Raw genomic sequence first — 288,358 nt, 5'->3', positions numbered from 1 at the left:
CGCCCAGCACACTGACTGTATTGTCACTTGCCTTTCCTACATCAAATGCTAAACTGAAATACCAAGTAAATTGCAAGAGCTTCCAAATTCAATGATAAAAGGCAGTAATTGTTCTAATGCCTGGAAACTGTGGAATGAAGATTAACAATGATGAACATCTGGCTACCATCAAATCATACTTTGTGGAGCACAGAAGAGCATTAGCTGAACCAAAAGTATCTTATGTTTCTACCTTCATGCACACCAACTGGAAAAATCCTTGCCAGAAAAAGTATCTGCACTGCACATAATAACAAACTGCTGTTCTGAAGCCTAACCAATTCTCTTTTCCAAGAAAGAAAAGTGTCAGCCAGCAAGGAGCATAGCACAGGAGCTGCAGCTGGGCCATGGCAGCCACTTCCTTTACCAATACTCAGTTGCTGAAGCCAAGAGGAGAAAATCTCTTCCAGGTTGCATCACAACTGCTTCTTCCCTAGGTCGCATCACACCTGCCAGGGTTTGCTCTGAAAGGGGATGAAAGCTATTCAGGTCAGGGAGGCTTAGTCTGTAGCAATCATGATTTGCATGAAAAAGAAACCTCCTGGAAACAGACTACACCCAGGTGTAGACACATGCTTATTAATAAACCAAATGGCTAGGTGGCTTACTTTGACAAATTTTGCACCTCTTAATCCCAAGTCTGAACATTAAAATAAGAATCGACAGATGTATATCTGTTTTCTGTGTCATTATGCTTGTTCTCATGTAAAAAGCAGCATTATTGAGCTGATAGCATTCTGTTATGGGGTAGGATAGCCTAAAAGGACAAATATTACACAATGATTCCTTTCAAGCACAGCATACTGGCAAACCTCCACCACTTGCAAACAAGAAGTTTGACCTGGGGGGATGAACTTACATAGAATTTAAGATCTCATTAAAATATGTGGTTAGGGTTTCTCATTACAGCAAAAAAAATGTGAATGCAACATAAAAACATCACCAAATTTCTGAGCATGCAGAAAAATTGGTACAGTGTTTTAATCATAATTTACTGTCTTTGCAAAATCAGGGAGATGATATTGATTCTAAATACTTTTGCTTCTGATGTTCAAGATAAAGACCCACACCTGTTTGGGGCAAAGAAGGGGATGCCAGTAAAGGGTGGGAGCCTATCTGGCAGTCATAAACAGGAAGCAAGTCTCTCAACAGCTTCAAAAGCAAAGGCTGAGGAAGATGCAGTAGTGGGAAGAACTAGGATGGACTGTAAGAGAATTGCAAAAAGGGAGCCAGAAGAAAACTCTGCTTTTTTTTTAAACCAAAGTGAGGAGACAGAACAAGAGTTAGAAAATATCTTTGAAACAAAAACTCCGCCAATGACCCGCTTAATGTAAGTGTTTAACACCACGTTTTTAACTCTCAAAATTACTATAGCTAATTACCACGTCATCATCAAATATCTTGGTTATAAAAACTGTTTAATCTGACATGTTCAGAAGTTGTTTAATCTAGGGATCAGTGACTATCAGGGCTTAGGCACTCCAAGAAATGCATCACCAAGGATGGGCAGACCTTGTTCCCCTCTCTGTAGGCAAGTCCCCCAACAAATATAGAGCTGTGATCCTCTAATAATCACCATATAGCTAGCATAAATGTGTTGATAGTTATAGCACGTCTAAGCTACTTTAAAAGAGCAAGGAACACAGTGTGCTTTAGCAGTTCATTATTAGATGCAAATCATTGTTTACAGCATGAGTATACAGAGTTTACAGTTCAACATTTGGATGGAGCAGAACAAAGATCTTCTTATCCTTACAGAAGTGAGCACTGAGCACTTCTTCTGAGGGAGGAGCAATGTTTAAACTGTACCAATTCAAAATTTCAAAAATTGCGAAGAATTATCTTTTTAAAAAAAGATAATCATTATGAATATAGCTGTTCATCACATTACTTAAGGTATTACTATCCTACCTGCTGAGAGAGGTCACAACAAAACTATGTCCTGGCAAGTATCAGAAGCCCACCATGGGGCAAGCCTGCTTTACCTGATGGTCCTACAGGCTGTCAGCTTTCTGCACAACACATCACCACCAGAGTTTTCACACATCCCTTTCATCACAGCTCCAACCAGGCTAGACTCCAAAGTTTTCTGCCCCCTCCTCAACTGCACAGCCTTGCAATCCCATCTATCCACCTCTTGCCTGGGTGCTTAAGGAGGGAAAGAACAGTATTTTCATCCTATGAAGAATCAATCTTCTCATCCAAAAAGCTACCCCTCAGTTCCCCATCTCCTTCTTCCCTGCTTTTCCAGTTTCTTGGACTGTTTGACTGTGTCCTGTTGGGGCAGGCTCCTGGGAGAAGTTTGCTGTGGCTGTTCCTCTTCCGCCTGTATGGGTCACCCCTACTCCCCCAAACCATTAATCCCTGTTTGCTTCTGCTCTTCATCTGGCTCCCTTCCTTCAAGCTCACACTTTAATTCTTCTGATGTCATCCTAGTCTAATTTCTGCCATAAAGTCTGTTCATGACTTTGCCAGCTGCTTTTCCCAGGACATACTCTGAGGCTAAAGCAGATGAACAGCAAGACAAACTCTCTTCAAATTCAGGAACAGACTTTATCAGCAGTGGCTAGGGAACTGCGACCCCAAATCTGTCCCCAACATCCAGATCCAGCTGATGGAACATAAGCACCATTCAAATATCACACTCAGAAAAGCTTTTCATCTTTCCCTTCCCTTTTTCTCTGCTGATGAAACCATTTGGTTGTGGTATAATCAGAGGGGAAAGCTGAACATCATCTTAACCTGTTTCTTTTACCAATGCACATCTAAGTATTGCTATTTCCTCATCAAAACCTCATGCTTTGACACACTCAGTGGCAGCAATAAAGCATCTGCACCATACCACGTTCAAAAGTTTTCATTCTCTGCCTGCCTAGCAGAAAGCCATGTGTGCTACAGCAGTGCCATACTTGCTGTGCACTGTCTTTTATATATACCGAGACAGGATATTTACTGTATTCATCCCTAATCTGTTCAAGTAGGTCACTCAGAGTTCAGTGTTGCACACACCACTGAGAAAGTATCTGGAAAACAGTATTTCCCCAAATACTCTGAAAAAGCATGTCAAACACAGAGCTCAATCAATGTGACTACCTATAAAAACCCCCAGATTTAATCAAAGCAATAACTTGCCAAAGTCTGAACCTTGAGGCCCCCTTATCTGTAGACTTAGATCTTCAGTAGCTAGTGAAGCACTTCTAAAATGAGACATAGTGGGGGTGAAAGGAGAGAAGTGACAGAAAAAAGAGATTGGGCCCCTCTGCTCTGGTGGGATCCTAGAGTCTGGAGTGCTGCATTCAGCTCTGGGCAGTCCCAAGGACAGGAAGGACACTGACCTGTTGGAGCAAGTCCAGGGGAGGAACACCAAGCTGATTAGAGGAACTGACCACCTCTCCTACAAAGAAGTGCTGAGAGTCTTGGGTTTGTTCAGCCTGAAAAAGAGAAGGCTTAGGGATAACCTAATTGTGGCCTTCCAATACCTACAAGGGAGCCGACAAGAAAGATGGAGACAGACTTTTGACGGAAAGATGGACAGCACGGGGGAGAAAAAACTGAAAGAGTAGGTTTAGATTTGATATTAGGAAAAAATTCTTTACTATGAGGGTGGTGATGCACCAGAACAGGTTGCCCAGAGAAGTTATGGATATCCCATCTCTGGAACTGTTCAAGACCAGACAGGGAGGGGCTTTGAGAACCTGGTTTAGAGAAAGGTGCCCCTGTCCAAGTCAGGGGATTGGAAATTGATGGTCTCTAATGGTCCTTTTAAACCAAACCATTCTCTGATTTCAGGAGCTAGCATCAGATTTGTATTAAAAGTATTTTAGTTCCTACAACACACTCGATCAGTGGTAACAACTTGCCAGCTGTAATTCTTACACACCAAAAGAACAGAGCTACTGCTGACTTTAATGGGGCAGGCTCAGAAATGAAGTTAGATCTTAAGACTGCATTTTTAAAGTTTTATAAAAAAGATATTAATGGGCTCCTTAGAAACCTGGGTGCATGGCTCTTTACTATTCACATAATGGAAAATTGTCAAACCTGCTGAATATGAACAAGTCAAATAAAACAAAGCTATCAGTCTCCTCTCATATATCCTCACACATTCCCAGTGAAAGAGGAAGAAAAGGTCTGGATCACTATGAAACACGTACTGAGTGTTTCTTACACAGTTTTGCTCAGGAAAGGGGCAGGAGTCCATCTTCAACTCACATGCAGGTATGGCAAATTTATAACTCAAAACACTTCTTCCAGTCTCCAACCTTGAAAATCTACCATAGGACAATAAGCTATTTCACAAGCTGTTAGGTAACTTCTGTAGATCAAGTAATAAGTCTCTGATGCATCTTGACAGGTTCACATCAATTAATAAATTGTAGTTAGAAGTCTTACACCTCTAGGAAAATCCAGCACAGTTCACTTACAGCACCATAAGCCAGCATAGCTAACAGAAGTGAATTACAACAAAGGCTCATTTTTATCACCAGCTCAAGCACTTTTGACCTTTAAAACACGACCTCTATTCAAGGCAGAATTGTACTTTAAATTCATTAAGGACGTATTAAGTCAGGATACTTCATCATGATTTCTGAATGTGTGCCTTGAGAGAAACTTTCCAACAGATGATGCAGGAGGAGAAAAGATGCCTGAGGTTATTCAGTTTTTTGGCTCACTGATCAGACTCCTTGGAGTAATATGGTCATCATGAAAACATTCTGCAAACACTAACTCAATAGTATTTCAATGTTTAAATGTCAAAATTGGATGAAAGCAGTATTGTGCAAAGGCACTAACAACAGTTTAGAAAGTGCTTTATCAGGCATTACCAAAGCTGTACTTCTAAACAAAGCAGTTTTCTTGTTTTACTTGCATGCTCTAATGCTTCCCAGACAGAATTTTTACTAGTAGGCAGCCATGTGAAAAGATTCACTGCCTTGAGGTGATACATCCAATTTTACACTAGACACATTCTTATTTTAATAGCAACACTCAAAGAACTGAACGCTTCACATCAAATATTTTTAGACCTAGTTCAGGTAACAAATTTGCATATGCTTTTCGCAAATCCTTGCTCCACCAGTCATGGGAAAAGTAGGTGTTTCTCTCCTGTAGCAGGAGGAAAACCTCAGTTGCAGATTATTCTTCTGTACCTGCTTCTGCAGCTACAGATGCTCAAGCAAACCCCATGCTACCCCTCCCTGCTCTGTCCCAGCACTGCATGTACCAGCACAATTATCTGACCTGAAACAAATGGCTAAGAGAAGGTGATGACAGAGAAAGGTTAGGAAATTTGTTCACTCGCTTCTTTAAATGAATCTGAGAAGTGGAACACCTATAAAACAACAAGAGCAAGTAGTTCCTTCAGTGCCTTCTTAGCACAGACATCAGCCAAGAGCACAACATTTTTTTCTTCGAAAAAACAATGGACTGTTTTGCCTGCCTGGGAAAAGCACAAGCTGTCATAGCATTTAATTTACAGAAACTGTTTCTTTCACCTTTACCTTATTCTGTCAGTCTCTTTATTAAAAAAAAAAAAAAAAGAAGAAAAAAAAGGGGGACTGTTTTAGGGCAATGTTTTTTTAAAAAAAAAAAAAAAAAAAACGTGTTAAAAGGAATTTGCTTATTCGTGAAAACTCCCAAATGAACCTCACACTCCCTCTCCCAATTCTTGCCATTCCTGTAAGCAAGAGAAAAAGACTCAGATAAAACCAAAACATGCTACGAATTTCTTATTATGCCTTTTTATTGGCGATGAACCATAAGCCTTTTGTAGATAATTTTTTCGTAACAGCCACCTGCTTATTCACATCCTATGTCACATGAAAGGCCACACAGCACAATCAGCACTAATTACTAATCTAATCATGTTATCAAAGTACTAGCTAAGCAGGATCTTCAGAGAAGATACAATTCCTCTGGTGACACCCAGCTCAGACAGCACAGAAACATAAATAACCATGGAGCCCTGTGAACTCTGCCCTGAGACAGTGCCTTCTTTTGAAACCTGTGATCTTGACATCGATGTAAATCAGAAGCCGTGCATGTGTGTTTTCTCTTTGACCGTGCTGGAAATGAATAGATTGCTGAAAATTCTGCACTGCAGTGTAGGTATCAATGCTTTTAAGAAGCCTGTAAAGCAATGGCAGAGTTCAGCCCTTGTCTTTAGGTTTTGAAACCTAAAGACAAGCCACAAGAAAGTGAAAGTGCTTAGAGATGAACAGATCAAATTCTTTCTGCACTAAGGCAGAACCTAAACAAAAAATTCATTAAGTATAATCTTTTGCTGACATACAGATTTTGACTTTACTTGCTGAAAGCAGAACAAATACAAATAACAGTTCTGCTGACCCTAGTGAATGTTCAGTACATAAGGAGCCCTTTACAGATTTCAGAGGAGGTCTCAATCAGCTGCTGCAGTGTACTGCCTCTTCCTTGGCATCTCGGGTTATTAAAGGTCAGTCTTGTTAAATCCTCCAGTTACCCCTGCTCTCCTAGTCTTTTTTTGCACTGTAATGCACAAATTCAAACTTTTGTTAGACATCTTTACAAAGGTCTGAAAATGCTGTTTAACATGGGGTTTGTTATTATGGTCATTACTGCATTATATCATTTTTGTTATTATCATCATCACTGTTATTTTCATCATCATCATTATTATAATTATTAAAAGGCTTTTCACCCATAGGGTGGTCGGGCACTGCAACAGACCCCCCAGGGTATTGGCCACAACACCAATCCTGACAGAGCTCAAGAAGTATTTGAATGACACTCTCAGGCACATGGTGTGATTTTTGGGGTTGTTGTGAGCAGGGCCAGGAGTTGGACCTTGATGCTCCTTGTGGGTCCCTTCCAGCTCAGGATACTCTGTGATTTCCTAAGAAGCAAAATAACTGCTGTTGACATTGAAAATACCATTGCAATCTCAGCCAGTAACCACCACAGCAAATGAGTTACTCCCTGCAAGTTTCAAGCACTGAAAACTGAAGCAGACCCCATTTTTTCTTACTTATATTATTCTCTAACAATAAAGAAACACAAGATGCTACAAAAATAATGAGAAGCCTCCCTATACGCCTACCTTGTCCTCAACAGAGTAGGAGTGCATAAGCTCACAAATAAACAACACTTCTGGGACAAATTCTGTTCTCTTCGATTGCTTCTCAATCAGAAAAACAGTATGTGCTACTAACCGTCATGTGATACCACTTTGACCCTGAGGAAGTGGAGAAAATGTTGAAATTGGAATCACAACAAAACTATATTTACTTAGGAAAGACAGATCAAGGTCTCTCTCTGTTGAGACAGAAAGCAGCAGGAATATTAAAAAATACATTCAGCTTTATACACTGAAAATAAAAATATGCCAATACCATTCAATACTTTACCTTGTATTTACCAAGACTTCAAGTTAAGTGTAAACTCTCCCCAGAATAGATAGCAGACATCCCATATTAAGTATTACGCTAATCACAAGGTTAGATCAGGGCTCTTGTGGGAAGAAAAAAAAATGGAAAAGAGGCATGAACAAAGGATTTGAAAATACTGTAAAAGCATGCTATTAAAAATTCAAAAACCTGCAAACACATCTCTTTCAATGCCATCAGTACTTCAGAAAAAAAAACCCAAAAAACAAACCATAATTTTTCCCCCTCTCTCAATAGCTAATGATCAATGTTAAGTGGAATTTTTGTTTTTGAAAACAGTTGAAGATGGTGTGCCTCAAAAGTTACTGGGTGGATCAAGTCAACACTTCCCTATTCTGTAGATGTTAAACAGAAAAATGGGAAGCCCTAAAACCCAACTTCAGTCACGAATCACATTGAACTCTGTTCCAGCTAAGAGATTGCCAGACCAAGGCCTGGCACTCCCCCAAACATGCTGCAGAGTAAATCCCACATGACCGGGTCTGTACATCAGGCAAATGCAGATGTACTTGAATAAAGGACAATGTGCTTTCCTTGGATCATGGCAAGGGAGAGGATGCAATCTGCAACTTGGAATCTCTCAGGAAAGAAAGACATTCCAGCTTTTAGCATCTATTGATGTGACATCATTTCACTGCTTTGTTTCCTTAACAGAGAAAAAGAGTTTGGCACAATGTGTAAATAGATATTTGATATTTACTCATTTTAGAGCAGCCTGTTTGACAGCCAGTCTTTAAAGACACTCCTGCCACAGAATGTAATTTATGATGCAATTCATGCTGCGATCCTTTCTCCATAGCCAGTGACAGGCTGCCCTATGGCAAATGTGACTGGCATGCAGCAGCATCCTCCATACCCCCACCCAGCCTCACATCCCAGGAGCGGCAGACAGGGTCCATAACCTGCATGCAATGGCCCTCCACAAATTCCTCCCACTCTTAAGCCTCCTGTCTGGGGTACTTTCTGCACATTTCCAGTGAACCATTTCCCTGTCTTTCCTTGCTCCCACAGCTTCTTCTATTCTATCCACTGGCAAACAAAACACACCAGTGACCTGAGCATAACTACAACACAGCAGGGCAATTTCTGTGCAGTGGGATATGCATGACTGCAGAAATCACTGTGTTTTTTATTGCCTTAGTGGACAAATTCTGCCTTTGGACCTAAAACAAGCAGACTTAGAGAACAGAATGATAGGGATAATGAAAAGCATTGAGTTTAAGTAAATTTCATTCATTACAAAAGTTCCTCTTACATTCTTAGTGCATCAAATGTTATCAACCACCCACCTGCTTTGATGGTAAACAAGTTTTAGAAATAGTTAAAATGCTATAGCTGACAGAAGGGCTTGAGTTGTCAGACTAGCTTTATCACTTCTCTTGCGAGGTGAATACGTCACCAATAGCTCATGTGAGAGCAATAAAAGCCAGGATGAGAATACAGTCTCTCACGTTTGCCATCTCACAAAGTGAGCAGTGTACTCCTACATTGCAGGAATTACAACACATCTTTACAATTGCCAATCCGAGACCTCTCATCCCGGGGCAGTCTAGCTGTTCGTCCTCTGGATAGCTGGAAAATTATACATGGTATTAGCCATCATCCTACCAGAATAAAGCTGTACTCAATGCCACAGTACAACTCACTTGTCAACACTTAACAATTCAACTTGAATAATTTAAAAAATACCTGTAAGATTCTTTCCCCTTCAAGCTAGTAGATCTGCTGCACTTGCAGAGAGTGGAGGTGTCTTCTTCCAAGCCAGAACTTGCATAGCATTTACAGACACTGGAAGCTGTATGAAGTACTTTCCAGCACTTCAAGCTCAAGAGCAGCTCCTTCTATTCACTTGAGAGGATTCATTAACAACCCTTCCCCCAGACTCAAATTTTTCAGGCTCAAAACCCATTTAGATCTCAGTCTCTGCTTCTGAAACCAATTTCAGGCCTTAGTTGTCAAAAATGGAGCTAGTGTATAGTAAAAACAGTGGAATACATTAAATGTTTGAGGCCATGTTCTGCTGCCACTGCTGAAACAGATCACCAGTATCTCACCTCTTTATTTTGTGCCTAACACAAGGCTAATTCTGACACATACACCAGATCACAGCAAGGATATTTGGGCTACCATTTCTCTTTTCACAAAAGAGATAACTCCACTAGTTATCTCTTCTAGGTTTTTTCTTTCATCTGTTTGTGAATTGGTATCTAATAGCACCAACCGCTTCATATGAGACACCAACAAGTTCATATGATTTGAAACTGTGAAATAAAAATCTTGTCAAGAAATTTTTTCTTCCTTGTGTTTTAAACAAATGAAGTTGAGTATTTTCTTTAAGTTGTACTAATTCAAGAATGCATGCCAGTTCCATAACTCAGTTGAAAAACAGATACATCACTAAATTTTCCAGGGACTGGTTTGGCTTAAAGAATCTTTCCCCTGCTGGTATTAAATCTGGGATTGAAGAGATTACCCTGAAACCTCTCCTCCTGTGCATTACAGAAAGTGCATAAGCAATTCAAAGAAACATGGACAGCTGGAAAACAGAAACACTGAAGAACAGAGCCATTTTCACAGCTCTCTCCAGTTTGAGTGAGGTGGAAAGAATTTGAGGAGTTTACATAGCCCCACACAGACGTCTGCACATGCCTATCTAAATCTGGCAACAAAAACAGCAAAAGCAAGGGAGGCTGTCACACTATCAGCCTCAAATGACAGTGGCTCCAGAACATCAAGAAGTGCCCTGACAAATGTCCAAGCTCCTACAAAGTCCATATAGGCTCTTACCTACTCTGGGACACTACTATACCTCTTAAGAGAGCTTTGAATTTAAATGCAGGTGAATAGAAAGTCATCTTTATCAAAGCACATGAATCATGGAGACCAACAGCAATCAAAAGCACCATACACTGCAGACGGCTGAGCCACACAACCTCACAACTCAACCAGCCTAGTTGTAAATCTGACCACGTGTCGCTTTAAAAAGCAACCGCACCTCTTGCAGAGGACTGCCACTCATCTCGTGGTGGGGAACACTGGTTGTGCAACAGCTCTATCTACTAACACAGGATTCACATGGTCTGTGGCAAGCAACGTCCACAGCCAAAGCAGTTTCCAGCATTACTCCATTCTTCAATATGAGATACAAACTGCCAGAGTGCTCCTTCTCTGGGCAGTGAACTATTGAGACATTTGCAACAGAAGTGATTTTTAAAGGAACCCAGACTACATCCCTCAGAAACTGCTTTATTCTACAAAGTGCTTGCTTGCAGTACCTGAAAGGCAAAAGCTGGGTGCAAGGTCATACCTACACATTCAGTGAGCACTGATCCCTCCACTCCTTGAGCTGCTTTTCCCATCCAGAACTGGAGGTATAGCAGCACACTAGTTCTTTTGCAAGTCTCAACAATCATTGGACCGATTTTAGGATTTCCAGTCTCAAAGCAGTAGCTACATCATAGAGATGTGGATTTCTAGCAAGGAAACCACAAGGTAATAGCAAAAACCTCCTGCTCTAAGAGCATGTTTCTTGTGAACAGTCATTTTTTGTATCCAATACAGTAAGATTCCCTGCACACCTGTGGGAACCTCATTAGCAGCAGTGGTCAGTACAAAGTAGTGCTGTAAAGGTCATCACATACAGATGCTGCTCCATCTCTTCTGACCTATGAAGAGCTATTCATCCTCCCCACAATGCTTTCTGCCAGAGCCTGAATAAACACTTCTTCCAAAGATCAACAGCTCTTCAGGATGTGATAAGCTGAGAAAGAAAGATCTCAACATGTGAAAAGCACACTTCTGCAAAGGGGCTGTTAAGAAGCAAATTCCATCAGTCCAGGTAATTTCCTCCTCTGGTCCAAAACAAACAGGCAGATGATGCCATAAAGCTTTCTGAGTGCTACACTAGGGATATAGGCCAATGGAATGTGTGCCAGGGAGAATGCACCATTCTCTGGTCAGCTATTCCAGCAGCATGGCATGCAACCACGGCAGCCCGCAGTCCAGCATAGGTGACATGGGCACAGCACACAAGCACTGCCACACATGCTGTCACTTTTTTCATCATTAACATGCAGAGAATCAAAGGCCTTGGCTGCTCTCATGTAAACAGGAAACAGTGCAGAAGGACTTACCCAAAGGTCAAGAGCAACACTTAAGTCCTTAAACATTAAGCAAAAGATGTCGATCCTTCCCAACAGCAGCTTCATACAGCTCTCTTAGGCAAGGTGCAAACCTTAAGTACCTCTGCTACCTCTAATATCCACAGTTGTGCTCCTCTCTACACATCTCAGCCCCAAGCTTTCCTTTAGTAGCCTTCAAGGACAGAGTTTTAGCTTGGTGATGTGCAAGCCTCCCTGTCCTACTCCTCCGTGCGCTCCCCATGGTAATGCAACTACTCAGCCACTACTGACACCTTCATGAGGCCACCTCAGGTCATGCTTAACATTAACTAGGAGCTACCCAGGGTGCAGAATGAAGCCATCGCTTTGATCTGAAAATCAGGTAGTCTTGTGAGTGGAGTGTAAAGTCAAAGAAGCTTTCTAGATAATCCAAGATGTAGAAGGGAAAGTGAAGGAGAAATGAAAATGCCATGTGCTCTCCTGAAGAAGCTGAGCCTACAAACACCAATACAAGGGCAGCAGACCATGAACTAACTTCAAATTTGTCAGTCTTCCATCAAAAAAAAAAAACCAGACCAAACTACAATTCTTTTACAAGGCAGTAGTGCCTAAAAGAAAGGTGGAAAACTTTAAGAAAGAGAACTAACTGGCTCTGAAGGGACTATACTGTTAGCTTCAATGCATGCTATGGGACAAGTGCCATATGGTTCAGTCTACAAAAACAAAGCTCACATCCATCATTACTCGGCATCATTATTCCACAGCTATACAAACTGAGCAATGACCCATTACATGTCACCTCAACATGCCAGTAAGCAGGTCAATGCATCCTGTACAGAAACTAGCACAAAAGGTTTCTCTCGCCTTTAGATCTCACCATTAAGACTGTTCATATGCAAATATCACTATCCAAGCAATTATTGGATTGATTGATATCACTGACACTTGCATACAAAAATTCTGTCTTATCCGCACAATCATATAACTCTCCAAAACAAAAAACTGTTCTACCAATATCTGGCAGTCTAGGTAAGTATGCTGAGGACCAAGACATGAAACAGCAAGTGTACTTGTTGATCAGTACTTCTGTATGGACCAAGATACTTCAGCAACAGGTATATCACAGCTAAGTATGTTTCTTCAAAGTATTTCACCTCATGATGCACCCTAATTTCAAACACTTGACCTTTACAGAGGTCCTGCCAGCCATGTTCACTAGTACTTTATTTGGCTTAAAGCAGGCTTAAAGTAAAGTTCATAATTTACAACATGATAGTAGACTCTCAATCCCAAGAGAATTTTCTGACAAACCCATACAAAACATGTTACTAAGAAGTATTTTAATATTTTCTGCCTACAATTGCATATTTTTACAGCTAGATTACAATATTTTATATTTACTAAAGGCACAGATCTTTAAAGATTTGCTGTAGTCTGAAATCATATGAGTAACATTAATTCACTCATGACCTGCCAGGGCTGAATGGTTGCCATAATTTTGCTCCTGGAGAAACAGCAACATGAAACCTGGCAGACCTCCCTTGTAGTACACCAAGTCTTTGAAGGACTCTCTGGTACCTTCCCCAGAAACAGAGTGGCCCCCTAAGCCACAGTCTCACAGTCCTGGCAACTGCAGCTTTCCACTGTGCTATGGTACTGCAAAACTGTGTCAATTAAGCACTTCAGGGTTTGACCTTTTAAGTATATTAAACTGCATGTACATTTTCATTCAGCAGTTCCTAACTATAATCAATCAATACTGCAACAAGCTATTGCAAACCAATTAACAAAAATCAACATTGTGAAAGAAGCAGGTTTTGGAAACAAAAATGGGTAATTTGTTTTTCTATTGAAAAAAAGTTGGGGAAGAATGAGAATTTACTTTTTCAAAATGAAAAAAATGACTTAAAAAAAAATTTCCTGAATAGCTTTCTTTTACTGTGTCTTTATTGTCCTAATATTGAAGCTAGAGCTTCAGTGTTTTACACAAGTTACTGCCTTACTGCACAGCTGAGCAAAGAAAAAAAGAATTCTGGCAGCTCTGGCTATGAAATTGCAGAATATAGTGTGTGAAACAAAGTATATTCCATTTCATTCAGGGAGAGTCAAGGCTAGTAAAATGAGGAGTTCCATGGTTCAAATTCAATCTTATCATGAAAAGGTATAATTTCTAAAAAGCCAAGAGAAATAGTATCTATTTAATTATGGATGATTATAAGCCTAGCCAGCCACAACACATTTACTGAAAATTTGATTTGCTTTATATGCCAAAGCTTCAATCACAATTTAAATCCTTCAAATCTGTATTATCTTTACAGTGCAGTAATTACACATCTGCAAAGAGACAAGCAACAGCAAAAGCCAAACCCAAGGCAGAATTTGATGTGTTGGGTATTTCCTTTGGAAAGAAGGATGCTGTAGTAAATATTATCTGTTAAAATTCAAGAAGACATGAGGGCTTGTGACACAGCTGTCCATGCCCACCTTAGATCTTTGCTATTTTATAGTACAATTTTCCAAACTATACAGGATATGTGTCAGGGTAACATCTGGAGGGCTTCTATTAGCGGCACACATGGCTACATTTCTTGAAGTGAGAAAATCCCTATTCCTAATTGTATATTCTTGATTTTTTCTTCTCAGAAGTTCAAGGACACAGGACACTATCCATTTTTTGTTCATTTTTGGTTTTTTTTTGTTTAGTATGCAAGAGACTTTCCTTAAAGGCAAAAGTAATAAATCAAACAATATATATAAGCAACCAAAGCCTCATTTTATCAGACGTATAATTTCAGGAAGAAAGATTTGCCCCTAACAGAAAAAAAAATCTTTTTTCCTCAATATCAAATATAACACCCTATCAAACTTTACTGACCTCAGCAGATTATTACAGGCCTGCTCATTGTGTTTAAAAAATAATTTCCTATGCTGTATAGGTGTAACAGATACTATGTCTAGCTCAGAAGGTACTAGCAGAAGCATCAGCTACCAGTGACAGGATTCTTCTTTCATGTTAAACTTGCCAAGTTTTTATTAAAGCTGGAGTACAGGAATTAAGTGTGCAAACAGTGATCTGAAAAGCAGCTGAAAGCACACATTCTTTGCCAGTTTAATTAACTCTGGAATTTCAAAATGCAGAGCTGCTACAACATAATGTTTTGGTTACAAATACGGCGAGAAACAAAATATGCCTCCTGACATACTGTTGTCCAGGTCATGTTCTGCCTCATCTTTTGCTATTTGTTTATTTCAGTATTTATTACTCTCCAGTATGGACCAAAACACATTGTCTTTCCATAGAGCTTATTATCTAAAACAGTATTTGCTGTCATTTCAGTAGCTGTCAATTGGAAAAACTCACCTTGATGTACTCATTTGAATCTATTTATTGTCATTGATATCCACAGTGTTTTGAATATTAAAAAGTCCTCTCCAAGGACTCAGGACAAAGATTAAATATGTCATGAAGGCAGTTCCCACTCCCCATAGTCATCCAGGAGGGTATTGCAGTGAGCAAGCAGGCAGCAGGCACAGCTCTGGGTGGTTTCACAACCAACTGCTGCACCTGGGGCTAAAGGCACCATCCTGCCTGCTCTGACTCAAACCCATTGCCACAAGTACACAGCAGGGGAAGAAGCCCTGCACCTCCCGTGGGTGCTGCTCCAGAGCTGGGGAGCATCCAGCTGGGACACCTCCATTCAGCTGCAGCAAAAGTTGTGGATGCCCCTCCCCTGGGAATATACAGGACCGGGGTAGATGGGGCTTGGAACAACCTGGTCTAGTGGAAAGCATCCCTGCCCATAGCAGGGTGGCTGGAACTGTGTGATCTTTAACAGATCCCTTCCAACCCAAATCCCTCTGTTGGTACTATGGATGGCCAACCCACCAGCTGGCTCCTGTGAAAGCACTCTCCCAGCACAGCTGAAGGGCAGGACCCACCATGTGCTGAGGAAGTAGCCTGCACTAAAGCCTCCCCAGCTGGTCTCATTTGAATTATGACCCTGTTGCTCTCTCTGCTTCTCTCTCACTTTCCAGAGTCCCCAGTTTTGTTCAGGCTTAGTAGTGACAACAAAAATGCTATAATCATGCAGGTACAGACAAGGACTGTACACCAACCTGTTTCACCCCTAATCAAGCACACGAAATGAATAACCACGCAGAGAGGAGTGATACAGAATTTTCTCATGTCTCCCATTTTGCCACATTGGAGCTGGGACAAACATGGCCATGTGCCTTTGACATCCAAGCCTGGGCCTGACACTAGCTCAGCCACCCTGGACAACATCAGTCACCTCCTGGGGAAGCTAGGGGCTACACAGCAATGAGACACAGGCACTTCTACTTGTTTCAGCAAGCTATTTTGTACATGTTTGTTGCTGGGTTGTTTCCACAATGGTAAGACCGTCCCCAGCACAAAGTCTCATAGTACAACAAAATTACCTCAGGGGTTCTCTGTGAAGGGAGAAGTTCCCCCTCACACACTCCCTTTTCTCACAGCAGCCCCATCTACCCAAAAGCACTCTCAGGGCCTTCGCCATACCCAGCATGACCACCCTTTCCTTTCTAATGAGCACTGGGACCAGCACACTGAGGCAGAGGACAGGACATCCAGCAGCATTGTGCTGCCACATCAGATCCATCCATGACAGCCCAGTCCCTTGGTAAGGGGAAGTTCAAGGCTCCTTACACTGCAAAACTCATCCCCACCTCATGCAGTAACAACCACTTAACAGTACTAGTCTACTCTGATTTTCCAAACAGAGATCCAGAAAAGCTTCCAGGTACCTCACAACCCTGGGAGTAACTGTCCTGGATATGAAGTCCTGTCATGGACTGCAGAGCTAAGGGAATGCTTCATCTAGAAAACTGCTAGTGGCAAGAATCTCTATGAAAATAAATACAAGGAAGGGGAGGCGGTTACTCATAGCAGATGCTAATTTAAGTCATTAGCTGTAAAAATAACTTCACATTTCCTTGTGAAATATCAAGGGAGCCGCTTCAAATTAACTAGAGGACTTGAGTTCAAAGTGACAAATAGCCCTGGGAAAGTGGAAGGCTGAAGAGAGCCAGGAAGAAAAAAGCAGTAATAATTGCAGCAGAAGAGAAAAGGTTGAATTTGGAGACTAGATGCCATAAGGCAACAGGTAGGTGAGTTGCAACATACCAAGAGAAACCTTGGGTAAAATCAAACCTTGACTCACTGAAGTTTGCTGAGATGGTGGAGCTGATCCAACATCTTCACAAATGAAGCCTACTCCCTTCCCTCTCTCCAGTGTGCAGCTGCACCCCATCCCCTTCCTCCTGCCTGCAGAGATTCTCCTCTGACCCCTTGATCAGACCAGTCAGCTCACCAAACCACAGAAAACTAACTCAACAAAAGGGCTAAGAATTCCCTGCCACAATAGCAAGCTGACTCATCTGACTGAGGGCAATCTCTTGCGACTGCAAGATGGGGGCAGTAGGAGGTGTGGAGCAGGTCAGTCCTCCCTGGCAGCAGGAAGACACTTGCCATCTTAAATAATTGAACAGGGAACCATTGCAGGAGAAAGAGGAAGAAAGAGCAAAGGAAGTAATGTTTGCTACACCAAATGGAGCAGCGTAGTGAAGAGGAAGAAAGAATGGCTGATTTTGTAAAAATGCCCCTGGGACAAAACCACTGGCAGCCATTGAGAGGGAAACTGTGGATTCAAGGCCCAGAGCACAATTTAATAGTAGATTACTGACTGAAATACACTGGTTTACTCCATTACAAAGATTCTATGCTTTGTCTTCACACTAAAGTTTCACAGCTTGCACTACTAATCAGTAGTTCAGGTTTTGTTGTCTCAACAGAAATTCATGGGAAACTCATCCAAATACAGCTTATAACTAAAAACACCATCAACAAACAGAGCAAAGCAAGACACTACCACTGGTGCCAATAACAATAACATGAGTATAATAGGCATCTTTGAAAAAGTCTGATCAGACTGAATATAAAATATGCTTTTACATACAATAATTGCAGCACTTGAAGCTACTTCAAAAGCACAAGCATATTGTACCTTGTTTCCCTGCTCAGTAATTATGAAAATAATGTTAAATATTTGTTTTGAGAATGAAGTGCACATAGCACAGTGCATTTGCACAAAGGTGATCAAATCCCTGTGCACTTTCAAATCAGTGTTTCATCACAGGCTGTTGCTTCAAGAGATGAGTACTGCTGACCAGTAGGAACTGAAGCAAGAGCAGAATCCATCTTATTGCCCTGCCTGCACTTACGATTGTAACACTGAGATGATATTGATCATTAAACCAGTAAGAGCCCAGGTGATTTTCTGCCATTTTAGCAATCTGAGTGGCTCCACAAGCACTAGCACCAAGAAGGGAGCACAGCCGCAGAGCCAGGAGCAAAATACTTTCCCCAGTTAATCACATAAGCCTGACTCAGCTTCTCACAAAACTACAGCCTCTATCCAGCCCCTACTTCTGCTGAAAATTGACACCACAGCCAGTTTCAGGATGTTGTCTTGATTATTTCAAATTCTTTCTTTGAATCAGACTTTTCATATTGGGCATTAGTTTCTCATACTGAGTGCTATGATACTCCAACGTTCAGTTCATCCAAGTAATTCAAGATGTTGAATTAAAAATTGTGATGCTCAAGAACACAACAGGCCTGAACATCTGAATTTAAAGGCCAGAAATAAGTGTGCTTTCATTTACTTACCTTTTTGCTTCTTCTAAGTGGCACAGATACTCATAAGCAATATTCTGACGCCTCCTCTCATCCATTTCCTCTGCAGAAAGCCTTTCATCATCCACAATAGCTGCAAACAGAAACCCATATCAAGTTACACATAAGTCTGGGTGATTTTTAGAGCAATTTTACTTAGAACCTGGGTGAATTGCTGAAGAAGGGAAATTAAAATAGCTATCGCTTCACTTTAAAACAGGCTTTTTATAGTATGGTGCACAAAGATGTCTAGGTCACCAAGAGCATTCTGTTCTCTCTTCAGTGAACTCAAGTTCCACTTCCTCAAGACCAAGCATGTATTGCAGTGAGGCCATTACCTGGTTTGGTGGCAGGATGGAGCACTCAAACATGGGGGGCTGAGGCTGGGAGTCAGCAGAGCTTCAGTTTACACATCCTCAGAGAAGTTTGAGGACTCTCATAAGGAAGCTCAAGGCAAGAAGTGGGTGGAGCAGCCCCAGGCTAAGCAGATCCTCAATAACAGGGACAAAGACAGCACACTGCAAAGGTATCTCAAGGACAAGGTGGGAATTGGTTACAACTTCAGGAACCCATGAGACTGCAACATGCTGAGCTGCCTCCCACTGATGGAGGTGATGAGGGTTGTAATCAAATGAACCATCTGTGGTTTCTCCTACTTGCTGCTGCAACCTCATCACCTCCCATAAAAACACTCTCCCAGTCTACTAAGGATGTCTGTGCACATCTCCAGCTGCAAATTACCCCAATTATTTACAGCTACTAGCCAGTGACTGGTCTCTCTCTACTTGTGGAGTACAGAGGGGGCCTCTGTGAGCAGCTCTCCCATTCTTCCAAATGGGAGTTTGAAGGAGCATACTGTAGTGCTGACTTGTAGGTGAATTTTAGCCACAGCAGGTGAGACTTCCGGAAACAGCCTTCAGCATAAATCAGTTACCAAGATGACACACTGTTTGTACTAGGCTGACAGTTGGACCAGATCATCTTGAAGATCTCTTCCAACCTTGACGATTCTGTGAAAAGATGGGGTCTTCCATTCCCTCATGTTTCTCACCCATGTATTCACATCACCTCTCATGTCATAGCTGGCAACCCAGTGGCTGCATCAGTGAACCAGAACAAGGGGCAGCTCTTGCTAAAGAGACCTGTTTCTGGGAAAATTGACTCCCTGATCTGAGCCACTGCACATTTGCAAACACAATGGTGCGGGCACAAGGGAGGGGGCGGAAATGCAGGGCTGGGCCAGCTACCTTCTGTGGCAGCCCACAAGCCGGTTAACTGAGAACATCATGACATCCTCAGTAAAAAAACACAGCCCCTGCTTCTCCTGAAATGCACTATGACATGCTTTGTTAGTTCCATTCCCACACAGACTCCCGCATGCCATGAGCAAGTTCTCAGCTTTTCCCTGACAATTGTTTCAAGTAGTGGATAAACACTTTCTGGTCATGGATACAGGCAACTCAAGTAAAAGGCACTTAAAACCAGCAGGACTCTGGGCTTTGCAAGTACTTGCATACTTTGAAACCTGTACCTCAAAAAAAAAAAAAAGTCAGAAAAATTATCCCACAGGCATTTACTGAAGACACAGAAGAAACTACATTACTCGGCCACGTTTTGGATTGATGCTACCATACATTTGTTAATGTCTTGTATAGCTGCTTCAAGCTTCGTAGTTTCAGTTTTAATGACCACATTAAGAGTTGATGTGTCTCATCTTCCTTTGCTTTTAAGATTGCTCTTCCTAATTACCCAGATGTTTCATACACCAGTCAAACAAATACATGTCTTGCTCAGAGTTTCTTTCAAGTCTGGTAGCTCCAATAAGCATGACTCACTCTAAAATGAGCTCTCAGATACTGTAATCAGGATATCACTTGCCATGAACCAAAACATTAGTTTGGAGGCAAACATGGGATGCCAATGGTAAAACACTGTGCCTGGCAAACTGGCCATGGAGGCTCCTCTAGTACTCCTCTTGCCCTCACCACGATCATCACAGCCAGGACAGACTGCTCCTACTCCATGACACAGCTCCTCTGCTGCAGAGGGTTCCTGACCGATATCTGGGGCCACTTTTCAGAAGCTCTCCCAACTATGAGTGCTCATAAATGGAGACAAGTGCTGTCAGAAGAGCCCAGCTGATTGTCCTAGCTGGCTATGGTCCTGTCAGCTAGGGTGGGACAGCCAATACCCCCCATGACAATTCCCACGCCCTGTTCCTCTTAACTTGTTGAACAGTCTTTACTCCTGCCCTCCAAAGACAGCTCAACACAGCCATAAGCAAAGCAGCAAAAAAGGCAGCTTGTCTGAAGGTAGGTGAAGGAAAACCACATGACCCATTTGATAAGTATCAGTCTAGGAATTAACCTGAATAACACTAATGCTTTACAATCTAGTCCTGGATCTGCACATCCATGGGTGCCTCCCATCCCCAACAAAGGCATCGCAGATCAAGCAGCCCTGGCCAGCCTCAAATCCCTCATTAAAATTATTTACAAAGATTGATGAGGGTGGATGAAGGCACCAACAGATATTGTGGAATTGTAATAGTTGTTCTGCTTAGCCAACACTGCAACAATGAGAGGAAAGGGCAAGATTCAAGAACAAGTAGACACTGGGAAGTGGAAAACCCAGCTCCTTTCTAGAGGACGTATCAGCAGCTCATAAGCTGTAAATCAGACTTTTTTCCTGTCAGGGCCAAAACAGCTAAAGTTTCCAGGCTGAGTATCTGAGCAGTGAAAATAAAGAGCACAGGGAATGTCAACACCTACAGTGCTAATCTTGGGAGGAGTCTCTAACAACACCAGCTTCCAATAATGATTACATACTTGCCCTCTAGCATATACTGGTTTCAAAGCAACTGTGCTATCACATCAAGAGTGGTTGCAGACACAATTTTAGAAATAGTAATGACAACCTGCAGGATAAAGGTGGCCTCAGGACTGAGGTGTAGAGGCAATTACTTTGAAGACTTGGCTTCTTAAAGTCTAGTCTATAATAATATATTTTGGCAAGGGCTTCAGTCTTTGACTAGAGCCCTGCATATATCCTCCTTCAAACAACCTGAGAGCATCCATCAAGCCAGCCGCACCAAGTTCAACACACAAACAAGTTTGGTTTGGAGACAGAAACCTCAGTCTTTCTGCTTAACAGAGCAAGTATTAGTCAGAAGACTAGGAAGATTGATGAAAGAATAAACATATTTCTGCTATATCAGTAACTTTTTGATAATGCTCAGCTCACAAAGGAAGAGAGTGCTGCAATAAAGGGTGTCATGTGGCAGAACAATCAGGGCTGGGCTTCACTCTACCAAGCAGGATCCTGACACAAAATGTTCCAGCTGAAAAGATCCAAATGCCATAGAACAAGGCACACTCTACATCTAAGCTATACAGAGGGGAAAAAAATGCATCTCAACATCTTACAATTAAATTCATCAATTACATGGCTTAATTTCAAATTGAGAGGAAAAATCTAAAATATTGCCTCAAAGAGGGAATGTTAACAGTGCATCTGGACAACCAACAAGAACTAATAAAAATGCTAGCCTTAACGCTCTCTATTTCAATTCATTTTAGAGGTTGTCATCCTGTTAGCCAACAGTCAGTAGACACAAAATGTGTTAAGACACCAAGTTCACTCAGACATTTCTTCATTAAAAAAACAGTAAAGGAAGAGTGTGTATGAAACACATGGAACAGTGAGCAGTACTAAAGCTTAAACTGCCACACATGAGAGAGACTGATGCTAGTACTCAGTATGGTGCACCAACTTTCTAATTCCTCCCACAACTGACTCAACAGAAATAAAATAACATTCTCCTAACAGCTTCCTACATACATATATTCTACATATTTAGCACAAAAGTGTTTACCAAGGAGTTTTCCTAAACTGAGAGACTTGGTCATCTTCCATCAACTGACACCTTGCACTCACACGCACCTTCCTCATTCTAAAATCGTCCTGTGTAGGCAGTATCTAGGACTAATTGATGTTTGCGGTCTGGTTATGAATTGCAAAGCTTTCTGATGTGCCCTGATCCAAGACAGCTGCTCCAGTTGCTGGCAAATACTTGGAACTATGTCATTTGCTGACCACAGAGCTGACAACTCAACCCAACGTGCTCCACGTACCTACAGCCAACATGGTGCCTGCAGGATTGACTAAGTCTGACTCAGCATTAGTAGACAACATGAAAATATTTTGAATTTCTGGATTTGAGTAAGTTTTCAGAAATAGAGCCACCACTTCTGAAGATGCAATATTATTACTGAAACTAGCAATCCGCCCAGGTGCACAAGAGCCACTGGAGCCATGAACAGAACTAACAGAATCTGGAAAGAGAATCAAAACTTCAGGTTCACATAGATGTGGTCACTTTACACAAGAATTTTAAAAACAAGTACTGTCTCTGTAAATGTAATCCAGTTCAGAGCTCACCCTCATATTACATCCATGACAAGGATTTTGGAGGTCCCAAGCTCACAGGGATAATTTACACTGATACTGAGTTTACTGGAAATCTAATCACTGTTTCAGTGCCTCACCACTCAAAGAATTTCTTCCTAGTGGCTAATTTAAATCTACCCTCTTTCAGTTTGCAGCCATTCCCCCTTGTCCTATCACTACAAAGCCTTATAAAAAGTGCCTCTCCATCTTTCTTGTAGGCCACAATAAGGTCTCCTGGATCCTTCTGTTCTCCAGGCAGAACAATCCCAATTTGCTCAGCCTGTCCTCACAGGACAGATGTTTCAGCCTTCTGATCATTTTTGTGGCCTCCTCCTCTGGACCCGTTTTAACAGATCCGTGTCCTTCTTATGCCTGGGGCCCCAGAGCTGGATGAAGCACTCCAGATGGGCTGCTATGTGGCTGGAGTGGAGTGGGTATAATCGCCTCCCTCGACCTGCTGGTCACAGTAGTTTATGTTTGAGTTTACATTAACTAAGGGGAGTTTCACAGGTCTAATTTGCAACAGTTTGCAAATTAGTCATGGATCTGTGGATTGTACTTTTAGATTATGCTAAACTTAAAATTTCTGTAATATGTAAGGAAAAGTAACATTTGTAACAAGTTCTGAATACAAATTTACAGAATACTTTATGAGGCATAATCCTTAAATTATTCAGGTACAACCATTTACCAAAGAGTTTTTGTTATCTTGAAAAACTGAGGCTGGAGAAAAAGCCCTGCAAAACCTACAACAGCACTTAAGGCTTCCTGGTCATTAATTTTCTCTCAGACATACAACTATCTGCAATAGTTCAAGAACAGCACATGGCTGCTTCTAGCAGGCAGACCCTCTAATAAGGCATTTGCCACAGACATACCAAAGGACTTCTTATACTGAAGAAGGCAAAGAAAGGAACAGAAGCTTTTATCTCCCAGGGCCAATCCCCCTCAGTTTCCTGCCACCAGGGACTTTTTCCCATGGCAGGAGAGACGTGAGCAATAAGGAGGAGAGCTCTTTTGGCACCACAACAGGGAAGCTCAATGAACAAGACATAACAGATGATGGAGAGAACAAAATCCTCTTACAGTGATAGAATAGAATTTGTAAAGTCAGGGTTGTGCACAGGGGTGGGGGGGTGAAGAAAGATACAGGAGAAAATACTGTAAAATGCTGGGATAAAAGTTTTTCACTAGAGTGTTTGAATTAAACATTAGCTAAACCACATTTGGCAGTCTCAGCTGTCTGCTGTCCGAGCCACACAGTAAGCAAGGCAAGGCAGTGTTTCAGTCCACTGACAAGAAGTTCTGCAAATTCTGTTTATGTCCCCCTCACACCTTCCTGCCTCCTCCTCCCAAGCTCATATCCCCTACCCAGTATTAATACACTCAAAAGTACTTGACAGAGCCATGCTATAACAAAAACAAAAGCCCGGGAGCCTTTCCTGCACAAAAACTTCTGACTGGCCACAGTTTGCTGGCCACAGCCAGTTCCAGTGATAGCCAAACCCAGTACAACAGGCTCTAGGCAGCATCCCATTTATGTCTCCCTGTACTGTGAGAACCTTAAGCATTTGTCATCACAATTCAGTGCTGTAGTTTCAAGAAGAAGCTAGTTGCATTTTAGATGGTCACAGTGACTTAAAACCTTACAGTCACTGTGACTTAAAACACAGTATTGTTTTAAGTTCAAATAACTTACGCTATTTGAGAACATACAACTATTTTGTCCTAGTTTGAAAGAGGCCAGTAAATTCATCTTTTTATTCCTAGTAAAAAAATCACACTCTCAGGTACCCATCACCCCAGGAGTGCCTGCCTTGGGCAGTTCAACTCCATGGTTGCTCCTAGTTTGGCAGTTCACATGCTGTCATTGCACCAACACAGCACCAGCCAAGACCTGTACCTGAAGCAGGTTGAGCTGGCAATGCTCTGAGGCAGGCTCACTGCTCCCTGAGCTGTCCTCACTGCAACAGGACAGGAGCTCAGAGCACTGGCAGGAAGCTGCAAAATACAGGGAAAAGATACATGTACAGATATCAGAACGACACTTCTCAAAGCTACAAGCAGATGGAGTTCCCCCCTCTGAGCCTCCACTCCCAATATCAACTTGCAGGTATCTAACGTAACAGTTTATTAAATATGCAGAAGAAACTATGTCAACTATAACTATGTGAACAGAGATAATTCAATAGGCTACAACGAAAAAATGGCTTTACAGCACCAAACACCAATTACAGGTGTTCTGTTAAGGTACTTTTTTACCTACAGGTCTATTGTTATGCTGGAAGTTATTTATCTTTGGATGAAAAATTTAAGGCTTGGATGAAAACAGCTTTCTACAGACTTCTTCTGTCAAAAAGTACAATTGCAAGCAACTAGCATGTGTCTCACAGTAATAAAACCAGATGGCCTGAACCTTTTTCTGTGTCTCCAGTTAAGGGCATTCAGTCCATTCCTTGAACATTTGCTCCAAGAAAGGGCTCTAGACAAAGGCAGACACTGCAAGCACAAAAAAACCTACCACAGCTGTGAACTTGGAGGCCAGATTCACATGAGATGGTAGACTAATACACTTAATTAAAGCATAAGGGTGTCCAATATGCCATTTTTCAAATGTTCCCAACATTGAACTACTCTCTCCCTCCCTTAAAAAATTGCTGTATCTCTCCTAATCTAGTTATTTCATTGTCAAAGCATGCAGGCTCATAGTTTCAAACAAAAATACAAATGCATGCTCTGGCCAGCAGATAGATATTATCCGTTCTCACAAATTGTGTGACACACAGGATCTCCAGGGCCACTGCTCTGGACTAGGTCTCACTGCCAGACACTGCGCAAACAGGGAAAGCAAATATGCACCATTAGCATGGGAGTGTTGACAACAGACATCCAGTAAAAAACATCCTGATGTAAAATTAAAAATGTTTGCTAAACCAGTCTTTCCCCTGAGCTTTCTCATAGAACCTCATTCCTGTGCATTTACTTTCCCAAGTCCTCCTCCTCCTCCCATTTCCTTGATAAAGGTCTTATTTCAGTCTTATGTCTCTGTTACCACAAGGCCAGCCACATCCATTAACAGATACTGAGCACTATTGCAATACATGGACCTTGGGACTATCGTACAAGGGGACAGTGATGCAACAGCAACCACATTCCATGTTCCTGGAGCCAAGTGTCAAAACCACTTCATTTCAGTCGGACACAGTAGGGCTCCTCAGACACATCTCAAGATACTTCAATCTCCACAAAGTTTAGAAAATGTCTCATTTAACCACAGACACAAGATGGTTTTGGCATTGACCAAGTCACTACATGCACTGCCAGAAAGTTTAACATTGAATTTTCTGCTTACAGGTATACACATCCTGCACTCTGCTTTTAAACCTCAAGCTTTTTATGGTACCATCAAGTGAGACTTAAGCAGAGGTAAATATTAAAAGACACTAAGTAGCTCTGACATTACCTTATTCTATGATGATACTAGAGCATAGACATCTCTTTTCTAGTAGCGTCCCTTAACCCTGTGCAGAAAAATAACATGTTTCATTTTGTCGCAACTTCATTATAATTGTTCAGTATGTTTGGAAGAACAAGGAGAAAAAGTAATGGAGTTGAAGCAGATCAAAGCCCAGACATTTTCAGTTAGCTGCAAGTGTTGCCATCTTTGATTACAAGGATGGGATGGAATGCAATGTATCCAGCTTATTGCTCAACCACTTCCACCAACATCTAACTGCTGGTCTCACCGTCTCCAGCAATATTTGGTGTAATTGCTTAATAAAATTGTAACTGTTTATCTTTGCATACTTTGCTAGCTGGTCAGTTCAACGCACAACAGGTTTTCCTAAGATTCAGGTGCTCTAAAAATTCTGTTAAAACTCTAGCTCCTTTCTATGACCTTAAACTTTTAGGTCAACTTAAACAATTGACCTTAACACTCTTCACTCATGGGGTTTTTTTGTTGGTTTTTTTTTTTAAACACTCTTTACTCATACTCACTATTTACTAACAAACCCTCAGCCTAGGTTCCCAAAAAAGTCACAAGTCTAAGGAAGCACTCAGACTAATGGACCCTGAAGAGGCAGTAAACACCAATTACAAGCTATTTCTTTCACTTACAGGCCTTACTATCTCCACATGCTTAGTCCAAACACATTAGCATGGCCAAACTTCAAGGCAGCTTTCAGAAGGTTACACGGTATCTCCTCCAGCTGGAAGGTTTGTTTAGTTTCCACATATTTACAGCAGGAACGACATTTTTCATGCGGGCTTGAAAAAAAAAACCCACAATTTTTTGAAGGCTTGAGGCGTTCAAAATAATATTGCACATTTGACCAAGCTTTCCTTCTCCAGAGATTAGTTCATGAGAGAACAAATAAAAAAGTGTCAGATTTCTTTGCCACCTTTATACACTATTTTCTTAAATAAAGAACTTGTCATTTGAATTCTACGTATTTTGATAAAGTTACCTTTTGCTCTGTTCATGTCACTGGAATTACTTCAACCTGTTTGCTTTTTATTAGTAATACACTTTAATAATCCTAAATAAAAGAGCCAAAATTTTACCATATGGATTCCATTTCCTTACATTTTACCTACTGTGACCTCAATTCAACTTAACACAAGAAGACTGTTAATGAAATAATGAGGACAGTTTAATCTTGCCAGGCTAGTAAAATGCACCATGCAACTATGAAAGACAGAAAAATGCTAGTGTCTAGAGTGTGCCTTGGTATCAACCCTGTAATTAGATTTAGTCAGAAGACAAATGCAAGTCTTTTGCCTACAAATGCCATCAAATTTTAGTATTAGGCAGTTTATATTTACTTTTTCTCTGAATAGAATTGCAGGTATATCAATAAGTCAAATGTATACACACATCTACACAAAAGGACAAGTAGCTTGTGGGCAGTAAAACACTGTGATGATCATGCAAAGAGAAAAAAACTAATCCAAAAGGCATTCATCCCTATGCAAGCAGTTGGAATCAAGAGCCACAAATTAACAGGAAAGATGACTGTGTCTGCAGCCTTCGGCAGAACCCCAAAGGCAACTTTCATTCTGTGTAATCACACCACACCACTGCCTGTGGCCACAACCCCACCCATCAACAATGGTGGCAGGGCAGAAAGTCATTGCAGAAGTGGAGTGGAAGAACAGGAAAGTGGGGCTGGAGACCATCAGTATGTAGGGCAGGGCACAGACAGAACTCACTACAGGCAGTGCAAAATCCAGATTCAGGACTGTCTGCTCATCATGTGTTCACATGCATTGTTACCCACACCTCTGTTGCACTCCTCTTAGCCATCTGCATAGCAAAACCTCTGACCTGGCAACAGTAAGATCGCCCTAATTGTGTTGTTTAAGACATCTCAGCCAACACACAGGACCAGAATAAAGCACAAGGCTTACTTACGTACAAAGAGGGACCATGGGTACTGAGGAAGGTAAGCATGTTTGACAAGAGCTACTATACTTCACCAAAGGCAAACTACTTGAAATTCACAACAAAGAGCATGACATAAAGGTTTTCTGCTTCTGTTGATGCTCCTTGGTAGACATTCAGAAGACTGATAACCATTTAAACAGTAACCAATTAAGATAATGCCCTGCAAATGCTGCACAGGATTTTTGGCTAAGTCAGGACCTTGGTCGATTTCTGTTTCAGTCTTGAAAATGCCAGAAAACTGATCTGCATTACAACTTGAGGCCAGAACAGTGATTCATAAATACATTTGTAGCAAACCTCTACTACCCAGGGGCTGGTTAGGGAAGGCCTACACTTGAATGCAATAAAAGAGGAAGACAAGAACGGAGACAGGCAAAGTGAAAGAGAGGGGGAAGGATGAGCAACTCAGACCTCCTGAAAGAAGTTTGGGAGGAAAGGGTTACCAAATGGATTCAATACTCAGGTCATTGGAGAGTTGAAACCAGAAAGCTTCCTATCACCACATTCTCAGTACAGTAACCGACTTAAAGAAATGTGGTAAGGTGCAGCTTAAAGAACAGAAAAGGAGGATGACAAGCAGGAATTCTGGAATAAAAGAATCTGAGGGGAAATCTGTGTCTGGGTCACTAAGTAACTCAGACTGTAGAGCTGTAGGAGTCTTAGTCTGAACCAAGAGACTCCAGAGGACTGAAACACCTGTCTAGGAAAAGCCACAAGCAAGAGCACCACTTAACCACTGATTAAATTGGAAATCACCATGAGAAAGACTGCAGTGTGGAAACCCTCAGCCTTGACATCTGGTCTTCATTCTTCATTTGACAATTCATCTTCTGCTTCTTTCACAGCCAGTCTGCTGCAGCGTCCTTCTACCAAGGTCTGAATAAACCATCTGCTTCACTTTTTCCACATTCTGAGAGGAGCTCCAGAAAACACCAGAAATGTTGCAGCACATTTTTCCTTCAAGATACAAATTGAAGCATGTGAATATGCCACGGGGTTTTCAGCTTTAAACTGCAAGAACACATCTGCCTCTGCCTGCCTGGGTTTTCATTCCTCAATAATTATTACAGTCACAATATCTCCAAAGTTTGTAATTCAAATTCTTTGATTTATAGGCACAACAGCTTTTTTTTTTTTTAATCTTGGTGGGGAGAAAAAACCTTAAGCATTAGGGATAACAGAACTGAAAATTTAGTTTGCACCTACAGACACAGAGAATGAGATTGAACAGTTAATACAAAAATGGCTTCAAATTAACAAGAACATAAAGAAATGCTGTATGTTCCACAGATACAGTAAGTTTAGGTGATGAGCAGGACCCTTGGGCACCCAGAGGCAGAGACAGAACACATAGCAGTTCCTGTCCTCCCTCCAACATTCCAGGCTCCCCTGGGAAGGCAGCTTTGCTGCTTGTTGAACAAGCCCCAAAACCACTGTGCATTCAGTAACTGTTTCTACAGCTGATATGGCCCAGCACAGGCAGGAACAACAAAATAAAGGGTGGAGGTACAATATTAGTCTCACAAGCTAGAATCTCACTCCAAAACCTCTGTTGACTGTGCTGCTCCACATAGAGGCAGAAAGGCACAGTGGATAGAGATGCACCTTCTTTGTTCCTGCTTCATCTCATGGGTGAGATGATAAATTCCTGCAGGAAGAAGGCAAACACAGCATACCTGTGCAAGTACCCAGCTCAGAGGCAGTGCCAGGCCAGCAGTAACCTCAGTTACCACTTGAGGCCTGCTTGGCTGCCTTCACTATGCAGTAAGCAAGTGTTTGCAAAAGTACTGGAGCTGATACTGCTAGCTCCAGGGTAATCTCCTCCCAGTCCTCCCTAGTAGGTCACTTCAGGAGCACACTGCATAGGCAGGCAGGCATTGCTTGCAGGGCACTCGCCCACAGGGCTTCTGAACAACTCTGACCCTTAATTCTCATTCGCATACATACCCAGTAATGTGAATTAATTTTTCCTTCATCATCAGGAGTTAAAACCATAGGAGAGAACAAAATCACAAAACATTTGAGCCTTGAATAACAGGCCTTTGAGCAAGGTTTGAAAAGAGCAGACAAATCCTGACCTTTCAAGTCAGTACATCCAGAACATATTTACTGAAACTCAAAACTGCTCTGACAATGACACATCTACCATTGCATATATTACTGCAAAATCATCAGATACAGAGTGAGCTAGATGTTGCTCATAACTTATCAATAAACCAAGTACTTTTATTTCCAGGACAAGTCTTTGACAGCTGCACTCAAAAGATAAATTTTTACCCAAACTATACACTCAAGTTTCTAAGTATAACTATTTGTTCTACTAAATTTCCTCTAACCTGAAAGAAACTTTGTCGAGAGCATCCTGAATAACTTAATTTTTCAGGTTATTTGCTTATGTCTACCCTATAACTCAAAGTAATTTCTGAGTTAATGGAGCAAGCACTGACCTCAGAACAGCCTCCTTGTTACCTTGAGCACATTTTCTCGAATGAGAGTTTGACAGTGACAATGTTAAATATCAATGTGTATAAAATATCAGGAGCATATCAGAAACATTGTGTAAACACCCCAAAACAAGTATTTTTGCTTGCTTGAAACAGCAATATTAAGACCACCAAAATAAAGGAAACATAACTAGCATTAAATCACTGTTACGGCAACAACAGTACAAACAATACACATAAACTTCACACCAAACTAAGTTATGTGTTAGCAATTTTTGAAGTCTCTCTCCAAAAAGAGAAATTTGCATGCATAAGGACTGGGCACAGAATTTTATAACCTTTTGTATAGCTGCATTTTGTTTCCTTTCTTGAAGCACTGCTTCACAAAAATCGAGACATTTGCTCAGTTTGTAACGGTTCTTCCTCCAAGTTTTGCCCTGGTTTCCAACTCACACTGTATGGTCAGCTTCTTTATAATGAGGTATTTACAGCTGCAAGAGGGAGTGGAGCTGTGTAAAAATATAGCTACTCCATCCGCAGTATCTTGCCCAGGTGAGTTTCTACCATTCCTATTCTGTATGGTAACTTTCTGGGGAGACCCACAGTCACAACAAGCTTTGTTCATCAGAAGCATCCCTCCTCTTCCTGGCCTCGACACGAAAAGCTGTGAAGTGTGAGCACATGTGAAATACATTCTACCTAATTTGTAACAGTTTTCATGCAAATGGTCAACTTTCAAGTCTGTACTTTATAACTTGAGGAAATTATATTAAAAAAACTTGATCACATATCAATTGTTATCTGAAATGTGCCCAAGAATCTAGTGGAGACAACTTCTGCCGCTGCTATAGGAATCCAAATTTCTTAACTGCTCATTTCTTCATCCTTTTGGGGAGTCCAGATAGGCCCGTCAATGGGCAGCATTTGCAGCCTACCAGTCAGCACCCTCCTGACAGAGTTTCAGGAAGAAGAATACAGATGAACATTACAGAAATCCACCTCTGTTTTTATCAGAAACTTCTACAAACAGTTATGAAGCTACTTAATTTTTGTAAGTGTGGCAACAAGAAACCAAAGCAAACCCTCTCCCCCCACCAAAAAAAAGAGGAAACTACTGAGTGTTATTGCCATGGTTCAGCGTTATAGGAAACACCAGCCTTTGTTTTGCCTGTTATTAACAACAATACTAAGAAATTTGATTCATTTTGTTCTAGGACAGCTCATATCTGTGTCATCTTCAGCAAAACCATGTGGTCTTACTTCTCATTTTCTATGTGTAGATACAAGTTGGTGCACAACAGGCTGGCTTTACAAGTAGTAAAAAGGCTGTGTATTTTCTGGATTATTCTAACCCGTTTGTTGAACATCACTACCATAGTCACAGGTGATACAAATTAGCAGGCAGTCACATCCAGTCCTTGAAGGTAAGCTATCTATCCACCTTCTGTAATCAGCTGCCGTGCAGCCTCGAATGCCAAGCCAAGCCTGGTTCATCTCCCAGCCCCCACTAAATCACAGTGAAGAAATATGCGCTCTGCTGTGGCCTGAAAAGAAGTATTCAAAACAACTTCTCAGCTCAGATATAGGGAAATCACGTTTACTGTGTGCCTGGTTTTAAAACAGCTGACCATTTTTCCTTGGTCAAAGCCCTGTCCCAGATTTCTCTACACATAATCCCTGCCCTACCCAGCACTCCTTCATGTTCCTTTTCAGTTACACCACAACATACCTATGCTGATACTTCAATGATTATTTATTCTGCTATACTGTATTGGGAACATATGGAATGTTAGAACTGTTTACCACTGAATAGAGACCATCCAGTCAGTTATAGCTTGGGTAAATCAGTTGGTCTTGAAAAAACTAAAAATCCCAGAAATAAGCAGCACATACCACAAGTTACATTCTCATCCCCACAGCTCTGAGGCCCTGCAAGTCAACAGCAATTTTATCAGCTACAAAAGAAGGTTGAAAAAGCATCTTGAATCTCACTTTCTACAAAAAAAAAAAGCATTTATTTTTCTTTCTTATTTGAGTAGTCTAGAATTCAGACAGTTTCTTCAAATTTTCTTACCACTGCAGCACTGCCTGGCAAACACTGCCAAGCCTTTACTGACACAGATTTGTGAAATTACAGCAGTAATGACAAGATTTCCTCAAAAATATTTCTGCACTTCAAAACTCCTGGGGCAACAGAGAGCTGAAAGCAGCCCTAGCCCTGTCAGGCAGACAGGGCACAAGGGTGTCAGCAGCACCACAGCAGAGGCAGCTGAGGACACCAGGGCAATGCACGTGACACTCCTTCCTGTGTGCCCCAGTCTACCCTTGAGTTCTACCTGCACATTTTCCTGCCTCACCACAGGCACACTTTCCGGATCTCTATGTGCAGCAGCAGCACAACTTGACCTGCCATTCTTCCAGGTGTTCGTGCTCATCCCTACTGCAGCTACTACGTCATGCTGGCAGACCTGCCTGTGGGCTCATGCTGCAAACCAGACTGGGGACCTAATCCAGCCAAAAATAATTCCATAGGAGGAGTCAAGGTCACCTCTTCCACCAGCAGAGTTGACTGAAAGCACACTCAAACCCACAGTTTCAGGGTGCGGTTGCAGAGCAATTTTAGCACCTCTAAATTCTGGCTGCAACAGTCCCACCTGGCCAGAAAGTCCCCCTGCTTCGGTCAGCAGGCAAGGCTGAGAGACCTGCAGTCATCCCCTGCAGAGACCAGAGGTGACTGCAAATCCAGCAATGCAAATCAGCTCTGCTAAGAGAGATTAGCTTCCCGACAGATTGGATATCCATGCTGGCAAGAGGTGAAGTTGTCTTCAGCAGCATGACAGAGCAGCTGAAGACAAGTTCAGGCTGCTGAAACCTCACCAGTTGCAGCAAAGCAGGAGATGGGATCCCAATGCAAAATAACACCAGTTAAAAACAACATCTTATAAAAAAATGTTGATCCTAGACACAGGATCATGTTCTCAACAAATCTGTGTTCTTGATTAGTTCAAGTTTTTTTGGCCTTGTTTCTAATCACTTCAACCAGAGTAGTCCCAGTACTCATCTACGCTTCCCCAAAACATCTTTGAAACAACCCCCTTAAAACACAAGTGAAGCATTTACTGGCCTATAGTTCGACCCTACAAGCCTGTGGAAAAGCAGTTGCCTTAATGAAGCACACTTCTGTACAGAGTTCGGGCATTTCCCATTCCAGCTGCCCCTGGATTAATCTGTGCTCTCCTCCCAGAAGAGGAGGCTCCAATCCCACAAATATAACCAGTTTACAGAGCAGTTTTATAAATCAAGCACAAATCCAGGAGGTTATTCTTCATTTCAGGAGGAACAGACAGTAGAGGATTGATAGCCTGCATGACTACAAATTCCTCTTCACACTTTGAAGCATGGTAGGAGTTGGTTTAAAGACCTTGCTAGATGCCACAAAAGCTTTCACTGCACTTTCAAAGAAGCAGGTCAGAGTCCACAAGAGAGGACTGGCAGAGACCACATCCTTCATCACTCACTTTAGCAGAAGCCATGAACTGCTTAGTCTGATACACGCAGGCCAAGATAAGCACCTGAGATGAGGACAGTAGTTTCTAACAACTTTGGAGCCTGGCTGGCAGACAAGGCAGGACCACACCTGGAGGCAGAAAGTCTTTATGGGCTGGCAGCAGTTTGCCAGCAGCTGTGAGTCAGAGCTCTGAAGTGCTTCTTGAATCTTATTCCTGAAGAATTTATAGCTGGACGACCTCAACTTTGGCAATAAGTGATAAAAAAGAACTGACATAATTCCTCTGGATAAGTATTTCTTGCTAGTGCATATTCATTTGAATGAAACAGTAATTTAACACTGAAATCAGCCACCAGCACAGGTTCCTAATGGCTGTTTATGTGCTTACACATTTCAAAAGGTATTTAGAAGCTAAATGTTTCACTGTGCAGAGTTTATAGGAACACCATCTGGATCAGCAGCCCATTCCCTCCCTCTCCCACCACCTTACCAAGGCCACTGGCCACCAGACAACACACTGCAGGCACTGCCTGCCCCACCAGCCCTTCACCACCGCAGACCAGGGCACTCTTGTCCTGTGCCACAGCAACTGGCAAAACTCAACTGGAGTAGTGCCAGGGCAACATGTTGGTCTCCAGCACAACCCTATCCCTGTGTCAGACGCTCAGCAGCCCCCTTCTCCTCCCAGCAGTGAAAACCAAGCAGCATGTGTTCAGCAAACCTCTTCAAAGCCCAGCTGGCACCAGGCTGAAGGGGACATTGCTGTTTTCTGAAGGTGAACGCAAGTGCCAAGGTGCAGGAAGTGCTGACCCATGAATGACTGTCCCAGTCTTATCAAGGATCAGCAAATGAGGCGTATACAGCAGGCACCCCTCCTCAGAATGGGGGGCACCTGGCCCCCGTCCCCCCAGTCATGGTCCCCAGGCCAGGGGTAGGCACAACTCCTCTCCGTCCAGTACCCACACTTTCATTCCACAACATGCAGTAGTTCAAGGATACGGGTTCCAAAAAAACAACGAAACAGCCCGAACAAGTGAAGCAAACACAGCAGGTTAATCATTTCCCACAAGGAGCAAGCACAAGAGAGCACACTTGCTTATCATCACACTGAAATATGACCCACCAGTCCTGCCTGTCACTGACAGGCTTTTTTTTCTGCCTTATGTGTAGGGTTATTCCTAGTAAAACATAGTCAGCTTGAACCAGCAATAGTATCAAGCAAACTTCGAGCTCAAAAAATTATGTAACTGAAACCCCACTTAACAGAACAGGCAAGCTAAAAATCTGCATGCTTCCTATTCCCTGCCTCAAGTATCGGACTTGATGTAGCACACTCACACGTGCTATAAATCCTGTTTCCAGTGCAGTATTAATATTTCCTGTTTCAACAGCATTCAAGTAGCTTTAAGCATGCTGTAACATAGCTCTGTCCTTTCTTTACCAGCAAACCTCATGGGAGATGAACCTGCTTTGTACAGAAAGCACACAGAGAACCACTCCTACCAAGTGAATTATGTGCACTTGGTTAAACAAAGCAGTTAAACTTTTTGAGTTCTCATTCAGCAGTTTAATTATTAGCAACCTACAAAAGAGTGGAAGAGATAAACAGTGTATTTGGTTGCCAAATAACACCCATCAATAAAAAAGGAGAAAAGAGTTCTCATAAGTCACCAGCACTACAAGAAAGCATACACCCAAAATATATATGCATAGGATACAGCAAAGCCTTTTTTTTTTTTAAGTTTAAAAAAAACCAAAATCCCATCTGTTTTCACTTAGGAAAATCCTATAGAACTTTTACCAAAAGACTTTTCCCCCTTTTTAGATTGAAAAACAGCTATTTGTTTCACTGCAGTTACTAGACATGCAGACAAATTTATAGTTTTTTTATGTTAAAACCTTTTTGAAAAGCCACTGGTTTGCAAACTTTCACATCCTGCTGAGCGAAGAAGCTAGGTTTCATAGAGAGGCGTAGGCTGTGTTTCACTTCAGGTTTGCCCTGCCTGTCTCCACAGGCAGAGCAGCACTCCCTCATGAAGCTTCATGCTGCTTATGCGTCTCATCTCCAAATTCCTAGTGCCAAACAGTAGCAGTTCTGGGAGCCAGCACCAGAAGTACAAGCAACGCCCTCATCGCTGGATACCAAAGTCAGTTTTCCCCTGCATTAACCCATCATCCATGCCCACTGAAACTAGCTTTCTGGGCTCAGCAGCAGAGGTGAAGACTCATCTGTGTCTCCAACAGAAGCATCTGCTGATGTTGGAGCACCTAGTGTTTCTTCTACTCAGTAGACAGGGACTCAGGGCATATATTAATTCAGCTACTCTGAGCATGCAAATGCCTAAAATCCTTTTCAAATCCAGACACTCATGGCCTCACTCTCTGTAGCTTCATTACATTCCTGGAAGTGCAGTGAAGCCATTCAGACAGTTCACAAAAACTTAAACATTTGTTTCTGCACACAGTTTTCAGGGAAAACCAGCTATAAAGGAACTGAGAGTATCAGGAAATGAGCATTCTCAAAGATACACCGTTGTCTGATTTGCTACCTTCCCATGTTCAAAACTTCATGTTTAATCTGTGAGCTACATCTGAGATCTATACTTTTTTCGTCTTCATAATCTTCCACAGCACAAAGCTTTTTTGTTGTAAAAATGGCTCATACATCTAGTTGTAATATAAGTCCCCATTCTCAGCAGTTCTGTGAACCTCTGCTCCTGATTGTGCTGGAATTGAGAAATAAACCAGGCAACAGCTGTAGCCAGACTGGAAACCACTATGTAAATTCAGTTGCAGTGTGCCTGTTAACATGGTTTCAGCTGTATAAGTGGCTTCCTTGTAAGTTTATGTTCTCACTTGAGTTGGTCCTGGAGATAAATATCTGTCTGAAGGGCTCAGTGAAGCAGCAACAGAAATCTCTTCTGCATCTCTTTTAAGCTATCAACAGTAAGCGGATTTGGAGGCACCTTTCAACAAACAAGTGGTCCAGGAAGCCACAAAACTTTGGCCCTAATAGACTAAGGGAAGGCTCTAGGATTTTGCTCTGAGCTCTGATTCTCCCATGAACTATGCTCATCCTGAACTAGCACCCACCCAGAAAGGGACTGCCTTATTTGATTTCATTCATCTATTTCCAGACTTTAAATATGGCAGTGATCAGCTCTAAAATTTTTTTTCTAGATATTCTTTTTGTTACTATATCAGCAAAGCTTGTACTGTACAACTGCTTTTAGGTTAAGGATACGTCTTCCCAGTTACTCACTTCGTGCTACAAGGTTTTATTTTTAGGGAGAGTTCTTTTCCCCAGTTGTATCCGTCAGTCTATAAAACACAGCCAAAATTTGCGTATGTCTTCTTCTCTAGTTATCAAAATGAAATGCTACTGATAGTCATTCACTGGTTTATAAAGTACATTGCAGAAAATTATGATAGTAAAATGCTAGCATTCTTCAGAGTAATACACAAACTCTGCTAGGAGCTTGAAGCCAAAGTCAAAAGTCCAAGTCAAGTTAAATGTTTAAAACAGTTCTAGGTCACTAAAGCAAGGAGTCTTAGAAATTTGATAGCCTAACTTGGACAACTTATTAACTGTTTAGGAAATCCAGCATAGATGTGGTGTTCTCAACAAAGGGAACTGTTTGCCAGTAATCCAAAGTGCAGTTTTAGTTATGTAGAGAACCTTCAACTTATGATGGGCTTTCCTAAGAGCTCAGATAACGCTAGTGTAGGCTTTCTAGTTAGAGAGCCTTTTCCTTTTTTGTTTTTTTTTTAAGGTGCTGGATCTCTCAGTTTCTCAAAATGGCAGCCAAATGCAGTACAGATAAAGCACATGTATTTCTCTAGACACAGGCTAAAAAAACCAAACATGCACCCTACTTGTCACTACAGACAAGGCTATGGCTCGTTCTTTAAAGTACAGAGTTTTTTGGTGTTTGGTTTTTTTTTAAATATTGCCATCAGCCTGGCATATTTAAGAAGCCTTTGCTTAATCCCTTGAAAGGAATGTAATTTTAAATGCTCCTGCAGCAAAAATTGCACCCTATAAAGAAGTGGATGAAGTGTGGTACAGCAGCCACAGCTTTTCACTCAGGGAAGGACAGAATAACTATTGGATCCTGAGCAAGCAGCAATTATTGGTCAGAGGAGAAGTGCCAGTAGAAAGGACAAAGTGTACTCTCATCCACTCCTGTACCTGGGGGAGGGAGACCTAACACCAAGAGTGGCTACAACTCAGAACATGAAGTTCTCCATGGTAACCAGAACAAAATGCTCTCAACAAGCATAGCAAAGCATAAGCACCGAGAGAATAGACCATCTCTTCAAAACTATATTTAGCATCCTTAACATGGTCATTCTTTCCCCTAATAATTGAGGCCTATGATCTTTAAAATACTCTGAGCAGCTCTGGCAATAACGTAAATCATCGTCAGCATCCAGGGCAGGAACAAGGCTCAAAGGATAAGCCCTTTGCTTGAAGTCAAAACCTCATCTTTGGCTGTATCAGAAGTCACGACAAACTGATTTCTACCTGTCCAGACCCACATATTCTGAGACCAGCCAGGCCAGATCTGCACAGGAAAGTCACTGCTGCTGGAGCCTTGATGGGCATACAACAAACACTTCTGCATTGCAGGCAAGTGGACACTGTCCAAGCTGAGGCTGGAGCACGATACAGCACACCTGGACACTGCCCAAGTACATGTGCAAAGCACAAGCAGCTGGGATGACTGGCTTCACAAGCAAATATTCACCTTTGCTAACACAGTAACATGGGCACTTAGACTATGCCTGTAGTAACCAGTGAACACACACCTCCACAAGGATCTCATCCACCTACTGGGTAAAATGGAAAATGAAACCTACAGTTCCCACAAACTGCCCCAACAGAGGGCATCAGTAGTGGGAACCAGCCACCAGTAAGGGGAAACGCTCAGAAGAGCATGGCATTCTCCACGCTGAAGGTCTTACTGCCAAGCACCGCTTTTTCTACCTGCCCTAGGTGGAATCAAGGTGGCCCCTAACACTGTTAAGGGGTTTTGTGTTTCTTTCTAAAAGGAGGTTTCAGAACCGGTTTTAAACAAAGCTACTACGATAAGAACTGGGAAGTTGCTCATTAGAACACAGGATGCCAGGGTTGTTGAGAACTTTGCAAATCATTTGCGTGTTCCCTTTTTCCAATGCCTGAAGCATCAAAGGCATTTCTTGTAGGAATGGCACAGCCATGGACTTCCACTGCTGTGCCCACAGGAGCCTGGAAAAGCACAGGAGAGTGCAGGATCCCAGCACGGCACACAGCATGGGCAGGAGAGCTCTGCAGCAGCAAGAGGTAAGGTGCTTCAGCGGTTTTTCTTAAATATACGTTTGGGAAGTAAATACACGTCCTCTGAAAAGAGATGCCTAGTACCTGCACAGTGTCTCCCCTCATCCCAATTACTTAAGAGTTGCAAAGTTCTAAGACAAAGTTGTAAAACTAGAAAGCAAAGGTTTAATTTTATAATCAGAAATTCCGAAGTGATAATCCAAAGGTTACAAAGTTACAACCTGAAACTACAGTCATAATTCAAGTTATGAAGTTACAACCCAAACCCATACCTGTAACACCAAGTTACAACGCTAAAACTCGAAGCTCTAATCTGAAACTCCAGAGCTGCAATGCGGAATTACAGCTCTAATCCATTCAGAAAGTTACAGAACAAAACGCAGCCCCATGAAAACCTGTTCAAAACCCAGCCGGAGCTGGCTGCGAGCTAACCGAAAAGGAGCCGGAGCGCTGAGCGCAGCCGCAGAGTCTGCTGGGCGGGTTTTATTTTGCCTCCAACTCGCTCTTTTAGTGCTAAACCGAGAAAGCTGGCAAGGGAGAGGAACGAACAAAAAAAAAGAAATTACTAAGAAAAGGTCCCGAAACGCCCCCCAGGAGCCCACTCACAGCCGTAGCGGGGCCGCTGCAGAGGCGCCAGCTCCTCATGGTGCATCCTGCCGCCGCCGGGAAGGACGGCGCCGGCCCCCGCCCGCCCTTCTTATGCGCGGCCCGGGCCCCGCTGATTTGCTGCGCCCGCGGCCGCCACCGCCCCGCGCGGGGCCGGGGCCACCGGGGCGGCTCCGGCGGGGCCGGGGCTGCGCGTGTGCACGGGCAGAGCGGGGCGGGGGAGAAAGTGCGAAAAAACAGGGAAAAGGGGAGAAAGAAAGTGAGAGAGGAGGGGGGAAAAAAAAAAACAAACCCCAAAACCAAAACAAAAACCAGCAAAAACGCAGAGAAGCGCCAGGTCAGAAAGCAGAAAAATAAGGGAAAAAAAAACCCGACCGAACCCAACCAAACAAAAAAAACCCAACCTAATCCCCAGCCCCAAAGCAAAGGAAAAAAAAAAAAAAATCAATCAAACAAAACCCCCCCAAAAAACGGGAAAAAAGCCCCACCAGAAAACCAAAAATTAAAGCACAAAGAAGCAAAATTCAATCCCCCCAAACCCTAGCAAAACAAGAAAAAAACCAAAAAGCAAGCAAAACAAACAACAAAGGCAAAACAAACCCCCTTAAAAAAAGGGGGTTTCTATTCCAAAAAAGGAATACAAGAGTACAAAAAAAGTCCTAAACCCAAAAATCAAAAAGAAGAAACCCTTCCCTCCCAAATGCACAAAAAAAACCCCAAACCAGCAATCAATGCAAACCGTCTGATAAAAAGGGAAACAAACCACCCCAAACCACCAAGCAATTTAAATAAACCTAATTCCACAGCGTAGAAGGCTGAAGAACCTCCCCTATGGTGTTTTGGCAGAGGAGACTCTGAAGAGAGGTGAAGAACCAAGCCCAAGACTCCCTCCTGTAGTTTTTGCTCTTTTGAAAAATTCTCACTCCCCACTAGCAGTGTTTTCATCAGGCCACAAAATCACCACCACCATCTGCAGGGAACCTTTGGAGTTGGGTGTACTTGTGTGGACCTGTCCCATGTTGGTGCCCCTTTCTAAGGGGTTTTGTGGGGGAGCTAGGCACATACCTCCATTTAAGACTTCTCTGCAGGGTGTCCCTCTCTGAGAGGGTTTGATTTTGGACAGCTGAGCAGCAAATCCATGAATCAATGATTCATGTTTTGTTGCCATGGGCTCCCAGGTCAACTATGAAATGCACCTGAAGATGGTCTGAGGGAGAGGTTTCTCAAATGGAAGTCTGTTACAGGGCAGGATCATACCCTCTTGACAGTCTCAAAGCCCCTAACATGAAGTTTTCTGGAAGACAGGATGAAGTAGTCTTCGTGCACAGCCCGTGGAACACAATGCACCTGAGCATGTTTGTATTTTAATGACAGATAGCAGGTGACTCAATGTGTATTTGCAGGTTGTCTGGAAAATTGCAGTCTCCTCTGTGATTTTCCACAGATTTGACAATGTCTGTAGTTTGTTTGTGAGGACTTTGTTTTGCTCATTCCCTTTTTGCTCATCTCTGGCTGTTCTGGGCACAGATCACTGAGGTGGGGAAAGACACTCCTGATAATACTTAAGACATGGATTATTTAGGAAGAAAAGACTGACAGGGTACAGGAGAAAAACAACACCCAAGAGCAAACTCTGTTATTTTTCTTGAGGTCCTTTTGATTTCCTCTGTTCTCTTTTCCTCCATCCCTAGAGATCAGGGAGGATGACTTATAGCAGAGGTGTGTGATGCAAGCATCAGCAGAGCTGCAGTCTGCACTCGGCTTTCTGAATGCTTTCTTGAGTTTTAAACAAACACCTGTTTACTTGCTTCTTCTCTTATAAAAGAAAGTAGGTGACCAAACCAAACATGGAAAATAATAAATTGGCTTCCACAATTCAGAGAGTTTATTGAAAACATTGCATTTGCTTTAAATGACCATTTCTACAGCCTTTTACACTGTTACACAGCCTAAGTCAAGAATGTACTGTGGAACACTTTATCCATCTATTTTATTCTTTAGTCAAAGTAAGATACTTAAAAGTTTTCTTAAAAATATATTTTCTGATTAAAATCAGGGGGCCTTTTCTGCCTGAAAAGTTTCTTTTTGACATAACTGCATCATGTTTCAAATGACAACACTTCTCTCTGAGGTGTGCTTGGCCTGCTCTGCAGATTGTGTAGATGTGGTGTGACACAGTGACAGAGGGGTCTCTCTCCTGAAAGAACAATCTGCCAAAGCCCCAGAGGGTCTCTGTGTGATATTGCCAGGCCCTGGTGAGTTTTCTTACTCCCTTACTTGCTGGAAAGACAAGGGTGTGTGCAGACATGGTGTCACACACATGTACATTGACACCTCTGCTGAGGAAATGTTCATCCCTGTCTCTCAGCCTCTGTGCCTGCAATGTGTCCCCTCCCTCCTCATGGGTCTCCTTGCTCTAGGTTGGCACCAGCATTTTTGTCACCGCGTGGGGACTCAGCTAGTTGTCCCAGATTGAAAAATAACTTTTTTCTCTTAGGAGGGTTACTTCTTAGGCCAGCAGTTTGTTTGTTGCTTTCATGCAGCTGCCTCTTGAATGCAAGTGCCAGCTTAGAGCAGGGGGCAGACCAGGGTAAGAAAAGAAACGCCAGGGTAGGGAGAAGTGAGAATGTTTTTTTGGCAGCAGTAACCTCTGTAATGCTTGCAGAAAAACAGGCATGACAGAAACCAACTGCTCTCAGTAGGAACTGAGACAGGTAAAAGAATATTGGAGTAACAAGCAGCAGCCACACAGGTCTGCTCATGACATTCTGCATTAGGTTTGTTAATCCCTGTTTTCTGAATTTAAAGGCAAATTCCATCAGCTGTTCGAGGTATGAAGGTTTAAACACGTCTGGCAGAAACCAGGCAGAGAAGTTGCAGCCTGCCCCTGTAAACTGCTGGGTGTTTGTGTTGGGTGGGGGAGCAGCCCCTCTGCACCTCCCTCCTCTCCTTCCCCTTCCAAAGTCCTACTGCAGCTGTGACCGGCTGGAAAGGTTGCCTGCAAGAAAGACTGTGCATTCTCCCACTACCTTATGGGAACCTGAGTGCAGTAAAAGATGTAAAGCCATTCACAGGTTTTAGGCAGCCTACACCAGAGCTGACACTATGGACACTTTATTCTTTTTTATGACCATATGCAAACACTCTGCTTCTATATGTTACAAAGAAGCATGCACTAAAGAAATCAGTGTAGTCAGCTATCTAGAGCAAATGTTTGAATGTGAACATTTCCTGTTCATACTCTGGGTCTTTTAATGGAGCTTAAGATCAATGTCCTCTCCTTATTATCAAGGACACCATACTGTGGATAACATGTTTCCCACTGCATTCATACTAATAATCCAGCTCTAACTTCCACACCTGCCTGTGAGGGACACTGTGCCCCAGTAGGGACAGAATGTGAGAGCCAGCTAGGAACGAACAGTCCACATTTAAATACAACAACTGTAGGCAGAGCTGGACGGCTCCAGATCTAAGAGGGAAATAAGCTGAAAGAAGGGAGGGATGAAAATGTAGCCTTCCTACATATCATTGCCTGTACTTGGATCAAAAAACTGCAGAGGCCTCTGCTACTTTATGTTTCCTGACAGTCCTGTTGTGTACAGAGGGATTTAATACAGTGAAGGATATTGATATTTGAAATTCTTGGATGGCTTATGTAGCAATGACGCAGGTAATTAGAGACACTAGGCTTTTTGTTGGAATCAGAGGCTTTAATGTCACTTTTTCTGTGACAATACCTGAATTTATTGTTAAATCATATGCCTTGGCTGGCTGCATTTATCCTACAGAAAGGAAAACTGCATTTGTTAATTTAAAAGAGGTTTTGTTTGGTGGCTTTGGTTTTGATTTGGTTGGTTTGGTTTTTGCTTTTCCCTATTAGTTATTGCAGAGAAAGTCCATATCCTTTTTATTTTTGCAGGAGAGAAAGCCTGGGCTGGAGAGATCACCCTGGTAAGTGGGAGTGGGGAGCTGCTCCTTGGGCGGGCCAGCCTGAATCTCTGCTGTACAATACGGAAGAAGATTAGCTCCAGGCAGGCTCCCAGTTACCACAAAGACCTTTTCAATTGTTTCCTTCTTACAGCTAATTAAAGGCTGACAAGCTTAAAGATGGACGTGCCACACGGGTGCTTGAGCAGACCCAACAGCAGTGTGTCCTAACCAAAAATGTCTTGCTGCCCTTGGCGCTCCCAGTGCTGCCAGAAAGTCTTACCCTGACTAGTGGAATGGACTCTCAATGCCTCAGGATGGTGGGAGGGCTCCCTCAGCCCTGTTGGATATCGGAGGCGGCCAAAAGGGCTGTTGACTCCCCGGGGCATGGTGGAAGAGCTGGTGTCCCCGAGAGCTGACAACCATACTAGTGGGAACACCAGGTGAACCTAGACTAATAATTTTGAATAAATTGCAGAGAAAAGGCCACAACTTTATGAATGTTTATGAATTCAACCCAAAGGTCAAGAGGCCCTCAAGGCTATGTTAGGGAGCACAAAATCAGGAAATGTCCCCAGCACAGACCTCTACGGTCTGCTGTGGGCCTTGCAAGCAGCTGCCTCCACAAGGAAAGGGATCAGCTCTGGGAACTGTGCTGGGTTACTGCCTCCCCCTCAGCACAGTATTCATCTTATGCATTATTTATTATCATGAGGTAAGTAAACAATTAAGTCATCACATAATTGGCCACAGGGATCCTGGAGAAAATACAGACTGTGTCAGTGGGGAGACTGTAAGTGCCCTGCTCAGAAAAAGCAAGCGAGAGATATCACTTGCCTCTGTTCCCTTCCTTGTGTGTCTAGAAGGGAAAGGCAATGGTGCAACTCAGCCCTCGCTTCCATCATTTTCTTCTGAGCTCTTCCTTTTCAATAAGTGAGGGCCTATGGTCACAGCAGAAACCTTAATTAAGAAGGTATATTAAGCTCAAGCTGGACTGGAGATATGTCAGTCAAAGGATCCTAAAGAAATGTGAGATTTTACAAATTCAAAATATCATGGCAAAATGAATGGCAGATTAAATGCAGATCTGTAACAAAAGAGCTGAAGTGCCTTGCTCTCTCAGCAGCAATGCTTCCTTGCCACTGAGGAAGTGATTTTAAATTCTGAACTGTCCTGTCATATGGTTGGGGGCAACACTAAACACCAAACTTCAATGTTTAGAGGTTCAGATTTTGTGACGATTGCTAGAGTGAGACAAGGTAGTTGGAAATATGCCTAACGGAGCTCTATTTGGCATCAATATAAATAAAAGAAACCAAATTATATTGTTATTTAATAAAATTGAAAACTCAGTTTTAAAAGCAAAAGAAACAGTTTGTGGGATGGAGGAGAAACAAATATAAGAGTAACTTCAACGAAACTTATAGAGAAAGAAACTAGGTGTATTAAAATGCACGTTAAAGGATAGTGTTACATTAGATGTGTGTAAAAGGGTGTATTTGTATAGCACTGACACTTGAAAAAGAAAATGGTTAGAGAAATTACTTCAGTGACAGAAATCTCTCTTCTTTCTGCCATTTGTAAATCTCATGTTATTTGCCTTAAAGCTCCAGCTGCCAAAGTAAGAAGGTGCTTAAGCACCCACACTTCAATTGTTCTGAGGAAAATAGCCTTTTTAAAAAGACCTTGTGTTTTGAGGGAAAACTAGCAAATACAGTCCTGGAAATACGAATAGCTGTATATCCTCTAGCATTTTTGTCAGAAAAACCTCATGATTTCCAATTTAGTAGTAAATCCAAGAATTTTTATTTCAAACACTGACATATTGGAGAAAGCAATACTGTGATTCTTCAGTGACTCTTCCCAGGACCCAGATTGCACATTACAAACTGGAGAAACACCGCTCTTGCTGACATGGTTGGGCTCACAGATCTGTCTGTAGGGTCACACCATTACCTCAGTCATGGGACTAAGCTGACTTAATGTTCCTTGTTGCTGCTCAAAAGCTGTGGTTTTCTTTTTCAGAAGCCAACTCAGCTCCCAAAAAGCTGCTTAAGTGTAAAAGAGGCTGGAGTGATGTGTCCTGTGCTGAAAGTGAGAAGTACTAGCGGAGTGGAAATATCAGGTGATACCATAGCTTGTTGTGTCTACTTCTAATTGCTTAAATGTCATGCATCTAACATTACTTAAGGTGCATTTTGAAGGTATACTTTTATATGCCCTGTCCTATCAGGTGAGGCTCCCTCCGCTTTCCCCATCTGGGCAAGACTTTGTTAAATCTTGTCTGTCAAGGTACCTAAGAAACCAGTTTCTCTGCTTGAACAGGTTTTTTAAAAAAGGAGTATTTGTTCAAAATGTCTTGGACAAATGCCCTGGTTCCTGCAAAAGTGGCATGAGTTTAGCAAGACAGAGGTGGGAATCTTTCTGCCAGCACCCTGCCAGAAAAGACCTTTCTCCATTTGCCTGTTGGAATAAATATTTATTCATTTAACAGAGTACTTCGGAGTGGAGTGACCCTCCTTGTCTAGACATAATGAATAACCATAAAAAAGAATTCAGAAGTGTTTGAAAGCAGGGAACATCTGTGGCCGGCTGCAGCTCACAGATTCAGGAAAAAAGTATTCTTTATTGAGCTGGATGTAGCAAAGGTAAAATCTTGATTGTTTCCTCACATTATCCACAAGCTGTAAGTGGTCTGCCTGTGGCAGTGTTTCTTTTGGGGGAGGGATTTTTATGGGTTTTGGAGTGGCATTTTTTCGGTTTTTAACACAGCATCTGTGTGCTTCTTTGTGATTGCATGTGCTTAGGAATGTTTCCACTCCACTAAAAGTCTATGCATTATTCACTCATTAATGTTTTATTTATTTATTACTCTCGAGGCACAGCATTAGGAGCTTTGCATTTACAGCATACTGAGTGACAGCTAAGGCAACCCTACAACTATTTCTTGCCTGCCAACAGTTGCCCCACAGATAAAGCTCAGGCAAAACTCCCATGGATTTCCACTAGACTAATTCTGGTCTTCTTATTTCCATCACTTTTCCACTGGCACAGCTCCAGCCTTTGGAAAGCTCCTCATTATTCACATTAGTGTAAAAAAATGAAGAACATGTCTAAAAGACTGACAAATTCAGGCTCCAGGAGGCACGACCAGGAGAGCTAATCCCAGCATCCAGGACCCTTCACAGGGAAAAGTGTCAGCAGCCTCCTCTTATTTAGATCAAAATGGCTTCAGTTTGAATTACACCCCTGGAAATATCTTGAAAGGAAAACAGGTATTCCTCAGATAACCAGATTTCACATCAGTTGTAGCTGTAGCATTAAAATGTGCATGTGAAAAATAAGCAGTGAAAAATTAATTAGCAGCATATTTGTGTTCAGGAGCACTGGTATCCTGGTGCTGGCTCCTTGGGTTATGGCAGCACTACTGCAGAGAGCTCCAAAGCTGCCTCCACTCAAGACTTGTTCCACCAAAACACGTCAGAGATGAACTAATCCCTGGGTAAGGACACTGCTTACCCATATCACAATGTGTGCGGTGCCTGGGCGAGGGAAGGATCTGCCTGCTGCTGAGCAGTAACAGCTGGAACTCTGGGAGCTTTACTAATAAGGTCTTTCCTGTTGATCTCATTTGTTATTTTTTCTGCTCCACCTGTAGGTCAGTTTGGCAATTGCACTGTTTCACTGTGGACCAGGTTATTTTCCATAACTAGTTTACTGACAGTATAATATGCTCCCCAGACACGGTCAGTGTTAATGCTTTCACAGAAGAAAGATCCTGTGTCACCGAGAACAGGTAGTTTTCCTTGGTTTCAATATTCGTGTAACAATAACAATGCAAAGTAACATATTTAATTGCAGATGACTTCTTAAACAGATGTGTGCTCTCACCCATCTGTTTTTTCTTTTGGTTTATGATCAGTCAATAGTTCTGGTATGCATTTGGCATGCAAAGTCCAGAGTTTTACCCTGGGAACTGGGCTCCATTTGACCCCATACCCCTTCATATGTCTTCAATAGTTAATATCCTATATATCACAAAACACAGTATGGCAGCCCTACCAAAGACATGGAGTTAGAGTTCACATTAACAGTGTAATACCAGTATTACTCTAACTCAAAAGCACATCAACATCTTAGTGTTCCTTTGCTCTATGTCAACATCTTTACTAACAGCTGTGACCACATTTTTTTTTAACTTAAATTTTAAACCCTCTGATTTTAGCTAAAGACTAAAGGGCCAAAGTCAAACTTCTCCTGTATACTGAGACTTGGGCTGATGGGCAATTACTCTCGAGCAGCCTGAACTTACTTTTCATATAACACTATAAAACCAGTTATTTCTGTAGCTGTAACTGAGTAGGAGGGATGGGGAAACGTATTCATAGACAACAGTTCATAAAGGGTCCAGACCTGTTGGATGGGAAATAAACCTGGGAAAAAGGCCCTAACTGGTATGTAATCCTACATACCAGGTGGAATGCCTTTTAGATAGTCTGGTTCTAACACCAATGCTGCAATGCTCATGGTAGGCAGAACTTGGAGTTTGCAAGGGAGTCATTGGGGACTGTATGCAAGGACAGCCAGCCAAAGACAAATGATGCAGCAAATACAAGAGCCCACTATTGGCCTCACTTCCAGAACTCTTGAGAAGGTGGATTACTCTTAGTTTTATCTGATTTCTCATCCCTACTCTCTGTAAAGTCCAGTCTAACTGCAAAGCAAAGGATGTTTTTATTTATAGTCAGGAACACCCTGAAAGTCGTGGGGTTACGTGGTCTACAGTCTGTGCGGTCACAGAATACAATTGAATGCATTATGAACAAGCTGTTGTGAAATTCCCAATTCAGGTCTACTGTAATTATTGGGAAAAAAACTGTTGTTCTGCAATAATTGAATTCTGCATTATCATGAAACCTTTTAAATTAAAGTGCTATTTTCCTGGGGGAGAATAAATATCAGATCTGTAGCCTAGATTGTATTTGGTCAGAATTCAGCTAAATTATCTGGATATCCAATCAACATTTTAAGGTTTTACAGTGGGCATTTCACACTTCATTCTTGCAGCTCAGGATTCTTAAGTACCTACTTTTTCAGCCCATAACAGTGTGTTTGAGGAATACTTTGACAATTTGTCATTCTGTGACTAGAAGTGCCACAGTCTGGCTTTTCTGAAGGATAGTGGAACTTACTCAAGAACTGATAAGGCCGACACTGGTTTGTCTTTCTATTTTCACAGCTGGAAACATTGCCTGGATTGAATAGTGTACACATTTCCAAATGTAGTTCAGTCAGGCATTTTTTCTTCCTAAGATATTAAGTACATACAACTTTAGTTTGCTATAGTAATGCAAAATCGTTGCTGAAGACCTAATCAGATCGGTGAGGTTCACTCTGAGAGCCACAAGTAACATGGTGTGAAATGCATCTGCAGAAAGAGTGCATTAACTTGTATACTGTGAAAGTTTACATATGGTGACACCAGAAACTGTACAGAATGGTAGGACTTCCAGTTCAGCTTAATATTTTTAGGACAGTTTATGAAGAACTTTCAGCCAATATTTCTTATCTCTGTTGCCAGGGTAAAGTGCTACTAAAAAGTTCCAGATATGACTAAATTGGATGGGGAGCAGTTTGGGTTAGATACTGATCTCACATAATATATAACCTGTGTAACTTTACAATTGCTATGGATAAAATACAAATCATAGCCTAGCTGGCATCCTAGTGGAAAGCAAGGCATATGGAGGACTATCATCTATTTTAATATTTGTTCTCAGGGACATACCAGGCTGGATACCACAAAATGCCTCACATTTTTACATTTGCATCCTTGGTGTCTATGCACTAATCTCACACAATAGGTAAATGGACACACACAAACAGAGTGCTGTGAATTAAGTGTCACCATTTTGATAGCATAGCTTTGTCAGCCAGAAGTATATATATGGATATGTAAGGATACATATGTATGCTTCCAAAATTCATTTGGAGGAATACTGTCCTACAAGTGAAGTATCCTCCTTTCTTTGCAGGGTGATGTCCTCCAACGCAAGATTCCCTGCTACTGAAGGTTTTCTAGAGCGCATGTGCTGTTTCTGAAAGTTAGCTGTGAAGCATATCTTCTAATCTTGGCCCACACTCCCTTCTTGGATTGTTGTCTTATCTTCTGTGTAAAACTGCAGAAGGTAAGAGCAGTATTTCTTCCCAAAATGAGACTAGAAGTCAAATCTCCACTAAAGAATGACAGCAGTGTACCCTGCAAATGCAGGTAGATGAAGATGTACATCTAAGGAGGCTTAAAATATGAATTGGTACTTCCATTGGTTGTACTTGATAAACACAGAAAGTTATCTTCCATACTGTACCACAAAAAGACCTAGTTGCTGAAGGACAGTCACAAAATCATACATGTCCTTTGTAACTGGGTTTTGCAGGCAGTACTCTTGCATGAGCTGAAAAATGTTTCAATTCACATGTAGCTTAACTTTTCCCTGTTGATGACACAGCTGAAGACTCATGTGTTTTGTTTAGTCCATCATCTGTTTAAAATAACCTATATTTGGAAATCTGTTTCCAATTTATCCATGGAAATGTCAGAATATAAATAACTCTGCAATTTTTGTTATTTTAAAGCTACCACATTTGATCTGTTGATGCTTTTTGGATGTCCCAAAAGCACAAATGCAATGAACTGAACATTGTTACAGTTCTGCTTCAGGTTCTGGGGTTTCTGGGCTGGTTTTGGTTGTGTGTGTGGTGGTTTGGGAAATTTTTTTGTTTGTATGTGTTTGTTTGGTTTTGTTGTTGGTGGTGGGTTTTTTCCTGTGAATACTAAGTTCTTACTTAGTTTATCTTAGTTTATATTTACTTATTATATTATTTATATACTTATACTTAGTTTATCATAGTTTATCGTATAAATTTCCCCTGGCCTTTCAGATTTCTGGATCATTATATTTTGCAGCAGTATGTTTTTCACATAGAGTTAGACTAGACCCTTTGGTTGATAATGTACTCCTACAATGCAGTTATGTCCTGAAAGGCCAGGTGTCTATTTTGTCTAGTTAAGTACCACAAAAATATGAATCCCAGATGGTTAACTAAAGAACTTTGCCTCTTACAACCATAGTAACTTTTACTCTACTTTTTTTTACAGTCATTTAAACCTATTTAACTTTATTAACTTGTTCCATGTTTACTTTTACTACATGTTCAACTTCTATTACAGGCACTAAAGATGAGTTGCATAGAGAACCTTTGTAAAATAACTAACAAAGGTAAAACAACTGTTTTTTTGTATAGTGGGTAGTGTAGTATCATGTGAATAAAGAATAATAGTATTCTGGCTATCATCACACCTGGTATGTATTCATTGCAGAGAACATATCTTTATTTTAATACAGCAGAGCAAAAAATCATCCCCATTTATTAATCTGATGTACACTAAATAACTTTGCATTTGTTACACAGATGATAAATATTTTGCAGATAAATTTATAAACACTTCCACATTTTATAGATTTATACTGTACACAGTCATCCCACACAGAGCATGCCCTTTCACAAATATACAGACAGCTTTCCTCAGAGAACTTAATCAAAACACTTGGTCAAACATTTTGGAAGCTGGCAATTTGACACAGAGGAGGATACTGGAAAAATGAGTTCACAATTGTACCAGCTGGACTTGAAATGAAAAATTCAGAGCTCCAAAAAAAGAGAATTTATCAAGGCACACACATGCAAACACATATATACAATAGTGATGACTGTAACCTGCTTTCCAGGCGCACACAGCAGTAAAGGAAACAAAGAAAGAAAGAAACAGAGAGGTCAGGACCATTGCCAAGATCTTGATGCAGATTAGCAGATCTGAAGTCAATTTCCCATGTTCAGATGGCAGTTCAACTTTAAAGTAGCTTGTTACCCGTATATACAATATGTACATGTTACCTTGCATTGAGAAATGGAGATTGTCAGAAATGGTTATGATTTTATTGACAACATATGCCCACTAACATACCTGTATGTTTGTACACTGAAGACTGTTTGAAAAATTGTATGCCCAGTTGGCCCAGAGCAGTTGGAAATTTGAGTGAAAGTTTAGAAGTAAAAACTGGGAACAGAAAATAACCACAAAAAACTAGGAAGGAATACATGTTTTCCTTCTGTTGCTTAGCATTAGAAAATGCTGTCAGGTTTTTAAGATCAGTAACCTGACAATGCCAATAAATTGCAGTGAAAGCAAAAACCTAATAAGTTTTTAAGAAAATCAGTAACCTTACAATACCAGTAAGTTGCAGAGAGGGCCAAGAGCTCTACTTCCTGTACCTCATCCTTGATACTTGACTTCTGCACATGTCATTACACTGCAATGGAAACTGCCCACTTAAACAGCCATCTAATTTTATACAGTAGATTCCTACATATGTTTGATGCCAAATATGAGATACAATTTGGTTGTCACAGTGTTGTGCAGCTGAACGTAATACAGCATTTTTCCAAAAGGCTTAATTGGGGTTTTTAATACAATACCCTATAGAAAAAGATTAAAATAAGCTGCCAGTTGATTCAGTTGGCTTGCAGCATTGCTATAAAATCCTTTTAATGTTTGCAAAACATTACATGCATAAGAAAAGCCAGGCTAAAATTATTCATGTTAAAAAAAGGGCTGAAAGAACACATTTCTCTCACAATAGCAATTCCAACATGGCAGTATACACAGTCACAGACTTCATATTTTTGAAAGACAAAGCTGGGGTCCTGATCCTAAAAAAAAGCTTCACTGATTTAAACAGGGATCAGTTTACACACACAAAGCTTCTTTCATGTAACACTTCGTAAGATCCTAAACCACTTGGAGGACAGTAAATGCAGGCAGACACTAGCAGCTTGGGGCATTTTAAAAATTCTTATATATGAGCTAGCTTTCCTACAGTGCTAATTTCATGCCTGCTCTCAATTTTTGTTGCAAATATCAATAAAACCTTTCATTTTGTTAGTGAGGCACTGAAGAAGTCAGTCACAATATCAGGATGGATTGGTAGCAGGAAGAAACAGAAAAGCACTAAAAGGTTTGTAAAAAAGAGATGATGGGAGGTCGTGTTTCTTAAGTAGCTTTTCAAATTTTCTCCTTTTTCTTCCAAGCTATTGGTTTTAACCAATTTTTACACATTTCCATATAAAAGGTAGCATTATATACTGCTACTATAGACCTGAATAACAATTTTCTACTTAAAACTGCCTGTTGGTGATCACAATTGGAAACTATATGCTATGGTTTCACTCACTGAGTATGTTTTCCCCCTGGAAAGATCTCCTCGTTTCCAAAAGAACTATCATGTAAGCTTTGCTACCCTTTCTTAGTCTCCTCCCACAGGTTTGGTATGCAGTGGTATTTAGTTTATCGACTCATAGAAGACCTGGGGATAAAAAAAGAATAGCAAGCTGCTTGGGTTGGTCAGTTTGTTTGTTTTAATCTTATTATAGAGCTGGCTTTCCTATAGCAAATATACATTCCTTCCTGTGGAAGGAATACGCCCTTTCTTCTGCTTTCTTACTTCTGTAGCATGAATGCATGTCCCCTACCAGAGGAAGAATACTGCAAAGAGTGAACATCCGGCAAAGAGCAAAGAAGAAATGTAGCAGATGCCAGAGCTTTTGGAAGAGCTCTTTCCACTGTCACTGGTCTATGGGTATATGCTGATATTTTCACCCTGGATTCGCTTGATTTATAGTATCCATGTCTTTATATGACACTAATTACTGTAGAAGATCTTCATGGGTGTTAGTCATTAATTGTAAAACACCCTGGCAATGGCTCTGTTTCAGGCTGGTCAAAAATTGCTCATAAGAACAGTAGCAAATAATTCTTTAACCACATCACTAGAACAACAGCAGCCATATATGCAGAAACAATGAAAAAACATACAATACAGAAAATCACAGACATTTTCTCATACATTACACAGAAGTTAGCATGTTGATATCCCCATGGACCATTTTGAAGGCCTTTTGGTTGAATAAGACAAAATTCATAGCTTTAGGAGTTTATGTATCTGAGAGTGCTGTGTCTCCTAGTCACTAGAACACCAGTGCCTTTGCATGATGTGCTGCTTTGCTGTTTGGCACAGTGTGATGGGGCAGGAGGGTGGGGTGGGCAGGCGGAGAAAGGCAACAGCTAAGTCAAAGCTCATTTTTCAGACAATTTTAGGAATCCCCTTCCAATGACTGGAAGCTAACGGCCAGTTGAGATGACTCTTGGCATCCCAACAATTTTGCACATGAATAAATGAAGGTTTCTGCACAAGGAATGGAGCAGGATGTTACTTGTGTTCAAAGCATAATGCACAATGAAGACAGTAATACTGTCACAGAGAAAGAGATGAGAACATGTTTTGTAAATTTAACATCTACCTGTGTTATAGAGAGGTGAGTGTGTACATATGTGTGTATACTCACCCACATATGTCTGCATATGTGTTCACTTCTAACTGTGTAATAGTTCTTTACAATATACAATATTATATAGCTTCAGGCTAGGATTTGAAGAAAACATCTGAAAAAATACAATACTTGAAGCCTACATCTTGAGTTATTCCTCTTCATAGTTTTCATTTAATTTGATTCCACTTCATTATTTTTCCCAACCTTCTTCTTTTGAAGGATCACCTTTTAACTGTGTAAGACAGATCTAAGTAAGATTCACAAATTATTTTTATCACATAACCAGTGGGGGATGGGCATACATATGATCATACAAGGCAGACATTAAGAGGATAGAAGGCATGTCTTATAGATAAAAATACATGCAGAATTGTACAAGAGAAATGCTAGCTGACAACTTTATCTCTTGACAACAAATGAAACTGGAACAACACACGACACTGGACTCTTGCAGAGTACTGTGCTTGCAATGAGGTGTGAGTGCTGCCCTTTAGCATTAAGGAGTTTCAGCTTGCTTGGTCATGACTGCTGGTGAAAACTGAATGGCAAGTGGTAGATGTCCAAAATTAGAAAGTAGAAAGCTAAGCAAAAAACCAGATCCTTAGGATCCAAGCGAAATGAGCTTAGGTGGCTAGCTGTGCAGAGAGTGCTGAAAGTGCCTGCCAGCTCTTTTTCTCTCTCACTTTCTCTCTCACTTGTGGACTGATGTGTCTGGCTACAACTCAGATGTGTTGATGGCCAGAGTAGGGGCAAGGTCTCTACAAATCATCTTGGTTATGTGGCATTAGAGTGTACATTCATGAATACCCTGGGTGGAAAGAACAATACCTTTGTGTCAGATCATCCTCACCCAAATAATTTTGTTGTTAAGTAATCTCCAACCTTTGGTTATCAGACTGTGTACTGGTCCGAAGCGAGCGATGTGTTCTAGACCTTTGTCCAAGAGAATAGATTGTTTACCCTAGAAAGCACTGTACTTTTCCCTAAGTGTTTTGGTCCTATTAAATGTAACTCGTGTATGTTGTGGGAGGAGACTGCTGAAAATTACTGCTTTGTTCATTTTGAGTTGCACAGGATGTATTCAAAGGCCCAGAACTCCATATTACAGGCCAGCATCTTTGTAGATAATTCAACAAAATATTTAATAAGAAAAGTATATCGATCATGCCCAATTGATCGTTTTTCTGCTTTTGACATGCTAAGTCACTGCGTTAAAAAAAGGTCCTAAATGTTGATGAAGCTCTATGTAACAATCTTATACATCTAGAGTGGGACTATTGAAGGATCCTTCCTTTGCAGGAAGAAATAGGAAATTTACCTCTACAAAAATATAAAAATGCAGATTGTGATAGTGAATCCAAATATATTTTGCAACACTTATTGAAATTATTAGAAGAAAGCAAATGAGGCTGATAGCAGCACATGGATTGGTTGTAGACTGGGTGAGGTTAAATGAAGGTAAGGGAGATCTGAAAGTAGCATTATAAATTGATGCTTTCCATTTAATTCAGCTTTTGAACTGAGTTCCAGATTTTCTGGCTAACATGTCTCATCTAATTCCACATCTTCACCTGATCCTTGTCTTACCTTCAAAGAGCAAGCAAAAGTCTGTATTTTCATGCTGTGTTTGCTCAACTAGCAGCATTTGAAAGTACTAATGCAGGAAAATACCTAATATTTTACAGTAAGTTTAATGAACAAGGAGGCAGGAAATACAGAAAAGCAGTCTCTCAGATGTGTTTTCTTCTGGAATATGATTACTGAACATGTGTTTTCTTTCAAAACACCAGAGGAAGTGGAGCATTTCTGTTTTCACTTCTTGTGTCTTTGACCCCCTGAGTGCAAGGATTCATTTTTTAACATTGTGATTGAAATTTCAATTGCATTTCCAGGTTATTAAACAGGAAACATGGCTTGTAGGTTGTATTAGTGTGATACCATCTTGTTTAGGTAGAGAGGTGCAACTGGATGTAAACATCTTTCTCTGGCTAATGAAGATTAATTTAAAACTCAAAATGGGGAAGAGAGTTAAAACCTAGCACATAGAGGCTGTCCATCTGAGGGACTGAGGACTATATTACTTTGCTGAGAATTGGTATCCACAGTTATGCCTCAAGAGGAGGCACATCACAAAGATAAGGCTCCACAGTGGTAGAAAAAAGAAAAAAAAAGAATACAGAATATAATTTCTTCCAAATGGAGCTGAGCTAGGTGCACAGACAAGAAGACTCCCTCAAATCTGTACTCTCATCAGGAGGCCAATAGGGGCCATTCTGAGAGGAGACCTAATCTCCTTGTATTAGGCCAGCCTTCTTGTTATATAGGGAAGTGTGGAGTCTGGCTGTCTCAAAAGGTGAGATTCACAGAAGGACTTCTAAAGTTGCTTTCCATATTGTTTTAAAAAGTTATAACCAAATTGCAAAAGATATGCAAAAAAACTTTTTACTGAATGTTACTGGGAAGTCAGAAGCAAGGTGAGAGAGTTTTGGAGGTTTGACTTTCTTTTAGGTTTGTTCCCTAGTAAGAAAAGTAATTTGGGATGGAATGAATGGAATGGTAGGAAGAGAAAGCAAGCAGAGCTTGAGTTAGCAACCTTAACTTTGACCCATATCCCCATGATGATAAAGGAGGAGACTACTGGAGCCATCAGGAAGGAGGGCTAACTTTTTTAGTGGTACCCAACTTTTGTAGTACACAACTCTGTAAGGGAACTGGTTAAAATCAAGCATAGAGGGAGAAGGTTTCCCAGTACGTCATTCATTATCAATCCTGTTCAGCACTCCACCGTGAGCACCTATTCCTAGTTCCCTCTCTAGGAGCCTGTACTCAACAACCAGTACAATGGTTGCCAAAGGTTGTAGCACATGCTTCCAAGCAACAGGGTGCTAGCAGGGGTATAACCAATCTGGTTAAAACATGCTAACAGGATAAATAAGATGTTTTCAAGACTTTAGAGTCTGCTAAGTCAAGTTCTACTATTAGACAACCTGTAAGGAGTAAAACTAATTCAAATAAAATTTCCTTGCCAAAAATGAAAATGTGGTCTCTTTTGTGGATAGTTTCCAGATTTCAAAATTGTTGACCGTCATGGTTAACAGCATTCTAAATGCTGTGACTCTTCTATGTTTTCAGGGGCCATTGTACTTTTTGACATTGCTGCTGTTGGGATGAGCTTTTCAGCTGCATAGAAAATTCCTAGACATTATATCCTACTTCAGTTTAAACTGACAGGAATTTCTAGTTAGTAGTCAGTCAGTTCTGTGACCAAAACAGACAAATAAGCAGTTTTGATTACGTATGTTTTATAACGGTGATACACAAATGCTATCAAGTTTGTTTCTCTCTGATGTATTAGGAATCTAACCAGGCCATTAAGCGATTCTTTGTGTGACATATAAGTTAATAGACATAGAAAGGAAGTGCAGGTCCTTCCGTCCAGTACTTATTACCTGTGATTGCTTTGGAGGCTGCGAGAAAAGACAGATTTGCTGAAGACCAAATTATTTTGCTTGCTATGTGAGTAACATTTGTGTCCAGATCCCTACAGATTTCTGTTCCAGTCTGTGTATTTCACCTATCTTACCAAGTTACTCATAGCATGAAATTGCATTCACTTTTTTGTCTTTATGAGATAAATTTTATTGCGCTCAAGCAAAAACTATTGATTATTCCATCAACTTTGATGCTGGCCTGCACACTAGCTCAAATCTGTTGAGCCAACTAGCTCACCATCCAGGGAAATTCTGATTTAAAATTTTGTTTCATATGTTGGAATTGTTCTTGGGTTTTCTCTTTGTTCATCTCTTTCATTTACTTATTCATCCAATTCCTATCCATTATTCCTTTTTCTTTTTTCTACCTTAGATCATTTTAATTCTGGACCATGCAATATCCCTGTAGTCCCATTCTTAAAAATCTCTATTAATTCCTGTTGTTATATTCCATTTCATCCAGACTTAATCACAGACTTATGACATAGTCAGGATTTGCAATAAAACCAACATTGAAATCAACATAGTTTTACATGTCATGAGATTTTAGAGTGTTAAACTTGAATCATAGCCCTCAAAAGCTGAATCTTATTTTTCTGTGACCAATTTCCTTCAAGCTGGTCAGATGCTATGAAGTGCTGTATCTGAGTGTTATGGGAATTACATGCAGAGATGGACAGAACATACTACTGCAAGAGGACAGTGCATAGCAACACAAAGCAATATTTTACCATTGTTGTTGATGTTGACTCCAAATATGTACAGAGGCTTCAGATTTCAAAAAAAGTTGTGCAGTACATGCAAGGAGTTAAACATGTGGTACTAAGGAGCGGCACAGAGAAACAGGGCTCAAATATAATACTAATTGCAAGAAACAGCCTTAAAATAATATTAAGGCTATGACTAGTGGACAAAAGCCACAGATGCAAAACTAGGGCCAGAATTTTGTTCTTAACCTAGAACTTTGTGAAAAAAATAATTCTTTCTCATTTATTAGCATAGTTTAGAAATTTAAGAGACATGTCTACGTCAGATTTAAACATAAAATATTTCATCTCTCATATCTTGATCTTAACATTCCAAAATAAACACACTTCCTTACTATAGCATATTTAAATTATCAACATCAAAATAATGCCCCCTAGTTTTCCATACTCCTGCTCTTTTAATTCTGACACTTTTCTCATTTCATAGCAGAAAACAATATCTTGGGCTAATTTTTTTTTGTGCTACAATGTGTAGCAGAGGCATTTGCTAGTAACTGAAAATATCACTTCCAGAATCAATAGATTAAACAGTGAACTATAAATGTGTTGAGTGATCTTATGTAGACTTTTACTGACTCTATTAATATGATAAAGATGATGACTGATAAAGAATGCAGTGCCAGATATTGCTACCCAGATCTAAGTTCATGTCTAAGAGCAAGAGAAGGACTAATGAAAAAAACCCTAGCTTACTAAACTATGACCTTATCTGAAAGCTTGGTTCCTTGGAAATGGTTCATCTACCTACTAAATGCTGTCAGACATAATTAGAAGAAAAATACTGCATAAACTTTTCCGTATATTTTATAGCAAATTTGTTATTTGACACTTGAAACTGCAGATAGTTCATCAGCTGATACAAGTTGTCTTAGCTTCACTGAAAGCAATGCCAGTTTCTGTCACCAGAGGATCTGCCTCTTTTCTTATAAAAATAATTTTATAACTGTATCTGTATTAAATTTTTAATGCTGATCCCATAACCTTTTGCATAGCATTAGAACTGATGGGGAACTTCACAGTAATCAGAACTGTCCACAGCATAGAAGGAATGTATTTACTACCATTTGCTCTTAATCTATGCACTTGGTCCAATAAAAACATTACCATTCCCCTGCAGCCTTGCTATGGCTTATTTCTTAATGGCCTTTCAAAGAGATATTTGAAAATATTAAGTGGTCAGACATCTCTGGAGCTATTAAAAATTAGCTGAGAAAATGGTTATATTAAGAACTGTAGAAACTATGAAAAAAACTAAGGTGTTTACATATGTAAATTCCAAATAAACCTCTGAAAGTATCTTAGTTATCATATAGTTCAATGGCCTGATTTTTCCTTTATCAGACTTACAACAGCAAAACAATTTGCATTCATTCACTCCCGGAATGAGACAAATTCACTGTTTTCGATGGAAAAAATATTCCAGATGCCACAAGTGAGAATAAAAAAAATTTTTTCTGGAGGATCAGCAGCAAAAAGTGAAAATGTTAATTTTGTTATTCTCTCTACTGCATACCCTTATGGACTTTTAAATTCCCTGCAGTAGCTGTTGCCTTCTCCTCAGCCAGTATGGGGTGTGGTTGGTAATCTTTACTTAGATTGAATCTGCCTAAAAATGTTTCCCAAGAAAGAGTCATTGCCACTAGTTTTTACCACCTAAGCACAGCTGCAGAAGGTCACTGTTCCCAGTACTGATGCAGTCAGTAGAGTTTCCTGATAAATGCTGCATGCATTGATACATTAACATTCCCTGCACCAATACCGATAAGTAATTGACTTTCATGTCTGTAGTGTTACAAAAGCTCACAATTTTGCCATGGCCAAATCTAGCATGTGTTTTTGAAATAATCTGACTTCTTGCATTTTAAATATCTAATAATCAGTATGGTTTTTACCTTCCTGGATGTGTCACCAAAACTATTTTAAAGAGGTAGCTTTGCACTTTGAAGTGAAATGGGTTTGAATAGCAAGGTACGCAAGCAAACAAAAGTGAAATTTAAAACTTTCATACAGAGGTTGTTAAATCTCTGCTACTCCAAAATAATTTTTGAGTTTGATTTCTGACATTTGAGCACTCTACCGTGTGTTGAGAATCTGAAGCCTTTGCACCATCAGTCAGGAGAGTTGACATTTGTACAAAGAAGGAAATAAATAGTAAATGTTTTTTCCAGTTACATCAACACCTGGGTTCTTGTATCAGGAAGCCGAAGTCCTACCAGACCTCCACATACTAGAACAGTAGAAGCAAGGAGAATAGGGATTGCTTTGGTGATACCAACAAGGGAACCGAATATTAGGTTTCCAAGTACAGCTGCAGCTTTGCATAGTGCATTCAAAAAGCCAAAGCCTGTTGCCCTAGAAGAGAAAACAGAAGAAAGTTAAAATACATGTGAAAGAGTAAAGCCTTTGAGACATTCTCAGTGGGAATAAATCAGTACAGCCCCAATATCTTAAACAAAATTTATGCCAGTAAGGATTCTGTGCCTATATTCTGTGCTCTTCTTTATAATGAGAAATTAAATCTCAGCTGCTACAGTATTTCATTGAGGCAATTCATTCTTCTGCCTCAGGGATCAGAACATGAAATGAATGACTGAACTAGAGTTTGCACCTCTAGAGTTGAACATGGAATTTACAGATGGAAATTCAGTGAGCCTTATATTGCTACATTAGGAGAGTGAACAGGGCAAGTAGCTCTTGAAAGAGAATGGCTTTGTCATCTGTGAAAATCATCAGAATTAAAGGACGATCATCTTAGGGTACTGAATAAAAATGGATTTCTTACAGGTGGTACACATGTTGAACCAGTACTTTTTCAAAAGTCTAATGAGACCTCCAATATTAATGAATGTTTATCTCTTAGAGGTGAAGAAGATAGAGTATATAAAATCATGTTGGGTGAAAGAGACATCTGAGAAACTTTGGACAAAAGAAAAAGGAAATAGATTGCCAACAGAAAGAAAGTACGACACAGGTAATTCAGGTGGAGTCTGGCATTGCAGTGATGCGATTTTACTAGTCTGAAGTATTTTAATTATTTTGTAACCTTTGCATAGATGTATTATGCAACCTGCTATAATTTGAATTGTGTTTTGACATGACCGTATGATTCATAGATGCAGGAATAAACTTGCATTACCAAAAGTTTCCTAACAAAGATATCTATATAATGGTAGAATCTGTAACCTTTCTCAACTCTCTTAGAAATTAAAGAGAGAAGGTCTATGAGGACTGTGTTTGCTGGGATAAAATAAAAAAAATCAAGAAGTTAGTTGTTCTGATTTTCAGAACAAAATATGTCTTGCTTGTGCTGCAATTACAAGACCTAGTCTAAATGACAGTAATTAAGAGAAATGCTAGTGATCTGAGTGACTTAAAAAGAACTCTGCTTATTCTTCTGAATTCTCTGTGAGGGAAAGGAAGAAGTCCTATGCTCAGATGAGACCTAGATATGTCTCTTACATGTTCAAAGTCCTTATTTACTTTTTTTATCTATATTTGATTGAATCTGCAGTACTTTTACAAAATACATGCACATCCTGGAGGTAGCAGTTTTGAAAATGACATGTTCTGCCCTCCAGCAGTCCATACCCCCAAGAGCTTCCAGAGATCACAGTGCTGAGCGCAGCAGATGAGGAAATTTTGGGACATGTTGCCTGTGATGATTTCTGACAGAGAAACATTTGCAGCAACTCCTTGAAAATACCTTCCTCAGAGGAGAAACAAGCAAGTTAAAACATGCCCATTCTAAGCATGACCTTTGGACGAATGGGTCTGAAGGAGGAGCATGGGATACACTGAAGGAAGCATAGAAGAGCCATCCTACTGGGGTGAACTTCCAAAGCCTATAAGAAAGCAAGCAAATCTCTAGTATGGAAACATTTGTGCTACAGGGATAGATAAAGCCCAGAAAATCTGGAGGAAGATGACCCAGGATGGGGGGTCGCTACTGAGACAGAAGGAGCTCCAGACTGACAAATCTTGTGGGGTTCACAAAATCACAGAATGGGTAAGTTTCAAAGGGGCCACAGCGAGTCACCTGGTCCAACCTCACAGCTCAAACAGGGTCATCTTAGTCCAGAAGGTCAGCCCCAGCTTGTATTGGTTGTTCTTCCCCAGGTGCTGGACCCTGCATTTGCCTTTGCTGAATTTCAGATGGTTCTTCTGTTCATCTCTCCAACCTGTCAAGGTCCTTCTGAAGGGCTGCACAAAGCATGCAGGTAGGAGGGAGGTTCATGAAAAGGAAGGACTTTGTTAAAACAGACTGTATTGCAAGCAGGTAGAAAGAGGTTAAAGGCAACACAACTGGACTGGAAAACTGAGTTTACATGATAGAATAACACGAGATTGCAACTATTCTGAAGAACTCAAGGGAAGAAGGAAAGGTAGAGAGTCAGAATGGTTCTAATGTCAGCCTTACTTATGCACAGAGAGTATTTGTAAAGTTATGGTGGTGATTGGCTGTGATCAGTGTCTGCACACATAAATATGATTTTCTCAGTTGCCAATGCTGATGTAAAATCAAACTTAACTCCAAATAACAGTAACAGAAAAAAACCATAGAGAAATTAGAAACATAGTCGTCAATAGCCTCAGTACATTCAGAGGTACCGGAACTCCCCAAAGAATACATAGATCCATCTAAAACAAATTTGGACAGATACAGGCAGGAAATCTTTGGAAAAGCACAAAACATATGGGATGTTTTACTTACATTTAGTGTTGGTTTATCCTACCTTATAAAGGTAAGCTGTTTCACAGATGTTAGTTGCTTGTATCAACTAGTTATGACAGTGGTCTGAATATAATTTTCTGAGCAATTTGAACCATTTCTTTTCATGTTCTGGTCTCTACAGATGCCACTGTGCTTTAGATCTATTATAGGTTATATACCCAACATTACCTTATTGAGTTTAAAAGTAATTTTGTAATACATGCAATAACTCTTCTGTGTGAATAAAATTAAGGTAATTTCTTTGCACTGAAAAACCAGTTCTGTTTGTAAATGGACTTATTAGAATTTTGCTGATTATAAGGGGTCATTATTAGTCTAATCCCATCAGTGTTATCAAATTATAAATGAATAAAAGAAAGAAAAAATAAACTCATTTTATTGCCCTTAGCTGTCCTGATGATTAAAAAATGAACAACCCAGAAGAAGTTCAATCTTTTAATCTTTAAGCAGATTTCAGGCATGTTCTTTTGCCTAAAATAAGCACATAATTGGCATGAACAATAGGATTTTTACAGGCTTAAGTAAATTGTTGTTACGACCTGTACCTGAAAAGCATTGTCACTGTTCAAACTTACGCCTTCACACCCTTCGGTTTTAATACTGTGTTTGAATGTGTTTGTATTTAAAATCAGAACAAGGTGTTCAAACCATTGTTGAGCTCTAGGGGTAGCAAATTTGGAGTGCTTGTTTTTTTTAAAAGTGTTTGGGATTCAAACCCTTTAAAATCTGTATTAATTCATGCTTTTATGATTAATTCAGGAGAATTCCTGAATCCAGGGTAATAAAAATAGCCAGGAAATAAATATGCTGCAAATCACACGCATGTATGACTATAGTCTTTTGCAGCATTAGTACAGTCTCTGCTACAGTTTGAAGAAAGTGCAAGAGTTCTGCAAATGATCAAAGTTATGTGATGTATCATCTCAGCATCATGAACAAGATAAGTGAAAAATTACAAGGGAATGGGGCCATTTATATATATACCAATTTTCTTTATGTCGATCAGTTATTGGACAAATATTTGCATAAAAATGTCATTTTGACTTCATAAGTAATCCTCATTACAGGTCAAAGGACACCAGTAGTAAGTAGCAAGAATCCTTTGTTCAGGTAGAGAGTTCACTTAAGTCCTTCAGGCACATCAGTGAGAAAATACTGGTTAATCAGTTTGGGATTGTCTTTAAAAAAACCCCCCAGATACAGATTTTAGTATTGATAGGAGAAAAATACAGAAGTCTTTTATAAAAATGTCAAGATGAAGAGAAAGCTGGATGTTACTGTAAAGGAATTTTCCCCAATGTATTTTACTTCTGCTGCTGAGAAAGCTGTGACAAAGAAAAATACTTAGCTTCCTTTCATCCAAGGTCCACATAAAAATGGCAAGAGTCCAAACAGTTAAAAATAGAGGGATTATCCAAGCTTTTAGATTAAAAGAGCTTGTTTCCTGATTGCCACATATGTTCCTGCTTAGACCAGGTGCTTATATTCCTACATAAAATACTTCAGATCCACTTTTCCACTGCTGACAGAATATCTAAAAACTTCATTGTCCTGCAGCCGGGTGCTACTAAATGTGTGGCACAAATATTTGTTATCTTTCTTTCCAGAACTAGTTACAAAAACCAGCAAGTTACAACAAATACTTTGAATAACACTTCTGTTAGAATTGATAATATGTAAAGCATTAAAACAGAGTTTCTGAATGTTCCAAAAATTTACAGTTTTCTAATGCCCAGATGTTTTATATTCTCTTAAAAAATTAGTACAAAAATACATATCATAGCCTGATCAGTTATAGTGCTTAGTGTGCAAGTAAAACTGTGGAATTTGCCTTCCTTCCTTGGACTACTGCCCAAGGCATAGGTTTAGCATGTCATGCCTTAAAAACTTTAACATGAAATTTCAGCAAAATGCAGTTGAACCGTATCCACAGGATGGCAGTAGAAAATAGCTCTGAGGAAATCTACTGTAAGTCAATTACCGGTATTATGACTCAAAAGAACAGAAAGCTTCTCTTCTGACAGCCACACCAATACACACTTGGACATAAGATACTGTGTGAATAATATGTACTGCTCTGGGCATAGATCCTCAGTGTTCAAGAAGAAGTGAAAAAATTAAATATCATGAACTGAAGATAGGAGATATATTTCTTAATTATGGCCAAACCCTTATGAAGTTATTTCAGAGGCATTAAAAGAAGGCAAAACAGGATGACTTAATTTTATACCTCACCTTGAATTCTAAGTATTCCTGGACAAGATTCAAACCCAGATGTCTGGCAGCCATAGCAAAATGATGAATTGTTGGTTATCTGATGCAATCTGATTTATTTGCTATGTGGGAGATGATCTATTTCTATTCCACTTTCTATTTAGGTTTTGGTGATTTGTTGTATCATCTCCCTGATGAGAATCTTGGCTTATAAAGCTGGTGCTTCCCAAGTTCACAAGAAGATACTTACCATTTATGTGAAAGTAAAAATTGCATTTTAAAGTAATAAAAATGTCCTAATGTTCCTTCTTCAGAGAACTTTAACTCTCTTCCATCCGTATTTATATTACAGGCAGAGCTGAGAAACTGTGCAGTGTTATTGCAGGCCCCTTGGGCACACACATTACAATGCAAGCCATAATTACTTCATCACACAATATTTTTTTCCTGCATCACTCTGCCAATGCAGAGAACAAAGAGGGCTTGAGGGTGAAATATAAATGTAGTGAAAAAAAGTTAGTTTCCCGCATCTGCTGCTGAAACTGGAAGGTGCACTGTGAATATGACTGGGGACTGCAACATGAGAAAACAGTTTCATGGTTAAGAGAGTGGCGTGCTGTCAGAAGAAAGGACAAAATCCTTACTCCTGTCACAGAATTTGTATATGATGCAAGCAAGTCACATAAAGCTAACTAAATGGTCTTTAAGCATGCATTTCATATTTTCTAGGTGCTCAGTTTAGCGCCTTCAGGTTTATGTCGCTGGAGTGCTAGGCACCTATAGCTGTATTGAAATTACGCTTTCAGCCCATTCCTTCTTCTAAAACACTCGGTTGCTGGAATTGTTGTTGTCACACATTTCAGCCTACAGATGTCCTCTCCTGATGGACAGCAGAGTCCATTAAGAAGATAAGGTAAAATGCAAGAGAAAAAACAAGAGAAAATACAAGTTCTTTACATTCTGGAGTTGTATTAATTTACTTGCTTATTGGAAATCCACTAGTTTACATCTGGACATCATGAGTGTCTCTTAAAATTCGTGTATTGAAAAGTTTAAAAAATGGTGTTATATCAAAATATTATTTATTACTTCATACGTGTCATCTAGAAGACAGAAACCCACTTATAACCAGCATTAGTAACATCATTTGCCATTTTAACACTACTTCATCACCTACCTGAGAACCATTTGAAATCTGTACATCCTCTAACATCTCTTATTATAGCAATTGTACAGACAAACTGAGGTTTTATGAAGAATGTGAAAGCAAAAGCTAACCTAAAATAGCATAAAATTTGAAAGTACTCGTCAAGAAAGTAGGACAAGCTATGTAGTTACCTCGATTCCAGGGATCAGTAAACTGAAATGTAAATATGTAGGTGAGCGTGACTTCATACAGAATCCAAATCTGTCAAGATTTTGAAGCAACCATAACTGATGAAGAAGAAACTGAAATGTGTGCCATGTATCACACAGACTGCACATTGCAAACTGTTCACCACACTCCTACCTGGCAAAAAGCCAGTATGATCTCTAAATACCTAGAGTACGATTTATGAAACACCTTTTGTATTATACTGCACAACACCAGCAAAGCCCCTGCAGTTCAGCAACTGGCTGGTATCCAAGAGGAGGAAAAGGAGGGGCTACCCAGTCCAGGCTCTTGTGCATGGTAGCATGAACTGGCCTCCTTCCATCCACTTTTCTTTGAGCCCAGCCTCCAGCTACTCTTTGCTGCACATTTGTGGTCGTTTCACTGATAGGGAGGAAGAAAATAGTATTAAACACTGACAGAGTGAGCAAAGATTTTGTGCTTAGATTCCCTTTACAGGAGGAACTGGAAGCCAGTTTCAGGACCAGATTCACTCTGGGTGCAGGTTTGTAGCAAAAGAGAGCATCACCTTAAGTACAAAGGATTTCATATGCAAAAACAGATCAGGAAGCTTTGTGTTCCATATATGCTGAGAAAGGCTGTTCAGCCCTACAGTAACTTGCAGAAGCTGGAAATTCCCAGCAAACTGGCAAGCTGTGTCTGGCTATGGAGATCAGAGGAGTCTGAGAAGGAAAGACAGGACTGTCAGAGGTGGGCAATGCTAGTCTGATAAAAAATTTATCAGAGAAAAATTCTGGTAAGCAAGTTATTTGAGTCCCTGAAGGTATTAATTTTCAAAAAGTTCTACAAAGCATGAAGTAGCTTTGCTCCAGTCTAAAAAAAAAAATCTAGAATTGGTTGTTTACTTATGACCAAGCTGGCAAAAACTAGCAGCCATGGTTCCATCACTGTCAGAACTTCTGGGAAAAAATCTCATCTACAGCATATGTCACCAGTGTCTTTCCAGGCACAGGTAGATTCACCTATCAGCCTTTTTGTACTTGTAATACAAAGAGACAAGTTTTTTCTCAGATTTGTTGTAAAAAAGACCCCCAAAACTCAGCTTCAAGTAAGTTTCTGTTTCCAGAGAGTTATTCCTGCTTCAAACATTCAAACATCAAAAAAGATGTTTACATAGAGAAAAGATGAGTAAGAAATTGCCATAATCCCAAAGCTAGCAGAAACTACTAAAAACGTTAAAGCACAATGACTAAAGATGCCTTAACGTCTGTATAGATATATATAGATAGATATCAGTTACATTCTTTTTATCGTTCCTAGTAATAATTTTTTTTCCATTAACACCAATGACTTTTCCAATTATTTTTCTTTATTTTATTTTAGGAAAACATATGTGGCTGCTACATTCAGGAATACCCAAAAGATGGTCTTTTCTACAGGATATTTATTAGAATTATATCATAGCATTTTGGATGGTGCAATAATTCTTGCCAGAAGAGCAATTTCCTGAGGTGTAATAAAAATACTAGTACTTAATATTAAAGCTTAGTGCTTGCGATTCATAAATAGCCTGGTATCGCTATTCAATATAATTACAGCTGTGGACAACAATTTCTTGTCTGAAGAAGCATATAATTTTAAAATGGCAATGAAGGCAAAACAGAGAAATCAGTCTACACTTTTCCATATCTCTTCACCGACAACAGTGGAACCCCTTTCCAAAAAAATCACACTTGCCAGCAAGGCATCATGCATTTACAAACTGGAAATATTTTTCAGTGCATTTCAAACTTCCAGTGAATGACATAATAATTAGTAGTGCAACAAAAGAAAGGACATGGTGTCCTTTGTTAGAAATCTGGGCAATTTTACATAAATTTTTTTAGGGAGTTGAGAGGGAAGAAGTATCCCAGGCTATTCAAGATAGTGCAGCTTTTACATTTTTGCATTTCCCATACAACAGAATATGACTCATCAGTTCTTCTTTCAGTCCATTAAGCAACACAAGGTCAAGATTAAAAAGTGCCCTATATCTGAAAAAAACCCAACCCATGTCCTCTAGTGGCAATGCAGGACTTGAAAATTGTCCTGAGATTTCCTGCAAGATCCCTGAAGAGTCAAGAGCAGTGCCCAAGGTAATTTTGCTCACTTAATGTACAGTCCTAGTGGCCCTGCATACAAATTCATAGCAGACTGATTAGCAGCTCAGGGTGCTTCAGTGAGTGATACTTATCTTGATTCCCACCATTTCACAGTCAAGAGACAAAGGCAGCTGTATTGCTGGTTTGGACCAACTACTGCCTTCATAGACAGTTGAACTAGGGGAAAGTCAGAGATAGTCCATTATTGTTTTCAGAAATACTACTCATTAGCTGTGTTTTAAATTAGAGTAGCAGTTAGACCTTCTGTTTTCACATGAAACTACATTAGTGGTATTTTCCTGATTAGGTGATATTTGATGCAAAATATATTCTAAATCACTCCAAATCCCTCATTGTTTCCCTTGTCTTTTCATAGGACAAATTATTCATTTGGTCCTCTCAAAACAGCACTACCTCTGCAAGGCTCATACATAATAATTTCTATTTGCCATTTCTGCTGGTACATAGTATGTGAGGTTAGGGGAGGTGTATCTGCACATACCTTCTGTCTGTAGGATACAGCTCCACAGTAATGACATCTAGAGAGTTCCATGCTGAGATGGTGAGGCCATTGTAGAGGCACAGCATACCTATCATCATGGATTCACTGGTCCCAAACCACAGGAAAAAACAACTGATGCCAGAAAGAACCATGGAACCACCTAGGTACAAGGCAGGTGAAACAAGCATGTAATAGAGTTGGATTTAAAGAATAATCTTTGTTTTGTCTAATATTTCTATGCACAGAGTGTAGCTAAATAAGTGACCCAAATATTTGAGCTAAGAACCAAAGAGACCTCCTCTACTGATAAGGCCAGTCAGAAAGAAAAATGCTGAAGGAAGGAGCACATAGGAAAAAATATGACTCCTCAAATATCAGAACATATCACAAAGTATTAAGCCTTTTTGAATTCCCAAAGCAAGGTGTCTGAGGAAAACTACCCCCATTATTCTTTGTTTATCATCTTTTGCAATTATATATTATATATGTAATATATATGTTCATATATTATAATAAAAACATTGTATTTATTTTATTGTATTTATATATTCTCCTAGAAAATTAAGACCATGAACTACCACATAGTTATTTAAGTAAATTGAAAACAGATCTCTCATTGTAGACAATCCACAGGAGATACCTTTCAACTGTGTTCCTCTGCAAAATAGATAACAGACAAAGAACAGCTGATACTTTCCAGGAGCTGCTCCACTAGCTGAGGGTCACCTGTGCACACCTTGCTTTCCTTTCAGCTAGAGCAGAGATAAACCAATGGTTATCAGGCTCCAAAATATCATTCTAAATGTCTAGGTAATGGTCTTGTAATACCTGCATGGAAGAGCAAGGACTGATAATGTGGCATAGCAGAGGTGGCTACAGAGCCCCTTTTTCCTACAGTTTCTAAACTGGGGGCTTTTAAAAACCATACTTATGATGTCACATAAATGACATATCTGCAGAAAGAATGTTTTTCCTTTCGCTGAGCCAAATTCCTTGGAAAGAGAACATGTTACTTTTGACTTTGTATCAAAGTGAAGCCCCTACCTAGCATCGTTAACCGTCCTATTCTATCCATCAGGAGAGCGGACACAATATTTCCTGGTAACACTGCCAAAGTTCCCAGGAAATTAACGAAGTAGATCCAGTAGGCACTGTAGTCATCATCAAAAGAAATCTGGCATCCTGTCCTGATGTGAAAAAATGTGCAATTTATCAATTCACTGTCAACAAATTTATACTGCTCGAGATCTGTGGAAAGAAGAAAAAGAAACATTTCAGCTAACAGCCAACTCCATGTGTAACTTTTGATTAAAATATTTCAAGTTCAAGCCAATTTAATGACAACTTGGAGCTTTCACAGCTTTGCAAAAAGGGGGCTAGTTACTGCTCTTAATTTTGATAGTTTTTTATCTTACTAGAAAAATTTGCAGAGCTCTTGGAAAGGACCAACTAAAGCTGGAATTAGGAAGTTATATTGCTGTATTTTACCCTGCTTGAACTGTATTTCATTAAGGCCTTTCAGCACCACCTGGTCTTGCATAAAAAGCACTGGGTGTCCATGAGTTTCTATGACTCAGTCCTTCTCAGTATCAGGCCTTCTATTTCCTGATGAGACTGTCACTCATGCTCAGTTTGGTTTGATTTCCGTTAAGTGAAATACTACTGTGGAGTTCAGTTTAAACTGATTTTTGTTTCTGAGAAGGCCTCATGGTCTTCAGCTTGTCCATGGATGAGTTACTCTATGTAGTTAATTCTTCTGCCAATACCATTCCACAGGACTAGCCTTATACTTCTGTTTTTACTCCATTCCTCTTGCCAGTTTTATAAACCTGAACCAAGAATACCTTCCTTCCACATAAATATTATTGCTTGCTGTGAAACCTAGGTCTATTTATTATTATTTATTATTATTTATTATGACTATTATTTATTATGACTGCTGAAGTTACAGGAAAGCAGGAAGAAGTGCCCTATCTTTCCAACAAGCTTAGTTGGCCATGTTCTACTTTCAGTTATGTTTTATTAAACTGGGAAAAAAGAAGTCTTCTGTTTAAACATAGGAAAATATGGATTTGTATTTTTGTCAAAATACTTAGGAGATTGGGAATGATTACAGATTAGGTAGTTTGAATCCTAAACTCAGATTCCCCTGCCACAGCAAGCACAGTGAACAAAGTATTTCACCAGTCCCTTTTGGACTAAATAAAAATACAGTAGTTAAGGCTACCAGTAAAACAGTAAATGTATTTTCTTCTCTCCAGACTGAATCTCTTCAGAGATGGTTGAAATTAAAGATAAAAAATAAATAATATATTATGTTAATAAAATAAATCATTTATTATCCGAGTCAGTATTAGGCCTGCAGTATCTCTCGTAGTGAGATCCTTTCACTTCTCTGTTGTAACAAGCTGGTTGCTTTTCATATATTATTATTCCTTACCAAAGGACTTCTTCTATGTTTTATTAGAAATCCAGAAATTATAAATGTAAGATGAGAACATGCAGCTGATCAATGGGCATTTGAGGCTTTTTCTCATACCTGTGTTGTAGAAGGTGGTATTAACAAAAGTACAGTTCCTGAAGTATGTATTCAGTGAAGTAATGTCTTCAAACACACAGTTCTTAAAGAGTGAATCTTCAAAGGTTACTGATTTAAACTTCATCATAATAAACCTGCCCAATACAAAGAATTCCTGTCAGTCTACCATCATAATTTAGAAATAGCAACAGATAAAGCTGATGCAGCTATTTAGAGCTAAAAATTCTCAACCCCTGTAAAAATGGTTCCTTTGATGCATTTTGCAGGTATGATTAATGATTAACTCACTCTAGAATACTATTATTCAGAAGAAGAATTAGTGAGACAAATAGCTACACACAGCTACTGGCCCTAACTGGTAATATAATTTATTTGATAATATTTCTGTTGTTACTTGTCCTTAGTCATCAATCAAAAACAATGTCATGGCAGTCATGGAACAGCCTTGTAAAATCACAATTGCTAGTAACTTGACATTACACCTGGAAACAGGGAGATCCTGCTTCAGAAATTCAGTCCCTGGGAATAAATAAGCACTTGCAAATACAAACAAGCTGAAAAGAAAGAATTTGTCAAAGAATCCTGATTTGTCAGATGAATACACTGGTTACTCAGTTAGGCTCAAATACAGATCATACCGGTCCAAGTTTAAAAATTGTTTTCACGAAATGGTTATAACACGAATAAAAAATTACATTGCCAGTTACACAGCTAGACATCCAAACGTGTGTCCTCATTACTCCTGTGCCTATGGACACAGTTGGAATTATAATTACTATGTAAATAAAACTGGCATAAACAATTTGCTGGTAGCTGTTTTTTATTTCTGAACATCCTCCTTCCTACTGACTCTCATTTAACACCTACAGGTTTTATCAAAATATTAATAGAAAAATCAGTGACAAAGTATATTACATACAGTAACATTCTACCTCAATGTCACTAGACTAAAACAATGCTGTAAGACTTTTAAAATAAAATTCTGCCAAATAACATGATTATGCTAACAACAACAACCACAACAAAGATATAGAAATACATCATTATTTTTGTGATGTCATTCATTTCACACGTGTGAAGATGTGGAAAAAAAGGGCAGTTTTTCTGGAAGTAGTTTGAAAGTGGCAACAGTTTGAAAAGCAGTGCTTTAATTGTTGTATGTCGATAAGATCTGTTAAAATGGAAAAATCTTCCAAACACAGACCTGGCTTTATTCTAATTAAACCTGGGGTCACTAGCTAAGTATTTTTCTTATAAGAAGAGTAATAGCAGGAATAGGAACATTCAGAAAAATATGCTGTCTACAAAGGAGCAAGAATTAGAGTCTCTCACAAATAAATTTGCTGGAACCACATCTTTATGAGAAAGGAGAGGAAAAGCTAGTAATATTTTTCACAGTAAATGACTTACTAACTAATGAATTCTCTTTTTGTATTGAAGAAGAATACTGTTTTCAGTCCATTAGTTTTAGTTACTATATAATTTCTCATTCGTGACAGACTGATTAAAATCAGGCTGGAGCTCTGTGTCAACTCATTATCATTTTTCATACAGCACTTTCCATTCTAAAACGTAGACTTATTCCAGAGGAGAACAAAGAAAATATAGTGATTAGATTAGTCAGTTGAAACAGAGATGACAGACTACACGTTCTACATTCTTCTGATGCACTTTTTACCTTTGGACAGGGAGCATGTGACTACATTAAAACTGGTGTCACACTGATTTGAATTAAAACCCATCAGGAAAGCAATGTATTAAAAAGTCAAGTATTGATGGATCTTCTCATTAAGAAAGAACATGAAGGAAACACTGAGACTGAGGGTGAGTATGGTATTGAAACATTTATGAAGGAATGACATCAAATGGGTTCATACCTCTTGGAAAACATTCTGTGAATCTCAAATAACTGTCAGAGGTGTATTAAATTTGCACATTTGAAAGAGTAAATTACTGATTTAGCACAAATTAATGTAAGATTTAATGTTTTACAAGAATAATCTGCTTAAATTGATAGAACCTCAGCTGAGAGTGTGCTGTCAGTTACTGTCAAGTTACTGACAGTTCTTTGATTTAAGGAGGCCATCTACATTCTGGAAAGGAGTAGGACTTGGAAGCTATGGCTAGGCTAAAAATTAAATAACTGCTATTTTTTTCTTCAATACATAAACCTTTATGTCAAAACTCAACTACTACTACTACTACTACTACTACTACTACTACATCATCACAAAATAATCAGTTTTATTCACTTACATATAGATTTTCCTATGGAAATAGTAATTGCTTATTATCATGACTTCTAGCAGACCATTCATATGGTTGTTCTGTACGTTTCTTAATAGAAACCAGATACGTAAACCAGCTGGGTTTAATTTTCCGCTAAGTTATCTAGCTATTTGTGAAGTCTAGATAGAGCCTTAATATATTTGCCTTCAGCTAAAAAAATCACACACAGCATTGCCAGAGTGTTGTTTCCCATTTCAGAGCTGTTCATGCTTTTTATTGGTTTACAGTAATGTTCAGATTTCATTTTTCTTTGATAAGATCCTAACCTCTCAGTGTTCAGCATTTTCACAGAAGCATCTTGCATCAATAAAAAACAACAAGCAACAGAGATGAAAGTACATCTTTCCCCAGCCCCCTACAATATACTGCATATGTTGGATCTGAAAACCTTTGAATCCCACTGTGAAAGGAAGTAAAATTGACTCAGGCTTTTTGGTCTGTTTTTCAGGATGACAAGGAAGCTGGGTTTGCATGGTGGATCCTCACACAGGAACCACCAGGGCATGTACATTTCTCCCCACGCTCATGAGTCATAAGAAATTAAGAACAGAAATAAATATTCACTAAAAAGTAACAAAACCATCTATCATTACCTCATGGAAAAAACTGGGTTATTAGGATGAGCTTTAAAACATGCATCTGTTTATTCCAACTAAGCCAAGATATTAGGAAATCTCTAAACCTGTCATTGATGTATTCTCCATTGCTGTGAATCTGATTTTCCAGTGTGAAGTTGAAGACAAAATGTGACACCTCCTCATTGCGGAAATGTTTCACTCGGGATGCATATTCGTCGGACTGCAGATGTTTAATGACATCAGGAAACCAGACAGATAAGCCATAGTAGCTGTGAAAACACAGAAAAATTTCAGGCACTAATCTCACTCATTCAGAAATCTGTGTGAGGTGTGAACGAGCAGCTCTCTTGGCCACTTATGTGATGGAGCTGTTGCTCCATTAGAATAAAATGCTCCATAAAATAAAATTATTGAAAGATGCTGACACCAGAAGATGTCAGTTTTCAAAAAAGTTATTCCTGATCAGTCCGGTTTCAACCAAGAACAGACTAACTGACAAATATAACATTTTGTGGAAAGATCCTGAATAAAACAGATGATCATAGTGTCAGAAATTTACATGCAGATGATTTTTATGTCTGTCAAGGCTATAAAAAATGGTTTAATCTCAACCACTCTTACCCAAAAGACAGGGTGAACCACACAGCTGTAAGTTTGATTGTATTATCCTTCACCGGGTAGTTGAAGCATCTCATAAACGTCAACCAAATCTGTAAATCGTTACAAAACACATTTATTTACATTTTATTTTGAACAACTTTCTTAAAGGCTAGAAAATTTTTGATTCTTCTTTGATTGCTTCTGCAGGGCATGAGAGACAGCAGATCAGCTCTCTGGCCACACTTCTTTTGATGTAGCCCAGGATGTGATTTGCTTTCTCAGCTGCAAGAACATATTGTAGGCTCATGTCAATTATTTTCTAACCAGCGTGGACTGTATACATTAATTCAACCTTACTCTGATCACCTCAAACTTTCCTAATCTCTAGCCAGCTTCATTTTACTTTCTCAAATAAATCAAGGATTTTCTCAGAAATATTTCCTTCTCACTTCCCAGTATTAGACAGACTATATTCCATAATTAAACAGGGATACAATCAGAGTGTGATCGATCATAACCTGCCATGGCTAGAAATTGATGCCTGAACTATATGAGGATAATGTAGGACTACCGCAAGGTCAGAGACAGTATAGTAGAGCTGACTGATAATGGTGTTCTCATCTCTCCCCCTCTCTCCTTTCAAGAAGATCTCCTTCCTTTAAAGAGAGGAGAGGAGAGGAGAGGAGAGGAGAGGAGAGGAGAGGAGAGGAGAGGACAGGAGAGGAGAGGAGAGGAGAGGAGAGGAGAGGAGAGGAGAGGAGAGAAGGCCCCAACACCCATCATGCAATGTAGAAAGTGCTCTGACCCAGGGTCTAGTCTAGTGAGGTAACAAGGATGTGAGCCAACCAAGCTGCAAGTCCTTAAAAGATGGTTTAGTAAGATGCTGAAGCATATTATTTCAATCTTCAAGTGCTCCATTTTTGGTCAGTAACTGTAAAAGTAGACAGTTCCTGGAATTTTTTCTTTTCCATGGGGAAAACGTGACAAACCTTGGTTTGCAACACTTCATCATAGTTCTAGACAGCTTAAAATGACAGACTTTTAATAGCTGTGAAAAGACAGTTTTGAACTTCTAAAATATTAATTAATGAGGCTTTTTTCAATTTTCATTGCAAGGCTCAAAGATAGTATGCAATTTTGTTTTTACAAAAAAAGTAACAAAAGGATAATGAGCACAGTGCCAGCAAGCTTGTATTAAAATCTGAAGTAGCTCTAAAATATTTTTCTGGTAAAACATTTGACATACCTAAAAAGTACATGCAGATACAATGCCTTATAAAGGCATTAGTTTATGCAATTTATTCATTAATATATTCATGTGGAATATTGATCCACATTCTCAATACATAGTTATTTTGTGCTTTTTATGTCTATCAGTATGTATTATTAGCTATTACTTCTGTGAGGATGGATGCAGCATTTTCCTCCTCTGAAGCTGGGATAAAGCTCTGTGATTCACCTGCATTTTTTTCTGGGTCAGGAAACCAAAATCTTACACTGGTTCCTGATTCCCTCAGTTGCATGGAAAATGTAGCATTGCAGCTATCAACAGCAGGAACTCAGCAAATCCATCTCATTTCTGAAAGTTAATTAAAAAGGAGGAACGTAGTTACAGAATGAACAGAGATGTTACTTACACCATACAGCTCTGTGCGGATTCTTACAAAACACCTCCTGTACCAAGTTCCAGTATCGCTCTCTATTTCTATGAGCTCATCTATCTGCTTTGGTGTTTTGATTCTGGTAACCTAGAAATAAAAACAGAACAAAAATATTTGTATTTTCTAGAATCATGAACTGCCTATGGAGGAGTATTGGTGGGGTTTATTACACCCGGTCTACTAAAAATGAGCAGATACTCAGCCTGTGTCTACACTAGAAATGCTTTAGATTTATAAAGGAATAGTAGCACATTGTGATGCCAAAGTCATTATGGATGCAACTGTTTCAGAAAAGCTCTAGATATGCAGGAAATAAGTTCCTCTGGCTACAATAAGCTGTTGCTGCCATATTCTTCTAGAGTGGTATATCTGATGCTACAAAGGATAGGATTAATTTAAAACACCAGTTAACCATGTCCAGAATTTGCCCTCAAATTGTTTTCGACTTGCTATCACAACATTGTTGGAAGCCTTTTGATTAAAGACACAGCAATGAAAATACAAGTATTCAAAATGTCATGAATTAGTAGTTGGACAAACTTTTTATTATTTTGTTATTTTCTCTAGTGTTAAACAGAGAAGAGAGAAGAGATGAGGTGAAATGATTTGGAACCAAGCATGTTATTGCTGTTATGAACAATCACCTACTTATCTAAAGTGAAATGAGATAACAGACATCAGGGAAAAATACAGAATTACCAGTGACAGAGAATGTAATGCATCCTACAATGCTAATTTTTACTTTTACTCAGTTGTGTAGGAGAACAAGGATGTGTTGCATGGTCTTTCCAGACACAGGATCTGATAAACTTACACTACTGTATGGTTTTGCTTTTAGTTTCTGCTCTGATCCCAGCTTCATAGTGATATCACAAAAGGCATTGTATTCATCCACAGTTTTTCTCAAAAGAAGACAAGGAGAGAACAGAAAGAAAATGAATAAAATGGGGAAAGGGACTGACACAGAAGGAAGGAGAGAGCAAGAGACTGAGTGTCTGATGTTTGGCTGCAGTTTCTGAAGTTAGCCATAGCTTGTGTTTCTTCTTAACAGAATGGGCACATCCCCTGCCCCCACCTCCAATGTATCACACTGGATTATAGGACATCAGGGAATAGCAATACTGATGATAAAGCTCTAGTTTTGAGCCTACTGCTTTTACAGATGTATACTGTTTGAGATGCAACAGCAGCCTCATCCCATGAACAAGAACATAGGAAAGCCCACTGAGCAGTTTGAGGTACAACTGCCCTCATTTCTGAAGTACTACAGCTCACTGTTTTGCCAGATCATGACTTTTTCTAAAGCCTGTAGCCTTCTTGTCATGCCTCGTCCAGTAATCCTGTCTCATCATTCCATCGATCTCAAGCTTTTCTTAAACTGCTTTTATGAAATGTGTTACACAAAAGACTGAGTCAAGTCCTCAAAACTTATCTGATATCTCCTACATACAGAAATCCTTACATACCACTCCTCTGGGCAGAAAGGGGATGCCTTTTGAATCCCACTCTTGTGGGCACAGGGACAGCCTTTTCACCATACTGGGCACCTGACTCAGTTGGAGCTGTGGAGACTGGGGGAAACACGTATCCTAGGACCCCTGTATGTGACTGCAGACAAAAGTTCCCTGGCCTTGGTGGTTCTTTAACATATGAAAAGTCCTATTGAGTCAGGACAACAGTCCATCTGGACCATGCAAATTCAGCATGTCAGTATATGAAGAATGAAAAAAAACCAAACTCAGAAAAGAAAACCTATTTTAATGAAAATGATGCTTCTGTTTAAAAGCAATGGTTCGACGTATGTAATGTTTTTAAATTTTAAAAAATCAAGACTTTTTGCAAAGAAAAATATTTGCAGGAAAAAGAATTAATACATGGCAATGGAGGAGTAGAGAAAATTTTGGTTTTAAGGATGCAAAACTTTTTTTTTTTTACATCTTTAAACCAAGAGATCTAATGAATATGTATTTTAAAAACCCAGGAAGATAATAAAGCATGTACATAAACATTTAACTTCGGTAGTTCCATGTTTGACGATACTTTCAATTTATTACCATCTCTGTTAGTGTCACTGCTTTCAGGAGAAATTCTCCAAAGTATGAAGAGCCACCCACTCAACTAATTCAGGAACCAGAATACTCCATTTTGGATTAACTCTAAACCCAACTGCTTGTCAGTTGATGCTGTCTCTTTCTAAAGGCTTGAAGATAATCCCCTCAATAATATAAGTAAAAAGAATAAACATAACTTGTGAAAAAAAGCTTCTAGAAAAATACTAAATCAATACAATACAGGAAAATGCATAAAAGAAAATCACACTATAGAAAAAACTATATTAGTAATGGAGAAAAAGTTACATCATCCTTAGAGTCAGAAAACATACTATCAAAATGTGTCTGATGTAACTAACAACAGGAAGTGGAGGAAAATAGTAAAGTGTTAAGTCATGGAATGGCATTGGATAAGCAGAGGAGAAGTACAGAAAGCTTAGGAGAATTATGTGAATAAATTACTGAGACAAAATATCACAATATCAAGGACTAATTTAGAAAAAAAAAAGAAACAAAAAGGATATGTCAAAAAAATTATGCATAAATTCTTTGCTTTCTGGGTTTTATGACATGAAGTGGTGATGTTTTACAATAAGAAGAGAATGATGCATTTTCTAATCATATTAATGGTAGCTAAAAATAGGGATGTCTGTATATGTCTAACCTTGACACACAGCACAGTATTTCTAATCTCAGCTTGATATATGGGGTTGAGTTTCCCTAATGCTCAAGGCAGAAACTGGCAAAATTAATGGCTGATCAATTTACAAAAATAACTGTAGATAAAGTGGTTGAGTGTCACATTTTAACAACCACAGAGACAAAAACTTGTTAGATCACATGAGCTGGAAACAACAAGCATGTGCTTTGTTTTCTTCTCCACAGCTGCTTTAGGACCTGATTACAATTACGTCAAAGTGACGTGAGAGGCTTGTCCTTCCTCCCACATTTTCTCCCAGCACATTTCTGTCTTATTCCTTGTGCCCAAACCAATACTAAAGGGGGACAGGGCCAGTGCTGTGGCTGACTGAGAAATGAGTCAATGAATATCAATAGTGGCAAAAAAACCTCCCCTGGAGTTACCAGGAGCAGGCTTATTCTGTCTGAAAGCAGCTCGGATCAGCAAGAGCCAATTGTGAAATTACGCCATAGCTGTATGGCGTTAGGCAAATCCCTTTATTCATAAATTAAATCACAAAATAAAATATTAGATTAGGTGGGATTAGAGGTAGGTCACCAGTGTACCAATAAATGTGGATTTGTCATGGTAAGTGTGCTAACCAGCCTTCTTTCAAGAAAAATACAGGAATTCTTGTGCTTCTTTGTGGAAAAATTTAAATGGAAGCAATAGAAACTACATCCAAGGCAACAAACTGCAAGTCTCAGTGGAATAAAGTTATGTGGTCAGATGGTCATTCCTAAAGAGAACCTTTAAGAGGATTTCTTAATTAAATTATGTGTGCATTATAGTAAGAAGAAAGCTTCTGGAAGAGGAAAAACATCCCACACATGGCTCTGAGGGAGCAGAGTGCACATACTACCACAGCACTGTACAAACTGGAGAGGCCGACTGGATTTCAAAGAAAGAAAGTGCTGTTTGATCCCACTGTATCCAGGAAGACAAGATTGTTGTGTATAGTCTTCATAAATGAGGAAGATGCCATAAAAACATTCCATTTTTGAATTGGCAATTTCTCTTCCAATAGAAACAACCCATCAATACTTTAAATAGGGCTTTATAATTAGGCCTCAACAAAATGAATTTGAGCTTCCAAGACATTTTGAGAATATTAAATGTTTGAAATTAGTATTTCATAGAAGTGAAAATGTAGTTTTTAAAATCATTATTTTACCTGATAAAAATGGAAAAAAAATTCCAAATCCTAAAAAACACAACAGCTAACTAATTTGGACTTCTATGTGCCTACTGTTATTACTAAGGGTGAAATATTAATAAATATAACACAGATGGACTCTATTAAGTATCTTGGTACACCAGATAAAATTATCATGCTGTGGGTTCATACACCCGTGAATATCCTGGCCAAAGGCTGATATCTTAGTAGATGTTGTATATATAACAAGTTCAGTAGGAATTCACAATATTTTAGGTATTTCGGATTAGGCACAATCATTTAGGTATTTAGAGTGCAAAAAATTGGCTTAGTCATTTAGAATATTAATATTGATTGCTTAAGACCTCCAGACCTCACCAGTCAGCAGGGTTGCTGATGTGATAGGTGATTAGCTTTAAAAGCAGTACTCACAGTGAAGACTTTCTCGGGCTGACCACGAGCGCGCATGTTCGTGTCATGAATTTGCTTGAGTATCATCCAAGCTTCATCATGTTTTCCAACCTAAATATTAGAACAAAACATTTCAGCACAACACACATAGAAATTAAGTTACTCAGTATAGTCCCTGAACCATCTAAATACCTGTTTGGTAGAGGTCATGATATAAAACAGAAATAATTTTAACTGGAATCTAGAAACCGTTTGGAAAGTTATACCTCCAGCAGGAACCGTGGGCTTTCCGGCATAAAGGTGAGGGCAACCACAGAAGAGACACAGGGCAACGCACAGACAATCACAAATACTCGCCAGCTGTGGAACTGGTAGGCAGAGCCCATGCTGAAACTCCATCCTGTGGAAGCAGAAATTCATGAAATGTAGACAAATAAGGAGTATTATACATGTTATCCTATATATGCTGCTTCTTGGAGATGCAAAATTATACCTATATTTAAATGAAGCCTGACTGATATATATCCACAAATATCGATCATCTAAAAAATAATTTTACACTATGACTTTTAGCCTCTTGCATCTGACTAGTCAAGCTGGAAAATGGCTGTGTTATGGATGAAAGACTTTCTTATGCAGGGATGAAGAAGCTTCTTTGAATTCTCTTAGCAAAATCTGTATTAAGGCAGTTATGTGAACCAAACAGGGACATCATCACCATGCATAAGAATACATATACAAAGAAATAGGTTTTTTATGAACAATGGAATTGGAGAGACTTAAAAATCTACACTTGTATTATATATTTTATGGAATTGCATAGCTTTCCTTAATATTAGCTGTTTCTACAAAGCTGATTTCAACACTTAATAAGAATCACCTATGTGAAACTGGAGGGCTCGTAGTTCAGCATTTTAATAAAATATCTGGTTGGTTGGTGTATTATCACTGGACTCTTGAAATGTTATAATTGTAAGAAAACTAAGAATTTATCTTAAGAAAGGGAAAAGTATTATTTGGGTAACTACCTGGCCTTTTATTCTGGCTTCAGTACAGTGGAAATTTTCAAGGATAACTTATTAAAAGATGAGTGGAAGATAAGAATAATGGTAAAGGACAGAAGACGTTACTGGAAGAAAATGAAATCTTGGGTAATCAAAGAACTGATGTACTGGGTTAATCTGATATATTATTTGCTATCTGATTTTTCTAGGCAAAAGACATGGTTGATTGAATCTGTCTGAATGTCAGTAAGCAACTGGAAGAACATCATATCAAATGGCCTTTTAAATAGCTCTCCAAGGGAGGTATTTATCTGAGAAATCTAAAGTGTGTTTTGGAATTTAAAGATTCTGTGCTGTGGATCATAAACACATTATTGGAAAAAAAATTCTTTCTCATATTAAAGTACTTGCATACTACCACATGAAAAATCCTGTCAATTTATTTTTATTCTTTATCAATGGTTTGGTGAAACATCTTGATCAGCAAGATGTGAGAATGTATGTATTTCTGGTCTCCTATGGACATCCTATGTTTCTGAAATTATATCAGTTTGCTCTACAGCCTTGTTTAGCACTGCCACCTTTACCCCAGGGAGAAAGGGATAAAATCAGTAAGAGTATTGACGATGATCTTGGAATCCCACATTATTTTTTTCAAGAAAGGCTCCATATAGACATAGTTTAGTGCTCCAAATGTCCCTCCAACTAAACAAGGATGTCTAAAAGTTAATGTTAATTTTTATTCCAAAATAAAACCTGGAATTAAAATTTAAGAATAAACATGTAAACAAACCAAAACCAAAGGCATAAAAGCGTATTAGAATTCACTCTTCATTGATTTTTGGAAAATATTAACATTTGATTTTATGGGATTTCAAATCTTAAATAATATGGATGTAGTTTACATCTAAATTGTGAAGGGAAGGAAATAAATAAGAAAATGTTTACAGTGTGTTAATTAGGCAATCAGAAACCACACGTGTGTTTTGGCTGTTGTAAACATATTTTATTCTAATCATTAGAATCCTATTCTTCATTACATAATTTAAAATATAGAACAAAATCACCTGATGTAGAATTTGTAAAATGATACTTTTTGGTCTGATCAGTGAGTTGATCTGACTCTCTGGGCAGCTGTGCAACTGCTAGTGCTGCAGGGAAGGGAGCACAGGATGGGAGTTTTCATCTTTCAGAAAGTTCAGTATCTGTCAAGGTACCAGCTTTTGTTATTAGAAACTGTTCCAGAAATACACAAAGCCACCAGTATAGTCAGGTAATCTGCCTTTCATTGCTCTAGTTCATGTTTTATGGGATTGTTCTGTACAAAGGGCAGTTCTGCAGTAAATGAAATCAACCTGGCTTTATACCTGTTATAAAGCAACAGCAACATCTTGTCCTCTGTAGCTAGTCCTGGAAAATGCTGTTGGTAATTTATTTTTTAATTGTCATTTATTAATATAAGTGAACCGTACTACACTTAATTTAAAGCAATAGATGCACTGTTCATGCCACTGTCATTGTGACAACCTACAAAACACCTTTTTTACTCCTCAAAATACCTGAATATTTTGAATACCTCAAAATACCTCAAAACACATGTCAAGTGAAATGTTCATTACAGTTTTTATTGCTTTTATTCCATCTTTTTCTCTACATACTGTATTAGCTGCTGCAATTTATCTTGTGATTAAATGTATCTGCTGAATTAATGATAAAGGGGAATGTCAGGATTATAAAAAGCAATTTGTAGAAAAAAAGTCCAAGCTGCAACACAGCTTTCTGGAGGTTGCTCCTCCCATCTATTCCAGTGCTAGATCAGCAAAACAAATATATTTCAAATGCAGAGCAAGTTTGGATTTATTCCTATACTTAACATATCCTTTTTCCCAGGTCATGAGCTAATCTAGAAAATGGAGCCATTAAAGCAGCGCTGAATTTAGCTCACAAAGTGGCTTTCATTCCTTTTGTACATAAGTCTTGAAACTAAATGAAATTGTGTTCTTGGCTGTAATTCAATCTCCTTCTCTCCTGATTTATGGCACAGTAGCAAAGGCACAGCAGCCCTACATGGCTGCATTCAGTGCACTGCTCAGCAACCTGGAGCCGACCTTCACCCTTGCTCCCTGGCTATGCTGTATTTAAGAGTCATTAATCTTGAGAATGGGGACAAGTCCCAATGTTTTATGAATTGCAAATCATTTGGCCTAAATGCATCTTGGAAATAATGTACTGTAGAGCAACCCAAAATCTGTCATGGCTGAATCGGAAGCTGCTGCAGCAACCTTTGTGCTAAATACCACCCTCCTGCTTTCCTGGCTGCTGGAAAAGGCCAAGTGAATCACAGACATGGCAATTACTGATTACAGAAACACAGGAGCACACAGCGGAGCAAAATCAAAATGTACAAGATGCTAATCTATATCCAATCACTAATTTATGAGTTGAACTCAATGTCAACAAAATCTTGTCTCACAAAACAGCTCCATAATATTAATATATCAAATGGATATTTTAAAATTCTTGCTCCAAAGGAGAGAACACTTGTCATAGACTTTCTGAATATATAGAGGGAAACCTGTCCACATTAAGATGAATTTTATAAATGTATAGTACCTGATAAACAGCAAGTATCTTCAAGCACAAGGATATGTTACTACAGTAGATATGTTACTTGAGAGCAGATTTATGGGGATGATTTGCTTAACTTTCCACAATACGGGCTACAAGGAACATGACAGATCTCTACAGATTCATACATGTTACACTAAAGCCCAATGTGGGCAATGAAAAACACGGGTGCCCAGAGGCTCTGCACAAGTACTGGCTGGCAAGGAGACGGTTTATATATACTAGAGGAATAAGCTTACGAACACCTTTCTAAGACACTAAAGTTGACAAAGAAAATCCAATCAAATACTGTGATTTTATGGCATGGTTAGCTAAAGACTGAGCATTTTGACAATTTTTGTTAGTCATTCAGTATGAATAAGAGGAACTAATTTCATGGCAGTGTCATAAATTGCCAAAACCCCAATTTTCATAGATTTCTGTCTTTTAGTAGATCAAAGGAGGGAGTAGATGCAGAAATATACTTTAAGGATAGGAGAGAAAGCAAACTAAGGAATTTACAGTAATTCATAGACTTCATAGATTCTTCTGAATAATAATTTATATTATTTTATAGCTTTTCTTATTTCTGTTTTAACACACCACCTTTGGTCAGAAGTCAGCTTTCTAGCCTTCATTCTCAATGTTTTTGTTTGAAATACTTACAGTAACTAACAAGCATGATTGCTCTAAATTGTCACATGGTGGCACTGTTACCATACGCAAAACAAATAAAGCTTAAAACTATTGCAGGGAGACTTTTACTATCACATGCTGTTGTTGAGTATTTCCCAAGTCTAAGCTAAAGCAAAATTTTAAGTACTGGAAATATTTTGAAGCTTGCATCACTTAAATACCTTATTATTGCACTTATATTTTTTCTGCCCTGGCATTACCAAGTTTAACTGTCAGTGTTATCTAGGATTTGAGCCCCTCTATTGTAGTGCTACACATTAGAATAATGGTGAAATACTGCTGAAACTGAAAAAAAAGAGAAAAGTTCAGGTAAATTACGTAGCTGAGGAAGCTCTGTTAGACATTTTTACAAAACTGGATGAAAAACATTATTTTAAACTGTTGCAGAAATAATGTTTCCAGAGTTCTTCTCTGTTGTATTACTGTGAAATTCCAGTAGCACAAAATAGAACACTTGTCTTTTCTGTGATTAAATTATTAATATCACATGGGAAAAGCAGTGTTATTTTTAGCCTGTATAGATAGTTAGATACTCTACAAACCTAGTCTCAGCAGGTCAGCTGCTGGTAATTTCTGAAGAAGGAATTTGGAAATTAAATAGCTGAAGTGTGTCAGGCCATGATTGAGGCAACTTAACAAAGGTGTGTGGCTCTCTAGCCACAAGGGCAGTTAGCCCTTGAGGATCACCAGTTCAGTGGGAGAAGAAAGTAGCAGTGTTCAACAGATGTATTTTGCAAACACATTAGACTCGGTCTGCTGGCACTTAAAACTGTGATGAGAAGGAACAAAGCATTTTCTAAAGACACATTTCCTCTGACACAGTGGAGGGGGTTTGTAAGCACAGACACGTAACTCCTCACTGTGCTGGCATTGATATTTATCTGAAGACCTTATAAAATCAGGTCTTCAGTCACTCCAGTGGCAGTATCTGCTATTCAGACAATCCCCAGGACAGCTGAAAGAAGAACTGATCTTGCATAGAAAATAATTTGCTCTCAAATACCATCAAACACACTCTTGCACAGCACTGCAGTTTACTTTTCATTAAGGAGGAAGTTTGTGTATCCTCATACTTCAGACAATGGTATGGTATGATATGTTTCCAAAATTTGAGGTTTAGTAATGACAAGTCAGGCTTTCATGTAATTTTTTGTATGCTCTGCAGAATATCAACAGAGCTGTAGGTTTGTTTCCTTGACATGGAGATGCTAATATATGAGGCCTGATAGGAAAAAAAGAACCCATAAAAATTAGTTTTAAATCAGAATATTTAGAAATGCTGGCATGGAGGTAGGTGTGGGGGAAAGGTAAGGGAAATTTGTAAGTCGTTGTGTGCATGGTTTGAAATGGTCTGTCTGAAATCTGACTTTCATTTGGCCTGATATATGGCTGTATTAAGATGAGGCGATGCACAGTAGCCGATGCAGCCAAGAAGTTAATACTTAAAATGAAGAAGAGATGAACAGACTTAATCATATATGAAAATTAAAGCAGTATCCCTAATAGGAGAACTGCAGGTACCCCGTAGTCCAGTCATGTAATCCATCTAATCTTGGCAGGCGCTAGAAGTAGTGAAGAATGTCTAATTACTGGTCTATCTATGACTATGAAATAAGAATCTCTCTTGCCTCCCTAGTAGATAAATATTAAAACCTGTATGGTCTTGGAAACCAGTAGGCTTCTGCCACTACTGGGCCTAATGGGAATGGCATGCCTGTATCTTGAGCTGAACACAAAGGAAGCTCTTCTTGCACTTCAATCTTCTTTACTGGGAAGGATACTGGGCCAACCAAATAAAACAGAGACATGAATAAGACAAAATCACTCATTATCCATTCATATTTTATGAAGTCTAACAGGGTAGAAGAGAAGCTATACAGAACCAGAGAGTGAATGGTCAACTAAATTGACCATTATAAATTTTCTACATAGTCACCCTATATCCTCTCCTTCAGGGGACTGTCTCAACTATTCAGAAGTTATGACTGTTCCAATAGTTATAATGAACAGTGGCAAAAGAGTAAAGTGCATTCACAAGAAGCAGCTTACGGCATTTTCAGAATTGTTTCTGTCTCTTCAGCCCTTACTATATGACTGAGAAAGATACAGTAACAAGAGAATTTGCCTACAGTGCACAGAACTGGACAAATTCCATTTTAACTGATGTAAGGCAGTGCTAAAACACATTATCACCTCTCTATATAAATAGCAGGTTAAAAACAAACAAAAAGGTCTTGTCTTAGTAGAGTTTGCAGGAAACATTCTGCCTTGAATGGTAGTTGTAAGAATTAGCTGACATCAGAACAGTTGGCAGGAGATGAAGATTCCTCTGCCTCTTAAGTTATGTTTGTTTATTCAATTTAGTTTGTCTCCAAGCCACCACTCTCCACAACATCATCCAATCATGTGGCAAGTTTTTGCCAATCTGTAGTGCTTTATTGTGGTTTTCTGTGTATTTATATTATGCACCTCTATGTCCTGTTATAAAACAGGAACACTAATACTTACACAGGTTAAGTCTTAACTCAAGGCTGTAAGACCTCAGTAACACTGAAGAAGGGTAAAAATAAGATATTAATCAGAGCCAAAATACAGATAGTTTCAGAGGAGACTGTACTGATAAAATCCATAAAGAAAGACATTGACATGAAATGCAAAGCCATTACCCTGTAAGGGGCACAGGCGAAGATAGACATCAATTTTGTACAAAACCTTCTGCATGGTTTCTTGAGATACTTGCACCTCGTTCCTAAGAGATTGAGGGTTGCTATCCAATCAATACTCTTTCGACCCAGGAGATGTGCTTTGCTGATGTGTGATTATCATACAGAACTTATTGAGCCTTTCCTAGACTGATCCCAACTTCAACTATGCATTGCACCCATCGAAAATAGGGGCTAAGAGTAAAGCATTCCACTTGGTGGAAAGGAACAAAAAATGCCACTGATGAGGAGTGGAGACAGGTTTGCAGTGCTCTACTTCTGTTTTTTTAACTTTGGCCACTGAGAACTTTCCATTCTCAAGCAAGGGAGAAATAATGGAAAAGCACTATGCTAAGATGTCGTGCTGGTGTAATGTCTCCACCACCCTGCAGGATCAATTTTGCTCCTTAGTAATTCTGAACACAATTGGAATGCAACTATCTTATAGGACTGGAAACCTGCCAAAAAAGCACTTCCACACAATATTGCAACATCTTGACGTAAATCATCATTAAGAGTTTTGCTACCATCCTGTCATTTCACCAGACTTCAGACACCTATTACCAGGAATTGAGCCTGAGTAACTTCAACATGGCTTTATTCTGAATGCAAATATCATTATATTCCTTGAGAAGTGGGCATATCCTCACTCATTACAGTCTTTGGTTAATGAGCACAGATTCTGAAAGCTTGCTAGGGCATATCTGTAATTTTCTGCTTAGATGTTGAATCAGTTTTTCTAAAATATTCTACTTTGTGCATTCTCAAAATACCTTTCTTCCTCTCTACCCCATAGTTTATAAAATACAAATCAGTGGAAAATCTCTCCTGAAACTTAAGTCGATTGCATACTCCTGAAATTTAAAAGGAGAAATACCATGTAGCTATTGAAATTAAGTAAATATGCATATTATAGGCTAGAATGTTCTGAATTTCCCTTATGTGTACTCATGGCCCTTGCTCAGAGAAAACTGCCCAAGACTGCTAGAAATGAGTGTAGAAAAACACAGGTAAACTTTTGTCCAGGGTGTAGATGCAAAACATGAAAAGAGCTGCGACATGTAATCAAAAGCTCAAATGTTTTATTTTCCTTTAAATGCCTGCTTTTGTCACATTTCTGCACGTAAATTAGATTTGGAAAATTTTCTCCTTGTAGTTAAAGATATGTTATAAATCAACATCATATGGCACCATTCTCAGTCCTACGGAAGCCAATACTTCTTGATACAGCTCTGATGCTCTTTCATATATACATTTTCAATCTTCCCAATGCCTTAGCAATGCCATTGACTTAGGAAAAAAAAAACAGTGCTGGGATGCAATAGGTCAGTGGTTTATATCCTTCCTCAATTTAATGACCACTAGACATTTTCCAAATGGATTTGTAGGATACTAGGTGGCTAACCAAGGCCTATGGAAGGAAGATATATTTGTCTTAATTTTTTTTGTGGCCATATGGTCTAGAAGCATTTTATGAAAACCCTGCTATCAAAAACCACAGCAGTAGTTGAATTCTTTTAGCTTGACAACCAGATAAAGAGTGAGCATAAAAACTGAAATGTATTTTTCCAACACAAACAAGATCTATTCAATACCTACATAAAGTTTACAATAGAGACTTAACAACTGTAAAGATGATGTTTTAAGTACTCAGATATAAACAAATAAATAAATAAAAAAGAAAAGGTTCTGTTAAGCTTTCCAGAGAAAATGGTTCAAACAGATGCAATTAATATCGGAAGTGGGGGAGACAGCATGGTAAGAGATGCTGCTGTCAGGGCTTCAAAATATCATGGCCAATGTTGGCACCAAGACTGCACAACCAAATGTCACTAAAATGTGCTTCAAACTTCATATGAACTTCATTTGTATGTTACTTTTAATTTGTGTTAAGTTTTTTACCTCCATTCTCCTACATGTGCTTAGTAGTTTTCCACTACTTTATTTAAGAATTGAAAAATGGTTTTGCATTAATTTTGAGGCATCTGTTTGGACCATGCTGCAGAGTACCATTCTCCTACATGTGCTTAGTAGTTTTCCACTACTTTATTTAAGAATTGAAAAATGGTTTTGCATTAATTTTGAGGCATCTGTTTGGACCATGCTGCAGAGTACAATAAGACTAAATCACTGAGAGCAGACAGAATCCACTTCTGTAAGAAGACAATGTGAAATTGTCAAATGCCTGTGTAGTAGCCATTATGAACAAAGTCTATAAGGAAACACTTGTCTGCAACAAAATCTCTTCATATTGTTGTCCTACCCATATAAAAAAATACAGATACAATGATATCTATGTATTCTTGTGTGGTGCCCTTCACTGTCTATCCATAGCTCTGAGATCAGAAATGGTGCTATGTTTGGTGTGATGCGTTGTTGTAGACACTACTAAAAGCAGCAGTTAGATGTGGAAACTAATTGAAAATGTAAGTGTTCTTGTCCCGCTCCAGGACTCCCAGTGATTTATGTGCATCTGAACTAAGGATATTTAAATGATGGGCTCATTGAAAAGAAGGAAAGAGAAGCAATTAATCAAAAAGGACAATCAGTAAAAGGCACAATGAAACACTGCAGCTTGTGAAAAGAAAATGGAGCCTCCTTATCTAGCTTAACTTAGAAACAAAACATTAATTGAAATGCTGGAACATTATTTGAAGAATACCAAGAGGACATGTCTTTTACCAGTGATGCACATTTTACCTTTTGTGTGCTGCTGCAGTGTAACAACAGAATATCTCTGCAATTAAAGAAACTCTTTCAAAATGTAACTCTATTACATTTATTTGCTTGAAAGATGTTGCAAGAAAAATATTATTTTCAATGAGCATTTCAGTGCTGTGCTTTGTCTTATTTCTATTCTTTGCTATTTCATTTGCCTCTTGTTTTCTCTCATTTTTTTTTTTTTTAAATTTTAAACAAAAAGGAGGAATATCCTGTCACTGCGAGAGAGACAGATAGACTAAGCAGGTATTTTATGTGACCAAACGATTAGAGCCGATGTGCATTCTAGGAATTATCCTCTAATCTAACAGCAGTCAATTAAACAAACCTGGTCACATTTCTGACCTTACTGTACATTCTGTGGGGCCTTTCTGTGCATACTGTGAACCATGGGTCAGAAGCCTTGAATTCAAGCCTCTGTCAAAGACTTGCAACAAAATATTTTTTTGCATTCTCAAATCAAGTACTAACGATTCTCAGTAAGAGCCTATCATAGTGGCAGTGGGGAAGTGGATCTGCATATGAACAGATAGTCCCAGTATTTGAAATGCAATTCTCAAAGGGAACAATGAAAATACAATATATTAAGAAAGCAGAGAATTATATTACATTCTTTCTTTTATACAGCTTCATGACTTCCTTGAAAGTCTAGAATAATAAAGGAATCAAATGTTTATATCGGATTGAACTAAATAATGTTTCTGTGGGAAAATTAACCAATATAAATATAACCTTGATCTCTTTAGCTGCAATTCCTTATTCTTTTATTATATGGCAATGACATTTTCATGAAACAACTAAGAGGGGGGTCAAAGCTTTCAATGCCTGAAAACAAATTGCCCCAATACTAAAAAAAAAAAATACTAACTTAAACATCAAGGGAGAAACAGAGAGTGGTAGAAAGCAGCAATTCTTCACCTTGCCCAGCACCAAAGCTGAGGAAACTGTGAATGGAAACCTCAGCCCAGAGCCCTCACTATGAAATCTTAATGCTTATCACTGCTCATTTTATACTGTTTTCTGCTGGCATCTTTGTAAGGTGTAAAAGTAGAGTTGTCTTGGAAATACTAAGCACACAAACACTGTAAGGAAGATAAATCAGGTTTTGCCATATTTTTGTCCTCTCCTACAAGTATGAACAGAAAGAATACAGTCAGATGTTGTATTCATATACTCTGGTAAGCATGGATATTTGAAAAGACCTCAATGGAATTACTTTCATTAAAGTAGGCATGCTTTTCAAAAGTAACATAAAGTACTTTTCTTTGAGGAAAAGTGTGAACAAACTTCCTGAAAAAAATCAATCCAATGTCATTTGCAATTGAATTTGTTAATTTTATTTTAAAAGCAACTGCACTGCAAATTGAAAAATTATATTCCAGTTGTATATGCAATCCATAGACAGAATATATTATTAAAGTGAAAGGAAACTGTTACTAAAAGGACAATCACCAAGTTCTTCAAAGCAGGTAGCTTTACATGCCATAGAAATAATACAGAAGTGTGGTTGATGAATGTATACTGTCAGGTTATGTTCTAGAGGAAATTAATGTATTTTTGTATATGAACAATCACATGAATTTTTGATCTGTTGTAGACCAATCACAAAATCAAAAGTGGTTTTTTTTATGATTTAACATTGAAAATATTAACAAAGAAATCTTATCAGATTAGAATCGTATTTGTTTCTAAAAGTGAAAAACAAGGTTAACACCTGACACTGCAGGTACTTCTGCTGGCCAGTCTAGACAGGTTTCTAAGGCAGCTTTATTGGTTTGGATGTAATTTTCCTTAAATTAAACTCAAGGCCAATTCATTGTGTGAAACTGAATTTTCATTAAGAGAAAGGCTGAGAAGTTGACATTTTTTATTGTCATGAGAATGACTGACGATTACTATGGTTTCTGCGGAAAATTATGTTTATGGCATTGAACAATGATGCTTAATGGCAACAGTCTGTTCACCTGAACATCAGTTCCTCCACTAGCATTCTTTAAAGCCATTAAGCTACCTCAATCAAACATCACAGGAAGCAATAGTCTCAAAGATAATCACATTCTCCAAAGCCTTGTGAAATATGCTGCCCAGGCAGAGAAGAGAGAGTCACTTGGAAAAAGAAGGAAAAGGCAGGAGATACCAGTGGTCCCTCAGGGATGCTGGAGCCTACCTGGGGATGGGGACTGCAACACAGCCACCCCATCCATTGGCTTTGGCACTGATCTGACCCAGGTTGAAACGAGCTGCCTTCGCCCTGAGAGCAGCTAGGCCAGAACAGGGCTGTATTGCACCAGGGAGCATAGTGCGAGTGTGGACATCTGAATGGTTCTTATAGCAGAGTTCTGGGGGAAAGAAAGGGGAATTGTAGAGACTATAGCAGAAAGGGATCCAAAAAAAGCAAGGACAAACTAAAAGCACTGCCATGGTGCCTTGTAAGCAACATAGGGGAAGAGAGGGCAGAAGGGATTTTGCCAGGATCGAAAGGTGATTGACAGAAACCCCTAGAAAACTGAGCCTCATATCTTCTTTGCTCACAAAACAATTTGCTAGATTTTTACTGAACCTCTCCATAAAAAATTTTCTCTTTCACCCTTAACCTAAAATGCCAAGGAAAAGGTTATATCTGAAGCTCACTAATGAGCATCTTTAGTGTTCATTAAGTAGATGTGCTAAAAGCTACTTAAACTTCTAGGGCTTGCAAATATAAACATTGAAATGACCATATCAAACTCTTCATTAGAGCACAGAAAATAAGAACCCTGATAAAGTGGTTTGTTTTGCTCTCCTAGTTAGATTTGCATAAGCAGCTCTTCTAAATGCTGCCGTATTCTGTCATTATTGTTGTTCCTAAAGATGAAGATTTTTTTAAAGTACACATTTGGTGTAATCTAATAGGATTATTTCAAATGAAGAACAATTCACAAGTAGAAGTTGATAACTGAAGTTAACATTGAAACTGCCTTGCACACATTTTAATTAACTCAGATTAAAAAAAGTATAGATGTAGCTTCATCTGCAGAATACCAGATTAATATAAGTGCATTAAGTATTGGCAGAGGGGAAGCATAGCGCACTGGGGATCACTTTGTCTCTTAGAGGAATGTAAAATGGATCAACAGATGTTGCATTAGGTAGTAGATGCCTTTACGCCCGATCTAGTCCATTTATACAGCATTACACAGTCTCATTGCAAGTACAGATTCAACTTTAACAAAGCTCTAACTTCTTTAAATATCAAATGGTATTTTTCATTTGTTTAGGTTTATTCTCAAGACAGAAGATATATCAGAAAGGAAATAGTAGGAGGCAAATTTGAAGATTTGTTCTTGGTTTTAAATTTTGGTTCACATATTTCCTCCAAACCTGAAAAAAGGACAATATATTGATTTCAAATTCTGCAGACTGCAGATTTCTTGGTGCATTCATGGGCCTTTTACAGCTGAGAAAAAAAGCATTGTGCTCTTCCCCAGGCCATCTTCTTCAGTATTTCTCTTTGTACTGGGTAACTGATGAAATTCTTCTGCAAAGAATGGAAACTACTGTATAATAGAAAATGGAGCCTTGGGTTCAGCTTTTTCCCTAACAGCTGTTGCTATGACATGAATTTGTTCAGAACTACCATGAAAAGGAAGCCTATTAGAGAAAAGTTTGAGGAAAATAAGAAAAACAATATTAAGGTGTTGGAGGTGGTTTTTTTTTCCTTGAGAATCCAGAATTTTAAAAATTAAAGAAGAACCAACTTATAAATTTCTGTTTCTACCAGTGCAGTGTTATTCAGCCAAGAAGCTTTCTGTCTTCCTTTTGGAGCTACCAGCCAGAACAGTTTGACAGACAGGCATTTTCCTACATGTGCTGGGAATATTCAATGCTGCTTCTTTTTCTATTTTTTTTTTAAATTCTAGTTTTTTCCTTCGTTTGCTGTTTTCTGGCCTACCCCAACACACCGCAAAGGAACAGTATCTGTTTAATAGAACAGGGGTGAGGGAACTTTGTGGGGGCATCCAGTGCATCAACTTGCTTCAAATCAGAATCAACAACAGCCCCTGCAACAGGAATTTCAATGCCTGACACTTCACTACTTCCATGGCAGTTCCATTCATACGCTTAACCAACACACCATTATAAAATATTTTTCATTATCTGTACTACCTCCACTTGACAGAAACATCAGCTCAGTCTCTGTAATCCATACTTACAGATCCTACCACTCAAGAGGATCCAGGTCTGCTCACCAGAAGTGCTGGAAGATGGATGCCTCCTAAAATGCATCTGCCTTTATTGCATACCATGTACTAGATGTTAGGGCTGTGCCCTAAGCTTATAACCCACTGATAGTATAAAGCATTGGCGTAGGAATTTTTAACCCAATACCGCTGCTGCCATGTGCCACCGAGAAACCCTTCAGCCCAACAAAAACCCAGATAGAATAATGGAGTTAAAAGGTTTTCTCATTTCATTGCCACTCCACAATTTTAGTCCATCATGCTCAGATCTGCAGCAGGCTGGAAGGTTAATTCCTCCATTAACACTGCCTGATGCTGTACATGCTATGTGTTGCACAGTGAGCCAGTAGCTCTCTATCTCCTCATCTGCATAGCTGCTGCATGCAGCTTTCCTTACCTCCTTGCCTGTTTTACTACAATACAGTTCATTATGGTTTCGTGCAGAAGGGGATTTCATTGCAGTTTTGAAGATAGGTTTATCTTTATCTTCAATTGGATGACACAAAAACAGAGCAAACATGACATTGGAAATAAGACAAAAATTTTTCTCAAGCCACCATGCAAAAAGGTGATAAGAGGATCATTTTCATTGCCACTAGCCTTAATTTCTTCAGATGAATTGAACTGCTTTACTGCAACAATCTTCTGCTACAAACTTGAGAAATATTTTTCAGGCCAATTTGAAAGCCACTTCTTACTCAAAAGAGAAATAGATTGGTCCATTCTCATCACAGTTGCACTCAGATGGAAACAGAAGCCATTATAGACTCCTGTGTCTACAAAAAGACTTATCTAATTATGGAAAGCAGAATTAAGAACAGACAACAGGTCTCCATTGGTAGCTCTAGTGAATTTAGCGTGGTTCTAAACTATTAAGGACAGGCTGTAGTTTCAAGAGCCCTTGACAACATCCAGTGAATGAAGATTCTGTGAATGTATTTGGCAGTTAATGTTAATAACATTATAACAACTGTATTCAAAACTTAACTTCTATCCTGTCTAAATTAAGTCCCAGTTCCTGCCCTTTAAACTCATTTAATGTTATTGACAGGAGAAAAGTAATAGGAAAAAAACTTCAGAGAGAATAGAAGTGAATATATTTTACAGACCAGGAAATGAATACAAAAAATTTCCAGTAGGAGACATAATTAAACATTTTTAAAATAGAAGATATTGTTAATATTTTAAATACAATGCTTTGCAAGTCAAGAGTGAGTGCATTACTTGGACACTGTATTTTTAAGCTCTGTGTTACTGTAAAGAAGTTACTCTCTCAAAAAAAATCCATTTGGGAAAGAATGGCTTTCTTAGTAAAACTCTAATGACTGATGTAGAAATATCATTTGTGACTAGTGACTAGTTTATAATTTGTAACAAGAATTTCATAAGAATCATGAAATTAAGAATTAAGAATTTCACAACTCTTTTAAATTCCTATTCTCCGACTAAAACATAAAGTTGGTGTCAAAAAATTGTAAGATATCAATGTCTAGATTTTAAACTAAAATTTCGCAGTCTTAGACTTCTTCATTATTTGAAAAATGAATATTTTTAAAGACTATTGTAATACACAATTGATGCATTTGACAGTCTTTTAACTACCCTACCTTGAAACAGGATGCTAAAATTAAAATTGCACTTGCAAATATATTTACAGAATGACTGTTATTCCTCCTATCCAGCCTGATATAAGCAGTGTAGAGAGGAATTTCTTCTTAGCAGTCTAATCTGGGACTTTTAAAATTAGTTGCAATTAGAAGCATTTCTCTGCAGATGTTTCTTCTTCTTCACAGCTTGAGCTCGAGTTTAGGAGACCCTGAACAGGTCTACATAAACTTTCATTTTTTAAACAACAGCCAACAGATATATAAATCAAAAACCCCTACTAAAGAGATTCTTGTCTTCCAGATGATATTGGCCTTTCCATATGTGGTCACTACAGCACTGCATCACACTAATCCCTCACTTAACAAGATGCTGATATCAAGACAACAGTTATTAGCACTTTATTTTGTATTTCAGAGCATTACGCCTGTTTCAGACTCTCCTGTGCTGCTCGAACAACAACAGAGATAAACTGTTACATATAGAGAATAATCCTTGTTTTCTCCCAGAAGGATATAGCTAAATGTTCAACTGGCAAACTTACATGCATACATAGCTTCACTGTCTGCCTTGGGCTAGATAATGTATACTTATGAATCTAGGACTCTTTTAAAGTGGCTTATATAAGAAGGAGTACAAATGAAAGGAATACATTGGTAAAAGAAGGAAGAAAAGAATATTCAAAATTATTCTACTGTGTTGACCTGATATCTTACTATTAATATAATTCCACTATGCTCAATGACAGTTGATTGCTTTTTTATGGATGGAGCTTCATTCACTGCTATTGAGTAACTTCTGAGTCCAGCTGAGAAAAACAAATGCTGTCAACTCCTCAAGTGAGAAGCAAAGAACACAGAAATACCCATGCACAATTATAAGTGCTGTGTAAAAGTGGAAGAGTTGTTTAAAATTATGCTTTGCTTTCTGGTCAGTGAAGGTGTGAATGATGAGAAGTACATTAAGTGATTTGGAGGAAAATCTTTATTTCTGCTTAATTCTGGCAAAATAAATCTATGGAAACCATGTAGAAATTGTAAAAGAGAAAATACTGTAAGAGCCTCCTCGTAAATGCATGTGGTACAAATGGTTAGACACCTGCATGGGCGTTTGTCTGACCTGGAATGTTTCTAGGAGGGGACAGCAATGTGTGACCACACTCCCCAAATTCTGGAGCAGGATTTGCCCTGGGAGCCCTTGGCAACATCTGGCAGCTTGGCACAGCATTATGACAACAAAATAGTTTGCAATGAGCTGGAGTGATTTCACATTTTTAGTAGGACCTAAGACTAGCTTTTAAATTTCAAACATAACAAAAAAGTCTGTTTTAAAAGTAAAGACAATTTAAAGACCTCTTTAAAACCCATAAATAGGTTCTGTTTAATTTTGCCAAAATGTTGTATGAGCTTACTTCTTTTACTGTGAAAAAGGATTCTGTTGTTTACAGCTTGATATTTTTGGCCTTCTTTTGATCATTATAACTTACCTTAATAAACTGCAAATATTGATTTTTACATCTAGCACTAAAGAATACTATATTTTGAAATTGGTTTTTTATTTTCTTTTGGTTTATATTATTTAACAAATATTCTTGCAGGTGGAAAAAACAACAGCAACAGCAGCAACAAACCAGTGCAGCGCTCCTTTTTGTTGCTGATATTCTTCCACTGCTAAAGAAAGAAGAAATTTTTTCCCTGTAATAACACTGCTTTTGTGAATCCATTAAAATATACTGCTATGTGATGTTTTAAAAGCAGCTCAGTAAAGGATATAAAGCTGTTTATAAAATCTACAATGAAATGAGACAACCTATGTAAATCAGTCTGTCATAATGTCTGCATTTTCCATTGAGAGATAAAGAAAATAAAAGTCCACAGGAAAGCAAAAAAGTACTTGTCATCCAGTGCAATTTACTAATTGTGAAAAAAAAAATCCATATTGTGCCTTGTCAGCACAAATTCGTCTCTTTGTTTCCAGCAATTCAAAGTCAAAAGGCAAGGTTGAAGGTATAGATTCAGGTTGAGTGTACTAAACTCTAAAATTAATTTTAATGCAACAGTTTAGGTATTTGATTAGTCTGCATTATTATAATTTATTTCTGGACATTACCACTTGCTAAATGTTCCCGTCACTTTGGGCAAACCTCATTAATTTGCCCCCTCTTTCACAATATAGCTGTGATAAACCTCATTGCTTGGCTAAAGAAAGCTGCTTTGGATGCCAGCTAACTCACAGCGCTGCTTTACTTCGCTTGAGGCCTGCCAGGGAGAAGTGCTTGAGAAGCTGATTTTTAAGAACCCCTGAGCAGTCTCAGCAACCCTGGAGAACCGTGAGCACTTAACTGTTCTAAAAGGCAAGCCCAGGAGACAAAGAACTGAATCTGTACCTCCACATTATGTTTAACTATGACAGGGCAGTTAAAGAGCTCTTTCACGAGGTAGCTTATGTTTCATGTGTGTATAACTTCAGCCATTGCCCTCATACATCCCTACAGCATTTAAATGTACTCTGTTCCATATATCTGTTTTTACACCACTAAAAATATCTACTAAGAAACATTCTGTACAGATTTATTTTCAGACTAATTCCAGATTTCAGTGCTGCAAACATTAAGAAAATTCTTACTCCTTTTCTCAAGAATGTTTAATTCATAATCTATCACTGTGTCAAAAGGAACACTAATTTGACATTCCAGCAATTTAAAATTTCTCTGATGCAAATCTCCACATAATCTATTTTCTCCAGATTTAACAGTAACACCAATTACATTTTCACATGTCCAGGTTCTCAGTAATTTGAATACTCTGACTAAATATGGACATTGGTGAATTTTTGCATCTTGTAATATATTATTTCTTATGTGATGTACAACTTATTCCCACTATATCCTGAGGCCTGAGGTGGCCACCTAAAAACAGAGACTAGACAAGAATAAGGGAATAAAGGTAGGTATTTATTTGAAGGGCCTTCAAGGTATACCTTGGGCAGTCAAAAGGCTACACCTAAGATGGACCCTGGATCACCAGTTCTTCACACTTTTGTAAGTTTGGTCCATTTGCACATCAGGATCAATTCTCCAAGTACAACCCCAGTTAATAATGTAACTACCCCAAGTTTGCCCTCCTCTTCAGAAGCCTTAGTCAACATATTTTGGGGCCTTGGACAATCTAGGTTTACTTGGAGAGCTTGTTATGTCTAAGTAGCCTGAGAGAACAGCAGCTAACAGGCCACAAGAAACTTCAGAGTTACACACTACACAGTACAGGATTTGGAAAATATAAAAGTTAAAACCTAAGGCATCAATCCTCTAAAAGGAATCAATTTCTTTTTAACAGTTAGGTCAGTAGTTTGAGAACAGACATGGAGACCCTTCTTTAAGCTGTACTTCAAGATCTTTACTTTCATACTAGAAGAACTCCAAATCACAAGGAGCTTTCTCTTTCTTCTATGGATTTTCTTACCATAATGAGGAATTATTGCCCAAGCCATTGCAGAAGCGTAGATGCCACCAATCATCCAAAACATACAGAGCCAGCTCAGGTGTTCACCTCGTTTCTCCCGAGCAAGCACTTCCGAAAAATAGGAGAAGACTGTTGGCATAGCTCCTCCAATCCTAAAAAGAGATACAGATCATGGATTAAGCAAGAGAGTAACAGCTAGATCAAATTTGAACAGCAGCAGTCATCAAACACCTCAACTACAAGCAGCTTTTCTGGCAAGCATTTTTTCTCAAATTACACCATGTATTGGGGAACTCTAGAGAAAACTTTCATCAGTTTGGGTGCAATTTTTGTTAAATATTTCCTTGAAAATTCTATGTACTATTTATTGCATTCAGTGTTTCAAGGGAGTTGTCAATGTGTCAGTCACTGGAACAAAAATCAGCGCAAAGTCTTGACTTTCACCATTACAAAATCATGGCAGCCTACTGACAAGTGTCAAAATACATTGCTTCTAATGGAAAAATATTAATCATTTTCCCAAAGTGTAATAGGTATTTCTCTAAGTCTTACCTCCCATGATTTAGGTAACCAAGAAGTAACTAACTGTCAATGGGTTTTTTTACACACAATTAAAAACATATTTTATTCAGTTGCCCTATATGAATGGCATATGCATTCATATAATGTTCATTTATTCACATGGTAATATAAACATTGTCTGAAGGTCAGCTGGACAAAAAAAACAAAAGAGAAGATTTAACTCTTTTTTTTTTTTTTTTTTTTTACAGAAATTGAAGTAACTCAAGATATGTATCACTTTTTGTACCCGTGTCCAAGTCATCTGTTACTATCTTTACCTGCTCACTACATATGCAAGCTGTCAAATGTTCTAGATCAGGACAAGTCCTTGTGGATTTTATTTTTTCCAATGAAGAAAATACCTTCTCACTTATTAGATTACATACTTCAAAGCAATATATGGCATGGTTTGAATTTTTAAGTTAATTTTAAAGATAAATGCATATTTATGATGTCATCTGGGAGCTGCCAAACTGGCAGCAAAGAGCAAACCTCAAAACAGTTTTAAACAAATATTAATAAGGAAAACATGAATATAGAAATGGTAGAAATGGTATATCACCACTAGGAAAATTCCGTGCCATAGCCATACAGTTCATTTTAATGTATCTTCATGTACTGTGATGAAGTACTGGATTGACTGTTATGCTTGTACAGGGGACTGCTGTTTTCTCATTTCCTTTATACAGCTCTTCATAGAACCATAGAATGCTTTAGGTTGGAAGGGACCTGAAAGATCAGCTGGTTCCAACTCCCTCATATGGGCAGGTACTTCACTAGACCAGTTTCCTTATAACCCAATCCATCCTGGCCTTGAACACTGCCAAGGATGGCAGAGCATTCCTCGGCAACGTATTCCAGTCCCTCACCACCTTTACAGTAAGGAATTTCTTCTTAATATCTAACTTAACTTGCCCTCTTTCAGTTTGAAGCCATTCCCCCTTGTCCTATCACTACATGCTCTTGTAAAAAGTCTCTCTCCATTCCATTTTTCTTATAGGATCCCTTCAGGTACTGGAGGGTCCGATTAGGACAGCCTGAAGCCTTGTCTTCTCTGAAATACTGCTGGGCAATATTTAGCTTTACGATGAATGTTTTGCATAGTTGAACCCATTAGCTGTTAAAGGCTCTGCTGGTAACGCAAACGTTTACACTTCAAGGAATTCTTGTTATATACACAGTTTACAAGGGCTGTATCCCATTGCTTTTCAAGGGTGGAAACACTGAAAGCCTTCACCAGTAAACTGGTCTGTCACAACCAACAGGAGACATTGTCCTTGGAGCTTCCCCTAAAAGCCCGGGCTGAGGAAAACCTGAGGGGGCATGGCAAAGAGTAGAACCACAGCTCATTTTCCTGTGATGGGGAAGCCCTGCTGTCTCAGTGCTTTTATGGATTCAGGGCTCTCCAGTTCCCAAAATATAAACAGATCACAGCTATGATGTCTTACCCTCCAGGGCTCAGACACAGCTTTGAATTGCACTTCCACAATATTGTCTAAATAGAGTACTCATGGTTCTACTTAGAGTTTCTTTTCTAATGTCAAAAATTTACTAGTAGAATCAGAAACAAGATCTTCCTCTTTCCTGCCAAAGCTAGAAAGGAGTTATAGGTGATGAGGAGTTATAGGTGCCCACTTTCAAGAAGACCTAATTTAACATGTTGCTCATGGCACCCATTGGGTGGATGTTTTAAGTTGAAAAAACCTACCCTGTCCTAATGTCACAAAACGTACACAGAACCTGACCAAAAGTAGCAAAAAAGGCATCTCCCACCTGTCAGCATGAGCCAACTGTATCATGGATGATTGGAGGTAGATGCTGCTTTAGCAGTTAAAACTGATTCAGGGGGGTTGGCATTTATGCTACATCCTAAAGGTTCTACAAAGCTACAGAAGAAGCACTGTATATACTGACCATATTAATAGGGCGCTTTTCTAGCAAACAGACCTTTTTTACATGTAAAAGGAATTCTGGAGCCAGCAAATTAAAATGTTTATTTATGATATGCAAATGAGTAGGGGAAAAAATCAGCTCTGAAAACTCACAGTTTTCCTGTTTCAACTGATTGGTTAATTTGGCATTTCCAGTATACCAACAGGCTAAGAACTCTCTGAAGTCCAGATACTATGTTCATATTGATTAAACAGTGAAAATAACCTGTCTACAGTTTAAAGGAGAAATACGGGGTGTACTTCCATCATACAGACAACTGCTGATATGTAGAGTTGTAGGTCTTTGTTTCATAGTGATGGTGTAGTAAAGCGTGTTGTGCACTTTTTTGCACCTTAAACCTGTGAATGGAAAATTTAGCTCTCAGCTGGTTAAACTCTTCCTTCTGGCCTCATGTAAGTGCAGACTGATTTCTGCTACAATCTTTTAGGACACCAGTACCTGTAAAGATCTTCCTATATCACAAAGATACAACAAGAACTAAAAAACTATTATGAAAAACTTAGAAAGGCTAATCAACAGCAAAACTGGAGGAGCAAGGAGGGAGACGGGTAGGAAGCATCCTCCTGCAGAAGACTGTTCTTTTGCTCTTAATGCTGGACAATCTCAAAGTGGCAGTAGCCATGTCTCCACTCCCTAAAACTTGTTCCTAAATGCAGAGCAAGTGACAGCAGGAAGGGAGAGTAGGAACAGCTACAACTGTTGTCACACTCCACAACAATGAGAAAACTCCTTAAAAACTGAATGGATCTTGAGAACTCTTCTAAGGAGCAAAGAAATTTCTTTGCAGAAATTTCTCTTGCAGAAATTTTAGCTTGTGCTGGGTACTACAGTCATTTATTATTACAGAGCTAACATGGTGTCTGTTATACTGAACATTGCTAGCAGAAGCATAAACTACCTCTCGAAGACTTGGGCAAGGGAAGACCAGAGTATCTCCAACTTCTTCCATCACTGTCTTGTGAGGATTTTTCAGATCCTTCAACTGCTACTGAAAATTATGAATTAACTTATCAAAAGTTCATATTAAAAAACCCATCACCATGTCACCCAACAATTGCAAGGAAGAATGTACTTTTCATAGTTAAAAAAAATAAATCCTAGCCTAGATCCCGTCTTCACTTGCACTCATATAAACCCTTGATAATTCAGTGCCTCCAGGTAAGCCCTTCCATACCTTCATGGAAGGAACAGAATTTGTTTCTCAACATTTTTGTATTGTAAGTTTGAAAGCAGACTGCCTCTTTGTTGCCCACCAACATTTTCTGGAATGCATGGTGGCAGGCACAGGAGGGAATTTCAAGTAAAATTAAAAGCAGAGCTGCCACTAATTTTTCAGTAGGAAGACTTAATCTTTTGTTTTAAGGGAAATGCAAATGCTATTTTCCCACAGGACACAGTGTAAAGTCTGCTTCTGGCAATTAATTGGTATGATACAGTGGGTTGTTTGCTGTTACTGTGTTTGCAAATTATATAGCTCATTGTCACTTGTAGAAAACAATTTGATACATGAAACTGTATTATTCTCTTAATATGTCTGTCTGTGCAGATGAAAAGCCTGTGAAAACTGTGTTGACTTGAGAAGAGCATTCATTCCAAAAATGGGAAGGATTTTAACTTTCCTAAACACAACTTATTCAAGAAAGCTGAAGTTTTTACATCTCATCTGTTATTCATTTCTGTTATTGCTTGAGTTACCCTAACCCAAGCAGTGGACAGAAACATGCTACCCACAAATACCATAAAGAAGTCCATGCACTACTTCCTTAGGGGTCGCAAAAAGTACGTATCTCGTTGGCATATACAAAAACTAAAGTATTTTTTAATATCTTCGCAGATAAAGTGTGTGGAGCTTGAACATTTCTTTAAAAGATTTAAAAACCCACTAACCATTTGGGATCTAAGATCTTAGATCTGTGATCTAAGCCACTGGGATGATGATCATGAGTGATACCTGTCGGCAGAATAACACATTCTCTAATGAGGCACAATCTAATACCAACAGGAGGCAAAACTTCACTGAGCTTGACCCAAGATTGTGAAGTAAGTGCTCTCGCTCAATAAGGATCAAACTTTTCACCTGAAACAAAAGGATGCCTGACTTCAGCCTTGCTTTTTTTGTAAATATGTAGGAATATATGCAAGAACAACAATGAAGGAACAGCAGGAACCTTTTGCTACTGCACATGTTATCTATATGTGGGAGAATAGCATAAATGTCTATCAAAAGAATGACAAATGTTGATTTTTTTCAGTTATTCTTCATCTTATGTAATCAACTCCATCAGAAGTAGGCAGAGCAAGAGAGAAAGTATATTTATGTATTTATGTATACTCTCAATTCATGTTTGTTCTGTGAAATTGTGAGAAAGGTGAAACCAAAAGGAGATTTAAGTGATGCACCTTAAGAGAGTAGGATTCAGTGAAACAAACTATAAGCTAAGGTACATTTGCATTTTCTTTGTTACAAACAAAGATGATAAATGTCTGCTAATCTACCTTCAGAGCCGTGATTTGTCACAACAGATTTTGGCAGCTGCACAGTGTGACAGCTGGGATGAGAACACTTCTGTGAGGCATTCAGAAACCTCTGGCTTCAGACAGAAGCTATTGTTTATTTGCAGATTTACTAGCCAAAGGGGCTTGAAATGCAAACGCATACAAGGAATAGAGATAATTAGGAAAAAAAGCCCTTACAGAATACTAAATATACAAGGTAAGATGGTGTTCTGAAATACCTTGTTTTCTCTTTCAAACTTGGACAACATCCAGACTAAAAATAGGTAGTGTCTGTGTGAGACGGCATTTCCAAGTTGTCACCTTGTAATTTGCAATTTGTTAAACAGTGATAGAGCTCAAAACACAGATTCAGAGATTTGGAAACAGCCCATCACTCCTTGTCCTTCCATCCAGTTGCACATAACAGTTCTTCTTAACAATTCTCTAGCCCAGTACCACAAGTCTCATTGAAAAGTATCTCTATTGTTTTCCTTTCAGAACTGCCATTAGACTGGCAAAGTATCTAAGGGTGAGGAAACAGACCGACCTTTTCCTTGAGAACTGCTGGATAAAGCCCTAGAAAACTGCATCACACCAAAGACTAAGCTTTGCAGATCATTGTACCAATTTTTAAATACAAGTGTTTCTTTGGACTATGAATACTGAAGACGTTTCCTTGCAGGTACACAAGTGGCCTGTATGCTATTAATAGCAAGAGAGTTCTTGTAAAAAGATTCACATGATTATTTACTGAACTCTACAATAGTCAGTTCTGATGAAAGATGACCTGACAGGTAAATAATTCATTCCCTGAATTTACCCAACAGTATTAAAAAAAGTCCAGTTTAATGCACATTCGGGCTTATAATAGCAAAGAATTTTCTAGATATGTCGGATAAATTGCTTTCACATATGCCAGTATTGGTAACCACAAAATCATTGCTAATGAAGTCTTTCTTTTGTAGATTTTTCTTCTTCTTTTTCCTTCTTTTCAAGTTTTTACTTGAAAGACAAATACCATGGTGGGTGTCTGCTATAGACCACCAAACCAGGAAGAAAAGGCAGGTGAAATAGTCTATAAGCAGCTAGGAGAACTCTCACAATCACTGCCCATTGCTCCTGTGGGGGATTTCAACCTACTCGATGTCTGCTGGAAAAGCAACAGAATGAAGAGGAACCAGTGCAGGAGGTTCCTGGAGTGTGTGGAAGATAATGCCCTGACACAGCTGGTCAGGATGTCAACAAGGGGCACCCTGCAGGACCTGTTGTTTGTGAACAGAGAGGGACTGGTAGGTGATGTGGTAGGATGGTTGGAGGCTCTCTAGGCCACTGTGATCACAAAATGACAGAGCTTTTCATTGTCGGAGACACAAGGAAGGGTGGCAAGGTTCAAGGCACCATGAACTTGTGGAAGACAGACTTGGTCCTGTTTAGAAGCCTGGATGAGAAAGTCCCTTGGAAGGCAGTCATAGTGGGCAAATGAGCCCAGGAACACTCGACGTTCTCCAGGAAAGAAATCCTAGAAGTGCAGGACCAGGCTGTCACCACGGGCTGGAAGTTGGACCAACAGGAAAGAAGACCAGCCTGACTGAACAGAGAGCCAAACTCCAGAAAAATAAGAGAGTTTATGATCTATGAAAGACTAGGCAGGCCACTCAGGAAGAGTACAGGGGTGTCATGAGGTTATGCAGGGAGAAAATCAGAAGGGCCAAAACCCAACTGGAACTTAATCTATCTACTTCTGTAAAAGGCAAAAATATGTTTCAAAAAATATATTAACAACAAAGGCTGGCTAATGAGAATATCCAGCCTTTTTTACATGAGGGGGGAAACAGTGCCAAAGGATGAAGAAAAGATTGGCGTCTTCTTTGTCTCAATTTTTAATAGTCAGACCGGTTGTTCTCAGGGTACCCAGCCTCCTGATCTGTAAGAGAGAGAGATGCATAATCCATAGTCCAACATAATCCAAGGGGAAATGTTCAGTGACCCACTACACCACTTAGGTTTGCTCAAGTGTGCGAGACTGGATAGGATCCACCAAGGGTCCTGGGGGTGGCAGGTAGAAGTGCTCACCAAGCCACTTTCCATCATTTACCAGCAGTCCTGGCCAGCTGGGGAGGCCTCAGTTGACTGGAGGTTGGGATACGTGATGCCCATCTACAAGGAGGGTTGTAAGGAGTATCTGGGAAACTACAGGCCTGACCTTGGTGCTGGGGAAGGTCATGAAGCAGATCAACCTGCACCATCACATGGCACATATAGGACAACCAGGGGATCAGGCCCAGCCAGCATGGGTCTGGTTTGTGAAAAGCAGGTCCTGCTTGACTGACTTGATGGGTTAGACTAGATGATCTTGAAGGTCTCTTCCAACACAGACATTCTGTGAATCTCCTTCTATAATAGGGTCACCCTTAAAATCACCAACTTTGTGGATGAGGGAAAGGTTGTGGATATTGTCTAACTTTAGTAAAGCCTTTGACTTTACAAAACTGCTGGTAAAAGTCAGCATGTGTGGACTTACAGAGACAACCACCTCAAAACTGCAAGTTACAAGAAACCAAATTCACCGTTTGAGATTTTTGCTAACTTTTGATTCTTTATGAAGAATTTGAGAATGTATCTGAGTCATGAGTTTTGTTCTACTACAGTGACACCAGCACTCTGTGGTGAATACCAGTAATGTAGAAGGAGTACTGCAGGAAGGTTAAGAGATTGTCTAAGGAAGGATGAAAAAAGCCATCTGAAGGTAAGAGTCAGATTTAATGAAGTATAGTCTAAAGTAGTCTGGAAAAGAAATGTTATATTAATGCATCTTGAGAAAGACTTTCATTCACAAGAGATAACAGGTAGGGAAAAAGCTTCTTAATAGCTTTTAGTTACATCAGCCAACAACATCTAACCTGTATTTCCTAATATTTCCGTGGGCCTGGAGAAGAAATTTGGCCAAGTTGGCAGTTCTGGCAAATTGAAAGAAATCTTTTCAGCCTGAAAATAATGTGTGCTTTTAAAATAGGACACATTTATTTAGCATTTTTTGTTTTGCTCAGAAGAAAGAATAACTTTCTACCAGGAGCGAACATATGAAGTTGCCTGAAAAATTTATAAACTGTAGTTCATCTCAGGGAATTTATTTTAGCTAGTTTTCACTGCATGAAAACTTTGATTTGTTTTAGAAGTAGTATTTGGGCTGGATAAGCATGATTTTTTCCCCCAATTTGTATAACATTTGCTTATCTCAAAGCAACCAAAATGAAATTTACTGGGATAAAACAAATCTATAGTACAGTTTTAATCACTTTATTATAAATTTAGTTGTTGTACCTTAAAAAATTGCATCTAGAATTTTAAGTATCAAAAATATTAAACTAATAGCTTAACATTTTTTAGAAATTGGATAAAATTCTGTAGCTGAGAATAATATTTCACAGAGGTGGTGTTGAACAGACAACAGCTCCAGCTTCATTCAAGTTAACTATCTTGTGAGTCATGTTCTGTATCAGAGAAACCTTCCTTTCACAATTTCAGACAGATACAACAAGGTGCTTTTTGATGATAAACATTTGCACCTTCCCCCAATGGCTAATGATGAATACAACTCACAGTTTCTTGTCTAGATCTTTTCACTTTGTAGGAAACCATGTCTCAAGCCCTCCTAGACCTTTATCAGGCTTTTGGATTCAATTTTCTTCTGAGTTTTGATTTTCAATTCATAAATGGAAAAATCACAGTTCTGATATTATTTTCTGGAAAAGGAGATTATTTTGCAGACTTTCCAACATTTCTTCATTCTTTTCTCTAGCTTAAGTTTACATTTCAGAATTTTGTATGTACCAATACTCTTTGTGCAGCAATATCTTTATATTATTTATACTGGTTTGCATTCAAAATCTCTTTTTTTTTGCCTGCAAAAGTTTTACTAGTTTAAGATTTTTTCAGATTAAAAATGGGGGGGGGGGGGGGAAGTATTTGAAGGGATATTTTTTCACTGAACATTTTACTTCTATAAACACATTTTCACTGCAAGACATTATAAGAACAACATATTTTATAGTCTTTTTTTAATAAATAAAACCTTCTATCAGATACTGGTTTTATTTTTCATGCTTCTTAACCATTTTTTTATTATCTAGAAGATAACAAAGCAGTTTAAACTCTATATACCTAAATTATTTTATATCATTTGAATACTTCTTAATATTTCAGTGATCTTTAATTAAAAGAAATTGTCCAGATAACTCTCTGCCCCTTCAGAAAACTTCTCTCCAATCTGAGTAACAATACTATTTTGCCTTTAAAACATATCATTGTTCTTTCCTTAAAATCATTCTAATTCCATAGTTGGGCTCTTTGAATCACACAAAATTACTGGAACAAAGCATCCTTCCTTGAAAACAGAGGTACAGTGGTATGTCATCAAGAAAAGGAAGATCAGGGAAAACGTGTGCCCTTTCCTGAAGGAAGCCAGAGACCTGGTTGCCTGGATATCAAGAAGGCTGAGGCACTCAACAGCATTTTTTTCCCCTCAGTCTTCATTGAAAAGAGCCCCACCCACATCAGCTGCAGCGAGCAAGGCAGGGGAGCTGGAAGAATGACAACATCTCACTGCAGGAGAAGATCATGTTCAAGAACACCTAAGTAGCCTGAGGGTGCACAGGCTGATGGGACCTGATGAGATACATCAGTGGGTCTTGCAAGATGAAGTTTCTAAGCCACTATCCTCCATATTTGAGAAACTGCAGCAATTTAGTGAGGTGCCCGTTGACTGGAAAAGGGGAAACATACCATCAAGATGAGCTTTTCCTCACCTTGAAGGTATGAGAAACAGATTCTTTTCTAGAAACTGCATGGCTTTCACACTGCTACTCTGATACCACTTGAAGGGGATTATTCAGGGGAAAAAGCCAATCTTTGAAGAACACAGCAAATCTGACCCTTCCATGGACCTCCCTCTGCAGTAGTTGCTATGAGGAATGACTCTGCAGTTCATGCTGTCTTTTTTGTTGTTGTTTGATTGGTTTGGGGTTTGTTTTGTTTTGGAGAGCCCATTAAAAATACAGTACATGGTGACAAATTGTCTATGATCTATTCATGTAGCTCTCAAAGATGAGGTAGGAGGACGTCGAACAGAGTGGGGGCCCACACAGAAGTATAGGATACAGGTATGAAGGGCCTGCTCCTTCAAGGACCATTAATCATAAGCTGGGGACACAATAGAACATGGTTCCCAATCAAGGACAGACATGTATCACAAGGAAAGCTACAGGCACTGACTGTTACTGTAAAAGCTCCTGGACAGGTGAGGAGGAGATAGTGCAGGCAAGTTTCTCACGAGGCATAATAAATACATATTTAGCAGTATATCCCAAAAGGGACAATTCTGGCGAAAGCCAAAACTGTCTGCCAAAAAACAAACCTTTGTAGTATAAGGGTCCAAAGCTGCCCCAAGGAACCGGCCAGGCTAAGCAGTAACACAACAAGCTTCTCAACTTTGCCAGGATCACAGAAGAGTGAGTGTCATGAAACATGATCTGTAGTGTTTCTCCATGGAGTAAAAAAAAGTAGCTCCTGGACCTGATGGTGATTTACAATACAGGATTTTTGAAATTTTGTTTTTCTATGGGATTTGGAGTTTTTTGTAGTAATTGGAATATTGCCATTTCCTCTTTTTGTCTTATAAAGTCATATCTGACAATCTGGTGACAGACTAAGATTCTTCTAGCTAGAGGACTCCTCACATTTTTCTCTCTCCTCTTGCCCTTCCATTCCTCTTCCTAAATCAGTTTACTGAGTGCTGTGGTAATTTCTTTTGGGTATTCACGTCTTGTGCTAGCCTACTTCAGACCAGTTGTACTAGTTTGAAAACAAACTAGTGGGAGACACCAAGTCAGAATAACAATTTAATAGGAAAACAAAAATAAAGGCAGAAAACACTGGTTCAAACTGACAGAGTCAAGATACAACCTGACACCCTGTTAATCAGGGTGGTGGTAGCAGTCCAACAGAATGGTGGCTGCAGTCCTCTGAAGTGGTGATCCTGTAGAAAAGGGGTCTGCTCTTCCTCAGGTCCAGTGGTGGCTGTATAGCTCCTGTCCTCTGGAAATCCAGTGGGAAGGTTCTCTCTGGTGTTCAGAATCTCAGATTATATCCAGGATGGAATGCCTGGTTCCTCCCTCTGGGTGGAGCATCTCACAATGGGGTAATGAGTCATGAGGCCAAGTGTTGATTAGGCTCATTAACAGAAGATGGTCCGGACGGAGTTATCTCTGAGTCATGCGGCAGGGCATTGATGGGCCCTTAACAGAAAGATAGTCTGGGGGGAGGAGGCAAGGAAACACTGCCCCACCTGATTTCAACAGCTCATGGGGATGGTAATAGAATGCACTGCAACCCAGGACATCAGTTCAAAGGATTTCAAAAAACACAAACCTCACATAACTGCATTACTGAACCATAAAGCCAACAAACCCTACAAGCAGTGCAGTTCATGTGCATGACTTTACAATCCAGCTGCTGTGCTCTTGCCAGATCCTGACTATTCAGCATACTAAAGACTGATAGTAGTCAGAATTGAAACTGTAATTAGGAGTCTTAATCTGAACCAAGCAATGGCCAGAAGTGCTAAACTACGCACTCTGCAGAACAGAACTCTAGTTTATCCAAGTGTACAGTAAAAGTAGAAGCTTTCTCATAGTAAATTACTTATGTATCTCAATCTCTGCTCATAAAAGTTTAAAATTATAGACTTAATCAACCATTAGAATTATCTTAAACTTTTCCAACAACTGAGAAGTTATTTAAATGAAAAATAAAGAAAACACAAGTCTACAAACACAGTACTTTCAGAAAGAACAAAAACATTTGGGACAGTTTAGGACCCTGTTTTAAATCTGACTGTCTTGATGCAATGCTATTATAAACAATACTGTGCACACAAAGACATTAGAAACTTTACAAATATTGCCAAAATCTTAGAGTACACCTGTGAGGAGAATGTTATTTTGCTGACTGAACAAGGTACTGTACATAAAGAAGCTCAGGTATAAAAGAGTTAAGCAAGTTCATCAAGTTCACAAAACAAATTCTTTCCAATATAAGAACAAACTCAATCTCACAGTTTTCAGTCTGTGTCTTTCCCCTAAAATCATTACTCTTCCCCTTCAAGTGTTCTTTAGGACTGCAGTAGCTACCTTGCTTAATTCTCTCATCCCCTGACACAGACTGTATTTCTACATTAAATACTGTTCTTTTGGAAACAGAAAAGTTTTATTAACACACAGAACTGTGAAAACGAACAGAACCAGAGGAGCTTACCCAAATCCAGAAAACAAGCGACAGAAGAGGAAGAAGCCATAGCCCTGGACAAATGATGACAGGAAGGCAAAGAATCCATTGACAGACATGCATATCAGGAGTGATTGTCTCCTTCCCACCTTGTCTGCCAAGCCTCCCCAGAAGAATGCCCCCACCATCATCCCAAGGTATACTATGCTACCTGTAATACACAAAAATACAAAAAAGAGATGTTTTGTGAGCTACATAATTGATCACAATTGACTGCACCAAAACCAGTTAACCTTCTATATTTACAAAAAAATAGTACACAGATGATTTAATCCTTTCTCACTGAATAGAAATTATATGCACAGTTTTGCAAATGTATCTAGAGACAACAGATTTCCTACTGTGTCTTTGTCATCTGTTACCAGACACACTTAATATAAATATTAAACTGAAGCTTAATATAAATATTAAACAAGATTTCTCATAAACATGCAGGCAAGTCTGAATAGAAGGAGAAAATGCCACTATTTCCTCAATAATAAAATGCATTCATGTTAAATATTGCAAAAAATTGTAACTTCCCCTACAGATAAAATTTGTCTGCACATCTCCAGAATATGAGCAGTCCTGCAGGGGATTAAACCCTGGGATCAGTAGGACCAGTATGTGCTAAATCTAAAGAAAGCTGATTATAGAACAAACAGTTTCCACCCGAGATCTATAGAATCAAAGGCATCCACCTTCATTGGTTTTTTCTCCTTCCAACTTCAAAGTATTTATTTAAAAAGGTAAGGTCCTTTCAAAGCAAAAGCACTGTAATGTTCTTGACTTGTTTTGGGGTATTTTGTTGTGTCCCCCCCAATAATTTTGAACAGATACATTACAGTTAAGCTACATTTATTAAAATGACACAGTAAAAAATAATATTGGGGTGATTTTTTTTAATATAAATCCTGTTTTCCACATGTACTTTCTCACAGAAAGATAAGTTGAAATATTTAACATTTAGACTGTTCACATCTTAGCATATTGTACAAAATTTCCTTTCCAAATTCCCTGTGGAATATTTGACAAAGATGTACATTGAGCAGACTGTCTAAAGAAAAAGTAATTCCCAAGGTTTGAACAGAACCATTAAGTTTGTATTTTGTTTGACAAATGGAATTCTTTTTCCATGTAATTTCTTGTTGAACTGACCAGGTTAGGTTTTATCTATCCTGCATATCGCTACCACCTTCTACATCTTCTTCAAAGCAGGAATTAATTACAAATGGGCTGGAAGCAGTTAAAATACTAGAAATCCTTGTTATGCGTCTCTTTTTGATTAGTCTCAAGAATGGACAAATTCTCCAGCATCTCTGCTGGACTCTAGTTGCTGTGAAGTTCTGGATTCCAGAAGAATCGCCTCTGCCCTGAAGAAGGTAGTTGAATGGGAAAGGAAGCTGAAAAATACCCATTTAAATACCTGGCCTTGGTTAAATGTGTATCAGGGTAGAGTTTACCCATCAGTATTTCTGTGCTTGGAATTACAGATGGTAACATCTGAAGTGCTGACATCTGCAGGGTTTCATGCACCCTAAATTGTCCCTGTTCCCTCTCATGTTTCACAGAAGTAGTTTCCACTGCTATTTCCTTATAACTTAAAATAGGGTATTTTTGAAATGGGATACACACTGTTTTAAATGTCTACTAACAACATTATAGAATAAGAATCATAAAGTGGTTTGGGTTGGAAGGGACTTTAAAGACCACCTAATTCAAAACCCCTGCCATGGGTAGGGGCATCTTCCACTAAACCAGACTTCTCAGAGCCCCATCCAACCTCAGGACAAGATAACAGATCCATTTCTGCTCATCACAGGAGAAATGCAAAAGCAACAAACTCCGTAAGAACAACTGTCGCGGTCTCCAGCTTGGCAGTGCTGGATGGTGAGGCGCTGTGACCTTCTTAAAAGCGTCTCCAAGGTGACGCCGCTCCAGCAGGTCCACCACACCCTCACACACATGTGTACACGCAGACACACAGACAGCTCCCTAGAATGGGTTGACAGCAAAGAGGCAGGAAGGGTCTTCGTATAGAGTTCCATGGGAGGGGTTTATTGCAGCCATGCTCGTGAAGGAGTCCAGGGAAGAAGAGAAAGAACGATGGAGGGTCCAGGTTTATATACAGGAGCGGAGCAAGCATCAGGGACCAATGATCTGAGGGCACAGGGGCGGTACATAGGCAGGGCTAGGGTAAGGGAACCAATAGGGAAACTCTGAGGGAGTGGCGATGGGGCAAGGGCCAATGGGGGAACAAGGAGTGGAGAAGCTTCTAGGGCAGGGACATAAAAGGTAACGAGGGGCGGGGAGGCCAACGGGCCAACCGAGAAAGCAGAACTGGGGTGCTTTAACATACCAAAGCAGAGCATTCTGGGGGAAGCCTTTTCTGTTCACCCTAACCTGGGGAGGATCTTTGGTACTAGGGGCTGTCCCACCAGTGGACTCTCTTTGTCCCTTGTACCACAGGCCCACTGGCCACCACAAACAACAGTTAAGTGTCTTCTAAAAATAACTTCTGTCAATGGGTATTTTCTAGATGTTGATGAGTTCTTAGACTTTCATCAAAGAATACTGATGATAACGTGGGTAAATGCGGAATTTACAGAATTACTAAGATATCTTAATTTACTTTTTTTAGCCTGGGAAGGAGACAGACATTACAATATTCTTTTTCAGTTTAGAGGGGTTTAGGAGCAGACATTTATTGGATAGCTTTTTCATTCTGATCAGAAATGTAATTCCACTAGTTGAGATTTTCCTGTAAATGCACATGGCTAATGTATTTTCTGGTCCTAAAGAGAAAAAGATTGGTGGGTGACTCAGCATATTCGTTCAGCTGCTTTAAGATCTCTCTTGTGGTCAAGGTTATTGTACCATACTGCAGATGGATCACTGCTCAGAAGCAGTTTGGAAACTCCATCCAGTAGATCTGGTGCTTGCTTGTCAATAGTAGTGGAAAAAATGTAATAAAGATAGTTAAATAGCTGTGTTGCCAACTGTGTTACCAGCAGACAGATATTAAAAAGGAAAAAACATGGTTAATTTTTATTCTTACAGTGAAATTCATTACATTCTTTCCTGTATAAGTATTATTGGGCTTTCCCAGTCAACAGTCTAATATAAGAAATAGAGAAAGTAAATTAAATAGCCTTTTATTTCTTTATATAGATAACTTTGAAATATTTCTGTGCAAATAATCCTAATTTTACCAATTTACATTCCCTGTGATGCACAAAAATATCAAAACACTTTGAATGATGAAAATGTTTCTAAGTCTTGAGTTTAAAAGCATTAACCTTTCTTTTAGATGACAAATCCTTTGGTCATTGTACTGTGTTTTGGACTCTCATACTGATGTAATTCTCCTAAAGAGCATTCAAAATATGCTGCTAAAAATAATATTCTTATCCTGTCAATAAACTGCTATAAATAATCTGCTCTCTGAGCTGCTGAATTGTCTTATTCTTTCCCGTTACATTAACTTTAAATTTTTTCCTAATTGCCTTGCAGTCTTTGCACAAACCCTCTCATTGAGCAAAGATCTGCAACCCTTCCATCCTTAACCTACTGTAGCTACCAGCAATACGTGTTTCGGTGCATTTTGTCATCTTACTTATTTCTTGTATTTTCTGTCTCTCTTTATAATAAGAGAATCATAGAATGGTTTGGGCTGGAAGGGACCTTAAAGACCATCTATTTCCAACCCCCCTGCCATGGGCAGGGACACTCCTCACTAGACCAGATTTCTCAGACCCTGATCAAACCTGACCTTGAAAACTTCCAGGGATGGTACATGCTCAGCTTCTCTGTACAGTCTGTTCGAGTGCCTGACTACCTGCATAATGAAGAACTTTGTCCTTATCTAAACCTGCTGAATTCTGAGCATTCTCCAGATTCTGGGCATCTCTTGTTGGCACTGGCATCAAAATGTTAGGAGCGGGATAGATTGAGGTTCCCTTCCCTGTAAACTTTAATTTAAACTCTGCCTGCACCATGTTGAGGAAGTCCCCTTCCTCTCAACTTCCAAATTTTTCATTAAGATCATTTTACCCTGCTGCAAGATCCACAGTAAATCATTAGAGTGACAAATGGCAAAGGAGATCTCTAACTATGAACAGCTAAAACAGCTGAACAACCACCCAACAAATGCAAGTAACCAATGAGATGAGATGATCACTTTATTATTATCAGATTATCATGAGCACTTCCTTTCCAACCTTTGTAGCTTTTGTTTATTATGTTATGCTGCTGGTCAGAACATAAATTTCTTGTGGATAACACTAAATTTTTTGTACGTCTTCCATAATTCACACATTACATTTTGCATAAATTCATATTTTTATGAAATTAAACAATTAAATTAAATTAAATTAAAAATTAAATACCATGTTGTTGGTCAGACCTTGTTCCCTTTGCTCATTGCCTTTAAAGAATGATCACCAAAACAGTAATTTTATGGTTGTACATATATGTATGTAGATGTCAATCTGGCATGTGATGCTGAGGGTGGTACTCCCTTTTTGAGCAGCTACTACTGATCACAAGACTGGCTGCTTTTCTTTTTCTTTTTAGTACAGCACATTCATGCCTCTAAAGAAATCAGCTAATACAGTGGAAGGAACACACTGGTTTGACATCCAGTCTGATCTTAAAACATTTTTAAAAATATTTTAAAATATAAAGACTTCTAATGATATCTGTATCATATGTCTTGGATTTTCCCCACAAGGTAACATGCCATGTAAAACTCCATCAATTTGTGGAAAAGCACTGAGAAGAGGCAAATGGCAGCTGAAAAAAACATGCTAAAAAAATAATCTCTTTTATTATTCTCTTGCCAAGTTTCAATAAACCTATATTTTCTTTCCATAGCAGAAATCTTACACACAACAATGATTTTCCCCCATTGTATAAATGTACACAATACACCCTTACATCCTCTTCAGACAAGGGAACCTGAGTCTGGAATAGTTTTACACTATGCACACTCTTTGGCTACCAGGTGGCTAGATATTTTTTAAATTTAAATTTAAATTTTTTAAATGTGATGTGCACACAGCATCTTTCAGACTGCTAGAAACAGTTTAGCCTTACAAAGCAGCTGACAAGAACTCCCTCTTTATCCAAATGCTGGTTATGGACAATTTAAACAATGACATAACACTAAATGCATAATCAGTCACTTAGGTTCAGTTAAGCAGTATTTTTCCCTTTATGCTGCCATAACTTCATTACTTGTTGATATCTGTTGTAATCTATAGCCTGGTATCTAAATGATAGACAAAACCTTCTGAGAAATCATTTTGTAAGTATATTTCATCAGGAAAAAATATAGCAATGAAAGTAAAGTCAGATTTCCTTGCAATAGAGAGACTCAGAGGCTATGAGACTCCCTGATTAGGTTTTTGTGTTAACACACCTATTATAAATCAGTTATAAAAACAGCATGAAGTTGGTTTTTTCCTATTGTGTTGTATAAGTCATTTGTCTGAATGAGAAATGCATTTCATACAGCCAGAAAAAGTACTCACATTATAAAAAACACTTTAAAAATAAGATTAAAATACTATTTATATTTTGGAAAGAGCAATTATAAATGTGGTGCTAAGGCAGTTCCATAAGAAGAAAAACACTTTTCATAAGAATTATAATGTAATGAGAGTTTTATTTACTTGTACTAGGATCTTCCCATATGCCATTATTTAGAATATAAGAATTCGTAGTGAAGGACTGCAATGCCTATAAGTAGCATAATGAATATAAGAATGAGAATTTCCAGCTTTATCGTTGTTTTAACCCTGGTAATGCAGTATATTTGGAGTTTAAATATGATAGTCTTTCAGACCTGTATTTAATTACAATCTGTTAATAGTTTCTTTGATCAGAAAAGACTTGGAAAATAGTAGCAACCCATGTAGCAACTGTCGAACATAACCTCTAATTAACTATTTGCAATGGGAGGTAATTAAGGCAAACACTTATCCATTAAGACAGCAAATACAAGAAAGCTGTAGTAACTCTAGAATTGACAAAAGAACTGGAATTTTCTATAGACACTGTCTTTGGATTCTTCCATGTATCCAGTATATTGGATCTTCACTTCTTTTTTTTAATATTATGCCATTCATCTCCTCAGATGTACCATGGCTGCAATATACATACATAAAGAACTGCCACAAACTAGTATTTCTCTGTAATAACTATTTCTTTTTTTCTCTACATGGTTCTTGCTGTGGTGAAACAACAAGCTCTATATACACAGAACGGTTAATTTTTAGTAAGTGGACGTAAGTGGTTAAAGTAAAACACAACTTGTTCACCCATCTGAAAAAGCAGATAGGTACTGTTTTCCAACAAACATGTGAGACAGACACCATATTAACTAAAACTAAACTTTTACATGAGTCTTTGCAAGTTCAAGACTTCTCAAGCCTTGGATTTCCTTCATCTAAATGCTAGCTGTTTCTCACAGTAATCATTTTGTGTCTTAACTTTAGATGTTAAATAACTTCTCTGACCTAATAATACGCAATGTATGCAAATCCCCCAAATGCCACAGCATATCAGGCTTTTTTTCTATTACTATTTTTCAGACTAATCCACTCCTCCTGCCTTCCCTTTCAAGACAACTGCAGACAGGCTTCAATATGAAATTTCATATCTGCATTTCTAGTGCAGATGCTTAATTACAAACTTGTTTTGAAGCTTTTTGCTCTTTGGCTTACTATACATTTACAAACAGTCAAATTTCACTTGCATTATTAGAATTATTTTTATAAACCGGGATAATAGGGTTTATCTGTTTAAATACATGAAAGGTATAAAGCTATTTTTAAATGAATGCTGAAGCTCCTCATTCTCAATATAGAAGTTTTTTACAGCACTTATCATGCTGCAGTGATTCTTGAGCCTTCAAGTGTGAATTGCAGCTGAGTAACCTCTGTGCTTAGTTCTCTAATAGTAATAATTCCAAAGTGACAAGCCTTTGCGTGACAGACCATTTTGCTTTAACAAGTTTTTTTAGCTGCTTAGTTCACAAGACATTCTGGATATGCTTCACAGTCAGTAAAAAAGGACAACTTTATCTCCACAATAACTAAAGAATTATATAAATTCACAAAAAGGAAAATACTAAATTCCAGTGAGACCACTGGAAAAAGAAAAGACAACCTCATCTCTTCTTCTCAAACATATTGAGCGCTACAGAAACATTAGTGTTTTCATGAAGGCAAAAAACCTAAAAAATATTGTTTCAACCCAAAAAAAATTTTTTTAATTATTTAGTTATTTCTAAAATTCTGGTTCTTTAGTACTTACGTAAGAAAAGAACTCAGGGAAATACTCTGATGTACGAGCTACAAAAAATACATATCATACAACCGATAGCTCACTGCAATCAATTTAAAACAATACAAGAAATAGCCCCTCTGCTCCATCAGTAGGAAAAAACCCCAAACAACCCAAACAAAGAAACAAAAAAACCCCCACCAAACCCAAGCACCACTTTCAAATATGCCTACAAAACATCTGATGACATTCAGTCAAATACCAACCCAGAAATTCCATATAAATAAAAACCAAATTAACTGTGTCTGGTGTTCACACAAAATGATCCCGTTCTCAAACAGTACTGATAAACTGCAATACAGGACCTCAACAATGAAAATCAAGAATATGGAACTTAAAGCAAAGACAAGCAAAAGTAATATCATACTCAGCTGACCATCATACACAGGAAAAGGAAAGAACAAGTAACTCAACAGTTCCTCATGCAAGCCTCTTTATGATTTTTAAGATAATGAGAAAAAACATTATCATCTGCACAAACAATTCAAAAAATACAGGTTTGTAATATTATGACAGGCATAATTTGATGATTGATTCAGTAAAAGAAAAATTGTTGTGAGGGAGCCTAGTACTGAGTTCTAAAGAGAAGTGTCACAAACACAAAACAAAATATAGAGCCTAAGAAGGTATTTGAAAAAATAAAGGAAATTAAAAAGAACATGAAACTGTGGGTTTCTTCCGTATTTTTCCTTTTCAAAAGACAACTTAACTTGAAAAGGGAAAAAAATATAGAAGTCAATATGGAGCCTCCAACATAGCTGGAAAACAACTGAAACAAAGTGGACGGGACTTCTGGCATATTTAAAAGGCAGAAAGAACCTAATGCAAGATAAAATTTGACAATACCTAATTTTATGTCACCAAAATTTTAGACTGAAGAAAACTTAAAATTTATTTGTCTCAACTTAACATTGAGACTTAAGTAAAAACCATCGGATGGCACGGCTACCCAAACTGATCAGCTTGCTCTTCCAAAAGTCAAAGATGAGCCAAGAATATTTTTTTTTCTTGGAAGGAAAGGAGAAGTGAGAACTGTTCTGTCCTCTCCATTAAATAAAGAAAACAAAACAAAAACAACAACCCAACAAAAAAATCCCCGAACCACTTCTTTTTTTCCCCCAGGAAAGCAACTTGCTTTCCAAGTCAGGAATCTACTCCAGTGTGGATCAACCCTGAGGGAAATCACAAAGACGAAAACTCATTGCTGGAAAGGTTTGATCAAAACTTTGCTAGTCCTATAATAGGAATACTGTCCATCAATGGGTCCACAACAACCATTCACACAAATTTCATTCAGTTATTAATGGGGGGATTTTTTGTTTGTTTCCTCTAGCATCCTCATATTATATTTATGTGCCTAATTTTGGTTTGTTCACTGTACCTCAATTGTGAGATTTACAACCTGCAGTGCTTCAGTTTAATTCCATCATGAAAAAATTGGCATTTTTCTGCCGTGTTTCCTCTCCTTGGGCTAATGAGACTAATTCTGGTTTACATATTTAGTGCAGACCAAGGTAATGTAGCTCTAGACCTTTACATTATCGGTTCATTTTGAAAAACATCGTATTTTCTTGCTCTACTTTTCTGTATGCTGTTAACTTTCCTTACAGTTCTAGTGACATTCACCTTACAATATATCTAAAATTTACACCACCAGGCGTGCTGATACTTTTCTTTACTGATGAAATAATACTCAGTTTCAGAGTATTACTTCATTAGTAACATACATTCTTGTGTACTCAGATATTATTTTAAATGAAATACTGTAATAACAAAAGGAATAACTGCTTCTGCTTGTCCTCATATCCAAATTAGATAAATTAATAAATTAATAGAAGAAGGTCAGTAGCTGCAGAGATTGTGACATGTAATGGATTACTTGCTAGGATGAGGAATTTTCTTCACAGCTGCATTTGCTGATAAGGCAGCAGTACATTGTCATCATCACTTCTGCTTTTAAAATGTTATCATGTCAATAACTTAAGTCTTTAAAAAAACTGTTATCTTCTACCAGATGCTACCATAATTTTTATTTATTCCATGACGGATTTATCAGAATAAAAAATTGATCAGAGTTATTCCATTTCTTCATTGGATTAATTTATAAATTAGATACTGACTGTCATTATTTCAGGAAACAGCAGCACACTGGTATTTCATACAGCTATTACTTGGTTAGATAAACCAACGATTCATTATAGAAAAAAAGACTAAAGCACTATTTTCTTGCTACTTTCAATGCAAATGGTCAATCAGCATTCAAATTTAACAACATGGAAATGTAAAAACCAACCAATACATGGTATTTTGCTTCCCATATAAACAATATTTTACAAGCTAGTAGCTACCAATATGCAATATACAGAGCACAGACATTAACATAAGATCGGGTAATCCCAGGTGATGACATGAAGCTGTTGACAGATTCCCTAGGTGCTATCATTGAACATACTATTTTCACATTATCTTTTCCTTTGATCCAACAATTCCCTCTGGCACTAGCAAGAAAATCCTAACAGACATGCTTTGGATAAAACACACCTAGTTAAGCTGTCCTAGCCCCCCTAATTCCTGTTTTATCCCACTGCAACTGTGGAGGTTCCTCTGGATTTTTTCTGCTCTCTGATTTAGATGCTAAATTCAATGCACTCTTTGTCCATCTCTGAATTGACCCTGTCATGGTAGAAATTGCTGTGACTTTGCAATTTGAAATGCACTTCCATGGCAGTCCTGGGAATCAGAATGATTATAAATGCTGCATATGTTTGAACAGTGCATAGCACTGTGTAATGAGCTAGGATTAATTAAATTTCAAAGCCAAAAAATATATTTCACTAAAGCTTTAAATTGCCCATGCAGTCATCTACATTAATCATCTCATTTCATATCAAAACTGTTCATTTTGGCCACATTTTTTATTGCCTGAATATTAATTTCTTATTCAACTAGTCCTGCTTCTGACTCTAAACAGAGCACATCCCATGAATATCACTAACTGTTAATTAGTGTTGAATAAAACAAAAATCCCAATGTATAAAAATCTAAATTAATAACAGATGCATCCAACTCGGCAAATCAAAACTCATGATACTAAGAACTAATTAACAAAACTACAATCTCGGTGGTTTCTGTTCAATATTTAAGCGAACCATTGGTTGTCTTTCCAGTGTTTAATCAGCCATTAAGTGTCTTTTCTATAAGTATATCCCAGTGCAGAAGTAAACTTCTTTCCTTGTAAATGGGAGAAAATAGCTTCTTTTTATTTTATTTCATCCATACAGTGGCTGTTACCATCATTGTTCCAATGAACTGGAAGGGTGGAGGAAGAAAAATTACACTAGGAAAACAAAACAGAAAAGAAACCTGAAACAAAATTAAAGAAAAAAACCCTAAACCCAAACCTTTTGCTTTGAGAAACAGACATTGAGTTAGGCTGAAACAGCTGTTTAGAAACAGCTTACCAAAATTAATAAGGCTCTGAAACTCTCACATTTCCCAGTGTCTGACAAGATACCTGGTCTACCTCACCTAGCACAGAGCTGCATGAGAGTGAGAAAGGAAACTTCCATCCCACATCTTCTTTCTGCTTTCCAGTTTAGAGTCAATGAAACAGATTAAATCATCCAATGGCAGAATTATGAATAACAGATCAGAATAATCTTCCATGTGCTGCCAATACACCTGCAGGTGCTGGTGAAGCTAAACAGGCTTTTAAATTATGTATTTACGATAGTACCAGGAGGCACTGTTATAATGTCTAAATGGAAATTTTTTTAGATGACTGGATCTATCAGTTTATGATCTCCATTTAACAAGACTTGCTAGTGGCAGCTTCAGAACCAACCTTGAAAATTGCCCTGAATTCTAACGGATTAGGAAAATACTTGTTCTCTGTGAAAATGAGCAGGTCTGACAAATGCCAGACAAAAACAATATGCAGCACAAGAGAGTCACACACCACATGGGTTATATTCATCCATACTCCTCAAATTCATATAAGACTCTCCACTTCTCGCCAGTATAAAGCACATAATTTCTGTCCAGATAGACTGATATGAAGAAATTTGCAAATGGCCACCTTTGCCTATCATTGAAAATGCAGACCTTTTTTAACACTGTGAATGTAAAGCCAGTTTCACTTTACACCATTTTCTTAATTCTTCTACTTTACAGTCCTCTCCCAATTTTCTACAATCCCCTCAAAAAGTTACATAGAAACACTTTTCTGCCTTTTAAACAGGTTTCTGTGAGTCTTTGAAAACATTTTGTCCACTACATGTTGATCCTGAGTAAAGTTTACTTGTTAAGAAAAGTTAGGATAACTTGACATATGTAATGTGTCACCAAAACCTCTTGGTATTTTTTTCCTTCACCTGGAGCAGACTGGCTGATGCTGTTTAAATATGTCATAGGTTTAGCAGAGCCAGGGAACAATATTTTCCCTTTGGTAGTATGGAAGTGCCCATCTATCAGTGTGAGTAGTAAGCAGAGTTGCTCTGAGTGTAAAATCTAAGATTCCCTAGGAAAAAAAAAAAAATGCACAGAACTTCCCTAAGTTACCCATAGTTCTGCTCACATAATAAATCTGTGAGTAACTCCTCCCCAACTCCTGTGGCCCGTTAATAGCATGTGAATCTACAAAATCTTACATTTATATTGTTCCCTTATATCAAGACTTCTGATTCTGTATAGGGCTGACAAAGCATTGAAAAATGAATAAGAATAAATGCAATCAAGAAACTTTATTATTAATGTCAGTAAATCGCGGTATCCTGGACAGATTTTTAACTGCCATTATAGCTTACCATTATATTCATGCAAATAACAAGTAATTGCATGAAGAGAAGATTTTTAAAAACATACACATGCCATATTCATGTATCTGTTCTGCAGTGACTCTGTATTATTCCCTTGTGTAAGTATTTGTAGTATAATATTGTATAACCCCCACTTTCGTGCTGCATCAGCTATGAAAGTAGTGATATTCCATACCTTTGAAACAATCATAAACTGATACTTCAAACAAGTGAAACAAGTGTGTACAATGAGAATTGATGTGCCCATCACTAGGAAAAAATTATATCTGCAGTAAAATGCAGCCAGATCAGATTAAAAAATTATTTGTGTTCCTTTCTTTTCAGCACTGACACTCCCTTAAACAAGTCAAAGGTCTGGAATAAGAAGTTATTTCGAACTGTTTCTACAATAACACACAATTTTCTTTCAATTCTTCAAAATACTGATAGTGTAAGATAAAAAGACAAGTCGAACTTTGACAGCCTCTAAAGTCTTGATGGACTAAATTCAAGGATTACATGTATAGGAAGATATTTACTCAGCTGTAACAACAAGCCATTTAATTATGTTTGTTCCATGTCTTAATGAAGTTCATTAACACTTTCTCCGTGAAAATATTTCTTCTTCTTGACAAGGAACTCATGCATTTGCTCTTTAATTTCATAGCTCAGCATTTGATGCAAGATGCAATATTCAAAGATACACAAAAAAATGTGAAAGCTAGCAGATTATAACTAAACTCTGCCACAGAATTAACCAGAGACTTGGAAGAGATTGCACCGTCATATTTTAAATGTTCAGTTTGGCTAAAAATCTCTGTTTGACAAATTGATTTAAGAAGCGATGTATTGTCAACCAGGGACCCCATGGCAGTTGAGAGAGAGAGGAAAAAGTGGAAGTGACAGCCAAATTAAATGTGTGAAATCAACATGGCCCTCAGGCTTTTCCTTTGGGAAGCAATTCCTTTTTTTGGCCACTTTTGTAAGACTATAAATTAATTTGACATAAATGGTAAAATTACTGATCTGTGATGGGATAGGCAGACCCAGAAAATAACCTGTCATGAGCAAAAAAGCAGCCCAGAGATACTAGATTATTTTAGACAAAATCAATCTCTGAGACAGAGATTTGAAGATTACTACAAGCAGTAATGATTTAACTTTAATCCTCTGTGCAAATAAATGGTACAAGAGGCTGGAGAGTAGCCCTTGGAGAGGGATATGGGAGTTGAACATGAGTCACCAGTGCCCTGGCAGCCAGGAGGGCCACCTGTGCCCTGGGGGCATCAGGCACAGCATCGCCAGCCAGGCAAGGGAGGGGATTGTCCCGCTCTGCTCTGCACTGGGGCGGCCTCACCTCCAGTGCTGGGGGCAGTTCTGGGTGGCACAACAAAGAAAAGACATTAAACTATTGGAGAGTGCTCAAAAGAGGGCAATGAATATGATAAAGGGCCTTGACGGGAAGCTGTATGAGCAGCAGCTGGGGTAATTTGGTCTGTTCAGCCTGAAGGAGTCTGAGGGAAGACTTCATTTCAGTTACAGCTTCCTTGTAAGGGGAAGCGGAGGGGCAGGCACTGATCTCCTCTCTGCTGACAAGGGACAGGACCTGAGGAAGTGGCATGAAGCTGTGCCAGGGAGGTTTAGGCTGGATATCAGGAAAATGTTCCTTCCTCATGGGCTGGTTGGGCACTGGAACAGGCTCCCCAGGGAAGTGGTCACAGCACCAGCCTGACATAGCTCAAGAAGTGTTTGGACAATGCTCTCAGGTACATGGTGTGATTCTTGGGGCTGTCCTGAGCAGGATGATAGGTTGGACTCAATGATTCTTATAGGTCCTTGCAGTAAAGCCGCATGCAGAAACAACCTGAAAAGGAAAAACATTTGAAATGGGTCTGTTCACCATCTTAATACTGGCTTCAATAAGGTGGCTTGGAAACAACATTGTACTCAGAAAAGGAGGGCAGCTATGACCCACCTTAGACAGTGGCTTACAATGGGAGCATGCACCAGCACAGAGGACTGAGTACACTGTAATTTATTAATAGTTCAAATCTGTGCTCCCAGTTCCCGTCTTGTGACAGGCCCACGATGTTCCACGTCATACAGGTTTAGTCCAGTTCATAACAGACAGAATCATGTTGCATGTTCCCTCCACTGTCCCTTTTTTCCCCCTCAGAAAAGAAAACCAGACATGACTACCATTTTCACTGGTCTGTATATTGTAACAACTTAGAAATTTTAAGGGTCTGTCTCTTAATGTTTCTCCTTCAAATAACTGTGTTTGGAAGGCAAGCAGTAGGAGGACTTTAATAATGTCATTGCAAGGGAACTGAACTGTACCAAAGGTGAACAGCATGCATGATGGCATTTGTATTTCTGGCATCTCCTTCTGAAGAAGTAGTACATTAATCCTACAGACCAATTTTCACCTTGCTCTGGAATATTTAGAAGGCATTTCAGTGACTGCAACTCTATTTCTAAATATTTCTATTGCTGCTAAAGGTTTATTACTACTATTAACTGTAAGTGCAACAGACTCTCACTGTTATTTCAGTGGGATTCCTCACAAGCAAGGGTCTGATATGCCTCCCATAAGTACTCTTTACCTGGATGCTTTTCTTGTGAATATATACCAGATCATATATAAGTACCTAACTTTTTTGATATCTGTGCTCTCTTGAATAAAATGTATACCTTGGCCGAGTGTCCACAGTAAAAAATTAGATATAAATCTCTTTCCCTATCCCTGAAGTATAAAATAATTTAAGCAAAAACTTCAACATGCTCTCCATAATAAAAAAAAATACTTTCCCCCAGAATTTTCAAGTGTTTAACAGTACATCTACTAGCTCAACACAACAGTAAAAGATAGAGTAACAGAGCCCGGGTTTCCTTTTTTTTATGTCACTTGTGATGTATTGTGTCATAACAAATGCAGTACCATACTAATAACTGGAACATAACCAGAAGACAATCATCTTCTCCCACTGTATTTTATGCATGAACATGCAATAAATCTCATCCATCTATAATTACCTCTACTAATATTCAACAAAAAAAGACAACAATGCTATACACAGATAACTACTTATGGCAGCAGAAGGCATTTTACTCACTGCGGTGTAAGGACAGTTTTGTGACAATCTATTAAAATGCAAACCTCTTAACCAGTAAATAATCCCACCAGGCATGTAGATGCATCAATATTTAAAAAACTCTCCTGTCAAACTCAGGTCCTGCAGCCCTTTATTCACCAACATTTTATCACGTGCTTCCAGGTTTCTGCCAGATCTCAGGAGGAGAACAAATAACTCAAGCTAAATGATTTTGCCGAAATTAATTTAGATAACTAGTCTGTGTTTGAAAGAGCAAGCCTGTGTACAATCCATGAGTTCTAACCCGCCTTTCCTTTAAAAGCTTACTGAAGTGTAACAGCTGGAGAATGTGTTTTAGTCATAGGTAGGTGGAAGTGTCATACATTTGCAGAGAACTATTTTTTCATTTATGAAATCAGAAAATTTTCGGTCGGGAGGGGCTTTTGAAGAGCTTTTGTCTGACCTCTGCTAAAAGCAGGGTTACCTTCAAAGCAAGATTACTTTGCTTCAGGCCTTCAGTCAACTTTTGAAAATCTCCCAAATATACCACAGTTTCACTATGCAACATCTCCCAGTGGTTGACTACCTCACTCTCAACTTTCCTCATTTACCAGATGATCCTTGATTGCAACTTCTAACCTCTTGTGTTCCTCTGAGAAAAAATTTAATCCACCTTCACTGTAGCTTCTCTCAATTTTGTTGCCAAATAGTAAAGAGAGATTCACCACTTAGACCCCTTTCCTCCACACTAAACAAGATCAGATCCTTTTGCTTCTTCTTGTATTCTGTGTATTCCACTCCTCTTGTCACATTACTAGTCCTCTACTAAATTTGCCTGAATTTGTTAATCTCTTTTCAGGTGGCTCCACAACAAGACAATATGTGGGCTCACTGTGTTGAGAATGGAAAATAATCACTCCTCTCTGCTTACTGGTCACATTTGCCAATGCAGCTGCAAGGCAGTGCTTCCCCATGTCGACTTGCTTCCTACTAAAAGCCACACATCCTTCTGCAGAGCTGTTTGCTACCCAGCATTTCAGTGACTAGCCTGTACCAGTGATTTGAGTTGTTCTGTCCCAAGTAAAGGACTTGTATTTGTCATCAATGCAAGGAAGGTGTTTGGTGAACATAAAGTTGTTGAAAATGGTCATTGTAAAACCAGAATCAAATTAAGTAGCAAGGATCTGGCAAGCCAGTGCTTCTGTAAACTAAGAAGTGGAAATATTCAGTGGTCATTTGGTATTCTTAGCAGAGCTTATAAGCACGTTGCACCAGCTACCAAACCTCAGGAGAGCACTTCTTCTTGTGTAAAGAGAAAGAACTGTCTGGATTAGAATTACGCTGGTTATGTTTGGTACAATTTAAAACAGATTAGGCATGGGAAGCACTGTTATCAGAACAGCTAATGTGCAAGTTAGTAATCAATGCAGAATTGGTAGGCTGTTGTCGCAGACTGAGAACTTCTTCTGCCCAAAAGACTTAGTTATGCCTATGATACTTTTCTTTCTACAAATACTACACAAAATTTTATTATTAAATCCAGAAATAACAGAAAGAACCTGTATATCAAGGTATTATTTGACACTAAATGTGGGGTTTCAGAAAATAATTTAGTTTTCAAGGTAAGCTGTTCGTTGTTATTCATATTCACAAAACTTGCATTATCAGTCCAGTGATTTGCCACAATACTTGCAGTTTTTAGATGGAAGAAACTGTTTGTATGACTGACTCATCAGCTAAGAATGTCTTTTACATATAAAAATTATTTCTAGTGTATTGTCTATGAACCTGTATCAAAGCCTTGATTAACACATAGGTTAGTGCAATGGTAAGACAGAACGGAGTAGAAGACTATTCACCCTCAAGAAATCATTTGGTCTTAACTTCATACAGAGGATCGTATAGGGATTCCAAACAGACCAGGGTGACTATTAGAAATCACTAAGGAACAATTGGCCCCCGTAAAGGATGGCAATCAGTGAATAAGAGTGCTTAATCAGTTTTCAGGTTTTGTTGGTACACATGCAAAAGATAAAAATAAAATGTTTAAAGTTAATCACTAATCCTGAGATGTTTAGACAATTTTTTCTAGTATTGAGGCGGATGGGCCTCTGAGCAACCTGATCTAGTTGAAGACATCGCTGTTCATTGTAGGGGGGTTGGATTGCATGATGTTTAAAAGGTCCCTTCCAACTCAAACTATTCTATGATTCTGTGATAAAGTACAAAAAAAGGATGGAGGTGTCTGAAAAATGTGCCAGCTGATGCTGTGAAGAATGGCCTCATGGACCAGCTGAGCAGGAGTCAGCCTGTATGTACTGGTAACAGTGGTGACAGCAGTGCAGCTGACAAGGGTCCTGCACAAGGGTGAGCACTTACAGGTCCCATGGGAGAACCAGTGACAGGACAGTCAGGAGTGGCGTGGAATTCTGAACAGATAGAGCTGGGAAAGACTAGCTTTTCCTAGCTTAGGAAAAACAATGTTTCAGTATTTCAGATACAGAGATGCTGAGGAAAGAAAAGGCCGTACTATAAACTTTACAGGAAAAAAAACCCAAAACAATTAAGAACAATCTGAATGCAAAGACCAATCTGAATGCAAAGACAGAGAAAAATTAGGAAGAAGAGTATGCCCAAATCACAGCCCAGAAAATTAACTTAAAATCAGTCTGTTTCTGATGGGTAAAACCAAAGAGAGAAGATGCATGCAGGAAAAGAGTTAAAACAGCATCTCTAGACCTGAGCCTACAACCTGTCTCATGAGAATACAGCCTTGCCTCATCAGTGTCAGAACCCAAGAAGTCACTGTGAATCCACTTACATGCAGGAGCTGGCAAGTACACCCAAGTCATGTATACAGCAGGGACACCTTTTTCTCATGCTTAGTGACATGTCACTATAATCTGGGAGAATTTAAGCTATTCAACTTCCCTTTTCTTAAGAAAATCACTTACTTGAGATGAAAAAATGTTTTATTATTTAATTCAAAAGACAACTTGAAACTAGTTCATGACATCATCACACTCGTTATATGACTTTATGGGCTCTGAAATGTTGCTGGTGATCAATAAAGTGATCTCAAGCTCATTCAAGGGTCAATAGGGAAGGATTTTGGGAAATTGTCTTTGTGAAAGTGAATTTAAAAAAAAAAAATGCAACAGGGAGACTCAATGAATATCGTCACATGTTTTTAATTAGCTCATGTTCCCTAGTAAATGATCATGGCACGATGTATGAGAAATCAGTTTTACAACCAAATCAATGAATACTTTTTCAAAGACAAAATAAGATGTTCGTAGTATGTATCTTAACAGTCTAGAAAATTGCCTGAATAATAAATATTGTGTATGTGTACTAATTTTACCTTATAACTCTTAGCATTAGTCCTATGACTTTAATATTCTAACAACATTAGAACCTTCCGGATTATGGGATTCTAATAATGAAAAAAAGAATTATGCCAGTCTGGAAGACCCCAGTTAGGATGTACTTATAAAGTGAAATCACAAGCACAAAATAATTGAAATGCACAGCTGTGAGGGCCCTGTTATGACAGCATAAAAATGCTTTCAGTAAGCGTTCACTGCTACAATTAATATTTTTTAGTACTGGAATTAAGGTTATGCTCTCTGCAAGCAGTATACCTACTTTGTTTATAAGCAATATGTACATTGGTATACTGATGACTTGCAGCTTATGATATATTTCTAGTAGCAATGAGTAAGAAATATTTTTTTTTTGGTGAAATTATTGGTAAAACAGTCACGTGTTGCAATGCCTTCAATACACACTGGGAAAGAAATTGCTTATCTCTGTTCTTTCGTGCTTTTGTCTGTTAATCTTTTAGTACATAATTATTTGTTTGTTAATACCACAACACAGAGGCTAGTTTTATATTATTGCAAAAGGAAGATACAATTTCTATATTTTAGGCATGAGAATACATTAGTAGCACAGGTGAATTTTCCAGATCTGTTACCTTAATTTTGTCAACAAGCATCATTTATACACAACACACACATTCATACTTGTAACTATGAGGTATTTAACAGCTTCTGTACTGAATTTTAGCTAAATATTTACGGAGTTATTCCAATACATCTCAAGGCAATATCATAAGAACTCCAGTGACAGAGAAATCCTCAACCTTATTGACATGGGTCAGAGGCCAGGAGCCGGATATGAATACTCATGGCCCCTACTGCTATGGGGACAATATTCCCCGCTCCCAGTTCCAGACACCTCCATGATCCTTAATGCAGTTGTTTAAGTAGAATACTATTTGTAGAAAATACAATGCAATATGAATTAATTGCAGAGGGATTTGGTGGTTACCCTTATGTTTTATTGTCCTGGAGGACACAGACAACTTTGAGTGCTCCGTTTGTCAAGAAATGTGCATGTGGTAAAACAAACAGGTTTATCAAAAATTAAAAACTAGGGTTGAGATAAGTAATTTTTGTTCCAGCAATGTAAAAATTAGAAAAATGAGAAAAAAATATAAAAATTGAGGCGTAGATTTTAAGGATGTCCTCGAAATCATGTTAAAAAAACCAAGTTGGGAATTCACTACTTTTCAAAGATGCATTGTATGTTATTATCTGCACTGACTCATTGACATTTATCTAGTGATACAGGTTTGCATTGGTTTTGTTTCTCATCTTTCTTTAAGAAGTAGACCTGAAAGCTCACAGGTCCAAGCATGACACATACAATGTTGGCGTTTTGTGTAAACAAGCAGTACAAAACAGATTCTTTGCATTCGGCATCTTTAACCATAAAAACTTTAATAATGTATTTCCCTCCATTTTAAGTTTAATCACTGCACTGTACATATATAGGCAGAGTACTTCTTACAAGAAATGATCAAATGGCAAGGAATGACTCAAAGGACACAGTCATCCGGGAATTCCTCACCTGTTTCCAGTCATGATCCTGTCACCCGGAGGGAGGCTTAGAGATATAACTGGGGGAGACTGCAGTCCACTGTACTGAAACCCAGAGAGCCAAACTGCTGGTATCAGTATGTCAGGAAACTGAGCTAAGCTAAAATGAGATCTGTTGCAACAGAACCATGTGCTGCAAAGACGCAGGGTACAAGCAGAACATCTGCTAGAAAACACAGGCTTCTAAATATCCTATAAGGAGTCCTCCTTTTCTGTAATAGTCTCCAGGCCCAAGTCATTATCTGCAAACATACATTCCATTTCCTGCTCTGTTACAATTGCCCAGGCTTCTACCTCTCCTCTTCCTTGGGGAACCATTTCTATACCTTTTCTTCACAGCCCTGCCCCATGAGAACCTTGTTTTTCCTGCTGTGCCCAGGCATGTCCAGGGAAGACAAGCATGGACCTGATTGCAGAACTGCTGCTGCTCTCACTAAGCCACACAAGGCTGGCTCAGACTGCCTGTTTCCCATACCATAGGAGGGAACAGGCAAGGGGGTGAGACATGGCCCATCCCCATCAACAGAATGGACACACAAAGCACACCCCAGGCTCTTGTTCATTCTTTTGTCTCCCTGACGCTAAGTAAACATTATTTTCTTTGGATGCTAGAGAGCAGTCATTGGTATAAAAAGACTAAAGACAAAAAGAGTGAAAGGTTATATTATACAGCATTTTCACTGGAAATTTTTGCATTTTCCAGATTGAATTTCATATCACCATTGGAAAGGCCCACATGCAATGTGAAAGTGTTGCTGGACAGTTGTATCATCTGCTCTTTATTACACCTATATAATTTCAGCAGGACTCCAGTTCTCCATTTGTGGGCTGGTTTTGTGGTTTTGCTTTGTTTTTAGATTAGTTCGTCTGGACATCTACTCTTGTATATGAGAACAAAATTTGTCCCTCTCCTCTTAAGTTTTACTGTGGAGTCTTTCTCTTTAGTGATTTATTTACCGACTAAGAAAACAGTCACCTAAAAAATAAAATTACAGTATCCATTAAATTCTTTACTAATGTTAATCAATGTTAATTACCATTAATATTAAAACAATTTGTGGATTTCTTGTTTATATTCAAGACGGACATATTTTTATATAAGCTTCTATGTTGACAAATACACATTTAGGCTTACTGTAAGCAAATATCTTAATAGCAAAAAGACAGAATGAAGACTTTACTTACCAAGCCATCCTGATCCAGAATTGGGTATACACATATCTGTTTCAGCACTGGGCAACACAAATCCAACCACAAACACTTCAACCCCATCAGCCATTAGGGCCATTCCCAACACAAAGAAGAGGGCCCACTGGAAACGACCATGGCCACATTCTTGTATTATCAATTCATATTGCTGTGCTAGCTCTTCTTCATCAGCTTTCCTCTCGGTTTCCAGTTCATGACGATCCTTGTATTCATCACGCATAGACTGACCTAAGGCCACCATGTCATCTTTACCCTGCCCCATGCTGGGGATTCCCTGATACTCCCCTTCATAAATTTCATCATCTTCATCATGTCCTTCAGTTGCTTCACTTGATCCTTCATCATCATTAGCTTCTACACCATAATTTCCTCCTTGGCCATAGTAATCATCGTCATCTTCCTCATCCTGGAATCGATTGTAGGACCTCTGCGTGTAGCCATCCTGGGCTTTGTCAACTGCTTTATTCACTTTCTTCACTGCTTGCCTCTTCACCTCTTTAGCAATATCTTTGGCCCCTTTCACTAGCGAAGTCCTATCTTTGTATGTGTCCTCCATCCTGTATCAAAGAAGGACTGCTGTTAAGCTGCAAATGCACCTGCCAAATATTGTTTGGAATGTCTATCGCGTGTTGGACATCAGTGGAAAAAGCCCAGGTACAAGTGAAATTGTAATATTCAACCTGCAAAATATAAGAGAAAAGAATTTTATACTTCACTATTTTTAGATGTCTCTTCACACTGATACAGAATCATCCCAATCTTTAATTAAGCACTGGACATCAGAACACAGGATTTTGAATATAAAAACCTGTATTTTCTTCAGAGATACAAATATCACAGGTTACAAGGAAAATATGCTGAAGATAAATTTATTATCTCTTTCAGTTTTCAGAATTCAATTTTTTACTCTCTAGTCTCAGATACCAGGTTTTATTCTGAAAGAAACCAAATAACTCCATGTATCATACATCATATTGACTGTGTCCGCAGTGTCCGTTCCCATTTGAACTCCCTGTTTTGTAAGAAAGGGCTACACATACTAATTTTCTCTCAATGAGTTACCATGAAATATCTCTCCAGCCTGCTACTTAACACAAGTCCTGCAGGAAGTTAATATTCCTCCAATCTGTATGAGTGTCTCGAAGCTGACTGAATTTGGCCAATGCATTCACAGTACATTCACACTGAGTCTTAGCAATATGAAATCCCACCCTAAAAAATTCAGTGCAGGGAGCTGTGTGTGTGGAAGTGGTGGGACTTCCACACTCTGGAGATTCCCAATACCAAAGTCATGGACAGACACATTTCTTTCTTTGCTATCTATACTGACAGTAGCAGAATGGAGCAACTGTGTATTATCAGCTAATGCATCTCAGGGTGTGTTAGTTCCCTAATGATAGCTCCCTAGCATGAGTTCCCACTAATCAAGCTGCATGTAGGCACCAAGACATTTCACCCCAGTCCTCCTCGCTGCTCCCCTGCTGTATCTCTCTGTCTTGTGCACCTCAAGGTAACAAATGCAGACACAATGAGTCAAGAGCAGTTTGCTTATTAGACTGAAGACTAACCATTCCCTTCTTCTCCATGCAATTTTCAGGCATATTTGCAAAGCAATTTTATCACCATGCATTTGCACTCTCACTAGGAGCAGGAGAAAGAAATGGCAGCAGTGTGCAAGCACACAGAAGGAAGAAATGCAGGATCATTCTTTGGCAACAGTCCATAGTTAGAACAGCTAAAATCAATTACAAAACTGCACCATTACTCATGTGTCTAAAGTTAAGAGAGTGTGTGTGTGTGTGTGTGTGTGTGTGTGTGTGAATCTGGACACTGCAACAGATTGTAGAAGCCTCCCCTCTGGGAGAAAGCAGGCTAAAATTTCTGTATCAGTGCTTCTAAGAAAACACTGCCTGCTTCCTGCTTGGGGAAAAGGTTATTTTTAACCATGATCATTTTAATGATCTATTTTCCATCATTACCTCAGAAAAATGCAGTAACATAAATAAGGAGGCTGTGAGATATGATGCAGGAGTAAAAATGGGTGGAAATTTCTGAAGTTAATCCTATTACCCTTTCTAAAGCAGTGTGAACTGCCCTCAGAGCTTCATGGGAGAAGACCAGCGAATTGCTTTGAGAAGTTGTCCTTTATTTATTCTATTGCATATACTGTCTCCAGAAGTATACTCCAGACATGAGTTTTAGGACTGATAGTGTTTTGAGAGATAGGAAAAATTACAGACTGCATTAGATAAACAAAGGATGTGATTTTGACACAAGAAAATGAAGCCTCCAATCATATAGACATGACTTTAGAAGCTAAAATATATTTCCCTAGCTTTTTAAAAATAGAAATTCACCTATAGTAGAAAACGTCTTTATTTTTAGTATCTTCCTTGAGATTAATTTCATACACTTTGAATGTTTCTCAGAGAAATCAGATGTGATGGCACTATTCAACTATTAATGGGAACTGAAGCATTTACTGGAAGAGAAATGCAGCCTTAAAAAAGCCATGATGTAATATTTATGACTGCAAACTGTAGCCTGAGTTTAGGTACGTGGTGATCCTTTTAAGTAGGTCATCCTGGTGAATGTTTTATGCCAAGGCAGTTTCTCTAATTCACTTTTCAGTTTTCAAGGTGCTCCTTAGAAGTTATCCCTTATGTGATGAATTAGGTATCTGATCCTTACCTGTGTGTGGCTACAGTATCTACTAGCTGTTGGTGAACATGCAGTGCATCAAAACATTCACTGGATCTGCTGAAGCCTTCTACAAATACTTTCAAAATCTTCATGAACTCCTAACAGGTACTTTTCTGAGTGTTAATGAGTACAACGTGTTACTAGATTTTAGGTAATTTTACAGAGTCCATGCAATCCATTTAACCTAAACACTGAATTCCTCTAATTCTTAGACTCATATTTGTTTATTTTTGTTTTTCCAGTGAGTACAGTCTTCTTTTAAGGATTTTTAGTTGTCAAATTCCCTATTACTGCAGGGTGTATCTATACAGAGCAAAGAAAGCAGGAGTTTAGGAATACCAAATGAACAAAAAGTCCAAGGGCCAGCACTGATAAAACCATGCTTTGCTCTTCTGTAGAACACCTATCTCATGAGTTCAACAGACTCAAAAAAGACAAATTTGAAAAAGTAACAAAACTTATGACACGTTTTGTGATAAACCAGGTACATCAACAAGGAATTTCACCTGTTCAAACTCATTAAGAGCATAACTCTTCTGGCAAAAAACCTGCACATAGACAGAGCAAAATTTCTGTCTGGGCAGAAATCAGAAATTTCTGTCTATCTTGCCTTAGTTTCCAAGCCAAATGCTTAATTTGAACACTGCTTTTTTAAACAGCTTTGTTTTCTCAATGAACTGAAATCTGTGCCTTAAGGTGATAAGTAGGAAGAGGAATAATTTACAGCCCATGCATGATAGCTTCCAACCATTTCAATTATGTCGGACTGATTACTACAAGTAAGTAACTGGAAAGTCTGAAAGAGTAAGGATTAATGACTACCTGAGTAGCATAAAGCAGCAAAAGCAGAGATGATAGTCTAGCCATATACTCTTCTTTGTACCAAATGATTCATCCATCATGTTTGCTGGCTTTCACTAAACCAGGCACCACATTCCTATTCAATTCCTTCAACTAAAACAAAAACAAAACAAAAAACCAAACCAAACCAAAACAAATCCCAGGAAAGTAGTGTTTCTACCAGAAATGGAAATACTACTTCAGGAAAGACCTACAAAAACATTTTTCCAAAACACTCAAAGATGCACACACAAAATAAAAATCAAGTTGTTCTTTTACTCTAATATTTATTCTAATATTTATTCTTTTCATTCTATTACATTCATAAATTTCAGTATATTTAGCATTTTGTCTAAATTGTGCTACATCTGAAATAAAGGTTGAACATCACAAACTAAACCAGTGGAATCCCATAAAGATATAAATCTATGATGAGTTAGAAAACTCATTCCCACAAAGACTGAGATCTTTGCTCAAGCTATGAGAAGACTCACTGGGTATTCCAAACAGTGGTATTAACTATATGCATATCTTGAGATAATAAAGTCTTCAAATAGATCTGGAACTCACACTCAAATGTGCATTTCACATACTCCTGGGAATTTTGTATAGCATCTTTTCTGCTTTTCTCTTGAATCTGTAATTCCTTTCCAAAGGAAAAAAAACCAGTAAAACTCATTCCTAATCAAAGTTGATGTCTTTTTAAATGCATATTTTTCTTGACATTTTAATTGTGGTTTTATTTTTGGTTTTCTGCTGTTTGTGCTGGTTTCTGCACAAACAGGTGGTTTGTGTTTTCCAAGTTTATCTGTTGCTAGAAATTGGTCATCATGTGAAGGCATAATCTTTGGTTAGATCATAACTACTTCCAATTTTACTACCTTGATGTGCCAAATGATTTTCTATCCTGGGTTAAATATAGGCAGTTGAACTATGTTAATTCACAAGCAGATGATGCTACTGTCCTGCAAGTGTTCTCAGTAATTCAAGAAATAAAACAACACACCCTTGAATTCACTGGGATACCTACAAACTTCCTCCTCATCTCTTCATGTGCAAAGCCTTTGCTTATTTTTTCCAGGGTAGTACTTACTTCAGTATGACCTAATAAAGAATAGATTCCTCAGTTAAGGGTATTTATTTATAGAGTTATTAATTTATTTAAAATAAATAAGAACTGGTGTCAAAGATGGTGTGAAGCAGATTCATTTTGGGTAGTGTTAACAGATGAAAAGATAAGTTTCTGTATTTTTAGTAAATTTTCTTTCTCTTCTATTGAGAGTCACATACCCATATTCTTCTAGCTCAAGCTGCAGTAGACAGAAATGTGTATAATACTACAAGGCTGCAGTGCCACCACCCGTGGCAGTCTCCAACCCTCTCCGATTTGGATGTTAGTCTCACCACTTGTCCTGTACGAGCATTTGTCACTGCATCCTTTCTGCAGACACAACACACGTACACAAGATGAGCATGGAAATTCATTTATCTAGTACACATCAACGACCCTGAGCTCAGCATAGACAGGGTCTTCATGGTACACTGCCATCTTTTTCTTCCCATTTTACTACTTTCCTTCCTCATTAAACCAGCAGAGATTACTGTTTCTGCACCACATTCTCTACCTGCCCTGTTCCTCTTAAACTATTTAACTGATTTACTTAATTAGAAAAAAACAGGTGGAATTGCTTTTAGCCTGTTTTTACTTGAAATTTGATAAACTTTATCAGAAAAAGGGAACATATTTGCCTGAAACCAAAATGTATGTGGACATCGGCCTATAATAAAAAATGTTATCTTTAACTACCCCTTAGAGCCTCAAAGTAGAACCAAAACCAAATAATGCTAATAATTATTTCCATACAGTGCTTTTGATCTCAGGGCTAATTCTTCCTCACTTACAGCTGGATACATAAGCATGAAACCAGGATCTGCAAAAGCTCTGCTTAAAGCAGTACAAACCAAAAATCTAACAATGAAATCAGACTAAATACACATCTAAGACAAAAGCTATAAACTCTGTCCGTTGAAAATTGGGAAATATTAACTGAATAATCTGTGATAAAAATTCAATAATATTATAAAAATAAATTCTCCAAGGGAGGCAGAGTGGGAAATTGTAGGTGCAAAGTTAGGAGGTGGAACATCCTTCACTTTGTACTTCCACTTTATTAGTCCTCCATGCATTACTTCTATGCTCTAAATACCTTTAAAAGAATATCCTGAAGAAGGGTGATGCCCTTTATGAGCACCATTCCTTTAACATTGACATGGTCATGCCTAATTAATCTCATTCTTACTAGATATACTCAGTCTTCCAAACCCCTTTGATCCACAGTTCCACCTAAGGTCACAGACTGGACTGAAGATTCATCTATGCTCCACCCTCTCTTATTAAGCTTTCTTTTGACCTACAAAAAAGCTTTAATACTGACAGCAAGGGAAGATGTTATCCACTCTCTTGTTGTAATAACAATATCTAATTCCTTAGAATTAGACTTAGTTCAATGCACCCCTAACAGGCTAGACAGTGTTATGAAACTGATAGCCATATCTACTAATTAAATTGTAGCAACAAAACTGTAAAGACTCTGCTATGGAGTGGTCCCTTCCTTCATTTTTTTTAAATCAAAAGCTTACTTTTCTAGGAAAAGGTGACTGAACAAAGCACAGGACATGCTTTGAGATGTCTTGCTGTCTTTCGCACAGTAAACTGTTCACAGAGAATAGCACATACAAAGAAAACTTTATTAATCTGTTGGTTTTAGTTTTGTTTTTGTTTTTTTAAAATCTGATGCTTGTTAGTTGTTTTGCCTTACTGTACATTAAATACCAGAGTTTTGATTGCTTTTATCAGTTTTGCAATCAATCTGATCACTATTTGGCTACTTCAAGTTTCTACATGTTTTTACCTGGCAAACACACACACAAAAAAAATCTCATTAAAGACAAACTAGGATCATCTAACTGTCCTTCCAACAGTGTGGTTTTAATTTGTTCTTTGAATACTTGACTATGTTTCCTGTGGACTTCTTAAAAGAGCATTTCCAGGATCTGTGTTGAGTGGTGGCTAACACAAGTTGAACACATAAATTTGTTCAACAAGACTTGACAAAAATCAGACCACAATCCAGTCTGGATGACGTAAACTAAGTCTCATCAGTAAAAGTTAATGAGATTTCACACTGTACCCACATTACCTGAATGACTACCCAAATCTTAGGAAAGTTGAAATTTCATTATTTTTAAAAATTTATTTTTAAACAAACATATTTAAACATATATATGCACTTTTAAGGCTGCCTTAAAAGTAGGAAAAAAAAAACAAAAACATAAAGCCAAGGGCTATCTCTCTTCTCATACCTACTTCTCCTGAAAATTCACTTTCATCATCAGGATATGTGCTTCCTATGTACTTTGTACTTTTCAGTTGTCAGAATCACAGTGGAAAGCATCATCCTGCATTTCAATAATGAAGGAACAGAACAAAGCTGTTCGGCAAGCAAGTTTTCATTGCTCAATGTTAGCAATCAAAAAAAACCCTCTACCAAAAGCACACCAACTAGCAATTTCTGTCTAATATCTGCCATTGTCGTGTTTGTTGCTGTTCAGAAAGCAGACTTCTTCTCTGAAAGTAAAGGCCCACCAGCAATTATGAATCATTTGAGATCAAAAGAAGGCAGAAAAAATTTCCACTCAAAAGAAGAAGAGAGAAACCAGGGGATAGGTATATAAAAAACCATAATTTAAATGCATCAAGACTGAAGTTCTAAGAACAATAGCCAAGGAGTCCTACCCTGGAAGTAAAATAAGAAAATAATGCACTGTGGAATGTCTCCAGGGAATAAAATCTGCAAATGCAACAGGACAAGCTTCAACCACTAAAGCAGCCATTTCTGAAATTGCTTTGCACAAATCTGTGATGTGCGGGTACTTTGAAACAGCAACTGTACAAATACTAGACTGACAGATGCCACAGAATAACACTGGAGCTTAGGGAAAATTCGGGAAGGTTGAAGGGCATCTTGTAGGGTAAACTGTATTACAGGCTGGAATTACGTGTCTTTCTTTTCTTCCCGAAATAAAAGATGCAAGCATTCTTTATATTTTAGGAGTAAATACAGGGTCACAGTTTCAGATCCCACTGGGAAAAATTTTCTGAAAACAGTCAGCTTTTCATTCTTCTGACTTTCTGCTGGGGCACACCATCCCTGCCCCTGCAGAATGAGAGTCTCAAGACTCTTCTTAGTTCTGCCAATTTTGTCTTTATCTGATGCTGGTCTGTGTTGGCCTCCTCATGGGGAATCAGCTGCTGTTGTCAATAAACCCAGGTAAGACAGTAGTGGTTGCTTAGCGTAATGTTAAAAGGTACGTCAACATCCTGTTTTTTCATCCATGCTCCCTTCCAGTCACTTCGCTATTCACTCAAAGCACATATTATTTTTTCTTTATCTTTAACATCTGTTGCATTTTATTGTTTGTAACAGGATATGAAAAGTTGGGGGGAAAAAATCCTTTTTAAGAATTCCTCAGTTCTCATTTCCTTTGCTACATTTTCAGGATGCTGGTTGCTGAATTTGGTACTTCAATTTTATTTTCCTGTTTCACAGGCTTGACACCAGACTGATGCTAGATCTGAGAATCCCAAGCAGTCATGTTGACCCACTCCTCTTTCAGGGTAAGGTTGTCTTTCTTGAGCAAACAGACAAACTATATATAATACTTTTTATGACTGAAAGCCTATTTCCTCATTGACCCTGAGAAAAAATCCTTATCCAAATATGTTGTGAAAATAGATAAATACTAAAATCAAGAATAACATCATAAGTTTTGCTGATGAGGGACTGCTTCAACTATGGAATCTGAGAAGAAACTGAGCATACATCAGTTTGACCTAAAAAGTGAGGGGGAAAACAGAGTAATTTCAGGTGAAAATTAAAACAAAATGAGCCTGAATGGAAAACATGAAGTACACCTATGAGTCTAGCTTAAAAAAAATAAAAGTTATACAGGTAAGGCTATGTATAACTCTATTAATAGACATACGTAGTTAATACATTAGGCATACTTATGTTTACATGAAATGAAATCACAGAACCATAGGAATGGGTCAGATTGGGAGGGACCACAGTGGGTCACCTTGTCCAACCTCCCTGCTTAAGCTGGGCAACCCCAGAGTACATGGGATGCATCAGAATTGCATCCAGATGGTTCTGGAGTATCTCCAGTGAGGGAGATTCCGCAGCCTCCCTGGGCAATCTGTTCCAGTGCTCCGTCACCCACACAGTAAAGTGTTTTCTTATATTCAGGTGGAATTTCCTGTGCATTAGTGTCTGCCCATTGCCTCTTGTCCTACTGTGTGGCACTGCTGAGAAGAGCCTGGTCCATCCTCTTGGTACTGCCCATTCATAAACTGATACACACTGGTAAGATCCCCTCTCAGTCCTCTCCACGCTGAAGAGGCCCTGTTCCATTAGTAAGTGGAACGTCACTTGGAGCATCTCATAAGATCCAGTCCCCTCATCACCTTTGTCACCCTCCACTGAACTCACTCCAGGAGCTCCATGTCTCTCTTGTCCTGAGGAGTCCAGAACTGGACACAGCAGTCCTGGGGTGACCTCTCTAGGGTTGAGTAAAGGAGCAGGTTCACCTTCCATGACCTGCTGGCAATGCCCTTCCTAATGCCCCCCAGGATACCATTGGCCTCCTTGGGAACCAGGACACTCTGCTGGCTCATGGACAGCTTGTGTCCACCAGGACCCGCAGGTGCTTCTCTGCAGAGCTGCCCCCCAGCAGGTCAGCCCCAGCCTGTGCTGGTGCCTGGGCTTGTTCCTCCCCAGGTGCAGGACCTGGCATTTGCCTTTGCTGAATTTCAGAAGGTTCTTCTCTGCCCATCTCTCCATCCTGTCAAGGTCCTTCTGAAGGGCTGCAGAGCACACCGGGGTGTTGGCCATTCCTCCCAGAGCTTGATACATTCCACACGTTTCAAGGACAACTCCACCATTGTCTCTCTAGTCTGTCCTTGCTAAGCAGCATGTAGCCCTTTGTGACAACATTCCAGTCATGTGAGCTGTCCCACCATGCTTCCTTTCACACAGTAAGATCAAAGCCCTGAGACTGCACAGACCTCTAATTCCTCCTGCTTGTTCCCCATACCACACCATTGTAGTTTAGCCCCAGCCAGCAGCCAAGCCCCACACAGCTGCTCACTCACTCCCCCGCTGGCAGGGTTGGGAAGAGAATCAGAAGAGTAAAAGCTGGAGAACTTGTGTGCTGAGATAAAGACAATTTAATGAGGAACGAAAAGGTCACAACACAAGCAAAACAAAACAAGGAATTAATTCACTTCTTCCATGGGCGGGCAGGTGTTCAGACATCTCAAAGAGAGCCGGGTCCCATTACCAGTAACAATTACTGAGGAAGACAAATGCCATCAACTCCAAATGTTCTCTCCACTCCTTCTTCTTCCCCCCCGTTTTTATACTGAGCCAGATGCTATGTGGTCTTCTGGGGTCAGCTGTCCCAGCTGTATCTCCTCCCAACTTAGTAACAAATCATAAGAAAAAACTAACTCTGGGTAGAAGAAAATCACAAGTTCCTTCAAAAAATAAATACTTGTGTGTGTGTGGGGGGGTGTATTGGTTTTGTGTGGCAAGTTTTTCATAGCAGGATGGCTACAGGGTTGACTTCTGTGAGAAGCTTCCAGCAGCTTCTCCCATGTCCAACAGTGCCAGCTGGCTGGAAGATGGATCTGCTGCTGGCCAAACCGAGACCATCAGTAATAGTGCTAGCACCTCTGGGATAATGGATTTAAGAAGGGTGAAAAAAGAAAACTGTGTAACTGCAGCTGGAGAACAGCAGAGTGAGAACCTGTGAGGGAACAGCTCTGCAGACACCAAGGTCAGAGGAGAAGGAGGGGCAGGAGGTGGTCCAGGCTTTGGAGCTGATATCCGCCTGGGGCCCGTGGTGAAGACCATGATGAAGCAGCTGTGCCCCTGCAGCCCATGAAGAAGCAGAAATCCATCTGCAGCCCATTTAGAAGCCCACACTGGAGCAGGTGGATGCCACTGAAGGATTGTAATTGCATGGAGAGAACCTAAGCTGGAGTAGTCTTCTGGCAGGACCTGTGGCCCCATGGAAAAAGGAGCCCGTGCTGTAGCAGATTTACAGCAGGATTTGTGACCCCACAGGGAAATTGTGCTGGAGCGGTTTGCGAAGGATTGCAGCCTGTGGGAAGGACTCATGTTAAGGACATTCATGGAGAACTCTCTCCCGAGGGAGGAACCCCACACTGCATCAGGGGAAGAGTGTGAGGAGCCCTCCCCCTGAGAAGGAAGGAATGGCAGAGACAGCACTGACTGAAAGTCCCAGTTCCTATTCCCCTGCAATGAGGAAAGAGGCAGATAAAACTGGGAGTGAAGTTGAGTCTGTGAAGAAGGGTGGGGTGAAAGGGAGTGGTTTACTATTTATTTTAATTTCTCTTTTTTGTAATCTGATTTTATTTGCAATAAAGTAATATCCTCAAGTCAAGTCTATTTTGTCTGTGATAGAACTCCAGTAGCTGCCTGGAGTCATGTCTCCCTGTCCTTATCTCAACACGTGAGATTTTCATTACATATTCCCTCCCCCATCCACCTGAGGAGGAAAGTGATACAGCAGCTTGGTGAGCACCTGGCATTCATAGAGGGCCATACCACCACAGTGGCATGTGGTGTTTTATTTGGACCTTGTTATTCCCCTAGTGCTAGGAAGCAATGAAGGAAATGAAGAAACAAAGCATTCTCTGGTAACTGTTTTAATAAAGAGGTATATTATTGCCATATCTCATAAATCCATCAAAATAAAGACACCAAAATGGAAATTTAAGATGGGGAATGTATTCTCTGAATTAAATTAATATTTACGTAGTTTAGGTTTAGGTCACTTCCTTAACTCTGCACATATGGACATAAGGATTCAGGTGAATAACAGGCCAAACACATTCCACCATGACAGCTGGGTCACTTTAGGAGGAATGCTGCCCACTGGTTGAGGGGAATATTTCCCCTCTGTGTGGCCACACTGACTACCACATCCAAGTTCGTGCACCTCACCACCATCACAATCTGGAGAGGATAACTGGAGTGGTTAGAGGTCTGGGATGCATGATGCACAAGGAGAGTAAGCCTTTTTTTGCCCAGTCTTCAGAGGAGAAATCTTAAGGAGAAATCTATTCACCACCTCCCACTATCTAATGAGGGATTAAAAAGACAACGAGGAGACGTTCTTTTCAGAGGTAAAGGACAAAAGAAAAGAGAAAAAGCTGCAACTTGCAGCAAGGGAAATTCCAGACAGGTCTAAGGAAGAAATTCTTCATGGTAAATCTCCAGACTACACAGCTACACAGAGGAACACCAGGATTCTCAGCATTCGGGGTGTTCAAAACCTAACTGTACAAGACTCTGAACTATTTAAATCCAGATCTGAGACTTGATAACCTCCAAATTACTTATCCACCCAAATTACTCTATCGTTCTGACACATTAAAAAAAAAAGGTCAATTTTCCCACATTAAATGAAGAGCTCTATTTTTATAAATGAAAATTAAGCATCAAGTGCTGAATGTGTCAGTGTGCAAATATATCTTTCACAGAATAACTAAAAAGGTTTAGAATCCAGTCTGGTAAACTAGAGAAAGAGTAAAGGACACCTCAGCAGACTGTGGGAGATAGGTGACTATTTAGGTCCCTATTTAGTTAGCTAGAAATGGTTAAGCAACAATCGCCCATATGAGAAAAGAAAACAGTCTTCTGTTTTCATACAAATTTCATTTTGGAGAAGCGCTGGGCAAAGATGTCAGAGCTGCACAGATCTGAAACATGTATCAGATTTTTGTCACATCCTTGTCACCTGCTATAAAAATGCCAACATTTTTATGATTTTGCTCTAGTTCAAAATGTTTGATCTCTAGTTAGTTTGAAATGCAAAAAAATTTGCCACTCTTCCTGCTATTTTTGCTCTGTTTTGAAAAGTAAAATTAGATCACAGATAGCATTTATGTTTCTTGTTGCAAATTAATTAGGGTATATAGGAAATATGTAACAACTGCTTTAGACTATTAATGTTCAAAGGTGCAAGAATTTCCTTTAAGATGAGCTCCTTAGATAAACTACACAGGCAGACTATTTAATAATTTTCTCTTTCCTGCTTTGAAATAGAGGCAATTTAAACACAGAAAAATTAGATCACTTGCTGAACTTGACATGGGCAGGTGTAAAAATATGGCTTTAAATTAGTATTTGGTAATCTCAACACATTGTTCTTTGAACAGTGTTTTTCCATAAACTTACTACTTCTGAGAGAAAACAACTTGGAAAAATCCAGACTCAAAATAGAAAGCTGTGTAACTGGAAAAGTAAAAGCTGTATGTGTCAGGAGCAGATCATGACACAGAATGAGGCCATAGCAAAGTTGATAAGGATTATACTTGCACATAAGAAGTAACAATGACTTTCAGATTCTGTGACATGGAAATTCATCAATATGGGAAGTCAGCTATAATCAAGAATGACAGAAAAAACATCCATAGAGGGCTGTAGGAAAAACAGCCTGATAATATGCAGGTAAAAGGTACGGAGGCAAAAGGTATTTTCAGTGTTTTCAAAATACATTTAAATATTTATAAGATATATAAATAGCAAAAAAGTCCTACGAGTTTAAGTAGAAAGTGAAATAAAAAGCTTTGCATAGTTTTATAATTTTTCGTTCTGAAGTAATTAAAAGTTTATGATCTCTCTTCAAACATCTTGGATGTCACATAAAAGAAGGAGGTTAATGAACAGATTACTGTGCTTTGAAAGTAGCCTGCAATCCTACATGGTTTTCATTTCTGTACAAGAACAACCAAGATTCCTAGATTTCTTCTTGTAAAGTGATTTGGTTTTACATCCACCTTAGATTTTCTCTGTTACTCTTAAAGAACAGGATACATTCTAAATTATTTGACTTAAAAAAACTGTACTGTGTGTATTACAAATCATGTACACCAATCTTTTCTAATTCATCCTGTTTCTTTAGAGTTCTCCTAGTACTGTTTTCTGCACCATGCCACATGCAGTGTTTTTACTGGAGGGCTGTGATCACAGTAATGTATTGCTCGTCTTTAGATACACCCAAGCTATTAAAGATTATGGAACCTGATACTCAAGTAAAGTGCTAGTTCTGCTGCACTAAAAAAAGGGATTCTGCACACTCATAAAATTTTACCTCTCCCTGTGGGGAAATGCAACAGTTTCAGGTGGAAATTACTTTTTCACAATGAAGACTGACTCATTGTCTACCAGGCCTTAACTAGGTAAGAAAGGAAATCATGACTGCTCTATCCTCCCTAAATACAAAAGCTGCTTCTAAAAACCCAGCCACATTTTATTTAAAGATGCACTGACTTGCAATTGTACAAATTGTCTAGCTCATTTTATTCCACACTGGGAAAAACAGACTTTGTAAAGCTTACCATAAACTCATATTTTAGCCAGGTTCAAACTGCATCATATGCTGTCTACCCATCTTCAGTTTTTTAACCTGAATCACACTATTATTGCAGGTTGCACAGGGCATATGTGCCTTAGCGCACGCAGTTTTCCAGCAGGTGTAAGAAAACTTGAAGTAAATGAATCAAAGTGCCTGCAGGTGTATGGCTCCCATTAAATCACAAATATAATATTTTAGCAGCTTATATTTTACACCACTACTTGGTTCACTTAACTCCATAAGCTTTTATTTTGTGGACTTGATAACACAGGTGAGAAGGAACCATGAAAAGAGACTAAAATAGTGGACAGATGAAAAGTCTTTATCGAAAATGCAGCAGTTCCAAGCTTTTCAGATCCAGTAACTTACACTTCTAACAAAATGGGATTTATCTGTATCTCAGAGTACATTATGCAGTCTGAGCACTACCTCAGTGTGGCTTTCTTCCCTTGGGTAGAGTATGTAGAGATGGATGGCACAAATGAATAAACACAGTGCTCTGCCATTAAAAGCAGAGAATAAAGGCAGCAAAATGAATATAGAAGAGCTGGTGAATTTTTTTTCAATTTCAGTAAGCTTTCTGCATCTTATTTTGAAAACAACCTACTTGCCAGTTTGAAAACATGTTCAGTTCCCTGTGTTTGAATTTGCACAACAAAAAGGTGTGGTGAACTGAAACCTGTCAGAAATAAATTGTGTCATATCAAAAATTTTTATTTTATTTTAAAGCAGAATGGCACCTGGCAACATTTATGCCTTATAGACATGAACAATTCTGTTATTCACTGAGAATCCATCTTATTCTTAGCCTAATTCTTAGTCTGGTTCTTAAAATATTTGACACCCAACCATGAAGTTTACCATCTTCCTGGAGTTCTCTGCTTTGAAACTGACTGGCCTTCTTCTCTTGTAGAGTTTTAATTGGCTGTCAGGACTCCAAGCGCCTCAATAGGCCTAAATCACCTGCCCAGCCTCACCCAGTACTCCTTCCAGACACCCAGATCCTCTGCCATGGGCTCAAGTTCCCTCTTAAGCTCAGACCTGGCCACCCCAAGTCTGCCTGAGCTTCGCTATAGGGTACCTGTCTCCTATCCCCTGCTGTTCCTGAATCTCAGACTGGATTTCCCTGACTGATTATGGATGTAACACTGCCCTACCTTGTCTGATGAGCACCAGACTGTTGATAAAAACTATTTCTGTCACCATACTCTGCGTCAGGACAATGTCCCATCAGTGAAAGCACAGCCCTGCCCACACTGTGGTCCCCCTCATCTCCTGTCCTCTCTTCTCTCCTGGAGGAGTATCATGGTTCCTATTCCCTGGCAACTCTTATGAAGGCTGAAGCCTGATTTTAACTAGAGGTCCTGAACCAGGAGGCAGGAAGTGCTTGTGAGCTTGTGAGCAGTCCTGATGAGACTCACAGGGCAAACAAAGTCTGTTGGGACACTCAGCATCCTCACAGACGATAAGGTCATATTCCTGATTTGCAGACTATCCTTAGGACCATGAAACTTCACTAGAAGCAGATGGTGAAGCTACTGTCAGCCGGCTAAAATTCTCTACCTAAAGGTCTGTCCCTCTACTAGAAATTTTGAAGGTGTCTCTAGACGCCTGAAATTCGAAAACAGCTTTATGCATACAGAATATACTCAAAATTATAAAGCCTCTTGGGACCAAAACTAAAACTTGGAAGACAAGCAGGAATAGCCAAAGACACCCATGGGAAAACATGGCAGTATTTTTCATTACCAATCTCTGACTACAGCTGTTATCAGAATGGCTAGTTAGAAACCCCATTTTTTGACATATGTAGCAAGTGTAGTCTACAAAGAGACATTCTCAGTTCTCCTTTCTGGCCAGGCAAGGGGAACACACTGCATTTCAGCTACTGAGCTGCACTTCTTAGCATCAAGCCTCTGTTACCTCTCTGTGGTCTCATTTTTTTTGTTCTCCTACATCGAGCAGCAGCACACCCTTCAAGTCTGAAAAGGGTGTTTGCAAGGAACATTACAGATGAACAGTTCAGGCTGGATTAGAATTAATTAGAATGCTCACACTGAAGCCAGAGGGACTTGCAATGAACAGGTATCACCTTTTCTAGAATAATTATCTTCAGTAGTTTGCTGGGAGTGCATGCTAAAAACACATGAGCAAAAATTCAAAATTCTGCATAACTTTTAGCATTGACTGAGATTATGAATTTATAGCACTTCAGCATTTTTTATATCATGACTGAATACTCGAGAAGAAAAATGTCATTGAAAGAAACCCTTGAAAGGACAAAGGCTAAAGCAACAGAATTTCTGTGGCATTGTTGCACTCAGGGGCTGTGGGTTTGATTTCCTGTGCTGCCATTCAAGTAGCATATTAGATATGTTATCAAAGCAACACCTTCTCTCATATATAAAGTGCAGAATGGGAGTCATTAGACAATTTCTGGAGCAGGTGGTGTCAAAAGTCTTAAATTGGTTGAGTCTTTGGTATGGAGCACACCAAAAAAACTGTTAATCTCAGAGTTCTGAAGAGGACAAAACATACTATCTCTGCCAGCTGTTGAGACCAGATGTGTGAATTTCTTGATTCACATTAAAAGGGTTTTCATTACAAGGAACTGGAATAAAAACATGGGGGGAAAAAAAAGTCAAAATCAGTAATAGTTGCTTAATAATGAAAAAATACCTCCCTCTTATTGCATGTCTTCCTGCTAGAAGGAGTTTATTACAGCAATGTAAACTACATGGAGGAGATACACAGTCATATTAATGGTTTCTCCCAACCCACAAGGTTCAGTATAACTTGATAAATCAAAACATTAAGAAAGAGTGTATTTAATTTTTCATATCATTTCCATGTTTTAAAAGCCTACCTTCACTGGTTCAATTCCTAAAAACCATACATTCCCCAAGAGGCAATGTTCTACTTTACTAATAGGCATTTGTAAGAATTTCCTTCTTTCTCCTTTTCAGACTTGGCCTACAATGATCACTTTTTTTTTAAATTCAAAAGAAACAGTAAGACCCTCTTTATCCACCCACAGTGGGGAGCCTGGATGACTCAAATCAGACAATATTTTTGGTTCAAAGACAGAAAATTATCTGCATGCCATCCGTGCCAGCTGACTAATGAAAGAAATTGGTGTTACACTCCAAGCAGGTGTCTTGTGTAGTCTGTGGCCGGCAAATCTGAAGAGAGCGCAAGAAGAAACAACCCACTCGTGTGTAGAGGTATATGTCCAAAACAGGCAAAATAAACAGTGAATTAAGTCCAAATTAAGGCCCAGTATACCATAGCAGCCATGTTCTAAAAATAATTTTCTTTTTCTAGGGAAAAAAAAAGGAAAAGTCTCAGATGTCGTAAATTTTTTAATTTAATAAGCGAAGCAATTTTAGAAGATAAATTCTTGCTTTGTCAACCAATTAGTTATTGATTACAATCACCTTTTAGAAAGTATCACGTTGTGGTGGCCTCAGGATATACATCATATTAAGTTCTTAATTTTTTTAATAACTTTGCATCAGCTTTCACTGAAAACAGTTTTGTAGATTGTATAGTTGATACAATGTTCAGTGCTTGCACCCCTAGAGCAAGGGACCTCCCCATGAACGAAAGGCAGTTTTTAATTTAACCCAAAATTGCACATTTAATTTAACACAAATTTGCTGTCCACTGCATATGATCTCCTGGTCTCTCTACAGCTTTCAGTGGTTCACACACGCAGCGACACATAACCCTTGCATTCTATGCTCTTGTAGCACTGCTAAACCAGCAGGTAGCAAGTTTTCTTAATGATATTTTTAACACTTACCTGTATTTTTTAAAAGACCTCTACATGTTCACAAAGCCCTTAGAAGTACATTAACTGTTCCTTTTTTATCAACTCTATTCCAGCTATGCCATACACTTTCTTAGGAAATTTTATTGATTAAAAATAGCTTCCTAATTAAAAATCCTCATTATTAAAATATCAAAGACAGAAGACATCACAGAATTACTACTTCTTCTACTATTTTAAAATATTAAATAAAATTGATTTTAGTATTCTAACAAAAGCAATAATTTTTTAAAAATTACTAGCGTGAAGTTCAACCAATGAAAGGATACTTAAGCCCACAGTAGTTTATTTTCCCAGTCATAGAAGTGAAGGAAGGCAGTGTATTGGAACCTGCAGCTCAATCCTATTCCTAGATATTAAAATACAGATATACATAATGGATTCCATTTTTTTCATGTATAAAAAGGACAATATAAAACAATTTTTCCCACCCAGGAAAAAATATTTTTTACCCAGTAGCCGCAAATAAAATGGACCTAAAATACATTATATTTAATCAAGAATCATTAAGATTTGACTGAAAAAGTTTTCATTGATAGTTCAGCTCCATTTCCTACCCATGTCCTGGCAGAGACTTTCTCTGTCAAAACTTTCTTGCCACAACATTTCTACTTTATAAACCAAGTGGTCTTATTCTACAAGAACCTATGCCCTTGAGTAAATAATTCATATAAACAACCCCATAGTAATAAATCAGATTATATAAATTACATATATACGTGCATATAAATATACATGTGTACATATATGGGCAACAACCTTCACTGGATGTTTTTTTAGAAATGACATTTCTGTGTTTTGAATTCCCACAGTCTGCTTCTGTACAACATTGGCCACAGAACTAGTAAAATTATTATTTTTTTAAATTAAATAGTGCACATGACTGCATTACTTTTAAGATTAATCATATTAGAAAACATTGAAGAAAGTATGCCAAAGCTCTTATGCCACTACAATCAGGAAAAACTTTTTAGCACAGGATGCAAAAATCCTCATGTACTTCTAAGAGAAGGAAAAAATTAACTATGGCTGTCAGAACTTGGATAATGCAGGTAAACTTTCTATCTCACCACTAGCACAAAGAAACTTTGGCTGGTAAAAATCCCCAAAACACTAAAGGCTTCATGTTTTCTGAGCCCATGTGGGGAGATTTATTCAACATATAATTTCCACCTTAGAGTAACTTATTTTACTATAAAGTCCAGTAACTTCTACTCAAATTCTTTCTGTGTACTCCTAAGTACAGTTCCCTAGGAAGAGAAAACTAGCTAACAAGCTAAATAATGGCCAGCTATGAGCTGATACTACACCATCTCCATAAATAGAGAACTAAATTATTCTGCAGTTTTAAAATTTGGCCTTTAAACAATAGAACAAGTAACATAGTTTTTCAGCTATATCCATTTTTTGATAAAGGTTGTTACCTGGATTTTGCATCTCAGTCCATGCCAGTATTTCCAGCCAAATATGAGAAATTTTACAGAATACAGATTAACAGGACAGGGTATTTTGCTTTTAGTAATCAAATTCCTTCTCAAATCATAAATTCTTCCCTTCTAGGTGTACATGTTCTGAATTTGTACACGATTGTAAAAATAAATGCTCATCTTGGCCAGATACTATTCTGATGAGAGTAGAAGGTCTCACAGAGGAGGGAGATTTATTAATTTTAAGTTGTACATGGTTTTCATATCAGTAGTCTCGTATATATGTAGAATAATAGAATAATGAAGGTGTGAATGGACTTTTGGAGACCTACTCCAGCCTCCTGCTGAAAGAAAGACTAGCCTCAAAATTAATCAGGTTGCCCAGAGCCATGTCCAGGCAAATTTTGAGCATCTCAAGGACAGAGGTGTCACAGCATTCCTGTGCACCCACTCACTACTTTACCACCCACAGAGTGAAGGAAGAATTTCTTCCTTCTATCTTATTGAAATTTCCGTTCTGTTTCCTGACTCCATCTTCTTAATAATCACTCATTAGATGATGAAAGACAGCAATTAGATTTCCCTCTCTTCCTTTGGCCTTCTCTTACCAGCTGAGCAAGTTCACAGCCTGTCCTTATGCTTCATGTGCCCCAGTCACCTGCCAGATAGGGGGTCTGTCAGGGTCTTCCTTCACGGGGTGGCATCTGTAGTCATTCTATTCTGAAACACTGTACCTGAAGCAAGCATATTGGAAGTCTGTAAGATTCAGGAAACATTTTATGCCTATCCCTACCATAACATCCCCTAAAAAACCAAGTGGGATGTTACCACATTTCAGGTCATACCCTTGAGCTCCTCATATTTCAGCAAGTATACACAATAAAATGACTCTTTACTGATTTATATGAGCAAAACCTACTTTAGAGGTAGTCCATATATCAAAAGAAGTTGGTTTGCAATAGTTTCCCAAATACTGGAAAACATGTTTTCTTCCTTTGGACTACAGAGCAGACAGTCATCATACTCATTTGTTACTATAATACAGAAATTCACAGGTAATTTCTCCAGTGAAAATTTGTTCTTCTGAGAAATTACTTATTTTCTAGAACGAAATAGTTTCCCCATCTACTGAGAGTAGGTAGAATGGCAGTAGTGTGTCTTTCTACTTAATCATTTTGCACAGCTGGTTACAGCTAGGAATCTTCTATGCTGTTCTGCGTGACCACATGAATGATAAACATTTGCTAAAGAGAGAAAATAAAAGAACTGAAATAAATTTTGTGACTTCTGGTAGTTTTCTCCAATGAAACTGTAGCTGAAATTGAACTGAAACATTTAAAATGAGGAGGAAAACGGTAAGTAACATTTAAAGTTTTTCATGCTATGTGGAGCAAAAACAACATACAGTAGACAATTCAGTCATCTTCCTAAGTAAAAGGGTGAGCCAGGTATGAGAAATAACCATTACTCACAGGTAATGAATTTCAATCCCAGCTGGGGTTCTGAAAGACATTTTCTGCATTTTCACAAATAGAACTCCACTAATATTTTCTAAAGCAACTGATAGGCCAAACAATGAATTTTATATAGCAAAGAAAATCACCCTGAATGGGTTACCCTTGAATTGTTACTGAGTAATTTCAGTCAAAAGATGTCTCAGAGCAATTTTTAGTTCTTGCAATTGGTTGTTCCAGATTCATAATCAGCACTGTAATGCTATTTTATATCAGAAAAAAGCACCTTTTTTTAGCCATTTAACAATTTAACCATTTATTTTTATTAATTAACAATTAAATTAAATTTAATTAATTAATTAAACAATTAAATTAAATAAAAAATTCAACAAATGTGAACTGAAAGAGGATTTCCAGGAGTTTCCTTGTTTCTACAAAGGAAGTTAGTACAAAACAAGCAGCACTCCTCACAAAACTGCCTTCAGGAGGTAAGGTGTCCAGGACTAAAGCATTATGGTTGCTTCCAGACTACCAATGAGTAGTGCCACATGTTGGACAGCTATTAGCTTCATGAACAGACATGGTCATGGACAGACAGTGGGTAGCCAAGCCACACCTCCAGCAAATACCATATGGGATATTAATGTTTGGTTAATTTGGATTTTAGCTGCTAAAATCCTTAAGGAGCAAGCTTTGCTCTGTCCAGTATAGGACCTAATAAATAATTGTCTTCAATAACAGCTACTTTTATCCAATTAACACCCGTTTTCTAAACATTCTTGTCTTAAAATGTGTTTGGCCAATTGGCTAGAGGTTTTTATTCCTTCCCTGCCTTCTAGTTTTTCTGAGCAAACACACCGAAACACCCTGATGGCATTATCTTTTAACCTTTGGGAGTTTGTGATTGGTTGTTCAAGGCGTACAAGGACTTATCCCTTTATTATTTCTTTAATACAGGTACCTACTACATTCAACTGGAATATGTCTTCTAGTAAGAATTCTTATAAATATGGGACTAAATATATCTGTTAAGATATTCAAAGTTTAAGGAGTGCATTTATGGAACAGAAGATGGCTCAGATCCTTAAGATCATGTACTAAGTAAAACTTTTAGACCTTTACTATTGCAATAAATAATGACTTAGATTCTCCCTCAAGTTCAGATGTGAAGTGAATATGGAATTTAATTTGAGGAAACAAAAGTTGAATAAATTTTAATCCTTTTAAGCAAACCACTGCTAGTTGTTTCCAAATAGGGTCTAACACTTATACCACCTTTTCATGTTTTTTAGGAAAGGCATCCTCACTTCTTCATGTCCACGTTGGTTTTTTCTTTTTTTCCTTTTCAGTTCATTTCAAGGAAAGGAATTAGTATTCTAGCTGAATGGACAAAAAAAATTATCAAAGACTAACATAAAAGGCTCTTAACTTTTCTCAACAAGTGGGCTGAATTTTTGCTGCAACAGTCTTGGCCCACCCAACTTGGGAAACCCTATCAAATGTGTTAAACTTAGGAACCCATTTGTTAATTTAGAACAGCAAAGAATGAACTTGTAAGTGTATACTTGCTGTTGCCCATAGGGATCATCTCCTCAGCAGGCAAATCTAGTGTCTACAAGAGGATTAAAAGGTACATACAGAAAATACATTTTTTCTCTTTAAAGATGAAAAGAAGTTAAAAGTATAATCTTTATAACCTTTATAAAGTTTTATAAGGTAGGTATACACCCACAAAATGGATGTGATTTTTTAAATTTATGGTACTGACAAACACATCCACCTGAAATTTTCTATGCTAATAAACATGATTATATCTTCCAAGGCTGACCATATAGGTTCTATCTTAATACAAGTTTTAGGTGTCACTGAATACTTGGAATCTTAGAAGGTCACAGATTTTCTAGTCAAATGCTTGTTTATTTATCAATGTAGCTAGGACTATTTAAAATCAGAGAGAAAATAATCAGAGAGAAAAAAAAATCAATTACTTTTATAGCCCTTTCTCTCCAACAAACCTCCCTATTGACAGATTCTAAGCCAAATTCCCATTGAATGCAATTGCATTAACCTCATTTGAATTACAGTGAGATTTACTAGTATCTAAACTAGTCCTTGTATGTGGACATGCAGTAGGTGTCCCTGCTCTCACAGCTGAGGAGAAGCCACTCGTGGAGCATCTCTTTGTCAACTGACACTTGAACCATTACATAATACTTGATAGCTCAATGGGACACTTCTCTCCATGCTGTTTATAGGCAGCCATGTCTCAAAATATTTTTCATGGAATACCACACTTCAAAAATCACGCAGAGTAACATCTTTCTAAGAGATAATGGAAGATGTTTTCTCCAAGAAAAATCAGGTCCTCTGTACCAAAATCAGTCTTCGGGCAACTGACCCCATTTTAATTTAGGCAGCTATACAGCACAGTGTACGCTGTGGTAATGAAGGATAACCACATCCTGGAATGCATTAGCAAGAGTTTTACTTGAGGCAACATTCCCCTCTGTTTGTCAAGATACGGTTAGGTAAGTATGTCCAATTTTGCCCCTCTTACCAATACCCAATTATAAGGAAGAAAGTCTTCATAATGAGCCCAGTGAAGCATGGGAATGGTTGCACAGAGAAGCCTTGAGGTCCCCATCCCCGGAGATATTCAAACATTGGCTGGGAAAGGCCCTGAGCAACCCAATCTAACTATAAAATTTGTACCTGGTTTTAGAAGTGGACTGGATGAAACAATTTTGAGAGTACCTTCAAATGTACATTATTCAATGACTCTTTTGCACTGCAACAGTGTTGTGCAGAAACCTTCCTGTAAGTTTTAAATTAATTAGCTTTGAATGAAGACAATCTATCAGCATAATGATCCACACTGTAGGATAATCTCAAGTATGCTTGTAGTTCATTCAGAGCATCGTACTGGTGTACTAAACTACCACAGAAACTAGCTATTTTAAACATCTTCCTTATGTCTGCAGTATACTGCAGCCAGTGATGAGATGGCATACCAAGGGAAAGAGCAGATGACATCTGCATAGCAGAGACTCCCATGAGCCTTGGTACTCCTTTCTTTTTTTTCTCCTCTTAACAGATCACCCTTACAAAATTTCCAGGCACAGTAAGAAATTTGTTAGTTATATGTCTTGTATCACTAGGGGCGTTTTCATCTGATACGCTATCTATTTCCAGAATTTGATGTATTTAATGAAGGAAATAACAATTGAGTTATTTGAAAGTAAGGCACTGCTCACACGCTGAGAAAGAGTTAAAAGGATAAGTGAATGCAGTGTCAGTGGCAGACTGTCCACCAGCTAGTCATGAAGAGAGTCCCTGAGTTCTGCTCACAAGAAGTGATGTCTAGACACTGAGAATATTGCCCAAAAGAAAAAGCCAACAGAAACTGCACAGCTAAAGACTTAAACAAAAAATAGGAGAACGAGACATGTCAAATGGTAACATTTGGTACCTTCACCTACTGCATTCCAGGTGAATATTAAAACAAAATGAGCCTGAGTGGAAAACATGAAATACACCTATGAGTCTAGCTTAAAAAAAAATCATACAGGTAAGGCTATGTATAACTCTATTAATAGACATATGCAGTTAATATATTAGGCATACATATGTTTACATAGAATGAAATCACAGAATCACAGGAATGGGTCAGATTGGGAGGGACCACAGTGGGTCACCTTGTCCAACCTCCCTACTTAAACCAGGCCATCCCAGAACACATGGCACAGGACTGCATCCAGATGGTTCTGGAATATCTCCAGTGAAGGAGACTCCACAGCCTCTCTGGGCAATCTGTTCCAGTGCTCGGTCACATGCTCAGTAAAGAATTTCTTCCTCATGTGCGGGTGGAACTTCCTATGCATCAGTTTCTGCCCATTACCTCCTGTCCTATTGTCTGGCACCACTGAAAAGAGCCTGGTCCATCCTCTTGGTACCCTCCCTTCAAATATTTGCATACATCAATCAGTTCCCTCTCACTTGTGTCTTCTCAAGACTGGACAGGCCTAACTCACTCAGCCTTTCTTCATAAGAGAGATGCTCCAGGTCCCTCATCACCTTTGTCACCCTCCACTGAACTCACTCCAGGAGCTCCATGTCTCTCTTGTCCTGAGGAGTCCAGAACTGGACACAGCACTCCTGGGGAGACCTCACTAGGGCTGAGTAAAGGAGCAGGTTCACCTTCCATGACCTGCTGGCAATGCCCTTCCTAATGCCCCCCAGGATACCATTGGCCTCCTTGGGCACCAGGACACTCTGCTGGCTCATGGACAGTTCTGGTCCAAGAAGTCATTAATTTCTCAGCCTTAGGAACAGTACAGGGAACCACTTTTTGTAAGGCTGAAGCAATGGCTATGATTCCCAAATAAAAGCAAAACCCTCTATGGTTAAAGGAGGTGGGGGTGGTAGAATACATTTTGCAAAGGCGCCTTCGTGGGATAAGCACTGCTACGCTTACAGAAAGCAAAGTTTATCCTCCAGCTCTATGTGGAATGAAGATGGTGTCACTTAAAGACATGGAGGCCCTATGACGTGCTATGAGTAAAGTCATCTCTCCATTCCACAGTTACCTTGGTTAAATCATAAAATAGTGATTTAAGTAGTTAATTAAATTAATTTAATTATTTAATTATTTTCCATAATGCATTTCACAAACCTTTTTCCTACACAGACCCTCATATGATCATTAAAGTGGAAAAAATCCTGCAGAATGCTTTAATGCTGCTACCAACCATATTCATTTTAACATGGTTTTTCCATCAACAATCAAGATGTGTTTGTGAGACACATGTTTCCGCTCTAGAAAAAAGCACATAGCTAGGCCCACACAGCCATGACCACAGAAATAATCTGCAGTGAAAGAGAGAGCCAGCTACAGGAATGCTGCTTTGTCTTAAGAAAAAAAAAAATCTTGCGGCTGGCAAGGAAACATGAAGCTGCAGCAACACCATGTTTTTATGAGTCCCAGATCAATACAAAGCTATATGCCTTGAGTGCTGAAGCAGCTAAATTATGTGCTAGGTGTCATTTGTATTTTTAATATGGTGCATCTTTAGTTCAATTAGAAATATTTGGATGGAATCCCCACCGAATCATGAAAGTCTCTGATGTTTTGTTGATGCACAGCAAGCCTTTACTGTCAGCAGTCGGTCAGCAGAAATACAGATGAACAGAGGTAAGAATTCATTCTTAAAAATGACAGGATGTTAACGGTATCTTAATAGTATTACATGAATTACACTGTATTACACCTTTAGGCAATTTTGTTTGTTGTGTATGCAACATTTAAACTTTGATTAGCCTCTCTGGGTAGGAAAATGACTGAGAGTTGGAACCACAGAGAAGGAAGGGATGTGCTCGATGTTGCTTTACTCCCTCTGTTTGTTTTGGTTTTTTTTTTAGCAAGAGGACAGACGCTTCAATAATCATCATGCTAAAGAAATTTACATTTGATTATATTTCATGCACACTTATTTATCTCTTGCCCCATAAACATGGTAGTTTGTAAACAAACCTGACTAATGGATCACTGGCGTGCAATGTAAGTATTTACACAAGAATATATACTGTGTATGCTTAGAATGTCTCTAGAAGAACTGTGTAGCAATACACAAACTCAAAGATTAATTAAAGGTGTTAGGTTATCAACCACTGTTTTATGGAGAAAAAAGGCCCACCATGTTTTGCAACATAGATATCAGAGAATATATTAAATTTAATTTAAATCTGAAACACTTTGCCAAGTTAAAAGAAAAATTTAACTACCTTTTTCTTCACAATGTCAATACTTTGAGCACACTTTTAACATTTTTTTCCATTATATTGTTTACAAACACTTAAAAGAAGACAAGCTGTAAATCTAGTCCTCTGAGTAATTTTAAAAAGGACTCCATTCTGTTTTAATAGGAAAATGTTATGCACTACATCATAAGAAAGCAGTGACAGCAGCTGTGGGTTCCCTATCACAGGTTTGCAAACACATTTAATCTAACTGATGAGCTTTTGTTTAAACATGCATTGAAATGCATCCTGTGGTGCATATGGGTTGCAAAGATTCACAGCAATATACAGCCTGAGTGATCTGCCTGTGATGCTGAAACAACTTTTATAATACTAAGAATGTGAAATGTCTTTATTAATACTACTTTCATGCAAGAAAAATAACCCAAAAACAAACAAGCAAACAAACAAACCGAAAAAGAAAAAGAAAAAGGAAAAGAAAAAGAAAAAGACAACTAACCAAAAAACTTAGAAAATTATATAGCTGGATTCATTCTAATTCCCACTGAAAATCAATTCACACTGATTTAACAGAATAATCAGGACCACTGTGGGTAAACTTTCATCATCTGTGCTTTGGAACGCACACTTCAAAAAGCTAATTTGAAATCTGCCATTAGTGCAAGTAACTTACACAATCTTACATTCTCAAGCACATATAAATTCAATTACAGATTTCACATCGTCACCTGAGGTAACACCATGTTTTGTAAACATAACATTTCTTCACATTATTTTCCTTTGTTGCAAACATCTTTCTTGCATATTTCTCAGAACCAAGAAAAAAACCTAACGCCTTTGCTTTATTATTATTGAAAATAAATTAGATTTCTCAAATATATAATCAGAAAACATTTTGTTCGATTTCATTTGGTGAAATTCAAATCTATTTTTCCCAAAAGCAATGACACATAATTTAACATCAAATTGCCATCAGAGAAACTCTCTGTCTAGTCAGTATCACTGATAGACAGGGTCATCTTTATTGAAACGCCATAGGAATACAGCTTTAGAAATACAGACATTAAACAGATGATTGTTTTTTCTTTTTCCCCAAGTATTGTTTCAAGATGTTTGGAGGCTTGGCGTGAATCAATAATTTTAATTGACGGACTGTGGTTTTCTGTGTTTGGCCTATGCAAAGCTTTCCTCCTAATAGAAGTAAAAGTCCACTTGGAACTTACTGTGACTATTTATCAAATTCTGCATTTCTTTGGAATACAGAAAAGCAATACTTCTTGCTTCCACATTAAGGAAACAGATTAAAAAAAAAAAAAAAAACACCACCAAAACTGTAATCTATCATTCAGGGAAATTGCAGAGAATGCCTAGGTGAAAGGGAAGGAATGGGGTCTGGTTTACCATGCTGCTTTGTTCTCCAGGAAAATACTGAATAAGTGCTTAGTTACAGGGAAAACGATGAACATTTCACAAGACAGTAAAACTGTAGTTTTCATCTCACAGAGACCTCAATCCATGAAAAAAAGTTTAAAGCTTCAATTTGAGAGGATATGTGGAGCAGCGAAAACACAATACTTTCACTTAGAGAACTTGGAGGAAAACAACTTCCAACAGAAATATACTATTTACAATTAATCCAATCAGAGACCTTCATTTGGTTTGTATGTTGGGGTTTTTTTTCCTGAAACCCTTTGTGGCTTGTTGTGAATTCATCAGGAGAATCCTCCCAGTATCTCCTTACAGCTCTACTTCTAGTTCTATCTGCAATTCCTTGAGAAGCAGTCATTTTTGGCATAGTTTGTGCCACCTTTACAGATGAGTTCAGCAGCTCCCTCTCTCTCTTAAGGCAGAAGTTGCTGTTAGCTCCCTGCACTGCAGTGCAATGCAGCCCAAGTACCAGCAGTACCAAGTGTGTTTGTCTGAGTAGGTTTCGCTTGTGTTGTACTAACCTCTGCAATCCATCCCCCCCTCCATCAGAGATATACTCAGCAGCATCCTAACCCTTCATGGAAAGGAGACCAGGATACTATCAATCACAGAGCAGCCTAGGTGATCTCAGCGTCTTTCGATGAGACAATCTCCCTTCTCCCCACCTATCTTTCTTTACATGCTTCTTCCTCATCTTTCCCTTCTCTCCTCAGCCCCTCCTTTCTGTACAGATGTGCCGCGGCCGCCCCAGCCAGGATGACTCAGCTCCCACCCTCGCCCCCTACTCACACTGCACCCACAGTGTTTTGCAGGATTAGGCTCCTAAGTCTAATTAGTGACCTACACGTTCAATTACCCACATGTCACCCAGCCTTCCAGTCCCTGGAGTGTCCTGCTTCCACTCAGGACTGCCAGACCAGCTCCTATGCCTCTTTGAATTCCTCAGGTTCTTCTGCCCTGCAGTCCTCTTTAAATTAGGTGGGTGTTGCCTCAAAAAGCCTCACCATCCCATGGCTCTTCCTAACCCTAGCACTTGGACTATACTTTTCCTCACTGTGACTTCTCCATTCTCCCCTCCCCACATACGTCGGAACCATCTCGGGACCTAAATTCCCAAAGCCCCTTGCAAAGCAGGACTTAGTGTGTTTTGGAGAACTCCTTTCCTGAAGCTGCAGAGAAGGAAATCCCTCCCTGCCCCTTATGGGTCACGAATGCTAAACTATTCTCTCAACATCGTCAATGTGAGTGAAAATCCTTGAAGAAAATCGATAATGAGAAAAGCAACAGTGTTTTCAAAACCACTTAAACTGGTTATTTTCTTTCTTCTATTCCCCCCCCCCCCCCTTCTGTTGCAAGGTCTGAAACGCCGCCTGTTCCCTCCTTAACAGATCTTAGAAAGTCTCGGTTCCCTGAGGAACTGGAATTGACAACCGTTCTGCACCTTTGGTTTTCCTCGCCATCCTTACTGCTAGGACATCTGCAAACTTGTTCTCCTCAAATATCTGGAGTCTGCGATCCTCGACACCCCTGGTTTTTGCTCCCCTAGCGTGCAAAAAGTTCCAGCCTTAATATCAGATTCTAAAGCAAAGATTAGACTATGGCACCTCCGCGGATCTGTGTAACCTGCTCTCTCTGTGCAAAGACCGAGATCTGGATAGAGCTGGAGTGAGCAGCAGCCGAGCACAGACTGCTCACGCTCACCGCGGAGATGAGAGGGAACCCCGCTCTCCCGTCTCAGCGCCCGACCTGCTCCACAGAGCTCTGCCCCTTCTCCGGCGAGCAAGACCCCTGTAAGTCCCGCGAAGAAGTTGAAGTCAAGCATGCAAAAAAAAAAGAGGAAAAGTTGCTCTAGAGCAGTCGCGGCAGCCCGAGTGCCCGGAGCATCACTTACCGGGGGGCAGGCGGCGGAGAGCCGCGGCAGCTCCCTCCGCTCCCGCTGCCTCCTGCTCGCGGCGTGAGGCTGCGGGAGGGAGCGAGGAGCCTCCCGGAGGAGCCGCCGAGCGTGACAGACCAGAGGAGGGGCGGACCGGAGCGGCTGTGTGGGCTTCGCGTTGCAGTGGAGCCTCTGCGGCAGTGCCGGGGAGAGAGGGGGAGCGGGCGGGCGCGGCGGGAGGCGCGGGGCGGGCGGCGGCCGCCACCATCAATAACCGGAGGCGTGGGGTGCGGGGAGGGCGATCCCCCCGCAGGCAGCGGCCCGAGCCGGCGGAGGGGAGGCACAGAACCGCCCCCCTGCCCCCGTCGCCGGCACGGCTGGGAAGCCTCCGTGGAAACAGGGCCCTTTCCCCCGCTAGAAGGGAAAAATAAAAATAGTGACGCTCACGCATTCACTTTATTACAGAAGACAGTGTCTTATGAGAACTGAGGACAGGGGAGAGCATATGAAATTGCTTGTTTCAGAACAGGTTGCAACAGGCCCGATGATCATCCAGAGATCACTGCATCCCTCCTCTTTACTCTCCTCCCAGAGCGCGAGCCGTGAACACTTTGCAGCAACAGTGCGAAGCTGCCTGTACTCCACACACAAAGACTGAGAGTGAAGATCAGTGTCGGTGCAGGAAGTCCCACAAGCAATATTCACTTTCCTGAGTGGAAAAATTCCTGACTACAAGAAGAGTGAAGCATTAGAAGTGATAGTGAAGTGATAGTGGACCCATATCATATATGGCTTTTAGGAAAACATCAGAAAAACATGTTTATAGATGATTGATCGTTTTAGGACAAGCAGGTAAAATGGATTAGTTTGTGAAGTCTTGTTTTTGGACAGTAGGAAGTTATTATATTTATTACCATAAACAGCTTATTTTTAGTGCAGTGGCATCAGACTGAAAACTATATCATAACTTTGTCACACTAGATCTTAATAGTCACTGTAGAACAAAGATCATGAAGGTAGTTACTCCTTATGATTATATACATTTACCTGCAACTGCACTGGCAAAGTGTCTAATGTGACAGACATGGTATTGCCAAAATGAAGATGTGAGAGAAAGTGCAGAGAACAGGTAGGACTTCATATTAAAAACCAGCAAATATTCAACCAGTTTTATCAACAAACATGGGATTTGGATTCATCTTCCCAAAATATATTAAACCACAAAATATACCTATAGTAGAAAAGTAAGTATTAGGCAAGTACCATCATTGTCCCTGTACGATACTCTGCACATACCTAGTGTGTATGTTCTACGGAGTTGTAATTTTTGATAGTTCCTCTGCCTTTGAATCTTCCTGTCAATATTTGTGAGCTTATACACTTTGAAATATTTTTCTTTTCCCCTGTTGTTGAGCAAAAGACTCAAACAGCAAAGGAAAGTGGCATATTGATTTGCTACCCAGGGGAAAAGCTGAATGAACTATGCATGGAGTGCTGTCAAGTGTGAAACAGAAGTAGAGAAACAGAAAAGAAATGCCTATTACTATTCTGCCCCTTTCAGTAATCCTAGCATTAGAAAATTGTACCTGGTGTTACAAAACAGCACTCCCTTGTAAATATACTAAACTTGTCACATGCAATATACAAAAAGAAAAAAATCCAAAATTTTCATATGGCAACAAAAGAAAAGGCTATTTGTGCCACACAAGTAAGAATGGTGACAAAGTGTCATTTCCATCCATTTACTGTTGACTATTTAACAGAAACATTTCTGTGTATAAAATGCATCTTAAGCCAATGCTACTGTATTTTACTGAAATAAACTGATTAGGATAAAGACATACTCCTTGTGAGATCTTGAGCACATATAGCAACTATGAAAGAAGGAAACACCCCCACATTTAGGTATTGAACATATAGGACTAAAATGCTAAGAAAAAGAAATCACTGTTGTAAAAGCACAATTTTTTTTTAACATTAAAGACTCAATTTTTTTTTTAACCTTAGCTTCAGATTCTGCTGAGAAAGCAGCACCTTCCTCCTCACCTACTGCATCAGAGAGAGGAACACTAATGAGATAGGTTTGTAGGCATTTTGTAGCAATAAGAAAGATTAAAAGACTAAAACAAGCATTTTATCCTTAGAAGTAAAAAGTATGCAGTTTCATAGTCAGGTTAAACTGATGTAATGCTGTGCTTCTACTACAGACATTGGTTCTTCCATTTGCACCTCATTCTGTCACTTTCTTAGCATCTGCTTTATTGTTTGTGTGGCTTCAGGGTTAAATGGGCTGGTGAGTGGATCTGCCTTCAGAATAACTTTAGAAACCAAAGGAAAGTATGTCAAAGTGTGGTGGGTTTTCACCTAGACCAGTGACTGACTTGCTTGTCTCAGGCTGAGTTATGACAATGCTGAACCTTCAGCCCATATATAGGACTGATTGTGCCAGCTCAGATAGACTGTTGTGGGAACATGAAGCATCACTGAAGTAAAACTGCATAATGTCTCCTTCATCTGTTTCTATCCACAAGGAATACTTGTATGAAAGCAGAAAGTTCTTCCCCAAAACTTCCCCGCTGCAGATTGGCAGGAAGCAGGTCTCATTCCTGCTGCCAAGAAAGGAATCCTGAGGTGGATTGCCTGCATACTGGCAATTTGGATGAAAACAATATCTCTCAAGTTTGAGAATTCTACACAGACTACCTGCATTTTCTCCCTTCATGGATCTGATGGCTTAGTCCTTTCTGAAATTTGCTCTCAAGAGTACTCTTTCATATCAGACATAAAATTTTATCTTTATGCGCATTCAGTTAAGCTTATATCTGCTGCTCCGTCAGTTTTCTGTGGAGACTGCAACGCATCTAGACTTTTTAATTTACAGCTATCACAGACATCTATCTATTACAGCTATCACAGTAACACAATATTTATTGCTGGTGGATGACCCAGAATATGACCATAAACACTTTGCATTGCTCCTCCAAAAGGACAAAACCAAAATTGTTCTTTCTCAAGCAAAACGTAAGTAGCATAACTTTGTAAAGCAATTGAAAAATTCAGACCTTGTGATTCTTAAAGATTATTTATTCCATACTGGTTTTCAAAGTACATGGCAAATAAATGACTGTGTTAAAGTACTGTAGATAGTTTGCCATTATTATTATTTTTATTTGTTTTAACCTGACCCTTAAATGTTTGTAACATATTAGCTTTGTTTCTCCATTACTTCCTTTCCAGGAAATAAATACAGTAACATCTGGCTATAGAACCATCTTAAAATAGCAACAGAAAAGATTGATAGCATTTCCCTTGAAACCAAAGCTAAATGCTTCATAGAACCAGGATCCTACACCAAACTACATGTTTCTTTTGTGCAAGTTCCACCTTTATCACTGTTTCAATCCTACAAGTAATTTCTTTGACTTAAACAGGGCAATGGGAAATGAATAGAATATAGACGTAAAGTGCACAGAAACATTTGAGGTTAATCTTCAGCAAGGGTCAGGGACCCACAGGAATCCTCTGAGCTGCCACGGTAAACAGCTTACCTCAGCCACAGAAGCATTTCAGTATTCTATTGTATGCAGTGTATAAACCTTTCAGACTACATTCCATGCACAGTGACCTAAGGGAGGCATTTAGACACCCCTTTGTTTCAGATAAGTAACAGCAGAAAAAAGCCACCTAAATATACCGAACAAATTCATTATGTTTTCAGGTGATAGAGAAAGAAAAAAATGTCTACAGATTTTCTCAAAGAAAAGAAAAATAATTCAGTTTTCTTTAGTTACGCATGAGATACTTGTCTGAATTTGACCCTTAAGATTGTGCATTGTTACGTTTAGCCACATCCAATTGAAAATATTACACAAATATAAAGAGTATTGCAATGAAAGGGAAAAATCTGATACTTCTTTTCTTCTTTGTCAAATGAAAATCACTTTTTAAATTAGTCCATGTGGTAATGATTCATACCCAAAATAAACATCCATCAGACCATGTTTTCCTGTGTCCTCATAAAAAAACCAAAAAACTATGACAGGTTAAGGCTACCATTGATCAAAAGATCCTATATCTCTTCTAAAATTAAAGGTGAAGAATCACTAAATAAATCCTCACATAATGGAGGCAGGAAAAACCTGATCAACTAAGTACTCTACCAACAGGAGGTCTATTAATATCCGAATCCTTTTGGTCCTTATTCCCATTGCATTTGTTTTGTTTAGTCTGAATTTTTTTGTTTGTTGCCTAAATTTCAAAATCTGATTTGCAGGAGTAAGTGACTTACTGGACAGGAAGGAATATTAAACATACGTCTCCTAAATCCTAGTTTACGGTCTTCTGCTGATCCACTGCACTGTCCTTGAACAGATAATTTTCTCAAGCCACTGTTTCCTTTCTTTTTCTTTGGTGTCCTGGTAGTGTAAGATTTTTTTTGTCTTTACACATAAGGAATAATATGATCCCCGTGCTGTCATGACTGAGTAGTTTAGGTCACTTAAAGGATCACCATCAAAGCTATTACAGAAGCAGAGTTAATATAAATTTGAGAAAGCATGACAAAGTTTGATGGTGAGGTTCACTCCTACTACATGGATGAATCATGTAAATGAAAAGTGGATTAGAATCAACTTAGAATAATTTACACAGAGACTAGAAATGGAAAAGGGTAAGGATGCAAGAGGGTAATGGAGACCCTCCTGTTGGGTCATGGGGTTTAGAGAGGACCCCCTCGGTTTCTAAACTCCTGACAGAACTTAGGAGTGGCTGAGTCAACTCTTATCCCAGACTTGGTGAATGGTTTATGTCTAAAGGATTTGGCAGCACCTAATTATTCATTAATTTAACATTTACAAAGCTATTCAATCGGATTTACTACAATTACAAGAGTGACTTAAACATAGATCCAAGATGGCAACATTCATGCTATACTTGCTACAGGTTCTATAAATCAATTTGTACATATACACACATACAGGGACACAAAGACCTTTACATACAATTTCAGGAATATTTACAAGTGAAAAATTCCCCTCAAGTTCAGTTCACATTGAATGTCCTTGCATTTCTCAAGGCATAGGGCTGAGCCTCAAGGTATGGGGGCAGGTATCAGCCCTGTTGACAGGCTTTCTGCAGTGGTCCTACAAGTATTGCAAACTTGAGGGTTTGCGAGCTCTGAAAGGCATTCCACCTGGGGGAAGATGCTGGTCAGGCTGCTGTGGCTAGGAGTGCTAAAAGACCCTCACTTAGGCCCATTTATAGGGTCAAAAATTATTTACTTCAATTATCAATCAATCTTCATCCTGGCATTAATCCAAGATGGCAATTACTGGAGTTTTTCACAAGTCCAGTAAGACTATTACAGTTCTACTTGGGCTATGATTCAGGCAAGTAATGTTCCAAGATTATTGGGGACAGCTGATTATCTCCCTTTCCCCTTCTTGCTTAAGCAGCAGTAAATCCTGGTGCTGTAGACAGTATCCCTGATAAGTTCAATGGGAGCCATTAAACAAGGCCAAGGCCTAACAAGAGCCCCTGAGAACCACCAAGTAGCACAAGGGGACAGATGTACAACCACAAATGCATATAGAACTGTTGGCATAATTAGTATTGTAATATATTTGTAATTCACACACTGCTCTCTCTTAAGTATAAAAGTCTTAGGCCCTTATTTCCTCAAGGACCACTGAATGATCTTAACTAATAACTATATTTTGCTGAACTCCTGGGGAATGCTCTTCATAGAAAAGAATTCTATTCAGTGCTGTTGATATTTACTGTGTCAAGGCCTAAATTTGCAACAAGATAAATCTTGGCTTTCTTCATATATTGAACTTGAGATGAGTTCTGAATCATATGTAGTACATAATTTGAAACTTGCTTCTTTTTCAAACTTCGTACGGCTTCTGTGTTTGATCATTCTTTTTAAAGTGATTTCTGATATTTTCATGTGGTTTTTGGAGAGGCTTGTTCTGTAAGGTTTACAGAGTGAGAGAGCCTATATCATACCAGAGCCGTCTGTACTGGTATGTAGTTTCCCCAGCACTGGGGATATGAATGTACTGGGTAAAAAAAGTGTTGATCAAAGAACACAGACATGAACTAAATCCAGAAAGGGTGTAGCGGGTTCAGTTGGTAACCTCACTTCCAGGGCTATGCTTGCTAACCCATGACAAAGGGTTATTTATTCAAAATCATAAAAGTGAAAGGGGGATGAAATGCATACAAAGTATCTCATGATTTTCAGTTATTAGTAGATAGAAAGGCAGGTGAATTTAAAAGTTGATGAATACAATTCAATGTGTGCAGCAAAAACAATGTCGTCTATGTGCAAAGGGGTATGATCCATAAGAGCAAACTCTACTATAATGTAGGCTTGCATTTTAGTATGTTACATTGATTATCTCATACTGGATAACTTCAGTTATTCGGGGGGGGGGGGTTTTAATATATATGGTTTTTAAAAACAAACAAACAAAAATCTGTTTCCATGGTATGACTGACTGGTGCAAGCAGTTTTAAAGCTTTTTCACCTACAACGTGGCATATAGACTATACCGTGTTCCTTCTAAATAAAAAGCTTGAAGTGTATTTCCACATTTCCAACAGCCAGTGCTGCAGTACCAGAGACTGTGCATTGACCCCATATTTTCATAGCTAGGTATTTGCACCTGCATCCTCTGAGATATATTCTCTGAGACTAGATAAATGGCACGATGTTACAATGAAATTATGCCAGGACTACCTTTTAAATAAAACTATACTGAAGAACATCCATTATAATTTAAAATCTGTAAACAAATCATGTATATAATCTGATGGTCCAATCATGAATGCACATTCTTCATGCAGATATCTCAGTCATACATATGGTGCCTCAGAGTGTTTATTCTTGCATATATTTTTAAGGAATAATGAAAAGCTATGTAAATCACAACTTGACTTAAACTTCCCTGTGGCATCTATGAGCATGTGAAGAGACTTGGAAGCCTTGTTTGTGGTATGAAGCTGGAACATTAGTTGATACGTTCGTTTCAGATAGAATGTGGATATATGACAAGTTTAATGGGCTACATTTGAACAGCATTGCTTACTCATCATTACCCTTCTGATTTTTTTTTTCAAATAAGAAATCGCAACAAGTGTATTTGTCCTAATGAATTTCTAAGAGAAAAAAAATTAGTCCTCTAATTAATAGAAATTCCACAGAAGACTTTGGGGATTTGAGGGTTCTTTCCATTACATATATTGCTCATTTCTTTGAAGGTATGTATAATCAAATTAGAGACTAGAGTCAGAAAGAAACTCCAGTTCTGAAGATAAAACAATACCAGGATTTAAGAAGTAGGTCTATTCAAAGTGCACAGCAGTGCAAATGGATGATTCACTGTGGACTACAGCAGAGTTTTTTGTAAGAAGTGGAAGAAAATAAACACAATTAAACACATCAAGTGTGCTTTGCACAGGCATCGCTCATTCTGGATTAAGTTAATGAAAAGAATCTGATTTTCCTGGAACTGTCTTAATCAGCTCAGGAACTCCAGGGGTCTCCTTAATTCTTTAGCACTCTGAGTATTAAGCACTTCAAAACCTGTACCAGATTATTTTCTTTTATATCTTCTGAGCTACCTTGACAGAATTTGAACATTTAAAAATCTAAATATAATAGGCTCTTTTGTGGACCACATTTCAGGAAGTATTTTTATTTAGGAAGAATAATCAGTACCTGAAGGCAAACTATTTGATGATTATTTGTTGTTCCAGAGAACTCCCCTCCCCTCCCCACCATTCAGTGTCATTTGACTCCAGTGCATCCCAAGGGATCTACTAACAAGAACCTGGGTCGCTCTTGCCCGTCTGGGTGGGTCACAACCAGCAGACTATGAGTGGTGTAATGGACAGCAACCCTTGAACTACTTTATGCCTTAGGACCAGGAATCAAATTTTTCTGTCCTTTAAACTAGCAGAGATTTTGCATTTTGGCAGGAGTAGAGCTGAGCTGCAAATATGCTTAGGAGTACTTGTGGTTGTGTGCAAATAACTTGTTCCAAGAGACTGTATCATTTCAAATGTAATTCTATAAAACATTTCAAAAATAGAATGAAGTTAGTAATGTCTGTAGAGTCCCTTCATAAAGCTACTTCTGATTCAAAGAATAAGGAGACTTCTAAATCTTTATCTAAAATTCTATCTCAATCACCAACATAAATCCAAAACCTTTTTGAATCCTCTGGTTGTTGCCACAGCTGGAGATGTAAGCCAGAAATCTGACCATTTTCCCCTGCATCCTAGAGTTATATGAATCATGTGCAGATATACACACACACACACATACACACATACGTACATATATATATGTATATATATATATATATCCCTTTCCCCAGGGAAGTGATCATGGCACCACACCCACATCCACAAGCCTACAGTTACCATGTCGTCTTTGAAAGACAGATTTGAAACATCTTGTTTCACCCAGCTATCAGTTTTTCATATAAGGGGAGGGTTGGGAGTGTCTAAGTAAATATTCACATGACTAACAACTCACCCACATGACCGGGTTCTTCACACTGGGATTTCTGAAGGACTTTTATTTTTCAGTCTTCCTCTCTTAATGATGTTTTGTCACATCTATATTATAAAATCACGCCTGGTCAAATAGTTTGCAGAATAAATCTAAAAATGCTCAGTAAGTCTTTTCCAATGTTAGATAATTAATTTTATCATAATGTTCACAATATGTGTATTAAGATTATTCTATTTCTGGGCAATATAATTTATTTAACATTTGCCTTGAATCATTTTTCCAAGTGTGTTTTGCAGGTTTTCAATTAGTTTTCTTTCTCTAATATTATTTTTAATATCAAGAGTGCTTGGTTTCCAAGATGGGAAAACTTGCATAAAAAGCTCATCTGAAATCAAATTTATTTTACCTCTAGGGTGTCATATCTTTTATAACCCAAACGGATGAGCTTGTAATGGAACATTTGAATTTTACATAGGTCTCTACTTTTAAAAAACACGTCAAAATGATAATGTAAAATAATAAATATTAGGACAAAAAGCATCAAATAGAAAATATTCTCCTGAAAGATTTCTGACTTGTGTTGTTTCATAAACAAGTCAAATATTTTATTTAGATTAATCATTGTTTTTGCAGAGATGTGCAGCTGCAGTTGATCATATCTCCTACTTATCAACTTACAAATTATTGAGCTAATTTCATTTTTGGCTGAGATCACATACATAAAATATAGTCGTACATAAAGGAGATGACAGGAAGAGAAGATTCAGTTTTCTTCATCTAATGATATTTTTCTGAAAACACACTTTCAAATTACAAATTTTGTTGCTAGGAGCAACACCATACAAAGTATTTTCCCAGCTGCCTTAGTTATTACAGCTCTGTCTACTTATCATCACATGTATTCTCTATATGTAATGTACTCACTACTAATTTCATTTTCATAACCTTCCAAGCCAAACATTTCTTCCAGAAAGCCCACAGAGACAATCATCCAAATGGCTGTTTTGTTCCAGTAACACATCCGGAAATAGGATGATGTCAGAGGAGAAGCAAGCAGAAAATAACACAGTTAATAAAGATTCTTCTTCTTTTTTTTCCCCAGGACACTGAAAATAGTGCCTCTATGCTTCTATTTGACATTCTCTGGCTCTAAGATGGAGGAGCTTCTCACTGAAATTGAGTATGTTGGCAGACATGCTGTATGAATAGACATTCAAGAGCTCATAGCCTGAATCAGCAGAGTCAACCACTCTAAGAAAATTCAGATCACAGAATCTGGAGGATTCTGGGGATGAAGTTGCTGATAGGTAAAATGATGTTCACCTCCCTCTTTTGTACTTGAAAAATCAGTAAATCTAATAATTTCTGCCACTAATTACCTGATTTATGCTCTGCCATGAATATACTAGAAAAGTTCATGTACATAGAATAATAAGATATTCAGAGTTCAAAGGCATGCATCAGGATCATTGAGACCAACTCCTGGCCCTGCACAGGACACCCCCAAAAATCACACAAGGTGCCTGAGAGCATTGTCCAAATGCTTCTTGAATTCAGACAGGTTTGGGGCTGTGACAAGTTCCCTGGGGACCTGGTTCCAATGCCCAACCACCCTCTGAGTGAAACACCTTTTCCTTATATTCAACTTAAACCTCCCCTGACTCAGCTTCCTTTTGGTACCTCAAGTCCTGTCATTGGTCATGAGAGTGAAGGGATCAGTGTCTGTCCCTCCTCTTCCCCTCTCAAGGAAGTTGCAGACTCAATGAGGTCTCCCCTCAGTCTCCTCTTCTCCAAACAGACCAAGTGACCTCAGCTGCTCCTCATACGGCTTCCCCTCCAGACCCATCACCATCCTCGTGGCCCTCCTTTGGACACTCTCCAATAGTTTTGTATCTCTCTTATCCTGTGGCACCCAAAGCTGCCCCAGCACTGGAGGTGAGGCTGCCCCAGTGCAGAGCAGAGCGGGACAATCCCCTCCCTTGCCCGGCTGGTGATGCTGTGCCTGATGCCCCCAGGACACAGGTGGCCCTCCTGGCTGCCAGGGCACTGCTGACTCATGTTCAACTTGCCATCCACCAGGACCCCCAGGTTCCTTTCCATGGCACTGCCCTCCAGCCTCTCATTCCCCAGTCTGTCTGTACATCCAGTGTTGCCCCATCTCAGGGCAGAATCCAGCACTTGCTCTTCTTAACCCTCACACAGTTGGTGATTGTCCATCTCTCTAATTTGTCAAGGTCTTCCTGGGGCCTCTCTCCTGTCAAGGAAGTCCACAACTCCTCCCAATTTAATGTTGTCAGAAAACTTATTTAATATTTTTTCGGGTCCTTCAGATATATTAAGGGATAGAACTTAGTCTAAACACGATTACCCATGTTTGGATGTTCAATCTGAAGTGCTTCTAGGAATCTGATCATCAAGTTGAGCACCTGTAAATCCAAATGAAGGTCAATTATGTCTGTGATTAGGATTGAAAAAAAATTATGATGACTAATGTCATAATAATGGCAGAAGAAGCAGGCTGCTCAGCAAGGGGAACTGGAAGCTAAACACATTAGTAAGGCAGGCAAGGGCAGAGACAAGAAGCAAAGGCTCACAGCAGCCCAACAATGCAAGCAGGACAGGTCCAGTGACAAGGTTCAGCTAAGAATCCCCATCCTCAGACAAGTTCAGAGCCATGAGGCAGGTCCAAGGTCGAGCCAGGAAGTTGAGTCAGCAAGTGTGTGACAGGATCAGGTCTGGAGACAGTAAACAAGATCAGCCACAGTTCAGTGACAGACAAGACAACAGAGATTAGACCAGTCTGAGATAAAGGCAGATTGGCAGGTCAGGGCTGGAGTCACGGGGGCATATGGCCAGATACAGGCAGCAAAGATACAATGAAGACTGAAAGCAAGGGCCTGAGCTTAAAAGGAGTTCCCAAGCAAAGGGGACAGGCTGTCACTTCTCTCAGCATTTTCTCACACAGCAGTTTCCCTGGTGCAAGGCTGGGCAGCTGCATTGCCAAGGCTGGCCCTGAGTCCCAACAACAATCTCACACAGAAGGGAGAACACATTCGGGTCCCTGCCACCTAATTTCCACCCCTACCAGGAAAGTGGGTTTCAGCTGACCTACTGTACACTATGAATACTCTTATCTTTTGCAACTCTTACTCATGATCTACTTTTTGGCTTTAGGACACGTATTTGAGGTAAAAAGGGTTTGCACAGTAACACAGAGCATTTCTGGAGAAATTTCCAAAGCATACTTACCTCTAGCAACAGACACTATTAATATATTTGCAGGTTTTATATACTTGATATACATCACAGTTACGTTCATTATATTAAATACACATGCATAGAAATGCATACATATACATATTTATCTATATTGCTTATTGTACACACACACACACGTATATTAATGCATAACCTGACATATATCCAATTTGTGTTAAGCTTTATTCTCAGTATTTCAATTTGTGTGTACGACGTAAAAGACAACCCTTCTTTTTACACAGAATCCAAAGCAGTACACTTAAAGCATAGAAGAGGTCAAAACAAGGTTAATTGCATTTCTTGACATTTCACAGAAAATATGAGTTCTTTGCATGGTAAAAGATTAAAGGAGCAGCTGGCAATACTGGCAGAAAACTATGGAGATGTGAAGAAATAATCAATATATCAACACAAAAGAAAAAAGCTATATGTTATGAGTAATTAGTAGGGCATTGTAAAGTAGTGGAAATGATACAATTGCAAGTACAATATTAGCTCAATAATGATGAAAATAACCCAACTGTTTGTTTTGCAAAAGTGATCTTTTTTTCCCCACTAAATATACCCTATTTAGAAACTGGAGAGGAGAAACAAAAACAGAAAAAATTATTGCTAATGGCTTTCAAAATGCTGCAGAATTCAAAAGCTTAACAGACAGAAACACATGTAATTAAAATGAACAAGCATATTTAAAAGAGTTTCTCCTACTAAAAATCTAATTTTTGTTCCAACTTTTCTGCACTTTTCAGAGTAAAGTTGAATTCAAAGAAAAGGAGCCAAAGGGTAAGACTTGGAAACAGCCATGAAATATTTTTTCATAAGAAAAAACCTCAAGCATGTTTTCTGGACTACAATCTTTTTGGCAATTGTATCTTGAGAAAATTTAGAAAAAAAACACAACTGGGCTTCTAACACACCGTATTTCATAGAGACCTGTCAGTGAGGTCTCCTGTGTACAAACTGTATTAATCTCTGATGTTTCTAGAAGCCTTTTGATACTGTGTTTCCCCAGCCTCAATGGCAGCTCTCTCTCTGCTGCTTATTGCTTGCCAAATGGCCATTTTTATGATATCCAAGGGACACTTCCTTCCACTAACTCAGACTGTAATGTTAGCAGTCCTTAACCTGACCTTTGCAGGTTAGTGGATAGGGTACTCTCCAGCCCCTGAGAATCTGAAACACCAGGAGTGGTGTGACATCCCTCTGAGCAGTATTTCTGCACAAGGAGAAGGGGCAGCTGATGTTGGTTGGGTAGGCTGCAAGACTTGATAACAGAATTGAAGGCTGTCATCCAGTTGCTGAAGTGTGATACAATTTACCCTGTCCACAAATTCCTCTGTGACACCTGACAAGTAAGTCTTCATCGGCTTCATCTATCTGCTTGTTATTTCCAAAATGGAGACATTAGCACTCCCCTGCTTGAGTGGGTTAAGGAAGTGGGGGTACCATAATGACTGAGACATCCTAATACCACAACAAGTGGTCTGCATAAGAGAGAAGATTTCATTCTGATTATTTTGCAGCACCCTAAAAAGCTCTGCTAGCCTTGGACATAACTACTGCATTCCTTCATCACAGATGACTAGAGATACAGCACTGTAATTTGTTGTAAATGGGTTGCTCTCACTTCAGAATGTTTAGGGTTGTCACACTTAACACTTATCCACTGAGAATTCAGTTTTATTCTTTTCAATATTTTCAGATTTTATATTTCTGGTTATGGAATTTTGAAGACTACTCTGCCTTGCAAAAAGGCAAAACTAACAAAAAGGATCACAAAAAACTTGGGAAAAAATTAGAGCTAAATGTAGATCATGGCTTTCTTACTTTTTCTCTATTTTTAAGATCATGTACACTTCCCAGAAGATTAATGAACTCAACTCCCAGTTTAAACTTTTGCTGGCATAGTGAACATACTTTTGTCTAATTTTATTCAATTTTAATATATACAGCACATCTTTCATAGGTACTTTTTAAATAAACACTAATGCCACACTACAAAATTAATTGCTGAATGGGATTACAATGTTGTTTGCACAGTTACAAAAAAAATCTACTGAGATAAAAATAATTTAGTAAATTCCTTATAGCAAAGCTGCAGTTTGTGGATGTGGAATAAGTGGTCTAAGGAAGAATGACCAGCCAATTACATACAAAAATAGAAAATACTGTTAAGTTAAATATATTTAAGTCTGTATAAGAGACTACTTGTTATTCTATTAAAAAAAAAAAACAGGATAGAAACTAAATCTAATTCTACCATAAACCATCAGGTTTATCTATTATGAGGCACAAGCTATATTAAAATATCTATTGTGATATTACCTGCACAGGATTACCCACACAGCCTAAATATCATTGGTACTCAAAGTGCATGGTGTATTTATTTTGTCTAACTGTACTCAAAATATGGTTGTGTCACCAGCTAATTAGGTCAAAACAGCTGTGTTCATTAGCAGACAGTCAGGTCTTGGGTAATTACAAGCATAATAGCTGTTAATATTTTATTAAATTTATCCTAAATGTCTGGGCTTTTTCACAGAAGACATGAACACCTTATTAGACAGGTCAGTAAAAGCAACTGACAGATATCTGAGATGACACTGAGAATAAATTAATACATATTAATATACTCTGCTTTGACATTATGACCTTTTCATGACCAATACCTCTTTTGCATAGTATGTTTCACATCAAGGCAATTTTACACTTCATTATCTTTTAAACTCTGCTAGACTAATGTGTTATGTTGAGGTGAAGAATTTGAGTCCCCAAATGCAAGAAGCATTCACCCTTTTGGGAAAAAAGCATAGGCCTAGATATAGCCTGTGGTTTGCCCGATGCCATCCAAAGGATGTCTGTAGAGTAAGCAATGAGATTTTATACTCTTGAAAATCAGAAATTACTTCACTACCCTTGCCCAACTCAAACTTCTTCTAAAGAGTTTTGATTAACATAAATTTATAAACAGCATAATATACCTTAAAATAATACCAATATATAATCTGAAGACTGGATAATAATACTACTATGAAAATTAAAAGTACAGACCATATTTTCAAACTGGCTTAGCAGCACACGGACATATTTCTGTCTCAACTTTCCTTGTTCATCAATGCATTCCTCCTCAGCCTATGACAAGTAGCCTTTGAAAGTCCTGACCATAATGTAACATGTGTTTCTTCAGTTCTCACTAACGTAACCTGCTTTTGTTGATATGACTATGTATAATAAGCGAATTTTGTCCAGTCATAAAACATCTTTTTGTAATCACAACAGTATTCAAAAAACAATCACCATATATTGAATACAAATTACAAAACATCACAAAGAGGACCAGTATTCAGAAAGTGCTGAATGTTAAAATATTGACAACACCAAACCATTAAACATTTCAAAGATCTTGACTTACATGCTTCGAAACACAACTAGCTTTAGTATGAATTTTGGTAAGTATACTCATTTCAAGGCAAGCGCTGGACAGTGGAAACACACCAACATAACATCACTCCTTAATATGAACAAAAAAACCTAAAAAATGACCTTTTTTTAATTTCACAGTGGGCAGAGTCATGGAAAGTATTTTGAGAGTTTAAATACCAAGGCAAGCAAGGTCACAGTCTTTTCATTTGGTTAACAGATAGAACTTCTAGAGCAGACTGAGAATGAAGTACAGATCATGTTCTTTCCCATCCCAGAGTCACTGGTATTTTCTTTAATACAGTTGTGGTATACCAAGAAACACTACAAAGATAAATTTTCATCACACTTAGTTTTCTTCTCAATAAAAGTTGTACAAATGGGATACTGCTCTGCAGAAGACAAAAGTCAAGGTTGTCCTTGATGAACGAATAATAAAAACTTACCTCTTTCCTATGATAAATCAGATCTTCTGCAACGAAAAGCGCCAATATTTGCAATTTATGAATGCTATTTGTTTATTGAATAAGTAAGTTACTACATGCAAATGAAGATCTTACTCAAAGATAACACTGCAGACCTGAATACTGGAGAACTAGTTTATAATCCTAGCAAAATGGGTCTGGAAGCAACCTCAAGACAATATCTTACCTACCATGGTGCAGGATCACAGAATCATAGAATGGCTTGGGTTGGAAGGGACATTAAAGATCATCTAGTTGCATCCCCCCTGCCATGGGCAGGGACACCTTCAACTGGACCAGGTTGCCCAGAGCTCCATCCAGCCAGGCCTTGAACATGCCAGAGATGGGGCATCCACAGCTTCTCTGTGTAACTAGTGCCTCACCGCTCTCACAGCAAAGAATTTTTTCACAGTATCTAGTCTAAAACTTCTCTCAGTTGGAATCCATCCTCCCTTGTCCTGTCACTACATGCTCTTGTAAAAAGTTTCTCACCATCTTTCTTGTAGGCTCACTTCAGGTACTGAAGGGCTGCAATTAGGTCACACCAAAACCTTCTCATCACTAGGCTGGACAACCACAATTATCTCAGCCTTTCCTCATACGCAAGGCTCTAATCCCTCTGATCATTTTGTTGGCCTCCTCTGGACTTGCTCCAACATCTCCATGTCCTTCCCGTGCTGGGACCCCAGAGCTGGATGCAGTGTTCCAGGTGGGGTCTCAGCAGAGCAGAGCACAGGGGCAGAATCCCCTCCCTGGCCCTGCTGCCCACACTGCTTTGGACACATTTGGCACTCTGGGCTGTGAGTGCCCACGGCTGGGTCATGTCCAGCCTCTCACCCACCAGCACCCCCAAGTCCTTCTGGGCAGGGCTGCTCTGATCTGTTCATCCCCCAGCCTGTGTTGATACCAGGGTTGCTCTGACCCAGGTGCAACACCTTGCACTTGGCCTTGTTGAACCTCATGAGATTCCCATGGGCAAAATCAGTGGGATCTATCTCATTAGATAAATATGCAGATGAATATAATACCAATAATGAGCAAGACTCTGTGTCCTCCACACAAGCTACTGGAGAGCTTCACTATCATACAATTAAACCATGGATTATACTACAAAGGAGAAAAAAAGAACATAAGGCAAATATAATTTAAAGGAAGACTGAGAACAAAGGACGCAAGAGGTACGCAATTGCATCTTTTAACGTAACTGTGACTATGTTGGCTTATTTATTTACAATTTGTTGATGTTGTGTGTGCCTTGCATTGTTTGAGATTTTTTACAAATGTTTTCCCATGGATGATATTTAAAATGCAAGTCAAAGTGCACGGACAAACCATCACAAACACTTTCTGTTTCTTTTGACGAGAGGCTCTGAGGGTCATGTTTCTGTGAAGGTTATTTGAGTTCTTACAAGCAAGATTTTCTTTTGCCAGTAGTCTCTAATATTTACTTAATATTTTCTGCTTTCATTAACATTTCAGTCAGCAAGTTTACTTGCTTTAACACTCGCAGAAGCAAATACAAAAAAAGTTTAAACTTAGTAGCACTTAATTCAGCTTTAAAAATATTTGATGAAATTGTCAACATTTACTTACCTCTAACACCATATCATACTTCAAATACTGAAAGAACAACTAATCCTAAAGTAAAATAAAAATCATGTATTGTAATACATAAGCACCTGCATGATTATTGTGCCAATGAGATGGCATTTAGAAATGTTAGCCTGATTTTTTTAAACTTCCCCATAATGAAGTCTAATGTATGTGAAACACTTCAGAGAAATCACAAGATGTATTTAGTTAGTAACATGTGTGTTACTAACATAACTTTTAAAATTGGTGTACAAACAACATTGATGGGCCCTATGTTTAAATAACAATAATATCCTAGTCTACTCAAAATCTGCCAGACTTTCAAAAATAGTGCAAAATTCAAGAATTAAATGGATCATTCTTGTTCCTCACTAATAGCTCTTAAGAAAGAGTGTTTGGATCAAGCAAGATCTATGGTAATACATAAGCAAAGTCAGCTATAGATAAATTGAAAATCTGAAAGATATTGCAGTCTTCCCACCAGCACTAACACCAGCAGAAGTATTCAAAGCAATACAATACAGCCCCTCTTCTTCCACACTCTGGATAGACCTAACTCCATGCATAATGCAAGCACTTTATTGTTTTCAGTGAGTCAAAAAATCAAAAAAACCCCAAGTATTAGAAATCACCACACCCTAGCATATAAAGCCCTAAGCTGTGACCTGGAACATGAAGAAAAAGTAGATTAAATGAGTTAAGAAGCTGCCAACTCGATATAGTTGCACTTCAACTGGGTTTCCTATTTTCAAGTGCTAGGCAGCAGCAGTACAATCAATACATTCACCCAATGTACTACAAGAGCACGGTTTAAATGGGGCTACTATCCATCATAGTGCTGCATCTGGTTACCATTAAACCTTAAGTAGTGATTGGAGTAATGGAAAACAGACTTTTGGTGGGTTTTTACTAAGGCAAAAGCTGAAAAACTGTTGATCTCTAACAGTCTTTTACTGTCAAAAGGGGGAGGGTTGGTGCCGAACATAAGAGGAGGAAAAGTTGGTTACTGAACACTAAAATACAGTTCATCCAAGACATCTGCCAAACTTCTTACATGCATAGAATAAAACGATCACTTGTGTTGTTAGTACTCCAATTTCCTGAAGAATTATACTAAAGCTAAATTCCTGCATCTGAGCGTTTTGTTGCAGCATGACATTTAGTGAAAAAAAAGATACTAGGAGGCTAAAGAAATTTTAGTCTCTTTTATTAGTGTTGACTGCTGAAATTGCACTGCATAGTTATCAAATATACCATAACTCAACATTCCATATATGTATAACCGTATGTACAATTTCTGCATGGAAGTTTCAGTTTATTAATCTAGACCATTTTTTTCTTCAGTATCTGAGTATTGCAGTCTCAAACACAGTCTGGTATTGTTCCAAAAAGCTGCTCTAAAAAATGATTCCTGATAAGCAAATAGCTTGGAAAGAACAAAAGCTAAACAGCAAAGCATTTGTTCTGCAAATCAGATCCAAGAGAGAGAAGACTAACACTGTAAATCACAGAGATGTTCAAGGTTAGGGGACAGCTTGATGGATGAGAAACGGAGGATGAATTCTACAGTTCTGGAGTGCTTTAATCGAAGAGTCTTTAGAGATCTCTTGTGCTGCTGAACAACTTGCTGTCTCTTAATGCTGCAAAGAAAGCCTCTGCAGTAAACCATAAGAAAGCATATTACATAACTGTTAGACCAAAGATCCTTCTAGCCCACAAGTTTGGGCAGTGCTCAGAAGAGGATGCTTAAGAATTTTAAAAAGCTTTGAAGTTTAATTCTTTTAAAGTGTAAATGGTGAGAGTAACTGAGCACTGGCACAAATTGCTCAAGGATGTTGTGGGGTTTCCATTCTGTGAGGAACTCAAAAGCTGTCTGCTAGGAGACACTCAAATGCCATCTTCAATGCAACATAGTATTGTTCCCTTCTTTAAGACTTCTCATACTCCTGAATTATGAGGAAAAATGTAATGATAGTTCTAAATTGATTTTTTTCAGTGTGTTTTTCTGAAAAGCCATGCAAAAAGCAAAGCTGAAATTAACTCAAATATGTTCTTTCTGGATTGCTCCTTTGTATAGATGCTTGATAATGAAAAAAGCTATTATATATGTAAATGGATAGAGTTTACTTGTAAAAAATATTTAATCTTCTCAAAGCTATTTCATAAGCTATTCAAGTGCTGTAAAAATCTAAAAGGTATCCAAATTCTGTTTCTGCCAACAATATATGGTATATGCTGCATATTCCCTGTGTCTAACCACAAATACTAAAAACGGTTCAATAATTCTTTGAAATAAAAGGCATTTTTTTCCTCTAACTTTGCAGTTATCATCAATATTTAATCTTTTTTTTTCAATTAGGGAATACATTTATAGATGTAACTAAACATCAATATTTTGAATTCTCTTTACCTTTTGAAATTGGAAATACCTGCTATATAACCATTAACTCTTTCACAGATCTCTCTTAATCACATGCAGAAAGCTTAGATTTACATGGGTTTGGTTTAATATATATACAACTTTGTCATGTATATGTATAATAAATATTCAAATCTTTAAAAATCCTCATTCATTCCATATATTGGAGAGTAGAAAAAATGTAACAACTTCAAAAATCATGCAGTTTATCACCAGTTTGATAAGGGTATTTTTGGCTTTGACTGTACCAAATCCCTGTGAAAACAGAGTTCATAGGCCATCCAAGACCAAAAGCCCTCTCAGAATCAGAGGACTGTAATCAGCAACATGTTGAGAAATAAGTGACTGCAGCAAATCTTGAGTGAAATCTGAAGTGTACCACTTCAGAAACTTAATTCCATCCCTATTGTGATTACTAAAGTTTGACATTAAATTTAGTAAATCTCTGAAAATTTAATATATTAGCCCAATGAAACATGGGGACGTGGTCCATGCCTGTGTTACTTGCTTTGTCCCAGTGGACTAACTCAATTTTCATGGAGCTTATATATACAGATACATATACATATTTAACAAAATCAACAGTCAAGTGAAGAAACAATTTATGAGGACTTTTTCTGGTTTTTATGTTTGTTTGTTTGTTTTCTGCTTTTTATGTTTGTTTATGAAAACCGACCTTTGTAATTGCCTGACCTTGGTCTGAAAATATATCATGGAAGCAGAAATTATTGACATAGTTTCATAAACACTATGAAAGAAACAGACATCAGGGCTTAAAAATGCTGTGTTTGTCACTGAACTGCTATTGCTTATCAGAGATCTGTACCTTGCTTTCAATTTTCCTGCAGCACATTCTGTCATTATCCCACAGCTGTCTCAGATAACACACATTAAAATTGTTCAGACACTAGGACAAGTTCAACTAGCCATGGGCACCACAGAAATCAGGCCCCACAGAAATCCTTCCCCTGAGAAGGAGTGAAACATCAACAGTCTCAATAAAAACTGACTTGTTTTCAAGCGGTCTTTTGAAGTGGTGCTTACTGCACTTCACCTGTGTATCTCCCAAAAAACAAGTAACATTTCTCTAGTACTTCTTTCAGGTGCAAAGACCATCACATTATTCATACACCATTTCAATACTATCCATTTGGAGCAGGTATTGGGAAGATTTTTAAATTTCTACTGGCTGAAAAACTTCAAAGGAATTGCTACTTTGTGGGATAGAGAAGATTTCTTCAGTTGTCCTGATGTATCATGAAGATCAGGTAACAACATCAGGGGTATAGGAAATTTATCAGTGATGCTGAACACTTACAGTTTCTCCTTCTTGTCCCATAGTTTCATAACAGCATATATTCTGAGGAAGAGCCAGCAAAACTTTTGTGGTCATTCTTACACTCTCACTGAGGAAATTCCAAATTCTGCATGCAGGGACATTATCTCTACTAAAGCCCATTACATTATTTCTAAGGAGAACAATTTCTGTCTCTGTGCATCCCCAGTAATCTGGGTATCACAAAAGGATAGATAAAAGAGTGTCTAAAAGATAAGGAGAAGGTTTCACTTAACATTCAAGTGATTTCTCAATATGCTGAGGAGAATCAGTGTGGAGAACATAGGTCGGGCATGATGTGCTGTAGCTGTTAAAATGAAACATTGTCCTGTGAGCCATGCACTCTGATAGCTTCACACTCTTTCTAAAATTTAACTGGGAAGTGGCAATGGATTCAATGTACCATTGAACAGCCATTGTTTTTCAAGATAGGATGTAGTCTACTCACCATTGACAGGTCATGCTACAAGACCAAGACAAGAATATCTACCAGTAAGCAAGAAACCAAGGAGTTAATTAAGTTTCCTCCATCAAAATGGAAAACATTGTGACCAAAACAAACTCCAAGCTCCTCCTTCTGACATTCAGCAGTCTATCTTTGTAGCTTCTGTTGTACCCAGTTGATCTGCATTCTCCTATATTTCTTGGCAAAGTATTGGGCTATATTGGTGGTGTTCTAGAATTATTCTGTGTTATAGAATACAGAAAGAAGCATGCAAACTCACACTCAGTCTATTCACTGCCAAATCAGTACATTCTATGTTTATTAATGTTTAAAAGAGTAATACTGAAAGCTAATGTTCATGAAGCTCCAGAGGTAAGGGAGGTACAGTATCTCAGAATGTACTAGTACATCTCTTCTTCATAAACAACATTAGGAATTTCTCCATCTCTCTCAGACATGTTACTACTAGCTCAGGAATGACTGATTCAAAAAGGTTTGTGCACTCTTCATCATTGGCAGGAGAACACCTACCAGTGAGAGAATGTTGCTCCTGTCCTGTGTTTTGATCTAAATCCAGATTTTTCCAGGTCTAGGATATCTCCTGTACATAGACTCTCAGAATCCTTTCTATAAGTTTCCTTGGAAAAAGGAGGATTTGGCAGTGGCCAGTAATTAACTAAGTCAGGTTTCTTCTGGATTGATCACTGTTGTTTGTCTGAATTTCATAGAGTTAGTTATTTTGCTGGGAAAGAACATCATCACTATTTTAATCTCAATAGTAAGGCAAGAGAGAGACATCTTCCTCAAAAATTATCCATAAATGCTTAGTGGCTTAGGAAATTTGACTTCTTATGCTCCAAGCATCTTCTTGAATGTGGATGATCTCCTTGGCAGATGGACTTCTACCTTTCCTGTGGATTGCCCTACTTCAGTTTAAGTAATTTACTTAGCCCACTCTGCAAGACATTATTAAACAGCTACTTCAAAAGCAGAGAGAAAAATTCTCAGTTAATGGAACCTTTTCACAGGCTTAGGCAATTTCTATACTACAGTGTCGGCTTTTTAGTTTCACACTTCCCTGCTCCTGCTTATCTCTAGCACAGTACCACAGAGAAATCCATATAATAACACTCTACATTTTCAACACGTAGATTCATAGATTTCATCTATCTACACTGCAGTGCCTTTTTAAAATCTGATATAAATCTTAAGCCAAGATCAGGTATTTAAGTATTTTTCAGATGGAGAAACACTACTAATTTAATGTGACTCTTCAAGGTAAAAGGCTCTTATATGTATAGATTGTATAAAAAGACATGTTACAATTGGCACAATATACAAACATATGGATGACAAGAAATCTATAAGAAGTGAGAAAAGGAATATTTGGACATTTTCTTTGAGATGTTACAATAAAGATGATGAAGTCTTTTAAAATTATGAATCTCATCATTATGACTGAAAACCTTGTGAAACTTTGATATGATAGGAGTTAAAGTATTAGCTTACTGAAGCCTCTGATTTCTGGATGTTTTGGATATGAACTTCCAAAGTTCTGGGATTAGAAGTTCTGGTGTTTTTTAGAAGACTCTGAGTGAACCCAATAACCTACAAAGATTCAAGCCAAAACCACAGTTGTCATGATTCCTAACCAATTTTGAAGATTTTCTCAGTTTACATGTTGTCTGAAAATATTCTGGCAGGATCTGAGGCCATGAGACATACACAACAGAAACATACTCCCTGTGACCTTTGCGGTTCAAACACACACGCCAACAACTTAAAGCCTTCATATTCATCAAAGGATGTTTTTCCTCCTCTTGCTTTACCAGCATCATCCAAGCAAATGTCACTCTCTGGCCTTTGCAGACAAAAGACAGGTCTATTACACCACCCTTCAGACATGATAAGATGTGTGCCAATAAGTTAGGGAGAAGCTTTTTTATGTATTTGTCACACTTTTGAGAGAAGATTGCATTATTTTTGCCAAGCAAAATTACATCATGCTGAAGCCACTTATTGTTCAAATTAAAAAAACCCAAAACATTTATGTATGACATTCAAAATGGTGTGCTTAATATTTGTAACAGACATAGGTAAATGTGCAGAATACATTCAATCTACTTATGCTAAACCTATATTAGAACGTTTCTCACCCCACTGGTTTGCTCCTTGATTCTGCCCAGGCTGCAGTCACAGTTTCCATTTCCGTGTATAGTTTGCGGGTCAGCATGCACTTTTACGAGAAAATACTTCCATGAGAGAAGCCACCTAGGTGAGGAGACCTTCCAAAGAGAGTTTCTTTAACGCAGTTCTTTCAGAAGCATAATCATATTCTTCCTTTTTAGCTGAACATGTGATTCTACCCTTTGCAGCCCTCAGATATCCTGACAGATACAACCTTTCACCCTGAAAATGAGTCCTTTCCATGGGAGTTGATCTGAACACCTCAAGAGCTATTTTTTTGTTTGTTTTTTTGTTTCTTTTATTACTATTATTTTTATTATACAAAGTTCTCATCAATGAGCAAGGGAACAGCTACAAATGTCATTTATCTGGACTTCTGCAAGGCCTTGGATGTCCTCCACAACATCATGCTCCCTAAATTGGAGAGACACAGATTTGGTGGATAAGAAATTGGATTGTCATATCCAGACGGTAGTGGTCAATGACTCAACATCTGTGTGGAGGTCAGTGATGAGTGACTTCCCTCTGGAGTCTGTATGGAAACCAACACTGTTTAATGTCTTCATCAAGGGAATTTGCAGATGACACCAAGATGAATGGAAAGGTCTACATGCTTGAGGAATAGCATGCCATCCAGAGGAATCTGGACAAGTTCAAGGAGTGAGCCCATGGGAAAGTCATGTGAACATCATGGGGTTCAATGAGGCCAAGTAAAAGGTCCTGCCCCAGGTCAGGAACGCCACCAGTATCAGTAAAGGCTGGGAGACAAAAGGGTCGCCAACAGCTCTATCAAGAAGGACTTGAAGGCAGTGATGGATGAGATCACAGAATCACTTAATGGATAACTTACTGGAGGGACAACATTAGATCATTTGGTCCAACCTCCCTGCTCAAGCAGGGTCATTCTAGAGCACGTTGCTCAAGATTGTGTCCAGACAGATATTTGTCTCCAGTGAAGAAGACTCCACAACCTCTCTGGTCAATCTGTTCCAGTTCATGGTCACCTGCGCAGTAAAGAAGTTCTGCCCCATATTTAGATTGAGCTTCCTGTGCATCAGTTTCTGCTCACTGCATCTTATCCTATTGCTTGGCACCATTAGGAAGAGCCTGGCTCCATCCTCTTGACAGCCTCCCTTCAGATATTTACAGACACTGATAAGGTCCAGCCTGCCGAGGTACTTCTGAAGGGCTGCACAGCACTCTGGGGTATTGGCCACTCCTCCCAGCTTTCTGTTGTCTGCGAACTCACTGAGGTGGACTCTGTTCCTTGATCCAAGTCTTGAATGAATAAGTTAAACAACCTTGGGCCCAGTATTGAACCTTGGGGGACAGCAATAGTGACAGTGAAATGTTGGACACGACCCAGCAATGTGTACTCACAGTGCAGGAAACCAATTGTTTCCCAGGCTGCATCAAAAGCAGCAGGTTGAAGGAAGTGACCCTTCCCAGCTACTCTGCACTAGTGTGACTCCATCTGCATCCAATTCTGGAGTCCTCAGCACAGGAAGCACATGAACTTGTTGGAGCAGAGGAGGGTAACAAGGATAATCGATTGGCTGAAGTACCTCTCCTATGAGGACAGGCTGAGAGAATTGGGGTTTTTCAGCCTGGAGAAGAGAAGGCTTCAGGCAGACCTTGTAGCAGCTTTCCAATACTTTTAGGGGGCCTATAAGCAAGATGGAAACAGATATTTTAGCTGTCCTGTTGCAACAGGACAAAGGGTGGTGGTTTTAAACCAAAAGAGGATAGATTCAGAACTAAATATAAGGGAGATTATTGTGCACTGAGGGTGGCGAAATACTGGGACAGGTCGCCCAGAGAGGTGGTGGATGGCCCATCCCTGGAAACATTCAAGGTCAGGTTTGATGCCCCATTTGACATTTCTGAGAAACCTGATACAGCTGAAGATGTCCCTGCTCACTGCATGGGGGTTGAACAAAGGTCTGTTCCAGCCCAAACCATTCTATAACTCTATCATTACTCCCTTGGTGTAATCATCAGTACTTGATTGGATAGTTTACTTTGTATCAAACAATAGCATTTAAATAGGAGAAGTCAGTAAGACAGCTGGGTAAGGTAAGTTATTGTTATATATCAGCGGAAAGTATTTTTACAATAAAACCCTAATTTTGTAGTAGTCTGTAAATTAAATTTTCTTAGCATGAAGACATTTGGAAAATATTATTCACTGGAGGAGTAGTGCAACACTGGAAGAGATTTCACAGAAAGGTTGTGTAATATCTGTCTTTGGATATATTTCAAAGCCCTGAGCAACCTGATCTAACTTTGAAGTTAGCTCTGCTCTGAGCAACACATTCAAGTCCTGAAGTCCCTCCCAACCTAGATTTCTCTCCATGACTTATTTAAATGAGACGTCCATAAGTATCTGATTACCAATTCTTGACTGCGATCAAATGTTATTGTAATTAAATATTTTGGGAAGGATTTGCAAAAAACTCAGAAGTGTTACAGAATGCTTACAGGAATTACATATTTGATTAATTTCTGTTGTTTCTGTTGCTGGTAAAATTCCCAGTGAAGCGTATCCTTGTCTTCTTCTGTTCTGCAGAAATACTTTTCTAGTTGATAAAATAGGCTGCTACTAATGTAGCGTTTGCACACGGCAGATTTAAAGTATATAACAGTTGTCACCGGGGCAAGCATTTGGTTCTTAGGGAAGACTTAGAAGAGCCTTGGAATCCAGTAGAAAACTGTTTTAGAAACAAGCTGTTTCACAGTAATTGCTGTCCGGTAAAATTGTTTTGCAGATCCAAGAAACAATTTCCATTTATGTACTTCTTCTCAAATTCTATTTGCTGTCGCATTGCTTTTGACACAACATAGTATAAGCAGGGAAGGTGCAGGTTGAGGGGTGTTGAGGGGTAAAATTACGATCAAAACTTAAAATGTGAAAAGACAAAGTAGTTCAAATGATGCAATGCTCTTAAGCTTTTACTGCTTAGCTCATTTGGACCAGACAAACAACTTGAAAGTGTCTCCATTTGTACATTCCACTATTTCCCCCCCTTCTATTTTTTTAATTTCCAGTCATGTTTGAAGCAAAAATATCTTGCAAATGATTTGTATTAACTTGCCTTTAGCTCACAGAATTTAAGATCACCTTTCAGACAGCCATGTACATTGAGAGATAAGCCACCTCCATTTACTTCAGAACAGGGCTAAGCACAAACACATTTGTCACACCACAGCTGACACACTGCAGCATCACTCACAGCATCAACTTCCAGTAACTTTTCTGCAATGCTCACATTCATACTGCCCAAGTGCAGGTCATACTGTATCTAACTAATGAAGAACAGCATGTACCCACTCAAAGTATGGGCTCAGTCAGCTCAAAGAGGTATTGTTATTCATGAATATGTATTCAATTATTTTGAGAAGCATTGAATCATTTAACTTCAATTAGACATATTTTAACTACTCCATTTTAAAATAAAGTCAGTGTGAGAGATATTTAGCTTAAATGTTTATTAAGAAGGGAATAGCATTTCCAAAAATAATGTAACTTAAGTTAAGATTTAGAGAGAATTTTACTGATTTAGTGGGTCTTTTTATATAAATAATATCCTCCTACATCCTTCTAGTGGCTATCATGTTAATTCCTGTGTTTATTACTGACCATTATTTCACTTGCTCCCATAGGTCAGTCCAAGACTACATTGCAATGTTAGGTACCTCAAGTGTCATATAAATACCTCATTTTAACTCCAGTAAGTCTCAGGAAAATTTATACCTGCACTTCATACGGTCAGAATGTCTCCATAACGCAAACTAAACAAGGAAAAAGGTTTGAATGACTCCTCTGCTCCCTCTGAATGTTGGATCCCTCTTCCTGAAATGAAAGGACATGTTCTAACACCTGATAATTTTCTTCCCAGTTCTTCAAAATGTATAGATCTTCAGCTCTGGATACAATAGGTAACTAAAATGAACTCCTTTGGATATCCTCACCCAATCCTCATTAGATTACAACTGTCCCAGACTTCTGCATCTCATGGATTTCAGATCTGGAGATGATTATGTTTCTCTGTATTCCTACAGCGGATAGATACTTTAATGCATGTGGGGTGCTTAAATGCTAAAATGCTGTGAGACACAAAAAATTGGTAGCTTGTGTATGACACAAGTCAGGCTGTGCACCTCACTGAATTACTTTGCTGTAGTTGGCTGAAGTCTGAGATATGAGGTAAATGCTGCATGTGTTGGGATACCATAGCTGCAACAGCAAGAATAACAAAAGTAAATAAAATAAAATAGATGTAAAGTATACAACCAAGAGTCAAAAGGTGCCAGAAAGGGCAATAGCCCTCAGCAAGGAAGAGGAGTGTCAAAATCTGCCTGGATAGCATTTTGTGTACAAAAAGAGATTGTCTGTATAAAACCCTCCAACTATCTTGGTGTCTTGATGCTGCACTCAGTCGGTTTACTGATGTTCTTCTAGGGAGTTCTCAAAGTAGATGCAGTATTCTGATGTAGTCTAGTAAGGACCTAGCAGAGGCATAATCCCTTCTCTTATGAACACAGCCCAGGATACCATTGGCATTCTTCGCTCCCAGGGCACACTGCTGGCTCACATTCACCTTGCTGCATTCCAAGACTTCCAGGGTGTCATGGTTTAACCCAGGCAGCAGCCAAGCCCCGTAGAGCTGCTCATTCACTCTCTCACCAGAGAGATTGGGGAGAGAATTGGAAGGGTGAGAGCTGGAGAACTCATGGGTTGAGAAGAAGACAGTTTAATAGGGAAAGCAAAGGCTGTGCACACAAGCAAAGCAAAACAAGGAATTCATTCACTGCTTCCATGGGCAGGCAGGTGTACAGCCATCTCCAGGAGAGCAGGGCCCCATCACACGATGGTGACTTGGGAAGACAAAACTCCATCCCTCCAAATGTCCCCCCCTTCCTCCTTCATCCCCCCCTTTATACACTGAGCATGGTGCCACAGGGTCTGGAACATCCCTTTGGTCAGTTGGGGTCACCTGTCCTGGCCGTGTCTCCTCCCAGTCTCCTAAGCACCCCCAGTCCCCTCCCCAGTGTGGCAGTACCAAAAGCAGAAACAGCCTCGGCTCTGTGCAAGCCCTGCTCAGCAACAGCAAAAACATCTCTGTATTATCAACCCTGAGTTCAGCACAAATCCAAAACACAGTCCTATACCAGCAACAATGAAGAAAACTATCCCTACCCTAGCCAAAAGCAGCACACAGGGCCTTTTCCACAGCTGCTCCCAGGTTGGTCAGCCCCCAGCCTGTCTTCTCAAGCAAAATAATTTGCATTTGCATTTGCTGGTATTCACTAAATCCTCTGTCAGTCCATCCCTCCAACCTGTCCGCGTGTTTCTGAACGACAGCCCTGCCCTCAAGTATATCAACAGGTCTCATATTTTGGTGCCACCTGCAAACTTGGCAAGTGTGCACTCTCACCTCCTTCAGAACATCGATGAGGGTGTAGAATAGAACATGCTTCAGATAGATCCCAAAGTACTGCATTTGTTATCAGTGTTGAAGTACAGTACAAACCATTACCCACCCACCTTAAGGCCTGGTCACCCCAACAGTTTTCAAGTCACTGAGTTCCACATCCATGTAGACTGCAACATGGGTGGGAGAGAGTTCCAGAAGCATTGCTAAAGTCAACATAAAGGTCACCTGCTCTTATCACCTCCACTCACATCAATAATGGTTAATTTATTGATTATTTATTTAACCATGTTAAAGAATAAAAATTTAACCAATAGTTATTTAACCAATAAATGGTTAAAGACACTTTTTTTCCAGGATGGAGTTATGAGATATACCACCAGATAGCAGGAGCCTTTGCCCAAAGGGCTGAAATTGCTTTCTTTATTTTTCTTTGCTTCCGATTTCTAAGAGCTTCCTTAAAATTTGGTGCAAGCTAAGATGTAGCAAGGCAAAACCATAAAAGACAGTATGAAATGGTGACACTGCAGTTCAAGTGGAAAAATTCTATGGTATTGAATTAGGTCAAAAGTCTTAAACGTCATGGACATACTGTTGAGAATTCTGGACACAATGGCAACAGAATGTCAGCTCTTAAAATGTCACGTTCCCCTCAGTTCATCTCATCACTGACTTTCTGGAAACCAGTGAAGTTTGAAGTTAGAGATCACTGGTAATGTCTGCACTTCTGAGGAAGAGAGAACCTAACAAGAAATTCAAACAATTAAAGTTTCAAGACTTACTGAACAGAGTACTTAATACAGCAATACCTGTTTGTTTATACAACCCAAAACTTACGGAAGTTAAGAGTATAATACACCTGGACAACAATAATAATAAGTGTTAGTAGATACAAAAGTTCTCATAAAAATCACTGGCAAATGTGAGGTTACAGTTTGTACAGATAACCTATTGAATTTTGTTACCTAATTCTCTCAGAATACTACGGTACACACAACTTCCTGGAGGCAAAATAAATCTAACCATATCTGAAAGTCCAAACATCAAGGCTCTTTATTCTCCCAGGCAAAATTAAATATTTCAGATTCAAAGATCCAAATAAATTAGAGTTAATATTCACAGTTATGAAACCTGTCTACCCATTGCTACCCATTATCAGCTATTAAAGAAAGATGGTGGTGAGAGTGTCTCAATTTGCCATTGAGTTATTAGTTCATACAATTTGAAGAACTGGAAAAAAATGTACAAACCGTTCTATGCAGTTTCTTTTCCCAAGCAGCCCAAGCACAATAATGATGGTGCCCTCTATAATAGGGCCACCACTTACTGTAAGCAGCTGGACACTGTACAAGCTGTCATTCCAGTTCAGGACTCATATTACAGAACTGAGCAACTTTTAATTGGAAGTTGGATAATCCCCTAGGTTTCAGTGGTGATAATGCCAAATTTCACTTCCAAATTCCTAAAAATTAGACTAGTTTAGTTGGTACCTTGTATGTGTACATGGGTGGTTTTGTGCACAAAAGCACATATATTTATGGTATTTATGGTTCTGAGTGCCTCCATATAAACTTCCAAAAGAGCAAAAATTAGATTTGAGACCCCATTTCAAAGAATTAGTGCATTTTATCACCAAAAAAAAAAAGAAAAAAAAAAAAGAAAAAAGAATCTAACACACCACATGCCCACCTCTGAAATAATTGTTACATAAATAATTAGTAAAGATTGTCAAAAGAGATTTTGTCAGATTTGAGGTAAGGAATAAAAAATTCTCTAAGTTCTCACATGGCACTTAAAGATGGCTTATTTTTACTTACAAATTAACAGACACTGAGGCATCTATGCTACGAAATAGAAATTCTGCTTTAGCAAACTGATATGTAGAAAAGGCCAGAAAAGCTGCAGAACAAGACCTTGGAAATAAGAAAGTCATAGATTTTTTTATGACCATATGGTTTGTTTCATCTCATCTGTAAGTCATTTAACAGATTTGCGTTTCCTATTTCTAAAGAAAGAAAGACAGAAGGAAAGAACCTTAGTTATGTCCTCTTTTTCCATTTCCAGATGGGTATATGACATTTCTAGAAAGAATACATCACGCAACAGGAAATATATTCAATTCAGATTAATTTGAGTATGTTCTTGTTAGATAATGATCCAAGCATAAACATCTATAAATGTTCATTAAGATGTCACTGATCAATGTTAGTCTTCCAAAAAAAAAATTAGTATTTCAAACCAGATAGGCTCCAAATTACATCAATACAAGAGAAACTTGGTTGCCTTAGAGCTATCTTGGAGTTTATTACTTTTCAAATTATACCTGGCATGACTATTGTGGACAGAGGGTAAAAAATATGTGCAAAATAAAATATTGAAAACATTACAATGAATAATGTATCTCTTGTTTTCTTATGAAAATTTCTAGGTACACCCAGCTTCAAATCAATTCAAGTAATTGTGTGCATTTTCCACACAGAAGTAAAATAAGAACAGTAGTGGTAAATAGAATTTTACCCATTACAAGGCTGTCATGGAAGGATATATATTTAGGTTTTAAAAAGTCCTCCATTAATTTGTTTGCCTATGAACACTTAAGTCATTCTGAATTTAAAATAAAGAAAGAAAAAGTTATGGACCATTGAGGCATGGAGAAGTATCAGTACCATGAGGCACCAGGCAAAAATGAAAGCTGGTGAAATTTCCTTCCTCAGTTCTACCTTTTTCTAGGATAATTAAATAAAAAATGTATGTAAATTTTAGGAGCAATTGTGGAGACTGGTTTTAGCTTAAAAGATAAAAGTATGAATCTGAACACACATTTGACATCTTGTAGGCTTCAGAAGTGGCTTCAGTCAGTGAGACAATGTTTTTGTAGTCAAGCACTTGCAGCAATGAAAGGTGAGAAGGGTGAAAGAGCCCTTCTTTCATATATAATTAAATGTTCCTTTATTTCATGAAAAGCAGTGAGGATTTAGAGATAAAATCATAGAACCGTTTGGGTTGGGAGGGTCCTTAAAGATCATCAAGTCCCCCCATCAAGGGCAGGGACATCTTCCCCTAGACTGGGTCAGTCAAAGCGCCATCCAACCTGGCTGTGAACACTTCCAGGGATAAGGCATTCATAACTTCTCTTGGGAACCTATTCCAGTGCCTCACCACACTCACAGTAAAGAATTTCTTCCTAATATCTAATCTAAACCTAACCACCTTAATTTTAAGGCCATTGCCCCTTGTCCTGTCACTACACACCCTTGTGAAACGTCCGTCTCCAGCTCTCTTGTAGGATCCCTGCAAATACTGAAAGGCTGCTATAATGGCTTCCCAGAGCCTTCTCTTCTCCAGGCCAAACAACCTCAACCATCTCCTCATAGGAGATGTCCTCCAGCCCTCTGATCCACTCAGTGCCCTCCCCTGGGTTTGTTCCAACAGAGAAACAATATCTTTCTTGTGCTGGGGGCCACAGAGCTACTTACCCTCAAACATCCCACTAATCATACAGACAGGGAACTAATCTGAGAAGTAGGAAACAAACTTCAGTGTCTTTAGAGACAGACTGAACTGAAATTCAGCCTCACCCACAGTAAGTAGTCTGATCATGGGTCTTGAGGAAAAGTATGGTCTCATTCCTCCTCGTACAATGTTGAGCCAGAGTAGTGTAGTCTAAGACACAGATATTTACTTCCAAACTTTAGTGAGCCTGTATAAAAGCCAGACACCCAACTCCTTCCACAGGCAAACTTTGGGTTCTTATATGTATGACCATTGACAATTGCTCAAATACTTTGGCAGTTTTCTAAGGAAAAAGTTAGTGATCCAAACAGGTACTCATGGATTCAAAAGGAGATTAATTGAAGCTTGGAGAATCATGTTTTCTCTGTCAGCATTCAATTTTTATTTATACATCTGAGCCTTGGTGCATAAAATAGGGATAAATATATGGAAATTATTAACATGAGGAGTTATGAAGGCACAAGATGGAAAAATCCATCTGTCATCTTGGTAGTAGTGAGAGGGTGATTCTAACAGAGGAAAGTGGTCTCTCTATAATGCAGGAGAAATAGGTACCAGTAGAAGGGAGACCAAAGGTCAAAGGCATAGCTTTTCAGTGCACAAAATGACAGAATTACACATTTGGCTTCACTAATTAATATTCACTCAAAATTTCTGCAATAATCTCCACATGCTTCTGTCTTTTAAGATCATTGTTGCTCTTCACCAGTATCTCTGATGTACTGAAAAACCTAAATATTATACTCTGATCTAGTTTTGAGCAGAGTTACTTTAGCTCAAATTAATTGTTAGGAAGAGTATGGCTTTCTTCTGAAAAACATTTCATTCCTTTCATCCTGCAAATGGTTCCTAATTGAAGAACCACACTGGGGACTGCAAAAAGTAGTTATGATTTTCCTGGGCATTGTAGGCTAAACAAGGAAAGGATGTTTTTCAGTGGTGAGGAAAAGATGACTCCCTCTTACAGTTCCTAGTACAGTTCCTAGGGCTTGGGTGTTGGCTTGGTTTGGATGAAGGCAGCCTTCCCTGAGGGTGGAAAAGAGACTTTTTTGCCCTAAGGCACTTCTCTCATTTAAAGGGAGAAGCAAAGAAGAAAGAAACTAACAGTCAATTTCTGGGTATCAGCCAAGGAAAGATATGCCTGAATCCATTAGGCTAAGAAGGTTTCATTGTGAGGCTGTTCTAAAAGATTAAGTAGCTTGGCTGACTTCAAACTAAAGAACCTCTATTAGAACTACAGCATTGATTGATGTAAGTGACTGACAACAGACTGCAGACTGTACTTCATAGGCCAGTATGATATCTTGTCATGATGTAAAGGTGACTCAACAGGCCAACAGCCAGAGAACACTATTTAAATATCACCGTTTGTACTGAAGAAGTAAAATTGAACAAAATTGAAAGTACATTTGAAAATCAAAATATGAAAAAAAGGACTTTTTTTTTGCATAGAGACAGGTCTGATCTTAAGGGGGCAGAGCACAAAAGTCATAAATAATACTTCATTTTTTCATAGCCTACAGTGCTAATGGAAAAAATACCCATAATTTCATTAGACACAAGTGAAGATAATATTTTGAAAACCAGCACTGTTTTAGTACGACTTTCTCTCTGTCCTCTGACTTATACAAAAGTAAAAAAACCCTCCACATCTGAAGGCAACACTTCCATAGGTACTAAAATCTCCACCAGTTTCCACAGAAAGAGCAGAGCTTTGCTTTGGAATTCTTATATGCCTTTCTTCACTGTTCTCTATAATCAAATGTAGTTAATGTGAAAGTAGCAAGAGAGAACATTTCATACCTTCACTGTATTTCAATCCAGGGAAGAAGTCACAGCTCCCTATTCAGAAAGCTAAGTTCAGATAGGACTGGGTCACCTCATCTGATTCAGTGTATCAGAGGATATTACATTTGAGGTCTTTCAATTTAAGTCATCCAACTCAGAAATAATTTCTGTGATGCTTCTTTTTTAATCTGTGAAGGTCAGAACCACGCTATTTCAGCATCATTGTCACCAGTAATGTGTACAGAGGCAAATAGTCTTCTATGTATTTAAAGAGTCCTTGTATTTAAATGATGAAAAATTTAATTTGCATTTGATGACATGGTATTAGCCTAGGAGTTCATAAAAAGAATCTTGTCTGTGAATTTCCCCAATTTTCACAGTTAGAGATTGAGCACAAAGTGATCCTTTTCCCCTGTCTCTGGATTCATGACACGGTGACTGGCTGTACAAAACCATATTTTGCTTCAAAATACCTACTTTACCAAGTATATAGGTGATTATTACCACTGTTTACTCTTCCAACCCTTTGGAATGAGATTATTCCAGGTCACAGATAGAAATGTGATAAAGAAAAGCAACACTTTCAGTGATGAATCCCCCAATATTTTTTGAGATCCACCAGTTGGTTTGTAATATTCACCTGTATTTGGTCTGTCAATACTAAAGAACAATAATATTTTTAATTGAGATTCTATTTAATAATGAATTAACCCATATAGATACTTATTTATTACAACTATGTCCTTATTTTTATTAATTTAACCTATAGTCTCCTCACAAAAAGTCATGCTTGACAAAATATATTTTCATTAAATTAAAATTATGGAAAAAATTGTATTCTTTGTCATATGAATACTGTAGCAGCTTTTCTGTTATTTTGCCTCAGACTGGGCGAATTCAATTGGCTTATAAAAATATCTACATTGTCAATGTATTTTCCTTGAACACTCATAGAAGGCCTTATAATCTTCAATAGTGAATTCTATATGCAAAAATCAGACAGGTTTTTGGAATAGTAGTTTCCAGACCTGGTAGTATGTAGTTACAAGTCAGTTTAAGAAAAAATCCTCTAGTCACTGAGATATTACTCACTGAGTATACAGAGACCAGTGATTTTAATTTAAAGCAGCATTATTTGCTATATATAGGGCTGTCTTTTATAAAAGGTAATATAACATATAAAAATAAGCATCATTGGTCACTCAGCTTTCCTACCTAATGTACAACTCTGCCTCACCCTCCTTATCCCTCTATTAGAGGATCATGGTTTAAAGGTTATTCCTCCAGAAGCATCCATCCCTTCCAATATCAAATACAAGTGCAAAGAAAGGGAAGAGGGCAAATTAATACACCTCTTCCTGAAACAAAAGACTGGATTTCTAATAATAAGCAATGAACTTCACAAAACAGACACAGGTAAATGTCTCCACTTTAACGCAGCAGTGCTCTTACTTTCCCTGCTGGGAAAATGATCTTGCATCTTTCCTTTAGGGCAGGTGGTCATGTTATGATGTTCCTGTGCTCCAAACCAGAGTTTATACCCAGCACATAATACAGACACTTACGAACAGCAGTTTGGGGAGGAGGTGCTAACATGTAGTGCTGTTTGGGTCTGTAATTGCACACATTTATAGAGAAGATATTATGGGGAAACAGAGAAAAACTGAGCAAAAATGTTATTCCTCTGTCCCATGTTCAGGTTTAAAAAGAACAGTTGATTTTTAGCCTAAGAAGAAGCCATTACTATGATATAACTATCTTAATGATTCCAATAAAAATAATTTTTTGAGCTAATGGAGGAGAATCTTCAACAGATAAGAACATCAGAGGGTGTCTCATAGACATTATGAATTTTACAGCATTTTGTGGCAGGTATAATTCAGATACCATATGCTATGCACAAAAATAGGGAAATAAAAGCCCAACATGTTTAGATCAGTAGACAAAAAATGCCAAAAATATCTCTCTTTGCACTGAGACAGTAAGAAACACAAAAGACAAAAATGGTTATGAGTCATTGCTAAAATATTGCTGCCTCTGTGACAGCCAGATAGGGACAGAATATATGAAAGTAACTAGTCAGCATGTGTGAGGGAAGCCCACACCAAGATAAAACTATTCCAAAACACAGATTCTGTGAAATGCATTAAGAGAAGCTTGAGTCTTTTGCAATACTTGACAGAAATAATCCTACTTAGCTTACAAAATCTACAGTACTCAAGCTGCAAAAATTCCTTTGGTTCTGCAGAGAGACAGTGACTTAAAGAAGATAAACTAAAACAGAAACTCATTTCCATCCCCCTGCAAAACTGGTGGCATATGTACTACTGCCAGATTCTATGGAACTGTAAATAAATTCTACATTCTACAGATATATTTTGCCTTTGATTAAAAAAAAATATAGCAAGTTTGTCTCTTAAGAGACAGAATAGTATTGGTTTGAACTTCTAGTAGAATGGCTGGAATGACAGCATTGCACTGTTGCGCTGATACTTGTTTTCTTCTTCATAAGTAAGCTTGATTTTGAAACAATATTTCATGGCAAGTGGTATTAGATGAAAAATTTGTTGTCTTGCTAAAATGCAGCACACTATCTGAAATTTTTTCTCCTACATCAGTGTCCGTTGTACATGGTCTGACTGCCAGAAGCTAGAGCAACAACTAGGGGGTTTTGATTTTATGGTCCTTAAAGATGAAGGGAGGAGTCTCTGGTTTTAGTCTTCATTTAGTCTTTTATCGAGAAAGTATATCTTTCTCATTAATTCTGCCTTGTGAAAAGGGCCAAAACACATGTCGAAGTGAACTCATAACAAACACTGAAGATGTGACTCCTTCTCCATTTGAAAATGTTTCTTACTGCAAATCAGGTTCAAGTCCGTCTAAGGAACCTGAATGCATTATGTCCATGGGATCTGATGAGGTTCACCCACAGGTTCTGAGGGAGCTGGCAGACAAAGCTGGTAAGCCACTATCCATAAGTTTTGAAAAATTGGGGCAGTCAGGTGAAGTTCATGATGACTGAAGAAAGGGAATTATAACCCCCACTTTTAAAGAGGAAAGTGGAAAACCCAGGGAACTGCAGACCAGTCAGTTTCACCTCTGTGCCCGGCAAGATCCTGGAGCAGATTCTCATGCGCACGGAAAATAAAGAGGTGATTGATAAAAGCCAACATGGTTTTATAAGAGCAAGTCATGTATGTCAAAGTTGCTACAGCACTGGTGGATAGGGCAGAGCTACTGACATCCCCTACCTGGACATATGCAAAGTGTTTGACACTGCCGCACACGACATCCTTGTCTCTAAACTGGAGAGACATGGACTTGAGGGATGGACCACTGGGTGGATAAAGAACTGGCTGGCCACCCTCAAAGAGTTGTGGTCAAGGGCTCATGGTCCATGTGGAGACCAGTGACAAGTGGTGTCCCTCAGGGGTCAGTGCTGGGGCCGATACTGCTCAACATCTTTGTCAGGGATGTGAACAGAGGGATCAAGGGCACCCTCAGCAAGCTCACTGACAGCACCAGGCTGAGTGGGGCAGTGACACGCTTCAAGGAAGGGATGGCATCCAGAGGGACCTGGACAGGCTTGAGAGCTGGGCCAGTGCAAACCTCATGGAGGTCAACAAAGCCAAGTGCAAGGTCCTACACCTGGGTCATGGCAATCCCAGACACCAACAGCATGGGCAGAGAAGTGATTGAAAGCAGTCATGTGGAGAAGGACTTGGGGGTGATGGTTGAAGAGCAACTCAGCAAGAGCTGGCAGTGTGTGATCACAGCCCAGAAAGACAACGGTGTCCTGGGCTGCATCTAAAGGACCATCAGAGAACTTGAGCACTTCCCATACAAACACAGGCTGAAAAACACAGACTGAGAAAGACTGAAACAATCTCCAAACTGGTCAGGCTGGAGAAGGTTGCATGGAGACCTCAGAGCAACCTTCCAGTATCTGAAGGCAGTCTACAGGGAAGCCAGAGAGGAATCCTTCATCAGGAACAGTCATGGTAAGGCAAGGAGTAATGGGTACAAATTGAAAGACAGAAATTTTAGGCTGGATATTAGGAAGAAATTCTTTACTGTGAGGCTGATATGATAGTGGCTGTCCAGGAAGCCTGTGGCTGCTCCAACCCTGGCAGTGTTCAGGACCAGGTTGAGTAAGGCCTTGAACAAGCTGGGTTGGTGGGAGATGTCCCTGCCATGGCAGAGGGGGTTGAGACTAGATGTTTTTAATGTCTCTTCCAGCCCTTAATATTCTACGATTCTGTAAAATGCAAAACCAAGTCAGGCTTGTATGTTAGGAGGTTTATAAGTAGTCATCCATGACTCTTTACACAGATACGGTTTCAAAATTTGAACCTAACATAGGAATTCTTGAAGAACTTTTAAAGAAGCGGCTCCCATAAATTAAGAGGAAAAGGATATTAAAGTAAGCCACTGAGAGAATGTGTACAAATTGTAAGAAATTTACTGTGTGAAAACATTCTCATTCCAGAAAGGGTTTTGCTGCTAGAAAAAAATAATCGTAAATCATAAATGGTTCTCATCTTATTAAATTACAGTGGTCATGGTGTAATTGATGAGCAGCCTGAACGAGCATCTCTTGTTTCCAAATTTTGAAATCAGAATTTCCTAGTTACAATTCAATACACTAGTTCCTAGTGGCAATTGAGTTGTATTTGATGATTAAGTATTTTGTAAAGTAAAGAATAATGGTTCTGTATACCTGAAGACTCAGCTGCAGAGGTAACAAACTGAAATTCCTCACACATGACTCTGGATGATGCTGCTCTTGGAAGGAAATCTTGATGACCCTAGAAATCTCTGTACCCTTCAGTGAAGTTAGAAAGGAAAAGCTATCCAAAGAATACGCAGAAAAATCTGTCATTGATTTATTGCCTTACAGAAATGATTTATTCATTCTGGCTTCCAGTTGCATCTCTTAGATTCTGTAACACAATGCAACTATTCAAACCAAAAACTTTGAAGACTACTATTAGGGCAATTCTTAGTATATTGTCCTGAAAATATTCCTTTCATTGCCTAAATGAATTAATCCCTAAAATAGGGATTTCAGGAGGTCACCACACCCATCACCCTGAACCAAAATATTTCTACGTAATAACAGGCAGCATAGATATCTTGCCTAATTTTTTTAGAATAGTCATAATTTCCTTACATAATTCACTCTGAAGAGTTAGAAGAGTCTTTCCAATATGTGATAAAAGAACCCTTCTTTACGATTTAAATTCATTACTTTTCATCCTGTTTCTAAAAACAAGTTCAAGAGGGGGTCACTGATTGTACTGATTTCTATTAGATCAGTGATTTGTATTAGGCTCCAAGTGAGAAATTACAACTGGGTCATTAACACACCCTGAAATAAAGGAACTTTGTCATGTATTTCACATAAGTGCTAATACAGATTAAAGAGGTAATAACAAAACTGAACTCTCCCAGACACTTACTGCACTGATTTGACTCCAGACAGAGCAGTATGAAACTTCCATTGCTTTCTTGGCACTCTAATCCAATCACTATTTTATAGCATCTGTAACACATGCATCCCTAGGCACTCCACATAAAAATATAATTAAAACAAACATTACACTGGATAAGCTTTTAGAAACAAAGTATCCTTTTACTGTCCTTTCCTTCTAGTGGAGAGAAATGCAATGATATATATTCAAAGGATTTACTGTGAAAATGAAACCAGGGAACACTTAGAAGACATGACTCAAATTAGCGCGATGTACTAACTAATATGCTGATACTCGACATTCACCATGGGGAAAAGACACTGGTGAATCTGATATATTGACAATATTTCCATATTAATTCCTGAAAAAATTGGTAGCCAATGCAGCTGAAAACAAATAAGAGCTACAGCATGTGGAATAAGATTAGCTTACCTCAACATGAATGCTGCACTATTCTTCACAACTTGGGAAAAAGAGCTAGGGCAAAATCACAGCCAGACTAAGACAGACGTTCATCCATTAAGGTCTTTATTTAATAGGTTTTTATGTTGGCAATATACCTTCTCCAAAATTGCATTAACCCATGTGAAGAAAAGTAGATTTGAAGCAAACAGCAGAAGTCTGTGCCCTTAACCAATATCCTGTGTATTTACAGAACCATTTCTTTTAATCCAATAATTTTGGTTTTAGAAGCCCAGTGAACACACTCTAGAGAGGCTGAGAAAACAGAGTCATCTTGAGTTCTGAATGTTCTGTTTTAAACTTGTACAGCTTCAAATTCTGTTAGGACAGAATTTTCGAGGAGTGCTTTTTCCTGTATTCATTCTAAAAGACACTCCCAGGTTACTGAAGAGCTCTTGAATCTCCATCTTACATAATGTCTTTATCCCTTTACCCTTCCTCTTATGCTACAAAAATAGATATCCCTGTTGAAAAGAGGAATTTGTAATTTTAAAAATGGTTAGGTTGGAGTATTCTAAAATGGCTTTGAAATTGGGACACACAGCTTGATAAAATTAGGACTAGCCTATAAAACTGATTAAAACTCCAGTCCATAATAAATGAATTTTGTATATATGCAAATCAAACAAATAAACAAATCACAAACAATTGTAACCTAAAATTTTGCTACATTAACTTGTGTAAGTCAAAATAGTTATTATCAATCTCCATTATACAGACAGAAAAACCATTTAGATTTTCCCTAGATGTCTGAAATGGATAAACTATACCTGTAGAAACATAGGGTATCAGTATAATTTTGTTGTCAAATGTCTGAATCCCTTGAAAGTGTCCCAAAACATAAGAAAAGAATAAAAATACAAGAACAAACAAAAAGGTGAGAATTACAAAATAAGCAAGTGTATAAAAAATAAACAGCCCACCAAAACACATTGGAAACATTAATCATTGCTTTGAGAACAGAAGACTCCAACCTTTTCTTAACTTTAATTTTGTCTCTTTCTGAATATTTTCTTCCCTCACTTGCATCCCTCTACCTTCAAAATATAAAACATGCTGGCATGTGCAAGGGGCAGTCACACTTAGTCAAAAGCATTTAAATTATTACCTTTGCAAGACTAATATACTCATGGCTTTCAGTTTTAACATTGTGATTGCCTTGCAGTCTTTGAAACAAAATAATAGCATTAATTGGTTATAATGATTTCCTTAGATCCTGAAACACCTCTAGAATTTATATAAAAGAGAATATTAGAAGCCCAAGAAATATTTCAGCCCAGTGACATTTTTAAAAACTGGGTTACTTCCTTTCCAAACCTAGTAAAAGTCAGCTCCACTTTAACTAGTTGTATAGCAACAAGAAAAGTAGCTTGTAATGGGAGTTTTAACCTCAGACTTGGCAGATTTCCTGGAAAATACTGAATCATGAAAGGTCTAACATTTATTTAAAAGCAAAATTCAGAGTTGACCACTAAGCTGACCCCTTCTATGTGCACAGTACTGGAAAAAAAGCTGTTCACAGTCCAATTATTTAAGGTCTGTTTGCTAGAGAAACACTACCTTTCTTGCTCTTAATAGGCAAAGTCTTCAGCATCTCTCACAAACACTACTAAGTAATCACGGCAATAGATACAAATGAGGAATAGCAGAGGCAAACATTTCATTCAAAACAGTGATCGGCTTGTAAAGTGCAAGGTCTTACAACTGATTTGGTAAACAAGGACAGTAGTGTGATCACCTATCTGGGAGCAGCAGAGATTTAAAAGCAGAATATGTAGGAAGAAAACATGGCTGTGCCAATTGTCAGGAAGCATTTTCTTTCCCTGTGGTAGAATTAATGAAAAGCATTTGTGGTACTGAAATCACCTAGGAAGATTTCTCTCCATTTTCCCTTTGAGGCTTATGTTCCAGGATTCCTCATTTCTATTCTTTTGGTTTAGCTTGCCTGATGTTTGGTTAGTGTCTGTGTTCTGTTGGTGCTAGAATATAAATTAAAATATGACAAGCACCAGATAGTATGAGCCATAGCAGAGGCCATAAAACAATATTTCAAGTTCAAATGGCAAAATGAATAACTTAATGTAAGGCAATTATCTCCTGCCTGAGATCTACATCTGATAGAACAGAATGTACACACCAATGATTGTTTATTCCTTTACTAACATGGTCAGATAGGGCTATAAACTTATTTTGACTGTGAGAAGGTTTTGTTGTTGTTGTTTTTTGTTTGTTTTTTGTTTTTTGTTTTTTTCGGTTATTTTTTTTGTTGGTTTCTGGTCTTCTTTTAAGTCACAGGATCAACCAGAAGGAAGTGGAAGTCATTTATACTCATTTTTTTAAGCCTGCTTAAACAGTGGAGACACTCAGTTGCCTGCATCTTCATAGATTTTGTAAATGTTATTGTACAGTCATTTCTTCTTCCATCACTGTTGAATCCAATTTGATTCAGACTGTCCATATGTTAAAAAAAAAAAGGTAAAAATGTAAAATGTTAGTCGTGGTAAACATACTCATTGATATGATTTAACTTATGATTTCTTTTACTGGAGAGGAGAACCAGAATAGATTAACTGGAGTTACCAGAATTTTTCAGATGCTGAAATCTCCAGCTTTTCAAAATGCAACAACTGAACTGGAAAAGCTATTTTGAGGGCAGAAAATATTCTTTATAAGATTTATTGTAATTATTAATACTAAGTAATCAAAATTGTATTTTTTAAATTATGTTGTTTCAGACTTGAGGCAATTTTGCATCTTTTCTGGCTTCCCGTCTAGAAGGTTAGTCAGCACAAAGACTTTAATATAAAAAATTTCAAACCAGTATCTTTCTCAGTGAATAGCTGGATGGCCACCTGAAACTGTGTAACAAAATTAATTATTCTTGTTTTCCTTTTACAATGATAAAGGTAATTTTCCAGCACAGCAGTGACTGCACAGTTCTGCTCTTTCTTGTATCCGTAGCAACACATCCTGTTCCCTGTTTCAGACAGTTCAGTGTAATATAAATGTACCACATCCCTTCTACAGGGGTATGTATCACCAGTTCCTTTCACCCAGTATGCAAATGCAAGAGCTGTTAAAGAGTTCATCAGCACAGTATGTCATTTAGGAGGCCAACGGGTGTCATAAGTCCAGCACATACTGTTTAGAGCGATGGTTCAACATGAAATCCATAATAAAACTTATCTCCAGGTCTTGTCTCCGATGGCCACAGCTTCATTACAAACTACTGTTTAGGACCATATTTAAAGAATCAAACAGATTTAAAAATTACTGTTTTGCTGGGGTTTATTTTGACATTTTGAAAATTATAGGGGAAAGTAATTTAAAAAACTCAGGATCAGTCACAAAAACATGAGCAAGACAAAGCTATCATTAGCTTCTAGGAAAATATGCGAAATTAGTATCTCATTCATATTAAATTTATATGAATATGCAGCATGCAAAAGGGGAGTAGAATTGATTTAAAAGACACTAAAAATATTAGATTCTTTTCATTGCTTCATAACCTACAGAGCTGTCATTTTCAGTGAGATAATTCCATCATTGTCTTAAGTGAAGAAAAACAATTTATTTTTAATTTTAGCTCAGGGATAATCTCACTGATATTCTTTGAAGAGTTAGAAAACCAAATATGGAAACTTGCAAGGTATTGCTATAGGTTATATTGCTAGCACATGAAATCAAAATGAAAACCTGCGTATTACATTAAGAGGCAAGAGTTGAAAAGGCAAAGTTTTACTTTCTTGATACTGTCAGTTCTAGGCAAATTTTGTAATTTTTTATATCTATAATATTTAGAATAAAAGCAAAGTAATTACACTGGGTTTCTCAGGTTGTAACAGTAACACTACAGCAAAACTTAACTTCCTTCATTGATATGTTTCTTGGTGTGTTTATGCTATTCAATTTTTGCCCTATCTCACAGCTCTTCATCATGGCAATCTGTGGTTCGCCTTTTCAGAGCAAAATCACTTCTGAGCATCAGATATGACTGCCATTTAGAGATGCGTTCTTTGGAAAGATGAGAGAGGAAGCCTTGAAGATTCTTGCATTTTTCTTCCCACACAATTAGGCTTCCATGAATCAGACCTATCTTCCTACACATGAGCAGAATAAAACCCTACAATGACAGTCAATTGTAAATCTCTGAAGCTGAAGATCTGTGGGGAACATCTCCCCATTGCAGAGATTGTTCATATTTATTCCTTTTCTGATAAAAAATGCAAGCTAGAACGCCTGTGTTTCAGATTATAGAACCATGTCATAAGTCTTCTTTTTTTCAACGGACCTTATATAGTTACCCAGTCAAGGTTAATTTGCTTGTGGATCTCTGAAGATGCTGTCATGGCAAAAAGACAAACCACACATGAGTTTGAAAACAGTTGTTTTAAGTATGTTCTGTAGTTGATCAGCTCAGACCAGCCACATAGCTCAGAAATTCTTTAACTACTCTAGTGATTAATCACCTTGATTCCCCAAATAAGCTAATGCAAAAAGCTGTATTTGAATAGACATCCTGGTCCTTTCATCTCTGGAAACCTATTTCCACTGTATTTCCTCCAAAAAATAAAAAATGCCTATGCAAAACAAAAACAAAACCAGAACAAAACCACAAAAAAATCCCATAGATAAAGAGAAAAAAGCCCCATAGAACAGTAATTTGGATCTTAATTACATTTTTGGCAGCTTCCCTGGCTGCTTCCAGAATCTCTTTCCCCCCACCTAAATCCATGCGTGGTTACATGAAGAAGAATCAGACAGACCTAACATAGAAGGTCTCCTGTCTGTGAGTCAAAGGCATTTTGTCAGATAGACTGATACTCTCATCAGTTGTCTGACCTGTACTTTCAAAAACTTTCTTCCACCTTAGCCCTGTAATAGGATCCAATATCAGCATGAGTCCTGACAACAGTGACCTGTCCTATCTATGAAGAATCTGAGAGACCATTTCTTCTTATTGTTACCATCACTGTTATCTGAAATCCTCACAATTATATGTGATACTTACAAAGTTAGCACTGGTATTTCCTTATCGATATGAATTAAAGGAGATGCCTCATAAAACACAATTGCCCTTGAAAGAGGGATTCTGATTATCTGGTACTTAAAAACATATTCAAGTTCCATAAGTCATCTAAACCTTCATTTGTTGCATGCTTGAAGCATAGTTTTAAAATACAGTTACAAGTATATGAAAATTCATATCATAAACAAAATTAAGAATATAAAGGAAAAAGGCCAGGCCGCAAACCTAATGAAGATGATACGACCTTTCTGTGAAACGGTGTTAAAAATGCATTCCTTTTTTGAATGATACTATCTAATTGCAATCCATTTCCTTATGGAAGAATATCCAAAGAAAGAGGATACAATAAAATACTTGCTAGATGAAGTACCTGTAACAGGAAAACAATTCTGCCGTTGCATAGACTTGAGGTAGTGGAAGAATAAACACATTCATTATCCCAATTGCATTTCATCATTAAAGAAGTTAACAAAAATGCATATTTGATGAAGCAGTAATGGAAAATATACAGAAACATTTCCACGAAAAGCAAAACCAGAAAATTAACACCTTAGTGAAAGAGTCAGACAGCTTTACAAGGAATCTTTAAAACTCTATTTAAAAGTTCTACTGATCAGTCAGCTTTTCTCTCTGTTCTAGATAAAGTTGAAAAACATACATGATTGATTAAGTATAGCTAAGAAAAACGGTAGAAAGGAACATCCATTAAAAGAGAGCAATGAAAAGACACGGATAGCTTTTCCAAGTGCTCTTTGTTCGCAGTGGATTAAATGCACTTTACCTTCTGAGACAGAAGCCAGAATACAATATCACAGAACATAAATGCTTTATGTTTTTAGAAAGTTGGGGGGAGTGGGGGGGGCGGGTTGCCACTACTGAAATGCTTTTTGTCATAAGGAACAGGCAAGCTATGTACTCACAGTGATTTTTCTGTGTAATTACATTCAGGATGGTCTCTTGACAATTATCCACTAGAGACTAAATTTAAGGAAGAAGCATCTCTGACACACTATTCATTACGGCTGCTGGTGTAGCAGTCTAAACTGGGGACGAAAGAGAAAAACAGACTCCAGAGCCTTGTTTCATCCCATGACATATTACAACAAATCTTGTCACCACAGGATTCTGTGCTACAAGGGACAATGGCAGACTACAACAAAAAGCTGTCTACAATAAAAAACTAACCACAAGGTAGTGCATAACACTAGACCATTAAAAACTGATCAAAAATTTTAAATAGTGATAATTCTTACATATCTTTTGTATATTGCAACTGTCAGTTCCTATTTGTCTTCCTCAAAAGACTTCTCAGTATTCCAAAAATATTTAGGTAAGAACTAAAAAAAAAAATCTGATGATCAAATAAATTATTGTGTCCCCCTGCACAACAAATTCAGAGAACACTGTGTTTGAGCAGACCTGTTGCGGTATACAACAACAATGTTCATTCAAGTCAAATATCAAAGGATGAACTAACAAGTGATGCAGACCCTCCTGCTGATATAAGCTGTAAATAACTTTTTTTGTGTGTATTAAGTACATATATGTGTTGTAATGGGGGATCTGAGGAAAAATGCCTCATAAGTATTCATTACGCCAACTTGCACAAGCCATAGAAATATCTAAAACTTTGCATAGCATCTTTTTCTTATTACTTCTTATATGATAACAAGCTGCTATTGGGACATTAGAGAGGATGAGCTTACACCTGAAGAGTTAGATGTCTTACTGCAATTCACTATTTGGAGAATTAGCATTCAGCTCTTAAAGATGCATTTTAGGCTTCCTACAGATAGGAAAAAAGGTCTCACAGTTGTAATGGTAAAAAGAATAGATAGTATGTTTGTATGATCATTGTGGAAGGGATAAAGAGTAATAATATAAACAGTAGTTAGATCCATGATGTATTTATGGGTCATAGAGAATGGTATTTCTATTGGAGATGAGTTCATTCTTCTGTAGAGTTCACTGGAGAGTATTCTAAAGGAGAAAATTGTCCTGATATTTTCTCAAGGAATCAAATTTATTGCGAATTATTTCAAAGAATCAATTAATATTAAGGGAACAAATCAGCCCACTTACAGAACCAACAGCAAAGTGAGATACAATGTTTGCTTAATGAAGATAGCAGAAAGAAAATCTTAAGAGTAATGTTCATTATGCATTTTCTGCTACAGTGACAATATATCACAGGCAAGACTACTGATGTGTATGATGTGCTATGGACAGACTTCCTGAAATCACTGCATTTTTTGCACAATTCTAAGAAAAATGATGCTATTTATGAAACAGAATGAAAGACAGCACGTTCATCTTTCATCCATGCAGCATGAAATTTGCTGTAGATATCTGAAGCAGGGATGTGAGGACTGGGGTTCTGGAACTGACCTTTACACATCCATCAAATGTGTGGTATGAGTATGACTTCATGGTGTTGAATGCTCGTTTCTTATGAGCTCCTTTTGTCTTTCTCTTATGACAAGGGAGTTCCATGGCCTCGTTTCCAGCCAAATATGACGTGAGAAGAAATGAGTATAACAAGCCCCAGCAAGCAGGGATAGAGTGTAATCAGCAACAACCAACAGGTGAAGTATCTGCAAAGGTATGCAGAAAAATCATCAGGGACCATCTTTATGGTGATCTCTGGCCACACCTGGCTATAAAACTAACAGTGGTAGAAAGTGTGCAGGTGTCCAACACCACACAGGAGAAGTATACCCAGAGAGAGGAATGGTAACACACAGAAGCTAAGCTGTTGCCCAAGCCAAGACTGGTCTGAGGGAGGGCCACATTCCCTGAAGCTCAGTTGTACCACCTAGTCAGAGTGGGAATTGGGGAAGGTCTAAGTTGATGATATGTGCCAGTGTATGAATGTGAATGAGACAGTCTCCCTGACATCACCTTTTACCCACTTGGTCTACCTTATAAATCAACAGTGCCATATTGTTTGGTTTGCATCACCTCTTTTTGCACTGTCTTCACTAAAATTCCACATCATCACTAAAACTCAGCCAAATTAAAATGGCCCCTACTAGACCCAGGCTGCTCTGGAGTTTTCCATTAAACAAAATCACAGAATCCTTAAGGTTGGAAGAGACCTTCAATATCATCTAGTCCAACCACCAACCCAGCACCATTACAATCACCCCTAAACCGTATCCCCAAGTGCCACAACCAGACACCTTTTGAACACTTCCAGAGATGGTGACTCTACCACCTTCCTATGCAAATTATTCCAGTGCCTAAGCACTCTTTCAGTGAATTTTTTTTCTAATATCTAATCTGAACCTCCCCTAATGCAACTTAGGGCCATTTCTTCTCAGCCTTTCACTTCAGACTTGGTGGCAGAGACTGACCCTCACCTTGCTACAACCTCTTTTAGGTAGCTGTAGAGAGTGATGAGGTTCCCCCCGACCTTCCTCTTCTCAAGACTACACAAACCAAGATCCCCAAGTCAGGATCCCAAAACTTACCATTGGGAGTCCCAAAACTGGACACAGGATTTGAGGTGTGGCCTCACCAGTGCCAAGTACAGGGGGACAATCCCTGCCCTGGTCCTGCTGGCCACACTGTTGCTGGTACAGGCCAGGATGCCATTGGACTTCTTGGCCACCTGGGCACACCCTGGCTCATGTTCAGCTGCTGTCACCAGCACGCCCAGGTCCTTTTCCTGTGGGCAGCTTTGCAGCCACTCTGCCCCAGCCTGTGGCGGTGCCTGGGGTTGTTGTGATCCAAGAGCAGGACCTGGCACCGGGCCTTGTTGAACCTCACACCATTGGCCTCAGCCCATGATCCAGCCTGTCCAGATCCCTCTGCAGAGCCCTCCTGCCCTCCAGCAGATCAGCACTCCCACCCAGCTTGGTGTCATCTATGAATTGATTGAGCGTGCACTTGATCCCCACATCCATATCATTGATATAGTTGTCAAAAAGGACTGGTACCAGCACTGAGACCTTGGGAACGCCACAAGTGACCAGCCACCAGCTGGACTTAGTTCCATTAGCCAACACAAACGTATTGATCTATGTTCATAAGTAAACTAGGCAGCCCCGAGTTTGGAGATAAAATCCTGTCTAGCCTCTACATATTTGCTTTCGTTGTGTTACTGTACACTATTATATTAGTCATGCAAGTAATCTCAGAGATCTACGACAGGTCTGGAAGAAAAAAAAGTCTACTTTGTGTTTTGTTAGCCAAATATACAGTAATAAAACTTCATCCCAATTTCCTCCACTTCTTATTCATAATAAGGCCTGTGTTTATGCTGTTGCAGTGCCTTTAGTATTCTCCAAAAAGTTCATGTGTTATAGAGGAAAGAAAACTGTGAACAAATGGTGGTAAAGTAAGTTGACATCTAAAGAGATGGGAAACATTAACTAAGCGCTGTTCATGGCAACAAGTAAAAGTGGCCATCAGCTCATATCAGCTTGTATGGGAAGTAAGAAATGCATTCTCAAGCTTCCACGCATTTTCCACAGTCTACATTGTTGCAGTGGTCAAGGCCACCACAGAGATGACCAAGGAGCCACAAAGCCCTAGAACAGCAGAGGTATGCTGGTTGGCAGGTGACAGTATAGAAAAGCCTCATGGTTAGGGTGACTTCCCATAGGCCTCTGTTTTGTTACGTAGATTATTCTTCGATAGCTGGCCCATTGGTCCTCCACCCCTTTTTCCCTATTTAGTCCCAGTTCCAGAATGTTCGCCTCTCCTCAACACCCCATTGGACTTGTACCCTATTTCCTCCCTTTGTGTTCTTCCACTGGTTTATGTACCCTGGCCCCGCCTAAGCTCCTCCCCAAAGTCCTAACTCCATTGGTTCCTGGCCTTTCCTCCGACCCTTCTCCTCCCCATACTTAATCCCTGGACCCTCTGTTATCTGTGCTCTTTGTCCCTGGATCCCTTCGTGATCAGAATAAACCCTGTTCATGGAACTCTATATAAAGAGCCCCTCCAACTTCTTTGTCTCTAGCATTACCTGCTTCACTGCTTGTGTTTGTATGCCTTCACCCACCCGGGTGCTGAGCGAGGGCACAAGAGCTACCTTTGCTCTGCCCTAAGTGGACTCCTTGTGGGATGCTCAGGGATTGGCTGCACCGCCTCAGCATCTGATTCACGAGCACGAGCGTGGCACTACATTAAATAAAGAGAAGATTTTCTTGAATGACGAATCATCTCCTCTTTGGAAGCCCCGAGTGTTTATACCATGCAGATGTTTGCACAGCATACAAAATCCTAAATGAAGTCTGAGAAAGTCATTTTACTTATTCTGGGAAGGTCAATACTGTCAAATTTCCCGCACATTCACATGTCGGAGGAAAATAACTTTCAGGGATGGGACTATGCAATTACACGAATTTATTGTTTAAAATAACAAACGCATCAGTCGAGGTGTGAGATTTTACAATACCTCCGAGTAATGGCAACTAGTCACAAGATTTAGGGTTACATCGTAATTTATAACTTTCTAATCCAATAGACACTTAAAACGACACTTTGTTTTGGATTTATGACCTATCACCTATGGCACTTCTCACTGCAATGCAGCTATGTCTTCACCAATAACTGCTCATGTCATGTACACACAGACGTCTCTATTATACCATCTACATTCTTAACTTAAACTATATAAAATCATACTATTATATTTTAAAACCCTCCACCAGAACACACAGTGTACAATTTTACTTACAATTATAGGAACACAGGCTTGTAATCTTTTTACTTAAAATCTATAAATCTCTGTCAATTAAGCCAGACCTGGTCTCTTCTAGGGTTGTAAATCAAAGCCTCCTTTAATTGCAGGAGTTTCTACTCCTCTGTCTCCCACACAATACCCATGACTATTTCCTGTGAAATCTATGACTGTTTCAGTCAACTTTCTCACTGAAAAATAAAAATGATAATTTAATTCTACTGAAAAAAGTCTCCCAAATTGGTATGCCATTACTTCTTTGACTCCATACACACAGATATCAAAAAGGTAAAATACACTACAAGTTTCAGTCAGATGATCCAAAATCAATCTTCTGCAGTTATAAGTTTAAAATAAAAACTGACTTCTTTGTTTTTATTTTCTTAAAATGTTCCTGAAGTTGAGATTTATGCTTTCATGATAATTTTGTCTTATGATATGAAGTATTGTTGGGCCCAGAATGTCATTTAGAAATAGTGTGTTCTCAAGTATCACAGGGAACTCTTACTGCTGTCGATGAGCTGTGAGCAGGGCGTAGGAAATCAAATTAAGAACCTGAAATTTGTCAGAGACTGAAAATAGTTCAAGCCTCAAACATTGATATAAAGCTTTGCTCATTATAAAGAAGCTACAACCAAAGAAGCCTCCATGAAGAGTGGGACTTTGAACTGAAAGTCGAACTGTTGATTAGATAAAGGGACACGCATTGTTTAATCATTTCAGGCTGAGGGAAAGGAATGCATCCACAAAAGGCCAAAGCCAGCAGCTGCAGCTATCCCCGGCTGAGTTTGGGGCGGGAGGAGAGCACAGCTCACAGAAGCCAGGTTTACACAGACTCCTCCCAACCGAGGGGGGAGGAGGAGGTTTTGGGTGCATGGCGCAACCTCTGGTGAGAGGCAGTGAGCACCCATCCTCCAATTACACAAACTGGCCCAGCTGTGGAACCCCCAACCCCACGGCCACATGCACAGGACGTTCACGTGAGAGGCTTGGCCCCACAGGGCTGCACGGGATGCAACAGACCCAGAGTCTGCCGTGAGAGACTGACCCCACCCCAGGGGGACATGGCCGGACGTGCCCACCCAGCCTGAGCATGTACACCCTTGGGACTCTGTGCCTTCTGGGGGCACCTTCGCCACCGAGAGACCAGCTGGAGAGGATCAACGAACAACATTGGGATCCACGGAGTGGTGATACTTTCCTTATTCTGTCCCTGTCGCTCTTTCTGTCCCCACCACCTATTTTCTACTTCTTTCCTTCTTTCTCTCTTGCTCTCTTTTTTTTTTCTCTCTCTCTCTCTCTCTCATATTTACCATCAAATAAAACCCTTACTACTGTCACTGGCATATGGTCTTGTTTGCCCCTTAATTCAGGCAGAGGCATTTCTAAGAACCTTAAAACTGGATCATAACACCCCTCCAGCTATTCATTTAAAAAATACCTTATTTTGCTTCTGTGGTTTGTGATGCTGCCTATGAGGGTGGGATGCATCTCCCTAAAAGATCTAAGGTCATCAGAATCATTGAAAAACTAGAAACACAGTAATGCCTAAGGACTAAGAAGTCCCCTAAAGCAAAGACTGACAAATAAAATGGGATTTATAGAGAAGAGAAGGTTCCAGGAGACCTTGCTGCCTTCCAGAACCTACAAGAGATCTGGAGAAAGAACTTTTTTTTTTTTTTTTTACAAGATCATGTAGTGATAGAACAAAGTGATAGAACAAAGGGTAATGGCTTTAAATCGAATGAGAGTAGGTTTAGTTTAGAGATGTGAGAAGAAACTGTTCACTGTGAGGGTGGCAGGACACTGGCACAGATTGCCCAGAGAAGTAGTGTATGCCTCATCCACGTATTAGTTCAAGGCCAGGTTGGATAGGGCCCTGAGCAACCTGGTCTAGTGGAAGGTATCCCTGTCTATGGCAGGAGGGTTGGAACTAGATGGTCTTTAAGATCTCTTCCAACCCAAACCATTCTATGATTTAATCTCTCAGTAAGAACAGACTGATTGAGGTCAGGACTGATGAGACTCACAGACCAAAAAGCAGTAAAGCACAATCATCAGACAAACATATATTTTGAGTGAAAGATATTAAGCCTAAGTATTAGTTCTTTGAAAACATGTAAAAAAGGAAAAAAATCACAGCATTGAAAACAATATATTGCTAACAGTGGAGTGTATGTAACTTACAGTAAACATACAGAAAGGCCCAAATTAAGGGAAGTCTGAATCAGAACAAAATCACTACATGTCAGAAATGATTATGGAATGAAAAAAACCCCAAATCTTTGGAAAATCTGAAGGAATGTAAGAAAAGTTCCATCTGACCACAAAAATACTGAGGAAAATACTTCTAAGAATAAAAAAATCTTCTCAAATATTTTCATATCCTAAGTAGGTTTTAAGTTATAAGTATGCCTGGAAAGAAGAACAGAACTGCTTTGACCTTCTAAATCAGTGTGTTGCTGCTTTACCCTAAGGCGTTCATTTTTTTTTAATGGCTTCATATACTTTTGACACCAAGAATTAAGATCTTTATTTTTCATTGCTTGTTGAGATATTATTTTAATTACAACTAGGAGATTTAGGTTAGGCAATGGGAAGAATTTCTTTGCAGGAAGGGTTTAGGTATTGGAATGGGCTGCCTTGGGAGGAGGTGGTGGAGTCACCATCTTAGGAGCATTTAAGGAAAGACTGGATGTGGCACTCAGTGCCATGGTCTGGTTGACATGGTGGTGTTTGGTCATAGGGTGGACTCAATGATCTCGGAGGTCTTTTCCACCCCAATTGGTTCTGTGACTCTGTGATTGGTGGATCTTTCCATTTACAAGGAGACTAATCATCCTGAACTTGGAAGGACAACATACTATTTAAAAGAAAAACAACAAAGCTGCATTTACTGCTGCATGGGGAGGACTCTGAATTCTTTATCAAAGTGTAGGGGTACAGTGTTTGTTTGCTCAATTTGCCAGAGGAAGGGTGACCTGCTTGCTCCACATTTTATGGTGACATGGTAACTTCTAAGAAAAGAAGAGCTCAACAAAATATAAGATTGCTTCTCACTGCTTTGGAGTGAAATAAACAGTTGCTCTGGACAAACAGGTTCATACCAAACAGGCAAATTCATGACCTCTGTTCATCCAAAAACCAATTCATGTTTTTACTGAAGACATAAAGATCTGGATTCAGCAGATCCTGTTCTGAACAATAATCTTTATATTAACCTTCTACCACAAGCAAATTCATCTCACCTAATACTGGCACATATATTTGCATTTATATTGGTTGTTAAGTTTTCTTTACTGTTACTAAGGCAAGGCAGGGACAACTGTAATGTGATTCCTCCTATTTCTCATAGACACTTGTCTCAGGGTATAGTGATTCCCATCCTAGACATACCTGTCTCTCCCTCCATTAGGTATTGAGGGAACTCAGAAAGCTAGATTAGACTGACTGAGGTCTGGTGAGATCATCATCAGGTATGGATTAGTGAATCAGGGACCACCCAAGTGGTGTGTGTTTCAACAACTAATTAAAAAACTGGTGACTATTTATCCCATGCCATATTTTGTTGAAGATTCTAGCAGAAACAGGAAGCTCTAGCAAATGACAGAAAGTGGTAGAATTGATAATAATACTGGTATATTTTGAATTCTGTGTGCTGGAAATTGTTGCCAAACTACACAATTATTTTTGCACCAGACCTTCAGAATATAATTTTGCTAGGAGACATCTGTCCATGAGAGCTAACACCTCCTTCTTCTTCAGTGCAGATACACTCAATCACTTTGCTTGCTTTTTCAGAATTTATTTTATTTTGTACTGAAACTTGACTTTATATTACTAGTAAATACATCAGAAATGAATGCTTTACACATAAGAGGTTCTGTACCTAAAAAGAATCATAGTCTTACAAAATATGTAACAAGAAAATGAAAATTAAGGGCATTTGATTCTTTCAATATGAAGATATAGAAAAGCTATTTTCTGTTCACTTATCCATAATCCGATACTAGCAGTAATAACTGTATGAACATTCTCCAATTTTAAGTAACAAGGACCTGATCTCAATTTTTTTTCTCTAAGCGTCATTGTAAAATGTCATGACTAAGTCATAAATAATAGATCTGAAAAGATTCTTCCAGCTATCCACTTTCTAATTGTCTGAGTTTCATAATTACTATGTAGAATTTCACATGAGAGCCCTGGAAGAAATTCTGAATGAACAGTCTAGAAAAGCTGCTGCAGGCAATCACTGCTACACTTTCTGTATTTTCCAGTTAGTAAAATGAAGGATTTTAATCTTAAAATGACAGTGTACTGCATATCTTCATAAATATGCCTCCATACAATCACAAAGATTCTTGATTTTTTCTGAACTGAGAGGGTATAACCATATAGTCAGTGATTGAATAATGGACACAGACTGGCAGGGAATTTGAATCATTTATTCAAAGGAATGAGCCAGTTTTATACACTTTTCTAAGGCACAGCATTTCCTTATATGGCGTGACCTATCCTGTGTTGGCACATCAGCCACACTCTTTCTCAATGTCCTTCTATGGGGTGGTCACTCGCTGTTCACTTGTCTGTCAGCTCCCCGCAGGTTCCTCTCCATAGGGCTCTGCCCTGTGACACCTCCTCCACCCAGGGTCTGGTGGAGGCAAGCCTCTGTGTGCCGCCATGTGCTCCTTTGTGTTGCCATGGGCCTCTGCAGGCAGGTTTTACAGCTCACAGCCCAATTCTCTCTTATAATTCCCCATACCATATCATTTCACAAACAGAATTACATTTGGTGTTGGGGGTCTTTTGTATTTCTGTCACTTCTGTGTAATGGAGATGGACAAATATACAAATATGACTCATGACTTGCACAGTAAAGGAAGGCCTTAGCCAAAAGTTAAACAAATCCTAACCAAAAAATTACACAGGACTCCCCTGGTTATGCAAGAGGGAAAAGGAACAAAGTTTTATTAGTTTATCTAAAACATAGTATAAGGAAAAACAAAGAAATTCTGAAGAATTATTCCTGTTGCTAAGTCACAGAGAATAAATGAGCAGACCAACTAGTAATGTCAGAGATCTCTAATTAGCACCTTCAGTGGTTTAACCCCAGCTGACAACTATGTTCCACATGGCACCACCTCACTCCTCCTCCCTTCTCCCCTTCTCCGCCCCCTGGAGGGATGGAGAGGAAAATTGGGAAAAGTAACCTGAAGGTTGAGATAAGAATAGTTTAAGAATTGAAATAATAATAATAATAGTAATAGTAGTAGTAGCAGTAGTAGTAGTAGTAGTAGTAGTAGTAGTAGTAGTAGTAGAGAGATAGTGGAATATGACAAACAAGTGATGCACAATGCAGTTGCTCACCATCTGCTCACCAATGCTGCCCCCAAGGAACAATTGGTCCCTTCCAGCCAACTGTCCCCAATTTGTATACTGAACAGGATGTTCTGTGGTATGGAATAATCTTTTGGCCAGTTCATGTCAGTTGTTCTGATTATGGTCCTTCCCAGCTTCTCATGCACCTGCTCAGTGGGAGAGCAAGAGACACCAAAAAGTCCTTAACTTTGGATAAGCACTATTTAACAACAACTGAATCATCAGTGTGTGCTGGGGTTTGGGAGTTCCCCCTCTGTTCTCTTTTTGTCACTTGAGGAATTTTCCCCATATATGTTGCCGGGGCGACAAACTGCTGGGTGCCTGAGAGGAACAAAGGATCTGGGCAGGAGGGAGGAGCCCAGGGGGTCTACACGCTTTCACCTGGGTGTGTGGGCTGGTGTGTGTTCTCGGGGTTTGGATGGGGGAGAGGGGCTGCCATCCTTGTGGAGGGATCTTGTCTGCTGCACGCTTCTGCTTTTGGCTTCCTTCCTTCTACTGTGAGTGGAGCCTGCTCACTGGAGCGGCTGTTGCACTGGGACCCGATTTAACACCCCACCTTACTAAGACAGGGACTTGTTCACCATCTGCTCAGGTGCCTCAGAAGAAAACCCTGGGATATTCCTAAGCCCGCCTTCCCTGCCCCGCTGGGAGCCGGGCTGCGGCCGCCCTGCCCCCGCCGTTGCTTGGAGCCTTCGCTGCTGTGTAGCCCCGCACGCCCTGCCTGCCCGGACCTCCGGGGGTCCTCACCGCGGCTCCGGAGTCCGATCCATCTCGTCTGCCACCCGGGATTTGTGCTCGTCCCTGCCGTTCCAGCCTGCTGTTCCCGAGGGTCCGGCCGGACACCGGAATCGGTTGCCCAGGGGTTTGTGAAGCCTTTGTCCCATCCCTTCCCGGGATCCCAGGCCGCCGGTGCCGCGTGCTCCCCGAGCTCGCTCCGGAGCGCCCCCTGCAGCCGCGGGGGAACCATCGCACCTGCCCTGCTCACCGGGAGCCGCCAGCGCCCCTGCCGGCTGCGAGCGGAACTGCACCCGAGGGGAAAGGGCCCGACAGCCGAGAGGGCTGGGGCTGGGTTTGTGCTTCTGTCTGCTGTTACTGCCGCAGTTATTGCTGTTTGTTTGCCTTGTTATACACACAGAGATATATAATAGTAAAGAACTGTTATTCCTATTTCCCACATCTTTGCCTAAAAGCCCTTGATTTCAAAATTATAATAACTCAGAAGGAAAGGGGTTTACATCTGCCACTTCAAGGGAGGCTTCTGCCTTCCTTAGCAGACACCTGTCTTTCAAACGAAGACAATTATGTGCTCCCCTTTCTCAAAAACCTCCCATGCTTTGTTGCCCCACATGATGTCATCAATGTACGACAAGTGTTCTGGAGCCTCACCCTTTTCAAGTGCAGTCTGGATCAATCTGTAGCAAATCCACAGCAGGCAGGGCTGTGTTTCTACCCCTGGGGCAGTTCCAGGTGTACTGGATGTCCCCCCAGGTGAACAGAAATTGTAGCCTGCACTCTGCTGCTAAAGGAAAAGAGAAAAACGCATTAGTCATGCTGATGGCGGCACCACTCTGCTGCCTTGGAGTCCAGTTCATACTGAAGTTGCAGCATGCTGGGTACAGCAGCACTCAGTGGTGGTGTGACTTCATTCAGACCACAATAGTCCACTGTCAGTTTCCACTCTCCATCAGATTTACACATTGGCCATACAGGACTGTTAAAGGTTGAGTGAATCTTGGTGACCACTCCCTGACTCTCAAGCTCACAAATCATCTCATGGATGGGTATCACAGAATCTTGGTCAGCACAGCACTGCCAATGGTGCACTGTGATAGCAACCAGTACCTGTTGTTCTTCTACCCTCAGCAGTCCCACAGCAGAAAGGTCCTCTGGCACACCAGGCAAAGTATTCAGCTGTCTAATTTCTTCTGTATCCACACCAGCTATCCCAAAACCCCAAAAATGCCCTTTTGGGTCTTTGAAACACCCTCTGCTGAGGTAATCTATGCCAAGGATGCACAGGAACTTTGGGTCCATCACAATGAGGTGTTTTTGACATTCATTCCTAGTTGGGGTCACTTCAGCTTCCAGTACAGTTAGCTGTTGGGATCCCCCTGTCACCCCAGAAATACAGATTGATTCTGCTACCATGTATCTTCATGGTATCAGGGTATATTGTGCCATCAGATCCACATAGTCCAATAGATCCAATTGCCTCTCCTGGCTGGAGGCAAGGCCTGTCTAGTTCTGGTCCTAGTACTTGTTGCTCTTGTCTGGTAAATATGAATTGGAGATCCCTTCAAGAAGATCAGAAGCAACATTAGCCCTTCTATTCTGTCTGAGAACTTGCCCACTGGACACTGGATCAGCTTTTATCCTTGAAGAATTTCCTGTGATGGTTGTTTTTCCCCTCAGCTAATGTACCTGTGCTGCTGGGGCTCAGGTGGGTGGGTTTTCCATCCCACTTTGTCACATCCTCTGCATGGCCACCCAGGTAAAAACACAGGTGTGCACCTTATCTCTTGAACAGGGGAATATTTGCGCCCAATAGCAGTCTGGTCTGTACTAGCAGGGCACAGGACATTTCCTCTCTAGTTTGCTCAAGTCTTTCAACTCTCTCAGCAGTCTTGGACAGTCTCAACAGCTGAGGCACAGGTTGACAGGGAGGAAAAAACATAATCTTCACGTTACCAGAGTCAGGTAGCAATCTGAAGCACTGTTTGTTTTCTTTCTTTCAATGCCAATGAGTTGGTCTACAATAATGGCGCACTCTATACAAATTTAGGCCACATGAATTGTGTACACTGGACCTCATCTGGATCCACAGGGGGACTGCTCATTATTCAAATCCCTATAGACTATGTCCAGCACAGTTAATTCTCTCAGTTACTGGATACCTTTTTCCATGGTGTTCCACCTGCTTGGGTGCACTACTAGATCATCCTTGAGAGTACCTTTCCTTCATTCTTTACAGGAGTCACCTCCAGGGTCTGAGTTTCTGTCCTCTTCCCAGTCTCCTCATCAGTGCCCACATCCCAGGACAGGGATCCCAGCTGCCTGGCTTCACTACCAGCTGGTTTTGTATCATGGGCTGCAATATCCCAGCATTGGACCAGGCAGGTCCCCAGGGGCTCTCATGAGTGGTGGCTGAAATCTTCTTGCGCATCTCACAGCTCACCCAGGGATAGAAATGGGGTGATTATCTCTGGCCTTGCCTCTTCCTCCTGTTAGGAGGACTCTGCTTCCTCCTCATTCCTCACTGTGTGAACTGATTTGATATTGGATTTCTTCTTCTGTATAGGGGCGACTGCTACCAGCAGAGGTTGTTCCTCTGGTTCAGGTGCAGCTTGAGAGGCCACAGTGCCTGTTGGACTGCTTTCCTCCTCCTCCCCTGAGGGTGCTGCTTAGGGATAAGCAGTGTCCAGGAAACAGTAGCAGGGTCCAGCACACATAAGTTCTCCTGGCTGGAGTTGCCACAGCATTCTCCTTGCAAATATTCTGTCATTTTAACAGAGTTTCTGTAATTGGTCAGGGGTGAATTTCCAAACCATTGGAGCAGAGAATTTCCCCAAAAACTGACCATTTTCTCCCACATTCCATGCCACTCATGACTACCCACCCTTGGGGCAGATCTCTGAATAACCTCCTTAGAAATCTCTTTTGTAACTCTAAACATGCTGTGGATCATGAGGAGGCCAGACTGAGGAGGCTTGGCAGACCTAACAACGTGAACATGCTTTCCTTAATATCCAAAGGGAATTCAAAATCCTCAAAAGCTGTTGTAACAGGCCTGAAGGAAGAAAAGGTGGTGAAAAGATGGGGGAAATCATTCACCCCACAGGCTGGGTACAATTATTGATGAATTTCCCAATGTAGCACCCCAGGCCAGGGCAGGAGAGCAGCACTGAATACACATCCGAAAATATCCTCATTGCCCTTGATGTTATCATGCCATAAACTGATGTCACACAGTACAGCAACAGATCAATTCTGATCACTCTCACTGCTCTGAAAGAGATCCCCATGGTGTGTACATACAGGAATATATAAAGAATTATGTACCACACCCACAGGAACAGACCAAGCAACAGTGGCTCCCTACCTAACAGAGCAAAGTTTCCTACTCGCTCTGATCAGGTGTCGTAATCCAGACCATTTGTGCCTCACAGTGGGCACCAATTAAAGGCTGTCATCATTTAGGAGTGGCACTCCCTAACTGACAGCTCCCCCTCTGCCCACAGTTGCTCTTTTTCCCTTTCTAGTGGGAGATACAAAAGGCAGAGATCACAGGTTGAAATAAAAACAATTTACTGGAAACAGCAATGAGATAGGAAAACAAAGAGTAACAGAACAATATTAATAAGAAAACTATACAAAAAGAGGATTATTTAAATGCAAAAATTGCTCACCAACCAGACCAACATGGCAAGACCTCAAGACAATGAACAAAATGGTGGACGGACCCTCTGCACACCACCTATTCCTTCCCAACCAAAATCCACACCACACTCCTCCTCAGAAGCAAGTGTCCCTCACTTTGACACCCTGCAGCAGTGACATGCATAGTATAGAACAACAACGTAGACACACCTAGGGGGCTCCAGGCTCTGCCCCCTCATGGCTAATGTGAAAATACAAGAAAAAATTAACCCAGTCCTGGCCAAAAACCAGGACACTCTACAAAAAAATAGTATGAAATATTTCACTTCTATAGTAGACTGAAACCACGCTCACAGGGTTTATGGAAGCACTTCCAGCTGATATTTTGGTCAATGACCATGTTCAATTCTCCATTCATTCATTCAATCAATTCCCTATTCACAGCTATCTGAATCATATTCTCTAGAAGATATAAACCCCTATGTCCCTTGGCTTTCATAACGTACTACCCCAGCATCAATAAATGAACAGAAAAGAGTACAACTGTCCACTGTGTAGCATACATTTGTTTTCTTTCTAGATCTCTTCTGTTTCACCCAAACACACACCAAGTATAGCTGGTTTCAAGTTGCTATCCAATTTTCAATTAAACAAATTTGTTATACAAAATAGGAAGAACAGGCCAAATACTTACTCTCTCTATTTCACGGTCAAATAATGCTGCAAAACAAATGCCTTGAAATCAAAGCTTATGTTTTAAACGAGACTGTCTAAATATTTTTATAAAACAGGGTTTCCTCTTTTATAATGGAATAAAGAATTGAATACCAACAATGGAAATTTATTTCTTCACCAAATTTCTGTCTTCCCTCCATGCATATACACTGCATGTTTCTGTATGGTTCCCCAGGAATAATAGATTGCTGGCAGATACTCAATTTTTTTAGAAAACACCATTTATTTGGGGAGGAAAAGAATACATAAGTACTGTAGTTTTGACTATGCTTGTTTGTGTAAAAAGATAAACACCTATGGCAACTCAAAATACATTATCTTCAGAAGCTCCTTTCCATTCTGTAATAACCAATACTCCTCCAAAAGGGCTACAGCACTAATTCCAGGCACTCCTAGGTGTCTTGTAATGTACCCACTACATTTCCATGAATCCCAGCAGAATAAGGCAAGAAAAGGACATCCCAGGGAGTTCTCTTGACCAGTATTTTGTCATTCATCATCAGAGCTCTCCCTTGAAAATTGCTGCAATAATTTTTCCATCAAAACATAAGTATTTTATAATGAATTTTGAGAAGAAATTAAATCTGGTTGTAACAACATTGCATGGATTTAGTGTCTGGCAGATTGAGGAAAAATCAGCCTACAGGAAAGACCGAAGACCTCAAGCCACACTATGCAAGTTTCAGACCTACTCATATCGCTGAGGCTGCGAGGCTTGAGGCTATTAACTCCAGAACACATTGGTGTCATTACAGCAAAACAACTAAAGACTCGAACTGTGTGTGACCAGTCCATTGAAATCAAACCGAATTTGCTCATTTCAAGTCAAATATAGGAATGAGCTGGTGTTAAAATGCTAATCAGATCAACCTCTCTGATGAAACTCATTCTTTCAGTATGCATCATTTGAACAGATTTATCTTACATAGCTAAATAAAGAGCTTCTTTGAAGCTCTCCACAATATACATGGAAAAATACTGGAAATCTTCTGCAGCTCTCTAAACTACTGCAATCAGTTTGCTCAGATGACATTAATTTTTGAGGCACTTCGTTCCTTTATACTGAAAACGCATTGAAAACCACATAGGGCTGCAGCTTTAATCTAGCATCCTTTATTACTATATTTGTTATTTAACTTGAATCTGTCAATAAGCTTATGATCTTACGCCAGATTTATTACCTGCCTCACAAAACTCAGTGGAGTTAGAGTAGCTCAAAACAGGTTTGATCTGGCAGAAAAATATCAGGCTTTCAATATACAGAGACAACCTTTTAGACCATGAACTCTGTTATCTCTGAAGTGAACATGGAAGACTTACTTTTCTGTCTTCTCTTCATGGCATGCAGATTAAGTTGGTGATCAAGAACACTAAAGAGTTAATAAAGGAATGTTTTTTTCAGATACAGTTTTATGAAAATCTCCTCGAGGGTGGGGTTTGTTTGGATAGGGGAGCTGGGGGGTGCTTTTCTGGTTTTTTGATTGGGCAAGAGAAACACTTGCTTATGCTTGCTAGTTTTTTTCATTCTAAAGGAAATACAAGCATATGTTTTGCCTGGACTGGTAAATCTTTGTGTCAGTTTTGCAAGGCACTTGAATATCTTTCTCTTTCTCTCTCTCTCTCTCACACACACAATTACAGTATCACATGTAACTGGGAACAAAGACTACAGGGAACAGAGTTTAATGGACTGTGATTACTGTTCTGGAACAGATTGAGTCTCTTTATAGCCTATGAGAAGATGATGTGAACTGAATTCAAACAAAGAACTGATAATGGATTTTACTGAAAGCTACACAGTTAAAAAGGACACTCTCATAATTCATAGCCATAGAAGGTACCTCAAATAAAAAAGGGATTTTAAAAACTAAGAGATGGATTACATGTAGAACAATAGATTTAAACATTTTATCTCTATATAGTACTTTACTCTCAAGAAAGGAAAATTAATAATTCTATTTACTTTTATTTTAAATATTTCCATTACTAAATAGTATTATGTTTTGTCTATCTTGCACTAATACAGTAACTGGCCCTTCTTGTTGCTCAGGCAGTTCTGTTCATGTTTCTAACATAAGCCTCTGTTATTACCAAATCAAATCAACTGTACTTCAACGAATGCTTTAAAAATAAAGCATATTTCATGTCAGCCATTCCATTTCCCTATACTTCTTACTCCAAATCAGCTACCCAGACATTTTCTTCTTCTCCCAAGATGAGGGAAGAGGTGATTTTTCATCTATTTGTAATGATTCTTCTGGACTTGTTCACAGCATGGGGGAGGGAAGCACCTCATCCCTGCATAAATACCTCCCTTTGTATCATTTCTGATGTGCTATCCTAGGTGTCTGTTTTCTTTAATCTGATATCTCTCCAAGCAGTGGAGGCTGCCTGTTTCCGAGTAAACAGCTTATGAATTTTAGAGAGTAGATGAGAAAATCGATTTAAAATACATTAACTATAGTGTTATCTGCTTCAAATTCTACCTTTTATACAAGAAGGAAAACCCTGTTTGTAAATCAGAATAGGCCTCATTAAAATCCTTACCAAATGAGATTGAAATACTAAAACAATGCATAGAACTTGCTGTGTTGTTATTAGTAAAACTGATTAGTTAACTAGTAAAAATCACCAAACATCTCACTTTCTGATTTCTGAGACACATTTTCAAATGCCATTTCAATAATGTCTGTCTTAAGAACTGATCCAGTATTAAAACTGGGCCCCAAATCTAGCCCAAATAGATGAATCTTCATGGTCTTTTTTCACTGTATTAAAGAGGATTAGTTCTGCATATGAACAATCATTTCTGTACCTCTAATTACATTGTACAAGTATTTTAAAAATGAAATACTGTCAAGTTTGTAATAAGCAAGCTCAAGCTGAAGTTTTTGTAATAGGTAATTTTCTTCTAACTTTGAATCCTCCCACCAGACACCCACATTGTTCTCGTCTTTTTGTACTGCCTGTGCTACAGACATCTCCACTAGAAAAGACTCAAACAATTACCTAATGGTGCAGAGCTATCATGACAGCGCTTGCTGCTGTGCACCCCATTTCAATGAGAATGTGTTTTGTATGACTCAGAATGAATCAGACTGAGGAAAGAGAACTGCAGTCCCCAAAATAATAAACAGCAGCATACAATTTGGAAGATCTTATGCTGCTTAATCATCACTGCCCCACAATTAATTGCCTTGTACATTATATATTGCATACCTAAATAGGACACACTTGAGGATGTATGACCATGTTTATAATGAGTTGCACAAATATTAATCAAGGCCCTTTGTTGAAAATATCAAGCCCTAATCAATCATAAACAGGTACTGATATAATTCTAGATGCCTTAGCAAAAGACATCAAGACATTAAGATTTGCCATTGCCATACCCATGCTTCTGTCCCCACAAGCCAGACCCATGCTGTGAAAGCACCTGTGAAAGGGGTGCAAATCACTTAGGAGGCTGAAAACCCCTTCTTCCAACTATCCAACACATCAACATGATGAGTTGTGGACTCAAGATTCTCTAGAGTGGAGAATGTTTATTCATACAGCCCTTTCACACAGTCAGACTCAAAGCTAACAGAATGCTGAATGTTTTTAGAGGATCAACAACTGTCTACCAAAGTCCTCCAAACAAACAGCAAGATTGCTTCTTATTTAACATAGCCCAGCTGCCAGGTCTTCACAGCAAAGCCACACACATGTTATGAGACACCTAACAACTCCCATCCTTAGCCATGTGTGTGTAGTTGGGGCACTGCCCTTGGGAAGAGATGGGTACTGGCAGACCCCTACCTCTGCAGACCTCACGTGAATCTTCTCTGCAGAAGTACACAACTTACAGACAGTGCTACACCAGAACTTGGCTCTACCCAGTAATCAGAGCTGTGTAACTTTTCACATGCTCCCCAAACTGGGTCAGATTCATTTTCTAGAATGGTTATGTCAAATTCTGTGTAAGATACACACTCCGAAGGTATGTCTTAGCCTAGCCAAAGCTTCTACTGAGTCCCCCAGCTGATGAGTGCTGCTCTCTCACTCTTGGTCGGAACCCCACTACCACCTCTTGAGCACAGATCCTTGACAGCTGCTTTTAATAAAGAAAATCATATTCTCTTTCTTCATAAAAACAGAAAGGAACAAACTCTTTATTAAAAAACTATCGGCATAGAGTACTTTCAGTAGAAAAGAAAATTAAAAGCTCTCTTAAAGAATACAAACGACAATAAAATTACTGCGTTTCCAAATCATGTTTCTTTTTTTCACTCCCTAATCCTTCATTATTTACTTTCTTGTTTGGTTTGCCTAGCTTTTTTCTTCATATATTGATGCTTCTAAGATCAATGGCTATATAGTCTGCTTCCTCCTACATTTATGTAGACTTCTTTTATTCCATTATTTTCATAATGTCTCTTATTTTCCTGTATTTTTAGACAAAGAGTTTTTGTAGATCAAATTTTAACAATCCACCGTGAAGAGCAATTATCCTCAGTAAAGTCACCAAGTCCAGTTCCTTCACTTTTAGGAAGAGGTCCAATATTTAAAATCACTGCACACAATCAAAAGTCCTTGAGCTGTCCTGTACTGCACCATCTCATGGTCAACTGCATTTGTTTAAAAGACCTTAAAGTACAGCAGTACTCCCTAACTTTTCAGAACAGGATTGCATTTCCTGAGGCAGTGTCTCACTGAGGGGTGTCTCAGCTGCATAGCTTTCCTGAAAACATTTATTTGTGTTTTCAGTTCATTACCTTTGGCCATGAAAAACATGACTATTTCTTAAATCCCTAGGGCTGTAATCTCAGGAACCGCTTCCCCAAGGGATTTCAGCTTTCTCCACAGGACAAAAGGAAGCCAGGGGCATGTTTCTTTGCCAGTTTTATTCCAACATTTATTTAATGTTAACAATGTATATGTCAGCACTTTTTTTACTTTCAAAGGTGGAAATACTGACTATACAGGATAAATTATCTCAGCAGTCAGTAACTATGACTGCTTCTCATTTATACTCTCTTCAGCAACTTTCTCTTCCATCACAGAGGACTGCCTACTGGTTTTGGTTTCCTATCTAGCTTCTATTCTGTACTTCCTTACAAGATAAGAGAAAAGACCTCTAGGACCCTCCCAGATAGATCAATAATGACTCAGAGGCCCCACTCAGAGGCTATATTACTAATCTCTACAACACTCTCTCCCTATGGAAAACAAAAGAGGATATTGGAAGGAACTGTATCCTTCCAGGTATCCAGGTATCCAGGTATCTTAACTTCATTTGTTCTTTTTTTCGTCCTTCACCTTTCTGTCAGGCAATCTCCGGAATATCCAAGTACCGGCTTTAGAGAGTGGTTCGGGGAGTGAAGATCTGTTTCGGCCTTTTCTTCTGCAGATCTTGACTGAGAGCACCCTGCAGCCTGCGTTGCATTAGCCTGCTTTCAGGGAGGCTCTCAGAAGCTCACTTAGGGAGAGAATTAACAGCAGGGAGGAAATGCAGACCTGGACTGGCAGTGCATTAATCCACTGGACTGTCTGAACACACAGATCCCCCTGGGCGTTCAAAACTGAACTAGTATTTGTAGTCTGGTTCCTGCATCCCCTTTGAGAATGGCCTTGAGGTCAATGCTGAAATTGTTCCGAGAAAAGAGGCTAGACACACACAGAGAAAAAAGATCTTTATTGGTATGCTTTTCATTTAAAATGAGCCAATAAATTTAAATCTCAGTAATCCCAATTATAAGATATTGAAGTGACCAAAAGCACAAACAAACCCTAGACTTTTTTGACCCATATACCCTGTCAAATCAACACTTCTGTGTGTCCAGACCCAATAACTAATACCAGAAGGAAAAGGTTTTGTATTTATTCTGTGCTAAATAAAAGATAGGTTTCATGACTGAAGGGGACTATTATCATCAGATCTATTGCTTAAGGCAGTTCACTGAACGCCCCTAGTGAACTTCCCCAGTTGAGTTGAGCACAGAACTTCTGTTTGAATCTTAGAAAGATATCCAAGTAACTAGGGAAAATGGAAATATTGTCTACCATGCAGATAGCCATAAAAAAAGAGCTGGAGAGATACAAAACTTAAAAACTACTTTCTGGGTTGAAATTTCTTATGGAATACAGCAGTGAGTTTTTATGGACAGATTTTGGCAGTAGCAGGGAATACAGGGGTGGCTCCTGTGAGAAGCTGCCAGAAGCCTCCCCCATGTCCAACTGAGCCAGTACCAGCTGGCTCCAGAACAGAGCCAAGGGTAGGCCAATCAGAGATAATAACCTGTGATAACATTATTAAAAAGGAAAAAAAGTTATTGTGCAGATGTAATTGCAGCCAAAGAAGAGTGGACTGAGAATATGTGAGAGGAACAGCTCTGTACACACCAAGGTCAGTGGAGAAGCAGGGGTAGGAGGTACTCCAGGCACCAGAGCAGAGATTCCCCTGCAGACCATGGTGAGACAGCTGTGCCCCTGCAGCCCATGGAGATCCACGGTGGAGCAGAGATCCAGCTGCAGCTCCTGGAGGAGTCCCACATCAGAGCAAGTGGATGCCTGAAAGGAGGCTGTGAACCTGTGGGAGGCCTGTGCTGGAGCAGGGTCCTGGCAGGGACCTGTGAGCTCATGAAGAGAGGAGCCCACACTGGAGCAGGTTTCCCGGTAGGACTTGTGACCCTGAGGGGGACCCACACTGGAGCAGGCTGTGCCTGAAGGACTGCACCCAGTGCAAAGGGACCCATGCTGGAGCAGTTAATGGAGAGCTGCTGCCGGTGGGATGGACTCACACTGGAGAAGTTTGTGGAGGACTGTCTCCTGTGGGAGGGACATCACATTGGAGCAGGGGAAGGCCTCCCCTCCCTGAGCAGAGGCAGGAGCAACTTGTGATGAACTGACCCTAACCCCTATTCCCTGTGTCCCTGTGCCACTGGAGGGAAGGAGGTAGAGCTGGGAAGGAGGGAGGCATGGGGGGAAGATGTTTTTAAGATTTGTTTTACTTCTTATTATTCTGATCTGATTTTGATTAGCAATAAATTCAGTTAATATCCCCAATTCAAGTCTGTTTTGCCCTTAACAGTATTCAGTGAGTGATCTGTTCTGGTCCTTATCTTAACCCATGAACCTTTGTGATATTTTCTCTCGCCTGTCCAGCTGAGTTGGGAGTGACTGAGAAGCTCTGGTGAGTGCCTGGAATCCGGCCATGGTCAACACACCACAGATAATGAGGAGCATTCCCAGGCTCTGGGGTACAGATATTTCAGATTTCTGCAAAAATATTGTCATCCACATCTTAATTCCATTTGTCCATATAACTGCTTGTTAATTTTAAAGATTTTGTTTATTTAACAGCTTAACTGTAGTTTATATTGAAGGAAACACTGTGCCATTATCTACACACAATAATGGGGAAAAGATTTATTTGTACTTTAGTAAGTAGACCAACATTAAGAATGTTGAAATATGAAGAACTACACTTGGAAAAAAACATTAACCGTGGACTAAACATACTGTCGCTCAGTAGAGTCAATTCAAAAGCAAAACTGCTGTGAAGTTAATTACTAAAGAATGGGTTTGAAAATGCACATACTTAAAATGATGAAAAAATATAATTCAGAAAGCCACAGTTCACAAAAATTTTTTACCATCTTCTTTATAAGCCTGTGAGAGACTGGTCTGTTAATGGTTAATGGCTCAAACAATTGATGCTTAACCTCTCAGGTGCAGAGGGCTGCACACCCATCATCAGAGACTCACAGAGAAAACTCCCCTCTGGAGAAGCACCTCACATGCAGCCTGAAGGTATTCACCCCTGCTGATGGGCCAAAATTGATTCAATTCCCTGATGTCAGAGGCAGCTGTAATGTCTTAGGAGGTGCTCTAAACCATCAAAGACTTCCAAAGTGTCCTGTGATCCAAATTATTACACCATCCAGTGTAAAATTCCCTGAGTTAGGGAAATTACCTTGGTGTTCCCACCTGAAAATGAGCGAATACAAACTCAGTGGATTCTTTGTTTCATGGGGTTCCCCCACCTGTGACAAATCAAGACAATGGCCATCACTTGGACAACACTGGGACCCTCACCATGGAGAAGACCAAAAGAAGCGGGCCAACAGAACCCATGAAGTGGTGATATTTTTTCTACTGAGTCTTCCTATCACTCTTTCTCTTCCCACCCTCCCACCCCACCTTTTCCTGTTTCTTCCTATCTCTCCCTCTCTCCCCCACATTTACTGTTAAATAAAAATCCATACTGACTTTGGCATATGGTCTCATTTGCACCTTAATTCAGGCAGACATTTCCCTAATAATTTTAACAACTGGATCTTAAAAAAGCTTTTAGGAGAAAATCTTATTTCACTGTTTGAACCAAAACTTCACAGTCTCTAAAACTGCCATTCATGCAAAAGGTTCAGTCTAGGGCCATGAGCCCAGTGTTTCACTTAAGATTAAATTAAGGGATACTTACAGTAGTATATATACACGAATTATTGTAAATTATGAATTTCAACCAGTAAGGGGATGATTTGATCAATTTTTCTTGCTGGGAGTAACATCAAATATAATGTGCCATGGTGCTCATTGAGATCCTGAAGACAGGAACCTTTCAGCGTCTATTTGAGTCTTGAACTGGAAGTTTCCTTGGAAGATGAAATGTTGTTTCCTTAAGGAAAAATATGGGTCTGGAGGACATTTTCCAGATACAGAAAATCTGTGAGAAACCAGATATATTTCAACATATCTAAAAATTTCCATATACAAATATCAAGTGATTGTAAGAACAAAATCCTTTTCCTAAAAACAAAATATTCCTGTTTTTCATTAAGATGCAGTTATGAACTATCCTAAATATGCTATCAACCAAGGATAAAATGTTCCTTCAACGTGATGAAAAATTGCCAATCCCAGAAAATGATAGATTGACTTATCATTGTAATGGTAATTATTAAATAAAGGTACTGTAACAGGAAACCATGTAACTTCAATTTCCTGATTTCACTATATGCTAAAATATGCTTAAAACACCCAGAATTATGCTTCCAGGTCTGCATCCAAGACAATGTTACATTGTCCCTTGCTCACAGCAGAAATGTTGATGGAGACTAAAAGTACCAAAGTACTAGGTGTGTATTTGTATCTGCTCTTAAGCTTTCTCTCAAATCCACCAAGTAAAAAAATCTTCAAACTTTAGATAATCAGATCTGGAAATACTTTAATCAAGTTAGGAATAGGCTACTGAGTTTAGCAATATCACAGATTTGAAAAACCTCTAACTCAATTTCCATCTTCCACATACAGACCTCCGAAATTTTAGATATTCTAGTTTCTCATCTAATATATTACACCAACTGCTAGGTCAGAAGGTATCCGTTTAGCTGTGCTTTTCTGAATAGTGGAAAGTCCTTTCAGCTTTTCATGTTTGCAAGTGGTTTTGTTCATCAGTTTGAGAGGCAAGTATGCAGCTTGTAGGGATGTTCATCTGTTTTTATAGTCCTAAACAGCAACACAGAAAATAGGAATATACTTCTCGCTGCTTCATTGTGGACACAGATCACAGTTCACCTTTACTGAAGCTTTTTGGTCTCCAGAGGTGAGTATGTGCAAAACTGAGCGCTGAAGAAGAATCTGGTCCTGTCATGGTCCCAGGGGCCACAGAAGCTACTGCTGTGCAAATGCCTGCAAGTTATACCTTGAAAGAACATTTAGGAGTTAAACGGGATGAACTCCAGTGTTCCATGCATCCTTTGCCTTCTATGAGTTTCCCTTTGTAAAGAACATTTAATTCGTAATCTGTATTTAAGATTTATAGACAGAAAGTACTACCATTATTGTTCATTCTCACATATACATATAGTGGCTATAAAACTGTACTTTGTAAAGTCAGCATCAAGCCTCAGCATTTGTGATATTAATTCAGGTTTTCCTGCCAAGAATCAGCCCTCATCTCAATATCTATTTAATGTTAAAGAAGACAAAAAGGATTCAAAATTTGCATACTGAAATATTTTTCCTTCTGATTTCCAGTACATGGTCATGCCATGTATGACCAAGGGAAATTGTTTGAAGATTATGTCTTAACAATAACCAGAAACATCCCTGAACACTAGAATATACTTGTCTGGGCAAACTCCTAAAATACTTCCTAAAAGATCTTTGTCCTGTACCTCTTCCAAATAGGTTCATGAACATAATTTGGTAGGCAGTGTTTCAGAAACTGCTCTTAAAAGTACCCAACCATCTTTTGGAGGATAAGAGAGTTTGCTAAAGTATGTGCATAGTATTACATGCCAGTTAGTCCCAGTGCCTGGGAGAGCTTTTAATCTATTAGTCCAGAAATTGTCTTAACTTAGGTACCTAAGGGATTCTTATAATGAAGGTAGACGTAGCATCTGACATTGTTCATTTGATGGCAAATTAATTACCATTTATAGTGTTTTAAAGTGGATAGATTTTACAGCACATTTTTCCCTCCTTCTTACTTTGCAATTTGCAGATGATCCTGCTAGAAAACACGCATGTTTTCTACCAAAAACATCACTTCAGCAAAATGTCTTTGCATAAGAAAACTGCATTTCTTTGGAAGCCCAAATACCTGAAATTATTTTTTCCTTTACTGTTATAAGAAAAACTGTAAAATTCTCTTTTGACTAAAAATGTTCCATTGAGGGGGGAAAAAAAAAGACTAGAGCATATTTTTCATCATTTTTTTGTTCAAATGTTAGACTGAAACAATTATAAAGTACCTAGCAATTACATCAATTCAGAAGAAAAAAGGATCCCAAGTGTGAGTCTTGTCATAGTCAGTTGCTGTATGTTGTCATGGCCAGATGCCTCACTGCAGGTATTTGTACCAGCAGAGCTCTGGCTCACCATCAGAGAAGCTAACAGGAACCAAGGAAATGACCAGGCTGAACTTCAGCTAGCTAACCTTACTTCTGAAGAAAAGCATTGGGATTGTTAAGAATCTTACTGGACAAGCTCTGAAAGTTATAGTTCCTTCACTCAAGACTCTAAGACTATCTAGAGTGCCTATACTATGTGAGTGAAGGAAAGGGATGCCTTGCAGCTAGTAAACATTTCCAAATATTCAACAATACTATCTGACATGAGAGTTCACATGTTCTGTTCAGCTCCACATATAGTGAACACTTACAGCTCCTACTGCTCTTGAAAGAACCTGAGTACTCAGCAGGAAAACCAACATGAAGTCCTACCCTCAGTGGAGAGCCTTTCGATCAAATTCTTGCTTGTTTATCTTACAGTCAGCACATACAAATGGAAACATGCAAAACTAGTAGCCAATTTGAAAACTGAGATTGCAACTCTCTACATTTCCATTTCTCATAGTCTGAAAGCTCAGCAACAATACTGATGAATGATATTTAGTTACTTCATTACTAAATAATATTTGAATATTAAATGATGATTAAGACTGGTACAGTTGTGGAATACAAAGCTTACTCAAAACTTCCTCTTGACCAGGCCTGTATTTGTTCCACTGAATCTTTCCTTGTGGGCACAATCTTTTTTTTTTTTTCATTCACTTCTCTCCTTTTTCAAAATGTGGTATACATTTGCTGGAAGAATTTGTTTTGAAATTTTACATACCTTCACAAGAAAAGACACCTTTCTCTAAATAGATCCCAAAAGTACCTAGAGAAATCTTAATAAATCTTAACAAAAACCTAAGTGTGTTGGTATGCAAGATTATGTGAAATGAATTGGTAAACAAACAAATAATTACACAAGCTGTCAAAAAAAAAATATATAAATCCTCCAAACATTATTCCTCTCAGTACCACACTTTCAGGAGCTTACACATATGTTATTTTGGGAAGGGAGACAACAAAGCAAACTACACAAACACTCAGAAGATCTTTATTTGTGTGTACATTCCGAAATCCAAAGGAGACTTGCAGTCCTATCAATTTATGCAGACAGGGGAGGACCATGACACGTTGTAAAAGTGCTAAGTCTGCAACACAACATAACTGAAATACCCATGACCAAATTTGAAGAGTTCCTAATAATAAACATTGTATAATGGAAAGATAAGTGAGATCAGATAAAAGGATAAATACAGCTGTCACCACATATGAATGCTAAAATTCATGTAACTTCAAGAAAAAAAAAATTACAATTACCCTAACACGTATAGCCTTCACATTAGTATTGTCTACTGGGAAAAAAACCGTATCAGAATATTCTGGACATGGTCTGGCACCACAGAAAGCGTTCCTAAATATGAAATTAACTTTGTAAGCACAGCTCCGTTAACGTAAGATACCACCAGATATTAGTGAGAACAGAAAATGTAGCTTTTGAAAGATGTATTATAGCAATAAATCAACTACTCAATCAAACAAATTATAGCCCTGGATATATAATAAGACTTTAGAAATATAGGATAGGTTAAAAAAGAACAGAACGGTTAATGCCTCTCAAAGACACTAATTAAGAATCCATACACCTTGTAGGTTTCCCAGCCATGAGCACTGTCAGTCATTCGCTTGGCTTCCCTAAGCTGTCCTTTCAAATTTACCATTTCTTCTTCTGTTTAGCTGCTGGTCTCATTGAATGGTGTTCATGATCTGAATGTAGAAGGAGTAAATAAAATGACAACAGATGAAAAAGCATGTTGGATCTGATTACCTGTTAGGAGTGACAATTATCTAACAAATAGGGATACTTTGCTGCACATATTAGTATGTTTTCTAGCAAGGTTTCAAAGCGCTTTGCAAACATATTACAAGATCAAGGAACAACCAGAACTAGTAATTATTTTCTCAGTCAGAAACATTAGATCCTTCCCTTTATCAATTATTAGCAAGGATAGGCAAGAGTATCTTAGGAGATCATGATTTTCTGTACATAAAAAAACGATGCCTGTCTAAACAGACATAGTTATGATCTAAATTGTAGAGTCTCTGTCACTGAGTGCCTGACCAAAACCTCCATCTCTGATTAAATACATAATAACATACAAACACTTTAATATTTAAAATTGTCCCTTAGGTACCAGGAATAAAAAAAGCTACAGAGTTGACAATGTGATGTCTCACCTGCATTCAGTACACAGAAATTCAAGAAGGAGTCTAACAGTATCTAGATGTCATATATTCTTGCCATATAATGTCAGTGACTATAATACTTAACTGTTCTGCACTGATGCAATGCTACATCTGAGAAATCAAAAAAAAAATAAGGAAATACTACTTTTTTTATAATACTGAGTTTTCTTAAGGGTTGCCAAGGCCACCAGCTAGTTAGAACCTTTATGCAATTTACTTAATATTGCATTTCAATTGTTCCTTTTAAAAGTAAAAAGAAAAGAGTTCTTTTCAAGACATACCAGTATCTTTAAAGAACTAAAACTGAAATGATAAAACTGTAGCATGAAGCAACACGAAGAAGAAAAATAAGATGTGGTCTTGCAAACAGTGTCTTAATGACTAAAAATTAATGTAAGGGTTGCACAATCGGGCTTCACAATTATAGGTAAAACAATGTCTTATTTCCTCAAAGTATGTTAAAAGTCAACACGGATCACAGTCTCTGCATACTGTACACATAACATTACAGTTTTTTAATAAAGGTCTTCAGGAACAAAATGTATTTGCACATAGTATCTTAAATGGGGAAGTTTAAATCTTTGAGTCAATTAAAATTATAATAAGACTTTAAAAACTAAAGCCTATGAACTTGCTACAAATTCTAGAAGTGGTTAAAATAGTGAAAATGTATCTTAACTATGTCATCTAACTAGAGAAAAATTGATTCTAGTTATTTCTCAAATACCTCTTTTATTTCCAGGGTTCTAATTGAGACTATGTTCTTTGAAGAATCTGTTCACCATAAAACTAGAATGCAGCATTTTGCATAATGTCTCACAGGAAATGTTCTTGGTGCATTAATAATTTCCATCAGCAACACTTACTCTACTTCCCTTTTCACTCAAGTCATAATAAAGGGACTATGACTTGTCCTTCCTGAATTATGTTTCTTAATCCAGCTCCGAGTTTTAGAAGGATTCTCCTCTATTCCTCAAGAACTACTGTAAGTTAGCTGATACAAAACTGACTCTTACTTGATCTTTTCATTGTATCTATAGACAAAATCTTGAAAGTTTCAATGGTAGGCATTTCAGAGACTGGCAAGCTGTCAGCATATATCAAAACTTACTTATCACTTAAATATTAATTTTGCTATTACTCAACAGCTAAACAAAACCCCTTTCATTTCTGTAATGCTGTATTTCACAGCTGTGCTTATTGCAGTGACAGTACACTCAGCTCAGAGATCTTCTGCTAAATGTGATACATTATCAGAGGGAAAATCAGAATTGAAGCAATTTATTAACAGCATGTAATTAACCAGCAATCAGCGATATCTATATTTAACATTCAGCAATACAAATAAACCACAATATTAGATGCAAGCTAATAAACAACAATATTAGCGGCATATGAAATGCTTATAATATACACAAACAAAAACTACCTCCTACAACAACCCACCCAAAATGCTCGAATGACAGACACATAAACACAGTTACATGTGCATATCTTTCTCACAGAACCTCTGAATAGTTACAAGTGCACACATCTCATCTGGGCATGCTTGTTCCCCTCCTTACACATCTCCTCCTAGGGGTGTGGGTGGTCTAGCTTTCCATGGATCTGTTCAGCTCCTTACAACGTGCTGAATCACACGCTGGTGTGAAAGAACCCCATGACTTCACATATGCACATCGCAAGTGTGGGTATGTGTTGTTGCAGCCCAAACTGACAGTTCACTGGCTGGATGCAGGCACCTCACGGCATCCAACAGGGAGGATGCTCCTTCCTTAGATGGAAGCTTTAATTCCTGAAGAGCAGTTTCTCACAGTGTCAAATATCATTCCGAGTACTGCTGTTTCCAGTTTAATATCTATCCTCCTCACAAATGTCCATGCTGCTGCTTTTGTGTTTCTTTTCGGGCTGTCTCCTTCTTAGAAGAGCCAATACACATAACTATAATTCTGTTAAGCTAAAGAAACTATAGTGATCAATGTCCCAGTGAAACATTCCATGAAAACATGAATATTATGTCTTTGAACTTGAATGTGAAAAAGAAACATCTTTTCTCCATCCTTATCTTCCTCTTCCTGCACCACAGCACAGTAAGGACACCCTTACCCTTAACAAAGAATGGAATATTTCTCAGTTAGCTTTAGATGCCACCTGCGTCCTCTAACAGGTTTAAGATTTCTGCTTTAGGACAAAATAAATCACACATTTTGGCTTCTAGCTCAGATGTAAGTCTGAGCCATATAACTAAATTTATGCAAGCAAAATCTCATCCCAAATGTTTATAATGTCTTTTAAATTAATGTCTTCTAAATCAGCATGAAGCACATACTAATTTTTTTCTGAATGAGAATTCGTTAGGTTGCATTTGCAACTCTTTGTCCAGAATGAGGGAGTTATAATTTTCAAGGTTTCCTTGTCCTTTGCTGCATCTTCTTCTCCATTTTTTCTTCCTGCTCCTAACTACAATCCATCAAAATCAACTCATAACCCAAAAGGAGACCACCACTAACATATACCAATACTCTACAGGTCAGACAAATTACTGGGAGCAATGCCAGTTTACCAGTTTCTGTATTTCAACACAGTAGCTCATCCATTTGAGGCATTCTTTAAAGGTCTGCTTCTTACTACAATCTTTCAGTCACTGATGACTATGCACACTTTAAAAAAATCTCTTGGTGTGTTATTTTTGCAGGTTGTCTACTGAGAAGTCTTTTTCAGCCAAACCTTGAGAATTGTTTGATTATGTAATGGAAAGGAAAGCTGGGAGAACTGCAATACCTGCCTACGGATGGGTAGTATGTTTCCAAGTACTTGAAAAAAGAAATTCCCACATAGACTTTAGTGAGTATGAGTTTGATGGTAAAGGAATTTAACACCTTTAAAGCCATTCAAAATTATTGTCTTCATATTAATAGATATATGTAATCAAATATAAGCATTTCACCTTCATTTGAATACCATTTTCCTTAAATTAGTTCTGACTTTCTGCATCCAAACAGACACAAGACTGTAGGACAGGTAATGCCAACTACCTTTATGCTCCCACATTCAATAATTCTGTTAAAATGAAAACTGCATTGAAAGGGTGTCTTTTCCCCTCAAGTCTCACATACACAGCCACAACATGAGCAAACAGTTATTTTTGTTTGTTTTCTTCCTCCAGGTAAAATTTTTTATTACTGTGCTGCTCTTTCCCACAAGATCCGTTTGTATTCACATCACATGCTGGAAAGTATAATGTGCAGTCCTGAAGGAGGGAAGCAGGAAAATGTGAATTACTGCAGCACTTACCATATTTGGCACTACTGGGTAGATATGCTCTCCTATCAATGGAAAAGAAATACACTGACGACAGTATAAAATAGGAAGTCAGTGTTCTTGGTTTTGGCACAAATACACATTGCTCACTAAAGCAAGTGGGAGATAGGAAATTAAACAAAATCTAGCAAACTAAACCAAAAAGAGAAGCAAAATAGATGCTTTTGAGGAAGAAAACATCAGAGTTGAAAACTAGAAAACAGCAGAGGTAAAGATAATATGTCCCTTCACCACTTATTCTCCTGTTTATAATCTTCACTGCTTTTGCTACAGGACTGACATACTCAAAAATTTTCAACTTTTTTAAGAATACTCCTGAAACTACAATAAGAAAAACTGTAATTCACACATAGGATAAGAAGGAATCACTCTACCTTAAATGCAATCTGATAGATTTCATGTATTTACCTGAAAAATATCTCAATATAGATTACATGCTTTTGTTGTAATTCTAGTTTAACACTACCAGATAAATCTATTATTATTTAAAATCAGCCTTGTTTCTAACATAAGGGTGATTCTAGCTCAGAGCAAAGGCTAGTGATTCATCAAGCATAGTAACCATTCTCCAAAAGATCACCCAAAATGAAAAGGGAACAATACAGCACTAAATGAGACTTTACCAAATGATCTAACCTCAAAAAATTTGTAACTTTTGGAATTCCTTAGCCAGGGATAATGTCTTTTTTTTTATTCAATAGGTATTGGTGGATGTTTCTTCTCTAAATTATCCACTATTCAGAAGGCATATAAACTGTGTAGAGTGAATTCGTGGAGTTTCTTGAAAAAGATATTACAGATCCTAAAACAAGATGAAGAGCCAAGCCTTCTTACTTGCTTTGAAAAAGATATTATAGATGAAAAGGTTATTGCAGATGCTAAAACAAGATGAAGAACAAAGCCTTCTTGCTTGCTTTAAATGAGGTTTCTGTTAGCTTCAACTGGTGTTCAACATCTTTTTTATTGGAAATTAGACTAAACAAGAAATCCTTAATGCACAACCTTCATACCATTTGGGGCTTTTTAGCCCTCTTTAACATTTCAGTAGAACAACCTTTTCTCCAGGGTAAAGAACTCTGGTTTGCCTAACTACTATTTCCATTGTAACATCACAATTTATATCATCCTTTTTACCTTTCTTTGAATTTTTTTCCAGTTTATTTGTAGTATTTTTAAGAGGAAGCAATAACAATTGTTAAGAACCAAACTCAGGTTCTTACTGTAACCAAAGACTTTGTTCCCAAGTAAAGATGGCCAGCTCAAAATCCAACATGGTGTGGGCAGAGGTGGGGATGTTTTTATGTATGTAACAATACATTTTAGATAACACTGTGTTTAGTTACATATGCCACCTCAACCTTCAATCACTGTCTCAAGGACTGCTTGTAAAGATAATCAGAGATGGTTTGTGAGTGCTAGGCATTGCTAGTCTCCTTGAAATAAGACAACTTTGTTGTGTGATAGCTTATGAATTCCAAAAATTAGTAAGTAAAACACAGTTTTTCTTGTGGGATTTCCAGAACAGTAGCCTCTGACTTTGCTGATTAATCAACTCATTCTAAAGTACTCCCATACTCACTCACATTTCACCCTGCCCCTAATTCTCTTTGGCTTCACTCCAGTGTCAAAGCTTTTGACATTCTGCCCAAAACACTGTCACTTATCTACACACACACACATTCATATCCCTTCCTCTCCTTCTTCTTTCATTTAAGGCTGCAAAAATTTCCATAAGCACTTTTATTCCTTTAATTTCAGTTCACACTCAAGGATTTGGTTTTGTCTATATCGTTTATTTCATATACACTCTATCTTCCCATTCTCTTTCATAATACTGTCTTCTATAAAAGTTTCATTTGACAGTTTACTTGTCATCTGCATGTTAAATACTTCACAAACTTTTATTTAAGAACAGATATGTTTTGCTTTTTGTGCTTGTTTTACAAATCTTGAAGAATAAGACATTAAGCCTTTAACAAAATCTCTTCCCTTATACTGTTTTTACTGTAATGTTAATACTGTGAAACTGTTTTTACTGTAATGTTAATACTGTGAAGAGGAATAAAACGTGCTACGAGATTTATCTCTCACCTGATGTAATGGGAGTTGTGTCTCCTTACTCCAAAAACTTTATAGAATGACTCAGATCAATGTCCAAGCCAGGCTTGTAGAATTTGGATGCCAAACTGAAAAAAGTTGGGGCTTAATAATCAAATAGTTTGAGAGTCTGTAGTTCCATTTGAAGTACAATTATATTCAAAAGATAGGAATCATCTGAGCAAATGCAAATGTCTAAAATGTAGATATCTGAACGAGTTTTGTAGACTCTATGGTCACAACAGAGCAATAAACACTTTCACGGTGTGCTCCATCTGACCTTTTAGAAATATGTATGAGATCAACTGAACCCTGCAGGCACTTGTTTCTCTGCTAGGAGGACAAAAGACTAGAAGACTTTCCAGACGAGGCTATCTCTGATGTCCCTTAAGCAACTGTAAGGTGAATCCACAATGAAAAGCCCGGAAGATGCCTGCAATAAAAACATCTTAAGTTGGCAGTATGAATACCACATGAAACATTTCAGCCTCAATGTCACAGACATCTGAACACTTGTTTGAAAAGCCTTTTAATAGCAACCAAACTTTTTATTACAATCTAAATTGAAGGCGCTAGTCCTTCAAATACTATGAATCTTTCTTTATTAGCAAAGAGAATTTTTTAGTAATTAGGTTCCAGAAAATTTGAAAGAAAAAACTGTTGTAATACACAGCATTTTGCATCTTAAAATCAATGCAAACAGTACTCTCTAAAACTTAGAAGGTACCTTTTTTACCATTTAGACCATCTAACTGAATTATTTTCTTCCTTATAGTTAATGGCATTTAACCCGTCTTTGTCAACATTAATATAATAATACTTAAATATAATAACAATACTTAATTTGAGTAAAAAAAAAAAAAAAAAAGTAAGGGCAAGCAGATCAGATCGGTACTGACTGAATTCTGCAGAATGCTGCGTATTATAAGCGTTTGTGTCTTTAAATCCGGATCACGAGCAGAGCATCATGATATGTTGCCACCTGGTGCAGAAGTGATGTAAAAATCCTTGCTGACTTCTGGGTGAGCAAAGGCTGCGTCACTGCAGAGGCACATCTCTGCGTGGCCCATCCCGGCAATGTCGTCAGCCACCTTGCCTGCTGACTCACGTCTCGGGAAGAAATCTGCTCAGAGGAGAGTGTCCTTCAGCCCGCGATGAAGCGGAGCAGGCAAGCACAGGGACTGCGGACCTTGTTGGAGAACGGGGAGAGAGGAAGTGATCGCTGCAGGCAAACGAGCTGAAAGCATTCGAATCAGAATGCAAATATACATGTTTGCAGCTGTCAGCACCCAACACGTTGATCCTGCCATCAGATGCTGAAGAGATGCTAAAGCATTTTGACTGCTATACAATCTCTCAAGTCAATGGGATGCTCTTGGAGAAAGGTTGAATGTCTGCTGAAATTAACCATTTCAAACATTTCCTGCACTTTATTTGCCAAAAGGGTCTGTGTTTTGTAATGGAAACATCATCCAAATAACCTGCCTGGTATTCCTTTGTGCAAAGAACCTCTTAAAAGTTGTAAAAGCAAGAACAGTGTGCAGATTTCTTAAAGATAGCAATAAACATCACAACTGTTATTTATAAATATTGCATTCTCCTTAGGAAGAGATCATTAATACAATCAAGCTTGGAAAACCTTTTACTTATTTTCAACAAGAACAGTTTATTTGCTGCCAGCTCCTACAAGAAATACAGTTTTACCTTTCTGTAAAACCCTGTATGCTGCTGCAAGGAACAATTACAAGCCCAGCATTTATTCTTCAGATACAATCTTCAATAGCATATTTCAGTGGGAAGTCCTAATGTTAGTCTTGGAAGAAGCTGATGCTTTGCCTTTTACAGTCATTCAATACTCTGGAGCACAGCGGTGTTCTATTGCCCCTGCAGGTGAATACGTCACCACAAATATGCTGTACATGTGCACCCTGTCACCGAAAGATCTCTAGGGATGTTGATCTTTTAATATCTTATGAGAAGAGATTTCACTTGTTCTTTACAGTTTAAAAGGAGAAAAACCACAAAAATATTTCCAGTGGTTTTTGGCAAAACTGTCGAGAGATCAGTTTTGGTATCACACTGGAAAAAAGATAGAAGCTTGAAAAACAGGTGAATGTATAGTTACCTAATGTACTGTAAGAGAAGCATTTTTTTCCATGTAACTGAAAATCTTTACCTAACACGTCAATAAGAAATTATAGTAGAAAAATCATCTTTGCAATTCATGAAAAATCTCTTCATAAATTCTGTCTTGATAGGTTGTCACTGATGGGGAAAAGACTGATGACTGACTGATGTCAAAATGCTTACTTGAGTGAAAAACACTCAAATGCCCTGGGGGAAACTTTTAAACATAGATGAACATGCTCACTGGGCCTTTCATATTTATAGGCTCTTCAATATTGTCTGTGTCTGTCAAGATATAAGCTGATACACCTGTAAAAAAAAAAGGAGAATATATTTTCAGATAACAGAAAATATTAGACTCCAGACTATTTTCAATCTCTCAATACTAATTACAATTCCCTTGGATCTTTTTCTGAAAAAAAATATATACTTGATATATACACTAACCATTATATAAGAGGCAGCATAGTCAGAAGATATTTTCACAAAAGAAGAGGGGGATATTAGATAGAAGATAAAGTCCTTTAACACTGAGCTGTTCAATATTCGCAAGGAAAATGTCTTTCTACAATCAACATCATCACAAGAAAAAAATGCTAGTAATTTCCAAAATACTGGGAACTGCACTGCCACATTACCCATATTGAGTACGGCTACAAGTTATTTTTTGCATAAAATAAGGATTTCAATTGTGTATGAAATACTGGTATTTTGAAAAGCGTTTCTTAATGCAGTTGGAACAAAAAATTCATTGTGAGGCTTGAAATCAGTGATCTGTCAATCATATATTTAATATTTCATTTCATGTGGTGGGAAAGGAATGGTCCTGGACCACACAATTACAACAGCCCAACTGCACAAGGCAGTAGCCATCATGTGACAGTCCTTTGAATGTAGAGCCTCAAAAGATGTGGTTTAGTGCCTTCTGCCTGGCTCTCTGCCTCCAGACACTCAGCAGTTCCCTTTGAGATACCTGGAGACATGGAGCAGAAGAGAGATGGTGAGATCACACAGTCCAAGGCACAGATCTACCTAGAAGCCAGAACTGCATCTAACACTACACATGAGACGAGATAGGTCTTGTGTTCACACAGCAAGCACTTGAATAGTTAATCTGGTATAGTCAAACAATAATCACTACAGTATCCACACTTAAATTATAACAAAATACCCGGTTTTCCAATCACATAATCATGATAAATACAGGGGGAAAATAGAAAACATTGGAAATGTGTTTCAGCAACCTATAGAACTACAGAAAACATTAAAAACTCATTGTTTCATATCAACTTGATGATGTTTATTTTTAACTTTGAATTCCACAAAAACTGTTTTAAGAAAAGGTGAATTTTTGACATTAGATGTGTTGATGCCATTAAATCAGTTCCACCTCCTGCCTCCCTTCTACCTGTTTCCTTCAAAAGCTCAGAACAGTACCTGCTTCAAAATGAATTAGTTTGCACAGATGACCATACTTCCCCTGACTTCAATCACTGCTGCAGCATTTGCTTGGCTAGGGCAGTAGATGGACATATGTGGTCATAAAAGCATAGAAAACTCTCCTTCCTTCTGTGAAAATAATTGTATATTCTAGTGTACAATAGAATCCAACATGAAAGATGGAAGGTATTTTTTAAATACAACTCAAAATCAGAAATTTTCAACAGAAGTTTTCATCAGATACACCATAAAATCCCCAGTGTGGGAATAGGGTTTGACAAATTACTGTCATTTCATTGCTCTTTAACTACCTACAATTATCCCTTTATACTAGTAATCAGCTTGATACCATTTGATCTCCTTTGCTTTTTATCCATCTAATTACAAAGTAGCAGTAGATGTTTGCATCACAAAGACTGGTTTGAGTACCCATTGCAAACTCTTTCAATTTTCAAATGTCTGCATTTTCCCAAAGACATAAGACTGAAAGTTAAACACATATTTAAAGGGTATGTTTTATGTGACAATGTTTTTATGTGACATGTATTTAAAAACTATTTTATGAAGAAAGTTTCATCATATTTTTACAGCAGCAGTGTGCGATACAAATTAACATGAAAAACATCATAGAAGCATGTGTCATCTCTCCATTTTGATAAATAAACTTAAATTATTGAGTCTGAGACAAGAAACATGTGCTCTTTTTCACTAGCATGTGCCAGACAAACATTGCAGTAGTTCTGCTTTCTTGTGACCTTATTTGAAACAGACACCAAAAAAAGGGTCGATTTAGAGGCTGCTTTAGCAGTCAGAAGGCTCAGAAGGATTCACTAGATTCAGTGACCTAGAGTTGGTCTTTGCAAGATATTCCCCCTCACTCTTAGCTGAGTGCAGCCTCTTAAAACACCAGATACGTGTAGAGGAGATCCTGTGACCAGACATCTTGTCGTGCTTCATGGCTACAAATGCCACTGTGCCTCCTGCCCTTTGCTATGGAGGTCAACTCGGTCCAGTCACAAACAGTATTATTTCTCATGAAGCTTATTTTAGAGTTGAGGGATGAATTCTCAACTCTAAATCCTACAATTTCATTACTGTTAGGGTACAGTAACAACGCTACTCCCCTTTGTCCAGAAATACTTTGGTTTTCTGGTTTATTGCAAAATCCTCCCTCAGGTGTGACCTTTTGGAAAAGCCAGTTATGGCAAGGGAAAATAAACTATGCCTTGCTTTGGTGTGGACATTGGTCACCAATATGTGACTACAGCTAAATGTCAGGTTCAGTCCAGCTCTCAAGAAATGAAATGGGACAAGCTCTGAGGCCAGTGCTCCTGCAGACCTACACAATGCAGTTCCTTTTTACCCCAAATTTAGCCTTAACTGGAACTGAAGATCCTATCACAGATATTTGCAACCAAATTGATTAAAAAATCACGTATTTCTGAAACGAAACACTCCTTCATGCTTACTAAAATCCATCAGCAAATGTAGCCCTTCCGTTACGCTTTTCTGGAAACTAACATCAACCAATGTCATTGTAGGCCTTAATGAAACAATGACTGCACAGTGAGTGACTCCTCAGGCTGGAATTTTTGCTCATCAGATCATGCAGACTTTATCAGATGCTGCAGTTAAAAACAGCTCTCCATTGCCACTTTGTCTAAATGAGAACTTCAACAAATGTAGAAGTAGGCTTCTACTATGGGAAAAGCCTCACTTTAGGGGGACTTAAATGCCTCTAAGAAAGGTGAAATTTTGTGGTGGTTTCCTTACTTGCTCAAACATTTTAGAGGCAAAAGATTCTAGAGCAAGACACATGTACTGCTGTGAACATTTAAAAAGGGCAATTATGAGTTACACTTTTGTACCTGTCTCCATATTTTATGCCCAAACTATCTTTCTCGTGTTATCAGACAAAATGTTGATGCAACATAAGGTACAATCTCATACTATGGAGCCTGACCAGAAGGCTTGGGGCACTAGCATGCCCAATGGCATGCTGTAGCCAGAGCTCGGTGCTGTAAATAATTTTAAAATAATATTGCATCATTTCCTGTGTCACAGCTTGCATTACAGAAAGGTCAGTTACGATGGCATCAGGCTAAAAGAAGGCTGGAAAACGGAAGGACTCTCTACTCCTTGATGCTTGATGTTAGAATCTTTAAAACCTGGCGTTTTATCTCTTTCTAATTACAGCCCTGAGATGGCAGCATGGAGAGTCATTTGCCTCGGGCTGGGTGTGAGACACACAGTCCTGCCACGGGGCTGGCCGGATTTAGCTCCCGAATCCATCCCGCCTGTCAGCTTATGCAAGGTTTTATGGAAAGCCTGCCCTGGTGAGAAATGTTGGAAACAACAAGCCAAGAGCTCCTTCTGCAACATTACTGCATAAATTACTCAAAACTCCTGCTCGGGGACCGTTTATAGCTTCATTATTAGCATAGATGGAAGCGTTTAAGAATGAAGGAGTTCCACCAAGGAATTCTCTCTTCGTTTCCTTTTTTTTTTTTTTTTTTTTTTAAATCTTCATTCTCCACAGGAATGCCCGTCAGCAGCTGCTCTCCAACACGGACAGACGCAGCCTCCCCCACCTTGCCAAGCCAAACCTTTTAAGCTGGCACGGTCCCTCCCCGGCACCGCCAGGGCCATCACGCAGCGCTCTGGCGGCGAGCACGGGGCGCGGACCGGGAAGGCCGGGCGGGGGACTCGAACCTGCCACCTCCGGCACCGCCCCGCGCCCCGCCCCGGCAGCGCCGCCGCCAATCAGCGCGCGGCAGGAGCCGCTGCCGGGTGGGGCTGGCGGCGCCCCCGCGCCCCGGGCTGGCAATTCGATTGGCTGCTTCGCCGCCAAACCGCCCAATCGGAGGGCGCTTTGCAAAGGCGCCCTGAGCCTATCGCAGAGGGGGTTCCTCTTCCGCTCGGGCAGTTTGAAACCGTCGGTGCCGCCGGCCGGAGCCCGCAGGTGAGCGGGGGGGGCCGGGGCCGCGCCGTCCTTCCCACAGCACCGCTGCTCCTGCCCGGGGGCCGCGCTGCCGCCCGCAACCCCACCCCAAGGTTCCTGAGGGTGCTGGTGGGCACCCTCTGCCCCCGGTGTTTGGGCTGGTTGACTTAAAAGCCCTGTATAAGAAAAGAAAAGGAAAATCTCCTGTTCATAATCTGTCGTGTTCCCCGCTGCCTGATCACCTCTGTGCCTCCCTGGTGTCTGTGGGACGCTTAGCGGATTGTCCCTTGGTGTCCCCGGCTGCCATGGCAGCCGCGGTCGCAGCGGTGTTGGCGCTGCCGGCATCGGGGGCAGCTGCGGAGGTGCTGTAGTGAGGAGTTAAAGGCGTGAGCAGCGCTGCTTTGCAAGGGGGTACAGCTAAAGGGAACGAATATGTCCTGCCTCTATTGGCGGGTGGTGTAGTTCTATGACTGGCAGTGTCCCCCAAGGTTCAGTACTGGGCCCAGACCTGTTTAACTTGTTCATCCGTGACATGAGTGAAGGGGCAGATGCTGCCTCAGCAAATTCACTGTGAACACAAAGCTGGGAGAAATGGCCAACACCCCGGTGTGCTCTGCAGCCCTTCAGAAGGACCTTGACAGGATGGAGAGATGGGCAGAGAAGAACCTTCTGAAATTCAGCAAAGGCAAATGCCAGGTCCTGCACCTGGGGAGGAACAAGCCCAAGCACCAGCACAGGCTGGGGCTGACCTGCTGGGGGGCAGCTCTGCAGAGAAGGACCTGCGGGTCCTGGTGGACACCAAGCTGTCCATGAGCCAGCAGAGTGTCCTGGTGCCCAAGGAGGCCAGTGGTATCCTGGGGGGCATTAGGAAGGGCATTGCCAGCAGGTCATGGAAGGTGAACCTGCTCCTTTACTCAGCCCTAGAGAGGTCACCCCAGGACTGCTGTGTCCAGTTCTGGACTCCTCAGGACAAGAGAGACATGGAGCTCCTGGAGTGGGTCAGCAGAGGCTACAAAGATGATAAGGGGACTGGAACATCTATTTTAGGAGGAAAGGCAGAGGGAGCTGGGCCTGTTCAGCCTCAAGAAGAGACAAGCGAGAGGAAACCTCATCAATATCTATAATTATCTGAAGGGAGGGTGCCAAGGCAATGGAGCCAGGCTCTTCCTAGTGGTGCCAAGCAATAGAACAAGAGTTAATGGGCAGAAACTTATACACAGGAAGTTCCACCTGAACATGAGAGGGCACTTCTACGTTGTGCAGGTGACCACGCGCTGGAACAGATTGCTCAGAGAGATTGTGAACTCTCCCTCACTGGAAATGTGCAAGAACCACCTGGCTGCAATCCTGTGGCATGTGCTCTAGGATGACCCTGCTTAAGCAGGAGGGTTGGACTACATGACCCACTGTGGTCTGTTCCGACCTTACCCACTACATGATTCTCTTTCATAGGTGTTGAATCCTCTGATCCAAATGAAACCTTAAATTATTTGGAAAGCATCATCTTTAGTTAAAAACAAAGCCAAACCCACAAAAACTTGAGCACAGCTTAATTAATTCAAAATTAAGGAGGAGAGCAACAACGGTGAGTCAGACCAAGATGTTTATAGTTGCATCCTGTTTCTTAAAAGTAGCAGTGTTACTATTGCAGTCGTATGCTTACAGTTTGGAAGAAACTGCTGCTCTTAGCGGGAATCTGTCTTTAATGAAGTCAGACATATGTTTTGACAGATGCTCGGGTAAGTTTAGAAGAACCTGGTAAGCTTGAGGATGTTCTTCTCACTTGTCTTTCACCATGTAATGATTTACAGCTTAGCAAATTAGCTTACTGACCCAGAGGCGGTGTCTTAATATCCCTTGATTTCTCTTTTAGAAACTTATCCGGTAATTTGTGGGACTTAGTGCTTGTTCACTGAGATCAAAGCAGACAAGTTATTCTTAGGCCAGCTTGGCTGAGCAGGGATCTTCTGAAGCTAAGGCAAAAAAGGAAAGCATATGCCCAGTGGAAGCAAAGTCAGGTTACATGGGAGAAGTACAGAGATACAGCTCTCCACAGTAGAGAGGAAATTCATGTGCTCAGAGCTCAATTAGACTTGAAGCTAGGCAGTACTGTAGGGGACAGAAAAAGTAGTTTTTTAAAATATGTCAGTAGTAAAAGGCAGTCCAGAAATAACATGAGCCTGTTACATGATGAGGATGGTCACCTCACAAACAGGGACACAGACAAGGCAGAAATTAGTTCTTTGCTTCAGTCTGCAACATTGATGCGGTCATTGGTCACAGCCAGCATGGGTTCATGAGAGGAAGGTCCCACCTGAGAAACTTAATTCCCTTTTATGGACAAGGTGATCCACCTACTTGATCAAGGGAAGCCAGGTGATGTGATCTTTTTGAATTTCAGTAAAGCGTTTGATACTGTCTCTCACAGGATCCTTCTGGACAAAATTTTTAGCACGCAGCTGGGTAAACACATCATGGGTGAGCAGCTGGCTCACGGGTTGAGCACAAAGGGTTACAGTGAATGGGGTGACTTCAGACTGGGGACCTCTCCCTAGGAGGGTTCCACAGGGCTCCATCTTAGGCCTGGTGCTTTTCAACATCTTCTTGATTGACTTGGATGCAGGGCTTAAAGGTATACTAAGTAAGTTTGTTGACAATACTAAATTGGGTAGGGCTGTTGATTTCCTCAGATGCAGAAAAGCCACCTGGGACAGGGCAACCCTGGATGTATGAACAAGCTGGGAAATGAGAGGCTGGAGAGCAGGCCCACTGAAGGGGTCTGGTTGGTCCTGGTCAATGGCAAGCTGAGCATGAGTCAGCAGTGCCCTGGCAGCCAGGATGGACAGCCCTGTCCTGGAGGGCATCAGGCACAGCATCACCAGCCAGGCAAGGGAGGGGATTGTCCTGCTCTGCTCTGCATTGGGGTGGCCTCACCTCGAGTGCTGGGGGCAGTTCTGGCTGCCACAATGTAAGAAAGACATTCAACTATTTGAGATCATCCAAAGGAGGGCAATGAAGATGGTGAAGGGCCTTGAGGGGAAGCTGTGTGAGGAGTCACTGACATCACTTTGGTTTGTCACTCATGATGAAGGAACCTTTTGAGTTTTGTAAGATCAGAGAGTAGTTTCAGTGATAAGTAGAGAACGAGATCCACTAGGTAGCATGTCAGGGGCATGATCTTAGAGAACTGAAAACAGAAGTCAGGACAGTGGTCTTAAGTTATTGAACAAACTTCAGTAAAAACCTTTCTTTTCCACTTCCTTGGACTTGTCTGTGTTCACAAGGAACTCCATTTGCCATCCTGTTTCTCAGAAAAATCAATAGTTTAGTTCTTTGGAAGTGTACTGAGAAGAGAAGGTATAACAATATTTCTAACTTCTGGCTGCAAATACCCATCTAATTCCTGTAAGTTCTAGGCAGTTTGTTCTTTGTGATCTTCCCTAATGCACACACACCTTTGAACAGATCCAGGGCTTTTAGAGTAGTCAGGATCCACAATTTGAGAAACTATGTAGGAAAGCATATGAAGTTGAAGACGGCTTTTTAGCATTACTGAAGTATTTTTTGGTATTGAAAGAATTTATCAGCTAAAAGAAGGTGGAGTACTAGTATAGAGCTATTTCACTATGTAGAGAGGATAAAACCAAGGGTATATATAAGGAATAGTTCATGTGAAAGAGGAAAGAAGAAAATTATCAAAGCAGGAGGCAGTGAAAAAGGTGGAGCTGACAAAGGTAGTATTTCTTCTGTCATCTACACACACAGATATACAGGAGTAAAAAGTACAAAGTAAACCTTCCTTAGACTTCATTTTTTGTATTCAAAAAATGTGGTTGGTATATGAGGGCTCAGCAGGAAGTAGGAAGATTGTAGTCATGTCTTTTGAACCTTGAGCTACAGGAAATCTCATCATTTGAAATTGTCTTTATACCGTTTTTAAGACATCCATCATCAACACAGAAATGAGCTTGCCATTCTGAAAGGTGTAAAAATAGCTGTGGCAGAGAGAACTTTTGTGGTGCAGGAAGAATCAGTGTCTAGAATAGTTCAAAGAGCAAAAGGATAATTAATGTCTATCTGTATTCCTATATAGAGAGCTACATGGGGTTTTTGATACTTTGAGAAACATTGATTGTGTTTAAGAAGGATATTCCTGCCAGTTTAATGACAGCACAACTAGCAATTTAAAATTTACATTGTTGTCAGAAAATGCATCTGTTTAAAAAACAACTGAGAATATTATAATTGACAGTTGTAAAGATCTCTCTGAAAATAAATTTTCCTTGCAAATTGTTTGCTACAATGTACAGTAAGTCAGTTCCTCTGGTTATTTACGGTGGTATGCCTTCTCTCCTGACAACTCCCTGCTCAATCTGTCTGATTGTCTTTCATGTGTGTCAGGCACCTGTATCACTCTGTCATTCATTCATTAACAAATTCACCTTGCTTTATATTCAGTTTCCCCTCATTTTGTAATTTCTTTCATCTTTTCCTCCCCCCTATATCCTTTAGAGTCCTTTTCCCCTTGTTCCGTCAAGTCTTATCACAAGAGCTTCAGTTCTTCTCTGAAGGACCTATTCAAGGCTGTAGTATATTAAAAGATACATATATCTTTCACAAAGTCTTCAAGCTACTTATCAATACTTCACCATCGCCTACTTCCCAAGTACTCAAAGAATGCCTCACTGTCTTGCTTCAAGATTGCTGGAATTATTGACATTTATTGAACCTAAGGTATTACTTATCCTTCCATATCTGTTTATCTTCCTGGGCCTTTAAGTCAAATAAGGTGGTGGGAGACTGATGTTGACCACTAGGCTTCAGGGTATTGAACAGTAGTGTTCAGGGCATCATCTCATCTTGGGCTATGGTTGAGGTTGTCTAGTGAGTGGGCACATTATGCATTCTTATGTTGCTCTGTAGGAATTTTGTACTGAAACAGCCTGAAAAGCTCAAAAACAATACTGTGTGAATAAAATGAGGGATTGACGCAGGAGGGTATCTCTAACTGCAATAACTGACATCGTTGCTTTGGGGTCTTTCCTTGGGGTTTTCTTATAAGTTAATGAAAGTATTTGCATGATTTTGAGTGTGCTTTGGATCAGGCAGTTTCCTGCCTAGCGTTATATAATGAGACTATTCAATCAGTTTAGTGCACAAAATGGGCATTGATCCAGTTGTTACAACAGAATCTCTGTTTCTGGGGAAAATGTTGATGAGTATGTGTTTATGTACTGAAACCAAAAAATGAAGTTCAGCTTCTACTGTTTTATAGACTTACTTTGTGCAGAATGTCATCTGATGAGGAGAAAAGCACAAGTCCAGTTTTGCCAAAAGACTCTGTTCAGGACAGTTCTGTTTCTTCAGATCCTCAGGTAGGAAAGAGGCAATATCATTTGATTTACAGTCATGGCATTTCATTTGGCAAAGGATAACTACAAGGAACTCTAACTAACTCTAACTCTAACTCTGATAGTGCGTCTTTTTTGTATTTTACGTACACAGGAAAATAATAAAAATGTTAATGTAAAGAAACAAAGTAGACCACCAAAAAAAAGAGATTACAATATGTTCATTTAGATTCCACTTTTGTGCATTTCACAAGAAATTTATGTAAAAATTCTTATCTAAACTTAACAGTTTGATCAGCTGCAAGTAAAATAGGTAGTTTTCTTACCTTTTTTTCCAAGTGTTATTCTTCGTTTGTGTTAAGTCTTATGAAGATGCCAGAATTTGACACAGTAGGATAGAAACCCATTATTTTTGAGAGATGAAGGGTAACTATATTTTAGGCTTCCCCCATGATGTTGTAAGAACTGAATTTTTTAAATGGATTTATTTCCCTTGGAGTAGTACTATGGCCAAGTTAATCACAGAAAGGAAATGACTGCTTTTTGGTTTTTTGGTTTTTTTTTTTTTTACTTTTTGTGTCAAATAGGTCAGGATATGCTGTAACTATAATACTGGGGGTTTCTATTTCTGTGCTCATTGTTCTTTCAAGAGAATGCAATGGTATTGGATAAAGTCTTTGTGTTATTATTTTAAAAGCAGCAGATTCGCATCATTTAATAATTGGTTATTCCTATTTGAACAGTGGGTTGTGTGGTTTTTTCTTTGGTCGAATACAGTCCAAACCAGGACAGTTTTGACAATAACATGTTTTGCTAGTTGCCCTGTAGAAATGTATCTCCACATTTGTCACGTGGTGAAATGGGCATATACAGCAGCAGCACTGTTTAGTTGAGGGGTTTTCTTCTTTCTTTTTTTACTATGTGGATTGACTTGTACCTTTAAAACTACATCTTTAGAGGCAATTCATTTCTGCAGCTCATATACTTTTCTATTTGTGCTCATCTCATGGATAAGTTTTCGTAATCTTCGTTTAAGAATAGTAATGCATCTGTGTTTCCAATGCTTTTTGTAGTCAGAGAACAAGATAAAACATCATGCTACAAATTTTGAAGGACCAGAATTTTCTGTTATGATCTGGTTGATTATCACGGAGGTTCCAAGGCCACCTTGTAGAAAATGATAAACTTAACTAATGAATGACTGTTTTGCGAATGAGAACATGCCTAGAGTAGTAGAATAGTTCCGGTTGGAAGTGACCTACACCAATAATTGGAGAAACTGCCTCTGACTGTTTTGTGACTGACCAAAAGTTAAAGCATGTTATTAGAGGGCGTTGTCCAAATGCCTCTTAAACACTGACAGGCTTGCAACATCAACCACTCTCCCTAGGAAGCCCATTCCAGTGTTTGATGGCCCTCAGTGAAGAAATGCTTCCTAACATCAAATCTGATCCTCCCCTGACACAATTTTGAACCATTCCCATGCATCCTGTCACTGGATCCCAGGGAGAAGAGATGGGCATCTCCTCTCACTTCCCCCACTCAGGAAGCTGTAGAAAGCAAAGAGGCCCCTCAGCCTTCTTTTCTGCAAACTAGACAAGCCCAAAACTACCCCTAGTAGGAGTTTGTTACTGTTGAAAAAGAAGAACCCTGGGGTAACAGCTGATCAATTGGAATGTTGACAGGGTACTCTACTCCTTTTAGATAATTTTGGAAGGTCTGTTCAGTTTTGTTTGATCGGGCCTTTTTGATAATGTGTTGCTTTTAAATAGAAACCAGATTATTACTTTTCCTTGCAAAGAGATCCACTGGCTCTTAGAGAATTCCCATTACTTATAGTTGGGTTTTGCAAGACTTCATCCATTCAATCTGTTCTTGTCATATTGTTTAGTAACCTTGACTTCAATTCTTTGTAGTACCTGTATATTTTTATTTAAAAAAAGAAAAAAATTTATCAAACAAGTCTGATTTTTTTTTGGTGCCATTTGTTCATTGCATCACTGCATTTACTTCTACAAAACAAAGGCATTAAACGGTCAAAACTCCACTGACCTTCAGGTCATAGAACTATATTCCTCTAATTTCATACATGAACAGAATTGTTTGCAGTTGACAAAACAGCTTGAACGTTTTGTTTAAAGCAGAACCAAGGTAGTAAACCAAAGATATATTGTTGACTTTATTTCATTATGGTTTTATTTTAAGTGTACTGGTCGATATTGCATTCCAGTTGTAGTGTGCTTGTTATGGTGTGTTTAAGATTGAGGTAATACACTTAATCACTCAGTGTTTCCCTACATATTCCCACTGCCGTCTCCAGGATTATTTTTTTCGTGTGCCTAAGCTTCTGGTTACAACTGCCACGAACTTGCATCTGATATCTAACCTACTATGTCCTTTGAATTGACTAAAATAATCATGGAAGCAGCTGGATCAGCTCTGTCTGAGAACTAACTTGTTTGTGGGGAAGAATTGGTTTTACAGTGCTATTTGGTTAAATGATCTCTTTGAAGAAGACAGAGGTGTGATCTGATATCTTCTGCAGAATCATATAATTTATATTAGTTAAGGCTAATATTGGCTTTTTTACTCAGCTGAAATTTTGCTGCAGGGAGGTTGGTATGGTTCCATGTAGTTCCTGATTGAATAACAGATCAGAAGATATCTGTTTTCTTCTTTTGATATCTTCTAAAATCTAAACTGCATACATTTAGAAAGATACAGCTATGGAAAAATTGGTAACTTGTTGATTTGCAGCTAACTATATACCTTTTACATGGAATGTGACACACTTGCTTATCCAAAAGATACATCATGTATTTGTAATTCTATAGCTTCATATACATTTATTTAGGCTTTTACTTTGAACATGATAGATTAGAAGATGGGAAATGGACATTTCATTGGAAACTAGAATTCGTCTAAAATGTGCCAATCCTAGCTTCCTAAATTCTCTAATTAATTGAAACACACAAAAATATAGAAGTTACACTGAAAGTTTTAAAGTATTATCCTTTTCAGTTATTGGATTCAAAAACATATTACGTGTAATTGGTACCTTTCATTAATTGTTTTCACTCTAACTTTCCCTGGGTTGAAGGGGAAATTAATTTTTGAATTCACACTTGATTTCTGAGGTTTGACCTAGTTAGGATACTGAGCAGAACTAATACGATAATACTAAGTGAAGAAAAAATAACTGCTTGTGACCTGGCTTAGTATTTTCCAATGGGCATTGTTTTCCAAATCTTTAATTAGTGAATTTGATTGGTTTTAGTATGTAACTGCTACTAGAACTTGTTTAATTAATTACTGGATTGTGTGTTTAAGCTATAATACAGATTGTTTACAGTTTCACAATGAACACTAAATACCTTCATCCTGAAAATCTGTTTCATTAGGAGGTATCAAAAAAATATTAATTGGCTTACTTTGGTGCATAATATAATGCCACGTACTACTTAGATACGTTTATAACTTCTTAATATAACTTTCTTAGTTATATATACACATTCCATATACCTGTATAATTTTTTAAATAATTAATATAAGATGAGAATAATTATAGCTACTCTAAACAAAATTGTGTATAATCAAATCTCTTTTGATGATTGGCTTTGCAACTTCCACCAAAGAAATTGTAATGTTACAGAATGTGAAGTGTGACTGTGTTCAGTAGCATCTTTGTCATGGCTATAAAAATACATGCTTTTCTTTGAAGCACTAGTAGTAGTGATTAGAAATAACACTGGGCAATTAATAACTTACATGATCTGGAACTGGAGTTTTCTTCCAGTTCCTGTTTTTGTTTTAGATGCCTGTTATAGTATCCAATTCTGGTATCTGGCAGAGTCTTTCTGTGCAACTATTACAGTGCATCTAGTTGTAATCAGAAGGAGTGTGAACATTAAACAAGAGAAAGTTAAATTATTATAATTACTGTAGGAAAACAGCTCACTTTTGCAACTTGAAGGGAAATCCTCTTAGTTCTCACCACGATAATAAAAAAGCCTCTCAAAATTATAGAAAATAATTTGGACTTCTTCTTACATATGCCTAATTTTTAAAAATGTAATTGTAGTTTTATAATTCTTTGTCACCCCTTTGCAACAGGATGAATATGAAGAGCTGTTTCGTTATACTGTAGTAACTCCGAGGTTTGAACAGTGTGTCTCAAAGTTGCCAGAACCTGCCTCAGAACAGAGACCAGCTGACAGAGCTTCCAGGCTAACTGATGATGCCAGTCACCGTAAAACTCCAGGTAGTATTCCCAAGGCTGTGTGTTGAGCTTACAAGAACAATGATACAAATTTTATGGCTTACATTTTTTAATAGCTTCAGTTTGAAAAATATATGTGCCTCATCTGTAGTACCTCTGCATTTTGCACAACAGGAAATTCAGGAAGGCATATTCCCTGAAGTGTTCTCTCTCTCTCTCTCTCTGACATCACTGTTAGATGACAGCATTGATATGCTGACAGTTCTTTGTATTTTGTGGTGCAGATGTTTAATAATTGGTTGGTGTAATAACGGTAAAAGGGATACCCTTATTACAGTATATACTTCGTTGAAATTTGATGGGTCACAGCTAGTGTTCCTGTGATACTTGTACCGCCATGATGGAGAAATGTGTATTGAAACAATGATTGTTTGGAAGGGAGAATTACCTTAAAAAGGCTTTGCGTAATGACTGAGCATGTCACAACATGAATGTCATTCTTGCTTTTTTAGTTCGATCATGTTATTATAGTTTTATTTTACTGCTTGGTATTTAGGACTCTGAACTTAGTGTCTTCACTGTGATGCATTAGTAACATTGATATTTGTGATTATGTGTTGTTTGCGTCTGTCACTAGCATTTAGATCGAGAATTTGCTTTGATTGAGAATTTTGCTTTGCTGTTAATTTTTCTTCAGAAGCAATAGTGAACAATCACACCTGCATTATTTCTTTTCCAGGAAGTTAAGTGTAATCAGGAAAAATTGACTTTAACTTCTATTCTTTATCATTCTATTTAATTATAAAAATAGTTAGCCTTGGTTTTGTCTTCTCTTTTAGAATCTTTGTGAATGACTTTACTGTTTAGAGGAGCAAGTGACATATTTATACCTTCCAACTTGGAAGTTTGGTCAATACTATTTCTTTACATTTGTAGATTCTGAAGCAACTGCTAGACAATCTGTATGGAAGGATTAAGGCTGCAGGAGATGGCAAGTTGTAGGTGATGGCAGCTGCATAATGACCTTTAGCCTTTCTGTCCATCTTGTCCTACCTACCTGCTGCTCTTGTCTTGACCTCATGGCACCATTCCCAGGATACACCTGGCCTTAGCATGAGCTGTGTGCTAGCCAAATTCTGAGCTGGATTTACATGAACAATTACGGCATGAGCGGAATGTCTGCAGTACACAGATCACAGGGCAGCTGTGACTCCTGTTGCCAGTCTCTGTATATGAACTGTCATGACACAAGCTGTCCCCAGTTTCTGCAAAAGTCTGTGTGGGTTGAAGGCAGCTCAAGTCCATTGCTATGTTAAAAGTTCATTTTGCTGGTTCCTTAGTTTTTATACTGTGTTGGGTCAAGCCATGCTTGTCTGGCTAGCACAGAAATGCATTCAGAGTTCTTAATTATCTAAGGCCAGTTATACAACCATTTGATCCACTCAACTGGTGCAGCCTTTTATGAAAAACAAATAGAGCCCCTTCCTGTGTTGAGATAACTTCAGCTTTCTTTAAAACAGCTGTGGTCACTCTCTGTATTCTTCCCAGAGCTCCATGAACAGATTGCTTACCTCCTCTGAATGTTCTTCCATTATTGATCAGTCACATTATAAGTCACAGATTGCCAGGATTCAGGTACACTTGCAAAACTCTTGGTTTGTAGAGCAGTTAATGTCAGCTGCTGGAACTGTTTCTCAGCCTGAGTTGTTGTTCTTAAAAGAGCAGTAGAAAATTTCAAACCCAGCTATGTGGAATTATATTATGGAGCAAATTTTAATTTGGGTATTGTCCTCAGTGCTCTCTCTGCTTAGAGTTTTGTCTCCCAGTTTGAGTGGAATATTGTTTCGTAAGGGAATTTTTGTGGTTTATAATGCTGCTGTTCATAACAAAGAATATCATAATCAAAGCACTAAACTTGTGCACTCTTTTGGTACATACCTGTATATTCTATTTTCAATCATATTTGTCTGAAGAGAAAATTGTAGCTAGCCACCCAGTCTCCTGTCTGTCTTCAACTCTTTCAGAGGTGTTATGCTCTTACTTTTTAATTTTTTTCCTTGGGTGTATTGGGTTTGCCTGGCCAGGCTTTAGTAGTGGGGGTGCTAAAGAAATGGCTTCTGTGAGAAGCTGCCGGAAGCTTCCTCCATTTCTGACAGAGCTAGTCTCTGGCAGCTCCAAAAGACAGGAGTGCAGCTGGCCAAGGCTGAGCCAATTTGAAATGTTGGTAATGCCTCTGTGATAAGAGATTTGAGAAGAAAAAAAAGTTTTGCACAGTTTTAATCGTGACCACAGAAGAACAGAGTGAGAATGTGTGAGAGAAACCACTATAAAGGTCATTGAAGGAGGAACAGGAGGTGCTTCAGGCGCTGGAGCTGGGATTCCCCTGCAGCCTGTGGTGCAGACCATGGTGACACAGCTGTGCCCCCGCAGCCCATGGAGGAGACCCACGCTGGAGCAGGGGGATGTTTCAGAGGAGGCTGTGACCCCTTGGCAAGCCCACGCTGGAGCAGGGTCCTTGCAGGGACCTGCAGACCCATGGAGAGAGAAGCCCATGCTGGAGCAGGTTTCCTGGTAGGACTTGAGACATCATGGGAGACCCACACTGGAGCAGCCTGTCCCTGAAGGACTGCACCCCATGGAAGAGTGACCCACACTGCAGCAGTTCACAGAGAGCTGTTGCCCATGGGATGGACTCACATTGGAGAAGTGCATGGGGAACTGTCTCCCATGGGAGGGACCCCACATGTTGGAGCAGGGGAAAGACTCTCCCTGAGCAGTGGGAGAAACAACGTAACCCTCATTCCCTGTCTCCCTGTGCCACAGGCGGAGGCGGTAGAGGTGAGAAGGAGAGAGGGATGGGAGAAAGATGTTCTTGAGGTCTTATTTTACCTCTCATCCTGCTCTGATTTTGTTAGTGATAAATTCAATCAATATCTCTAACCAGAGCCTGTTTTGCCCATGATGGTATTTGATGAGTGATCTTTTCTGGTCCTTATCTCAACCCATGAACCATTCATTATATTTTGTCTGCCCTGTCCAGCTGCAGAGATGAGTGAGAGAGCGGCTTTGGTGGGTGCCTGGCATCCAGCCAGCATCAACCCACTAAATGGGGCTAAACATGTAGCCTGTCAGGTCTTTGTTCCTTTTTATGGCCATAGAAGTGAGAGGACAAAATTCCATTCCCTTGGTTGCTTCTCTTGAAATGTTTAAACAGCATTATCTTTTTAATATGCCTGTTGTTATCAAATCAGAATAGCCATTTGCAGGCTCTAGTTAATTGTCATGGGACAGGGTAAAGAAATAGTCTTATACTTGATGGTGATAAAAATTTTGCATTGTAGTTGTCATTAAAAGAGTTGTATTGCTCATTACAAGGAACTACTCATATTTATTATCTTTGCAAAGGGCAGCACCCTGCAAAATACTATCTGTCTGTTATTTTCAAAAGGGGAAAAAAATCATTAAAAACAGTAAAGAAGTTGCTTCTGAACTTCCCAGAGAATAGAAAAGAATATTTACACAGGCTCATCCTGCTTCTATCAATTGCATGCTATAAACAAGCTTCCTTTACTACTTTATCAATATATGTGTTTGCTGTTCAAAATATCACTATGTTTTCTCAGCCTGGGAGAGAGATGGCTCATACCTCCTTGAGATAGAGCTTGAAACAATCCGGTTGGGAAAAGATTGTTTCAGCCCTTAGGAAAATATCTGATCAAAATCTTGAACTCTTCTATATAATCACCAGTACTGATTGATGGTGATTGTGTTTTGAAGGCCACAATGTTAATGGCCTCAGAATACCTTCTTTTTTTTATGATAGTAATAACAAGACTTTGAATGCACTGTGAGAAAACTAGTTAAATTCAAGTTTAATACTATACCTCTAATGCTGATCAGGTGGGATTGTTTACCAGGTTGTTTCTGAAGGATGGTTAATTGTTCTTTTGGCATTACTTGCTTGTTCATACTAAAAATCAGGCTTTTTGACATTTGGCTCTAATGCTGCTACTGTGTTAAAATAACAAAATCATAAATTATTAGGTTAGTGTTCTATAACTCTGTAAACCAAAACGAATATCTGTGCTGAGCATGGAGTTAAAACTTGAACGTTTGCTCTTCTGCAGAGCTTCTCAACTTTGCAATGTGCTTTCCCCTTCTCCGTTTGATGCTATTGGGACCAACAGAGTTTCCAATGCCATGTGATGCCTTCTGAAATGAAGTTCTGTTTATGAAGTATTCTTTGGTCTGGATGCTACCATTATAATGGTAGAAGTCTGATTACTAGTAATCTCTATTTGTTGCAGAAAATTTAAGTAGTAGTATAGTATCTTCCCTAACAGCTTTCAGCCAAATAAGAAAAGTAATTGAAATAAACATGCTGTACTATTCAATTCAGTTCAATGTCCAAATGCTTTTAAACTTTGAAACATAAAACTTAATTTCCTGTTCTTGTTACCAGTTTAGTTGATTAAATTTGAAAATTACTAAGATTGGAGCAGTACATTATTTTTTGCAGGGATGTGCAATGATGACTCATACCCAAACGGTGGAAAAATTCCTTCTCTTCAGGCCTGCCAGTCCTCAACATATATCCATTAGACTTCTTACAACATTTCAGCAAATTGCTGTGCTCAGCTTGGGCCACTGATAGCATGTCACGTGTGAGAACAGTCTGTCAGAGCTTATTTACTTAATAAAAGCAGGAAAAGTCAGATACTAGACCAACACAGAAAAACCCAACAGTAGTAACAGACATCGGGATAAAAAGCTGATTTCATTATTTCTGTCTAGAGATATGTTGCAGTAAATGCATGTGGAGATTATTATTAAAGTACATTTCTATACTTACCATATCCAAATGATTCCAATATCCTTCATGCCTTAGCAAACTGTAACCGAACAACAATATATAATTCTATGGAAGGAACAGACAGAAGGAGAGCATTAGAAATAAGAATTAAATTAATATGTGTACAACTAGAAAATTATAGCAATGCTGGAAGGCCAAGATTAATTCCATAACATGATCATATAAACACGTAACAGATGCACTTGGTGGATTCAATGAAGATATGATACATCCTATGGTAAATGAGAGAAATTAAAGCTATGTTAGGATAATCTGTTCCTAGGGAGAATTAAGGAGAAGAGAGTGATGAACTAGTAATACTGTGATTCTCAGACTATGGCAGTTGTCAGTCTATTTTAACATCCTGTTTTTATTGGTTACATTTTGTTCTGTTGGGTTTGTTTGGTTTATTTTTTAGGAAAGTATCTTACAAACTGTGCTGTGTCGGTTGGATATCCGCGTAATCTAACCAAGTAGTAAAAGTTTAAAAATAAAAATAAAGCTTCATGCATTTCATGTCACAACTGAAGGAAGGAGTGGCATGCAGGAAAGGGGAAAAGTGGTGAAGGACAGAACTGTGAATATTTAACAATGGTAACAGTGCCAGATAATTTTATTGTCAGATGCCAGGCAGGTTCTTCATCACATAAATTAGATGCATTTCAAGTAATCTGAATCATCTGTCTGGCATGTCACATATTTGGGAGATTTTTACAAGCAACAAGTATTCAAATTCTGCCACTACCTAAGCAATACTTCTGTCATTTTCAAGAGAAACTGAAAAAAAGCTAAAGCCTGATTTTAATATACTTTGTGATGGGGAATAATCTGTGTATGGCCTTTTGCTTCTGTAATAGGACAGGACATTTAGTCTATAGAAATAGTGTGTTAGATGGGACTTATTTAGCTCAAGCTGATGTTAATTTTATGATGTGTGGTTGTGTATTACCTTGGGAGAAATACCAAAAAGCAATTGTAACTGCTTCTGCATCACAGTTCTTCCTTGTTTCCTTCTTGTTCTGGAGTACGAGTGTAGTAGTTTCGTGGCAGGGAGTATTGGCCAGACAGCTCTTCTCATTTCCTTGGGACAGGAGACTTAACAGTGAAAATAGCTGTGAAAGAGTATCAACCATCAGGCTCTGCCTTGAATAAATTAGAAACATACTTTTCTAGTGTCCACTGAAGATACTGCTTTGTGACAGTTAAATTTACCTCTTCTAGGTTGAACCAAAAAGTCAGACCCATCAGACAATATTTGTTTTCAGAAGTGAAGACTAAAATGTTGGTGGTTTCCTCTGTTTGTGAAAAGAAGGGAGTATTCTTTTGAAGTTGTCCTATTTGTTGTTATTAACAGGAATCTACTAATACCTCTTCTTTACTTTTTTTTTTATTCAGTTGTCGACTCAAATAAATTTTCTGTAAGGAATAACTAAATATAAACCAATATTTTATTTCCCAAGTTTACTTAAATATTAACTTTATTTTCAGCTCAAATGTATGCCTATTAGCTTTTGGGCAGGGATTAACTTTAATTTGTAGTGGTAGCTAGCCACAACTCCTCAAAGTGAGGACTTACTGTGTCAGGCATTATATAAGTTCATGGTAGATAATTCCTTTCTCAGATTGCTTAAGGTCTAATTAGATGAACAAATTGAAGGCTTTAAGAAAAATGGATGCAGGTACATATTAACATGGAAATATATCCACAGGCTCCTTTGTGAATTTGCTAGGCAACACCACAGATCTCAGGCATTTACAGACTCATTAAGGAAAAAGGCAAAAGTTAGTATATTTTTGACCTGAGATATTAATTGTCAAGAGCCCTTTATTTAGAGGTGTTGTTTCTGTCTGTATTTTTGGTGCTTGCTGTGATCATTTTCTTTCAAATTAACTTATATTAAGATACTGTATTTTACAGGAGCGGCACTTTTGAATTTACTAATGTTACAATAGGATCGTCAGTTTAAATATATTTGTGTCCAGGAAGCGTGTATTTGAATTGGGTTGCTTTTCTTATGTGGTGAAAGGAGGTTTCTGATGTCATAAATATTATATTTCCTTTTCACCACTGCCTGGCTTCTGACTTCCATCCAGAATGCGGACCAGTTAGCCTTTCCAGAGTGTCAGTCCTTATTGTCTTGTTTCATTTTTAGTCTCAACATCAATGAAGCAGGCCCATATGGAACAGCCTGCTCTTTCAGAAGCAAGTTCTTCACAAGGGTCCATACATGGTCCAAGAGAAGTCAGCAAAACCTCAGTGACTGAATTAACTTCACCAGAGGAAAAACTCACTCAAATAGAAAATATACTTGATCTCTGGAGTGGAAGTCTTAAGGTATTTATATTGTATGGAATCCTTAAAAATCATTCATGGATATCATTGTATTGTAGAGTGAGTGCAGGAGAAATTGCAGTGTGATTGCTGGGAGAATGGTATTTCTTGTTGTTGTTGCATATTGCGCGTAAATATATATAGCATAGAATATATTGTTTCAAAAACTTTGGAATAACTGTCTCCATTAGGGATGTTTTGATATCATGATTCAATACTTCAGTGTGTCTGGTAATCTTTATAGCTGTAAACGGCCTATGTAATGAAGGTATCACTGTAAATATTTGTGTCTCCTTAATTGCTAAGTATTTTAAGATTAAAATAATAGGGAGGAGGGAATCATTTAAACTAATTGCGTTACTGTCATCCTTTGAACTTTTCAGACAAATATTCTGACTGAACTGAAAAATTGGAAACTTAATTTGATTCAACATCACAAGCTTCAAATGAGACAAGAGAAAGAGAAACATGCCGCACATGTGAAACAATTGCAGAATGAGATGGAAAACCTGAAGGAGTTACTTCATACTTATGAAATCTCTATTAGCAGGAAAGATGAGGTACTCTGTTTTCATACTCTGTTTAAAAATATCCACACTAAATTTTCTGGACCATCTCTTTGAACAAAATATTTTTGAAGCAAGTAACATAGAGAAGTAAATAATACATTCAGACTGTATAGCAGAAAAATAATCATTGTTGCTAATAGGGTTGTCTGTACTAACAATGAAAACCCATTATATGTGCATACTTTGCATTGTTTGCTTCTTAAATCTAGAATCTACTCGTTTCTTATTTATTTCATGAAGATCACACGGGCTTAGGTGAGTCTATTAGCTCCTACACTTTAAACGCCTCTAAATTTTCAATTATTAGATCGGTTTTCCTCAATTTTAAATGGGCAGCAGTCTCCTAAGTGTTGAAGAGCCTCTATTTTAGGATTCTTAGGAATTCTACATTTATACATATTCTTAAGATTGGACATTTGGAGTCTCTGATTTACACTTTCCTGCTATCAACGATGTAAACAACTTCAAAATTAACTAGTACTATGGAAGTGGATATAAAATCTTGGCAGTTTTGCAATCACATAACATAATTGAGTCTTCTTACTGCTACCCTGAACATTTAACCTAGTACTTGAGAACATTTAATGGAGTTTGAATTTGTAATTCCTACTGACATTTTCAAAAAACATACATTGTGGGAGTTAAAATATGAATGGAGATGATGTTCTGTGTCCATTTGGAAAACAGACTAATCTTACAGACCAAGCAAATATAAATGTTGTAACATTACATGAACAGGATTAGTCTTGTACAATGTAACTAGTACCTATGTACATGGCTATTTCAGCATATACGTTTCTAACATCTAATTCTGTTGGCTATCATTGTATGTCAGTTGTATTTAATGTGCCATAATTCTCAATGATATCTTGAAAGCTCTAATTTTTTTCTGCTGCCAAAGAAATTATTTCTTCAGCCACTTTTGTAGTTCTGTTTCTAAGAAAAAAATCATTTGAATAGAAAATTACTATTGCTACCACCTGAATGGAAGGTGGCAGTGCTTCCATGCTTCCATATATCACTCCATAATGGTCAAAACTGCTGTATCCTGATATGGATATAAACCAAAGTCCATCAGCATCACAAACATTACAAGTATTATAAATTCTTATTTCACATTGTAAATCTCAAATGCTTTTTATTTGCAAAAATATCCTAATTAACAAAAATAGACCTAGGTTAAGGCTTCTGGTGTGTATCAGCATGTATGCAGCATCGAAAATTGACTTTTATGTTAGTATATGACACTTTTTCAATGAAAGTAATTAATATATCTATTTAATTTGCTTTCTGTTTTAATTTTAGGTATCATTCATTTCATTAATGTATGTTCAATGATTACTACTTGTAACAAATGCAATATAATGTTAACATATGTTAGCATGTATTATCATAAAATGTTGTTCTCAACAATCTTTATGCAGTAGTTAAAGTAACTTTACATTATTCCCCAAAGTCCCATGATAGGTCGCTGTTGACCATTGGAGTTGCTCATGTGTGACTGATGGCAGAGTCTAGCTTAAGAAGTTAGGCAGAAATATAGAGAAATATTGAGATTTGGTGTACCAAATTTGCATCATATCTGGCTTAATTTTTAATTGGGGAACCTCAGCTTTATGTGTACTCATTAAATTTAGAGATTGCTGGTAAAAGTCCCCAGTTGCAGTCTCTGTCCAGTAGGACATCTTGTCTCTCAAATATTTTAGTTGCTATAAGCCTATAATAATATCTTTCATGAGAACTTCTAAAGAGAGTAACAGTTCTTAATAAGATTTTTCTAGTTTGTAGCAACTACTTGGCTTGTTTATTCTGTTCCGACAAGTGAAAAATCTTCTAATATAAATGTTTCTGATTTTTAAAAATTTTCTTTGAAATAATTTTCTGATGTTATGCTACAGTAACATTTAATTATGAGAAAGTAGCTCAGAAACCAGCAAATGTAGGAGGAAATAGCAATTCAGTTGAACTTCTCCTAAAACTACACAGTGGAAGTGCCACAATCTGAGTGTTGAAGCCACAAGAATTTTAATTCTGGTTTGAACTCTGATTGTTTCTTACTTGATTAGAGTAACGGGAAGTTTCAGTAGAAAGCATCCATTAAAAGCAAGCGCTTTAAGTGAAAAATAATTGAGACATAAAGTACATTCTATTTGACCTTACAATGATCATAGCTATTGAAATAGTGTTAATATTTTTGCAGGTAATTACTAACTTGACCCAAGCATTAGAGAAGCAAAAGGAGCGAGTAGAGTTGATGAGAAAGTTTACGATGTGGCGGATTCAGCATGTTAAAACCAAACAAGAGGTATGTGCACAAAATAAGAATGCAATGAAAATGAAACCTCTGAACTCAAAAGAGTCAGAGCTGCTGCAGTTCCTGTTACAGTTTGAAGAAATTACGATGTTTCTATTTTGATGTGTTTGACAGTGTCAAATAACAGTTTGGAAAGATCAGCTCTAAAACGAACATTGCTGTCAGAATACTCTCTGGAATGGGAAAAAAACCCATTGTCTGCTGACTGTATTGAAGTAGAGTAGAATAGTAGAGTTGTTTCAAAGTAGTTTTTAAACAATCCTGAAGTGTAAATTTATTCAAAAGGTGTTTTATGCTAACTATCTGCAATCTTTGTGACTGCATATTTTTTGTGATTCCTGCAGTGAATCCAAATGTGCACATACCCATCAAATGGCTTCACACATGCCTGCTTACACCGCATGCATGAGGTTGTTTGAGTGTCATTAAACTAACAGTAAGACCACTGTTGTGTGTAGCCTAGGAGTTCACAAACACAGTTTCTCGTGTTGGGGTCAGGAATGTGCCATGGCACGTGTGCAGAGGCAACACTGAGCTGCTGACACTGCTTGTGTAACGCTTCACTGCAGGACCTGTAACTCAGTTAAGGAGTTCCTACTGTGGTCTGTGTAATGAGCTGTAAGACAATCATCCACACTGGAGTACTGAGATTTTATCATCCCTGAACTTTTGTGTGATATGGTTGTATTTACTTCCTAAGGAGTATGCAAATAGCATAGCGGACAGACATTTCCGGACAGCTTTGATGAAGAAAGTGTGGGCAGCATGGCGCTCTGCTAGTGAAGTAAGATGGAAAGACAAAGTAGCAAGAGCCTGTCAGTTAAGGGCAGAAGATGTGTGTGTTCAGCTGACCAATGATTATGAAGCCAAAATTGCAGAGGTAAAATCAATTATTTTCCCTTCTTTTGCTCCTTCACTCCCAATCCCTGTCCCTCCAAAGTATCTCTTTCTCAGAAAACCTAACAAACATGAGTATTTTCCAGCAGAACAGAGCTCCCAAGTATGCAAGAAGATCTGAATGGATCTAAGATCTCTGTTACGTTTTCAGATGTGACTTTGTTTCCCTGCATCTGATATAAAATGTTGCCTATCTGCATGCACAGATGAAATAAACTGGGCTTTCTTCAAACGAGGCAAATCTCTGTTTGCCTACCGGTGGGAACACCATTAGTTTTCTAACAGCTTCCTGTTAATATGGGCTATGCATTTTGAGGTCTTAATAAAGAAGACAGTGGGAATAGAAGACCATTCTTATTACGAGTGGTCATGATGAGTACAATTTTTTTTTTTTTCTGTAATAGCTACTCTGTTAAAGGCTGAAATTAAGTTTGATTTTTCTTCGCCTTGCCAATTAAGCTTCTTAAAGAATTTTCAGATCTTAAGATGAGATTGTCAACATATGCATTGGTACATGCTAAGTAATCAGTTTTAAAATACAACTTTTAAGAGTTTTGTATTTCAGCAAGAAATTAAACCTTGAACTTTAAGAACAGGCTTACCAAATGTGTCTTAACAGCACAAAAACCATAAGTAGCAACTTGCTCTGTTCTTTTCTCGGCATTTTTAGTTTTTTACAGTATCTAGAGAAGAGAGATTGGTGATGAAAATTTACCCTATATTTAAATAATTGTCTGAGAACACTTGCTCTTCTGTTGAATGAACCCATGTTTCTGCAGAAATCTGGGTTGTGCCAACTTCTAAAGATGCCAACTTCTAAAAGACAAAAGCTTGCAAGATACATTTCTGCTTAGGTAGGGTTTTGAATACAGTCTTGTCCTTGATATGTTCTAGTACTAATATTGTGCTGTATTACAAAGAAACTGCAGTGAGCTTTTCATCTCCAGTGAAGCAGACATTTTTAAGTGAAAATACCTTTGTAAATATAGTAAATAATTTTTAAAGTTAATTGATGAATATGTAGTTTGCATTCAGAAGTAAGAGAGAGCTGTTTCCTCATTCTGTTTCGTAGCTAACTGCTGCTTTGGAACAGAGGAAAGCTGAGATTCTGCGACTGCACAGTGAAAGAGATCACTATGAAGACACCATGAAGAAAGCCTTTATGCGTGGTGTATGTGCTTTGAATCTGGAAGCAATGTCCATGTTTCAAAGCAAGGACAGTAGGCCAGATCCTGGTTAGTATGAATAGCAGCTTTAATCTGGTTGTGTGTGTGCATTTTTGTTGGATTTGTTTGGGATTTTTTGTTTGTTTTAATGGAGTTTCTTTTCTCTTTTTTTTTTTTTTTTCATTTGAGAATCTGTGGCAATACAGAGTTTATTAAACTTTTATTGCTTTAAAATGTCCTGTTGAATATGTTGAGAAATACTCTGATGCTGAACTTCGTACTGCTGTAGCTAAAAGTAGGAATGTGTTCTCTTCATCCCACATTGCTGAGAGAGTAGTAACCTGCAGCTGAAGGCAGAGCAAGAAGTCAAAGGTGGCAAACAAAACACCAGGTTATGGAGCAGTGAAGACAAAATTCTGAAAATTCCTTTATGCTCTGGAATCTCAGTGTGCAATGAATCAGCTTTACCCAGCTCTCCCTTCTTTTTTAATCTTGCTTTTGAATGTAAAAAGGGCAAGCAAATCTCTCATGTTCTGTATTTAGTTGTAACTCTGTGCCAGAACAGGAAACACCAGTCTATTTTTAGCAGCAGCATACTCGTAAAACCCGTGTAGCTACACAGGGAAGAGCTGCACATGCTTAATGATGTAATGAAATCACCCCCTCAGAGTGAGACAATCTGTAGCAGTGGGAACATAATCGTGCTGGTGCAGCAACCTACGTTAAAGAGAAAATAGCTGTGCTAGCAGGAGTGTCACAGCTATGCATGTGGCTCAACAACCAGCTGTACTGGCAGCAGTGGTTAATAGCCTTAGATAAGTAACTTCAGTTGTTAAATTTAACAGTCTTACACAGAAGTTTCTGAACTACTTTAGAAAAATTCTTCACCAAAAAATGTAGCTAGGAAGAGGAAATAGTAACCTGAAGAAAATGTAAGAGGATACTTACCTGAGCAGCTGTCTAAGCCTGTTGAACATAAGTGGTATTTGTGTAGTTCCTTAGGAACTTAATATGACATTAGCTAAGTGTAGCTAGTAGCTGTGTGCTAGTAAAAACATAGGATCAGTATTTGTAGACTGTTAAGAATGAATGATTTCTTGAAGATACTGAGTTTGGGAATAAAATTACAGGGCATTTCCCAGGTACTTCTTTTTCATTGTGTACTAATTAAGAACTATTCTATCTTGAAGCTTTATCCTTTATTTGTTTATTGTTTTCAAAAAACATGCAACAGACAACAGGTCTCCCTGATAATGAAGGGTAACTGACTCATGTGAAAGCATTGCTTCTGTAGACCTATAAAAATGAGGGTAAGTAGTAAGGAAATGAAGAAAACTGAGCTCTAGAATAGTTGTGACCAACCCCTGAGTTTCATGGACCAAAGATTTTGCTTGATTTTTACTAAGAAGCTGGAACTGATACTCTACACCAGAACAAGACCTAAAGATTTTGCTGTGCTGGATGTTAGGCTACCCATAACTTTTTTTTTTGTGTATCTGCTATTATGCTTTTTAATCAGGCTTCATAACATCTCACAGACTGTGTTTCGGTCCTAAGCAGGTCATCATCTTCCACCACCTCTTGTACCACATTCTCCCCTGCCCTAGGCTTACTATGTTTTTTTTGCTACAGCCAGATGGTGGTTTTAATGAAGTTAGTTACATAATTATTTAATATGGTTGAACAACCATTGATCTGCATTCTTGATCAGGTAGAACAGTGATCAGGACATCAGAAGACTGCAAACATCAGAGAAGATGATTGTGATTTGTTGCTGGTCGTTTAATCTGTGGGTATCAAAACTTCATGTGCCAGAATCAGTCAGCAATTATAAATTTATATGAACACTGCAGTGCCACCTACTGTCATTGTATATAAAAGCAGAATTTCACCCCTTTACAAATGTATTATTAGGTTATTTTAATGTACATTTAATATACACACAATATACAGATAACATACATATCGTATATCATTATACTTTATTTATTAATAGTGTGCATGTATCACAGCCTTAATGGCTTCATAATATTTAGTGTCAGTGTTGATGGTGTAAATGTTATCTGCCTAATTTGCTGACTTTCTTTTTAATTAATAATATATCAAGATTATTTTAACCTTTTTATGTATTTAGAGGAACACTGTAGCCAAAAGAATTCATAACTTTTTGCTTATAAAAATCCTAACATTGTTTTTCTTCAGTAGCATAGATCAGATCTGACTGGTCTATAACTGTGTATTGGTCCTGTCTGTGCTTAAGCTTAATGTGTGTGTACATACATAGATATATAAGAAATGTATATTTTGGCATTCTTTTACTCTTGACACCTACAAGTATTGCACAGATTTGAAGCACATTCCTTTTATTTTTCCTCCATATTTCAGCTAAGAATGAAAAAAACCAAACACAATTACCACACGGTGTCACTCTAGTCCCTGGAATGAGCAAATTTCTCTCATCCTGGAACTCCTGCTGGCATCAGCTGCTTCAGAAATAGGAGAGTAAATAAGAATACCTCTCTCTCCTTCCTTTAATAAAGTCTGTATTCTAAAAGGAAAAGGCTGGAACTGCTTGGAAAAGAGACTGGGCTTATGTCTGCAGATCTGGCATCCCCAGTGTCTGCATTTTAAGATAAAAGTATCCCAGATGGATTTTGTTCAAGCTTAAGCTTACCCAGCCTACCCTCGCAGGGACATGAGAGCTATAGGGTGCCTGTAGATTGTCCCAGCCAGGATGAGGCCACTGTCCAGCAGTTATATATGGGGATGAGATGCTGCTGCTAATGTGTAACATTTTATTTTACTACCAGTAAGCCCCCTTAAGGATCTTGTGCTCTCAGAGAAGTCCAGTATGACCTTTGTGTTTTCCTCTTTGTACCGGTTTGCCCAAATTTAGAAATATATCCTCTGAGAGAAGGCACAGCCACCCCTCCCCACACCAGCTCTGGGAAAAATAAATTTTCCTCGAAGGAAAGTGAAGGAGAAAAAACTATTTATTTACCAAACACATGGAAAAAGGATAATAATGCTAAATAATAAAATCTGTCACTGTGGAGAATAAAACCTGGGCAAGTGTTCAAGTCCTCCCTTTGGTCTCCTCGGAGCTGGGGCTTGGCCCAGGGCCAGGCCCTCTGTGCCCGGTGGAAAGTCCTCCCGATGTGCTCTGAGGTTGAAAGCAGTCCAGTAGGAAAGGGAGAAAATCCGGAATTCCAGAGAAGGAAAAAGCAAAGTCCAACTCTCAGTCTCTCTCCGGAGAACGAGAAACTGAAACAACTGGCCAAAAGCTGACTGGAAAGCAGCAAGCCAGGTGCTTCCTCGCTCCCCTGCCGCAGCTGAAAAAAAAATCCCTATCTCTGTGTGATCTTGAACAAGCTGCAAACTGCTTTGAGAAAGTTTTGCTGAGTTTTCCTTCCCCCTCTCAGGCTCAGTTTAAAGGCATAGAAAGGCACAAGAATTAATTTCTGGGCTTTGAGCAGCGATATGGGATACACATCATAAGGTCACCCCAAGACACTATCTAAACTGGATCTTAGGATAAGAGCACCTCCTGCACACTGGTTTTAGTTCTGGCAAGCAGTAGGAAGAACCTCAGTTCTTTGCACTACAAGTAGGTGACATGTGCCACGGGGATGTTGAGACATAACTGAGAAACAAGCCCCTTGAAAAACATATACAAGCACCTCAAAAGATGGGTAAAATACAGGAATGTTATTCTGCCTCCCTACCTACCTACCTCTATAAAGAACAGCCTGATCTTTTTTATTCTATTACACAAAATCCCAAAGAAATACTAAAATTTTTATTGTAATTTATCTTCCCCCATATCCCCACCCCTTAGGGTTAGCTAGATTATGTGCTGATCCCATTACTTTTTGTTTTTAATAATAGATACAGGAAGCAGGAGAAATGATAATGCTCCCACTGGTGCAGGAAGGCCACCTCCTTCACAGTATAATCCGCCCTCACCACCACCTCCACCAGCAGCTTCTCTTCAGATGGAAGGCATGGTAAGCATGTAGCTGGAACAGAATTGTATTTGCTAGTGACAAAAAAGAAACTCCTTGGTTTGGGCTTTTTTGAAGAAAGTCCAAGTCTAAAAGGAAACCTGCAGGTGTGTTCAGACTGCACTGTGAAAATGAAGTGACTGGGACACAGGTGCTGTGGCTTGCTGTACTTTCATTAAGCTTTTTTTTTATTTTAGTGAAAATGCATTAAACTAATGAAGACAAGGTCACTACAATAAGCATAATTTGTTCTCTAAGGTTCTCTCTGGAAAAAAGCTGTTAAGAGGTTTTTTTTAAAAAAAACCTCTGAATTTAACGTACTCTGAAAAGATGAAAAGTTGGATTGACTTAAAACTTCTTTTTTAGGGGGGTAACACATATAGACATTGAGGGAACTCACCTTATTGTCCTATCATACCAACTTAGCCAGATCATCATCTAGTGGCATGGTTGTTTTGGAGCTGCCCTGGAGCCATCCTGAAAACTTTGCCACTGTAAAACAGTATCATGTTGGAGAGTAGGTTAGAACAGAGATGATGTGCATGCCTCTCTCCTGATTTTTAATTCTAATAGTGACAAATGTTATTCACACAATTTCTACTATTTTTAGACAAGTAATTTTAAATTAGACAATTAACAGTAACACTAGAGGTAAGATATCTGCAAAGATATTACAATTAAAAGGGTAATTGGGATAGTAAAATAACTGACTATCTAAGGACTAAAATTGTATTTTTTAGAAAGTAGCACTCATTCTTTGTAAACTCTGGTTTCATTTCACAGTTTTCTAGCCACCTGGCTCATGGAAGCACTCCTGAGACCAGGCTAGATGCTGATTCTCCAGGAATCATCAGTAGCACAGCAGGATCTGGTGTGACATCAATTCAAAAACTGGTAATGTGCTAAAATTAACTTCTTTTCTTCTTTTAAGGCATATTCATAACAAATATTAGTTTGGATATTGTTATTTGTGCATTTCTCAGAGCAACACAGGTATGTAGTTGAGGGCACTGCCATAGAGTTTACGTGGCAGTACGAAGACACTAGCTTGCAAGTGCTCATTTGTGTCACATAAACCCATTTATGCTAGGAGCAGTTTTAAATTCTTTTTGTAGGTAGGGCAGTGTGGCAAAATGAGGAATAGGAGAGTGCATGTACACTTAGCTATAGTGCAACAGGAACAATCAGTGTTTGACTTGATAACCTTTTGTTATGGACAGTGCTTTGTCTTGTTCTACTGCTGTTTGAAATTTCTGTCATTCCGTTTTCTATGCTTAGTGCTAAACTGCCCTCCTTTTCTAGCACTTGATACAGGTTGCTATCAGCTGTCAGAGAAAGATGCATTATTGTACACATGGGAGTTTTTTTATTTTCTGTTCTGTCATTGCTAGAAAGGATTTCCACAGTGGCGGAAGTACCTTCAGCTGTCACTCAAGCATGCAGTCAGTGAGCAAAGCTAAACTATCCATGCTGCTTGATTTTTGTCAAATTAGTCTTACTTCCCTCAGGACAGAAGTCATTTGCTTGAAATGCTGTCTCATTCTTAGGAGTCGAAAAAAATGGAGTCATCCTGGCTGCAGCCAGGTGGAGCAAATTCAGTCTTGTGTAATGTAACTGGATTACCTGCAACATCACAAGTTCCATTTAGGCATGTGGCAGATAAAACTGAGCAGAAATACTAGAGCATTGTAAATATTATGTTTAAAATTTTTTACCAATTAATACTTGATTTATTTATAGCCCATGGCAAAAGTAATAACATCTGCACAACAGAAAGCAGGAAGAACAATCACTGCTCGAATCACAGGCCGAGCTGATATGGGACAAAGATCCAGAGCTTCTGGGAGTTTAGCAGTGATGGGAGTTGCTCCACCCATGAGTTCAGTCATTGTTGAGAAACATCATCCGGTCACTCAGGTAAATCAGATTATGCTTCTTACAGTATTTTTATTACAACACATCTGGTAATAGTTTGAAGAAAAATTACCTTGTGAAGAGGTATTAGACAAAGGTCAGACTTGAGGCCTGTTGAAAATAGCAAACAGTACTTACTGTCTTTGTGTAGAAGGCATTGGTGAGGAGATGTTTAACCCCAGCCACCAGCCAAGCCCCATGCAGCCACTCACTCACTCCCCCACCAGAAAGATCAGGGAGAGAATTGGAAGGGTGAGAGCTGGAGAATTCATGGGTTGAGAAGAAGACAGTTTAATAGGGAAAGCAAAGGCTGTGCACACAAGCAAAGCGAAACAAGGAATTCATTCACTGCTTCCCATGGGCAGGCAGGTGTTCAGCCATCTCCAGGAGAGCAGGGCCCCATCACACATAATGGTTACTTGGGAAGACAAAACTCCATCCCTCCAAATGTCCCCCCTTCCTCCTTCATCCCCCCTTTATACACTGAGCATGGTGCCACAGGGTCTGGAACATCCCTTTGGTCAGTTGGGGCCACCTGTCCTGGCTCTGTCTCCTCCCAGCCTCCCAACCACCCTCAGTCTTCTCACCAGCATGGCAGTACCAAAAGCAGAAAAGGCCCCCATTTCCTGCCATGACTCACAGCCCTATGGCACACTGCACATAGCTTTCAAGAATTTGGGCTATTAAGCAGAAAGTAATACTTAAACTGTATGTTCGTAGGAGATTAGAGATTCAGTGTGGTAATTGCTTCATTGAGAACAATTTCTGGATTCAGATTTTGTGACTAGTGTGACAAGGAATGCACCTGAACTACTGTAACAAACACTGATTTCTAAAAATGTAGTAAGTGTGACAGCCCTAGAGATATACGCTGTATACCCTTTCTGCAAATAAAAACCTAAGTGGAAGTCAAGTATTTCTCTTGAGTTAATTTGAGAGGGGAGAGAGTTTACCTTGATTAAAAGCAGCTGTTTGTTACACTAAGGTGGCTAGTTTTATGGGCAGAAAATTAATTCTTGATAAAATGGAAAACCTTTTCTTTTCAAAGACCTTTCAGAGACTGCCTCATAGCAAATACTAAGCTTCAAAAGTAAAGCTGGCATGATTAAATTAGCACTACAGGGGGAAATTGTGAGCAGTATGGTAAAAAACTGAAACAAACCAACCTCGAAGTAAGATTGAAGTGATAAAAGCTCAAGATAATTAGTTAACTGGAAGTTTAGCACGTTATATTCAGAAAAGTGTATTACAGATAAGAAAGGAAAAGAAATTACCCTTTCTGTTAAATGACCATTTATTTTTCCCTTTTTGATAAGTGTATTTCAGTTTGCTGGATTGCATATCTTTCTTTCTAAACTACATCTCACCTAGAGCTATTTTAATGGGAATTTTTTGTGCCATTAAGTGTTTTGATGTATCTGATTACTTTTCAGCAAACCATATCACAAGCCACTGCTGCTAAATATCCTCGAACTGTGCTTCATTCTTCTGGCTCTACCACTGCGAGACCTGCAGGACAAGCTGGGCGAGTGCTTCAGGGCCAAACCCATGCCAGTGTTCAGTCAATAAAAGTTGTTGACTGATTGACTGTCTTTCTCACCGGTAGGGGTTTTTAATCAAGGTACCTCTTCCCAGTCTTTTCAGATTTGATGCAGTAAGGCCTAAAGTACATGTCATGTTTTTACCCTTTTCTAAAAAAAAAAAAGGTTTTTTTTAAGCAAAAGTGCATTTATAATAAATGGAGGGGCAAAAGAACTTGAACTGTTGTTCTACCTCCAAACTTTTATTATTAAGACAAACACTTTTTATTTAAGGAATCCTTTGCACACTTTCAAATAAAGGATACAATGTAATTTTTGTCTGAATCTTTTTGTTTAATCCCAATGATACTAACATCTATGTTCAAGAGAAAATGAAATTTATTTTTGTTAGAAATACTTTTAACTGCTTATGCAAGTTAAGCGTAGTTGACATGCACCTTAATTATATCCTACAACAGTGTGTTTAAATGGAAAGCAGCAGGGTCGTATCCTCCACACCCAGGGTCCAGCTTGGGCCAGGTGAGGTATCAAGTCCATCAGATTCTTAAACAGTTTCATTTTCCAAGCTAATGTTGCAGAACTTGATGAATGCTGTAGGGATTCCAAGCATTTGTACGTTAGATCCCCAATTCCAAAACCTTAGGATTTAGCGGGCTGTTCTTTGTATTTCTGGGACACTCTGCAGCCAACTCAAAGAAGGTTGCACACAAGTGGGCATTTTGGAGTAAGACTTCAAACTAAGATACAGATCACCTTTTTCGTACAAACAGTAGGATTCAGTGCAAAATAATGCTAGCTAAATGCAAACAGAAAAGGCAATTCAGTTCTTCCATTACACGATAAAACTATTGCTGTATTATAAAGAAGATCACAAAGATAGACATTTACATAATTTTTTAGATATTAAATATATTCAGTAATAAGAAAACCTTTAAACATATTCAGCAGGATGCTACCAAGTATTAATTCAAGATATGAATAAGAAATAGGTAAATGATTTCTAGATGTGTTAAGTATTAAATATCGAATGTTATTTTGGGAGTATGTATACAGTGTTATGCCACGATAGAAAATTCTGCAGCCAGCTACACATGGATTTTATACATGACATTTTTGTGTATCTTCACTACATAAATCAAATGCTGCAGTAGAAAGATCTGTCATAATCCTAGCAAGAATTTAGAAAAACCTGAATCCCAAATGAGGCCAGATGCCAGCTTATTTCTGAAAGTGTTAATTGATTTATATACATAATTTTCACTCATGACATTTGATTTTTTTCATGTACAGGACATTTTATTTACATTTCACATCAAACACAAAGTAGTTTAGTTTGCAGTTTCAATACAGAATTACTTTATCAATGTTAGGTCAGATGCGGAAATTATAAGTGGGAATCTTGCCTTCACAGTTATAAACTACCAGTCAGCCATTCACTCTTAAATGTTTTATATTGCTATATAGCAAGCATTTGAGAAATAAGTAACCATTTCAGGAGTGCAAGTTCTTCCAGGATGGAGAAAGTTGTACAACTTCAAAATAAGGTTTTTGTTTCCCAAAAGGATATTTGAACACCACTTTCCATCTGGCTTGTAATTCCATCATATATGCCATGTTTTATTGATGAGCTCATGAAATGACACATTTCCTGGAGTCCATGCCAATGCTAATTGAAGCTCTGATCTTCTCTGTAAAGTACAAAGAGAAAATGCTTGGTGTGCTTTGCTTCGCACAAGGTCAGACTAATCTAACTGAAGGCTGACCAGTCACAATTGAACCTTGTGTGCAGGACAGAGGAGGGAAGCAAAATTTGCACATTTGTCTTCCTTTAGAAACTTCAAGTCTGACATAAATCCTTTTTCTCAAGGAGCCTCACCCCTCAGGAAGGGCAGTCCCAGAAAATAAGAAAGTGTTCTCCAGCCCCGCCCTGGCCACAGGTCCCCAGCGCCAGCAGGGACCTCGGCATGGCACTGCAGTCTCGCAGAGGACACTGCAATGTGCTCTGTGTCAACTTACCAGCTAAAGGCTGAAATCCTGCATCCACCAGATCTTCATATAGGTGTTTAACAGGATTCTGATGAGCCAGCAGTGTACCATGTAACCAGATGAGCAACATTCTGTTTCCATGTTCCTTGTAACTTTTTTTCCCTATGCAATACACAAAGTATTTGCTCAATATGCTAGAAACAGTGTATTCTGTGTTTTTGCACTTCAAGAGTTCCAACAGATTTTGAACTTACTCATTCGTTCTTATTACCTTTCTTATCTAGGAGAAAAATGAAGACTGAAGCTTACAAAAGCTTTTAAAAAAATTCACGTTTTATCCTAACACTACTGTTAAGAGATAAAAAACACCTAATACATCTTAAAAATAATTTTTCCTTTCATTTTTCTCCAAGCTGTGGAAATACACCCTGTAATAGTAGTAACAAGTACAATTGTTTTCCCAGCACCTGAGAGGCCTGAAACCAGAAATTCCTGTTTCATGGCAGTTGTGCAGACAGACCATGAGCAAAATCTTTCTATGTCATAAGGTTCCCCAGGTCCTCACTTGCAGCATGACCTGCAAGACCCTTCTATGATGCTTATGGCTTCCAGTCTTGATCTCCAAAGAGGAAGGTTCCTTCAAGCCAGGAGGAAGAGCAGAAGTGTCCTGTACTGCTACAGCACTGCTTCCCAGGAACCAGGGACAAGGCTTGTACCCCTTCACTATGTGATATTCACATAGTTGATAAAGCAACACTGCCTTGTGAGGTTTTTTATCCTATGTATTATGTTTGGCCATTCAGATATTGTTACCTGTCCACTGTTCTTCAATAGCTTTAATTTGTTCATCTGTGAACTTCCAGAACACAGCAAGTTTTTTCCATTCACAGGGTTTTAACTGGGTATATGCTAGATTCCAAAGGGAAGAACGGATTTGCTTGGTCTGTGTACTGTGATCTTGTTTGAAGGACACACTGAAGTCTGACCTATTACCACTATGAGCTAGCTGTGTCTGAAAAAGAAAGCAGATGATAAATTTTATAACAGAGCTGGGAGCCTTTGCTCAGTGAGCCATGTCTTGAACAGCCAGATGTAGCTACTGACAGATGATTTGTTCAGTGCCTGTACAGGAACTGTGTATGGATCCTAGAAACAGAACTGAAACAAAGAGTTCCTCTGTGTGTTGCTACATATTAGTTAATTGCGAAACAACGCACTTTCTCTGGTACTTGATACACAAAAGCAAAGTGACAGCAACTGTTGTGCCAGCACTGCTGTGCTGCTTGGCTCTGTCTATATATCGTGTTTAGAACACAGCTGGATTTCAGGTACAGTTCTTACCCTTATCTCTTGCTTCTCAAAGCACTAATCTCTCCCCAAGGAGAGGGTAGACAGCATGGGCACAGCACCTGCTCAAGCTGTTCCTTCCTCCACCCTGTCAGCTTCACTTGGCTGAAGTGGGGACTTGCAGATCCTTTGCTGGCAGGATCAGCCATTAGGCTTATCATGGGGACCCCCAATCAGCAAAGTGTCTAAACACCAATATGCACATATGTGTTGAACATGGATCTAGTGTCATTCCTCCATAAGTAAAATCAGGTAGAAAACAAAACCACATGGATTTTAGCCTCCAGATTAAAAGTGATGTTGCTACTGTATGCATGGTTCACCTGAAACGGGAGTGTTGGGGTTAGCTCTTGTTTGGGCACCTTGGCAAAAACCATGTCAATCAGTGATTTCAGCCCTAGCTAAGCAGTGCCCAGGGAACATTCCTAGTTAGGTAAACTCCAACTCTTTCTGTATTTCATTATGTTTATGTACTAGTTCTGTTTCAAATCAATCTTCAAAGGGAAAAAAATTTCTTTAGGAATTTGACAGAGGATTACAAAGCAGATACTAAGCAAAAAAGGAAATGGCAGTATGCCATGTTTTAAAAATGCTAAGCATAAAGTGCTTCATTCCAAATTAAATACAGAAAAATACAGCAGTGTTATTTCCTAGTCTTATGAGAGACCCGGAGAGAAAAAAAAGTCTCAGTTCAGTAACTAAGCATTGTCATGTATGTTTGATTCCCTTCATCTGATGCAGACTTTATTTCATGCTTCCTGACACATGCAAGGTAATTAGGACATTCCACAGGACAGCTTCAGGGTCTCTCTGATTAGATGCTTTTCTTGTGATGCTTAATTTAGAACAAAACAAAACAAAACTCATGCAAACAAAAAAAAAAAAAAGAAACCCTTTGCAGCAGCACAGCTGCTCTTTGCTGCTAATTGTGTTTTGAGGCAATGGCAAGGTGGGATGGTAACAGCTGCCCTCAAATCCAGTTTAACCCAGCCTGGACAATGATGGAGAAGGGTTGGGTAGAAATGATAAATAGAAAAAAAGGGCCAACAGAGGGAAGACACTCACACTTTATATCATATGCCCTTCCTCTCAGCTACATGGCAATTCCTTTAACTAATGCTTTGTCACAAATGATAAGTCAGATGAATGTAAGAAAAAGACAGTCCTTAAAATAATGGTTCAAAATGCTGTAGTTCCATGTATGGTAACGCCACCTGAACAGCATCATATTCCATACCCATAAGATTTAAGCTGTTCAAAAAGCTGCACTCTCAGCTTCAGGCAACAGGATACAAACACTTATGTTTGTATTTCCCAACATCTCTGGTGCTTTTGCAGAAAAGCATCTACTTAACACCTTTTCTTCTCTTCAGGAAATTCAGTGAACAATGCCAAGAGGTTGAGAACATTATGGGTTTACTGCTGTCTGACTTGTCACATCTTCTGTGGTTCTCTTTAAGCCAAAAAGAAACCATGATGTACCTAACAGCTCCAGCTGAACTGATGCAAATCAAATGCACAATACAGGGTATTCGTGGTGGCATTTTTGCAATAATAAATCTATATCTGTTATTTACCAGCCCTGTAACACTAGGTGTCATGGATTTGGCCACTCAGGGCAGGAGTAGGGTGGTAAAACTGGCTAATTCCTGTGCCTGCTCTGGGACAGGATCAGTATGCTTACACACTTGGCTAACTCAGCAGGAAGCAGGAGGGAGAACAAAGTCACAAATTCGTATGGCAGTTACTTGCAATGCTCCAGAGAAGCCCATCACTATGCAGCTTACATTTAAGTAATAACTAGGGAAAGAAGGTGAGAAATTCAGACAACCTAAGCCATGTCCTTCACCCTTGTTGTGAAGTTCTTTGGTATTTCATTGATATGGTTTTATAATTAATACGCAAGGAACAGAAGAGGGAGCTCTTGTTGAAGTAGCTGAGCCCTTGCTAGCAAAGGAGTCACAGACATCTTCACTCGCCTATTTTTCAACGGCAGATTTTACTGTACCAAAGTTATCCAATGTTTAACCAATGTTATCCCAGCCATGGTGCTGATGGCACAGCACATGATGGCATCATGGATTTGGCTTAGATCTCTCTCCATTCCTTTATGTGTAGAGCACCAGGCAGGAAAAGGATAAGATCTGCTTACAGTTTTACAGCTAGTCAGGAGTAAAACCTGGATGGGCTAGAGACTTTTCCATTCCCAATCCTAACTTTAGTTCATCAGGGCCAGTCTTGCAGCCTGCCAAAAGGAACCACCTCAGCCAAAAGGCACTTCAAAATCAGAACTGGCTTTTCCCTTAGGTATCTTGAGTGTAATGAAAGATGCCTCTTACCTGTTTCATGGCATAATACCTTTCCGCTTTAATGATCATATCTACAATGAGGGCATGATGGCTCCTTGATGCCGTGGCTAGTGCAGTTTTTCCATGCTGAAAGCAGAGACAGTGAATCAGAACATTATCTTGGGTAAGTATGTCATAGAAGAAACACAGGAACTGTTTACAGAGCCCCATCCCCTTTTATTTCTACAGAAAAATCTATTTACTACCATTTTTATGGCTTTTGGGTAGCTACAATCAAAGTTCTATGCTCTGCATATGCTGCATCCCCTCAGCGCAGAGGTGGTCAATTTTCCCCCACTCTGAACTCCCCACTAAAGAATTTTTGGTGAGGTACAGCTGCTTTCAGAAACCTGCACTCAGACTGCTGCGTACTTCATACCAGCTTGCACTCTCCAGTTACTGCATCCAAGTTCATGCAAGCCCAGGTATCACAGGCTGAAAGCTACCACAAATACAGTCCATTCCCATGCTAGGGTTAAACTGGCATCTCAGATGGATAGGCTGGCAAAGTTGGAAATCTCCAACTTAAAAGGCAAACCTATGCCTTGTTTTAGATGGTAAGAGAAGGTGGCTCACAGAATGAAAGGAGAATTACTTTCTCATTACAGCTGACAGGAGCACAACTACAGGATGATGCTTCATGGGTATAGAGGAAGTCACAGTTACTAAAAGCCATTGTTTTAATTGCAGCTGCAGGGGTTTGCTCAGTCTACCTGAACCCATCTCTCCTATCACCACGTCGATGTACAGGTGTCACGGTGGCTCTAAAGGGTTTTCTCTGAAACTGTCTTTTTTCAGCAGATCTGCACTGAGTGCAACTGCCTTGGATTTAAGTATTCTGCATGTTCTCCACATAACAAGTGCCAGGCATTCTAGAAAATTAGATCTAAAATAAGCCAATCCCTTAATTAGAAGTTTCATTAATTAAATTGTAACGTATTTCAACTCTCCAGATAGTATAAAGTTCCCTAATATACATCTTTTGAGTTCTGGCTCCTGGCTTTGCTCAAAATCATTCTAATTAGCCTGTTTTTAGAAAAGCATCACATTGGAAGCCAAGGAATTTACATTGCATTAAATCTTTTAGGCATAGGCATATTTTATATGTGAAGAGTCCAGAGATCACAGGAGCTCCTTGGGCACACCTCTGGAGAGGTGCTCTGTATTTTACCCAGAGGGGGAGAGAGAGGGAGTGGATAAAGGGGGTGTTTCTGTACCCCTGTGGTAGAGCAGACACTGCTGGCATCCCGCATGCACATGTAGCACAGCAGTCTTGCATATGGGGAGCTCTCTGTGCCCTATCACTCACAACCAAAGACAGTTTTATCTGCAGGTGGGATGAAAGAAGAGCTCCCAAGAGTGCATTCCCTGAGCTCTGACAGAAGCAGATGCATGACATTCTCTGGAGACTGAGGACTCCTGCTGCCAGGGCATGGAGGCCAGGAAAACACTGTGCAATCAAAGCAGGCTCCTCTTCTTCCTGTCTACTGTTCAGCAAGGACAGTAATGTTTTTGGCATATCAGCACCAGTTCGGTTCAAAGGGCACTGTACTCGCATATGTCCCCATCAGTGGCATGGTGTCAGGGGTCATCCAGCAAATAAGCAAGGAAAAAGCTACTCCAAGAAATAAAGCCAATGCAGAAAGGTGGCTTGTACCAGAACTTGTACTGGTTCAGAGCCAAATTCTCATAACAAGTCCTGAGCTCTACCAGTGTTGCTGTAATGTGAGGGCACTCTCTCGCTCAAAGACTTGTAGGTGCCTAAAGTCATAGGCAATAAGTGATTTTTTGGGTCTGCCCTTGGAATACAAATAGGTTGAAAAAATATTCCAGTGGCTGAGGTGCTCTTTAAAGTGGATGAGATTCATTCTGGCTTGACCCCTATGAGAACTGCAGCTCTTTGGCAAGTGTAGGCATGATTCTAAATGGAAAGGCTTAACTACAATGCAGCATCTTACCTCAGCCTCCCAAAACACACCAACCATGCACCCTACCCTCAGAGCCCCAGGCCTCATATAAGGCTAGGGCAAAACAAGACAATCCTAGTCCATAAAGCTTCACTTCTCATCAGGACAGTTTTGTGCAGGGAAGTTACTTATTAAAGATATGAAAGGGTGAGATTTTGCTCATAATAAACATCAAATCCATCAACTCAGTCATACAGAAAATCAAGAAAAGTGGTAAAAGTGTAGAAGGGGAAACTCAATCTTGCAGTAATTTAGCAGAATTTGTAAATACTGGGTTTGATACTCTGTCCTTTCAAAAGCACTTCCCCAGCAACTTTGCTTTGGTACTTCTTCCAGCCACTGCCATTTTTGCCTCTATCTTTCCAGGCAGAACATCATCTCAGGGTTTAAGTATCCACCTGAATGGATCTGGAATGTCAGATGACCCGGAGTGCTAAAGGACAAACTCTCCACCACTGCAGTTGGTGAAGCTTCATCTCCCCTGGCAATGAGTCTGGCTGCAGGTACACAGTTATAGCACCCACAGGCCATTTTCCTCTCTGCAAGCCTAGTCCTTTTTTTCCATGAAAAGTCTCTGGAAGCAGTGTTTATCCTTCGAACCATGGAGCTTGGAAGTTTTACAGCTCTTCACAAAACCATTTCAGATCTCTGCAAGCTGCAAGTATAGCAATATTAAAAGGAGACTTCCTTTGTAGTTAGCTTTACTTAGCAAACACAAGTGGCAACATGTGCTTTATGCACCTCTGTAAGGAAGATTATAAACCAAAAAGTAACATCGTGTAATCTTGAGATGTGTGAGGAATGCAATTTACCTTATCCACAGTTTTGAGATTGCAGCCTGACTTCAGCAGCACTTCCACCA

At 38.9% G+C, this 288,358-nt stretch overlaps 3 protein-coding genes and 1 long non-coding RNA gene across 18 annotated transcripts in view; 1 reads left to right on the top strand and 3 right to left on the bottom strand.

Annotated features, from left to right (window-relative positions):
- Positions 1 to 51,372: 51,372 nt before the first annotated feature.
- SV2C (synaptic vesicle glycoprotein 2C) lies at positions 51,373 to 164,523 on the bottom strand. Its single transcript, XM_042012816.1, has 13 exons — positions 164,182 to 164,523; positions 134,317 to 135,020; positions 112,936 to 113,116; positions 100,615 to 100,766; positions 81,865 to 81,998; positions 81,620 to 81,709; positions 77,278 to 77,388; positions 75,662 to 75,750; positions 75,145 to 75,309; positions 72,174 to 72,307; positions 70,679 to 70,882; positions 69,635 to 69,794; positions 51,373 to 61,064 (listed from the first exon to the last, which is right to left on the bottom strand). Exons 2-13 carry the CDS (start codon positions 134,894 to 134,896, stop codon positions 60,881 to 60,883), a joined length of 2,184 nt encoding a protein of 727 aa, XP_041868750.1. The 5' UTR covers positions 134,897 to 135,020; positions 164,182 to 164,523; the 3' UTR covers positions 51,373 to 60,880.
- A 39,986-nt stretch (positions 164,524 to 204,509) lies between these two features.
- Positions 204,510 to 212,102, bottom strand: LOC121657339. The gene is made up of 3 exons (XR_006013573.1): positions 211,902 to 212,102; positions 208,776 to 208,826; positions 204,510 to 206,934 (listed from the first exon to the last, which is right to left on the bottom strand). It is a non-coding gene; the product is annotated as an uncharacterized LOC121657339 (long non-coding RNA).
- Positions 212,103 to 250,632: 38,530 nt separating this feature from the next.
- POC5 (POC5 centriolar protein) lies at positions 250,633 to 280,160 on the top strand. 6 transcript variants are annotated; one of them, XM_042012832.1, is made up of 12 exons: positions 250,635 to 250,710; positions 255,965 to 256,064; positions 260,154 to 260,301; positions 267,265 to 267,446; positions 267,827 to 268,003; positions 270,213 to 270,317; positions 271,027 to 271,206; positions 272,296 to 272,458; positions 276,278 to 276,396; positions 277,177 to 277,287; positions 278,134 to 278,310; positions 279,741 to 280,160. In XM_042012832.1, the coding sequence occupies exons 2-12, from the start codon at positions 255,981 to 255,983 to the stop codon at positions 279,888 to 279,890; spliced, it is 1,596 nt and encodes a 531-aa protein (XP_041868766.1). In that variant the 5' UTR covers positions 250,635 to 250,710; positions 255,965 to 255,980; the 3' UTR covers positions 279,891 to 280,160. The 6 variants fall into 6 exon arrangements, with proteins under 6 accessions (XP_041868763.1, XP_041868766.1, XP_041868761.1 ...); XM_042012827.1 differs by lacking the exon at positions 270,213 to 270,317 and having other exon boundaries at positions 250,655 to 250,710; XM_042012828.1 differs by lacking the exon at positions 271,027 to 271,206 and having other exon boundaries at positions 250,655 to 250,710.
- Positions 280,161 to 280,208: 48 nt separating this feature from the next.
- The window catches only part of ANKDD1B (ankyrin repeat and death domain containing 1B), a 30,582-nt gene continuing 22,432 nt past the window's right edge, over positions 280,209 to 288,358 (bottom strand). For 9 of the 10 annotated variants that reach the window (XM_042012822.1, XM_042012824.1, XM_042012821.1 and 6 more), the window contains 5 exons: positions 288,309 to 288,358; positions 285,521 to 285,616; positions 282,648 to 282,846; positions 281,865 to 281,996; positions 280,209 to 281,536 (listed from right to left, as the gene is read on the bottom strand). The exon at positions 288,309 to 288,358 is cut by the window's right edge and continues 49 nt beyond it. In XM_042012822.1, the coding sequence (XP_041868756.1) occupies positions 281,478 to 281,536; positions 281,865 to 281,996; positions 282,648 to 282,846; positions 285,521 to 285,616; positions 288,309 to 288,358 (536 nt within the window). In that variant the 3' untranslated portion in view covers positions 280,209 to 281,477. The remainder of the gene's footprint in view (positions 281,537 to 281,864; positions 281,997 to 282,647; positions 282,847 to 285,520; positions 285,617 to 288,308) is intronic. The other variant, XM_042012825.1, reaches the window with a different exon arrangement.

Source organism: Corvus kubaryi, unplaced genomic scaffold, assembly GCF_017639235.1.
Source record: "Corvus kubaryi isolate FWS band 111438036 unplaced genomic scaffold, C.kubaryi_AGA036_p1.0 split1-37296, whole genome shotgun sequence".
Lineage (NCBI taxonomy): Eukaryota > Metazoa > Chordata > Aves > Passeriformes > Corvidae > Corvus > Corvus kubaryi.
This window is presented reverse-complemented; position numbering and strand designations above follow the sequence as displayed.

Bases quoted from the DNA above. Each gene is read 5' to 3' on its own strand.
- SV2C (XM_042012816.1), bottom strand. From the start codon at position 134,896: ATGGAGGACACATACAAAGATAGGACTTCGCTAGTGAAAGGGGCCAAA. The intron at 81,999-100,614 runs GTAAGAAAATCC...CTGCTTCCACAG, and splicing joins GGCAATAATTCCTCATTATG to GATGGAGTTTCAGCATGGGC. The intron at 75,310-75,661 runs GTAAGAGTGGTT...GTGTTTTCACAG, and splicing joins TGGTTCACCCTGTCTTTTGG to CTACTATGGCTTATCTGTCT.
- POC5 (XM_042012832.1), top strand. From the start codon at position 255,981: ATGTCATCTGATGAGGAGAAAAGCACAAGTCCAGTTTTGCCAAAAGAC. The intron at 256,065-260,153 runs GTAGGAAAGAGG...CCTTTGCAACAG, and splicing joins CTGTTTCTTCAGATCCTCAG to GATGAATATGAAGAGCTGTT. The intron at 271,207-272,295 runs GTAAAATCAATT...TCTGTTTCGTAG, and splicing joins ATGAAGCCAAAATTGCAGAG to CTAACTGCTGCTTTGGAACA.